At 43.3% G+C, this 288,358-nt stretch overlaps 2 protein-coding genes across 17 annotated transcripts; one reads left to right on the plus strand and one right to left on the minus strand.

Annotated features, from left to right (window-relative positions):
- The first annotated feature begins 60,685 nt into the window (after positions 1-60,685).
- Positions 60,686-212,207, plus strand: NPAS2 (neuronal PAS domain protein 2). 12 transcript variants are annotated; one of them, XM_044284852.1, is made up of 23 exons: positions 60,686-61,354; positions 107,864-107,917; positions 111,045-111,193; positions 114,889-114,930; positions 120,881-120,972; positions 129,196-129,285; positions 134,726-134,846; positions 141,288-141,401; positions 154,458-154,576; positions 163,856-163,938; positions 164,548-164,654; positions 172,374-172,521; positions 173,248-173,332; positions 176,141-176,276; positions 177,345-177,448; positions 178,729-178,815; positions 181,532-181,675; positions 184,544-184,765; positions 192,214-192,404; positions 193,581-193,664; positions 201,361-201,541; positions 202,037-202,186; positions 211,569-212,207. In XM_044284852.1, the coding sequence occupies exons 1-22, from the start codon at positions 61,152-61,154 to the stop codon at positions 202,169-202,171; spliced, it is 2,691 nt and encodes an 896-aa protein (XP_044140787.1). In that variant the 5' UTR covers positions 60,686-61,151; the 3' UTR covers positions 202,172-202,186; positions 211,569-212,207. The 12 variants fall into 12 exon arrangements, with proteins under 12 accessions (XP_044140787.1, XP_044140786.1, XP_044140788.1 ...); XM_044284851.1 differs by lacking the exon at positions 211,569-212,207 and adding an exon at positions 202,263-204,915; XM_044284853.1 differs by lacking the exon at positions 211,569-212,207 and adding an exon at positions 202,266-204,915.
- A 51,748-nt stretch (positions 212,208-263,955) lies between these two features.
- On the minus strand, positions 263,956-280,613 carry LOC122933253 (interleukin-1 receptor type 2-like). Of its 5 annotated transcripts, XM_044288124.1 has the most exons (7): positions 280,500-280,602; positions 280,334-280,382; positions 273,628-273,694; positions 273,188-273,253; positions 267,098-267,227; positions 266,020-266,171; positions 263,956-264,570 (listed from the first exon to the last, which is right to left on the minus strand). In XM_044288124.1, exons 3-7 carry the CDS (start codon positions 273,689-273,691, stop codon positions 264,446-264,448), a joined length of 537 nt encoding a protein of 178 aa, XP_044144059.1. In that variant the 5' UTR covers positions 273,692-273,694; positions 280,334-280,382; positions 280,500-280,602; the 3' UTR covers positions 263,956-264,445. The 5 variants fall into 5 exon arrangements, with proteins under 5 accessions (XP_044144059.1, XP_044144063.1, XP_044144058.1 ...); XM_044288128.1 differs by lacking the exon at positions 280,334-280,382 and having other exon boundaries at positions 266,158-266,171; positions 280,500-280,613; XM_044288123.1 differs by lacking the exon at positions 280,334-280,382 and having other exon boundaries at positions 280,500-280,613.
- Between the last annotated feature and the right edge of the window lie 7,745 nt (positions 280,614-288,358).

The raw sequence follows: 288,358 nt of genomic DNA on the forward strand, positions 1-288,358 counted from the left end.
ATTGATTTACGATGACCCAGATCGGGTCTCGCTGGCAGAATCTAAATTGCGTAACTTATTACAGGGTGAACATACTACAGAGGTTTACTGCGTGGAGTTTAGGAGATGGGCTACTGAGTCAGGTTGGAACGACCCTGCGTTACGTAGTCAGTTTTGTCAGGGGTTATCTGAGAGGTTTAAAGATGCCCTGGCTTTTCATGAGTACCCGGATACTCTAGAGAATGCCTTGTCTTTGGCTATACGGTTGGATAGACGTATCAGAGAGAGGTGTAAGGGTACCTCAGCGCAAGGGATTTCTTCTGCGTATGGTTTCGTCTCACCCGCTGCCCAGGGTGATATTACTTATAACTCTGGGGTAGGGGAGGAACCCATGCAGTTGGGTCAGATATCTTTTCGTTCTGAGAGGAAAAACTTTAGGAGATTACATAAACTATGTTACTACTGTGGAAAAAGTGACCATTTTGTTTTTGCTTGTCCTTGAGTTAAACCGCATGATATGAAAGAAAAAAAAACGTCCTGGCTCTTGGTAGCGTGTATGGAGTAGTGGAACAAGCAGGTATGCAAGCTCCCTGTAATCGTTAATTTCTAACGATAATTTGTTTTCCCTTAGTCCTAACAGCAGCACAGATGGGGTTAACTGCCCCTGTGGACTGGTAGGACCGGCGGAATTTTAATGAGCCCAAGAACCAATAAACGATCTTCAGCTCCCTGAAAAGGAGGAGATCACCCCCCAGCCCACCGTGTTTTGAACAAGCATAATGTATCTAGGGTGGGATATTTGTGTGCTGCTGTTAGGACTAAGGGAAAACAAATAATCGTTAGAAATTAACGATTCCCTTACGTCCTACCAGCAGCACAGATGGGGAGATAGCAAGAAGAATCCCCTAGGGAGGGTCCTCATGCCTGGCAGAACTAAGAACAGTCTGCCCAAAAGCTGAAAACTCTGCCATCCTAGCATCTATCCTATAATGGGAGATGAAGGTTGACTCAGAGCTCCAGGAGGCCGCCTTGCAGATCAACTCTAAGGGGAGAAGGCTTCTTTCCGCAACCGAGGTGGAGACCGCCCTAGTAGAATGGGCTCTCACAAACTCGGGAGGATCTAAGGATTGGGAGACAAAGGCTTCCCTAATGGCCTCCTTGATCCAGCGACTAATGGTGGCTTTAGACGCTTTACGGCCTTTAGACTTACCGGCAAACAGGATAAGGAGATTCTCATCTATCCTGAACTCTCTGGATCTATCCACATAGATCTGGAGGCATCTTGAAATATCCAGCGGGTCTCTAGCTGGAGTATCAGAGGAGGAGGTTGTAAACAAAACTGGTAAAGAGATTACCTGGTTGATGTTTTGAAAGGTAGGCACCTTAGGTCTGAAGTATGGTAAAAACTTCAGGAGCACTCTATCCTGTAGGAAGATGATGTATGGATGAATTGCAGAGAAAGCCTGCAATTCAGAGACTCTTTTGGCTGAAGCTATAGCCAGAAGAAAGACCATCTTTAAAGTAAAAAATTTGAAATCTACCTCCTCCAAAGGCTTGAAGGGGGGAGATGCTAGCCCCCTGAGCACTACTGAAAGATCCCACTGGGGAATAGGTTTCAGTATAGTAGGCTTTAGTCTCTCAGCTCCCTTCAGGAAGCGTTTGATGAGTGGGTCCCGAGAATATGGCCTGTTGAGACAGGCCGAGATGGCACAAATCTGTACCTTCAAGGTAGCTGGAGATAGGCCTCTGTCTAATCCATCTTGAAGGAATTGTAGTATCGCAGGAAGGGGCGGATCTGCGGACGCCACCTGTTTGGAATCACACCATGCCACGAAGATTCTCATGATCCTGGAGTAGGCCTTCTTTGTAGACTCTGCTCGGGAATGCGACAACGTTCTCAGGACCGACTCGGAAAGCCCTTCTATATTGGGAAGGGACTGATCAACCTCCAGGCTGTCAGGTTGAACCTGTGCAGATCTGGGCAGAGGTGAGTGTCCCACGACACCAGGGTCTGCTCCAGGGGGAGTTTCCAATATTGTCCCCGACTCATCTGAATGAGCTGGGTAAACCAGGATCTCCTGGGCCAAAACGGTATGATGGCTATTACCGAGGCCTGATCCTGACAGATTTTCATCAATACCCTCGGTATCATGGAAAACAGAGGGAAGATGTAAGCCAGCCTGAACCTCCACGGTATCGACAGAGCATCTATCGCCAGGGGGTTGTCTTCCCTGTACAGGGAACAGAACCTCAGCACCTTGGCGTTGAACCTGGTTGCCATGAGATCCACCTCTGGCATACCCCAACTGTGAACTAGCTGCCTGAAGATCTCCGGATGCAGAGACCACTCCATGGTCGGTAAACCTCGACTTAAGCGGTCCGCTATCATATTGAGGGAGCCTCGAATATGAACGGCAGGTAAATGGGAAAGGTTCAACTCTGCCCACCGAAGGATCACCCCGATCTCTGATAGAAGGGGCAATGACCTTGTGCCTCCCTGTTTGTTTATATAGAGAACCGCAGTCATATTGTCTGACTGGACTGAGTGAAGGAGGGCTAGCCGGATAGCTCGCATCTCGCGAAGATTGGAAGAAAGACGCCGCTCCAGAGGGGACCAAGATCCCTGTATTGGGGATCCGTCCAGGTGAGCGCCCCAGCCTACAAGGGACGCGTCTGTAGTCAATATGACCCAAGCTGGTTGGGTCATAGACTTCCCTGCTGGTAGCCGAAACCACCATCTGAGGGAATACCGGGTTTGACCGGACAGGGAGCACAGGGAATCTAGCCTCGCAGGGCTGCCGTTCCATAAGTGTAAGACCTCCGACTGAAGAGGACGGAGGTGCCATAGTGCCCAAGGGACTGCGTCCGCAGCCGCTGACATGAGCCCCAGCATCTTCATGAGAGTCCGGATAGAGACTCGACGAGGGACATAAAGGACCTTTGCCAGGTCCTGAATCCGCGCTTTCCTTTCTAGAGTCAACCGGAGGGACATCTCCATAGAGTCGACCACGAATCCTAAATAATGGATTGAAGTCGATGGGCTCACATTCGACTTCTGCCAGTTGATAATCCAGCCCAGGCGGAGGAGAAAGGAGATTGCGATCTGAAGATGGTGGGTAAGGACCGGAACTGAAGAGGCTTTGAAAAGCCAATCGTCCAGATAAGGAATAATGGTCAGTCCTTGAAGTCTCAAGGCTGCCACCACCGACACCACCACCTTGGTGAAGATAAGGGGGGCAGAAGAGATTCCGAAGGGAAGCGCGGCGAACTGAAAGTGCCTGTGGACCCCTGAAATCTGGACCGCGATCCTGAGGAGTTTCCGGGACGCGGAATGGATCGGGATGTGAAGGTACGCATCCTTGAGGTCCAGAGTGGCCATCACATCCCCAGAGTTGAGGATATGGCTGACTGACCTTATGGTTTCCATGCGAAACCTTGTTTTTCTTATAAATCGATTGAGAAATCTCAAGTCGATAATCATCCGGAGATCTCCCATCCTTTTGGGAACCAGGAACACTGGTGAATAAATCCCTAGACCCCTCTCCCCTGCCGGCACCTCCTCTAGGGCTCCCTTGGAGATATAGTCCTGAATGTAAGATTCTAGGACCACTTGTTTGGCAGACCCGAAATTTCATGTGGCGATGAATCTCTCTGGGGGGAGAGAGATGAGATCTACCCGGTACCCGACGGAAACTATGTCCTGGACCCAGGGGTCTGCAATCAACCGGCTCCAAGAGTCTTTGAAATGGGTAAGACGGCCCCCCACGGGAATCTGGGGGAGGGGTACGGGAAAATCTAGAGGAGACACTGCAGGGGCAGCAGGGCTTATCCAAGAGCCTCGAGGAGGCCCATAGTCAGGAGGGTTTTGCCTCCCTGGTGGGTTTACGGGAGCGTCTTGAATATTTACGAGACGCCCCCCCCCCAATCTCTGCGCCTAGACTGCTGCCCCGGACGACCTTTGCGCTTCTTCTCCTGTCTGGGGCGTCCCCGAAAGGGCTGCTGGGGGAGGCTCTTCCCCTTTTTATCGGAGAGCCCCTCCATTATCTTGTCCAATTCGGACCCGAACAGCCTATCCGGTTCGAAGGGGAGCCCACAAAGGTTGAACTTGGACGCGTTGTCAGCGATCCATGGTTTCAGCCAAAGTGGCCTGCGGGCAGCTGAAACTAGGGCCATAGTTTTGGCGGCCAGCTTCAACTGCATCTGGGTGGAATCGACCAGAAAGTCCATAGCCAGATTGGCTGACTTGAAGGCTGCCAGGATGTCATCTCTTGACACGCTCTAATCCACGTCCATCTGGATTTGGTTGAGCCTGGAGCGTAAATAGGCGGCTACCTCCGTGGCCGCAATTGAAGTTGATGCGGAGGCAGCAGCCGCCGCGTAACTCCTTCTAAGGGTGCACTCTGCCCTCCGGTCTAGAGGGTCCTGCAGACTAGACCCATCGTCTGCAGGAACTAGAGTGCGCCGGGACAACTTGGCTATAGTCATGTCCACCTTGGGAATGGAACCCCATGATTCCACCAAGGGTTTAGCCATCGGGTACATAAGTTTGAATTTTCTGGTGAGTACCGGACCTTTCTCAGGCTTTCTCCACTCTGTGCGCATCACAGAGAGGAGGGTCTCATCCGCTCTAAAGACACGCTGTGTCCCTCCGGCGGGATCAGAAGACTCCCCCATGTCAACATCCTGGTCCCCCGACCTGATGGACTTAAGTAACTTCTGCGTCTTTTCTGGAGGGAAAAAGCAAGAAGTAAATTCTTCTTCCTCGGAAGAAGACCCCACAGAACAGGGGGTAGGTCTTTCGACCGGTGCGACCACCTCCATGGGAGTCTGAGAGAGACCAGGTAGCCTCTCATTAAGCAGCAGTACCACTCCCTTAATAGAATCATCCACGTATGTTTTTGTCCACTGGAATATCTCCTGCATCGTGGGTTCCGTGGATGCCGTGCGACAATTCTCACATCTGGAGTAAGGACAGCCGTCATCTAAGGGTGTGTTACATTCGTAACACGCCAAATGCTTCCTCTTGGCCCCAGCCTTCCACTGATCCGGATCCTTAAGGGAAGCCAAGGATTTGGAAAGAAAAAAACAGGTCATAACACCTACAATACCTGGAGGTGGAGAAACAAGACCTTAAGGGGGCCCACCAGCACTAGAAGAAATTAGAGCTGTGAAAAAGAGGAACAACAAACCCCAAGCCAAGCAATATGAAATATCTCAAGGCACAGGGAACTCTGGAGCTAACTTGTGAAAGCGACGCAACCAGAGCACTAACTGACAGGCTCTTAGGTGCTTTAAAGGAGGAAGCCCCGCCCCCTGGGCAGTTCCTAGATCGTAATTAGCCCAGCACAATAACAGAGCCTATAATGGCTCAGCTGTTCTAAATGTCTCCCTAGATTTAATCCTGGGTCCCAGGATGTCTTTTATAAGGAGACAGTTAATAGAAATGGTGAGTTTTACAACCTCACCGCATCGCTCCGGAAAACCGGAAGTGACGTAGCGCACCCAGTGCGCGTCACTTCCGGAAGATGGCGGCGCCCATAGCGCCGCAACCATGCGGTTGGAGAGACGGGACACTGCATGCTGAGATGAAAGAAGAGGGGAGGGGACACCCCCTTCCCCGACGGTACCCCAGCGACAAAAAATCGCAGCGATCAGGCCTAAAATAAAGGCACTGAAAGCAGGAAAAAAGCGATGCTTTAGCTTAAGGAAAAAAAGAGCCCCTAAGCACTCTTCAGCTCCCTGAGGGGGAGCGATACGCCAGTCCACCTGTCCAGAGGACAGAAAAAAACACGGTGGGCTGGGGGGTGATCTCCTCCTTTTCAGGGAGCTGAAGATCGTTTATTGGTTCTTGGGCTCATTAAAATTCCGCCGGTCCTACCAGTCCACAGGGGCAGTTAACCCCATCTGTGCTGCTGGTAGGACGTAAGGGAATTCTCATTTTCTCCTTCCAGCTATGGTGGCGCTAGACTCAAGAACATTTTCTGTGGAGGTATTCATTGACTGTGGTGCTGGGTTAAACCTTATTGACTTTCTCTTTCTTCAAAATCTGGGTCTAAGTACGTGCACTTTAGGAAGGGAGATTCCGGTGTTTGCTATAGATTCTTCACCTCTTTCTCAAAGGAGTCTCACTCATATTGCACATGGTATTCAGTTGAGGGTGGGTGATTCACATGTAGAGTTTATATCTTGTTTTGTTATGAGGGATTTGCCTGCTCCTATAGTCCTAGGTTTACCGTGGTTGACAAAACATAATCCAATTATTGATTGGCAAGCAAGACTAATTATTGGTTGGGGAGAATTTTGTTTGGAGAATTGTCTTGGCACATCTATCTCTGGGGTGTCCACTGCGGTTCTACCTCAATATCTCTCAGACTTTGCGGATATCTTTTCGGAGGGTGGGACCCAGGAATTGCCCCCTCATCGTGACTATGATTGTCCAGTTAATCTCATCCCAGGAGCTAAGTTGCCAAAGTCTCGCCTTTACAATCTTTCCCAACCTGAAAGAGAGGTCATGCGAAAGTATATCGCCGAGAGTTTGGCAAAAGGTCATATTAGGCCATCTAAGTCTCCGGTGGCAGTAGGTTTTTTCTTTGTCAAGAAAAAGGATGGATCACTGAGACCGTGCTTGGATTTTCGGCAATTGAACCGTATTACGGTCCGGGATCCGTATCCCCTTCCTTTGATCTCCGACCTTTTTGATCAGATTGTTGGTGCCAGGGTATTCTCCAAGTTGGATTTGAGAGGGGCCTACTATCTGATCAGAATCAAGGAAGGGGATGAGTGGAAGACGGCCTTCAATACGCACGAGGGTCATTTTGAGAATCTGGTTATGCCTTTTGGGTTGACGAACGCACCAGCGGTATTTCAGCAATTCGTCAATGACATTTTTCATCACTTGGTGGGGAGGTTCGTGGTAGTTTACTTAGATGACATTTTAATTTACTCTCCTGATCTGAAGACCCATCAGGATCATGTGAGACAGGTTTTGACGATCCTTCAGGAGAATAAGTTATATGCCAAATTGGAAAAATGTGTGTTTTCTGTGCAGGAGCTTCCGTTTTTGGGATATCTGCTTTCCGACTCTGGCTTTTGCATGGACCCCGAAAAAGTCCGGGCTGTTCTGGAATGGGACCGACCAGAGAATCAGAAAGCTTTGATGCGGTTTTTGGGGTTTACTAACTATTATAGAAAATGTATTCTAAACTATTCCACTATTGTTAAAACTCTGACTGATATGACAAAGAAGGGCACTGACGTCTCTGTTTGGTCGGTGGAGGCATTGCAGGCCTTTTCGACTATTAAGGAGTGTTTTGCGTCTGCTCCCATTCTGGTGCAGCCCGATGTGTCTCAACCATTCGTGGTGGAGGTGGATGCATCAGAAGTGGGGATGGGAGCGGTGCTGTTGCAGGGTTCTTCTCCTGGCAAATGGGTCCTGTGTGCTTTCTTTTCCAAGAAGCTCTCGGTCGCCGAGAGGAACTATGATGTGGGAGATAGAGAGTTGCTGGCTATAAAGTTGGCCTTTGAGGAATGGCGTCACTGGTTGGAGGGGGCTTCTCACCCCGTTACTGTTTATACGGATCATAAGAATTTGGCTTACCTGCAATCTGCCAAGCGTCTGAACCCTAGACAGACCAGGTGGTCACTGTTTTTTACCAGGTTCAATTTTGTTGTTACTTTTCGTCTGGGGGTTAAAAACATCAAGGCAGATGCGTTGTCTCGCAGTTTTCCTGGGGGAGGTGATTCAGAGGATCCTGCTCCAATTTTGGCTGACGGGGTTGTGGTTTCCGCTCTGTATCCCGAATTGGAGATGGAGGTGTTGGGAGCCCAGGAGGGGGCTCCTGGTTCCTGTCTCCCAGGGAGGTTGTTTGTTCCTGAAGAACTGCGATACAAGGTTTTCAAGGAACATCACAATACTGTCCTTGCCGGACATCCTGGTGGAAAGTCCACCTGTGACCTTGTGTCTCGGAGGTTCTGGTGGCCCGGGTTACGTAGAAGCATTGAGTAATTTTGGTGGTAGTTGATCGTTTTAGCAAGATGACTCATTTTATATCGTTAACTAGTCTGCCTAATGCCAAGACTCTTGCGCAAATTTTTGTTGACAATATCGTGAGATTGCATGGTATTCCTTCGGATGTGGTTTCTGATAGGGGCACACAGTTTGTCTCCAGGTTCTGGAGGGCGTTCTGCTCTCGGCTTGGCATTCAACTTTCGTTCTCTTCGGCTTTCCATCCGCAGTCGAATGGACCGACTGAGCGTACTAATCAGAACCTGGAGACCTACTTGAGGTGCTTTGTGGTGGAGAATCAGGAGGACTGGTCCTCATTCCTGCCCTTAGCGAAGTTTGCTTTGAATAACCGTAGACAGGAATCCATTGGTAAGTCGCCATTTTTTGATGCATATGGTTTTCATCCTCAGTTTGGTACCTTTTCTGGGACTAGTTCCTCTGGGATGCCAGAGGAGGAAAGATTTTCTTCTACCTTATCCTCTGTCTGGCGGAAGATACAAGTGAATTTGGAGACAATGGGTGAGAGATATAAGCGAATGGCTGACAGGAGACATGTGACTGGTCCGGACCTGTGTGTGGGTGATCTGGTGTGGTTGTCCACTAAAAACATTAAATTGAGAGTGCCATCTTGGAAACTGGGTCCAAGATTTATTGGCCCGTTCAAAATATCTGCGCTGATCAATCCAGTAGCGTTTCGACTGGATCTTCCGCAGACTTGGAGGATCCATGATGTGTTCCATAGATCTTTATTGAAAAAATATGTGAGACCAGTGGAACCATCGCCATTGCCCCCTCCTCCTGTTCTGGTCGATGGGAATTTGGAATTCGAGATCTCCAGGATTCTTGATTCTAGAGTTCTTCGGGGTTCCCTTCAGTACCTGGTACACTGGAGGGGATACGGCCCCAAGGAAAGGATGTGGGTTCCGGCACTGGAGGTCAACGCCAATCGACTGGTTAGGGCTTTTCACAGAGCCCACCCGGATAAGGAGGGACCAGGGTGCGCGGAGGTCACCCGTAGAAGGGGGGGTACTGTCATGCCTTGCTCGGACGGTGTGCGGAGGTCTGTCCGATTGGCAGCACGTGTCTAACCTTTTTGTTTGTTTTGGAATCATGCTGGATCCGCCTTCCTTCAGGTGCTCTGGGTGGGGTCATTGGCTTCTATCCCAGAGGGCCGTGCAGGTTATAGTATTCATTCTTGTCTTGGATTCAGGAAGGAAGGATTGTCTGTTCCAGCTCAGATAAGTTTCATTTCTGTTTGGGTTGTTTGCGGTCTAGGCTATTTGTGTGTCTTCTGCCCCTTCTCCCCTTTCACCATCTCAGGGATTCTAGGGTGTTTGCAGCCCAGGCACGAGGACTCTTCTTACCTACCATCAAGGTCTGAAAGTGGTCTTAGCAGCATAGGGAGAGAAGTCAGGGATGTGCTAGGATGTGACCTGTCCCCAGCATCTAGCCTAGACACCTGTGTATTTGGTTGTTTGTGTATCTGAGTTCCTGTCCGCCGTGACAGTTTCCGAAATACTACCAGTACCATGAGCCACACAAGAAAGGCAGCGGGAGATTATGGAGGTTAACAAGTGGCTCAAGAACTGGTGTAGGAAGGAGGGGTATGGGTTCCTGGAGAACTGGGTCGCCTTCTCTGTCGGCTACAGGCTCTATCATAGGGATGGACTGCACATCAATGGGGAAGGGGCAGCTGTGTTGGGGGAGAAGATGGCTAGAAGTTTGGAGGAGTGTTTAAACTAGGGACTGGGGAGGGTAATTACATTATAGGATGGGAAGATAGTGCAGATAGTGACCAGGGGTAAGGAAATGGGACTGGGGGAGGAATGGAAGGAGGGACTAGAACAGTTCAAAAGGAAAGGCGTAGGGTAAAAACTATACATAAACCTCTTAAAGAGGACCTTTCACTAGTTTAAAAACTAACTATATCAGTGGGCAGAGCGGCGCACAGGGGTCCCCCTGCACTTACTAGTATGTCTGGGCGCCGCTCCGTTCGCCTGGTATAGGCTCCGGTGTCTGCAGCTCCCTCTGTTGTACTGGGCGGAGTTTTTGTATTAGGGTTGTCCCTTGCTGCAGCGCTGGCCAATCGTAGCGCACAGCTCATAGCCTGGGACTAAAAACTAATAAAAGCAGCTAAACTAGAGACCGAGAGATTAATTGCCAAAGAAATCAAAACTAACCCTAAAATGTTCTTCAATTATATAAATGGTAAAAAGTATAAATCTGAAGGTGTCGGCCCTCTACAGACTAATGAGGGGGGAGTTGCAGAGAGCAATGAGGAGAAAGCAAAGCTATTAAATATTTTTTTCTCCACTGTATTCACTGAGGGAAATAAACTGTCAGATGAAATGCAGAATATAAAAGTAAATTCCCCATTAAAAGTGCCCTGTCTGACCCAAGAAGAAGTACAGCGGCATCTTAAAAAGATTAAAATAGACAAATCGCCAGGACCAGATGGCATACACCCCCGCATCCTAAGAGAATTAAGTAATGTCATAGCCAGACCCTTATTTCTGATATTTAAGGACTCTATACTGACAGGGAGTGTTCCACAGGATTGGCGCATAGCAAATGTAGTGCCAATATTCAAAAAGGATTCAAAAACAGAATCTGGAAACTATAGGCCGTTAAGCTTAACATCTGTCTTGGGTACACTGTTTGAAGGGTTTCTAAGACATGCTATTTTCGAGTACCTCAATGAAAATAAGCAAAAAACGCCATATAAGCATGGCTTCATGAGGGATCGGTCATGTCAAACTAATTTAATCGGTTTCTATGAGGAGGTAAGTTCTAGACATGACAGTGGCGAATCAATGGATGTCGTATATCTGGACTTCTCCAAAGCATTTGACACTGTACCGCCTAAAAGTTTAGTATATAAAATGAGAATGCTTGGACTGGGAGAAAATGTCTGCATGTGGGTAAGTAACTGTTTCAGTAATAGAAAACAGAGGAGGGTTATTAATGGTACACACTCAGATTGAGTCACTGTCACTAGTACCTGAGGGGTCAGTATTGGGCCATATTCTCTTCAATACATGTATTAATTATCTTGTAGAAGGCTTGCACAGTAAAATGTACATTTTTGCAGACGACACTAAACTGTGTAAAGTAATTAACACATAACTGCTACAGATGGATCTGGATAAATTGGAGGCTTGGACAGATAATTGGCAGATGACGTTTAACACTGACAAATGTAAGGTTATGCACATGAGAAGGAATAATGCAAGTCACCCGTACATACTAAATGGTAAAACACTGGGTAACACTGACATGGAAAAGGACTTAGGAATTTTAGTGAACAGCAAACTAAGCTGTAGAAACCAGTGTCAGGCAGCTGCTGACAATGCCAATAAGATAATGGGTTGTATCAATAGGGGCATAGATGTCTGTGATGAGAACATAGTCCTATCACTTTACAAATCACTAGTCAGACCACACACGGAGAACTGTGTACAGTTCTGGGCTCCTGCGAACAAGGCAGACATAGCAGAGCTGGAGAGGGTTCAGAGGAGGGCAACTAAAGTAATAACTGGAATGGGGGGACTACAGTACCCTGAAAGATTATCAAAATTAGGGTTACAAGACTACTGAGGGGAGATCTAATAACTATGTATAAATATATCAGGGGTCAGTGCAGAAATCTCTCCTATCATCTATTTATCCCCAGGACTGTGACTGTGACGAGGAGACATCCTCTGCGTCTGGAGGAAAGAAGGTTTGTACACAAACATAGAAGAGGATTCTTTACGGTAAGAGCAGTGAGACTATGGAACTCTCTGCCTGAGGAGGTGGGGAAGTGGAGTTCACTAGGAGCCTGGATGTATTTCTGGAGTTTATTAATATTACAGGCTATAGCTACTAGAGATGGATGGTTGATCCAGGGAGTTATTCCGATTGCCTGATTGGAGTTGGGAAATAATTTCTTTCCCCTTCAGTGAGGAATATTGGCTTCTACCTCACATTTTATTTTATTTTTTGCCTTCCTCTGGATCAACTTGCAGGATAACAGACTGAACTGGATGGACAGATGTTTTTTTTGGGCCTTTTAAACTATGTTACTATGTTCCTATGTTACCCCTTTAAGATCTGGATTATAATAGTCCTTTATTATGACAGCCTTATTACAACCAAAGCATGCAATAGAGCAGGGATGGCTAGCTTGAGAGTTCAGAGGACATTGGGGGAGATTTATCAAAATGGTGTAAAGGAAAACTGGCTTAGTTGCCCATAGCAACCAGATTCATCCTTTCATTTTCCAAAGGAGCTCTGAGCAATAATAGGAGGAATCTGATTGGTTGCTATGAGTAACTAAGCCAATTTTGTTCCGCACCAGTTTTGATAAATCTTCCCCTTTCTGCTTTGTCTTTTGGCCTTTTTACAACTTCACTTTATGGCCCACTACTATCTTTACAGAAAGACTGGTGGGACAGACAACAAGGGTTGCCAACCAGAAGTTTTATTTTTTCTGATCAAGTTATCCAAAAATCACAGACAGACATTTTTATAATGGACAATATTGGAATACCAATTAATATCAATATACTGTTAAGAAATCATTGCCAGTATTAACTAGAAACTGTAAAAATAATAATAATTACCACAAAAATAACCTACTCAAGTTCCACCACCTCCCAAAAAATCACAAACACATCTATTTTTTTTCATGGACACAGGAAAAAATTGCCTATTTTTCAGACGGTTCGCAGCTTTGCAGAGTACGTATGAAAAGCTTCTCAGCCCCTTCATTCTAGTCAGAGCAGTATTTAAAAGGTTTTCTGGGGTTTTAATACTGATGGCCAATCCTGAGGATTGGCCATCAGTATCTGATCGGTAGGGTTCCGACAATTAGGACCCCCGTAGATCAACTGTACGAAGAGACACTTGTGCTCCTGTGAGTGCCGCTGCTTTCTTTGTGCTCACCAAGCACAGCGAGTACATTGTATAGCGGCTGTGTTTGGTACTGCAGCTGCGCCCAATTCACTTTTACGGGGCTGAGCAGCAACTCGGCCGTGTGAGTGATGAATATGTCGTCACTGGCCTAGGGAAAGTAGCGAGAAGGCCGCGGCAGTACTGAGAACACCAGTGCCTTCTCAAACAGCTGATGGGCGGAGGTACCAGGTGTTGAACCACCACTGATCAGATACTGATGACCTATCCAGACCTATCCTGATGACTTTGATGTCTGACTTTCCTCACTCATCAGGGTCAAATGAGTGTCAGATACACCTGTTACGTGGAAGGAAAGAGTGTAACCTTGAATTCCACCCACACCTCTATCCCTGCATACTTGCATGGCCCATCCTAACTGACAGTGTACAACTTGGCGGCGGTCCCTAGCCTGGGTATGTGCAGGGGCCTACTGAAGAGAGCAAAAACATAACGGAGTCAAGGAAGCAAGGATTAAGGCCAGGAGGTCACGCAGTACACAGGGAGAAGGCAAAGCAAGGTAAAAAACAATCCGAAGTCAAAAGCCAAGAGGTAACGTCAAATCCAAGGAGGTAGCAAGGTCGAGGTAAAAACTAGCTGAGGTCAAAACACAATAGAAAATCTAAATACACAGGTGAGGGTAGAAAGACCAATCACAGGCAACATGTGGTCAGCAAGCTGCCTGTTTAAATAGCCCCTGCAGGTGAGTCACGTGACGTGGCCAGCATCACATGACTTGCATTGCACGCCACACAGCTGAGCGCCGATTCATTCCCATCAGCACTCAGATTCCCTGCTGCTCGTTGCCTAGGGGATGCAGGCCGCTGGCTGCACTGAGGAGGCCGGATCCTCCCCGTCTCCTGGTTGCTGTAAAGACGAGGACGCCGGCCGCGTCCCCGCTCCCTCACAAGCACGGGATGTCGGCGGCGCTGTGAAGGGGAAGCGCGTCACCGGCTCCCCGTTACAACACCCTTAAGCAGAGATGGCCAACCTGTGGCTCTCCAGCTGTTGCAAAACTACAACTCCCAGCATGCCCAGACTGCCTACAGGTATCAGCCTACAGAAAAGCATGGTGGGAGTTGTAGTTTTACAACAGCTGGAGAGCCACAGGTTGGCCAGCCCTGCCCTTAAGTAATGAACTCTTTATCGCACCCTAAAGTAAGTGAACTTTCTACTGCTCCCTAAAGTAAGTGACCCCTTATTGGAACCTTTGTGGCCAACCCCTTTAAGTACAGAAAAAAAACCATATCAGGTAAGTTAAATAATTATTTTGTTCTCTTAGTATTGTTGTTTATCTGGTTTGGTCCTGGTTATTAGTAAGATTCTCTTATAATTGGTGAATAAAAACAGTAGACAGAATATGATTCATTTTAAAACTATCAAAAAATATTTTCTCTCGACTCCTGGGGGATAAAGGACAAGGCAATCCGCAGGTCAGAGAGAACATTACACAATGTTCTCTGGAGTGAACACATCTTGCATGCTGCATAAAATTACTGTGTTTTAAGTACAGACTGTACTCACTGGAAAGTTTGTAGAGATTCAGGTATTGTACATAGGTTGCCATTTTCACACAGACTAGAACAAAAAGTAGCTGCCCGAAATATTATTTTTATTGTGATTTCTTTTTTTGTTGCGATTAACCGTAATGTTAAAGTGATTGCTCTGGTAGCATTGTGATCATCAGGCAGGTCTGTAATAAGTCCAAATAATCTTAAAGGGCATCTGTCAGCAGATCTGTACCTATGGATCTGGCTGACCTGTTGTATGTGCACTTGGCAGCTGAAGGCATCTGTGTTGGTCCCATGTTCATATGTGCCCGCATTGCTAAGAAAAATGAAATGTAAATATATACAAATGAGCGTCTAGGAGCAATGGGGGCATTATCATTACTCATAGAGGCTCTGCTCTCTCAGCAACTGCTGCACCATCTGTACTTGTATTGACAGGACCCGGTAGTGAAAACATCATAATGCCTGGCCCTGTCAATCAAAGTGGAAAAGGTGAGGCCGTTGCAGAGTCGGCAGAACCGCTTGGTGCAATGGCAATGCCGTCGTTGCTCCTAGAGGATAATTTGTATATATTTAAACCATTTTACATAATTTTTCACGTATGAACATTGGACCAACACAGATGCCTTCAGCTGCCAAGTGCACATGTAACAGGTCAGCCAGTGTCATAGGTACAAATCTGCTGACAGGTGCCATTTAAGGCCCCATGACAGATTTTAGAATGTGCTTCCCTCACAGTCCTAGCATCAAAGCTCAAGTACACTCAAATGCATAATGTATAAATACATTCCTATACAGTCACACATGAATGCACAGGTGCTAGAGATTAATAATGCCATACCATGACATTTGATAGTATACAACAGTATAATTAGTGCAAACAGTGACTATGTAAATAGTGCACTTTATAGGGGACTATCGGGGCTTGTTCCTGATTACACAGGCCGATGCAAATTTTGAATGTGGCAGGAATGATTTCTACTGCAGTCATTCCTCCCTCATTCCCTTCTATTCATTATTGGCAGCACACCCCTGATTACACTGGGAGATGTGCTGCACATAATCGCTCATCTTCCATCCTGATGAAAAATGTCCATCAGCTGACAAACTCATTGGCTGCTCGATTATACGGGCCAATTATCGGATACAAGCGTTAGTATAATTGGCCCGAAAATCATGCAGTCTAATAGGGCCTTCAGTCTTGGTAACAAAACATAAGCACATACATCTGAGTATACACACATCTCCTTTAAGATCTGTATTTCTTACATAATGTCCATAAATAAGGCATACTGTGGAGATTTATTAGTTAAATTGCACTAGAGTTCAAGAGTTTTAGACACTTTTTTTGACAAGCCCAACAAGGGGGTGCGCATTATCGGAATGGCCGTGGACAGGGCAGGTGCAAGGACTTTTGCCAACACAAGCAAAGCTACATTTTGGTGCCCCTCCCCCCCTCGCAGCTCACCCGGCCCTGGTCCCGTCTGCAGCAGCTGGCTTCTCCTCTGTGTGGTCCTGGTATCTTCTCTCTGCTTCAGACAATTGCTGGTTTGAGGACCGTATTTTTTGCCCTCTAAGACACACCTAGGTTTTAGAGGAGGATAATAAGAAAAAAATATTTTCCATTATACCTCAGGTCAGACCAGCAATCAGACCTCCAATGTTAATCAGACATCAGATCAGACCCCCAACGCCTCAGATCAGACCCCATGTCAGACATCAGCCCCATCCATCAGCCATCATGCCCCCATGTCAGCCATTAGCCCCCCATGTCAGCCATTAGCCCCCCATGTTAGCCATCAGCCCCCCATGTCACATTTCTCCCCCTCCATGTCAAATCACCCCCCTATGTCACATCAGCCCCCCATGTCACATTTCTACCCCTCCATGTCAAATCACCCCGCTATGTCACATCAGCCCTCCATGTCACATTTCTTCCCCTCCTTTTTACATAATCCCCTCTGTCACATCACCCCCATGTCACATTTCACCCCCTCAATGTCACATTTCTCCCCCTCCACAACTCACAAGTAAGTGATAAAAAAAACCAGAAGGTTAATTTTTCCGCCCTCCCCCAGGGTGCGCCCTAAGGCAGCCGCTTGTTCTGCATTATGGTAGCACCGGCCCTGGCCGTGGAATATCAGAGGGCATTGGCTTACAATGCGACAATGAGCATATCAGTGTGCCCAAATATTTGTGCATGATTCTGGTGTAAAATAAACCAACTAACAGGTAGTTATAAGACTAGACAGTCTAAAAGGTGGACCATCCAGCATCAGTCACTTTGGCAAGTCTGGTTCATTGTTAGGCTGTCTAATCTTAAATTTACACTGAATACATGTTAGACAAGATTAGTAAATCTGCCCTATTGTGTCCAGAGAAATTGTGCATACAGTTTTCATATCAATATTAGTGTATACAACATCCAGACAAGAAAAAATGGATTTCCCAGAACACATTTATTGAAACAGGATCTTATGCAGACAGACCAATGTATGTAACACAGTAAGGGCTCATTCAGACAGTCGTATGCTGTCCGCAAAAATACTGAATGCTATCTGTTTTTTGCGGATCCGTTTTTTTTGCGAACAGTTCAGCATGTCCGTAAAAAAACGGATAGCATTCTGTATTTTTGTGGACCCATAGACTTCAATGGGGCCACGTCCTGATTTTCACCGACAAGTATAGGACATGTTTTATTTGTTTAGCGGAACCGTGGAATAGAAAAGGGCCCCATAGAAGTGAATGAGTCAGCATCTAATCCGCAAAAAAACGGATCCGCATTTTTGCGGATAGCATACGGCCGTCTGAATGAGCCCTAATGCTGAAAAAAACACATCAATTCAGTTCATCAAAGTTGATGAGCAAAAAAAAACGGATGATTTTCATATAGGATCCAGTTTGTTCAGTTTTAACTTAGTACAACAGGAGATCCTCTGCTGGATCTGAAAACGAGAATTAACAACGAAAGATGTGAAAGTAGCCTTAGTCAGCTCACATTCACAACTTTCTCTGGTTTCGTAGACTCTTTGTTCTTCAACTCTAAGCACTTACTTAGAGGGGTTTTCCAGGCTCCTGATACCGATGACCTGTCTTCCGGAAGGTTATTAATATCAGATCGGTGAAGGTCTGACACACCACACCATCATCCATCAGCTGTTCCCTGCAGTCTCTGGTGTTGGAACTAGCACTTTGAATGGAACAAGAGGCACATCTCCATTCAACATGTAGTGGTCATGCTTGGTTGAAGTGAATGGTAGCTGAGCTGCAGTAACCTAGAACGCCCACTACACTTTGAACGGAGCTGTGCTTCTTGCTCCTTTCAAACTGCTAGTTCCAGTGCCAGATACTGCAGGAAACAACTAATTGTTGGGTTTCAGGGTTTCAGACCTTCACCGATCTGATATTAAAGACCTATCCTTCCTATGTTTTTTGTAAAAAAAAATGCAAGTGAAAACCACCATGTGGATCTGGCTTTACAGTGAGTTCTTTTACGTTACTTTTACTACTATTTGTATTAAATGATTCAGTCTTAGGCAGGGTATGTGATTCATCCTGTAATACCTGTATATACTGTATATAAATTATGAATAACCCACACTTATAACAATTGACTCCTGGTTTCTAATTTATTACTAATGTACATTATGTTAATTTGAAGTTGGATTCAGATAACATCTCAGTTTCTTCACTCAGCTATTAAAACTAGGTCACTAGGTCAGGCACTAAAAGCACAAAACAGACTGTGAGTTTAGGAGAATTTTAAGAGGCAGAAGCAGAGTCAGCACAGATTGTTAAATTGTCTTATGTCTGGAATTACTATCATGTTCCATGTTGTTACTTTAGTGCTGTTTTTTGGCCATATGTTTGATGGTAAAAAAAGTATAGCTTCAAATGTTAACTTTAAAAAGTCATACTTTTCACCCCTTCAGCCCCCCTGACATGAGCATCGGAGCATTTCATGCTCTGATGCTCTCCCTTGCCCTGTACTGGAACACGCAGATCAAGGCCTTACAGTGTTGCCGGTGCCATTTTACAGGCTAGGGCAGCGATAAAGCCACCTCATTAGTGCCACTAATGTCACGGGCTCACTGCTAGGTGGAAGTCTCCGCCTAGCAGTCCCTATGGAGAGCCTGGTACATGCCGGCATCTCCAAAAAATTGCTTTTCCCTGCGCGATTCAACGCAGGGCAAAGGAGAGCATCATATCAGGGGCCTCCCTGGGTCAAAATGAGGGTATGTCTGGGTTCAGCTCTGAACCCAGACAACCCCTTTAACATCTCTTAACAGTAAGAACGTTATCACTAAACCTGTGGACAAATGCAGCGGCATTGTGGTGATGGACCATAGTGAGTACATGGATAAAATACATCAGTTATCTGACACCACTACGTATTGCAGCGTTCCCACTGATTCTACTCCCTTCGTCTTTATAAAGATTGAACAATTACAGTAACAGTAACTACAGTAACTCCAATTTTCTACATCTTACCAAAGATACTTTCCTGATCAAAAGTTTAAGACCACTTGAAAAATGGCAAAAAATCATATTTAGCATGGCTGGATCTTAACAAGGTTCCAAGTAGAGCTTCAACTTGCAACAAGAAGAAATGGGAGTGAGACAAAATATTTTTTGAGCATTCAATTTAATGAAAACAATGAATAAACTGAAACAGGCTGTTTTTCAGCTGATCAAAAGTTTAGGACCACACAGAAATCCAACTTCCAAACATGAACTCAGTAATGAGTAGCTCTGTCGTTATTGTTTATCACTTCAAAAATTTGTTTCGGCATGCTTGATGCAAGTGTATTCATAAGGTGAGTGGGAACATTTCTCCAAGTGGTGAAGACGGCCGCACGAAGGCCATCTACTGTCTGGAACTGTTGTCCATTTTTGTAAACTTCCCTTGCCATCCATCCCCAAAGGTTCTCAATTGGATTTAGATCAGGGGAACACGCAGGATGGGCCAAAAGAGTGATGTTATTCTCCTGGAAGAAGTCCCTTGCCCTGCGGGCATTGTGTACTGTAGCGTTGTCCTGTTGAAAAACCCAGTGGTTACCACACAGACGAGGGCCCTCAGTTATGAGGAATGCTCTCTGTAACATCTGGACATAGCCAGCGGCCGTTTGACGCCCCTGTACTTCCTGAAGCTCCATTGTTCCACTGAAGGAAAAGGCACCCCAGACCATTATGGCGCCCCCTCCACTGTGGCGCGTAGAAAACATCTCAGGTGGGATCTGCTTGTGATGCCAGTAACATTGGAAACCATCAGGACCATCAAGGTAAAAAAAATTCTTATCAGAGAATAAAACTTTCTTCCACCTTTGAATGTCCCATGTTTGGTGCTCTCTTGCAAAGTCCAAACGAGCAGTTCTGTGGCGTTCAAGGAGACGAGGTCTTTGAAGACGTTTTTTTGTTTTTGAAGCCCTTCAGTCTCAGATGCCATCTGATGGTTATGGGGCTGCAGTCAGCACCAGTAAGGGCCTTAATTTGGGTCGAGGATCGTCCAGTGTTTTGACGGACAGCCAATTGGATCCTCCGGCTTAGTGCTGATGAATTTTTTTGGGTCTTCCACTTGACTTTTTTGTTCCATAACCCTCAGGATAATTTAAGAAATTCCAAATGACTGTCTTACTGTGTCCCACCTCAGCAGCAATGGCGCGCTGTGAGAGACCCTGCTTATGCAGTTCAACAACCCGACCACGTTCAAAAAGGGAGAGTTTTTTTGCCTTTGCCATCACAACGTGTGACTACCTGACAGAAAATGACAATGAATCCACATCTTTGCACAGATTTGGCCTTTTAAAGGCATGTGGTCCTAAAATTTGGATCAGCTGAAAAACAACCTGTTTCAGTTTAATCGTTATTTTCAATTAATTGAATGCTCAAAAAATGTTTTGTCTCACTCTCATTTCCTCTTGTTGCATGTTGAAGCTCTACTTGGAACCTTGTTAAGATCCAACAATGTAAAATATGATTCTTTGCCATTTTTCAAGTGGTCTTAAACTTTTGATCAGGACTGTATTTGTCTCTTCATAAGCACCAAGGAGGCGATTGTCGCCTCCATGGACTACATTTTGGCTCCTTTGTCCATGTTTTTGGAAAAAAAAACTCTCACTTGTCTTACCAAGAAAACCCATTGCTCCACCCTGGATACTAGACATTTTCTTGATTAATTCATAACTTAAAGGGGTTCTGCACTTTCATTTAACTGATGATCTATCCTCTGGATAGATCATCAGCTTCTGATCGGTGGGGGTCCGACACCCGGGACCCCCGCCGATCAGCTGTTTGAGAAGGCAGGGGCGCTCCAGCAACGCCGCGGCCTTCTCACTGTTTACCGCCGGGCGGGTGGCCCACTGACGTCACGACTAGTATCAACTAGCGTGGGCGTGGCTAAGCTCCATTCAAGTGAACAGAGCTTAGCCGCGCCCACGCTAGTTGATACTAGTCGTGACGTCAGTGGGCCAGCCGCCCGGCGGTAAACAGTGAGAAGGCCGCAGTGCTGCTGGAGCGCCGCTGCCTTCTCAAACAGCTGATCGGCGGGGGTCCCGGGTGTCGGACCCTCACCGATCAGAAGCTGATGATCTATCCAAAGGATAGATCATCAGTTAAATGAAAGTGCAGAACCCCTTTGTCACATAGCATGCTTACCACTTTAAATGTAAATAGTCTGTATACATCCGTGCGTTATGAGTTGGGCATCATAGCAGTACAGAACCTCATGTGATTGCATTGAATTACCTCTGGTTATGTTAGCCACAGTGTTAAGAGAAAATACTTTTTCAGGGACAATTTTTATATGCAGATATGCAGAACTGCAATGGGTTCCAATGTGGCCCCACCCTATTAAAATGTATAAATGTCACTATATATACACTGAGCAAAAATATAAGCGCAACACTTTCGGTTTTGCTCCCATTTTGCATCAGCTGAACTCAAAGATCTGAAACATTTTCTACATACACAAAAGACTCATTACTCTCAAATATTGTTCACAAATCTGTCTAAATCTGTGTTAGTGAGCACTTCTCCTTTGCTGAGATAATTCATCCCACCTCACAGGTGTGGCATATCATAGTGCTGATTAGACAGCATGAATATTGCACAGGTGTGCCATAGACTGCCCACAATAAAGGACCACTCTGAAATGTGCAGTTTGATCACACATCACAATGCCACGTTTGAGGGAGCGTGCAATTGGCATGCTGACTGCAGGAATGTCTACCAGAGCTGTTGCCCGTGCAATGAATGTTCATTTCTCTTCTATAAGCAGTCTCCAAAGGCGTTTCAGAGAATTTGGCAGTACATCCAACTGGCCTCACAACCGCAGACCACGTGTAACCACACCAGCCCAGGACCTCCACATCCAGCATGTTCACCTTCATGATCATCTGAGACCAGCCACCCGGATAGCTGCAGCAACAATCGGTTTGCATAACCAAAGAATTTCTGTACAAACTGTCAGAAACCGGGAAGCTCATCTGCATGCTCGTCGTCCTCATCAGGGTCTGGACCTGACTGCAGTTCGTCGTCGTAACCGACATGAGAGAGCAAATGCTCACATTCGATGGCGTCTGGCACGTTGGAGAGGCGCTTTGTTCATGGATGAGTCCCGGTTTTCACTGTTCAGGGCAGATGGCAGACAGTGTGTGTAGTGTCGTGTGGGTGAGTGGTTTGCTGACATCAACGTTGTGGATCGATTGGCCCATGGTGGCAGTAAGGTTATGATATGGGCAGGCGTATATTATGGACAACAAACACAGGTGCATTTTATTGATGACATTTTAAATGCACAGAGATACCGTAACAAGATCCTGAGGCCCATTGTTGTGCCATTCATCCATGACCATCACCTCATGTTGCAGCATGATAATGCACGGCCCCATATTGGAAGGATCTGTACACAATTCCTGGAAGCTGAAAACATCCCAGTTCTTGCATGGCCAGCATACTCACCAGACATTGCACCCATTGAGCATGTTTGAGATGCTCTGGATCGGCCTATTTGACAGCGTGTTCCAGTTCCTGCCAATATTCTGCAACTTCACACAGTTTTTGAGGAGTGAACCAACATTCCACAGGCCACAATCAACAACCTGACCAGTGATGGCCAGTTCGCAGTGTTCGCCAGCGAACACGTGATCTGCCATCTTAACTGACAAGTCCGGCGAGGCACAGGTAAATAGTTACCTGTGCCTGTGCGCGAGCCGGTCTGAAATGAAATGTGGTCTCCGGGAGCAGGCAGTTCCAAGAACAGCCTCCGGGGGCCGTTCTCGGAACGGCCTGCTCCCGGAGACCGCATTTCATTTCAGACCGGCTCGCGCACAGGCACAGTTAAGGACTTACCTGTGCCTCGCCGGACTTGTCAGTTACATTGACATGTCGCTGAGGTTAACACGTGCGGAGCGGATAGAAATTGTGTTGATGTCTGGTGACGTCATGGGCCAGTTGAATGGCCCCCAAGGTCTCCTGATATGAACCCTTAGACTTTTATCTTTGGGGTCATCGGAAGGCAATTGTCTATGCTGTGAAGATACGAGATGTGCAGCCCCTGAAACTACAAATACTGGAAGCCTGTGCTAGCATTTCTCCTGTGGTGTTGCTATCAGTGTGTGAAGAGTAGGATATATTTCCACTGGACCGGGGGTCGAGTGGAGGGGTGGACCGTAGGCGCAAAAACGCAACCAGAGTATTTTTAGAAACCAATGGTTTTTTTTTTATTATTGTTATAGTGACAACGCGTTTCGGGGTTCTGCGGACCCCTTTTTCAAGTCGGTGGGTGGAAGCCGCTGGTGGAGAGAGCGCTGCTTCTAGCTCCTGGCACATGTGGCGTCTGGAGGAGCCTCCAGACGCCACATGTGCCAGGAGCTAGAAGCAGCGCTCTCTCCACCAGCGGCTTCCACCCACCGACTTGAAAAAGGGGTCCGCAGAACCCCGAAACGCGTTGTCACTATAACAATAATAAAAAAAAACCATTGGTTTCTAAAAATACTCTGGTTGCGTTTTTGCGCCTACGGTCCACCCCTCCACTCGACCCCCGGTCCAGTGGAAATATATCCTATTAATCGACCCAGACGACGGCTTGGCCCCCGCCTAAGGGGAACGCGGACGGAATCGGCAGCATCAACCAGTGAGACAATCAGTAATCAGTCCTATCCACCTCCAGTCCAGTTGCACCAAACAATAGGTGCACCAACAACAGGTGAGCAATACCACTCTTCCTGTTGCTCCGGAGGCTCGACTTTTAACTTATTTACCCTATGAGCGCCTTTTTCTCTCCTTGGCCATTATCTAGTGTGTGAAGAGTGGGAGAAGAGGGTTGCATTGACAATCCAACACAATGGGAAGCACATTGAACACATTTTATAAGTGGTCAGAAACTTGTAAATAACTCATGAAAGAATAAAGTTACGTTAAAACCAAGCACACCATTGTTTTTCTTGAAATTCCCAATAAGTTTGATGTGTCACATAACCATCTTCCTATTGAAAAAACAAAAGTTGGATTCAAAATGGCCGACTTCAAAATGGCCGCCATGGTCACCACCCATCTTTAAAAGTTTCCCCCCTCAGATATACTAATGTGCCACAAACAGGAAGTTAATATCACCAACCATTCCCATTTTATTAAGATGTATCCATATAAATGGCCCACCCTGTAGTACCAGTTTGCGATAAGCCTTGGGCAGCACCAACTGTTCAACATTCTCACCCCATAGTTGGTTGACCCGATACAGAAAATCATGGAGAACCACAAAACGTGTAAATATCAACTTGGCCCTTGGTTGTTGTGGTTCTCTATCGATCATTAACACATTCTCCCAGGCTCGGGATAATGTCGAGTCCCTGTGTTGTGCTGTACTGAAATCATCACCGGAAACATTTAAGTCTGCCAATTCAGGGCCCAGCGGCAAGTCCTCCACCTCCCCAACCATCACATTAAGCGGGGTTGTTCCCCCTTCATCCACTGAAGTGGCAGTCACCCCTACTGCTGGCCCTTTGGCCTCGGGTTCCCAGGGTTCTGGCCTTCCACCTGAGCAAGGCCAATCCACTGGGTATATCCCTGACTCTTGGGGACCGGTAAGTCTCATAGCTGGCCACAGTTCCGTGAAGCACGGGAAGTCTCTTCCTATTATTAGTTCATAGTGTAGATTTGTGTAGACGGCTACTTCATGAATCCTCCTGCCAGCAACCGTGGTTAAAGACACCAGAGAGGTGGGGTAGTCTTTTAAGTCACCATGTATGTTCATTACCTCGACTTTCTGGCCAGTAAACTTCGCACCAGGGTAGCCCTTACCAAGATCACCAGACTCCCCGAGTCCAGCAGAGCCACTGCTGGAGTGTCTCCCACTTCCACCTGGCATAGGTGATTATTATCTAGAGACTCACTGGTACCTGTTGCACACAGCTTCCTGGCATATAGCGACTGACGGTAGCCATAGTTAGTGTCCATGGGCTCAACCATATAGGGACAGTTGGCCCTTACGTGACCAGGCTCATGACACCGCCAACAGATCATCGGAGCCAGGTCCGCTGTGGGTACCTCCCGGGCAGACGTTTTCGGCTCCGGGTCTAGGGTGGGGATTGTCGGGGTTTAACTGCCCCCTTCCCGAAAGAGCCCCCCTTTAGTTTTCTGGTAGCCTCATATCGTTCAACCAGGTCCACCATCTTAAGGGCATTAGCAGGAGACGCCTGGCCAATCCAATGCTAAAGAGGGTAAGGCAACGCCCTCCAGAACATATCAGGTAAAATACGGTCTAGCAAAAAGGTGGGACTCAGTACGCCTGGTTGTGGCCATGTTTGCAAAAGGTGGAATAAAGCATAATACTGGGGTCTCGCGGGCTCAGCCGGGTTAAACTCCCACTGATGCACCCTCTGGACCCGAACCAACACATTCACCCCGAGTCGAAATACACCTGCTGGGATTTGGATGCCAGGAACGGAGCGACGACCTCAGCCCACATGTCTCGGGGTAGATTCTCCCTCACGGCCACTTTCCCGAATACTGCCAGGTAGGTTTCCACGTCATCCGTGGGTGCCACCTTGGGGATCGCCGTACGAACCGTTTTCCGGGCATCGTGAATGCTCGGGGATGCTCCTGCCGTCTGTAGAGCCATCACGTGTTTCAGCAGCAGTTGGATTGTTTCTTGCTGCTGCTGCTTTTTAGTCACCCGCTGTTGCAGGTTAGCCTCCAAGAGGGCCTTCATTACAGCTTCCATTTTGCCGAGTAACACGGGTTGAAATATAGCTGGTTTAATCCAGGACATATATCCATGCCCGGAGGACAAAAAATAAAATATTTTTGCATTTACGCCAGCTTCACTGCGTATGCACGCATCCTCCACCAACTGTGGGGATTCGCTCTGGTAGACAGGATGAGCAGATGCACTATAGAGGCACCAACCAGTTCTTAACATCTTAAGGACCCAGGACAAGAATGCTTGTCCTAAATGGCCGGTACTTTGCGCCCCAGGGCGAGCATTCTTGTCCTGCGGTCCTTCCTCCCCCCCATGTGCGGTGCCGCGATCAGCTGCCAGCCGGATCCCTGCTGCATCTGCCAGCATCGGTTATAACACCAATGCAGGTGGAATAACCCCTCATATGCCGTGGTCAGCGCTGACCGCGGCATATGGGAGGTTTGCGCTCCCTCTCCTTAGCCATCGGATCCCCGCAAAACGGTGATGGGGACCCGATGGTTGCCATGGCAGCCCCAAGCCATTCCAAGGCCTCGGCTGCCAGCATGTACAGAGGCCTATGAGGCCCAGCCCCCAGGCTGGGTTTCATAGGCAAACTATCAGGGTATTACACTGTGAAATACACTAATAGTCAATGCAGTACAATACAGATGTATTGTGCTGCATTGAAACAGGGATCAGACCCTGTATGTTGAAGTCCTATAGTCGGCAAAAAATAATAAAAGTGAAAAAAGTGTTTTTAACAATAAAAAACTAAAAGTTTCAATAAAAAAAGCCCCTTTCCCATAAAAAGACATATAAAATTGTAAAAAAATAGAAAAAAAACTAATAAAGAAAACAGACATATTAGGTATCACCGTGTGCGTAACAACCTGCTCTATAAAAATATCACATGATCCACCCCGTCTGGTCTATAAAAACTGTGCTAAAAAAGACATTTTTTGTCACCTTACATCACAAAAAGTGTAATACCAAGCAATCAAAAAGTCATACGCACCCCAACATCATACCTATCAAACCTTCATCTCATCCTGTAAAAAATGAGAGCCTACCTAAGACAATTGCCCAAAAAATAAAAAAATATGGCTCTCAGAATATGGAGACACTAAAACATGATTTTCTTTTTGTTTCAAAAATGGTGTTATTGTGTAAAACTTAAATAAACAAAAAAGTAGACATATTAGGTATCGCCGTGTCCGTTACAACCTGCTCTATAAAAATACCACATGAACTAACCTCACAGGTGAACACCATAAATAAAATGAAAAGTGTGTCAAAAAAGGAATTTTTTGTCACCTTACATCGCAAAAAGTGTAATACCAAGCGATCAAAAAGTCATATGCACCCTAAAATAGTACCAATCAAACCATCACCTCATACCCCAAAAAATTAGCCCCTACATTAGACAATCGCCCCCCCCCCCCCCCCCAAAAAAAAAACCTATGCCTTTTAGAATATGGAGACACAAAAAAAATCTTTTTTCAAAAATGCTTTATTATGTAAAACTGAAACAAACAAACACTTTTTTTTTATATTTGGTATTGTCGCATCCATAACAACCTGTTCTATAAAAATACCACATGCATCTAACCTGTCAGATGAACACTGTATATAACAAAAAAAATGGTGCCAAAACAGCTATTTTTTGCTCATTTGTAATATAGAGCAACCAAAAATCATATGTACCCTAAAATAGTACCAACAAAACTGCCACCTTATCCCGTAGTTTCCAAAATGCGGTCTTTTTTTGGAGTTTCTACTCTAGGGGTGCATCGGGGGTCTTCAAATGTGACATGGCAATTTAAAAGTATCCCAGTGAAATCTGCCCTCCAAAACCATATGGCGTTCCTTTCCTTCTGCTCCCTGTCGTGTCCCAGTACAGCAGTTTACAACCACATATGGGGTGTTTCTGTAAACTACAGAATCAGGGTAATAAATATTAAGTTTTGTTTGGCTGTTAACCCTTGCTTGGTTACTGGAAAAAAATTGATTCAAATGGAAAATCTGCCAAAAAAGTGAAATTCGGAAATTTAATCTCCTTTTTCCTTTAATTCTTGTGGAACACCTAAAGGTTTAACAAAGTTTGTAAAATCAGTTTTGAATACCTTGAGGGGTGTAGTTTCTAAAATGTGGCCATTTATGGGTGGTTTCTATTATGTAAGCCTCACAAAGTGACTTCCGACTTGAACTGGTCCTTAAAAAGTGGGTTTTGGAAATTTTCCCAAAAAAATTCAAGATTTGCTTTTAAACTTCTAAGTCTTCTAACGTCCCCCCCCCCAAAAAAAAGGTAATTTACAAAATGATACAAACATAAAGTAGAGATATGGTAAATGTAAAGTAATAACTATTTTAGGACATATCACTATCTGTTTTAAAAGCAGAGAAATATACTTTTTTAAAATTGAGAATTTTTCCAAATTTTTGACAAATTTGGCATTTTTTTAATAGATAGAAATGAAATATTTTGACTCAAATTTACCACTGTCATTAAGTACAATATGTGACGAGAAAACAATCTCAAAATGGCTTGGATAAGTAAAAGTGTTTTAAAGTTATCACCACATAAAGTGACACATGTCAGATTTGCAAAAAATTGCCTGGTCCTTAAGGTGAAAAATGGCAAGGTCCTTAAGGAGTTAAATCAAACAGTTCAGTTTTATTCACACTCTTGGCAAGTTCATAAACAAAAAGTCACATTCAACACGTCAACCTTGTGGTTTTGGTGTTAGTTCACACCCTGCTGGCAGTTCTGCCTCAAAGAGTCCATGTAGAGAAGAAGATTTCTGGTCAGGCGCAAGACACATAGGATCCAATCCGTCTTTTATAGGTGAAACTTCTTTTATTTCATAAGAAATGTAAAACAACGCGTTTCGGGGCTCAAAGTGTCCCCTTCATCAGGTTAACAATAATCACTCGTGATTATTGTTAACCTGATGAAGGGGACACTTTGAGCCCCGAAACGCGTTGTTTTACATTTCTTATGAAATAAAAGAAGTTTCACCTATAAAAGACGGATTGGATCCTATGTGTCTTGCGCCTGACCAGAAATCTTCTTCTCTACAAGCATCCTTTGGGGGATTGGGCCTCCGATCCCAAAGACACCTTTTCTGCGGCTGCATCCACGGATCCGGAAAATCCCTCATTCACTTATATATCTACAATAGAGTTGTGTCTATTATTGCACAACCCAAAAAGGTGAGCACCTTAAAACTTGTTTAAAAATTAAGTTTTCATTGAACCTATTACCCTATTGTGCGCTCCCCATACCCCTTCTTTTGTCTTTTCGTTCCCCTCGTGACCGAGGGGTACTCTAGACTCGCCTGTGGTTATTAAGACTCAAAGAGTCCATGAACAGGCTTTAGGTGGCCTGTTTCCCCTCACACTGGTCTCAGCTCTCCAAGCATGACACAAGCCTCAGTTCCAATACAGAGATTTTTTTCGGGTGATCCCAGCTGTCTTTTAAAGGCAGCTAGGTGTTGCCAAAACCTGGACCGGCACATGAGATCCAGTCCGGTGTTTGACCCCACCTGGCCGCTAATCAGTCCAGCAGCACACACTGGGTGTGTTTATCATCCACATATGAGGAGAGCATTCCCAATCAGAGGATACTTCACATGCAATTTAAACTTTATAGTCTATTTAATTAAATGCCATTGCAGCCTGCCTACATTGGAGAGACTACCCAGTCAATCAGAGACAGAATCGCCAACCGTAAAGCCACAATTTGATGCAAGAAAACATGATTAACAATACCGGACCCTTTTCTTTGAGACGTCTCTCAGCTGTGCTTCCAGATCATTGAACAAGTGCCCTATCATTGACGTAGTGGCAATCATATTAGGATCTTAAAGGAATGGAATCATATTGGATCCATAGATTGGGAACACTAACTCCCAAGCACCTCAGTTGGGATTTTAACATAATGAAATGAGTGTTATGTATTTTTGTCATTGCTGTAGTTATACCTAACATGTCATGTTTTTGACACATTGAAGTATCCGCACTCCGTAGGTAATCATATATTACTCTCATCATCCTCATCTCCTTACACATATTTATTTGGCTAGATTTCCTTTCATTTACCTTTTAGCCTATGTTTTTATTTATTTTCTCCATTCTTCCAAAGTTTACAGAGTGTACATCACAGGCTGACTTTCTCTCCCATCCCCTTACCTAGACACCTATCCTACATCACACATGACAGAGCTTGGAGCAAGTGTAGATGTCCTATATAGATGCCATGCTCCATAACTTTTTACGTATGCCAAACTGCAAGGTGTGCATCATGCCCCTACCAAGCTCTCCATTAGACCAGACTAGGTAAGCTGTTGCTCTTTATCTTTTACCTTTCACGGGACTTTGTGCAATAACTTCATAAGTCAAAGCTTCGCGAAGCAATAACTTCAGCTCATTGGAGCAAATAGATTCTAATACTTTACGGAGCTCCTGCTCCGTAAAGTATTAGAACGAAGTTTTATGCAAATCGACTTCAGATGTTTCATAATAGAAGATGTAGGTTATAAAAATATACATAAACCTCTTAATTGCATGTATACTAATGCCAGATGCCTGACTAATAAAACTAGTGAACTGGAAGTAGTAATGTCTGAGGAGGACTATGACATAGTGGGCATAACTGAGAAATGACTGGGTGATAGCTATGACTGATCAGTTAACATATAGGGTTACAGTCTTTTTAGAAAGGATCATCAAAACTGGAGAGGGGGATGTTTACTTTTATGTAAAGTCCTGTCTAAAGCCCACACTCAGTGAAGATATAAGTGAGCATAATGAACCTGAGGAGTCACTGAGATGGAAATAAATGGAGGCAAATAATAAAATGCTGTAGTTTATTAAAAGCCACCAAATATACTAGAGTGCACAGAAAATCTACTACTAAAGGAGATAGATGAGGCAACAAATTATAATAAGGTCGTTATTATGGGGGGCTTCTACTACGTAGATATAGACTGGGAAACTGAAACCTGCATATCTCATAAAGGAAACCGGTTCTTGGCAATAACCAAAGACAATTACCTTTCCCAACTGGTTCAGGACCTGACTAGAGGGACAGCCACACTGGACTTAGTACCAACCAATAGACCTGACAGAACAACAGATGTGCAGGTTGGGGGACACCTGGGAAGTAGTGATCATAAAATAATAACCTTCTAATTGTCATTCAAAAGAGTGTTTCTACAGTGAGACACAAAAATATCAAACTTGAAAAAAGCAAAATTTGACCAGTTAACAACCTCAGCCCCCCTAGCTTAAACACCACCCAACTGAATTTTACCTCCTTTTCTTCTCACTATTAGAGCTTTCATTTGGTGGTATTTCATTGCTGTTGACATTTTAACTTTTTTTGTAATTAATAGGAAATATACTGAAATTTTTTCACTTTCAGTTGTACATTTTTTAAAAAAAAACAACATCTATATATAAATTTTTCTCTAAATTTATTGTTCTACATGTCTATGATTAAAAAAAAAATTCGGGTAAACAAAATGGTTTGGGTAAAAGTTATAGCATTTACAAACTATGGTACAAAAATGTGAATTTCCGCTTTTTTAAGCAGCTCTGACTTTCTGAGCACCTGTCATGTTTCCTGATGTTCTACAATGCCCAGACAGTAGAAAACCCCCACAAATTACCCCATTTTGGAAAGTAGACACCCTAAGGTATTCGCTGATGGGCATAGTGAGTTCATGGAAGTTTTTATTTTTTGTCACAAGTTAGCGGAAAATGATTATTTTTTTATTTTATTTTTTTCCTTACAAAGTCTCATATTCCACTAAAACTTCCATGAACTCACTATGCCCATCACGAAATACCTTGCGGTGTCTTCTTTCCAAAATGGGGTCACTTGTGGGGTAGTTATACTGCCCTAGCATTTTAGGGGCCCTAATGTGTGAGAAGTAGTTTGAAATCAAAATGTGTAAAAAATGCCCTGTGAAATCCGAAAGGTGCTCTTTGAAATGTGAGCCCCTTTGCTCACCTAGGCTGCAAAAAAGTGTCACACATGTGGTATCGCCGTACTCAGAAGTTGGGAAATGTGTTTTGGGGTGTCATTTTACATATACCCATGCTGGGTGAAGGAAATATCTCGGCAAAGGCAACTTTTCCCATTTATTTATACAAAGTTGGCATTTGACCGAGATATTTATCTCACCCAGCATGGGTATATGTAAAATGACCCCCCAAAACACATTGCCCAACTTCTCCTGAGTGCGGCGATACTAGATGTGTGACACTTTTTTGCAGCCTAGGTGGGCAAAGGGGCCACCATTCCAAAGAGCACCTTTAGGATTTCACAGGGCATTTTTTACACATTTTGATTTCAAACTACTTCTCACGCATTAGGGCCCCTAAAATGCCAAGGCAGTATAACTACCCCACAATTGACCCCATTTTGGAAATAAGACACCCCAAGGTATTCCGTGAGGGGCATGGCGAGTTCCTAGAGTTTTTATTTTTCGTCACAAAATGGAGTATGAGACTTTGTAAGAAAAAAATCATTATTTTCCGCTAACTTGTGACACAAAATAAAAAATTCTAGGAACTCGCCATGCCCCTCATGGAATACCTTGGGGTGTCTTCTTTCCAAAATGGGGTCACTTGTGGAGTAGTTATATTGCACTGGCAATGTGTTAAAAATGCCCTGTGAAATCTGAAAGGTGCTCTTTGGAATGTGGGCCCCTTTGCCCACCTAGGCTGCAAAAAAGTGTCACACATGTGGTATCACCGTACTCAGGAGAAGTAGGGCAATGTGTTTTGGGGTGTCTTTTTACATATACCCATGCTGGGTGAGAGAAATATCTCTCTATAATGACATTTTTATATAAAAAAAAATAGGAAAGTTGACTTTTAGAGAGGTATTTCTCTCACCCAGCATGGGTATATGTAAAAATACACCCCATAACACATTGCCCTACTTCTCCTGAGTACGGTGATACCACATGTGTGACACTTTTTTGCAGCCTAGATGCGCAAAGGGGCCCAAATTCCTTTTAGGAGGGCATTTTTAGACATTTGGATCCCAGACTTCTTCTCATGCTTTAGGGCCCCTAAAATGCCAGGGCAGTATAAATACCCCACAAGTGACCCCATTTTGGAAAGAAGACACCCCTATTAAATGAGGGGCATGGCGAGTTCATAGAAGATTTTTTTTGTGGAAATTGATATTTTTTTGTTTTTTCCGTGGATCCGCAAAACACATATGGACGTCTGAATGGAGCCTTACAGGGGGGTGATAAATGACAGGGGGGTGATCAGGGAGTCTATGTGGGGTGATCACCCCCCTGTCATTGATCACCCCCCTGTAAGGCTCCATTCAGACGTCCGTATGTGTTTTGCGGATCCGATCCATGGATCCGCAGATCCGCAAAACACATCCGGACGTCTGAATGGAGCCTTACAGGGGGGTGATCAATGAAAGGGGGGTGATCAGGGAGTCTATATGGGGTGATCAGGGGTTAATAAGGGGTTAATAAGTGACGGGGGGTGTAGTGTAGTGTGGTGCTTGGTGCTACTTATTACAGAGCTGCCTGTGTCCTCTGGTGGTCGGTCCAAGCAAAAGGGACCACCAGAGGACCAGGTAGCAGGTATATTAGACGCTGTTATCAAAACAGCATCTAATATACCTGTTAGGGGTTAAAAAAATCGCATCTACAGCCTGCCAGCGAACGATCGCCGCTGGCAGGCTGTATATCCACTCTCTTACCTGCCGATCCTGTGAACTTGCGCGCCTGTGTGCATGCATTCACAGGAAGTCTCGCGTCTCGCAAGATGACGCGTAGACACGTGAATCTGCCTGAGGCAGCCGCCTCCGGACCGCGATCCTGCGTTAGGCGGTCCGGAGGCGGGTAAGAGCGGCCATTGGCCTCACTTACTGGGACAATGTCCTCGAAAATAAAAATGCAGCCACAAAATGGGATATTTTTAAAAGCAATCCTCAATTCTAATTGTGAGAAGTGCATACCTTATGGGAATAAAAGGTTGAGGAACAATACAAAAGAATGTGGATAAATAGAAATGTAAAGAAAAGGAAGCAATAAAGGACAAAAAGAAAGCATTTAAATCACTAAAACAGGAGGGCAGCAAGGAAGCATCGAAAAACTATAATAATGCGTCTTTACTATAATAATAATATTATCCACTTGGCTGTTTGTCTCATGCTGTAAAGACAAACATATAGTTTCTTCCATCTGCAATGTTTAGCAGGTGGAACTGCATTTTATTGTCCTCTATTATCTTTTATTGATACTGAACCAATAAAAACTATTGAAACAGAAAAGCTATAATAAAAAAATAGAATATGTAAAAGACAAATCAAAGCAGCCAAACTGGAGACAAAGAGATTAATTGCGAAAGAGAGTAAAACTAACCCTAAAATGCTCTTTAATTAAGTAAATGGTAAAAAATATTAATCTGAAGATATCGGCACTTTACAGAATGATGAGGGGGGAGTTGCAGTGAGCGATGAGGAGAAAGCAAAGCTATTAAATATTTTTTTCTCCACTGTATTTACAGATAAAATTCATAATGTAAAAGTAAATTTCCCATTAAAAGTGCCCTGTTTGACCCAGGAAGAAGTGCAGCAGCGTCTTAAAAAGATTAAAATTTATAAATCACCAGGACCAGATGGCATACACCCCCTTATCCTAAGAGAATTAAGTAATGCCATAGCCAGACCCTTATTTCTGATATTTAAGCACTATATATTGACAGGGAGTGTTCCACAAGATTGGTGCTTAGCAAATGTGTGCCAATATTCAAAAAGGTTCTAAAAACAGAGCCCGGAAACTTCAGGCCGGTACAGTAAGTTTACCATCTTTTGTGGGTAAACTGTTTGAAGGTTTTCTAAGAGATGCTATCTTGGAGTACCTCAATGAAAATAAGCGAATTATGCCGCATCAGCATGGCTTCATGAAGAATCGGTCATGTCAAACTTATTTAAAGGGAACCCATCATCAACTTTATGCTGACCTCACTGAGGGCAGCATAAAATAGTGACAGGAATGCTGATTTCAACGGTGTGACAGTCATGAGCTAAATGTATGGGGTTGCCGAGAACCAGCATCATAATCATTGCAGATCAGGGCATCAGAAGAGTCAAATCTACCTGAGAAGAGTCTTGGTTATTCATAATCTTCTGCTCTCCCTGCCCACCTGCTGATGATTGGCAGTTCTCTCCTAGAGAGAAAGGGAGAAAACTAAGTCATCAGCAGGTGGGCAGGGAGAGCAAGAATTCATGAATAACCATGACTCTTCTCAGGTGGCCATGACTCTTTTCCAGGCCTAGTCTGCAAGGAATGTGATGTTGGTTCTTGGCAACAACTTACTTTTAGCTTATAAATGACAGACCTCTGAAATCAACTCACCTGTCTCTACTTTATGCTGCCGTTAGTATGGGCAGCATAAAGTTGATGACAGGTTTCCTTTAATTAGTTTCTATGAGGTAGTAAGGTCATCTAGAGTTCTAGACTTGACATCAGTGAATCAATGGATGTCATATATCTTGACTTCTCCAAAGCATTTGACACTGTACCACATAGAACATTAGTATATAACATGAGAATGCTTGGACTGGGGGAAAATGTCTGTATGTAGGTAAGTAACTGGCTCAGTGATAGAAAACAGAGGGTGGTTATTAATGGTACACACTCAGATTGGGTCACAGTCACTAGTGGAGTACCTCAGGGGTCTGTATTGGGCCCTATTCTCTTCAATATATTTATTAATAAACTTGTAGCAGGCTTGCACAGTAAAATATAAATTTATGCAGATGACACTAAACTGTGTAAAGTAATTAACACAGAACTGCTACAGATGGATTTGGATCGATTGGAGGCTTGGGCAGAGAAGTGACAGATGGGGTTTAACACTGACAAATGTAAAGTTATGCACTTGGGAAGGAATAATGCAAGTCACACATACTGTATGGTAATGTGTGACATACTAAATGGTAAAACACTGGGTAACGCTGACATGGAAAAAGACTTATGAATTTTAGAGAACAGCAAACTAAACAGTAGAAACCAGTGTCAGGCAGCTGCTGCCAAGGCCAATAAGATAATGGGTTGCATCAGAAGGGGCATAGATGCCCGTGATGAGAACATAGTCCTGCCACTTTACAAATCACTAGTCAGACTAGTCAGAAGGTTCAGAGGAGGGCAACTACAGTTATAAATGGAATTGGGGGACTACAGTACCCAGAAAGATTATCAAAAATATTGTTATTCAGTTTAGAAAAAAGACGACTGATGGGGAGATCTAATTACTATGTATAAATACAGGGAGTGCAGAATTATTAGGCAAATGAGTATTTTGACCACATCATCCTCTTTATGCATGTTGTCTTACTCCAAGCTGTATAGGCTTGAAAGCCTACTACCAATTAAGCATATTAGGTGATGTGCATCTCTGTAATGAGAAGGGGTGTGGTCTAATGACATCAACACCCTATATCAGGTGTGCATAATTATTAGGCAACTTCCTTTCCTTTGGCAAAATGGGTCAAAATAAGGACTTGACAGGCTCAGAAAAGTCAAAAATAGTGACATATCTTGCAGAGGGATGCAGCACTCTTAAAATTGCAAAGCTTCTGAAGCGTGATCATCGAACAATCAAGCGTTTCATTCAAAATAGTCAACAGGGTCGCAAGAAGCGTGTGGAAAAACCAAGGCGCAAAATAACTGCCCATGAACTGAGAAAAGTCAAGCGTGCAGCTGCCAAGATGCCACTTGTCACCAGTTTGGCCATATTTCAGAGCTGCAACATCACTGGAGTGCCCAAAAGCACAAGGTGTGCAATACTCAGAGACATGGCCAAGGTAAGAAAGGCTGAAAGACGACCACCACTGAACAAGACACACAAGCTGAAACGTCAAGACTGGGCAAAGAAATATCTTAAGACTGATTTTTCTAAGGTTTTATGGACTGATGAAATGAGAGTGAGTCTTGATGGGCCAGATGGATGGGCCCGTGGCTGGATTGGTAAAGGGCAGAGAGCTCCAGTCCGACTCAGACGCCAGCAAGGTGGAGGTGGAGTACTGGTTTGGGCTGGTATCATCAAAGATGAGCTTGTGGGGCCTTTTCGGGTTGAGGATGGAGTCAAGCTCAACTCCCAGTCCTACTGCCAGTTTCTGGAAGACACCTTCTTCAAGCAGTGGTACAGGAAGAAGTCTGCATCCTTCAAGAAAAACATGATTTTCATGCAGGACAATGCTCCATCACACGCGTCCAAGTACTCCACAGCGTGGCTGGCAAGAAAGGGTATAAAAGAAGAAAATCTAATGACATGGCCTCCTTGTTCACCTGATCTAAACCCCATTGAGAACCTGTGGTCCATCATCAAATGTGAGATTTACAAGGAGGGAAAACAGTACACCTCTCTGAACAGTGTCTGGGAGGCTGTGGTTGCTGCTGCACGCAATGTTGATGGTGAACAGATCAAAACACTGACAGAATCCATGGATGGCAGGCTTTTGAGTGTCCTTGCAAAGAAAGGTGGCTATATTGGTCACTGATTTGTTTTTGTTTTGTTTTTGAATGTCAGAAATGTATATTTGTGAATGTTGAGATGTTATATTGGCTTCACTGGTAAAAATAAATAATTGAAATGTGTATATATTTGTTTTTTGTTAAGTTGCCTAATAATTATGCACAGTAATAGTCACCTGCACACACAGATATCCCCCTAAAATAGCTAATACTAAAAACAAACTAAAAACTACTTCCAAAAATATTCAGCTTTGATATTAATGAGTTTTTTGGGTTCATTGAGAACATGGTTGTTGTTCAATAATAAAATTAATCCTCAAAAATACAACTTGCCTACTAATTCTGCACTCCCTGTATATCAGGGGTTAGTACAGAGATCTCTCCCATGATCTATCTATCCCCAGGACTGTGACGAGGGGACATCCTCTGCATCTAGAAGAAAGAAGGTTTCTCCATCAACATAGAAGAGGATTCTTTACGTAAGAGCAGTGAGACTATGGAACTCTCTGCCTGAGGAGGAGGTGATGTGGAATTCACTAAAAGAGTTCAAGAGGGGCCTGAATGTATTTCTGGAGTGTAATAATATTACAGGTTATAGTTCTTAGATTTCTGGAGAAAGGTCGTTGATCCAGGTATTCTGATTGCCGGGATGGAATTGGGAAGGATTTTTTCCCCACAAAAATGAGGAAAATTGGGTCCTACCTCACATATTATTATTTTTTTGCCTTTGTCTGGATCAACTATGTCTTCCGGAGTGAGAAGAGGAGTTCTCTCTCTTCATTCTAGTAATTGTTGGAGGTCTCAGCACTTAGATCCTCACTGATACAAACCTTTGATATGACATATCAAAAGTTTTATGAAAATTTACTGACCTTTTAATTAAGCAACCCCTTCAATTGTACATTTTGTACATAGCATTGTAAATATGCTCTGGAAAATGCATTTTCAAAATGTCATATGTTCACATTAATAACTTTTCTACTGATAAATACAAAGTTATGCCTGTAAAATAAATCAAAAAAATAATTACGTGGAAAGAAATGATTAGGAACTGCAAACGTCCATGTCAGTAAGGTTTCTTTAATATTTCTAGAACAACTGAAGTGACTTAACACTCAAAAACACATTCATTAACTTAAAAATGTATCTGAAAAATAGTTAGTTATTCTCAGTTGTTAAAGAACATGCTCCCAGCGGCAGCATATTCTTGGGTACAGTGAAAGAAATGATAATATAATCCCTTCCTCCAAGCTTGACAACCCGTAAGGCAATGAAGTTTTATTTAGTCATTGTGCTCTGGAAAACCACGAGGAGAGTCACAGCAGTTACTAGGAGCTCCTTTTAGCTAATCGAGCTGCACAGAATTGTCCTGGATTAATTCTGATTAGAATGCGCCCAGAGCTTTCCACTTCCATAAAGAATCTGTCAGCATTGAGAAACTGTGGGTAAATGTATGCATAAATGGAATATGTAGAACTACCATAGGAATGTATTAATACATTATTATCACATAACATGAAAGCTAGCTGATGCTCCCTGTCAATAGTCCTTTATGTGCTTCACTCATGTATACTTAGCACTGATTTGTCTTAAACTGAATTTGCTAATTTATTGTTATATATTAAAGGGGTTGTCTGCCTTTTACTAAGTGATGACCTGCGCTCAGGATAGGCCATCACTAGCTGATCAGCGCGGTTTGACACCCTATACCCTCATTGAAGCCAATATGCTGCAGTGACAAGCTCATTTCATTGACAGAGCTGTCTGTTTCCAGTGCAGGAGAAATTGTCAAAACAGTTGATCAGCAGGGGTGCGCGGTGTCCTGAGTGTAACAGGCAGTGGTTTGCAACCCACTTTGTCTAACTACTTTGGCTTTGGGCTACCCATAAGGGCATTGTGCTGGCGGTTCCCTGGTTTTCACAGTTTAACCCCTATACAGGGATCTGGTCTTTGCTGCACAGGACCCACCAGGCTACTACCTCTTAGAGAAGTTCCCGTTTAATTGACAGATGACCTTCAGGGGTCAGAGACATCGGTGCAAAACAGCTAAAGAACAGGCAACACTAAAAGTCAAGAAACAGGCCAAGGTTAAGGCAGACAGAGTTTGCGCGTGTCTGTAAAAACTAATTTGAGGTCAAGGCAAGCAGAGTTCATGCACATTTGAGAGACTAATCCAAGGTCAGGACAGGCAGAGTTTGTGCACATCCAAGAAATTAATCCGGGGTCAGGACATGTAGCAGAGTATACAAGCAGAAGTTTGGCACACGGCAGATAGACAGAATAGCACACCTCCACTGGTTATTTGGCAACTAGGAACCTAAAGCTCAGGCACCCTCCCGTTGGGGAAAGTTACATAAATACCCTGGGACAGCCGGTGATAGATTTGGAAAGACTTAGGTCATGCACATACAGGAGGAGAAAAAAGACTGTGCAGCAGAAGAGAACAAGACTCCAGTGGCCAGCCGTGCTGGTGAGGAGAAGGGAAGACATGTCCAGGCTGCCAGCAGGATGTGATGGGTGGGTAAGGCTACTTTCACACTAGCGTTTTCAATTCCGCTATTGAGATCCGTCATAAGTTAAAAGACATTTCACCGCAAACTACAAAAATAAAACTGTTGAGCCAGTTATATGAGTGGTTGTTTTTTGCAGGACAAGTTGTACTTTCAAATGGCACCATTTAATATTGCAATTAAAATGGGGGGAATGATTTAAATCACATTTTTTTCATATTTTTTAAACTTTTATCAATAGAACTACAGTCTAAGCTCCATTTGCGGTTATCCTATGGAGGCTTGCCACCTACAGCTCCCCCAATCACTGCATGGAAAAGGTGTTCCTGATCCAAAAGCGTGCACTTGTGGTTTTTCGGCATTTAGATGCCTTGGTCACGTTTGCCCGTGGCACTTAAAGGGTTAAATGTCGGTGATTGCCATTATCGCTGGTCACGGACATAAGCCTCGGGCCTCTGCTGTTTGAAACAACAGAGACCCGGCGGCTATGACACTTGTGAGCAGGCTATCCCCATAGTACTGAACTGGAGCGCACTGCGCTTGCATGCCCAACGCTCCCATTCATTTCTATGGGGCCGACATAAATAGCTGATTCAGCGTTCTGCAATTTCCGTCGGACCCATAGAAATGATTGGGGGCTGTGGCTGCTCCAATTCAATACTATGGGGAGAGCACTTGGTAGTGGCCGGACCCAGTGAAACCTGGGGTCTTCTGGCCACCACATTCCCCGCTCCGTTCTCGGTGTTAGTGGCATCTGCACCTATGAGACAATGGGGGCATATCCTAGCAATATGCCCCCATTGTCTCACATGGTAGTACCCTTTTAAGGGGTTAAAGAAAACCCATTACTTTTTTATAATTTATCGGAAACCATTGACTTTTTAGGCTTCATAACAAAATGTCTGGAAAGCAGAAGAGTGCAAAATGAAAGGCCCAGGCCTCGTCATCCTATAGTCAGTAGGTGAGTAATAGCAGCGATGGCAGCACCAGCCATCCAGCCAGTAGTAATAGTAGGCCACAGTTCTCGTTGGCTTCTGCAACATTATTATTGAAGACAAAGAGGATGAGATTGTAGACTTGATGGCTCACTCTAAGTCTGACACCATGGATTGGAACCAGGGGTCACATCATTTCTCCTTCTCCTCCCCCTTGCAACTTCAGAGAATCCTTTCAGTTTCAGTTGCATCCTGTCTATGCTGCCCCCTTCTAGTGGGGCACCTTCTTTTTTCCTAAGAAGAGAAAACCCCACCACATGCTATAGAAGATACTCAAGTCTACCTGTTGATACTCAAGTCTACCTGAGTTGTGTGAGAACAGTCAGCATTTGGAATGCCATCAGGAGGAGGTGGAGGACTCCATGCATAGTTAAGTTGGTGGTGGTAGTAGTGGCACCTGTAGCCATGGTGTTGGTTTGAAGTACTAGGGGTTCTTATAGAAAAAACGGTGTGGTGACTAGTGATGAGCGGGAGGTGCCATATTCGATTTCGCTATATTTCGCGAATATTCGATTGAATATTCGTGTTATATTCGTCGAAATCTAATATCCGTAATTATTCCATATAATATGCGATTTAATCTATATGTGTATTTTACGAATATTTATATAATTGCTCTAACTTCATCTTTTAGAATATTCTTAATATTGCTCTAACTTCGTCTTTTAGAATATTACGAATATTCTAAAAGACGAACTTAGAGCAATATTAAGAATATTCGTAAAATACACATATAGATTGTAATTTAGCTAATATACTGCTATAGCAATTTTTTTTAATAGTGTACATATTTTCCAAAACTGAAGTTCAGAAGAGGCAAAAAATAATTTGACAAAAAAAAAAGAGGATTATAGCACTATATTAGCTAAATTACAATCTATGTGTATTTTACGAATATTCTGTCACGGAAGGTGTACAGGAAACAAGACAACACAAAATGAATATACGACTCACTGGATCCAAAACTAAGGAACAAAAGGGAGACCCCTGCATCAGACCTGGCTCTCTCCCTTACTGCTCAGCCTATGCGATAATCCCAATGGTGGATGATCGCATATCCTCGTACCTCGACTGTATAACACCTGAAAACCCTATAATAGTGAGGGGACACGACCACCGGCTCCCTACACTAGATACGGAGGGAGTCAGGGTCACCTGGGATCCAGCAAACAGAAAAACACAAATGAATGCACAACACTTATCTTGTAGAAGACTGGGAAGTAGGATCAGCATGCACACACACTCCAGGAAGGAATATAAACCGCACACTGATGCACTATGAGGGGGAATTTAAAGGGATGCAATCAGTCCAACTACATGACAGCTGAGAGAGGCTAACGAGATGAGGAACTGAAAGCAAAACAAAGGAAGCTCAAGGAGGAGGTTCTGAAAGGCATCTGTCAGAGCTTCTCAGATGTCTGGTGGTGACAGTACCCCTCCTTCTACAAGTGGACTCCGGACACTCAGAGCCCACCTTCTCAGGATGGGACCCATGGAAAGCCCTGATGAGACGAGTCGCCTTAATGTCCGTCACTGGGACCCACATCCTCTCCTCAGGACCATAACCCTCCCAATGTACGAAGTACTGGAGAGAACCGCGGACAACACGAGAATCCACAATCCTAGAGACCTGAAATTCAAGATTACCATCAACCATAATTGGAGGAGGAGGCAAAGACGAGGGTACAATGGGTTAGACATAAGGTTTTAATAAGGACTTATGAAAAACATTATGGATCTTCCAAGTCTGAGGAAGATCAAGACGGTAGGCAACAGGATTGATGACAGACAAGATTTTGTAAGGCCCAATAAACTTAGGGCCCAACTTCCAAGAGGGAACCTTCAATTTGATATTCTTAGTAGACAACCACACCAGATCACCAACATTCAGGTCCGGACCAGGCACACGTCTCTCATCCGCCACACGCTTATATCTCTCACTCATGCTCTTTAGATTATCCTGAATCTTTTGCCAAATAGATGACAAAGACGAGGAGAATCTGTCCTAATCAGGTAAACCAGAAGACCCCTCTCCCGAGAATGTCCCAAACTGCGGATGAAACCCATATGCACCAAAAAATGGTGACTTATCAGAGGACTCCTGACGACGGTTATTTAAAGCAAACTCAGCAAGTGACAAAAAAGAACACCAATCCTCCTGATTCTCCGCCACAAAACAGCGCAAATATGTCTCCAGATATTGATTGACGCGCTCTGTCTGGCCATTTGACTGCGGGTGGAAAGCAGAAGAGAATGACAACTGAACCCCCAAGCGAGTGTCACAACCAGACAGCTGAAAAGCTCTGACAGAAGCCTTTCAGAACCTCCTCCTTGAGTTTTCTTTGTTTTGAATTTCAGTTCCTCATCTCGTTAGCCTCTCTCAGCTGTCATGTAGTTGGACTGATTGCATCCCTTTAAATTCCTCCCCATAATGCATTAGTGTGCGGCTTATACAACTTCCTGGAGTGTGTGTGCATGCTGATCCTATTTTCCAGCCTTCTACAAGATGTCGTGTCCCCTCACTATTGTAGGGTTTTCAGGTGGTATATAGTCGAGGTACGTGGATATGCGATCATCCACCATTGGGATTTTCGCATAGGCTGAGCAGACAGGGAGAGAGCCAGGTCTGATGCAGGGGTCTCCCTTCTGTTCCTTAGTTTTGGATCCAGTGAGTCATATATTCATTTTGCATTGTCTTGTTTCCTGTACACCTTCCGTGACAGCGAGAACAGAAAGCCTTCCAGAATCTGGAAACAAACTGCGTGCCCCTATCAGAGACTATGTCTGAAGGAATACCATGCAATTTGACAATGTGATCAATAAATGCCTGCACCAGCGTCTTAGCATTGGGCAAGCCAGGAAAAGGGATGAAATGCACCATTTTGCTAAAACGGTCCACCACCACCAGAATCACAGTCTTCCCCGAGGAACGAGGCAGGTCCATTATGAAGTCCATGGACAGATGTGTCCAAGGACGGAAGGAATGGGTAACGGAAGGAGAGGACCTGATGGCCGTGAATGAGGGACTTTGGCACGAGCGCAGGTCTCGCAGGCTGCCACAAAACCCTCAACCGACTTACGAAGCGCCGGCCACCAGAATCTCAGAGCGATGAGATCCACTGTGGCTCCCTACTGTGGTGTTCCTTAAAAATCTTGTGTCTTAAAGCGAGAGGCACAAACAACCTCCCAGGAGGACAAAGATCAGGAGCCTCTGACTGGGCTACCTGCACCTCTGCCTCCAATTCAGGATAAAGAGCAGAGACCACCACACCTTCAGCCAAAATGGGACCTGGGTCTTTAAAATTCCCACCTCCCGGAAAACAACGTGACAGGGCATCTGCCTTCACATTCTTAACCCCAGGGCGGAACGTGACAACAAAATTAAACCTTGAAAAGAACAAAGACCATCTGGCCTGTCTCGGGATCAGAGGCTTGGCTGACTCCAAGTAGGCCAGATTTTTATGGTCAGTAAACACGGTAATAGGGTGTCTGGCTCCCTCTAGCCAATGGCGCCATTCCTCAAAAGCCAACTTAATGGCCAACAACTCCCTATCTCCCACATCGTAATTTCTCTCTGCGGAGGAGAGTTTCTTCGAGGAAAAGGCACACGGTCGCCATTTGGCACGAGAGGAACCCTGAGACAAGACCACACCCACACCCACCTCAGAAGCATCAACCTCAACTATGAAGGGTAGAGAAATATCAGGTTGTACCAAGATGGGAGCGGAAGCAAAACTCTCCTTGATATTAGAAAAGGCCTTACGCGCCTCTACCGACCAGGAAGAAAAATCGACCCCCTTTCTGGTCATATCAGTGAGTGGTTTAACAACAGAGGAATAATTCAAAATAAACTTCCTGTAATAATTGGCAAAGCCCAAAAAACGCATCAGCGCCTTCTGATTCTCAGGAAGTTCCCACTCAAGCACAGCGCGGACCTTCTCGGGGTCCATGCGAAAACCAGAAGCGGAGAGAAGAAATTGAATTTCTGGAACCGCAAACACACATTTTTCCAGTTTCGCGTATAATTTATTCTCCCGCAGGATGAGCAAGACCTGACGTAAGTGTTCCTTATGAGTTTTGAAATCAGGAGAAAAAATCAAAATGCCATCCAAATACACTAATACAAATTTCCCCATTAAATGATAAAAAATGCTGTTCACAAAATGCTGAAAAATGGCTGGAGCATTCATCAAACCAAAAGGCATAACCAAATTCTCAAAATGGCCCTGGGGTATTGAAGGCCGTCTTCCATTCGTCTCCATCTATGACCCTGACCAGGTTGTATGCCCCTCTTAAATCTAATTTGGAAAAGACTTTAGCCCCAACAATCTGGTTAAACAGATCCGGGATCAGAGGAAGCGGATAAGGGTCACGAATTGTGATACTGTTAAGCTCCACGAAATCCAGACAAGATCTTAAAGAACCATCTTTTTTCTGAACAAAGAAAAAAACAGCGGCAACATGGTGACTTTGAGGGTCGTATGTGTCCTTTTCTCAGACTCTCAGAGATATAAGCACGCATAGCGACCCTTTCAGGTTGGGAGAGATTGTATAAACGAGATTTAGGCAGCTTGGCGCCTGGGATGAGATTAATAGGGCAATCGTACTCCCTGTGCGGGGGCAAATCCTGAACTCCACTCTCAGAGAAGATATCCGAAAACTCAGAGAGAAAAGTGTCATGGAACCATGAACCAGACGTACAACAAGAGATAAGTGGAAATAAGAAGGCTTTATTGAAAATCAAGCTGTAAGCAAAAGTCCAAACGGATGGCTAAACCGAAGCAGGGTCTTGCGTAGACAGAGGTCAGGAACCAGAAGGGTAGTCAGACGAAGCCTGGATCAGGAACCAGCAGGGTAGTCAGAGGAAGCCAGGATCAGGAACCAACGGGGTAGTCAGACGAGGCCAGGATCAGGAACCAGAAGCAGCAGCAGTCTTAGAAGCATGTGAACACAGGAGGACCAAGCGAGGAACTGAAGCCACAGACCTCCTATATATATGAGCTAGGCATCCAGCTCCTCCCAGTGGGAAGGAGAAGCCGCAGGGTGGGAGGCTACAAGAAACCCAGAAACCAAGATGGCCGCCAGCACATGTCAAACGAAGGAGAACAGTAAGAAGGTAAGACCATGACAGTACCTCCCCCTCAAGGGCCCCTCCTCCGCGGAGTAAGGAACGGTTTCTGAGGGAAGCGTGCGTGGAAGGCTCGGAGCAAAGCAGGAGCATGGACATCTGCGGAGGGAACCCAGGAACGCTCCTCTGGACCATAACCACGCCAATGGACCAAAAACTGCAACCGACCGCGGACCAGGCGTGAGTCCAGGATATTGCTCACCTCATATTCCTCACGATTGCCCACTTGGACCGGACGGGGCCGAGGAACCGAGGAAGTGAAACGATTACACACCAATGGCTTCAACAGGGAGACATGAAACACGTTGGAGATCCGCATGCCAGGAGGAAGCGCAAGGGCATAGGCTACCGGGTTTACCCTGCGAAGCACTCGGAAGGGACCAACAAAGCGAGGTGCCAGCTTGGGAGTGGGCACTCGAAGGTTGAGGTTGCGGGTGGACAACCATACACGGTCTCCGACCTGGTAGGAAGGAGCGGGCGCTCGTCTGCGATCAGCCTGGAGTCTCTGGCGCTGCGCAGAGACCTCAAGGGACCTCTGGATCTGTACCCAAGAAGCACGTAGGACGGAAAGGTGATCCTCCACAGCCGGAATATCCTGGGGAGAGAATACCTCCGGTAACACGGCAGGTTGGAACCCATAATTGGCCATGAAGGGAGACGTCCCAGAGGAAGAGTTCACCGCCGTGTTCCTGGCAAACTCAGCCCAAGGCAGGAGGTCAACCCAATTGTCTTGGTGATCGGAGACATAGCAACGAAGGAATTGCTCCAAGGCCTGATTGGATCGTTCTGCGGCCCCATTGGACTGAGGGTGGTAGGCCGAGGAGAAAGAGAGATGAATCCACAACTGGGAGCAAAAGGCGCGCCAGAACCTGGACACAAACTGACTCCCCCGATCCGACACAATCTCCTTGGGCAAACCGTGCAACCGGAAGACCTCCCTGGCGAAAATCGTGGCCAACTCTTGTGCAGAGGGTAACTTCTTGAGAGGAACACAGTGGCACATTTTGGAAAACCGATCCACAATCATGAGAATGACCGTATGGCCTCGGGATGCAGGGAGGTCCACAATGAAATCCATCCCCAGGTGTGACCATGGGCGCTCCCCGGTGGCTATGGGTTGCAAAAGGCCCAACGGAAGGTGCCGAGGGGACTTACTCTGGGCACAAACGGAGCATGCCGCTACATATGCGGCGATGTCGGAACGTAGAGAAGGCCACCAGAACAGACGTGAAACAGCCCAGGACAGCTGATTCTTTCCAGGATGCCCCGCGGCCTTGGAGTTATGGTAGGTTCGCAACAACCGAGTGCGCAACTCCTCAGGCACAAAACACCTGCCGTTGGGTCTCCCAGAGGGAGCACCAGATTGAGCCGCCAAAATCTGCTCACCCAGGGGAGAGGTCAGGCTGGTGCGAATGGCGGCCAGGATCTGATTCGGAGGTATGACCGAAGTCGGAATCGACTCCTCCCCGGACAGCTCGGAGTACTGCCGTGATAAGGCATCCGCTCTGATGTTCTTGGAACCGGGTAGGTAGGAGACCACGTAATTAAAACGTGACAAGAACAGAGCCCATCTGGCCTGACGTGGTGTCAATCTCTTGGCCTCAGAAAGGTAGGTCAGATTCTTGTGGTCCGTCAGGATGAGAACCGGAACCACCGAACCCTCGAGCAAGTGCCTCCATTCTTTAAGGGCCTGCACGATGGCCAATAACTCCCTGTCACCAATCTGATAGTTGCACTCCGCGGAAGACAGTTTCCGGGAGTAAAACCCACAAGGAAGCAGAGGACCCTCTGGTGTTCTACGCTGAGACAGAAGGGCGCCTACTCCCGTCTCAGATGCGTCCACCTCGAGGACAAAGGGCAACCTAGGGTTGGGATGCGACAGAATCGGAGCCGACACAAAGGCGGACTTTAGAGCCTCAAAAGCTCGGATGGCCTCGAGCGGCCAGACCTGGAAATTACTGCCCTTCCTGGTCAGATCCGTGAGACGCTTGGCTAGCATAGAAAAGTCCCTGATGAACTTCCGATAATAATTGGCGAAGCCCAAAAAGCGCTGCAGGGCACGGAGACCACTGGGCTGGGGCCACTGTAAGACAGCCGAAACCTTCTCAGGATCCATGGAGAACCCCTCAGCGGAAATGATGTAACCTAAGAAGGTTACCTGGGATCGGTGAAATTCGCATTTCTCAAGCTTACCGAACAGCCTGTTCTCTCGTAACCGTTGCAACACTCGTCTGACATCCATAATGTGGGCCTCCATGGATTCAGAATATACCAAGATGTCATCCAAATAGACCACCACACACTGCTGCAACAGGTCACGGAAAACATCGTTGATGAATTCCTGGAAGACTGCGGGCGCATTGCACAACCCAAAGGGCATAACCAAGGATTCATAATGACCGGTCCTGGTGTTAAACGTGGTCTTCCACTCATCGCCTGCCTTGATCCTTACCAGGTTATATGCCGCCCTCAGGTCGAGTTTGGTAAAGACCGTGGCCCCTTTGAGGCGATCGAACAGCTCGGAAATCAAGGGTATCGGGTAAGCGTTCTTGATCGTGATGCGATTGAGACCCCTGTAATCGATGCAAGGCCTCAACTCACCGCCCTTCTTTTTCACAAAGAAAAATCCAGCCCCTGCCGGGGACGAGGATTTGCGAATGTGTCCGCGTGAAAGCGCCTCCCTCACGTACTCCTCCATGGCCTCATTCTCCGCTACCGACAGTGGATAGACTTTGCCACGAGGAGGAACGGCACCAGATTGTAACTCTATGGCACAATCGTATGGGCGGTGCGGAGGTAGGGCAACCGTGCGCACCTTATCGAATACATCCCGGTACTCTTCGTATTCAGGAGGCAACAGAGAGTCCGAGGAAGTACACAGCAACTTGACAGGCCCATGGATGCAACTAGCCCCACACTGCGGTGACCACGAGAGGATCTCGGCCGATCTCCAATCGAAAGTCGGATTATGCTTCTGGAGCCAGGGGTACCCCAAGACCACCGAGTAGTGTGGAGACGAAATCACCTGGAGACAGACCGACTCTCTGTGAACGGCACCAATGGCTATCCCTACTGGAAGGGTCTCATGAGTCATGTGTGGCGGCAGAAGGGGTCTGCCGTCTATCGCCTCAAGAGCCAGTGGGGAACCTCGAGGCTGCAGAGGAATGGAATTGGCGGCAGCGAACACACTATCAATGAACAAACCACCAGCACCAGAGTCCACCAACGCCTGGGTCGTCACCGAGCCCCCGACCCAGGGGAGGACAACAGTGATCAGTGGTTTGTCAACACGGGAAACCGGGGACGAGGAGACTCCACCCAAGATCTGCCCCCGACAGGATCTCAGGTGCGAGCGTTTCCCGGACGGTTCGGACATGCCAACCGAAAATGCCCACCGAGACCACAGTACATGCATCGGCCCTCGCGTCTCCGGAGTACCCTCTCCCCCTCGGACAGGCGAGCAAACCCCAGCTGCATGGGTTCACCCCCAGACAAGACATCCCCAGGAGGCGTGGGAGGAGAGGGAGGCACGGGTGGGACAGCAAACGTAGGCGCCAATCTGTTAGAAGACCTCCGCAGGCTCTCCTTAAAGGAAGGTCTCTCCCTGAGTCTGGTGTCAATCAAAATCAGGAAAGAAATAAGAGACTCGAGCTCCACTGGTAGGTCCTTAGCTGCAACCTCATCCTTCAAGGCATCCGAGAGACCATGAGAGAAAGCAGCGACCAGAGCCTCATTATTCCAGCCCACCTCTGCTGCCAGGGTACGAAACTCAATGGCGTATTCAGCTACGGATCGTGAACCCTGTCTGATGGACATAAGGAGCTTCGCAGCAGAGGCAGCACGAGCCGGCACATCGAATACCTTCCGAAGAGAAGCAACAAAACCGGAAAACTCGGCAACCACCGGATTGTTGTTCTCCCATAAAGGGCTGGCCCAGGCCAAGGCCTTGTCCGAGAGCAGCGAGATCAAGAAGCCCACCTTTGATCTCTCAGTAGGAAAGGCATGTGGCAGCAACTCGAAATAAATGCCCACCTGGTTAAGGAAACCTCGGCACTGAGTTGGCTCTCCCCCAAAGCGCTGTGGAAGGGGGGCAGAACCGGTCATACCCCGAGACACCGCAGGCGCAGCAACAGGTGTCGGGGTAGACTCTGGCGCAACAACCGGAGCGGCAGTAGGAGCGGGCCCAGGAGCGACAACCGACCCATCGGCAACGGAAGCGAAATGAGCCGTGCGTTCAAGCAGGGTTTGCAACGCCACAGCGAACCGACCCAACAGGTGATCCTGCTGATCAAGTCTGGCAACCAGCGTAGGTAGCGAGGATGGCCCTGTACCGTCAGAATTCATGGCTTGGTCCTAATGTCATGGAACCATGAACCAGACGTACAACAAGAGATAAGTGGAAATAAGAAGGCTTTATTGAAAATCAAGCTGTAAGCAAAAGTCCAAACGGATGGCTAAACCGAAGCAGGGTCTTGCGTAGACAGAGGTCAGGAACCAGAAGGGTAGTCAGACGAAGCCTGGATCAGGAACCAGCAGGGTAGTCAGACGAAGCCAGGATCAGGAACCAACGGGGTAGTCAGACGAGGCCAGGATCAGGAACCAGAAGCAGCAGCAGTCTTAGAAGCATGTGAACACAGGAGGACCAAGCGAGGAACTGAAGCCACAGACCTCCTATATATATGAGCTAGGCATCCAGCTCCTCCCAGTGGGAAGGAGAAGCCGCAGGGTGGGAGGCTACAAGAAACCCAGAAACCAAGATGGCCGCCAGCACATGTCAAACGAAGGAGAACAGTAAGAAGGTAAGACCATGACAAAAAGATGGTACAGTCTCAGTAGAAACCTCAGAAACAGATGTCGTGAGGCAATTCTCTCTGCAAAAGTCACTCCAACCATTTATTTGCCTCGCTTGCCAATCAATGGTGGGGTTATGTTTAGTGAGCCAGGGTAGCCTCAACACTAGAGAAGTAGGCAATCCGCTAAGGACGAAACATGACACATCCTCAACATGAGCATCACTCACAATTAAACGGATATTGTGAACTATGCCCTTTAATGATTTCTGAGAAAGTGGAGCGGAATCAATAGCAAAAACAGGAATATCCTTTCCCAAAGTGCATACCTGGAAACCATGAGTTATCGCAAATTGATTATCAATGAGATTGACAGCTACTCCACTATCTACAAAAATCTCACAAAAAATGTTCTTGCTCTCTAGCGCCACCCTGGCAGGCAGGACAAAACGGGAACTACAAGCAAACGGAAAACCTTCAATTTCCGCCTCAACCCTGCCAATGTTTACAGATGGAACATTTTTAAAGGATTTTTTTCTTTTTGTTTCTTTATTACTCCCAAAAAACTGCCTGAATCTCCTAGAGGGACAAACATTTGCCAAATGATTTATACCTCCACAACAAAAACAAACCTTCCCATGCGGGCTGAATCTTCTATTGTCAGAGGCAATCAACCCCAGCTGCATGGGCTCCTGCTCAGAAGGGGTTGACAGCGACTGAGACCCCTGCACACAGAATGAGACCGCTGCACTGTCCTGGGATTGAGTATGACAGGAAGGAGTGATCTCTTCTCTCTCTCTAAGACGCCTGTCAATACGAACGGCCCGAGACATGGCAGAGTCCAAGGAGGTAGGCCTCTCATGAAAGGCAAATGCCTCTTTCAATCCCTCTGAAAGACCATGGCAAAATTGACTTCGGAGTGCAGCATCATTCCAACCAGTATCAGCTGCCCATCTCCGAAATTCTGAGCAGTATATCTCTGCGGATTATTTACCCTGGCATAACAGATGTAGTCTAGACTCAGCCAAAGCAATACGATCCGGATCATCATATATCTGACCCAGGGCTAAAAAGAATTCATCCACTGAACGGAGGGGCCGTGCCCCCACCGGCAGCGAAAAGGCCCAGGACTGAGCGTTATCCTTGAGCAGCGATATAATGATCCCCACCCTCCGTTCCTCATCACCAGAGGAATGGGGAAGAAGGCGAAAATGGAGTTTGCAAGCCTCTCTAAAACGCACAAAATTCTCACTACCCCCGGAGAACGTATCCGGGAGCGAGATCTTAGGCTCAGAACAAACTCCATGAACGCAAGCTGAAGCGGTCACTTGAAACTGAGAAAGAGTCTTACGGAGATCTGCTACCTCCAATGAAAGACCCTGCAAGCGTTCAGTCAAAAGTGAAACCGGATCCATGCTTGAGACGGTTTTGGCGGTTTATAATGTCACAGAAGGTGTACAGGAAACAAGACAACACAAAATGAATATACGACTCACTGGATCCAAAACTAAGGAACAAAAGGGAGACCCCTGCATCAGACCTGGCTCTCTCCCTTACTGCTCAGCCTATGCGATAATCCCAATGGTAGATGATCGCATATCCTCGTACCTCGACTGTATAACACCTGAACACCCTATAATAGTGAGGGGACACGACCACCGGCTCCCTACACTAGATACGGAGGGAGTCAGGGTCACCTGGGATCCAGCAAACAGAAAAACACAAATGAATGCACAACACTTTTCTTGTAGAAGACTGGGAAGTAGGATCAGCATGCACACACACTCCAGGAAGGAATATAAACCGCACACTGATGCACTATGGGGAGGAATTTAAAGGGATGCAATCAGTCCAACTACATGACAGCTGAGAGAGGCTAACGAGATGAGGAACTGAAAGCAAAACAAAGGAAGCTCAAGGAGGAGGTTCTGAAAGGCATCTGTCAGAGCTTCTCAGATGTCTGGTGGTGACATATTCTTAATATTGCTCTAACTTCGTCTTTTAGATTATTCGTAATATTCTAAAAGACAAAGTTAGAGCAATATTACGAATATTCTAAAAGACGAAGTTAGAGCAATATTAAGAATATTCTAAAAGACGAAGTTAGAGCAATAATATTCCACTTTGTCATACTGCTCCCCGACAAGCGTCCCCGTCACCATGGGAACGCCTGTGGGTTAGAATATACCATCGGATCTGAGGTTTTACGATCTCAGGGAAAACTCAGATCCGATGGTATTTTCTAACCCACAGGCGTTCCTTATGGTGACGGGGACGCTTGTCAGGGTGTTGTATGCTGAAGTTGATAACGATTTTGTCATGCGCTCGGGCACGCGTATTAACCATTACGATTTTTTTGTTGTAATATTCGTGAACTCGAATATTATAACCGAGATTATTGGTTTAGATTAGAATAGGACGAATATTCTAAAATTGACTATACAGCAATATATTCTTTATTTAGAATATTCGTCATATTTGGTCCATCTGAAAACGTGATTCCTTCCAGCTTCAATTCAGTTGCTCGTGGGCCAATGGCTCATTGACCCACAAGCAAGAAGCAGGGAGGAATCATATATTTTCAGATGAAAAAAAAATACGAATATTCGATTTTGCAAATATATGGAACTATATTCAAAATAATCGCGAAATCTCGAAGTTGCGATATTCGAGATAAAAATTTGAAATTCGAATATTCGCGCTCAACACTAGTGGTGACTAACGTGCGCAACCCTTTTATGATATATTGGATAAATCACATTCTTCAGCAGTGCAGCCTCACAAGCTGTTTTCTGTATTGTTGAGGATGTGTTAAGTTAAACAGTAAATAGACATTTTACCTTTCAGTTTATAAGAATGTCTCTACTCAGAAGCGATTTCCCTATGTCCCACAAGTCTGTCTACAATTTTTTTATGGATTATAGGGAAAGATTTCTTGACAATTGCTATAACACACTAAAGTTCAAATCTCTGTTTCATTTTCCATTCTTCTGATCCATCAGAAGAACAGAAAAAAACAGGATCCTGTTAAAAGCATCAGTTCTGCACATGCATGTAGAGTAGTACTTTTTTTTCCATCTAAAAAAAACGAATCTCAGACGGAAATGATTCAAATGGATGCCAAATGTTCAACAGGATGAGTTTAAATTTCTTTTTTTTTACAGGATCCATTTTTTTTTCCTGTTGTTCTGACGGATCAGAAGAGTGGAAAATGAAACGGAGATGTGAACTCTACTTATATAAATACTACTGTGGGGTATTTTATGTCCCTGTTTTGCAGTACTGTGTCAAGATTCAACGCTCATTAATATAATTCTGACTCATAAAATAGGTCATGCAGCACAATTTAGTTTTTTTACCCAAATGAGGGTTAACAAAATGCATGAGCCTCTAGAGCAGGGATGTCCAACCTGCGGCCGACCAGCTGTTGCAAAACTTCAACTCCCAGCATGCCTGGAAAGCCTATAGCTATTAGGGCATGCTGGGAGTTATAGTTTTGCAATAGCTGCAGTGCCGCAGATTGAGCATTCTTGCTCTAGAGAATATGAGCATAAACTAACAATGTATGATATGGCAGCATCAGCCAATATTTTCTGACTCTGCCTAAATGACAAGTGCTCTTTCAAGCGAGAAAATATCTTGACAAGTGGATGAATCTGATCTCTTGTGCTGCCTGTTTGAGTAACCAAGAGTCCAGGACACTATGGGGGGATCTGGCACTATGGGGGGATCTGGCACTATTGGGGGGCTTGCACTATGGGGGGGAGCTGGCACTATGGGGGGCCTTACACTATGAGGGGAGCTGGCACTATTGGAGGAGCTGGAACTATGGGGGCATTTCTTACTGGCACATTATGGGGGGGCACCAAGGGGGAGAGGAGCACTATGGGGGTATCTTGTGGCTCTAAAGTGGCTTTTTTTTTAATTATTGGCACATTCTGGGGGGCACAATAGGGGAGAGCAGTACTATGGGGCATCTGGTGTTACTATAGAGGCATTATTTGGGGGCACTATGGGTAAGTGGGGGCTCTAAAGGGGCCTTTTGTATTGGAACATTATGGGGGCACTATGGCATTTGGTGGCACTAAGGGGGCATTTTTTACTGGCACATTATGGGAAGCACTATAGGGGAGAGCGGCACTATGGGGCATTATTTGGCGGCACTATGGGGGAGTGGAGCACTATTGGGGCATATGGTGGCACTAAGAAGGGGCATTTATTACTGGCACATTGTGGGGTAGAGGAGCACTATAGGGGCATTTACTGGGGCACTAAGAAGGGGCATTTTATACTGGCATACATTATGGAGACATTAGCTCAACTGCGGGCACTAAGCGGGGGTATTTCATGTACTGTCATATTATAGGGAGAATTAGTACTACTATGGGGTATTATGGGGAGCTTTACTACTACTGGGGGGCTATGAGGAACATGATTACTAGGGCACTAAAGGGGCATTATTACTACTAAGTGTGCTCTGACAGAGAATTATTTATATTGGTGGGATTTTGGGGAGCACTGTTACTTTGGGGGGCACCCTGGCATAGTATCAGCTTAGCACAATTATTTTTGGGGGACATTATCTTTATACTATTAGTGTCTGGGCGCAGTTATTTTTTAGAGCACTGTGTGCCAATAATTGTTTAAGGGGGCACTATCTGTGTGGTAGTAGTATTCCCAGGGGTACTGTTTCTGCAGTATAGTATTGGGGCACAGCGGGCACAGTATTGGAGGCACTATCTGTGTGGTAGTAGTATTTCCAGGGGGACTGTTTCTGCAGTATAGTATTGGGGGTGGCAGGAAAGGGTGTTCAGAAGATGTGAAGATGATGGAAATGTGGGAAACTAATGTCTGTTTCTCAATCTCTGCAGAGACGGGAGATGGCAGAAAAATCATCATGGCGGTCTGGTCTGAATGGAAAAGATAAAGAAAGAGAACGTCTACAACAAAGGTGACATCACTGGATGTAAGAGGTATGAGGTGCTATGTAGGAGAGGAGATGCTCCAGCTCCTTCCCCTGCCATTTGCAGAAGGAGGATTCAGAGCTGGGTGAGGACGACGAAAGGGGGCAGCAGGCCACGGGCGGGTGACAGATGGTGGGGGGAACCACAAGCCTTGAGCAGGATCTGGGGAGGGAGGAGCTTCCTGGCTGTAGCCTGCTGTTTATTGTATAATGTGAAGCAGGCAGTGCAGCCAGGACAGGCCTCCCCTCTCCGTATGATGTGTAGAGACAGGCCGCAACTATAGAATGTCAGCGGTACAGTGTTTGTTGGGAGTGGCCTATTATATGTAGGAGGGGCTTTAATAATGGGCGGGGCTAAATGGGCCACTTGACTGGATTTGCCCTCCAGGACTAAGGCTGCCAGCCCTCCCCTGAGGCCACTGATGATAATCACGTAGAAGCAGGGGCGTTGCTAGGTTAAAACATTTGGGGCCTGGGCCCCTGATGTTTTGTCCCAGGCCACAAATGTCCTGTCTGCCAGAGAGATCCAACTGTATTGCCATCCTCAGGACCTCAGGACGGTAATACAATTGAATCTAATGCCCTGCAAGAGCTGAAGTGCTTGTGGTGACATCACAGTCCATGTGATCAGTTCTGAATGCAGTAGATGAAAAGGACCTGCGAAGATGTCACCATCATGTGACCAGTGCAGGAAAGGAGGGCTCAGCAGTAAAGAGAAGCCCTGGGAAGAGGCTGAGGTGATTTCTGCTACATGAGAAGAGGTAAGTGAAGGGAGAGGCAGAGCAATGCTGGGAGTTGTGGTTATTTAACTGGGACTGTATGTTAGGGCTGAAGGGAGGGAAGTTATTTACATGGGACAGTAGGGTGGAGTGATGTTATTTACATGGAACTGAAAGTTGAGGGGTTGATGTTATTTACATGGGCATGCATGTTGGAGGTGGCTGGGACAGGGTGATGTTATTTACATGGGACTATATGTTGAGGGGTAATTCTATTTACATGGGACTGCATGTTGGAGGTGGCTGGGGAGGGGGTGATTTTATTTACACGGGATCATATGTTGAAGGTGTCTGGGGGAGGGAGTTACAGACGTGGACAAAATTGTTGGTACCCTTTGGTCAATGAAAGAAAAAGTCACAATGGTCACAGAAATAACTTTAATCTGACAAAAGTAATAATAAATTAAAATTCTATAAATGTTAACCAATGAAAGTCAGACATTGTTTTTCAACCATGCTTCAACAGAATTATGTAAAAAAATAAACTCATGAAACAGGCATGGACAAAAATGATGGTACCCCTAACTTAATATTTTGTTGCGCAACCTTTTGAGGCAATCACTGCAATCAAACGCTTCCTGTAACTGTCAATGAGACATCTGCACCTCTCAGCAGGTATTTTGGCCCACTCCTCATGAGCAAACTGCTCCAGTTGTGTCCGGTTTGAAGGGTGCCTTTTCCAGACTGCATGTTTCAGCTCCTTCCAAAGATGCTCAATAGGATTGAGGTCAGGGCTCATAGAAGGCCACTTTAGAATAGTCCAATTTTTTCCTCTTAGCCATTCTTGGGTGTTTTTAGCGGTGTGTTTTGGGTCATTGTCCTGTTGCAAGACCCATGACCTGCGACTGAGACCAAGCTTTCTGACACTGGCTAGTACATTTCTCTCTAGAATTCCTTGATAGTCTTGAGATTTCATTGTACCCTGCACAGATTCAAGACACCCTGTGCCAGACGCAGCAAAGCAGCCCCAGAACATAACAGAGCCTCCTCCATGTTTCACAGTAGGGACAGTGTTCTTTTCTTGATATGCTTCATTTTTTCGTCTGTGAACATACAGCTGATGTGCCTTGGCAAAAACTTCGATTTTTGTCTCATCTGTCCACAGGACATTCTCCCAGAAGCTTTGTGGCTTGTCAACATGTAGTTTGGCATATTCCAGTCTTGCTTTTTTATGATTCGTTTTCAACAATGGTGTCCTCCTTGGTCGTCTCCCATGTAGTCCACTTTGGCTCAAACAACGACGGATGGTGCGATCTGACACTGATGTTCCTTGAGCATGAAGTTCACCTTGAATCTCTTTAGAAGTCTTTCTAGGCTCTTTTGTTACCATTCGGATTATCCGTCTCTTAGATTTGTCATCAATTTTCCTCCTGCGGCCACGTCCAGGGAGGTTGGCTACAGTCCCATGGATCTTAAACTTATGAATAATATGTGCAACTGTACTCACAGGAACATCTAGTTGCTTGGAGATGGTCTTATAGCCTTTACCTTTAACATGCTTGTCTATAATTTTCTTTCTGATCTCTTGAGACAGCTCTTTCCTTTGCTTCCTCTGGTCCATGTCGAGTGTGGTACACACCATATCACCAAACAACACAGTGATTACCTGGAGCCATATATATAGGCCCAATGGCTGATTACAAGGTTGTAGACACCTGTGATGCTAATTAGTGGACACACCTTGAATTAACATGTCCCTTTGGTCACATTATGTTCTGTGTTTTCTAGGGGTACCATCATTTTTGTCCATGCCTGTTTCATGAGTTTATTTTTTTACATAATTCTGTTGAAGCATGGTTGAAAAACAATGTCTGACTTTCATTGGTTAACATTTATAGAATTTTAATTTATTATTACTTTTGTCAGATTAAAGTTATTTCTGTGACCATTGTGACTTTTTCTTTCATTGACCAAAGGGTACCAACAATTTTGTCCACGTCTGTATGTACATGGAACTGAATATTTAGAGGGTGATGTTATTTACATGGGACTGTATGTTAAAGGTGGCTGGGGAGGGGGTGATGTTATTTACATGGGACTGTATTTTGGAGGGGGCTGGAGAAATAGTGTGATGTTATTTACATTGGACTGCATTTTGGAGGGGGCTACAGAGATGGTGTTATGGTATTTACATGGGACTCTATGGCGGAGCAGGGAAATAATGTTATTTACATGGGACTGTATGGTGGAGGGGCTGAGGAATTATAATTTCTGAGGACAGTAAACGGAGGAATATTGGTTGACTTAGAGAATTGGGTCATATGTATTGGGGCTTGGGTCCCTGATCTTTTGAGACCCTAGCAACGCCCCTGCGAGAATGTAAATTACATGTCAATAATACTGTATATAGAAACATAAGCTAAAAAGGCATAATGCAAAATGTTGCAAATGTTGCTGTACAAAGAAGCCACCAAGATTTAGGCTGCCCTCGCTTAGTGAATTAGATTTTATGAATGGTCCTTAAAAAAAAAATATATATATACATCTAAAAACTGGTGTTGTGTAGTTTCTCCTAATCATACAGTAGTTCTAAATCTCCTATTAATGTCATGCATGTATGTACCCTTCATGGTTTGGGGAGTTGCCTCTGGTGGTTTCCTTGGTGGACAACCGTTTTACCTGCTGTAAACTTTGGGGCTGTTTATCAGGTCTTATTTCCTGTGAAGGCTGTGTAGGGGTTTTCTGAGATTTTTATTGGTCATAACCTCAGGCACAGGATAGGTCATAAATATCATTGGCGGTCTGACCTCTGTTCAGCTGTTTGAAGTCTCTGGTGAGCGCCATGGCCTCCATGCAGTTTACCGAGCACAGTGCCGTGCTTTCAATAGCAGCTATGCTTGAGATTTCAGCTTACTGCTATTCACTTGAATGGGACTGAGCTGAACCTAGGCCACGTGACCGATGGACGTCTAGCTATTGGCGTGAGAAAGATGCGGAGCGCACAGAACATATCTACATTTTACAAATTGCGGATCTGCAAAACATGGATACTGGCTGTGTGCGTTCCGCATTTTGCGGAACAGAACGTCCTGCCATCAATAGAAGTGTCCTATCCTCGTCCCTAATACGGAGAAGAATAGGACATTTTCTATTAGACCTCATGCACACAACCGTGTGCCGGCCTTGCCCAACGACTGTGGGGCCGCCATCTGCGGACATGAACCCATTCACTTGAATGGGGTCCGCAATCCGCATCTGACAGTCCCCACATGGGTAATTCAATTTATTGTTTTGTATTGCTGTGTCGCAAGTGCATTGTGTGCAAAACAATAAAATCAAAATCAACACCAAGTTTTATTTCCAAGGAAAGAAAAATCTATTAAAATAGAACAAAACATAACATGTGACAGTAGAAATATAATTTGGTTATTGGAGTGCCCGTGTGGAGACCAATATGTTGGCCGCACAGCACGCAAATTAAAAACTCGCTTGGGACACCATCTGAGAAACATTAGAAAGGGTTTAAAAACTCACAATCTTTCCCCACACTGTTCAGAAAAACATAATAAAAATCCTAATGGTCTAAAAGCATGGGCACTAGCGCAATGTGAATTGGAGTGAAAGGAAGGAGATAGAAGGAAACAGAATTTATTTATTTATTAAACACATTAACCCCCCAATGGTTTGAATTTAGAGTTAGACCTGGATTGTTTTAGCGTCACATTAAGGGTTAACTGCTGAGGTTATGTGATGCCAGTTTCTATGTTTGGGGTGTAACCTTTTAGGGCCTCATGCACACGAATGTATATTCTTTCTGTGTCCGTTCTGTTTAAAATAATAAAAAAAAAAAGGAAGTTACTTCGTGTGCATTCTGTTTCCGTATGTCCGTATTTCCGTCCCTGCCAAAAATAGAACATGTCCTATTATTGTCCGCATTACGGACAAGGATAGTACTGTTCTATCAGGGGCCAGCTGCTTTGTTCCGCAAAATACGGAATGCACACGAACGTCATCCGTATTTTTTGCGGATTTTTTTTGTGGGCTGAAAAATACATGCGGTCGTGTGCAAGAGGCCTAAAACGCCCCTATATGGCCTTGAGAAAGCCGAGATGGTGAAACCGGTTGGGTTTTAAGATTTTTTATGCATAACCACGAGATTTTAATTCTGTCCGTGTAATTGTGAGCGTGTTAAATAAACGACATTGCATGCCACCCAGAACACTTGTTTATTTTCCAATTCTGTGCAGTAAGACTCCATGAAGCAAAGGAAGGGACATGCTACAAGGAATGACAGAGTGGAATGCCCATAGAGTGCGGAATGCTGCAGCTCTGTGATGCACCAGCTGGAGGAGAGAAAGGGGGAAGCTCCTGCACCCCAGCTACAATCCAGCTTCTCCTCACACTGACTGGTCTGGACTTTGCCAGGGGGCAGACACTGTGTCGTCTCTGCTGCTCCACGAGCCGGGTCTGCTTCCATTTGCCGTGGTGCTGCACCTCTCCAGTCCCTGCCTTCTCCTCCTCTTCGCCTTGGATCCTGTCTTCTCCTCCTCCCACACAGGTCACGTATGTTTGGAGAAATATGTAGGTCAGTGGAACATTTCCTGCACAGCTGACACCCCTGCACCAGACTTGTATTATTCCTGACCCAATTCCACAGCGAGCAGACACCCACACACTCTGCCTACTAGCAGCACCCCCTCTATTTCCAGTTGTTGCCATATGTCAGCTGGCCACCCACTCAGTGGGTAACATGCCCTTGGCTGGCACAAGGACCATCACTTTGTAGAAATGCCGCCTGTACCTGGGATTTGTCACATTGCTACACTAAGCAGAGATATCATTGCGAGGAGTGGAGGATCGTGCATATCGCTGCAGGAGCTGGCACTACCGCGCCTGGCATGCGGCGCCCGCTCTCACCATGAGATACAGAGGCAAAACCAGTAAAAGCCACGGGACCCCCGACTCCAGCAGCCACACGTTATCACCCGGGGAAGCGAGGAGCCGCTGCCGGTCGCCTGCCCCTCAGCTCGCCTCTGCGGACAGCAGCACAGTCAGCCCGCAGCACCACGCAAAGTGGAAGCCCCAAACTGCCCAGCGTCCAGAACAGAGCGGAGCGGGCAGGTAAGTGTTCAGCATGCTGACTGGAAAATGCTAGGACAGAGGAGCTCTGGAATGGTGTCTGTAATGCCTGCCCTTCCTTCTGTTTCCCTGCACTTCTATATACTTAATCCAGGGTCATGGCTTTCCTGTGCACTTGTATACAGTTGTGGCAACAGATGGTGCCAACATTGCCAGTCCAGTAGGGGTTAAAGATTTATTTCTAGCTGCATTCATTAATATTCCCAACTAGGGCTCAGTGATTTTGGTAAAAAAAAAAAAAAAAAGCTTGATTATTTCAACTTTATGGACAACATCGATTATAATCTCGATTTGTTGTTGTTGTTAAAGGGGTTGTCCGCATTCACATCTGAACATTTCTTTCTCTGAGGCTCCCCCTGTTTTGTTTACATTTTTACACTGCTAGGCGGAGGCTTCCGCCTAGCAGTGTTCCCGGTGATGTCATTGGCACTAATGGGCTGTCTTTAATGCTGCCCTAGGCTGTTTTATATGCCAGGGAAGCGCTAAAGACCACCCATTAGAAGCCGCCGCCTAGCATAGCCCGTTACGTCGCCAGATCTGAAGAAAAAGCCCTTGCCCTGCGCTAGAAATGAAATGCTCTAATACTCCACTCAGGGGGGAACACATCCGTTTTGTCCTAAAGGCTGTGAACCTAGACAACTCCTTTTAATTAAATAACAAACATGCCCAACTAGCCGGCGTACAGTCAGGATAGCTACTTTCATAACCCCAAAAAGGAGGACATCATACCCAGGACAGTGGGTGACGAGACTACAACACGCAGAATAGAAACCATCATCTATGTAGAAATCCTATACGATAAATGATTATTTTACTCACTAAACTTCTCATCTACCAGTGATATTTAAAAGGGTTTTTAAAAGGGATTTTTTACTGACCCTGTCCTCTGGGTGTCAGACCCCCACCGATCATAAAAAATCTCTGAAAACTCTTTAAACTCCTTTCCTCACTGCCTCCAAGATTTTTTTATTGGACATTATAGAAAGTAAAAGGACTGAACTACAACTGAGAGGAGGTATAGGAGGAGAGAACTGCAACTCCCAGCATGTATGGGCTTCAGTGAGGCCGAAGTTGGGTGAGACTTCGGTGAAGACGTTCGGTCTTCGATTCTACAACTTTAGAAACCTTTTCAAACAGCTTCGGAACTGACTGGTACCTCGGTACAGAAGCCGGCTTCAGATTGCTGTTTTAAAATGTTTTTTAAAGTCGTAGAATTGATAACCAAACTTCTTCATTGAAGTCTTGCGTGAGACAAAGTTGACCTCAACAAAGCCCAGACATTGTAATGTTTTACGGAGACAGGTCTCTGTACGGCATTAAAACAAAGTTAGGGAACGAATCGACTTTGGATCTTGGTCCACACCGCGATTTGCTCACCCCTAATCCATACCTCCCAACTTTTGAAAAGAAGAGGGACACTATGTGTGGCGCGCACATTTTTTCAGCACTAGGACACACCTCTAAGTCTGCCCAAAATATTTCTAAGCACCTAATCTCACCCAGTCCCCTAAATGCCCCCACATAGTAATGAATCCCCCTTTATGCCACCACACAGTATTTATGCCCACATTGTGCCCCCTTCACAGATTATGCACAGATATGTGCCTCTCTCACAGAAATTGTCACATATATGTGCCCTCTCACAGTATCTGTGCCCAGATATGTGCCCCCTCACTGTAATAAGCCCAAATATGTGCCCCCTCATTATGCCCAGTTATGTGCTACCTCACAGTAATATGCCCAGTTATGTGCCCTACATCAACAAGTGATAAGATCAGAATATATAATCACTTCCTAATGGGTGGGGATCTTCTCTATCACAGGAGTAAAAGCGGCAACTGATGGTAGAACTGCTGTAGAACTCTGCCCTGTTCAGTGACTGTGCCGCGCTACCAGATACATGTGCTTTGGGCTTGCATTGTTATCCTCCATTGAGTGGTTCCTACAAGCTTCTTGTCACCATGGCAGCAACCTGAAAGATGTCCTATTGTGTGCAGTGACGTTATCAATGTGCGCGATGGTGGACTGAAGTGTGCACTTTTTCTATGCGGGAGACCATTATGCTGCACGCATGCCGATTTGACCTCTCATTTGGGTGGTACATAGAGGTCACAATTGAATTTTTTAAAGAATTAAGAATACTCCGCTTAGCATTTTTGAGTAGTGTTTTTAGCTAAGGAGGAGTGTGAAATGAGACACCAGCTGACTATTTCTTTTTCTGGCCAGAACCTTTTTATTGTTTTACATACAACTTAGGCTACTTTCACACTAGCGTTTACTGGATCCGGCAGGGCTCAGCAAAAACGCTTCCATTACAGATTATACAACCGTCTGCAGCTGTTATGAACGGATCCGGTTGTATTATTATCTGTAACATAACAACTAAACGGAATGGAATGCATTTTGGAGTATTCTGTTCTGTTCAGTTCAGTTTTGTCCCTGTTGACAATGAATAGGGGACAAAACGAAAGTTTTTTTTTTTCCCGTATTAAGTAGGGATCGACCGATATTGATTTTTTTTAGAGACGATACCGATAATCTGTGAACTTTCCGGCCGATAGCCTATAATTTGTACCGTTATTCTGTGAATTTTCATTTTTGAAAAAAAAGAAATCCTACACAAATCTGCTGAAAATGAATGTTTATTGTTAACGTGTAAGGCCTCTTTCACACTTGCGTTGTCCGGATCCGGCGTGTACTCCACTTGCCGGAATTACACGCCGGATCCAGAAAAACGCAAGTGTACTGAAAGCATTTGAAGACGGATCCGTCTTCAAAATGCTTTCAGTGTTACTATGGCAGCCAGGACGCTATTAAAGTCCTGGTTGCCATAGTAGGAGCGGGGGAGCGGTATACTTGAAGTCCGTGCGGCTCCCAGGGCGCTCCAGAATGACGTCAGAGCGCCCCATGCGCATGGATGACGTGCCATGCGATCACGTCATCCATGCGCGTTACACTTTACCATGGCTGCCAGGACTTTAGCGTCCCGGCAGCCATGGTAACCGTTCAGAAAAAGCTAAACGTCAGATCCGGCAATGCGCCGAAACGACGTTTAGCTTAAGGCCGGATCCGGATCAATGCCTTTCAATGGGCATTAATTCCGGATCCGGCCTTGCGGCAAGTCTTCAGGATTTTTGGCCGGAGCAAAAAGCGCAGCATGCTGCGGTATTTTCTCCGGCCAAAAAACGTTCCGGTCCTGAACTGAAGACATCCTGATGCATCCTGAACGGATTTCTCTCCATTCAGAAAGCATTAGGATAAAACTGATCAGGATTCTTCCGGCATAGAGCCCCGACGACGGAACTCTATGCCGGAAGAAAAGAACGCAAGTGTGAAAGAGCCCTTAATCTTTGTTTTTCATTTATACTTAATATTTTGGTGTTTTACTTTTTTAAACTTTTTTTTTTTTTTACTAACTTTTAGCCCCCTTACAGTGCTCTAGACTAAAAAAAATACCTAGTAGCCATTGGCTCCTGAACTGAAAAATTTAGGAGCCAAATCAAATTTTTAGTCGCCAAATCGAAACCGAATCAAAATTTTGGTATCGTGACAACGCTACGCCGATCAGATCGGCATAGGGTTGTTTTGATACCAAAATTTTGATTCGCTTTCGTCACCATAAAAAAGTATTGCGATACTCAATACCGCGCAAAAAAAACAACACCAAAAAAAGCTGCGTGCATTTCGCATTTTATGAAACATTCGGCCCATAATAGAACAGTCCTATCCTATTTTTTGGGGTGACAAGGTGACAAAAAAATGGCGAATGCTCACCGCATAGGAGACATTTTTTAATAATTTAATAGTTTGGACAGCGCTATGTAATATGTTTATTTATTTATTGTTTATATATTATATATGTAAAATTGGGAAAGGGGGGATTTAAACTTAATATTTTAGGGTACTTTCACACTAGTGTTTTTCTTTTCCGGCATAGAGTTCCGTCACAGGGGCTCTATACCGGAAAAGAACTGATCAGGCATATCACCATGCATTCTGAATAGAGAGTAATCCGTTCAGGATGCATCAGGATGTCTTCAGTTCAGTCATTTTGACTGATCAGGCAAAAGATAAAACTGCAGCATGCTACGGTTTTATCTCAGACGAAAAAAACTGAAGATTTGCCTGAATGCCGGATCCAGCATTTTTTCCCATAGGAATGTATTAGTGCCGGATCTGGCATTCAAAATACCGGAATGCACCCGCACTAAATCCGGACCCATTCACTTCTATGGGGCTGTGCACATGAGGGGTGATTTTCACACATCACTTGTGCGTTGAGTGAAAATCGTAGCATGCTCTATGTTGTGCATTTTTCACGCAACGCAGACCCCATAGAAGTGAATGGGGCTGCGTGAAAATCGCAAGCATCCGCAAGCAAGTACGGATGCGGTGCAATTTTCACTCATGGTTGCTAGGATGAAAGTCTATTCACTGTATTATTTTCCCTTATAACATGGTTATAAGGGAAAATAATAGCATTCTGAATACAGAATGCAGAGTAGAAGGTCAATATAATAAACATTGGTGGCGCAGTGCGCGCACCCCCAACACCCCAGTATGATAAACATTGGTGGCGCAGTGTGCCTTCCTAATATAATAAACATTGGTGGCGCAGTGTGCCCCCCTCAATATAATAAACATTGGTGGCGCAGTGCGCACCCCCCCAACACCCTAGTATAGTAAACATTGGTGGCGCAGTGTGCCCCCCTCAATATAATAAACATTACCCCCCCAACACCCCAGTATAATAAACATTGGTTGCGCAGTGTGCCCCCCTCAATATAATAAACATTGGTGGCGCAGTGTGCACCCCCCCAACACCCCAGTATAATAAACATTGGTGGCGCAGTGTGCCCCCCCCCCCCTCAATATAATGAACAATGGTGGTGCAGTGGGGAGTGCCAATGAGGGTTAAAAAATAAAAATTAACTCACCTCCTCCAATTGATCATCTCCTGTTCTTTCTTCAGGACCTGTCAAAGGACCTGTGGTGACATCACTGTGCTCATCACATGATTCATCACCATGGTAATGGACCATGTGATAAGCTCAGTGACATCACCACAGGTCCTGAAGACAGAACAGGAGACCGACAGCTATGCGATCAACTGGAGGAGGTGAGTTAATTTTTTAAAGTTATTTTTTAACCCTCATTGGCACTTCCCACTGAGCCACCAATGTTTCTTATACTGGGGGGGGGGGGGCACACTGTGCCACCAATGTTTCTTATACTGGGGTGTTGGGGGGCACACTGTGCCACCAATGTTTCTTATACTGGGGTGTTGGGGGGGGGGCACACTGTGCCACCAATGTTTCTTATACTGGGGTGTTGGGGGGCACACTGTGCTACCAATGTTTCTTATACTGGGGTGTTGGGAGGGCACACTGCCACCAATGTTTCTTATACTGGGGTGTTGGGGGGGCACACTGTGCCACCAATGTTTCTTATACTGGGGTGTTGGGGGGGGCACACTGTGCCACCAATGTTTCTTATACTGGGGTGTTGGGGGGGGGCACACTATGCCACCAATGTTTCTTATACTGGGGTGTTGGGGGGGGCACACTGTGCCACCAATGTTTCTTATACTGGGGTGTTGGGGGGGGCACACTGTGCCACCAATGTTTCTTATACTGGGGTGTTGGGGGGGGGCACACTGTGCCACCAATGTTTCTTATACTGGGGTGTTGGGGGGGGGGCACACTGAGCCACCAATGTTTTTTATACTGGGGTGTTGGGGGGGGGCACACTGAGCCACCAATGTTTCTTATACTGGGGTGTTGGGGGGGCACTGTGCCACCAATGTTTCTTATACTGGGGTGTTGGGGGGGGGGGCACACTGAGCCACCAATGTTTCTTATACTGGGGGGGGGGGCACACTGTGCCACCAATGTTTCTTATACTGGGGTGTTGGGGGGGGGGCACACTGTGCCACCAATGTTTCTTATACTGGGGTGTTGGGGGGCACACTGTGCCACCAATGTTTCTTATACTGGGGTGTTGGGAGGGCACACTGCCACCAATGTTTCTTATACTGGGGTGTTGGGGGGGCACACTGTGCCACCAATGTTTCTTATACTGGGGTGTTGGGGGGGGCACACTGTGCCACCAATGTTTCTTATACTGGGGTGTTGGGGGGGCACACTATGCCACCAATGTTTCTTATACTGGGGTGTTGGGGGGGGGCACACTGTGCCACCAATGTTTCTTATACTGGGGTGTTGGGGGGGGGCACACTGTGCCACCAATGTTTCTTATACTGGGGTGTTGGGGGGCACACTGTGCCACCAATGTTTCTTATACTGGGGTGTTGGGGGGCACACTGTGCCACCAATGTTTCTTATACTGGGGTGTTGGGGGGGCACACTATGCCACCAATGTTTCTTTTTACTGGGGTGTTGGGGGGGCACACTGTACAGGGAGTCTAAGAAAGAATCGAATGAGTCACTAAGTCGGATCTTTAGTTCTTTTCACCTGTGACTCATTCGATTCTTTCTCCCTGTACTTGTCAGTGACTCAGAGCTGCAAGTGCTTGCCTTGCCTCAGCTCTGATTGGTTGGTGGGCGGGGAGGGGAGGGGCTGGCAGAAGCCAGCTTCCACTCTAGGATCAGATTACACTCCTCCCGAGCCCCTCCCCTCCCTGCTGCCAGCGTCTCTGCTATTGTCTGTGTGCTGTGACTCACTGACTGAGACTGAGGAGAACATCGGCGGCGGCGGAGCAGAGAACTATCAGCTCCTGTGCCCGCCGCTGTTCTACTGCAGAGCTGCCGCGGAGGGTCTAGTCGCAAATGGCGACAAGACTAAAAAGTCTTGTCGCCATTTGTAAATTCTTAGTCGCATTGGCGACCATTTTGGTCGCCATCTGGAGCCCTGCCTTAGGCCCCTTTCACACGGGCGAGTTTTCCGCGCGGGTGCAATGCGTGAGGTGAACATGGGTATAAGGGAAAATAATAGGATTCTGAATACAGAATGCTAAGTAAAATAGGGCTGGAGGGGTTAAAAAAAATTACAACATCTTTTAACTCACCTTAATTCACTTGTTCGCGCAGCCGGCATCTCTTCTGTCTTCATCGTAGTGATGTCATCAAAAGTCCTTTTCCTCACAGAAGAAGACAGAAGAGAAGCCGGCTGCGCAAACAAGTGGTTAAGGTGAGTTTTAACCCCTCCAGCCCTATTTTACTTAGCATTCTGTATTCAGAATCCTATTATTTTCCCTAATAACCATGTTATCAGGGAAAATAATACAATCTACACAACACCTAACCCAAACCTGAACTTCTGTGAAGAAGTTCGGGTCTGGGTACCACAGTCAGTTTTTTATCACGCGCGTGCAAAATGCATTGCACCCGCGCGATAAAAACTGAACAACGGAACGCAATCGCAGTCAAAACTGACTGCAATTGGGTACCTACTCGCGCGGGTTTGCCGCAACGCATCCAGACCTTATCCGGACACACTCGTGTGAAAGAGGCCTTAGGGACTAGAACCCTTGTCCTATTCACCCTGATAGATCTCTCAGGGTGAATAGGACTTCACACTCTCCCTGCTGTCCTGTGCATAGTGTACACAGCAGCAGATAGATTACTATGGCAGCCAGGGCTTCAATAGCGTCCTGGCTGCCATGGTAACCGATCGGAGCCCCAGGATTACACTGCTGGGGCTACGATGGGAACTGCCACTGAGGCGGAGGGGACCCTGTGGCCACTGCCACAGGGTGATTAATACTGGGGGGCCTGGGTGGGGGGGGCGCACTGCGCCACCAATGTTTTTAATACTGGGGCGGGGCACACTGCACCACCAATGAAGATAACTCTCTCATTAATTCATATACAGGAGGCGGGAGCTGGCTGCAAAATCGCGATCCGTGTTCCCGATTCGTTATCGGAATATCGGCAAAATAGATGCCGATACCGATAACTTTCAAAATCCTGAAAAGATAATCGGTCGATCCCTAGTATTAAGCCTCTATGACGGATCTCAATACCGGAAAACTAAAACGCTAGTGTGAAAGTAGCCTTTCACACTCACGTTTTGGGCGGATCTGTCATGGATCTGCAAAAACGGATCCATTACAATAATACTACCGCATGCATCCGTCATGAACGGATCCGTTTGTATTATCTGTAACATAGCCAAGACGGAGCCAGAACTTTTTTTATTGTTTTACATACAACTTAAGGCTACTTTCACACTAGCATTTACTGGATCTGGCAGGGTGCCAGCAAAAACGCTTCCGTTACTGATAACACAACCGTCTGCTTGCATTATGAACGGATCCAGTTTTATTATTTATAACATCACAAAGACGGATCTGTCATGAACTCCATTAAAAGTCAATGGGAGACAGATCTGTTTTATATTGTGTTAGATTTTGTCAGAGAAAACGGATCCATCTCCCATTGACTTTTAATGGAGTTCATGACAGATCCGTCTTTGTTATGTTACAGATAATAAAACTGGATCCGTTCATAATGGAAGCAGACGGTTGTGTTATCAGTAACGGAAGCGTTTTTGCTCAGTTTTATCAAGTGGACAGCAAAACGCTGCAAGCAGTGTTTTGGTGTCTGCCTCCAGAGCGGAATGGAGACTGAACGGAGGCAAACTGATGCATTCTGAGCAGATCCTTTTCCATTCAAAATGTATTAGGGCAAAACTGATCCATTTTGGAACGCTTGTGAGAGCCCTGAACGGATCTCACAAACAGAAAGCCAAAACGTGAGTGTGAAAGTAGCCTTAAACCTTAAAATTGGTAAAAAAAATAATAGACATATTAAGTATCGCCGCGTCCGTATCGACTGGCTCTATAAACATATCACATGACCTAACCCCTCAGATCAATACCGTAAAAAAATAAAAAAAATAAAAATAAAAACTGTGCTAAATAAACAATTTTTTTGTCACCTTACATCACAAAAAGTACAACAGCAAGCGATCAAAAAGGCGTATGCCCACCAAAATAGTACCAATCTAACCGTCACCTCATCTTGCAAAAAATGAGCCCCTAACAGAGACAATCACCAAAAAAATAAAAAAAACTATGGCTCAGAATATGGAGACACTAAAACATCATTTTTTTTTGGTTTAAAAAAGCTGTTATTTTGTGTAAAACGTACATAAATAAAAAAAAGTAGACATATTACATAGAAACATAGAATGTGTCGGCAGATAAAAACCATTTGGCCCATCTAGTCTGCCCAATATACTGAATACTATGGATAGCCCCTGGCCCTATCTTATATGAAGGATAGCCTTATGCCTATCCCATGCATGCTTAAACTCCTCCACTGTATTTGCAGCTACCACTTCTGCAGGAAGGCTATTCCATGCATCCACTACTCTCTCAGTAAAGTAATACTTCCTTATTAGGTATCACTGCGTCCGTATCGACCGGCTCTATAAAAATATCACATGACCTAACCCCTTAGTTGAATACCGTAAAATAGTGCTAATCAAACCGTCATCTCATACAGCAAAAAATTAGACCCTACCTAAGATAATCGCCCAAAAACAAAAAAAAACTATGGCTCTCAGAATATGGAGACACTAAAACATGATTTTTTTTGTTTCAAAAATGATATTATTGTGTAAAACTTACATAAATAATAAAAAAAGTATACATATTAGGTATCGCCGCGTCCGTATCGACCGGCTCTATAAAAATATCATATGACCTAACCCCTCAGTTGAATACCGTCAAAAAATAAAAATAAAAACGGTGTAAAAAAAGCCATTTTTTGTCACCTTACATCACAAAAAGCAAGCAAGCGATCAAAAAGTCACACGCACCCCAAAATAGTGCCAATCAAACCGTTGTCTCATCCTGCAAAAATCCTACCCTACCCAGGATAATTGCCAAAAAACTGAAAAAACTATGACTCTCAGACTATGGAAACACTAAAACATGATTTATTTATTTTTTTTTAATGAAATCATTGTGTAAAACTTACATAAATAAAATAAAAAGTATACATATTAGGTATCGCCGCGTCCGTGACAACCTGGTCTATAAAAATACCACATGATCTAACCTGTCAGATGAATGTTGTAAATAACAAAAAATAAAAACGGTGCCAAAACAGCTATTTCTTGTTACCTTGCCTCACAAAAAGTGTAATATAGAGCAACCACTGCTGGAGCGCCCCTGCCTTCTCAAACAGCTGATCGGCGGGGGTCCTGGGTGTCGGACCCAGGACCTCAGATGCTGCCAGATGCTCCTCAGATGCTGCCAGAGGATAGATCATCAGTTTAAACAAAGTGCAGAACCCCTTTAAGGTATCAATTAAGTTTTATTAACTTTCTTTGGAAGTGGTAAGGGGAAAGAAAAAAATAATAAATCAAACTATAGAATTTTCATCACCATAATATGACCCCCATTACTTTATTATAGTTATGACTATGGAGCTGTGGGACTATGTAGTTTTTATTGATACCATTTTAGAGTGTGTGTGACTTTTCGATCACAGTTTAAAAAATTTTGGGGTAAGTGAAGCGATGAAAAATTAAAGAATCAGCCATTTTGATGTTTCTTTCCTTTACGCCATTCGCTGTATGGGATATGCAACATTATGATTTATTTCAACTTAATTCAATAGAACTACAGTCTAAAGGCCTGTTTGCTTTGTGGCTTTTCAGTCTTCAGATCCGGCAGAGGGTCTCAAAACCGGGCCAAAATGGAAACGTTTTTTTCCCCATTCATTATCAGTGGGAATAAAACTGATCAGGATGCATTCCGTTCCGTTTTGTTGCATTTTGTGACCGGACACAAAACTACTGCAAAACTGAACAAACCGGATCCTGGATAAAAATAATCAGTGTAAGTCAATTATGAAGTATGAAACTGACAGTCTCAATGCTGTGCAATACTGCATGTTGAAGTCCCCTAGTGGAACAAAAGTAAAAAGTAAAAATAAAGGTTTTTATAAAAATTAAAGTATAAAGTAAAAAAAATATCATATCCTCAGATCAGACTATTGTATCAGATTCTCAGATCAGACCCCCATACTGTGTCAGATCCTCAGATCAGACCCTCATATCAGATCAGACCCTCATATCAGGAACTCAGATCAGACACCCATGTCAGACCCCCATCATACCTCCATGCCAGAAACACCCCCCATTGCCCATTGATAACCAACTTGAGGGGTGTAGTTTCCAAAATGAGGTTATTGGGGGTTTTAACAGTATGGATACCTCTGGATCTGTGCAAATGTGATGTAGGACCCGAAAACCATTGCAGCAAAATTCATGCTTCAAAAGCCAAATGGTGTTCCTTCCCTTCTGAGCCCTGCCATGTGCCGATACAACAGCTTATGTCCACATTTATGGAATTTCTGTAATCTGTAGGACCTGTCTATGAGATCAAGCAGTGTGGTGTGGATATCAAATAGCACCGCTGGGCACAACCATATTAGGCACTGAAATACCACGTATGTGGAAAAATAGCTATTTGTATTTTGCATTAATCTCTGCAAAATACCCGTGGTGTCAAACTGGGCAGAGTTTTCAAAATGAGGTCACTTCTTTGGGGTTCCATTTATTATTTCACCCCTGAGCCTATATAACTGTCAACACAAGAGATGTAAATCACCACATTGTGCATGGTTCCTGAGCCCTCACATACATTTAGGCAAAAGAATAGTGGCACGTGTACAGTGTTTCTATAAACCAGGAGGCACAGCATGATAGTAAGAGGGCTAACTTTTCACACTATCACATGATGGGCATAACATATTCGGCACTGAAATGGCATCTGTGTAAAATTGCAATCTTCACTTTGCATCATCTTCTGTGTGTTCATTTTTGCAAAACAACTGTGGAGTCAAAATGCTCACTCCACAACCTTAAATACCTTGAGCATTGTGGTTTCCAAAATAGGGGTCACTTCTCTGTGGTTCCATTTTTTATTTCACCCCAGCACCTCTACAGTAGTCAGCGCAAGCTGTGTAAATTACTACATTCGGCCTCAAGTGCTCTTTTACTCAGGAGCCCTGTTTTATGTGCAGCGAGCCTAGAGGAGCCGGTGCAGAGGATGGGAGTGGTAGAGGCCCTAATGAAGTGTTGTGTCATGGTGTACTCCCTCAGGCCATTGCTGCATGGTATCAGTGCAGCAGAAATGTAGTTTTAAAGAATGAGGCCAGATATGAACATATATCAGTCTCTGTTAGTGAGACATTGATTAGCAGTGGATTTCAAGTTCAATTTTCTGGCACCAGAAAGGGATATAGAGGCAGTTTGAATAGTTTAGCACATGCAAGTGTAGATATTCACTATCAGGTCCAGATGTTAGCTTTAACTGGCCTAGTGTTTAGGTGATAGGTCTTAGCTGTAGTCCCTCATTTTCCAGCAGTGTCTTTGATGTAGGTGTCAGCTGGTCACTCTGCTGTCTGACTTCGTATGGATTTATTTAAGGACGTGATTTTAGTTGTTCTTTCTTAAGAATGCTTCACAGGAGCCTCCTGGCAGCAAGCAGGACCATACTACTCCTACAAAGAGGGGAGGAACAGGGTGGTTAGTCCTGTTCCTTGCCAACCTTTGCAATCCATTTCCTTAACTGGTAATAATGGCCAAAACATACAATATACAGTACATAACAATTCAAAACTATTTACAGTAATTGCAGATACTCCCAGGTCTGGGGTACTGCATATGTCCAGGTAAAAGATTAGGGCCACATACGGTTGTGTTCAAAATAATAGCAGTCAGACATTACTAACCTGATCAATCACTGTTTTTGGTAGAAATTATATTTCTAAATGGCAAATAATTTACTAGCAGGTGTAGTAGAGTAATATAAACCCAACAGATCCAACAGTCATGACATACATGCATGCTGTTGATTCTGTGTAATTCACTCACTTATTGAAAGGGGCATGTTCAAAATATTAGCAGTGTGGAGTTCAATGAAAAGCAGGTGGCAATTATTGCTCTTATTTAAGGAAGGAAGGCAGCAAATGTACATGCTGGTTACAGTGCATTTGTCTCTGAAATTCTGAGGAAAAATGGGTTGTTTCAGACATTGTTCAGAAGAACAGTGTACCTTGATTAAAAAGTTGATTGGAGAGGGAAAAATATATAAAGAAGTGCAGAAAATGATAGGCTGCTCAACTAAAATGATCGCAATTGCTTTAAAATGGCAACCAAAACCTGAAAGACGTGGAAGAAAGAGAAAAACTTCCATTCGAATGGATAGAAGAATAGCCAAAATGGCAAGGACTCAGCCAACAATCAGCTCCAGGAAGATCAAAGAAGGTCTAAAGTTACCTGTGAGTACTGTTACAATTAGAAGAGGCCTATGTGAAGCAAATTCCCACTGCTGGAATAAATTGACCACAGCAGCCGTTTATTAGCATAAATTATATAACCATAACCACTTAGTTATCAAAAACATAAAGATAACCATTACTTCCGAGAGAGGTCCTTGAAGCCCCAAAACTGAGTTGCCCCACCGGGGTGAGCCATCTTGCCTCCAGCCGTTGCACGCCAGCTCGGAAGCACCACTGAATGGCCCCCTTTACTTCCGCCCACCATGGGAGTCCAGCCCCAACCTTGGAGCCCTCCCAATATCCTCACCTGCGAATTATCACCAACTTCATGGACCCCCCACCGCCATAGCCTCCGTGACAAACACCCTTTCCCCTTACACCCTGTCTCTGCCAACCCCCGATACCAACTCCCAGTACAAATATACTGGGGCTCTCGGATAACTCGAATATCCCAATCGTAGGGCGGGTGGGTGGGAGCTATCTAACCTCTCCTAAAATGGCTACCTTCTTCCCCACTTTCCCCCTTTTTACCCCTAACTCTGCACCCCTACCCTCAAACTGGCCAATCCTACCCCCCCATAAATTACCTTGCCCAACCCATCCAACTCCCTGACCTATCCCTATCCCCTGGGGTCTCACTAACCAAACCCCCGTCATGTGGCCTCCCCTAAAGGCTCTGCCCCCCCCCAGTTCGGCCATTACTTAACGAGGGTATTGGTTATTCCCGTTCGTCCCCTGTATACCTTTTTTTTCTTTTTATTAACCCCTTACCCCCCAATAGATTTCCAACCCATCGTTCTACCCCCCATCCATCCGTTAATGCTGCTGCATTGTCTTTTTTTCTTTATGGAATAAATCCTTGTCATCCCTCAGCAACCCTCCCTGCCATCTCACTGTCAGACAAACCAGCTCTCCTAAGCATAACGCTCCAAAGAATGCCAAGGAAAAAGCTAATCTAAAGAGATGCACCTTCCACGCTGAACTACACACACCCTTTAACTGCTCCCCCAACTCTAACAGTAATGAAGTTCACGCAGTTGTATCTTCTTCAACCGCTGTGCCCTTGCTACTACCCTCTTCAAGTCCTCCAACTTGTCGCTAGGCAATCTACATTCCATCCTGTCGTATCAATCACTATCCCAAAGAAACTCAATTCCGTGGCCGGTCCCACCGTCTTCTCCATCGCCATAGGAACCCCAAACGCCTCAAACAACAAAGCGCAAACCCGTGACTCAGGAGGGCCAATACACAGAAAATCGTCCAAGTAGTGAATAATAGATTCACAGCCTGACGCGTCCACCACCACCCTTTCCCACCACCGCCCATTCCAAAAACGAGCTAAACATCTTGAAATATGCGCACGACAGGGAACAACCCATCAGCAGGCAGCGATCCACGAAAAAAACCCCATCCCAAAAACACCCCAACAAGTGCAGATAACCCGCGTGCACTGGCAATAACCGAAACGCCGCCTCAATATCCGTCTTTGCTAGTAACGCTCCGCGTCCCAACTTTTTAACCCAAGTCACTGCCGCGTCAAATGAGATATAGACCACCGAACACAAGGCAGGGTCAATACCGTCATTTACCGATGATCCTTTTGGAAAAGACAGGTTATGAATCAGGCGAAACTTTTTCACCTCCTTCTTCGGGACTACCCCCAGCGGTGACACCCGCAAATTACTGAATGGTGGTTCCGCAAATGGGCCAGCCATCCGCCCCAGCAAGGCTTCTTTGTAAAGTTTTTCCGCCACCACTTCCGGATGCGCTCGCAAGTTTCGTTTTAACAACACCCCCCCTGGAACGAACCCCACAAAAACACCTCCCTAATCAATGCCCTGGTTTACCACCAACTTGTAGTGAAAAGCCGTGAAAGATTAAACCACCCGCCCGCCCGCCCATGTGAGGACGTCATCTGTCTCAAGGTCTAACCGACATCGATACTTGTCTGCAGGTCAGCATATGGTGCAAATTACGGGCACGTAAGTGTGTTTATTACCATTACAGCACTAGTGTCTCAGGATAAACGGCATACATACGGCACCTCTATATCCCTGTAAGATCGCTGTGTTTGCAATTAACTTTGGACACGATTTTTTGGGGGCCTATGTAGCGGGATGCCGCAGACGTGCTATGAGTTTGGTCCTCAAATCATAAGCAGAGAGACTTTTTGGAATATTTTAGCTCAGGACGATTTTTCTAACGATATTTTATGCATTTTATCATATGGTATCGATTTTATTGATTGACACTGATTTTATTGCATGGAGTTTTTTATTTGTGTTTCTTGTTTATTGCACATTAAATTATATTGTTTGGTTCCAAGTATAAGTGAGTGCCCAGCTTTCTGTATACCATTATTGTTTTTTCAGTATAGCGGGTGAGTCTATATCAGCTGTGAGCACCACTGCCCTATGGTCTGACACTTTTGTGCAGCCTTAGGCCTCATGCACACGACAGTATTGCTTTTTCAGTGTTTTGCGGTCCGTTTTTTACGGATCCGTTGTTCCGTTTTTTTGTTTCCGTTGTGTTTCCGTTTCCTTTCCGTTTTTCCATTCCGTTTTTCTGTATGCCATATACAGTATACAGTAATTACATAGAAAAAATTGGGCTGAGCATAACATTTTCAATAGATGGTTCAGCAAAAACGGAACAGATACGGAGGACATACGGACGCATTTCCGTATGTGTTCCGTTTTTTTTGCGGACCCATTGACTTGAATGGAGCCAAGCACCGTGATTTGCGGATAAGAATAGGACATGTTCTATCTTTTCACGGCACGGAAATACTGAAATACTGAAACGGAATGCACACTGAGACACTTCAGTATTTTTTGCTGAACCATTGAAATGAATGGTTCAGTATATGTTCCGTATACTGAGCTCAAAAAACGTCCAGTATACTGAATGCAAAATACTGTCGTGTGCATGAGCCCTTTGGCCTCTTTCACACAACGTTTTTTTTTTTTCCGTTTTGCAGGCCGTTTTTTGCGGTCCGTATACGGTCCGTATACGGAACCATTCATTTCAATGGTTCCGCAAAAAAACGGAATGTACTCCGTGTGCATTCCGTTTCCGTATTTCCGTTTTTCCATTCCGTTTAAAGATAGAACATGTCCTATTATTGTCCGCAAATCACGTTCCGTGGCTCCATTCAAGTCAATGGATCCGCAAAAAAACTGAACACATGCGGAAATGCATCCGTATGTCTTCCGTATCCGTTCAGTTTTTTGCGGACCCATCTATTGAAAATTTTATGCCCAGCCCAATTTTTTCTATGAAATTACTGTATACTGTATATGCCATACGGAAAAACGGAACGGAAACGGAAACACAAAGGAAAAAAAAAACGGAACAACGGATCCGTTTAAAATGGACCGCAAAACACTGAAAAAGCCATACGGTCGTGTGAAAGAGGCCTTACTGCACTTTATACCCATATTTTTCTTCATGTTTTGATTTGGAATAGAATGTGTAGTGTTCCCAATGCATTTGTATGTATGGAAATAAAAGTTACAGTCAGGTCTATAAATATTGGGACATCGACACAATTCTAAGATTTTTGGCTCTATACACCACCACAATGGATTTACAATGAAACAAACTAGATGTGCTTTAACTGCAGACTGTCAGCTTTTATTTGAGGGTATTTACATCCAAATCAGGTGAACGGTGTAGCAATTACAACAGTTTGCATATGTGCCTCCCACTTGTTAAGGAACCTTTCACTTTTTTAGTACTCGGTTGCAAGTCCTTTGCAGCTCAATTACAGCCTGAAGTCTGGAACGCATAGACATCACCAGACGCTGGGTTTCATCCCTGTTGATGCTCTGCCAGGCCTCTATTGCAACTGTCTTCAGTTCCTGCTTGTTCTTGGGGCATTTTCCCTTCAGTTTTGTCTTCAGCAAGTGAAATGCATGCTCAATCGGATTCAGGTCAGGTGATTGACTTGGCCATTGCATAACATTCCACTTCTTTCTCTTACCTTAAAAAACTCTTTGGTTGCTTTTGCAGTATGCTTTGGGTCATTGTCCCTCTGCACTGTGAAGAGCCGTCCAATGAGTTCTGAAGCATTTGGCTTAATATGAGCAGATAATATTGCCCAAAACACTTCAGAATTCATCCTGCTGCTTTTGTCAGCAGTCACATCATCAATAAATACAAGAGAACCAGTTCCATTGGCAGCCATACATGCCCACGCCATGACACCACCACCACCATGCTTCACTGATAAGGTGGTATACTTAGGATCATGAGCAGTTCCTTTCCTTCTCCATACTCTTCTCTTCCCATCACTCTGGTACAAGTTGATCTTGGTCTCATCTGTCCATAGGATGTTGTTCCAGAACTGTGAAGGCTTTTTTAGATGTCATTTGGCAAACTCCTGATTTTGAGGCTCACCAATGGTTTCCATCTTGTGGTGATCCCTCTGTATTCACTCTGGTGAAGTCTTCTCTTGATTGTTGACTTTGACACACATACACCTACCTTCTGGAGAGTGTTCTTGATCTGGCCAACGGTTGTGAAGGGTGTTTTTTTTTTACCAGGGAAAGAATTCTTCGGTCATCCACCACAGTTGTTTTCCGTGGTCTTCCGGGTCTTTTGGTGTTGCTGAGCTCACCGGTGCGTTCCTTCTTTTTAAGAATGTTCCAAACAGTTATTTTGGTCACGCCTAATGTTTTTGCTATCTCTCTGATAGGTTTGTTTTGTTTTTTCAGCCTAATCATGGCTTTCTTCACTGATAGTGACAGCTCTTTGGCTCTCATCTTGAGAGTTGACAGCGACAGATTCTAAATGCAAATAGCACACTTGAAATGAACTCTGGACCTTTTATCTGCTCATTGTAATTGGGATAATGAGGGAATAACACACACCTGGCCATGGAACAGATGAGAAGCCAATTGTCCCATTTTGGTTCCTTAACAAGTGGGAGGCACATATGTAAACTGTTGTAATTCCTACACCGTTCGCCTGATTTGGATGTAAATACCCTCAAATTAAAGCTGACAGTCTGCAGTTAAAGCACATCTTGTTCATTACATTTCAAATGCATTGTGGTGGTGTATAGAGCCAAACATCTTAGAATTGTGTTGATGTCCCAATATTTATGGACCTGACTGTATTAGAAGGATTTTGAGCTTTATTCACTTTTTTTAAAACACACTGCTATTATTTTGAACACAACTGTATAGGGTTTTCTAAAACTAGGAAGCACAATATTATGAGGTCTGACCTCTTACACTGGCACGTTACTGGGCACAACATATTGGGCACTGAAATTGGCAAATCTGTGTAAAAAGTGCATTTTTCTGCTGTCTGCTGTATTTCAATTTTTGCAAAACACCTTTGTGGTCAAAATGCTCATAATACGCCTTGTTAAATTCTGTCAGAGTGTGGTTTCTAGAATGGTTCCACTTCTTGGTGGTTTCTTTTGTTTAAATTTAACCTCAGAGCCTCTGCTGTTGCTGGCCATTGGTGTATAATTCACCAAACTAGGTCTCAAGGCATCTACCTCTTAATAAATTTGGCGCATCTTACGCCAGTGCAGGGAAATCCAGACTGGTAGATGGATACGCCAGTCTTGATAAATGTCGATCATTGTGTTATTTATGCTGCAAACTTAACTCAGTGGCAGTATTGCTGTTTTCTCCATCTACCTCCTATAAAGAATTAATAAAAGTTAATCAGTAAGCTATGTGTACCCTAAAATGGTACCATTAAAAGCTACAACTTGTCTTTCATGCAGCTACTTAGACAGAAAATTAAAAAGTTATGGCTCTTGGAAGGTGACGAAAAAAAAAAAAAAATAACTCCTGGTGATTAAACCCCAAAACAGGCTGGTCTCTAAGTGGTTAAATTATTTTTTATTTGTTTTTTCTACATTATTAAAATACTTATTCACAGGAACAGTCTTATTAAGGGCTCATTCACATGAACGTATTTATTCCGCAATTTTGCAGAACAGATGCGGACCCATTCATGTCCGCATCCGTACTTTCATTCTGGGGCCCCACAAAACAGATAGAACATGTCCTATTCTTGGTCGCAATTGCGGACAAGAATAAGGCATTTTTAACATATGACTGGCTATGTGCGTTCCGCAAAATGCAGAATGCACAAGACCGGTATCCTTGTTTTGCGCATCACAAAACACTTACAGTCGTGTAAATGTACCCTAATCATAAGCTTGGATTGATGCTTTTTAGTCATTTACAGTTTTGTTGGTTGGTTCTGTAACAATAGGATAAGGATGATATTTCATCCGGGTAGAGGATGAGAAGGGTAGCAGATTTGTGCTGGCAAAAGAAGGCTAATTACAGTTGTGTTGTAATCCACCATTATGTGCCGTTCCATTGTGCACAGGACATTTCCACTCAATTACAGCACTTAGAAGCAGTTGGCAGCTCTGGAACAACGTCGCCACTATTCTTTTTTTACTTCTGCGAGAATGTATTTATTAATTTAAGTGTTTCAGGATAGTACTGTATTCAGTTTAAAAATATGACTTCTGTATTGTAACCTCTGTAAAATGACTCTTCATGTTGCTCACTTTCTCAACCATATCTCACATCCTGCAATTTCAGAGAATCAATTCACAGGTATCTTGACAGTTCTGTTTGCCTATAGCAACCGCTGAGACTTCCATTTACACATATTAGAAAGTTATTACAGTATAGGATTGGTTGTTAACTTTTTTATTTTTTCCTCTACCACAGTTTTTCACCTGCTCCACTTCTCTGCAAAATATAACAAAAAATGTAATTTAGGAGTAGGAAGTAAAAGAGAAATTGAGGGCCTCAATCTAAATTTTTACGAAATGGTTTCACTTCTAGCACCCTTCCCTGCTACTTCTCAATCATAAGTATGCTGGACACCTGAGTGGCTTGAGACAGGTTGGCTTTTGAGGACCTCTTTCCTCACAGTCTCATGAAAAAGAATAGGGTAGTTAGGCCAGTTTCACACCTACGGCTGTCCTTTCCGGCAGGCTGTTCTGGCACAGAATGACGGGAATCCACCAATCAAAAAAGGCGCTGTCCAGCGGTTTTTGTCTGACCAATTCCTGGTATATTTGACGGGTAGTGTCCTGATTTCTGCCAGACCCCCATTACAGTCAATGTGGACCAGTGAGCAGGCAGCAGGATCCGGCAACACCAGTTACGGATAACTCCGGCAGGCTGTGCTATGCCAGAACAGCCTGCCGGAGAGGACAGCTGCAGCTGTAAAACTAGCCTCAAGCATTATTTCCCTATAACCAAACAAACATTTGGTTTTGCCAGGGAAGATTAGCTGGTTATGCATAAGGTAGTTGGTGGGATATCACTAGAGCAGTTGAACAGTTATGATGCTAGGTTAATCTTTTTTGTCATTACCTACTTATAATATGGTTCAGTAAATAAATGCAATTTATTCGTTTTTCAATAAAGCTACTAGCTTTTCAGCTCTGGCTGCAGACTATAGATTTTTAATGTTCAGTTTATATACATTGAGTGCAGGGATTCTGGTCCCCATAATAACATTTATTTTAAAGAGGACCTTTCACCAGAAAATAAACTTCTAAAGTAACTATACAGACATGGAGAGCGGCGCCCAGCGACCCCCCTGCAATTACTGTTATACCTGGGCGCCGCTCCGTTCTCCCGTAATTGCCTCCGGCATCTTTATAGTTAGGCTCCACCCAGGGGAACCTGCCGTCGGCTCATTCTCCCATGCTGTAGCGCTGGCCAATCACAGCGCTCAGCTCATAGCCTGAGAGAGAGCTGAGCGCTGTGATTGGCCAGCGCTGCAGCATGGGAGAAGGAGGCGCCAGCAGGTTCCCCTGGGTGGAGCCTAAATGTAAAGATACCGGAGGCATTTACGGGAGAACGGAGCGGCGCCCAGGTATAACAGTAAGTGCAGGGGAGATCCCTGGGCGCCGCACTACATCTCTGTATAGTTACTTTAGAAGTTTAATTCTGGTGAAAGGTCCTCTTTAATGAATTGAATCCTAATCAAACCATTTGAAGCAGTCTGTGTTGCTCATGCATTCTCATGTTAGTACTCTACACATTACATTTATAACTTATGCCTTTGCTGCTTAAAGGGTTTGTCCGAAGACTAATGTAAAAAAATGAAATTCAGGCATCATATAGTACGTGATAATCTCTATGATAATATCTTTCTAACAAAGCTAGAACCAGCCTTGTACCTCACATGGATCCAGAGATCTCCTCATTCATTGCTCTGCTAGGTTTATATCAAGCTGGCAGCTCGGGGGCATGTCCATAATGCTGCAGCTCTCCCCCTATCACAGCTCAGGAGGCAGTTGAAGGAAGAAACTGAGCATGTGCGCCTTTCTCAGTGAGCCAGACAAAGAAATAAGAAAATAAAACAAAAAGCAGGTGGCACGATACCGATACATTTTTTTGAAGAACTCATGCTACATTTTAAATTACATGCAATTACAAAAGTTTTGAGATCCAGGTGCTGGTTTAAAAACTGTAGAATATTTTTTTGTGGGACAACCTCATTAAAATGTACCTGCACGCACTGGCAGGTCCAGGGGGGGGGCGCAACAGGGCAATTCCCCCCCCCCCCCGAGCTGCTCAGAAGGTGTGGCGGCCACAGGGAGCGCTTATCTCCAGTCATCTGTATTGCCGTCCTCAGGACAGCGATACAGATGGCTGTGCTGAGGCAGGGGAAGGAGAGTACAGCGCGGGACACAGGCCGGAAGGCCTGCATCGCATTGCTAACAAGGAGGTAAGTATAAGTATTATTTTTTTTACTGGCACATTAGAAGGGGGCTCTTGTTACTGGCACATTAGGGGGGGCTCTTGTTACTGGCACATAAGGGGGGCTCTTGTTACTGGCACATTAGGGGGGCTCTTGTTACTGGCACATTAGGGGGGCTCTTGTTACTGGCACATTAGGGGGGCTTTTGTTACTGACACATTGGGGAGGGGCTCTTGTTACTGGAACATTGGGGAGAGGCTCTTTTTACTGGCACACTGGGGGGGGGGCTCTTGTTACTGGCACATTGGGGGGGCTCTTGTTACTGGCACATTGGGGGGGCACTTGTTACTGGCACATTGGGGGGGGCTCTTGTTACTGGCACATTGGGGGGGCTCTTGTTACTGGCACATTGGGGGGGCTCTTGTTACTGGCACATTGGGGGGGCTCTTGTTACTGGCACATGATTGGGTGCATTTGTTATTGGCACATTATTGGGGGCACTATCGGGGCATCTACTGAGGCCACAAAGAAGGGGTATTTTATATGGGTGGCTCTGAACAGTAGCATTTTATACTGGAACACATTATGGGGAAGGGGGAGAGGAGTACTATGGGGTCATCTACGGGGGGCACTAAGAAGGGGTATTTTATATTTTCAAATTATGGGGGACACTGAGGGCATCTACTGGGGCACTATATATGGGGCATTTTATGATGGTACATTATGGGGGCTCTAGGAGGAAAGGGGGGAGAGGAGCATTATGGGGCATTTACTGGGAGCACTATATAGGGGTATTTTATACTGGCACATTATGGGGGCACTATGGGGACATTAGCTCAACTGGGGGCATTACAAGGGGGTATTTTTCTTGCATTGTACCCTTATAAGGAGAATAATTTCTAATGGGGGGGGGCATATGGTGGGCTTTATTACTCCCCCATCGTATCGGCCCCCTAGTAGCAGCACTAGCCTCTCCCTGCTATGCTATCCCTCTAAACCTTCTCCAAATCCTTATTATGAAAACTTTCTCATTAGGATAAAACACACCAGCTCCACCTAGCCCCCTAGCCAAAGTGTTGAAGGGGTGTCCGAGATCCCCAAGGGCCAAGCCAAGTAATTGTAAGTTTTCATGTGAAGTATGTTTATTATACACATATAGCATACACTGTGCCACACAGTATGCAGTATACCTCTACACTGTGTAGTCTGTTCTATAAGCACCACTGTTTTGTGGCGGCAGACAGAAAATAATCTGGAAGTGCCCCTCCCGAGACCAGGCTCTGGATCCGCCACTGCCTGCACGTGTATAATAACTTTATTTAAACCTCTTCTAAATGTTCTAAAAATAATTTTTCTATTATGCTTTATTTTTTTCCTTACAGTTTTTTGTGTTATTTTTTTAAGTTACTTTAAAGGCTATGTACACCTTTGGGCAAATTTTTATTATTATTGCATTGTACTCATTTTGAGCTAAAAAAAATGTTGAGCCTATTTCTCTGTATATGTCACGGACATTCCTGCAACAGGTGGCAGGAGATCGGTGAGACTGGTAACATGTGGTTTGATCTGAGATGTTTTCCATTTGGATCAAATTACGCAGTTTTGTTTCTGGTGCTTGCCACACCTTCTTTCCCCAGGTGTGGCTATTATGGTCATGTAACCTTTTCTATTTATTGTTGTTTCTCCCACTATTCTATGCGGTTTATAGCTTCTGTTTGAGTTGTGGATAGCTGGTGTGTGGATCTCGGCTGAGTTCCTGGTACTGCCATAGCCACTTGAAGTTAAGTGTTTTCTTTCCCTTTTGTATTTTGTTTGGGTTATTTTGTGTGTTGCATTTTCATGTCATTTGTATTAAGGCCTGAGGGACACTTTTCCTTGTGGATGAACAGGTTGTCTCAGTCCCAACATTAGTACCAGGGTCTTATATGGTGAGTTAGGACATTAGGTATTTCTGTGTATGAACTCACATACCACTGGGGTCTGTTCATACTGGTAGTTAGTCAGGACTTTGATTAGTGTTTTACTAGGAGGTGTCCATCTCCTTTCCCTAGTTTCCAGGCCTTATTCCTTGACCCCTTTCCCTCCTATGTTCGCTGTGGTGTTTCCCTCCCACACCTGAACGTGACAGTATGGCCTTGAGATTATGTAGTAGCAAGCTCTGTATTTTTACTAGTTACCCTTAGGCAGCTCAGCTAGGGGCTCCTTATCTCTGACCTCCTAAGCACTCATTATAGCTTGGTTATTATCTTACTGATAAGAATGTGGCTTAAATAAGTGTTTATGATCATTTAGTAATTTACAGATCAGGTTTCTTAGATTACCAGCACAAGTGAAAATGAAAGTATGATTTATAGAACTAGACAAACAGTTAACCCATTCTAACAGAATGGCTAAATACTTAAAAAAAGACCAACTGAAAAAATGTTTTTTAGCCCAAAATGAGTAATATGCAATCATTAAAATTGCCCCCAAAGGCATACATAGCCTTTAAATTCAATAGTGCATTATGAAATGCAATACACACTAAACATTTTTGGGGGTGAGGTTTGTGCATTTTTGGAGATTTTTTTAACATGGCATATTCAAGGTGTGTTCAAAATTCTAAAAAAATTTCATTTATCATGTAGAGAAAGTTAATACATAGCACTTACTAATGTATTGTAAACGTCCATATTGCCTCCTTTGCTGGCTTGATAAATTTTTCCATCACATTATACACTGCTCGTATCCAGGGGTTACGACCAACCTGTAATCCAGCAGTGGTGGCCATGCTTGCACACTATAGGAAAAGGTGGCGGCCTACCTGTTGGCTAGGACCGTGGGAGTGAGCATAGACTGGCACTTTTTCCTATAGTGTGCAAGCACGACCACTCCTGCTGGAAATGAGCAGTATATAATGTGATGGAAAAATGAATCAAGCCAGCAAAAGAGACAATATGGTTACAATACATTAGTAAGTGCCTTGTATTGAAGAGGACCTTTCACTGGTCCTGACATTATCATGTACATAGTTGGCAGGGTAGGGCATACTGAAGTCCAGTTGTATAGCTTACTATTTTCCCTATGAGCTGTGCCATTCCCCCACTGTGCCCCCCATTCTGGTTTCCCGCCTGGTATGTGAATTCATACCATCGGTACAGGGAGGAGGAGACGCCCTGTTTCTCAAGGTGTGGCTTTTTCTCCTTGACTGTGAGCTGCCCAATCACAGTGGGGTTGTACACAGGGGGGTGTTATCAGTGATTTATAGCATTCTCTGTGCAAGTGTGTATACATAGATGTCAGTCACTGATTGTTTTACACGGGCAGGTGTTATCAGTGATTGATAGCATTCTCTGTGTAAACTTGTATACATAGTTAGTTGTCAGTCACTGATAGTTGTACACGGGGAGGTGTTATTAGTGATTGATAGCATTCTCTGTGTAAGTGTGTATACAGAGATGGGTGTCAGTCACTGATAGCTGTACATGGGGGAGGTGTTGTCAGTGATTGACAGCATTCTTTTTGTAAAGACGGGTTTACACGAGCCAACCAGAAAGCCGAATGTCGGGAAGGAAACATTCCTTCCCGACAGTCTGCTGCTTGTTAGGTTCGAGCATATACTGTAGATAGCTGTCAATCACTTATACGTACAGTACAGACCAAAAGTTTGGATACACCTTCTCATTCAAAGAGTTTTCTTTATTTTCATGACTATGAAAATTGTAGATTCACACTAAAGGCATCAAAACTATGAATTAACACATGTGGAATTATATACATAACAAAAAAGTGTGAAACAACTGGAAATATGTCATATCTAGGTTTTTCAAAGTAGCCACCTTTTGCTTTAATTACTGCTTTGTACACTCTTGGCATTCTCTTGATGAGCTTCAAGAGGTAGTCACCTGAAATGGTTTTGACTTCACAGGTGTGCCCTGTTAGGTTTAATAAGTGGGATTTCTTGCCTTATAAATGGGGTTGGGACCATCAGTTGCGTTGTGGAGAAGTCAGGTGGATACACAGCTGATCGTCCTACTGAATAGACTGTTAGAATTTGTATTATGGCAAAAAAAAAGTAGCTAAGTAAAGAAAAACGAGTGGCCATCATTACTTTAAGACCAAGAGTCACCTCTGCTGCAGAGGATAAGTTCATCCGAGTCACCAGCCTCAGAAATCGCAGGTTAACAGCAGCTCAGATTAGAGACCAGGTCAATGCCACACAGAGTTCTAGCAGCAGACACATCTCTAGAACAACTGTTAAGAGGAGACTGTGTGAATCAGGCCTTCATGGTAGAATATCTGCTAGGAACCACTGATAAGGACAGGCAACAAGCAGAAGAGACTTGTTTGGGCTAAAGAACACAAGGAATGGACATTAGACCAGTGGAAATCTGTGCTTTGGTCTGATGAGTACAAATTTGAGATCATTGGTTCCAACCACTGTGTCTTTGTGCGACGCAGAAAAGGTGAACGGATGGACTCTACATGCCTGGTTCCCACCGTGAAGCATGAAGGAGGAGGTGTGATGGTGTGGGGGTGCTTTGCTGGTGACACTGTTGGAGTATTAATTCAAAATTGAAGGCATACTGAACCAGCATGGCTACCACAGCATCTTGCAGCGGCATGCTATTCCATCCGGTTTGCGTTTAGTTGGACCATCATTTATTTTTCAACAGGACAATGACCCCAAACACACCTCCAGGCTGTGTAAGGGCTATTTGACCATGAAGGAGAGTGATGGGGTGCTGCGCCAGATGACCTGGCCTCCACAGTCACTGGACCTGAACCCAATCGAGATGGTTTGGGGTGAGCTGGACCGCAGAGTGAAGGAAAAAGGGCCAACAAGTGCTAAGCATCTCTGGGAACTCCTTCAAGACTGTTGGAAGACTATTTCAGGTGACTACCTCTTGAAGCTCATCAAGAGAATGCCAAGAGTGTGCAAAGCAGTAATCAAAGCAAAAGGTGGCTACTTTGAAGAACCTAGAATATGACATATTTTCTGTTTTTTCACACTTTTTTTGTTATGTATATAATTCCACACGTGTTAATTCATAGTTTTGATGCCTTCAGTGTGAAGCTACAATTTTCATAGTCATGAAAATAAAGAAAACTCTTTGAATGAGAAGGTGTGTCCAAACTTTTGGTCTATACTGTATGTAAGTTCAGAAAAGGCAGAGGTGCAAATGCATAAATTACAGATTCTTATAAATTTCACAGTAATTGAAATTGATGTAAGGCTGAGTTCACACCTCAGTTATTTGATCAGTTATTCCATCAGTTATTGTGTGCCAAAACTAGATGTGGGTCAAAAACACAGAACATGTGAATATCTTTTTATTATACCTTATCTCTGTGTAGGCTTAACTACTTGTTTTGTCTCACAATCACTGATGGAAATCACTGACCAAATAACTGAAGACAAATTCTACTATTTCAAATGTATAATGTTGTTATAACTACATTTTCATTTTTATTCTTTTGCAAATAGAGTTTTGAAAAGGATCTAGGCCAGTGTGTTGTAATTTGAAATTGGCACACTTTGCCACAGGTCTTGTTTTCTTAGCAAGCATATTCCTTCAGTTCACATGAGGTAAATGACTCAAGTTCAACTAGGATTGCAAATGTTTGTCTTGCAGTCTTTAATTAAGAATTAACTTTACCTGCATGTATGAGCAACTATTATTTTCTTAACTATTATGAGCCTCAGAGTTAGATTTAGAATAAATAATATCATTGTCAATATACAAAGTTGTTAAGCTCAGATGAGCCAGAGATACCTAGTATAAACTGTCTAAAGCTTTTTGGAAGAACCCCCTGTCAGATTAAATAAAGAATATTTTTATTTGACAATTTTTTTTTAAGCTGCAGTTTTTACTGCAGTTTGTCATGAGCCAAAGTTAGGGTACTTTCACACTTCCGTTGTTGGATTCCGGCAGGCAGTTCTGTCGCCGGAACTGCCGGCCGGATCCGGAAATCCGTATCCGGAAATCCGTATATGCAAACGGATAGCATTTGTAGACGGATCCGGATGCGGATCTGTATCACAAATGCATTGCAATACCGGATCCGTCTCTCTGGTGTCATCCGGAAAAACAGATCCGGTATTTATTTTTTTTACATTTTTAAAGGTCTGCGCATGTGCAGACTGGAAAACCGGATCGGTTTTTCCGGAACACTTTCTCCGGCCAAATACTGTAAGAGTTATTGAACTGAAGATATCCTGATGCATACTGAATGGATTTCTCTCCATTCAGAATGCATTAGAATAAAACTGGTCAGTTTTTTTCTGGTATTGAGCCCCTAGGACGGAACTCAATACCGGAAAACTTTAGCGCTACTGTGAAAGTACCCTTAGAAGTGTATTCATATGGAATGAAAGGGATGCAAATGCGCTCTTAACAAGCTCTGCCTCTAATGCCACCAGATGTAAGGAAGATATCCTATAATTAATGTTTGACCCTTTAAATAGGCGTTGAGACATGACTTGGATAATAAATAAGCCAGCATCTCATCTGCAGACAGATGTTTCATTGTGATTGCCCCTCATCAGTGCAGAGTATTGGCTTATCTATCACTATTAATTATCTAACTTTGAAAAATTCCACAGCACTCCGAAGCAAGTAAATTAACCGCCTCCGGACCGCCTAACGCAGATGTGCGGTCCGGAGGCGGTAGCCCTGCGCACAGTGACGCATATACGCGTCATCTCGCGAGGGCCGAGATTTCCTGTGAACGCGCGCACACAGGAACAGAAGGTAAGCGAGTGGATCTCCAGCCTGCCAGCGGCGATCGCTCACTGGCAGGCTGGAGATGTGATTTTTTTAACCCCTAACAGGTATATTAGACGCTGTTTTGATAACAGCATCTAATATACCTGCTACCTGGTCCTCTGGTGGTCCCTTTTGTTTGGATCGACCACCAGAGGACACAGGTAGCTCAGTAAAGTCACCTTGGCTGCAAAAAAGTGTCACACATCTGGTATAGCCGTACTCAGGAGAAGTTGGGGAATGTGTTTTGGGGTGTCATTTTACATATACCCATGCTGGGTGAGAAAAATATCTTGGTCAAATGCCAACTTTGTATAAAAAAATTTGAAAAGTTGTCTTTTGCCAATATATTTCTCTCACCCAGCATGGGTATATGTAAAATGACACCCCAAAACACATTCCCCAACTTCTCCTGAGTACGGCGATACCAGATGTGTGACACTTTTTTGCAGCCAAGGTGGGCAAAGGGGCACATATTCCAAAGTGCACCTTTCGGATTCCGCAGGCCATTTTTTACACATTTTGATTGCAAAGTACTTCTCACACATTTGGGCCCCTAAATTGCCAGGGCAGTATAACTACCCCACAAGTGACCCCATTTTGGAAAGAAGACACCCCAAGGTATTCCATGAGGGGCATGGCGAGTTCCTAGAATTTTTTATTTTTTGTCGCAAGTTAGTGGAATATGAGACTTTGTAAGAAAAAAATAATAATAAAATCATCATTTTCCGCTAACTTGTGACAAAAAATAAAAAGTTCTATGAACTCACTATGCCCATCAGCGAATACCTTAGGGTGTCTACTTTCCGAAATGGGGTCATTTGTGGGGGTTTTCTACTGTCTGGGCATTGTAGAACCTCAGGAAACATGACAGGTGCTCAGAAAGTCAGAGCTGCTTCAAAAAGCGGAAATTCACATTTTTGTACCATAGTTTGTAAACGCTATCACTTTTACCCAAACCATTTTTTTTTTTTTTGCCCAAACATTTTTTTTTTATCAAAGACATGTAGAACAATAAATTTAGCGAAAAATTTATATATGGATGTCGTTTTTTTTGCAAAATTTTACAGCTGAAAGTGAAAAATGTCATTTTTTTGCAAAAAAATCGTTAAATTTCGATTAATAACAAAAAAAGTAAAAATGTCAGCAGCAATGAAATACCACCAAATGAAAGCTCTATTAGTGAGAAGAGAAGGAGGTAAAATTCATTTGGGTGGTAAGTTGCATGACCGAGCAATAAATGGTGAAATTAGTGTAGTGCAGAAGTGTAAAAAGTGGCCTGGTCATGAAGGGGGTTTTAGCTAGCGGGGTTGAAGTGGTTAAAAGTAGTGTTCTTTAATCACCAAACGGCAACGTTTCAGTCCTCTTACTGGGACTTTTCTCAAGTCTGTCTATCTATCTATCTATCTATCTATCTATCTATCTATCTAACTATCTATCTGTCTATCTATCACTATCAATCATACATAAGCTAAATGCACATGTACTTATGCATCACAGGTACTTCTGCCATAATAATACTGGTGGGTAAACTTTACAAAATGTGCCTGACATGTTGGATTTGATTTAAATCAAACTGAATTTAATCACGATTTAAATCACTAGTCAGTAAGGCTTGATTTAAATCTAAGTTTTCTACATAAAGACTAATAATTCCTACTGGTATAACTTATAATATGCAAGTAGATGAAGATTTTTAGAATAACAACTTTTTAGTTTGATTAGGTTGATTCTGTATTCATAGGTTTGTAGAAGTTAGGATGAAGGTCTTTTTCTCAACTCTGTTCATGTTATAACATTTTTGCTGTGAAGAAGAGGCATGTGATCTCTGCTGAGTCAAATTCAGTTTTGAGAACTGCAAAGTAAACCAAGCATCTGTGATAATATTTTGTAGGCAGAGAAACTGCCCAATAATCTTACAAAAACCTCTGGAAGAGCATGACATTGTGAATGGATTAATGGAATTTATTTACCAACAAAATTAAACATATACAGCCTTATTCTACATAATTTAAAAACAAATCTTTATTTCATGATGGAATAACCTTTGGATGGTAATATATTTTCCTAAAAAAAAGCATTTTATATAAATAAAATCTGATTTAAATAAAAAAAATCTGATTTTTTTTATTTATTTTTTAAAAAAAATCATAGATTTTTATCCACCTTGGTGCCTGATTAGTTTTCCAAAAATGTGCTAAGCATGAAGTAGAGTCCCACATCCTCTCCTTTGGCTGAAAGGACCATGAAAGTAATAAGAGAGTAGATCAGAATCTCCTGGATTGTGGTTGAGTCAGAGGTGTAGAAAATCCCTTTTCCAAAGAATGGTAATGCAGAGGATTGCTATCAGTCATTATGTCCACAGTCTGAATTGTACACTCAAATAAAATATGGTTGGGAGCAGATTTCAGCAATCACCCTGTCACCATATAACGATGTTCTTAAACTGACCTACTTTTTAGTGTTTGCAGAGAGCAGGCTAATCCAGTTTAACATGGATAAAGGAGGATGGGCACACAGGAAATATTTCTTAGGAATGGAACTGAAAATATTCAGTAAGAAGGCATGAAGCACTATGTTCACTAAGAGAAAACTCTGAAATATGGTGGCTTTTTTCTTTTGGCCAGGGAATCAGAGTTGTGCAGCAATATATAGAATTAGATTATTGTCCTGTACTGCGAGAAGACTTGTGATCCTGTTAAATCTCTCTGGTTTCTATGCAGTTTGGTTCTGACTGAACATTATTTTTGTCTGTTTTCTGATATTGCGTGTAGTGTTGGGCGAGCATGCTCGGCCGAACACCATTTTGACTCGAGCATTGCGATTCTCGACTCATCGGCCGAACACTGCATGTGCTCGAGTGCGATGCTCGAGTCTCCTCCCCGCACGTTTGTTAGCTGCTACACAGTCAATAAACGTGCAGGGAAGTACTGGCACGCACTGTAATGCTGTAGCCATGTTAGTTACTGGCATTACAGTGATCGGCTGGCTGGGACGCGCCATCGGGTGCTATATAGCACCCAATGACATGTGGTTTGTCTCAGTCTTAGTCAGGGCAAGCTGCAGCAGAAGGGACAGATAGTGTAGGGACAGGAATAGTTATATTTTTTTTAGGCAGGGTTTAGTGTTGAAAGTTGTTCGAGACCCAAAAGTCCTTTTAAGGACTATTGTTTTATCTGGCTGCAATATATATTATTAGCGCAACCTGCGCTAAGTTGCGTGCAATTGTTTGGCCGCTGCTGACAGTAACACAACCTCTGCTACATCTGTTGTGGTACATTTGCACATCCTAAATATCTGTGACATTCAGCGCAATTTTTTCACCGCTGGTGACAGCGACATTACCTGCGCTACATCTCCTATAGAACGTTTGCGCATCCTAAATATCTGTGAAATTCAGTGTAATTTTTTCACCGCTGGTGACAGCGACATTACCTGCGCTACATCTCCTGTGTAACGTTTGCGCATCCTAAATATCTGTGACGTTGTACAGGAGATGTAGCGCAGGTAATGGAAAAAAATATTTACAATCTATTCCTTGTGTCTTCCAGATTAGTCGCCAGGATTCATGGCTACTTTGAGAAGCTCATACATTTTGGCCAGTATCCGGATACTTTTAGATAGCTGTGAAAACCCCCTGTTTTCCAAGATGCATAATAGAGATAAATAGATGTTATTTCTTCCAACACATGTGTATCCTCCAATTATTGCAACAATATTTTTGACACAGTATGGTATAGTCCCGTTGTTAGTTGATACTTGTATCAGTCTATAACAACAATAATGTTGTCCAATAGTTGCTACAATTTAGTAGTGTCCCGTAACTGTTTACAATAGCAGTGATGAAGTCCCGATATAGCTTTTTCCCTGTGCGGGACTTTGTATGTGTCTCTGTAGTATTTTATTTCCTCCAATGCATTAAAGGGAACCTGTCATCGGGATTTTGTGTATAGAGCTGAGGACATGGGTTGCTAGATGGCCGCTAGCACATCCGCAATACCCAGTCCCCATAGCTCTGTGTGTTTTTATTGTGCAAAAAAACGATTTGATACATATGCAAATTACCCTGAGATGAGTCCTGTATGTGAGAGGAGTCAGGGACAGGACTCATCTCAGGTTAATTTGCATATGTATCAAATCGTTTTTTTTTACACAATAAAAGCACACAGAGCTATGGGGACTGGATATTGCAGATGTGCTCCTGTATAAGGTTTGCGCATCCTAAATATCTGTGACATTCAGTGTAATTTTTTCGCCATTGGTGACAGCGACATTACCTGCGCTACATCTCTTGTATAACGTTTGCGCATCTTAAATATCAGTAAAATTCAGTGTAATTTATTTGAGCATGCAGTTACAAAACCTGTGCTACTGTACGTGTCAAGAACGTAAAAAAGAAGAAAAAAGAAAACAAGGTTATCCCAACTCTACCTAGGGATCAACTAAATGCCCCTGAAGAGAAGGAAGGAAGGGCGCCAACAGGACAGTGGTAATGTAAGAATAGGGGAAAAAAGAGAAGTAGGCAGCTCAAATCAGTGTGAACAGAGTTCTCACACTAAATCAATGGACATAGAACAAGAAAAACAAAATCCGTAACCAGTGAAGTAATAGGAACGACACCAGGAAGGAAAAGGGTGAGCACCAAGCTTCCAGTCTGTGATATATATATAGGAAAATAGTGATTGGATAGGTGAATACCCCAATAGATAAACAGACAAGACTGGCAAATAAAGTATTAATATCGTTGGTTCTTGTCTAATACCAACAAGAACCAACGATATTAATACTTTATTTGCCGGTCTTTTCTGTTTGGATAGGTGAATACCCCAATAGATAATCACTATCTTCCTATATATATATGACAGACTGGAAGCTTGGCGCTCACCCTTTTCCTTCCTGGTGTCGTTCCTATTACTTCACAGGTTACGGATTTTGTTTTTCTTGTTCTATGTCTACTGTACGTGTGACATACTTTCAAGCATATATACCATTTAATATGTTCAAGGCGAGCAGTAAGGGAAGGGGAAGTGACCGTGCTGCTGATGGTGCACGCAGAGGCGGTGGCCCTGGCCACGCTGAAACTGTGCCTGCTGCCAGAGCACAAGAAACACACTCATCCACGATACCTAGCTTCATGTCCCAGTTTGCAGGGCGGCGCAGGACACCACTCTTAAAGTCACACCAGTGCGACAAGGTGGTCGGTTGGATTGCAGCAGATAATGCTTCCAGTCAGTTAAGCATCACCTTGTCTTCCACAAAGTGCAGTCTCAGTAGCCAAGAGTCTGGTCAACAGAATCCTCACCCTGATCCTTCTTCCTCCCACCATGGAGAGTCTTGGGAAACAAGTGATCCCACACTCGGATCTTACGAGGAGCTCTTTTCATCACCATTCCTTGATTTGGGCCTCTCGCCAAGAGGGACATGAGGAGATCTTGTGCCCTAATTCCAAAACTCTTGAGCATCCACAGTCAGAAGAAGATGATGGTGGGGAACGGCAATTAGTGTTTCACGAGGTGGATGATGATAAGACACAGTTGCCAATAAGTCAACGGCAATTAGTGTCTCAAGAGGTTGATGATGAGGATGAGACACAGTTGTCAATAAGTGAGGTTCTTGTTAGGTCAACAAGTCAGGAGGATGACCAGATTGAGGAAGTGGAAGAAGAGGTGGTGGACAATCAAATCACTGACACAACCTGGGAAGGTGGCAACCTGAGCAAGGACAGCAGTACAGAGGGGGAAGGATCCGCAGCACCGCAACAGGCTGGAAGAGGCAGTGGGGTGGCAAGGGAGAAGGCGGGTCACACCAAACAGGCCTGCAACTGTTCCCTGGAGCACCCCCTTGTGGCAATCTCCCTTACCAAGGGGTAGGTTATCTGCAGTCTGGCGCTATTTTGAGGAAAGTGCGGACGATAAAAGAATTTTCATTTGCAACCTGTGCCGTACCAAAATGAGCAGGGGCGTGAACACTAGCAACCTCACCACCACAAGCATGATCCGCCACATGGCATCAAAGCACCCTAATAGATGGGCCGAAAGCCTAGTTCCACAATCAGTGTCTGCAGGTCACACCACTGCTTCCTCTTCCCCTGTGTTACGTGCTGGCCAATCCCCTTGCCCTAGATGCAGGCCCGGATGACTCCCGCCCTGCACCAGGACCTACGCAAGCACCATCAGCTAGCACAACCACTTCTGTGTCCCAGCGCAGCATACAAATGTCCATACCCCAGGCCTTTGAACGAAAGCGCAAATACCCAGCCACCCACCCACAGGCTATAACACTAAATGCGCATCTTTCCAAATTGTTGGCCCTGGAAATGTTGCCATTTAGGCTTGTGAACACTAAGGCTTTCTGCAGCCTGATGGCGCGGCCGTCCCTTGTTACTCAATCCCCAGCCGCCACTATTTTTCCTGGCGGCTGAACATAAAGGCACTTTAAATGTGGCTTTTATGGTGTATTGAATACACTGTATTCCCATGCACCCCTTCCACCACAAAAAAGGGTATATGATTCAATCTTCCTTTTCTCGTTCTCCTCCTCCTCCATTATATCAACATGCTTATTAGGCTGCCCTCTCTCCTAATGATTTAGTGTGTCAGCTCACCTGAAGGCCCTCGCATATAATGTTTTAGAGGCTCACCAGCAGGCCCTCGCCCATAATGTTTTAGATTGTCAGATCAGCAGCAGGCCCTCGCCCCTAATGTTTTAGAGGGTCACCAGCAGGCCCTTGCTCCTAATGTTTTTGAGGGTCACCAGCAGACCATCAATCATCATTTTTCAAGGTTGTGTATGATGCACTCCTTTATGTGTAATAAAGGGTGTATTGGAGTGCCGGCTCCTTGTAATTTTTGGCAGCCCTTTCACTTAGTGCATAGGCTTTATGAGTATAGGAGTTCCACTACCTGAACAATTGTACCACAATGTGAATGAGGCCCTCCTTTATGTGATATACAGGTTGTATCGGAGTTCCTCTTCCTTGTAATTTTTGGCAGCATTTGCACTTTATATATAAGTAAATATACAGGAAAGAATATTTCCTAAAAATGTTTCCTCTAAAATCGATTTTATCTTCGGTTTTGTGCATATTATTGTTAGTCTGTAAAAGTGGCGTACTACTCGGACAACATTGTTCCCAGCAGCAACCTTTTCCTGTGAACCAGACACCCTCCCCTCTTCAGAGCAGGGGGTGCCTGGTTTTATGCTCGGGTTCTCCCATTGACTTCCATTGTGCTCGGGTGCTTTGTAGAGCACCCGAGCATCCCAAAGTGTTCTACTCGAGCATCAGAGCACCTAAGCACTTTGGTGCTCGATCAACACTAATTGCGTGCTTTAAAACCAAGTATGTTTAAGACTTTGTTTTTCATAAAAGATTTACAAATTTATATTATTAGCATGCACGTTTGACTTTTCAAATGGGATATATAAGATCTTAAAAATGTATTTTCCAGTAGGGAAATTTATCATGAGGGGAGTATTTAAAGGATAACTGTCACATTTAGACCCTAATTTCAATTTTCAATATGTAGTTACTAATAACATGATATTCCAGAATCAGTTACTATTAGACTGACTTACCCCATATTTAATAAGATTCAGCCCTTAGCAACCAGTCTGCATAAAACTGCAATCTCACTATTCAGTTAAGATGGCCGCCACTGCCCTCACCCTGAGGCTAATCCCGCCTGCCCTCACTAGCCAGTAACAATAGCCCCCCAAAAGTGTCAGTAACCAGAGCCCTCCCCCTAAAGGGTTAATCTCCTGCAGCACAAAGGGGTCCTCTTACTACATGTTGCTTATATTTATTAGGGATCGACCGATTATTGGATTTACCGATATTATCGGCCGTTATTGGGGATTTTAAACACTATCGGTATCGGCATCTATTTTGCCGATATTCCGATAGCGTATGGGGAACACAGATCACGCTGCTGACAGCGCTCTCAGTGTTCCCCTTAGCAGCACAGGGGAGAAGGAAGCAGTGTCTCCTCCCCCTGTACTGCGGCTGCCGCTGCCGCCAATGAGAGGAGGGAGGAGAAGAGAAGGGGAGGGGCTGTGGCCACTGCGCCACCAATGAAGCTTAATCTCTCATTTATTCATATACAGGAGGCGGGAGCTGGCTGCAGAATCACATAGCCGGCTCCCGACCTCTATGAGCTGTAGCTGCGATCCTCGGTTAACCCCTCAGGTGCTGCGGATCGCAGCTACCGCTCATAGAGGTCGGGAGCCGGCTATGTGATTCTGCAGCCAGCTCCCGCCTCCTGTATATGAATAAATGAGAGATTAAGCTTCATTAGTGGCGCAGTGCGCCCCCCCTAGCCAAGTATTAGACATTGGTGGTGCAGTTCCGCCCCCCCCAACCCCAGTATTAGACATTGGTGGCGCAGTGCGCCCCCCCTCCAAGCCCCACCAGTATTAAGCATTGGTGGTGCAGTCCCCCCCCCCCCCACCCTAGTATTAAAAACATTGGTGGCGCATATATGCGTCATCTCGCGAGGGCCGGGATTTCCTGTGACCGCGCGCACACAGGCGCGCGCGCTCACAGGAACGGAAGGTAAGCGAGTGGATCTCCAGCCTGCCAGCGGCGATCGCTCGCTAACAGGCTGGAGATCCGAATTTTTTAACCCCTAACAGGTATATTAGACGCTGTTTTGATAACAGCGTCTAATATACCTCCTACCTGGTCCTCTGGTGGTCCCTTTTGTTAGGATCGACCACCAGAGGACACAGGTAGGTCAGTAAAGTCGCACCAAACACTACACTACACTACACCCCCCCGTCACTTATTAACCCTTTATGAACCCCTGATCACCCCATATAAACTCCCTGATCACCCCCCTGTCATTGATCACCCCCCTGTCATTGATCACCCCCCTGTCAGGCTCCGTTCAGACGTCCATCTGATTTTTACAGATCCACGGATACATGGATCGGATCCGCAAAACACATGCGGACGTCTGAATGGAGCCTTACAGGGGGGTGATCAATGACAGGCGGGTGATCACCCATATACACTCCCTGATCACCCCCTGTCATTGATCACCCCCCTGTCATTGATCACCCCCCTGTAAGGCTCCATTCAGACGTCCGCATGATTTTTACGGATCCATGGATACATGGATCGGATCCGCAAAACACATGCGGACGTCTGAATGGAGCCTTACAGGGGGTGATCAATGACAGGCGGGTGATCACCCATATACACTCCCTGATCACCCCCCTGTCATTGATCACCCCCCTCTAAGGCTCCATTCAGACTTCCGCATGTGTTTTGTGGATCCTATCCATGGATCCGTAAAAATCATGCAGACGTCTGAATGGAGCCTTACAGGGGGGGTGATCAGTGACAGGGGGGTGATCACCCTGATCACCCCCTGTCATTGATAACCCCCCTGTAAGGCTCCATTCAGACGTCCGCATGTGTTTTGTGGATCCGATCCATGTATCCATGGATCCGTAAAAATCATGCGGACATCTGAATGAAGCCTTACAGGGGGGGTGATCAGTGACAGGGGGGTGATCACCCTGATCCCCCCCGGTCATTGATAACCCCCCTGTAAGGCTCCAGGCGGACGTCCGCGTGTGTTTTGTGGATCCGATCCATGTATCCATGGATCCGTAAAAATCATGCGGACGTCTGAATGGAGCCTTACAGGGGGGGTGATCAGTGACAGGGGGCTGATCACCCTGATCACCCCCTGTCATTGATAACCCCCCTGTAAGGCTCCATTCAGACGTCCGCATGTGTTTTGTGGATCCGATCCATGTATCCATGGATCCGTAAAAATCATGCGGACGTCTGAATGGAGCCTTACCGGGGGGGTGATCAGTGACAGGGGGGTGATCACCCTGATCATCCTGATCACCCCCTGTCATTGATCACCCCCCTGTAAGGCTCCATTCAGACGTCCGCATGTGTTTTGTGGATCCGATCCATGTATCCATGGATCCGTAAAAATCATGCGGACTTCTGAATGGAGCCTTACAGGGGGGGTGATCAGTGACAGGGGGGTGATCACCCTGATCACCCCCTGTCATTGATAACCCCCCTGTAAGGCTCCATTCAGACGTCCGCATGTGTTTTGCGGATCCGATCCATGTATCCATGGATCCGTAAAAATCATACGGACGTCTGAATGGAGCCTTACAGGGGGGTGATCAATGACAGGGGTGTGATCAGGGAGTCAATATGGGTGATCACCCCCCTGTCATTGATCACCCCCCTGTCATTGATCACCCCCCTGTCATTGATCACCCCCCTGGTAAGGCTCCATTCAGACATTTTTTTTGGCACAAGTTAGCGGAAATTTTTTGTTTGTTTTTGTTTTTGTTTTTTCTTACTAAGTCTCATATTCCACTAACTTGTGTCAAAAAATAAAATCTCACATGAACTCACCATACCCCTCACGGAATCCAAATGCGTAAACATTTTTAGACATTTATATTCCAGACTTCTTCTCACGCTTTAGGGCCCCTAAAAAGCCAGGGCAGTATAAATACCCCACATGTGACCCCATTTTGGAAAGAAGACACCCCAAGGTATTCCGTGAGGGGCATATTGAGTCCATGAAAGATTGAAATTTTTGTCCTAAGTTAGCGGAAAGTGAGACTTTGTGAGAAAAAAACAAAAAAAATCAATATCCGCTAACTTATGCAAAAAAAATAAAAATTTCTAGGAACTCGCCAGGCCCCTCATTGAATACCTTGGGGTGTCTTCTTTCCAAAGTGGGGTCACAAGTGGGGTATTTATACTGCCCTGGCTTTTTAGGGGCCCGAAAGTGTGAGAAGAAGTCTGGGATCCAAATGTCTAAAAATGCCCTCCTAAAAGGAATTTGGGCCCCTTTGCGCATCTAGCCTGCAAAAAAGTGTCACACATGTGGTATCGCCGTACTCAGGAGAAGTTGGGCAATGTGTTTTGGGGTGTCATTTTACATATACCCATGCTGGGTGAGATAAATATCTTGGTCAAATGCCAACTTTATATAAAAAAATGGGAAAAGTTATCTTTTGCCAAGATATTTCTCTCACCCAGCATGGTTATATGTAAAATGGCACCCCAAAACACATTCCCCAACTTCTCCTGAGTACGGCGATACCAGATGTGTCACACTTTTTTGCAGCCAAGGTGGGCAAAGGGGCACATATTCCAAAGTGCACCTTTCGGATTTCACAGGCCATTTTTTACAGATTTTGATTGCAAGGTACTTCTTACACATTTGGGCCCCTAAATTGCCAGGGCAGTATAACTACGCCACAAGTGACCCCATTTTGGAAAGAAGACACCCCAAGGTATTCCGTGAGGGGCACGGCGAGTTCCTAGAATTTTTTATTTTTTGTCACAAGTTAGCGGAAAATGATGATTTTTCTTTTTTTTTCTTTTTTCCTTACAAAGTCTCATATTCCACTAACTTGCGACAAAAAATAAAAAATTCTAGGAACTCGCCGTGCCCCTCACGGAATACCTTGGGGTGTCTTCTTTCCAAAATGGGGTCACTTGTGGCGTAGTTATACTGCCCTGGCAATTTAGGGGCCCAAATGTGTAAGAAGTACCTTGCAATCAAAATGTGTAAAAAATGGCCTGCGAAATCCGAAAGGTGCACTTTGGAATATATGCCCCTTTGCCCACCTTGGCTGCAAAAAAGTGTCACACATCTGGTATCGCCGTACTCAGGAGAAGTTGGGGAATGTGTTTTGGGGTGTCATTTTACATATACCCATGCTGGGTGAGAAAAATATCTTGGTCAAATGCCAACTTTGTATAAAAAAATTGGAAAAGTTGTCTTTTGCCAAGATATTTCTCTCACCCAGCATGGGTATATGTAAAATGACACCCCAAAACACATTCTCCAACTTCTCCTGAGTACGGCGATACCAGATGTGTGACACTTTTTTGCAGCCAAGGTGGGCAAAGGGGCACATATTCCAAAGTGCACCTTTCGGATTTCACCGGTCATTTTTTACACATTTCGATTGCAAAGTTCTTCTCACACATTTGGGCCCCTAAATTGCCAGGGCAGTATAACTACCCCACAAGTGACCCCATTTTGGAAAGAAGACACCCCAAGGTATTCCGTGAGGGGCATGGCGAGTTCCTAGAATTTTTTATTTTTTGTCGCAAGTTAGTGGAATATGAGACTTTGTAAGAAAAAAATAAAAATAAAAAATCATCATCATTTTCCGCTAACTTGTGACAAAAAATAAAAAGTTCTATGAACTCACTATGCCCATCAGCGAATACCTTAGGGTGTCTACTTTCCAAAATGGGGTCATTTGTGGGGTTTTTCTACTGTCTGGGCATTGTAGAACCTCAGGAATCATGACAGGTGCTCAGAAAGTCAGAGCTGCTTCAAAATGCGGAAATTCACATTTTTGTACCATAGTTTGTAAACGCTATAACTTTTACCCAAACCATTTTTTTTTTCCCCCAAATTTTTTTTTTATCAAAGACATGTAGAACTATAAATTTAGCGAAAAATTTATATATGGATGTCGTTTTTTTTGCAAAATTTTACAGCTGAAAGTGAAAAATGTCATTTTTTTGCAAAAAAATCGTTACATTTCGATTAATAACAAAAAAAGTAAAAATGTCAGCAGCAATAAAATACCACCAAATGAAAGCTCTATTAGTGAGAAGAAAAGGAGGTAAAATTCATTTGGGTGGTAAGTTGCATGACCGAGCGATAAACGGTGAAAGGAGTGTAGTGCCGAAGTGTAAAAAGTGCTCTGGTCATGAAGGGGGTTTCAGCTAGCGGGGTTGAAGTGGTTAAGTAAGAGAGGAGTACATTGCGCTGAGCATAACGAGTTCGTCCTCACGTTACTTGACTTAATTTTACAACACAGCGTCTTTTTGTTTAACAGTAAAATCTTCCGCCAGCTCAGGGGGGTGGCAATGGGGAGTCCCTGTGCCCCGACTTTTGCCAACCTCTACCTGGACTGGTGGGAGAAAGAGATTGTATTTGGGGAACAGCTTGAGGAATGGTCATCATGTATCCACCTTTGGTTGCGATACATTGATGACATTTGGATATTGTGGAAGGGAAACACATCACAGTTTGATTCCTTTGTACAACAGTTAAACATTAATAACTTGGGACTCTATTTCTTAGATTTACAAATCACCAGGGGAAGTGATGGACACCTCATTACAAAAGTCTACAGAAAGCCAACAGCCACTAATAGTTTGCTACAATGGCAAAGTTGGCATCCCTGGGCACTACGCAAAGGTATTCCCAAGGGACAGTACCTAAGAGTAAGACTTAACTGTTCACAGACCCTTGATTTAAAAAATGCATCTGATGATCTTTGACAAAAATTCAAATCAAGAGAATACCCAGATACGGTCCTTGATGATGCATACTATCATGCGCAGTGCTGTGACAGGAAACATCTTCTGATCCCTAAGATCAAGACCAACAAGGATAAAGTCATGAGAATTATTGGGACTTTTGATATGAGGCATCAGGAGGTGAGGGAAATTCTCAATTGTCACTGGGGTATCCTGAAAATGGTTCCGGATATTGGTAATCTTATTGGGGATTCCCCCTCAATCACCTTTCGGAGAGGACGGAACCTAAGGGATCGGTTGGTCCACAGCTTCCTTAAACCTGCCCATACACACACATGGCTCTCCACTGACGTCAAAGGTAATTTTAGATGCAGTGGCTGCATTGCATGCAACTCAATGAGTCATCAAAACATTTACCAGTACTGTCACCTATGCAAAATTAGAAATCAGGATTTTTATTAATTGCAGGACCACAGGAGTTATTTATCTCATTACTTGCTCCTGTGGCCTGCAATATGTTAGAAAAGACGATTCGGGAGTTTAGACGAAGGGTCAGAGAACATCTGGGGGATATCCGCAATAAGAGAGATACTCCAATAGCACGACACGTCGTTGACTCACACGCAGGGGACATGAAAGCGGTCAGTTTTCAAGGGATTGAACAGATTTTTCAGCCACCCAGAAGAGTGAAATGGATAATAGGCTGTTGAGGAAGGAAGTAGAATGGATTTTCTGCCTGTGTACAGAGAAACCAAAGGGCCTTAATGAACTGAATAGTTATACGTATTTCATTCATCCCTAATGTCTTTCCCTACATCTTCTTTACCAGGTCTAATCAGCACATTTTAGCAATGTGAATTATCCCCAATATATTTTTTTGATATACCAAAACAGTCCACTTTATCATGGTAGTACCAGCCGTGTATAACATTTTGGATATTGTAATTGCTGATATTATTATTATTTTTTTTTTGCATGAATTACTTTCATCTATAGGATTGTAAATATTTTGTTTTGCATAATCACTATTTAGTCCTTCTACTTAATATGCATGATGATTATTTAAAGGGGTTGTCCGGGTTCAGAGCTGAACCCGGACATACCTCCATTTTCAACCAGGCAGCCCCCCTGACTTGAGCATCGGAGCAGTTCATGCTTCGATGCTCTCCTTTGCCCTGCACTAGGGAGAGCCAGGAACCCCAGTGACGTCACCGGCACTGATAGGCGGGATTTAGTCAAACGGCTAGGGCAGCGCTAAAGCCCGCCCATCGGAGCCGGTGACGTCACCGAACACACTGCTGGGTGGATTTAGCGCAGGGCAAGGGAGCGCATCGGAGCATGAGATGCTTCGATGCCAACATCAGGGGGGCTGCCTGGGTGAAAATAAGGGTATGTCCGGGTTCAGCTCTGTGGATGTACCTCCATAGAAATTAGGCTTTTTCCGAGCCCCCAACTTTTGATGTACCTGTATTCTTACATCCTCTTTATCTCCTGTATTTCTGTTAGCCGCTTAAGGGTCCCCCCCATATATTCAGATTCACGAGCAGGAGCGCAATAAATGATTCACAGGTGGTGCAACAGGACCTGGGGACGTCATGTTCAGTATACACGCCCCTCTCCTCTGATTGGCTGCCTGAGACAGCTCCCCTGCTGGCTCTCCCGGCTTACCTCTATTTAATGAGCAGTAGCGGGCGGGCGCGCAGCCATACCAGCGCCGATGCTTGTGTCCAACTTAGGCAACCTTATTATGATTTTTTAGCACCTGCTTACAATAGGTCCTGATGAGGTACCTGGCATAGGGCAACCAGAAACGCGTCGAGCAGGGCAGGGTACTACTAGGTAGCCTTTGCAAGCGGGGGTCTTCCAGATATCAACTCTGGTGTTCAAATACACTGGCAACACTGAGATGTTTATGGGGTTATGGACATGGACCCCTGCTGAGTAATGGCAGCTTAGAGCCTACAATAACCCAAAAACAGTACCTCACTCCCCAACCTACTGCAACTTGTACAAAAAAAAGAGCAAGGATTTTTTCAAGGTAAAAAATCTCATTTTATTCAATATAAATCACATGATCATTACAGGTATTGCTCAATAGGGACAGGACATGGAGACTGAGCCACAAGGGGCTATACAATGTGGAGAATCACAATGGGGGATAATGTGACCATACCCAGCAGAGAACAACAATATACCAGAGGCCGTGAGCAAAAGTGTAGTTGCGGGTGCAAATGCTGACCCCTAGTATAAAACAACTACTGACTATTGCTCACAACCTCTGTCCGGGGATGCTGTGAGGTGTCAATGGACGGTGCAGTACTACTAATAAAGATGGCATATAACAATGAACTGCAAACCTCTCGTCCCACCCTGATCCAGCTACCAAGTTACCTACCCATGTTGCTGCTGTAGAATGGTAACACGACTCCCCCACTGTTTCAACCTCGACACGTGTTTCGCCACGTAGGCTTCGTCAGGAGGTACCTCCTGACGAAGCCTACGTGGCGAAACACGTGTCGAGGTTGAAACAGTGGGGGAGTCGTGTTACCATTCTACAGCAGCAACATGGGTAGGTAACTTGGTAGCTGGATCAGGGTGGGACGAGAGGTTTGCAGTTCATTGTTATATGCCATCTTTATTAGTAGTACTGCACCGTCCATTGACACCTCACAGCATCCCCGGACAGAGGTTGTGAGCAATAGTCAGTAGTTGTTTTATACTAGGGGTCAGCATTTGCACCCGCAACTACACTTTTGCTCACGGCCTCTGGTATATTGTTGTTCTCTGCTGGGTATGGTCACATTATCCCCCATTGTGATTCTCCACATTGTATAGCCCCTTGTGGCTCAGTCTCCATGTCCTGTCCCTATTGAGCAATACCTGTAATGATCATGTGATTTATATTGAATAAAATGAGATTTTTTACCTTGAAAAAATCCTTGCTCTTTTTTTTGTACGAGTAATGGCAGCTTAACTGTAGCCAGTAATAAAAATAAAAAACAGGCACGGTCCGCTGCCACTACTCATTCATGTGGTAATTAAACTGGGGACATATTGAACGTCACTGTGAAAATCCAAGAATAGTGACGATTTGTCCGCAGTTTCATTGGGGGGGGGGGAAAGCTGAAAATATATTCACCTTCACTGAGTTCAATTCCTATCTTCCTATTTTGAAATATAATGAGAGGGTTCAGCTGTATTTTAAATAAGCACCTTAAAATTTTGTTATTTTCATATTTTAACCGTCTTATCAGGCAGTGAGCACATTACTGTTTTAGTCATTTAAATGCTCCCGTTTATCATTAATTGCCCCTTTACTTTTCTATTTATCTACATTGTTGTTGTTTTTTTGTTCCTGACCCTTTTATTCCGATAGGGAATATTAAGACTTGGCTGTTTATATTAGAATACATTTCCTATAATTATTGACTTAAAGAATTTTTTTCTCTCCCCAGAACATAACACATTAGAATACATGCTAAGAGAGAAATTCTTAGGTAGTAATATATGATATCTGACTTAGAACAAAATAGCTGATAGAACTTTGTCCTCTGAGGGTGCTGGCATGTAGTTTTCAATTTAGCCAGTTTAGCAGCCTCGTTAAACCCTGGTGTTCTGCATAGTGGAAATGATTTAATTAATTTTAGCTAGCTACTATAAAAAACACACATCCTGAATGCATGTCAGAACAGCGCTGTGTGCCAGCACCCTTACACAGGGCTCCATAGGAACATTGCTGTGGCAGGCCTCAGAGCCTGCAGAAGACCTGAGGCTTTCACAGCAAACAAACGGCTCCCCAGATCTCAGTGCATGGGAGCTGCTCGGGTCCTGGAAGTACAGTGCTCCAGGGCAAAGACCTCTCAGATGCTGTGGTAACAATTGACCACAGCATCTGAGGGTTTAAAAGCCTGCGATCGGCATTATACATGATCACAAACTTGACCTCCAGATGTTTGCTGTGTAGAACAGCAGGCACCCAGGGTCTATGGTAAGCGTTCAGTTTCTATTCGGGAGCCATATTTAAAGATCCAACATGAGCTGTACATATACATCACATGTCAGGAAGAGGTTAAAGGGAATCTGTCACCGTAAAAAAGAAGGTATTATATATAATATTCCATATTAAATAGTCCTGTTACAGTCAATTGGCTTAATTCATATTGAAATATTTTGAAAGCACAATCAGATCAGTAATATATTTGACTTTTGGTATGTAGATTTAGGACATCAGTCACATTACTCCTCCTAAGTTTATATATATATAGAAGTAAAAAGTGAAAAAAGGTAAAATAAAGATCTGCTAAACAAATAAAAACTAGTTAAATATTAAGTTTATTATAAATTGTCATTTCCCCAGGGCTTAGTTAAAAAGTCAGATTTTTAGCCACTTCCACAGATACCTCTTTCCAGTAAACCAAGACGACTCACTAGAAATTATAGAAAAATTCTATGTTTTTCTAATATAACCAGCAACTCCCTTTTGTGTTCACAGGAATAGCTGCGCAGAGAAGCTAATGGATGGCGATGAGAAAGATAGGGTGAAGAGGTAAGATCAACAACACCCAAAGCTATTAAAAGAGCTTAGCAGTGAACTAGCAAAACCATTAACAGATTTATTTAACCAATCACTGGTACCAGGAGTCGTCCCAGAAGATTGAAAATTAGCAAATGTTTTGCCCATTCACAAGAAAGGTAGTAGGGAGGAATCGGCAACTATAGGCCAGTAAGCCTGACATCAATACTGGGGAAATTAATGGAAACCATACTTAAGGAGAGGATTGTGGAACATCTAAAATCCCATGGATTGAAAGATAAAAAACAGCATGGGTTTACTTCAGGGAGATCATGTCAAACTAGTCTTATTGATTTTTTTGATTGGGTGACTAAAATAATAGATGGCGGAGGTTCAGTAGACATCGCTTATCTAGACTTTAGTAAGACTTTTGATACTGTCCCACATAGAAGGCTTATAAATAAATGACAGTCTTTGTGCTTGGACTCCTATATTGTTAAGTGGATTAGGCAATGGCTGAGGGACAGGCAACAGAGGGTTGTAGTCAATGGAGTATATTCAGACCAAGGTCTTGTTACCAGTGGGGTACCTCAGGGATCTGTTCTGGGACCCATATTCTTTAATATCTTTATCAGCGAAATTGCAGAAGGCCTCGATGGTAAGGTGTGTCTTTTTGCTGATGACACAAAGATTTGTAACAGGGTTGATGTTCCTGAAGGGATACACCAAATGGAAAAGGATTTAGGAAAACTAGAGGAATGGTCAAAAATCTGGCAACTAAGGGCCTCTTTCACACTTGCGTTGTCCGGATCCGGCGTGTACTCCACTTGCCGGAATTACACGCCGGATCCGGAAAAACGCAAGTGTACTGAAAGCATTTGAAGACGGATCCGTCTTCAAAATGCTTTCAGTGTTACTATGGCACCCAGGACGCTATTAAAGGGACTCTGTCACCACTTTCTAACCCCCACTTTTTTAACTATCGTTTTATTCATGGTGCCCTTCTGATTACAGTTGTCATCTTATATGTTAGATCTGCGGTGCCGTTTAGGTAAAAAATCGATTTATATCACCTGTCAATCAGCTAGATAAGGTGCCCAGGGCGTTCCTCTCCTCTTGAATCTGCCGCCTGCCGCCGCCGCCGTTGGTGCCCAGCTCCTCCCCCGGTCTCGTCAGCGCTGCTTCAAACAACACAGATCCGCCTCCGGCTCTCCCTCAATGCCCCCTCCTTTTTTTCGGAAATCTCGCCCGTGCGTACGCATCCTTTCGGCATCATCGCTCTAAGTTCGCGTTATGCGCATGCGCGAGAAAAGGATGCGTACGCACGGGCGCAGGCCTGTGCGCACACGCGAGATTTCCGAAAAAAAGGAGGGGGCATTGAGGGAGAGCCGGAGGCGGATCTGTGTTTGAAGCAGCGCTGACGAGACCGGGGGAGGAGCTGGGCACCAACGGCGGCGGCGGCAGGCGGCAGATTCAAGAGGAGAGGAACGCCCTGGGCACCTTATCTAGCTGATTGACAGGTGATATAAATCGATTTTTTACCTAAACGGCACCGCAGATCTAACATATAAGATGACAACTGTAATCAGAAGGGCACCATGAATAAAACGATAGTTAAAAAAGTGGGGGTTAGAAAGTGGTGACAGAGTCCCTTTAAAGTCCTGGTTGCCATAGTAGGAGCGGGGGAGCAGTATACTTACAGTCCGCGCGGCTCCCGGGGCGCTCCAGAGTGACGTCAGAGCGTCCCATGCGCATGGATGACGTGCCATGCGATCACGTCATCCATGTGCGTGGGGCGCCCTGACGTCACTCTGGAGCTCCCCAAGGGGCCGCACGGACGGTAAGTATGCTGCTCCCCCGCTCCCCGCTACACTTTACCATGGCTGCCAGGACTTTAGCGTCTTGGCAGCCATGGTAACCATTCAGAAAAAGCTAAACGTCGGATCCGGCAATGCGCCGAAACGACGTTTAGCTTAAGGCCGGATCCGGATCAATGCCTTTCAATGGCCATTAATTCCGGATCCGGCCTTGCGGCAAGTCTTCAGGATTTTTGGCCGGAGCAAAAAGCGCAGCATGCTGCGGTATTTTCTCCGGCCAAAAAACGTTCCGTTACGGAACTGAAGACATCCTGATGCATCCTGAACGGATTTCACTCCATTCAGAATGCATTAGGATAAAACTGATCAGGATTCTAACGGCATAGAGCCCCGACGACGGAACTCTATGCCGGAAGAAAAGAACGCAGGTGTGAAAGAGCCCTAAAATTTAATGTTGATAAGTGCAACATAATGCACCTGGGGCGTAAAAACCCAAGAGCAGAATATAAAATCAGTGATACAGTCCTAACCTCAGTATCTGAGGAAAGGGATTTAGGGGTCATTATTTCAGAAGACTTAAAGGTAGGCAGACAATGTCATAGAGCAGCAGGAAATGCTAGCAGAATGCTTGGGTGTATAGGGAGAGGAATTACCAGTAGAAAGAGGGAGGTGCTCATGCCGCTCTACAGAGCACTAGTGAGACCTAATTTGGAGTATTGTGCTCAGTACTGGAGACCATATCTCCAGAAGGACATTGATACTTTGAAGAGAGTTCAGAGAAGTGCTACTAAACTAGTACATGGATTGCAGGATAAAACTTACAAGGAAAGATTAAAGGACCTTAATATGTATAGCTTGGAAGAAAGACGAGACAGAGGGGATATGATAGAAACTTTTAAATACATAAAGGGAGGTAAAAGAGGAGAGAATATTTAAAAGAAGAAAAACTGATACAAGAGGACATGGTTTTAAATTAGAGGGGCAAAGGTTTAAAAGTAATATCAGGAAATATTGTTTTTCTGAGAGAGTAGTGGATGCATGGAATAGCCTTCCTGCAGAAGTGGTAGCTGCAAATACAGTGAAGGAGTTTAAGCATGCATTGGATAGGCATAAGGCCACCCTTCATATAAGATAGGGCCAGGGGCTATTCATAGTATTTAGTATATTGGGCAGACTAGATGAGCCAAACGGTTCTTATCTGCCGACACATTCTATGTTTCTATGTAACATATATAAATTTAAAATAATAAATCTAGTAACACAATTTATTTTAGTGAACTGACCAAAAACTGATCGCTAGCTTTCATAATCCTCTAATTCCATAAATTTGTTTGATTATCCAGGGCTTTACGTAACAGATCTGAGAAAAAGAGGCGTGACCAGTTCAATGTACTTATCAAAGAGCTCAGCTCCATGCTCCCTGGGAATGACCACAAGATGGACAAAACCACTGTGCTGGAAAAAGTTATTGGATTTCTACAGAAACACAATGGTAAAGCTACATATTTCCTTAAATAGGTTTGACATTGCCTTACTAAAGAAGAGCTCTTGGAGTTTTCAGAATCTTCAGTTGATTTTACAGAACGTCTGAATATCATTAGATAAAAACTATTGCAGGATAACAACATTCACTGCCATTTCCTTTGCCCAGCACCATCTGACAATGTTTTAGAAATGCACATTCTAAATAATCCACTATACAGTTCTGATTGGCACTGTCCTCTCTCTGCCAGCCAGGACTGATAGTGCCAGTGCCCTACTTAACAAATTAACAATTAATACTTGTGATTGCTGAGGCCGGTTGGGGCCATCAGCAGCTGGGAATGTGGCAATGGTTTTGGAAAGGTGGCACTGTGGGTAGGCGAGTTTTTTTTTTTTTAAATTGGGCACAAGTTCCCACTATTGGGGTTGTCAACTTCTGGGCCTTTATCAAGAAGTATAGGGTAGGAGGAAGGAAATATTACTTCAGACTGCAAAAGTTTTGTTTGTTCATTACCATTTAGACATATAGGACATAAGATAACAAATAGATAGAACATTTCCAATCAAGGCATAATTGCAAAGCTGTCCTTTTTATTTTACGTTCAGAGGACAGAAAACTGGATGATTTTGACCAAGATGGTTGGACCTGGAGCAGACATCTTTTGGTGCAGTGACACAGCCATTGGCTAGACAAAGAGATTTATTTATTGAAATACTAAAACATCAGTTAGCCAAAGTGTTTTGGAGCTCTAGTGCTGCTTTCTCAAGTCTGATTGGGGACTGTGGCTACAACTGTGCTGCTACCTTATCCCAATCAGACTTGAGAAAGGAGCCCTAGATCTCCGAAACACGAAGTCTAACTGAAGTTTTAGTATCTCAATAAAGAAATCTCATGCAAATGCACCAATAGATGTCTTCTCCGGGTCACACTATCTTGGTCTAAATCATCCAGCTTTCTCTCCTCTGAATTTCTGCTTCTTCTGCTGGCTGGCAATGTCTTGTGGGACTTTTTTGAAAACATTATCAGGGAATATATTCCTTCATTCTATTCAATCACTTTAGAAATTATCCAAAATGTTGGTATGAGAAGCATCTCAAGAAGAAGAAAATTGTAGAGTAGCATTACAAAAATGATGTGAGTAATATGGAAAATGCAGAGAGGCTTATAATGCATTAAAAAGTGACATGGATAGAGTCATAGGGTGACAAAAGCTGACAGGGTACCCCACCAGTTTATAACTATACATTAGAGGCCAGTTGAATATGCCTGTTGTTATGCTTACATGTTAAAATACCCTAGAAACAGATCTTACATGTTAGAGGACCATAAATGTAAGACAGCTTCCTAGAATCTGTGACAGATAAAGGCCACAAAAGTGTCTTATATCTGGTCATAAAGTGTCTTATATCTGGTCATTTATTTCCAATAAATATAGAAATGTACCTTAGTAAACTGTATACCATATAAAATAAACTGGTTTAGGAACCCCAAGCTAAGCTTATAATGAACGGCGAACCCACATATCATGGAAATCAACCAATAAGTAGGGTCGCCTGTTGGATTTCACTTGATTATTATTTTCACTTGAACTATATTAACATAATTTTGTGGAATCGGTGCTGAATTGATTAGCCTTACTCCATATAACCAAGACATGAATACATTACCACTCATCACTGAATCCATTGTTGTCAGTCTGTTTATCCGACACATGATACTGGCCTGTGGCTCCTTAACCTGATTTACCACTCAGATCTCCACTAATAGTGAGTGGTACCTTGTACCTCTTTATATTATATGGTATTGTACAGTTGTCTAAGCCTAATTTTCGCATTTATTGGTCATTATAGCCAAATACTCTTGTATTATTTGGTACTGATGTTACCTGAGTAACAATCTACGGTATATATTTATATATCTTATTGCTATACTTTGTCAGGTTTTCATTTTATTCTTTTTTGGGAATTTCTTATTTTTCTTTACATTAAAAGTTAAGTTTTATATAGGCAGAGGTTTTTTGAGTGGCTTCTGATTGCAAGGACTAAAATGATGTAATCTATGTCATCAACAAAAACGTATAGACTGGGCTTAAATAAGTAGACTACTATTATTGATTATTGTACTAGATGGGGTAGCATGAAGGAAGGCGAACTAACATTGATCTCACCTGCATACAGGTGCCTTAGGAGAAGGTAACAATCCCAAAATGGGGGCTCTAGCTGTTTTTATAATGAACAGGTAAATCTAAGGTATTTGCCAAGGTTTTAAAGGGGATCGGTCGCCAGTTTTATGGTGTCCTAACTAAGGCCAACATAAACCAGGGACAGTTCTCATTAGCAAGATGGGTCACTTTCTTTATCTGGTATGGAACAGCTCCAGCCCCTTCTAATGAGTCCCCATATTCATGAGCTGTGGGATTTATCCACCCATCTGCTGTTGATTTATATCGAAAAAAAACTGTCAATCAGATGCAGGTGGGCAAGGAGAGCCGTGAGCTCATGAATATGGGGACTCATCGGCATGCGCTGAAGCTGTTAGGATTTAAAAGTGAGGGCAGCAGAAAACTAGTAACAGAGTGCCATAATTGATGTAAAAAAAAATGGAAATCAGACATCTTATAGTACATGGCAATTCCTTTCTTTCTAACAAAGCTAGAACCAGTCCTCACATCGATCCAGAGATCTCCCCATTCACTGCTCCAATTGGTCTGCTAGATTTATTTCAGGCTGGCAGCTCAGAATGTTCCTTTCTGCTGTAGCTCTTTCCCTGTAACTGCCACAGCTTCTCACAGAAGATATGGATGGTGGCAATTGAAGATTTAAACTGAACGTGTGCGACCACCTCAATGAGGTGGATGGAAAAAGAAGGAAAAGAACAAACAGCAGGTGGCACTATACAGATACATTTTATTGAATAGCTCAGTGGTTATACAGAAATTTTAATTACATGTAATTTAAAAAGTATTCAGATCCATGTGCTGATCTGAAAAATTTAGAATATTTTTCGTGGCACAACCCCTTTAAGGGATTTTTGTCCTGATGCCTTCTGAATTAGCCTCTTGTCTTATGCCTCCTTCTACATATTTGGCCTTACATGCTCAATGCCCATGAATTTTAGCTTTGTTGTATCTTCTGTAGGACAGGTGAGCATGTATCACACAAAGGGTGTGTCATCTCCTTTATTTATTTATGTTGTCTTGATGGTCTAAAATCCTCTGTCTCAATTTATGCTTTGTTTTAGGCACATAATTGTGTGGGCAACCGCAAGTTGCTAGGTATACCACTGTTTTTTATGGCAACTGATAAATTACCTCGTAGAGAATTGATCCTTTTGTGCTTGTGCTTTTAGAAATTGTTTGATGAAAGCACATGCTTTACATGCCTCCCATTTAAGGTAAGTCTGTCAGAAGCTTCAAGCTCATTTAAAAACAAGTCTGGAACAGGCAGACTAGCCATTTTGGCAGCTGTTCCCATCTCTGCTTATTTCGATATAGGTAGAGACCAGTGAATATAGCTGAAACGGGGAGTGAGAAGCCAGTACATGGATAGTATTGTGTTCCCCTAGTGTTGAGGAAATACTTCACAGTTTCCCAACACCTTATCACGGGGCATGAGTTTTAGATCACCTAGACATCTTGTTCGATTTGTATCATCTTCTGTACCTCGATTCTCCAGTTTATTGAGGATGTCCATTTTGTCCCATAGATAAGAGTGACAAGTTCTTCTCAGCAAACTATCCACATAGAAGTAAGTAGAATCTAACGTGCTTATTAAAACAATACCTTTATTATTAACTGGGTTATGGAGCAAAAATTTGTTCAAGTGATATCTTATATAGAAGAGATGGATACTCTAAAAAATACTCCTACTATAAATGGGATAGTCGTTAAATAGGACAGATAGAACCAATGTTACCGAAAGCAGGGGGTAGTTAGGTTACTATATAGAAAATAAATATCTTTCCCTGGATAACCCTATAGGTCTAATAACCTGTGCACAGGGATACCCCCTGATGGTGGAGGTACCCTGCCCCCGTACCTAGGTCTATCTATTGCCCTAATAAAGCCCTACTCACACAATTGGATAGAATATAAATCCAAAAAACATAAAGATGTCTATATGTATTAACGGAAACCCCAACGCGTTTCACCTGCACACGGCAGCTCATCGGGGGGGTGATATAAAGTAAATAATCGTAGGGAATAACAAAAAAATTAATAAAGAGAGAAATATAGAGATAGTACTTAGCTCCCATAGATAGCCTGTTTGATGTACTGATGATGAGAGAAAACACTCTGTTTTTAGATGATTAAGTCCAAAAGATGTCTGATAATGTACATGGCACTTACCGCTCAGAGGGGCCCTTTAGGCAGCTAGAGCAGGCATCTGGGAAGCTAGTAGGGCTAGTGTAAGTATGCCAGTGCCCTGTATTTGAGCACCGGTGAGGTCTGAAGCTTCCGGACGCCAAAGTATGCATACTTCCGGTAAGTGGAACGCATCGCGATGACGCGATACGTCACTTCCGGTCTATGAACCACAACATTGGAATGCATATTCAAAGAAGCGCACCCGGAAGCACTAGGGAATATCGAGAGTAACAGACACTGTCTATAGATGCATGGTTAGTGTCTAAAGATAACATGGAGCCATAGCCCCTATATATCGAATGATCAACATTTTCCACGGGTAGTTCACCAGCTCTACAGAATTAAAACAAGGGGAGTAAATTTAGTCATGTGCCAATAATGATGACATATTGCACACATCATACATTTGCCATTTGCCTCACTGAGAAAATGGAGGGGGCCCTATGTATGTAACAAAAGGATAAAGCGACAAAAATGTATATGTCGCTTCTAAAAATATGGCACTTCTCGTACCCGCATGGTCAAAAAATGAAAAAAGAAGGGCCAAGTCAAATAAAACATGTATAAGTGAGTCGTTCATTGAGACCACCAGGCGACTGAGACTGAAAGCGATAAATCCATTCAGATTCCTTTTGGAGTATCCTCCGGTCCCAGTCGCCCCCCCTCAGGGGAGTAGGAACGACCTCCAGTACAGAAAACCTTATAGAGCTGAGATCCCCTTTGTGTTGATCATTCACATGATTAGCCACAGAGGTGTCTTTCTTTTTAACTATATCGTTAACGTGTTCGCACACTCTCCGTCTCAGCTCCCTATAAGTCTTGCTAATGTAATTCTTGGGGCAGGTACATTGACAAATGTACACAACTCCCCTCGTTTTACAATTTGCAAAGTCACCCATAGTATGGATATAGTTGGTCATAGAGCAGGTTATTGTTTTTGTAGTACATATATATCTACAGGCCTTACAGGCCCCACATCTGAACATCCCTTTTGGTTTTCTGTCAAGCCATGTGTTCTTCACACCAGTATAATGACTGTGTACGAGTCTGTCTTTTAGGCTCCTAACTTTACGGTACGTTATTTGTGGAAAGGGGAAGATGTCTTTAGACAGATCATTGTCCATAGTTAGGATAGGCCAGTGGGTTCTCAAAATGGCAGTAATCTCCCTATTGGCTACATCATAGGTTGAAACTAGGCGAATCAGGTTTGCGTCCTTTTTATCCCTTGCTCTGGGTACCAATAAATCACCCCTATTGCTATTCTCTGCTGTCTGGAGCGCTTCCCGTAAAATAGACCTGGGATAGCCTCTCTGAAGTAACCTATTTTGCAGCTTTCTAGATTCATTATAGAAGTTCTCCTTGTTAGAACAATTCTGGTGCATGCGCAGGTATTGTCCTCTTGGAATACCTCTTTTAACAGCAAGGGGATGGTAACTGCTCCAATGCAAGATAGTATTTGTGGCAGTTTGTTTTCGAAAAACATTCGTCGTGAGATTACCAGCTGTTGATGTTACCTTAACATGAAAGAAGGTGATGCTTTTGGACTGTATCTCACTCGTGAACCTTAACCCCACATCGTTGTCATTGAGAGCAGAGACAAATTCACCAAACTTTTCCTTGCTGTCACTCCAAATCAAGAAAATATCGTCAATATAGCGGGTCCAAAAAACGATCTTACTGTTCCACCACATAGTGTGGTCAGGGAACACAAATTTGTCTTCCCACCAGCCCAGAAGGAGATTGGCATAGGTAGGGGCACAGGGACTACCCATTGCTGTCCCCCTGAGCTGGTGGTAGAAGGACCCGCTATACAAGAAAAAATTATGCGTAAGATTGTATCCCTAAAGACACATAATAAAGTTATTATGATTCTGAAATTGAGTACCTCTAGATCTCAGAAAATGGGCTGTTGCTGCCAATCCTTTTTCATGTGGTATTGATGTATACAGAGATTCGACATCTATGCTTGCGAGATAGCAATGGGAATCTATTGAGATGGTTTCGATTTTACTTAAAAAATCCATTGTGTCTCTTGTAAAGGATGGTAAACAAGACACAAGCTCTCTAAGAACTTTATCAAGGTAGACTCCACAGTGGTGGGTGAGGGAGTCTACTCCCGATACAATTGGGTGCCCTTTTAGGGGATTAACCCCCTTATGTATTTTAGGGAATCTGTAGAAAGTTGCCAATTGCTGATTTTTGGGAAGTATAAATGTATACTCAGATTTACTAAAAACTCCCTGCTCAAGACCTTGCTGAAGAATCGCCTTGAGTTGCGATTGAAAGACAGAAGTAGGATCACACGATAAAACTCTGTAGCTCTTCGAGTCCCTAAGTAGGTCAAAACAAATTTTCTGATAGTTGAAATGATCAAGTATGACTAAATTGCCACCCTGGTCAGATGGTTTAATGACAATGTATTATCTGTCTCCAGATATGTGCTGTTGTTTTGGGTTAGCCCATCTATACTGGATTGATATTTTCATTTATTTTTGGAAGGCTATAGAAAGTTGGTATTTTCTTACTTAGCAAAAAAATGTTTTCTCTCTTATCCAATAGACTCTTTCTTACACTTCCTCCAATATTTTTTTGCTCTATATTGGACTGTTAAATCTGTATCCAATTTTTTTGTAATGTGATAAAATACTTATGCACTTAGGCACTTTTCTTTATAGTCTTCCATGCCCATTACCTCAATGTTCCCACCCTTCTCAGATAGCTTTATTATTATAAATTGATCCTGCTCAAGTTCAAACAGAACTTTCCATTCAATTCTGAATTTGTGGTATTGATCCTTAACAGAGCATAATACATCAAATATAGTTTCTGTCACTAAAGAGAGTTGCTTATTCAGGATACCCATTTCTGCTTTTGCATGTTTCTGGAGGACAGGTGTTTCAGAAGGCACTCTTGGATAGGTGGGATTGCTAAATTGTGCTGGATGTAGGTGTACTGCAACCAAAAAACAAGGTCCCATACAGCTATGTCGACAGAAAAGTAAAAATGTTTTGGCTTTAGGCCAGTGTCTTTGGGGACTAGTTTTTTTTTACTTTCTGTTTAAATCCTGGCCATGTCACTTTAATTTTGACTTCCACTTTCCCAAACTGCATGTCAGCATGCATGGCTTAAATGGCACCTAAAAAAGGCGCAAAAACATGAATGAATGTGAGCCATTGACAGGTGTTAAACAAAAATTACTCAAACTGTAAATCATATGGTACATCACAAAAAACACCAATTCATTTTGAGAAAATCTGCATAATGTTAGTGTTTGTTAGGGGTTGTTCAGCCTAATTAACTCTTAGGATACTGAATTTTTGTTTTTGTTTTTGTGTTTTCATTTTTCTTACCTATCTTCCTGGAGCCATAACTTTTTTTTTTTTTTCTTCGTTCACATAGCTGTATGAGGGCTTACTTTTTGTGGGACAAGTTGTACTTTCTAATGCCACCATTTAATATGTCACACAATGTGGTGGGGAGTGGGAAAAAATTCCAAATGAGGTGGAATTGGAAAAAAAGTCAATTCCTTCACCGTTTTACGGGTTTTGTTCCCACGGCGTTCCCTTTGTGGCAAAACTGACCTGTGCCCTTAAGTTTCTGGGTCAGTACGATTGCAACAATACCACATATCTATAATTTTTTTATGTCTAAATATTGTAAAAATGCATTGAAACTCTGAAAAACATTTTTTTAGGACTACCCTGCAATCCAGCAGTAGTGGCTGTGCTTGCACACTATAGAAAAAAGCCTTTTGTATCTGCCAGTATAGGAGGCAATATCGACAATTACAATACAGTGATCCCTCAAGATAAAATGGCCTCAGGATACAATATTTTCAAAATAAAATGTTCTTTTCTGGGTTATCGTATGTTGAACCTAGACTCAACATACAATGCGTCAGACTCACACCTATCCAATAAACATGACTGTATTGGCTGTCTAGTACCACCTCTGGAATATTACTTGTCTGGTACTGCTCTCTGTCTGGGCCGGCTTGAGCTGCTTTAGACATCAAATGATGATTGCTTCATTTAATTTTTCTGGTGGATTGTGTACTATACAGGATTCTGAGGAAGCTCCTGTCCTCATCATAGCGAGTAATATACACCTCCATCTCTTTGACTGTTATATGTAAGGACTTGCTTTATGTGCCTGGCGTATCTGCTTATTTTTCTCAAAGAGAATGTCCCACGAAAAATATTAGCAGTTTTCAAACAGCACCTTTATCTGAATATTTTTGTAATTGCATGTAATTAAAAAACATAATCACAGAGTTATGCTTCATTCCCACATCAGTGTTCGGTCAGTAATTTCCATCAGTGCTTTTGAGCCAAAACCAGGTGTGGCTATAAACACAGAATAGGTGCAGATCTTTCCCTTATGCCTTATGTCTGTGGAGCCTACACTCCTGGTTTTGGCTCACAATCACTGATGAAAATCACTGACCAAACACTGACGTGTGAATGAGGCTTTGTTCAATAAAATGTATCTGTATAGTGCCACCTGCAGTTTTTTTTCCTTTGTCCGGCTCACTGAGATGGCCACACATGCTCAGTTTTATCCTTCAACTGCCTTCTGAGCTGTGATAGACAGAGGACTGCAGCAGAATGGACGCACCCCCTTGGTTGCAGCAGAAAGGACACTTCCCTTGAGCTGCCAGCATTATATAAATCTAGCAATGGATGGAGAGATCTGTAAATCCATGTGAGGTACAGGGCTGGTTCTAGCTTTGTTAGAAAGAGATTGTCATGTACTATATAACGTCTGATTTATTTTTATTTTTTTACATGAATCATGGTATAACCCCCATTTTCTTTTTTCTTAGGGTGAAATTTTGGGAATTTGCAACCAATTGCTAGTTTTCTAAATGTCATGGACTCAAGTTACAATGGTTTCAACATAGAATGGTCGTCACATAACCACTTAATATTGTAACTTGAGGGACCATCACATTATTAAATGCCTTGTATTAGCTTTGTCTAGATGATAAGTGCCATTTGCTGAAGTGACACAACCCTTTAATGACTACATGGAGCAGTGAACAGTGAATAAACAATTGGGTTCTATTGAGTTAACAGAACACCAATGCTTCAGTTGCACTGGAGCTGCGTCTCAGTTATGCCACAGCCACAGTGTTGCCATATTCTCGGAGTAGTGTAGTGCATAGAAACAAAAGCCATTGAAAAGCAATTGCTTAACACATTTAGTTGCATTTAGTTTAGATAATATGTCTCATAAAGCATGTGTGTTAACCCTGCTACATCCGTATATTTACTGTATTTTTATGTAAGTGCATAGTCTAGCAACTTTTGACATTTTTTTTGTTGCAGAATTTACAGCTGAGACAGAGGGCAGTGATATTCATCCAGACTGGAAGCCATCATTTCTTACTAATGAAGAATTTACCCAGTTGATGCTGGAGGTAAGAAGCCTGAATTTTCACAGTTTTAAGCCTCATTTATGCATCAGTGTTTCACGGACATGTGCTGTACGTGTTCTCCACAAACAGCACACGTCCCCATTCACTTTAATATGTGTGTTTGTCACGAACCAGCGGGTGTGAACCCACTGTGTCACGTGTCCTACCTCCTCTAAGGGTGTTGTCTAAGTGAACCCCTGTATCTTCACAGTACTCCTGATGGTGGGGATAGACTTTCCCGAGGCTACCTCTTGAAGAGGATAGGCACACAAGGCAGCTGGTCCAGGCGGACCAGGAGGTACCTGAGAAAGGTACCAGAGATGCAGGACCAAAGGATGAGGCAGAAGCATAGTCAGACAGGCAATAGGTCAGGGCAGGCGGCACAGGTACAGGTCAGGCAATCCGGTTCGGCAACAGGAGAGTCAAGGCAAGCAGATAGGGATCTAACAGGTAGCAGAGTCCAGGAATACAGATATGAGTCAGGAACACTAGCAGAAACCAGGAACCTTAGCAGGACGCAAGGGCCTTGACACTGAGGCATCTGGGAAGGGGGCTGAGCCCCTTATATATGCGCAGGAGGGCTAGGATAGGTCAGCGAGGTCACATGACCCAACCCATAAAGCCCAGGAAGTGACGCGCCGGCACTCAAACCCTAAACATGTACGTCATATCTGGCCAGGACTGAAAGACCAGTGAAGTACATGTACTTCATGGTGATCAGGCGGGTGCAGGAGCTGCGCACACCCGATCAGCCGCAGGGCCCGATCAGCCGCAGGGGTCCAGCAGTCACTGATAAATGGACCCCTGCTGTATGCGCCAGCATCAGTGAAAACACCTATGTCGGCGCATTAACCCTCGCACTGCCGCGGTGTGATTGTGGCGGTGCAGGGTGGCCATCGGGTCCCCGTGCTGCTGTGACCGGGAGCGGATGTCAGGGAAGGCATTGTGGCTGCAATCCATGACAACCTGTGAGATCCAGCCCACTGGATCTCATAGGAAAGCTGGCTGAAGTGTATTACAGTGTGTAATACACTTACAGCCAATACACCACAATACAGAAGTATTGTGATGAATTGTAAAGGGGATCAGACCCCCAAAGGTTGAAGTCCAAGAGTGGGACAAAAAAAAAGTTAAAAAAAAAAGTACGTTTCAAGTAAAAAAAAAAAGCATCCTTTTCCAAAATAAAGCAAAAAAAAAATTGAAAAAAATAGGCAAAAACAGAAAAGTAGACATACGGTATTAGGTATTGCCACGTCCGTACCAACCGGTTCTATGAAAATATCACATCACCTAACCCCTAAGATGAACACCATAAAAAAAAAAATAATAAATGTGCTAAAATAAACATTTTTGGGTCACATTGTATCACTAAAAGTGCAAAAAGGCATATGCCCCCCAAAATAGTACCAATCTAACTGTCACCTCATCCCGCAAAAAATGAGCCCCTACCTAAAACAATTGCCCAAAAAATAAACTATGGCTCTCAGACTATGGAAACACCAAAATATGTTTTTTTTGTTTCAAAAATGCTTTTATTGTGTTAAATGTAATATATTTTTTTTAAAGTAGACATATTAGGTATTGCCGTGTCCATAACAACCTGCTCTATAAAAATACGACAAGACCTAACCCCTCAGGTGAACATCGTAAAACAGATCAAATAAAAACGGTGTCAAAAAAGCCATTTTTTGTCAACTTACATCACAAAAAGTGTAATACCAAGTGATCAAAAAGTCATACGCACCCCAAAATCATACCAATCAAACCATCATCTCTTACCGAAAAAAGTGAGACCCTACCTAGGACAATCGCCCAAAATATAAAAAAACTATGGCTCTCAGAATATGGAAACACTATAACATGATATGACGACATATGTCGTTCCTTTCCTTCTGCGCCCTGCCGTGTGCCCGTACATCAGTTTATGACCACATATGGGGTTTTTCTGTAAACTACTGAATTAGGGCAATAAATATTGAGTTTTGTTTGACTGTATCCCTTGCTTTGTTACTGGAAAAAATGGATTAATAGTAGATATATACTCAGGGTCAGGGATTCAGTAGTCGTGGCCCAGTGTATAATTACTCAGAGGTGTCCTTAATTATCAATATTGAACTGAGTGTGCCTTATTGTAGTTATTTAAAACATAACTTTTATTTCATCAAATTTTTTGAATATTGTGATACTATATTAAAACAATGCTGTTGATGCACTGCTTTATTGGAGGGGTGTCAGGTGTATCTAGCAGCCCTAGTCCCATTGGTCAAGCGGCAGTTTGTCAGAGGGGTCACTTTAGACACTTTGTTTCTGCGGATTGCTCGGCCTAGGTTCTTTCCCTAAATAAGCTAGTCAGAGAGCTGGGAGAACCCTAACAGGCTGTATTCCGGGCACCCGCCCTTAGAAGGGCGACCCACAGCCGCTGGAACCTCGGATCTATAGCTGTTAAGCCCTGACAACTAGTCCTTCCTCAAAGTTTTCCGACACGTTTCACCACAAAGAGTAGTGGTTCTTCAGGGACACAGAATGTATCGCCGGGGTGTCTGGTGCAGTGGCAGCGCTCCCGCACGAATATTTAAGGCAGTGGCCACTACTCTTTGTGGTGAAACGCGTCGGACAACTTTGATGAAGGACTAGTTGTCAGGGCTTAACAGCTATAGATCCGAGGTTCCAGCGGCTGTGGGTCGCCCTTCTAAGGGCGGGTGCCCGGAATACAGCCTGTTAGGGTTCTCCCAGCTCTCTGACTAGCTTATTTAGGGAAATAACCTAGGCCGAGCAATCCGCAGAAACAAATTGTCTAAAGTGACCCCTCTGACAAACTGCCGCATGACCAATGAGACTAGGGCTGCTAGATACACCTGACACCCCTCCAATAAAGCAGTGTATCAACAGCATTGTTTTAATATAGTGTCACAATATTCTAAAAATTAGATGAAATAAAAGTTATGTTTTAAATAACTACACACTCAGTTCAATATTGATAAAAAATGGATTAAAATGGAAAATCTGCCAAAAAAGTGAAATTCTTAAATGTCATCTACCTTTTCCTTTAATTCTTGTGGAGCACCTAAAGGGTTCACAAAGTTTGTAAAATCAGTTTTGAATACCTTGAGGGGTGTAGTTTCCAAAATGGGGTCACTTTTTGGGAGTTTCTACTCTAGGGGTGCATCAGGGGGTCTTCAAATGTGACATGGCAACTTAAAATTATCCCAGTGAAATCTGCCTTCCAAAAACCATATGACGTTTCTTTCCTTCTGCGCCCTGCCGTGTGCCCATACAGCAGTTTACGACCACATATGGGGTGTTTCTGTAAATTACAGAATCAGGGCAATAAATATTCAGTTTTGTTTGGCTGTTATCCCTTGCTTTGTTAGTGGAAAAAAAATTGATTAAAACAGAAAATGTGACATGAAGTAGACATATGGGAAAATGTAAAGTAATAACTATTTTAGGAGGTATCACTCGCTATCTGTTTTAAAAGCAGGGAAATTGCGAATTTTTCCAAATTTTTGGTAAATTTTTATTTATTTTTTAATAAATTAAAATGAAATATTTTGACTCAAATTTACCACTGTCATGAAGTACAATATGTGATGAGAAAACAATCTTAGAATGGCTTGGATAAGTAAAAGTGTTTTAAAGTTATCACCACATAAAGTGACACATATCAGATTTGCAAAAAAATGGTCTGGTCCTTAAGGTGAAACATGGCAGGGTCCTTAAGGGGTTAAAGAATTGCTGCAGGAAACAAGCAGCAAGCATGCTGTGGTCAGTGCTGAGAGCAAACTGTGGAGTGGATCTCAGAACAACAGCACCCACACAGACAGAGCCCAGGACTGCATCGGTGAATGGGAAGCCCCGACCGCTGAACACCGCTGAACACCGCGCCCGGGACCGCGTTGGCAAGCCAGGGGAACAGCGGCGCACAGCAGCTGCTATTACAGTATTGAGACATCAGTGTTTTACCACGGTCCGTGGGTCAGTGTTTTTAGCACAGATGCATGCTCTATTTTGTCCGTGTTCACGGATCCATCACATCCATTATAGTCTATGGGTCTGTGAAAGCCACGGATACCATCCTGTGTTGCATCCGTGTGTTTCACGGATCATTAGGAAGAGATTCTTTTAAAAAAAAGTTTCAGCTGTTCAGTGTCAGTGAAACACAGATGCTACACAGACAGCAAAAAACTGACACACGGAGCCAACATGGATCCTTCACGGACAGCTTCACGGATGCATCACTGTCCACCTGCTCACAGACTTAAGCACGTGCACAGACTTGTGAATGAGGCTTTACAAAGGACAAATTCAGATTATTGAAAATGCACTAGTATACCTTTACAGTTCTTTGATACATTATGGTTGGACAAGTATTCAGTGGGTCTATAATTCTGTTACTGACACCTAACTGTTGTGTTCTTTTATACTGATACCGTTAAACTGGTGAGGAAAGATGTAACTGGCATATGATTGTCAATCCATGTATTGGAAATTGGACACATACAGCAGATGCAACAACCTGACAATAGTTACACAGATGTTTTAGTAAATGTATGTTTTGGTGGCAGCCTACTAGTCTTTCTCATAAAAAAATGAAAAGTTAACTTTCACTGTACAGTGGTGTTTGAGCATTGTGAATCATGATCACATAAAAAATGAGAAAAGTGGTCCTAAATAAAAGGACAATTACTACAGGGCAGATTTAATAATACTGTCTAAAAATATAGAAAGTGTGAATGTAAGGGGTGATCTAAAAATCAAATGTTCTGTGCCAGAAATGTGGAGTGATTTTGCCTATTTTGTGACTGGATTAGGCAATTGCAACAAATTTTGATATATTCGCGTGATGGGTGGTTTGCGCTATGCCTAAGGCCTCTTTCACGTGGGTGAGAATTCCGCGTGGGTGCAATGCGGGCCCATTAATTTCTATGGGGCTGTGCACATTAACAGTGATTTTCTCTCATCACTTGTGTGTTGCGTGAAAATCGCAGCATGCTCTACTTTGTGCGTTTTTCACGCAACGCAGGCCCCATAGAAGTGAATGGGGCTGAAGGAAAATCGCAAGCATCCGCAAGCAAGTGCGGATGCGGTGCGATTTTCACGCACGGTTGCTAGGAGACGATCGGGATGGGGACCCGATCATTATTACTTTCCCTTATAACATGGTTATAAGGGAAAATAATAGCATTCTTAATACAGAATGCTTAGTAAAATAGGGCTGGAGGGGTTAAAAAAAATAAAAAATAATTTAACTCACCTTAGTCCACTGTCTTCATCTTTGCTTTTCAGTAGGAAAAGGACCTGTGGTGACATCACTGCGCTCATCACATGGTCTGTCACATGATCCATCACCATGATGATGGATCATGAGATGGACCATGTGAAGAGCGCAGTGATGTCATCAAAGGTCCTTTACCCAGGTCCTGAAGTAAGAAGAGTGGATTAAAGTGAGTTAAATTATTTTTTCTTTTTTTTAACCCCTCCAGCGCTATTTTACTATGCATTCTGTATCCAGAATGCTATTATTTTCCCTTATAACCATGTTATAAGTGAAAATAATACAATCTACACAACACCTAACCCAAACCCGAACTTCTGTGAAGAAGTTGGGGTTTGGGTACCAAACATGCCGATTTTTCTCACGCGCGTGCAAAACGCATTCAAATGTTTTGCACTCGCACTGAAAAATCGTGCATTTTCCCACGACACACCCACATCTTATCCGACCCAAAACCATGACGCCCGTGTGAAAGAGGCCTAACAGTTTGCATTTAATAAAAGGCAGACCGTTGGCAGAATGTTTTTAGCCAGATTTATTAGTAAGACTTCTTTCAAAAAAGTGTACTCCAATTCCCTGGTGGTGTACAAACTGACATAACCTTTGTAATAAATATAATTAAACTGCAAAATCCATAGGTATTTCATGTCACAAATTTGACAAATGGTGTGCACCATTATGTCAATTTGTCACCAAAAAATGGCATCAAAACAAGCAGACACTGGCAAAAAAAGCAAAAAAGCCACATATTGACACATTTTGATTGTTTCATCATTTCGCACCAACTGTGCCCACCCTAATCTGTTATTGACTACAAGTTTACCTGCTCCCTTGTTGCCATGCATTGGTGTCTCTGATCTCCGTCAGTTAGCAACCAACCAAACCAGGACTATTCCAGGATATAGTGGCCTGGTGGCTCCTCAGTGAAGGCCAGATCCATTTATAAGGTTTAAAGGGTAAAAAGCACGGGACTTCCAGGTTAATGTCCTGAGGACTAGCCCAAAGGCAAACCGGTTGGTTGGCACAGTGGATGCACATTCACTGTCCGTAACAACATATTTATGAAGCAAGAAAGCCAAAAACAACAATCCATTGTGCCTCCCCTGCCAACATCTCAACACAGAGGAGAGAAAGCTGTTTTTTTGTGTGACTTTTAACTCATTCTAGGAGAGAATGGAGAGCATATCAAATCTTTTTTAACCTTTTAAAATGGTGTGCCCTTCACTATGCATCATAAATAATGTGTTACCTTTAGGTCATTATAGAATAGGTCATTATGGATGCAGTGATACCAAATTTACCGTAAGTTTATGCCGTTATTTTTTATACCCACAATAAAGCATATTTTATAGTGAAAATCGAAATTTTTCTCACGTAAAGGGGTTTTCCCATGAAAATGACTTTACCTTTTTGACCAGCACTTGGAATATAAATACTTTTGTAATTGTGCTGTAATGTACTGTGGTTCTAAGTTTAAATCCAATAAGGACAACATTTCCATGAAGGTTGTATGTTGTAGCGTGTGATGATAATGTCTGTAAAGCACTGTGGAATATGTCAGTGCTATGTCAGCAAAATTAGTAAGCCACTGAGTTATTCAATAAAATGCATCTTTATGTTGCCACAAGCTGTTTGTTTTCCTGCTTTCTCTGTCCTTCTTGCTGAGGTGGTCGCACTTGCTCAGTTCCATCCTGCAGCTGGCACCAGCTGTGTCTACTGTTAAGAAGCTATGGCAGTTACAGGGATAGCGCTGTAGCAAACAGGACACACTCCCTGAGAAAAGACACTCCCGCTAAACTGCCAGCTTAAAGTAAATCTAGGAGACCAATTAATGGGGAGTTCTTTGGATCCACGTGAGGTACATGGCTAGTTCTAGCGTTTGTGAAAAGAGATTGTAATGTTCTATATGTTGTTGTATTTAAAAAAAAATTATGAATCATGGGGTGTATCCATTTACATTTTTTTACACTTTGCATTTTTTATTTTTTTTTACAATACTTATTAGTACTTAAAGGGGTATTCCGGTTGGTACACATTATCCCCTATCCATACCATAGGGGATAACTTTAAGGCCTCATGCACACAACCGTTTTTGTGGTCCGCATCTGAGCTGCATTTTTTGCGGCTCGGGTGCGGACCCATTCACTTCAATTTCCGTTCCGTGGCCCCGCAAAAAAAATATAGCATGTCCTTTTCTTGTCCGTTTTGTGGACAAGAATAGGTATTTCTACAATGGGCCGCCCATTCCGCTCTGCAAATTGCGGAAGGCTTCCATTTTTTGCGGATCCGCGGTTTGCGGACTGCAACAAACGGCACGGTCATGTGCATGAGGCCTAAGATCGGTTGGGGTTCTACCAGTAGGACCCCAACCGATCACGAGAACGGGAGCCCTGTACCCCCTGCAGGCCCCTTGCAGGTACCCTAAAATGACCGTTCCATTCATTTCTATGGTAGTTCCGGAGATAGCCGAGCACCATACTCGGCGGTACAGCGGTAGGACCCCCGCCAATCTTAAAATTATCCCCTAAGTACTAGTGCAGTGTATTCTAGTCTGTCTTTTAGTGTTCTACTGAAAGGCAGCTTATTAAGCCCTTCCACTGATCCTGAAAATGAAGCATCTGAAGGATCCGCAGCACTTCAGTGCTGTGTCCTCTCCACAGTTTTTTCCTAGACATTGGTGTCAAGTCCACCTGCTGTGCAAATAACTGCAGCACAGCCCCATTTAGTTGAATAGCGCTTGGTGCACTTCCCAGCAAAGCAGTGCTGCCAAAACCAATATTACAGGCCCTTCATTCTCAGCATTGGTTGGGGATCTAGTGACATGCCATCACTTTATTACCATATTTAGTGAATGCACTTCTTATTGTCAAAAACGGTTCTCCTTTAAACAGCTATTATATGAGATTTTTGCTCCTAAATGCTAACAAGCTGTTGCTTACTTGTTTCTGTAGGCACTTGATGGCTTTATTATAGTGGTTACAACAGATGGGAGTATAATCTATGTCTCTGATAGTGTCACACCATTACTTGGGCATTTACCAGTAAGTGCTTTTTCTTTGTATGACCGACAATAGTATAATTCCTTCTTAATGTACACTTTAATACAGTTTAATACTTGAATTATGCATCGTTTAAATGTCATATGTGTTAAAGAGAACATGTCACCAAAACATGCAATGCAATCTGAAAGCAGAATGCTATAGAGCAGAATCAGGGTGGGTTCACATCTGCGTTCTAGATTCTGTTATGGCTTTCTGTTATAAAATGGTTATAACGGAAAATAACGGAATCAATAAGACGGAAGGACGGATCCGTTATGCTGCCCATAGACTTGTATTATGACGGAATGCAAAACGGGAGCCTTTAAAAGGCATTCCGTTTTGCTTTCCGTCTTAATAGAAGTCTATGGGGGAGTATAATTAATCCGTATGGTTTCCGTTATGCAGAACGGAGAAAAAATTCCTGTCGACAGGACTTTGTTTTCCGTCTTGCATAACGGGACCCAAACGGATCTGTTATGCTTCCCCATAGACTTCTATTGTGTATTAAACTGTATTAAAGTGTATTAAGACGGATCAAAACGTCTTAAGGCTTCCGTTTTGACTTCCGTCTTATGGATTCAGTTTTTTTCCGATATAACCATGTTATACCATAACGGAATCCAGAACGCAGATGTGAACCCGCCCTAAGCTGAGCAGATTGATATATATTTTTGTGGGAAAAGATTCAGTAAAACTCTCTGCATTTTTCGACCCTCTGTGAGTAGCATCGGTACAGGGAGGAGGGGTTATCAGTGACTGACAGCTATCTCTCTAGGTACACTTATGCACACAGTGCCATCAATCACTGATAACCAGTGATGGCCAGTTCGCAGTGTTCGCCGACGTGGTAACAGAACCCATAACACAATTCAGTAAATGCCACAACACAAACCCACACATAAACTTCAAAATATGAAATTCGCTCATCCCTAAACACCTATGTTCTGTACCGATTCTACTCACACGAGGTACAGTATAAATGTAAAAATGACAGGTTTTACTGAATCCTTTCCCACAAAAATATACATCAATCTGCTTGGCTTCTTCTGCTCCACAACAAAGTGCTGTCAGATTGCATTGTAATTTTTGGTGACAGGTCCTCCTTAAAGGGATTTTTACAGGATTTTTATATCATCCTCAGGATAGGCCTTTAATATCTGATAGGTGGAGGAGCAACACCCCACGTGATCAGCTGTTACCGAGTAAGGGTCCATTCACACATCCGTGTGTGTTTTGCGGCTCCGCGGAGCCGCAAAACACGGACACCAGCCATGTGCATTCCTCATTTTGCAGACCACACATCGCCGGCACTTAATAGAAAATGCCTAATCTCGTCTGCAATTGTGGAGAAGAATAGGACATGTTCTATTTTTTTCGGGATCGCAGTTGCGGACCTGGAAGTGCGGGTCAGCATTTCCGGATCCGGAAAGCACATTGTGCGGCCCCATAGAAATAAATGGGTCCGCAATTCCGTTCTGCAAAATTGCGGACGTGTGAATGGATCCTAACTCTGGTGCCAGAAGCGGACGCTGGAACTACACAGCTCTGCTCTAACTGCAAAGCTCAGATTGAAGTTCACCAACTTCATCGACTACAAATTTGACAGAACTGTGTAGTTCGGGTAGCAAAGGAACAACTAAACAATCTGATATGGATGGCCTATCTTGACCATAGGCCATCAATATAAAAATCCGGGAAAATCCTATGATTCTCAATAAGAAATGCAGTGGCAACCAGCGGCCCAGTTTCATTTAAGTGATTTTGAAAATGGACAGTTCTAAAAAAAATTATTATGTTCTACAATAATAGGAGAGATTTATCAAAACTGGTGTAAAGTAGAATTGGCTTAGTTTCCAATTGCAACCAATCAGATTCCACCGTTCATTTTTCAGAGCTCCTTTTGAAAATGAAAGGAGGAATCTGATTGGTTGCTATGGGCAACCATGCCAGTTCTACTTTACACAAGTTTGATAAATTTCCCCTAGTCCTTTCTACCATCACATTGCAACATCTGGCTGCTAGGATAGTTTACGACAGAAGTGACAGAAATCTGCAGTTGCTGCCATGTGTGCATGTAATATCAGTCTGCTTTAATGTGCATGTTTCAATGTAACAGCCTGAAGTGTTATAGAATAAACAAAAAGCGATATAAAAGCAGTGTATAGCAGCTAGCCTACTTGTTAACAGTTAATCATTATTATATGGCACATAGTTCCATGAATTTGGCAAATAAAAGAGTCATCCATTTACCAAATGCATAAAAAGACAGGAAGCAAAACTTTCCTACCTTGGTGATCAACCAGGGCAGATTGGGAACTTAAAATGGCTTTGGGGAAAAAACACTAAAAGTGACCCAATGTTGTAGAAGTCAGAAGTGGGTGGGGCCAAGACTAGTAGGCAGGGTCAGCAATACCATAGTGCAGCACAAAACACCACCCCAGCAGAACCAAATAGCATGAAATACCTCTCCAAATGCTACCTCTCTGTGGCGGCCAGTGCCAGCAGCCACATTCTGGCCTCCTCCTCCAATTGTCTCTAATTAACATGGAGGAGGGGACTGGGGAGGTGAAATGTGGGCTACAACACCAAGCCAGCTCTACCAACAGCATGCTGCCGGATATTTCAGTACATATGGGACATACCTATTACATCGAGTGATGTCTCCTCTGATTGTAGATCAATTTGCCCTAGGACAACTTTTTCAGTCGTGTCTTGTCTCTATAGAGTTTGCCTCACAGACATCTCATTTTCCTCACTTTTCCATCCGCCTCCTCACCTTCTCAATGCCAACTCTTCATCCTGGTGCCACAACTTTGACATCCTGCTGCCAACACCAATACTGTGCCCGCTGTGCTTCAGTAATAATATGATATACGGTACCGCTATAGTGCCCCCAATATTAATGTCCTCTACCGTACCACTAGTTTTTATAATGTCCCCTGTAGTTTCTCAGTAGTAATATTGGCCCCTTATTTTGCTGCAGTAATAATAATGCCCCCATAGTGCTCCCAGTATTAAAAATGTCCTCTATTGTGCCCCCAGTACTAGTAAAAATGCCCTCTTTAGGCCTTATATGCCTGCGTCCCAGCACAGGCGGTCACAATAAAGTCTTTGCTTTGTGACCACCTGCTCTGTTCACATGCCGCTCCATAGGCTTCAGTGCCCTGTAAACTGTGAGGGTAAATGGACCGTGAATACGGGCTATAATAGTCCTCAGTTCAGGAGTGAAGCTTCATTTCACCTGTGAAGGCACTAAACAGAAAATTAGGAGCGTGTAGTTTTATTTTAATAGCAGGTACATTTAATAGGTACACCAGAAGAATTTAGTTCTGACCACTATAAAGATACATTATGGAATGAAAGAGCATAGAAGCTTAAATGGGTTGTCTCACTTGGAACATTGATATGTATGTTAAGTAGAACGCTATAATTGAGAACTTACTAATATACTTTTTTATACAGTATTGCCTCCTCTCCATGCAAAGTGGCATTTTGTAGTCCTTTATAAAGTGCACTTGCCAGGGGTTACGGCCTGCTCAGTTTGTAGTTGGGTGGGATTCTGGTTGGGATTGCATGAGCGAGCGCGCATAGCCGTTCATGCGCAGTAGCTCCCTCCCATCCAGGCCACCTCATACACTGCAAGCTTCTCCCGGCAATGTCAGTAATGGCAGGGCCCCCCCCCCCCCCCTCCCCAAGAGAGACAATAGTCCAGGACTCAGGGGGCAGAAATGATGAGGTGAGACAACCCCTTTAAACTAGTGATATAATATGATATAATATGTACTAGTTTAGACCCTCTAATATACACTGCCTGTCCCAAAAAAAATGTTGCCACCTGGATTTTACTAAGCAAATAGTTATGAGCCACCTATTGGATAATTACTGCATGGGCGATTATCTTTCAGCTGGCAATAAGTTATTTAACCCCAACTGGTGCAATGAGTTGCTTCTCATTTCTTAAACAACCATGTCGAAAGACACATCTCGTGGTCGTGGAAAAAATGTTAGTCTGTTTGAGAAGGGTCAAATCATTGGTATGCATCAAGCAGAGAAAACATCTAAGGAGATTGCAGAAACTACTAAAATTGGGTTAAGAACGTCCAACGCATTATTAAAAAGTATTTGAGGAAGAAATGTGGCAGGAAAAAAATCCTGAATGATCGTGATCGGCGATCACTTAAATGTTTGGTGAAATCAAATCGAAGAAAAACAACAGTAGAACTCAGGGCTGTGTTTAGTAGTGAATGAGCATTTCCACACACACAATGCAAAGGGAACTCAAGGGATTGGGACTGAACAGCTGTGTAGCCGTAAGAAAACCCCTAATCAGTGAGGCAAACCAGAAAAAGAGGCTTCAATTTGCTAGGGAGCATAACGATTAGACTCTGGAGCAATGGAAGAAGATCATGTGGTCTGATGAGTCCAGATTTACCCTGTTCCAGAGTGATGGGCGCATCAGGGTAAGAAAAGAGGCAGATGAAGTGATGCACCCATCATGCCTAGTGCCGACTGTACAAGCCTGTGGGGGCAGTGCTATGATCTGGGGTTGCTGATATTGGTCAGGTCTAGGTTCAGCAACAGTTTGTGCTCCAAGAATGAGGTCAGCTGACTCCCTGAACATACAGAATGACCAGGTTATTCCATCAATGGATTTTTTCTTCCCTGATGGCACGGGCATGTTCCAAGATGACAATGCCAGGATTTATCAGGCTCAAATTGTGAAAGAGTGGTTATGGGAGCATGAGACATCATTGTCACACATGGATTGGCCACCACAGAGTCCAGACCTTAACCCCATTGAGAATCTTTGGGATGTGCTGGAGAAGACTTTGCGCAGCAGTCAGACTCTACCATCATCAATGCAAGATCTTGGTGAACAATTAATGCAACACTGGATGGAAATAAATCTTGTGACATTGCAGAAGCTTATTGAAACAATGCCACAGCGAATGTGTGCCGTAATCAAAGCTAAAGGTGGTCCAATGAAATATTAGAGTGTGTGACCTTTTTCTTTGGTGGCGACTGTTTTTTTTGAACAGGCAGTGTATATCCGGCTCAGTTCCTCTCTGGCATGACGCAGAAAACGCTGGAGGGGAAATGAGCCAGAACTGATCCCAGTTGTGATGCCAGATGCCAAATAGCACCCACGGAAAAACGCTACATGAGCTATCTGAATGGCACCATCAATGTACAGTCGCTGGATCTGTGCATTGAAGTGCTGTGCACATATATCATCTGTGTCCGGCTCCTGTCCTAAAGCTCCTGGCCGGACACAACTGATGTATGTGGAGCTGGCTTTAGTCTGTAGTAAACTAATGATTAATTCAAATTTATTAATGTACATAAAGGTGGGTGTTTCTTTATAATCTTAAATCCTCAATTCTCTTTGGTTATTATATGCATAAAATTATGTGCTGAACCATTCCTTTTCATTCAACAGTCAGACATCTTGGATCAAAATCTGTTGAATTTTTTACCAGAACAAGAACATTCTGACATCTATAAAATTCTGTCTTCACCCATGTTTGTAACAGACTCTACAGCAATCAGTTATTTGAATGGTGAGTTTAATTTACTTCCTACAGATGCTTTCTATTCCAGGTAAGTCACACATTGTACATATTGTATGTGCTGACATCCTTGTAGATAATAAATATGTATGGATGTTTTTTTCTATTTTTCAGATTGGCTGGTTTCTTTGAGTATGACTGGCCAGTTCTCCAGTAGCCAATGTGCCTAGAAATATTGTATTGGTGCCTAACATTTTGGTTATTTAATTGATTATTATATGAACTTTTATTGCTGGGCCATTAAATGGGATACTCCGACTAGAAATGTGTGATTAAGTTGGCAGATGGGTCCATTTTATTTGTGGGTGTGTTCCTGCACAAACTATGTAGGGACACATACTTTGACAAGGGGAAAGCTAACTCCCAGTTGCTACTATATTTTTAAATATCTAAGAATAAGGCTAGGTCTACACGGCGACACTGGTCGCATGACAGCTGTCGCAGCCAGGATCGCAGAGTAGCGGTGATCTTAAATAAATTAATGGCATTGCCGCGGCAGTTGCAAGAAATCCAACAAGGCTGGATTTCCTGTGACTGCCGTGGCGACCCTATTCATTTCTATGGGATCGCCGCTACTCTGCAAACCTGGTTGCAACATCTGTCAAGTGGCCAGTGCATGTAACCCTAGTCTAATAGTGAAAAAGCACAAAGTGCAGTTATAAGAATAGATGCTGCAGAATTGTTATTTCAAGGGGAATGCAGATATATACAGTACATTCGGAAAGTCTTCAGACCCTTTCACAGTTCTCACATTTTTATTCTGTAAAAACAGAATGTTAGCAATTTGTGCAAATTAAATAGAAAAAACAAACATTTTGCATTAATATACGTAAGTATTCTAACCCTTTGCTAAAATTTAGCTCTGGGGGCCACCCATTCCTCTTGATCATCTTTGAGATGTTGCTTCACCTTGATCAGAGTCCACATGTGGTAAATTCAGTTGATTGGACGTGATTTGGAAGGACACAAACCCTGTAGTTCTCATAGATGACAATGCATATTAGAGCACAAGCCAATCCATTAGGACGAATGAACTACCTGAAGAGCTCAGAGACAGGATTATGTGGAGACCCAGATCTTGAGAAGGGCACAAAAATTTCTGCTGCACTGAAAGTTCTCAAAAGCACAGTGACCTCCATCATTTTTAAAAGGAAGAAGTTTGGAACAATCAGGGATCTTCCTAGAACTGGCAGCCTAAGCAAACTAAGTAATCAGGGGAGAAGGGGCTTGGTAATAGAGGTGACCAAACCCCAGTGGTCACTGTGGCTGAGCTCCAAAGGTCATATGTCCAGATGGGAGAAATGTCACTACAACACTCCACCAATTTTGACTTTATTGCATAGTGGCCAGAAAGACGTTTCTCTTCAGTAAAAAAAAAAAAACAACACATGAAATCCCAACTGGAGTTGGCATATAAAGCACCTAAAGGTCTCTCAGACTGTGAGAAAGAAGATGCTCTGGTCTGATAAAACCAAGATTGAACTTTTTGGCCTCAATTCTAAAGGTAGTGTCTGGAGAAAACAAGGCACTGTTCATCACCTACTCAATAACATCCCTAGAAAAGCATGGTTGTGGCAGCATCATACTGTGGGGGGGGGGGGGGGGGGTTCTCTCAGCAGTTTGGACAGGGAGACCAGTTAGAGTTGAAGGATAGCTGAATGGAGCAAAGTACATAGATATTCTTAATTTAAACCTGATTCAAAGTGCTCTGGAACTCAGACTGGGCTGAATATTCACCTTCCAACAATGATCCTAAGCACACAGCCAAGACAACATGGGAGTGGCTTAGGTACAACTCTGGGAATGTCCTTGAACCCTGACTTGAACCCAATTGAACATTTCTTGAGAGACCTGAAAATGGCTGGAAGTGTGTGTACACATGTCCTTGATACACAAAGATGTCTACGCCCATTGTTAGGAGTAGGTATCCATGGGGATTAAGTAGCAGGAAGGTAAAATAACTCAACTGATACTGGGGAGTTCTTCACAGCTGTCTATCGACGTTTCGCATTTAACCTGACAGAGCTTGAGAAGATCTCCAGAGAGGAATGGCATAAAATCCCCAAATCCGTGTGCAAAGCTCATGGCATGATAGCCAAGAAGGCTGGAGACGGTAATTGCTTCCAAAGGTGTTTCAACAAATTAATGAGTAAAGGTTCTGAAATCTTATGTCAATGCAAGATTTGAGTTTTACCTTTTTAATAAATTAGCATATTCAAATCGAATAAACTGTTTTCAGTTTCTCATTATTGGTACTAAGGGCAGAATGATGGTGAAAAACTTGAATTATTTTTTATTTGAGCATAAGGCCTCAATGTAATAAAATGTAAAAAAAAAAAAAAAGTGAAAGGGTCTGAAGACTTTCCAAATGCACTCTACTAAAAAAAAGTATAGTACAGTAAATCAGGAGTAGTGATGTCTTCTTTAACTGACCGTAGTGCTGCTTTACGTTACAGCCATGCTTCCCCTAGTGATCACACATTGGTAGTGGCCATGTAAATATCTTAATGTAATGGCACATAAAGGTGTCTTTACTAGCTCAGACCCACAATGTACCATTATGGAACTATGTGGCATCATTAAAGTGTGTAGGGATCAAAGCCATTCTGAAATATCTTTTTAGTCATACCTGATACTTTAATAATTCCCCATAAAAATGTGACAACTGGGTATTACTGGGTGCAGACAGTTATAGTGACACCAAGTTATCTAGACAATTATATTGAGGAGGAATAACAGAGAAAAGGCACCGTTTTTTTTTTATGGGCAATAAAACAGACAAGAGACCTGACAGAAGCTTTTTAAAAGTTGTTAAGGGTACTTTCACACTTGCGTTTTTCTTTTCCGGTATTGAGTTTCGTCCTAGGGACTCAATACCGGAAAAAAACTGATACATTTTATCCTAATGGATTTTGAATAGAGAACAATCCGTTCAGTATGCATCATGATGTCTTCAGTTCAGTCACGGTAGGGTTTTTGTACGGAGAAAATACTGCAGCATGCTGCGGTATTTTCTCTGTCCAGAATTCCGGAACACTTGCCGGAATGCCGTATCCGGCATTATTTTCCATTGAAATGCATTAATGTAGGATCCGGCCCCAAGTGTTCCGGAAAAACGGATCTGGTTTTGCAGTCTGCGCATGTGCAGACCTTTAAAAATGTGAAAAACATAAATACTGTATCCGTTTTTCAAGATGACAACCGGAGAGACGGATCCAGTATTGCAATGCATTTGTAAGACGGATCCGCATCTAGATCCATCTACAAATGGTATCTGTTTGCATACAGATTGCCGGATCAACAGAACTGCCTGCCGGAATCCAACAACGCAAGTGTCAAAGTACCCTAAAAACTCACAAATAGTGTTTGTTGTGTGGGCTTTATGTCATATTCTTGTAGATAACCCAACAGAACATAAGCTGAAAATTTCTGTGTGTTTTTGAATTATTACAATTTTATTATAATCTAGCCAAGCTGTATTAACAGTGTGAGCTAGAATTGCATAACGTGTATTTTAAAGCAATAAAATACTGTCATACAGTACCTTTTTGAAAGACCACCCACCACCCCTGATGTAGATTACATTTTTCTGTGATTCATTTTCACTTCCCTTATAGCCTACATACGGTATACGTACCGTATTTTTCGCCCTATAAGACGCACCGGCCGATAAGACGCACCTAGGTTTTTGAGGAGGAAAATAAGAAAAAAAATATTTTTAACCAAAAGGTGTGCTTTTCGTGTGTTTTGAATTAATGGTGGTCTGTGCATAACACTATTATGGGGGATCTGTGGATGCCGCACTGTTATGGGGGACCTGTGGATGGCACTGTCATGGGGGATCTGTGGATGGCACTGTTAAGGGGACCTGTGGATGGCACTGTTTATGGGGGATCTGTGGATGGCACTGTTATGGGGGATCTGTGGAATGCACTGTTATGGGGAATCTATGGATGGCACTGTTATGGGAGATCTGTGGATGGCACTGTTATGGGGGATCTGTGGATGGCACTGTTTATAGGGGATCTGTGGATGGCACTGTTATGGGGCATCTGTGGATGGTACTGCTATGGGGTGGGGGATCTGTGGTTTGCATTGTTATGGGGTGGGGGATCTGTGGATGGCATTGTTATGGGGTGGGGGATCTGTGGATGGCACTGTTATGGGGGGTATCTGTGGATGACACTGCTATATGTCATCCACAGATCCCCCTCATAAGTGTCCCCCAATACACCGGCCCTCTGCTCACCGCAGTATTTATAAACATTAATCCTTATCCTGTAAATAAGTTTAACCAAAGCTGCGATCTCCCCTGTTCCCCTGTATCAGTACAGCACTTACGAACAAGCTTCCATAGCAGGCAGAGCGCACGGCAGCAGTAACGTCACTCACTGACATCGCATGCCTGCTCCGCCTGCTTCATTCATAAAGTGGGAGGAACAGGCGCTCGACGTCAGTGAGTGACGTTACTGCTGCCGTCCGCTCTGCCTGCTATTGAAGCTTGTTCGTAAGTGCTGTACTGATACAGGGGAACAGGGGAGAGAGCAGCGTTAGTTAAACTTATTAACAGGATAAGGATTAATGTTTATAAAGACTTCGGTGAGCGGCGGGGCCCGGTGTAAGAGTACATTGACTGCACCGGGCCCCGCCCCTAGTTCCGGACTCCAGCCCCTCCTCTCTCCCGGCTCATACATCGCAGACTGCAATGTAAAATGGAAGCATTCGCCCCATAAGATGCAGGGGCATTTTCCCCCCACTTTTGGGGGGGGGGGGGGGGGTGCGTCTTATAGGGCGAAAAATACGGTTAGTGCTGGCCCTACAGTAGATGACCAGGTTTACGGAAATAGCCTAGCGGGCTTGCTCTCCGCTGTTTCCGTAATTCCTGTTCATAAGTCCCGGAGTTGTGGAAGCCGTGTAGCTTGTCCTGCTATGCTCTTTGTGTAGTTTCCATTCACTGCAGTGGGAGTTGTAGAAACAGCAGAGCTCTGGCAGTTTCAGTAAGCCTAGCCACTTAGGGTCAGTACTTAGTCCCATCTTACCATGGAAATGGCGAGATAGGACAATGCCAAGTCTTTTTTAAGTTTTTTTAAATTTTATTATTTTTTTGTATATGTTGTCAAGTCTATCCGAAATGTCACTTATTTTTCTGTGTAACAGTATTTCACGCACCATGTTGACAACCACTGCATTTTGATTTAAACATTTATTTAGTATGCTCTTTAGTGACTTAAACCTTCTCCTGAATCTTATTATAGAAATATGGGGCCTTAGTACTCTGCATGGGGACAAATAGTAACCACTAGTGATGATCGAAATTCATGTTTTGAATTTTGAGTTCGGCATTTAGGGTTCGGTTTTTCTGGCAATTCCGCTATGGATTTCGTTATCACGGGCCATAACGGAATTCTATGATGGAATGCATAACGGAATGCCTTTAAAGGGGTATTATCATCTTAATGATCACTGTTAAATCTGTTAATGATTTAACAGTGATCATTTTTCTAAATATATTTAATTAACAAATCCCCACCCCTTAGAAAAAAATAAACCTATACTTACCTGATTGTTGTCTTCCGTCTCCCCTGGTTACGGCCACCGCTCTTCTCAGGAATCGCGGTGGCCGCGCGTGCGCAGACGTCTTCTTTTCTTCTCCCGGCCGTCCGCGCGCTGTACTGAACGCGCACGCAGAGTCCGCGCATGCGCCCTGGTGACTTCTTACTGGCAAGTATACTATACTGGCCAGGAAGAAGTCACCAGGGCGCATGCGCGGACTCGGCGCGCGCGTTCAGTACAGTGCGCGCCCGGCCGGGAGAAGACCTCAATGAAGATGGAGCCTGCCCCCCTGCTGAAACCAGGAAGTGGATGGCACGCCGGGAGCAGGTAAGTATAAAACCGCGTCTTGAGAAAACCCCTTTAAGAGGATTTCTGCATAACGGATACCAGATGGATCCGTTATGCAGCCCATAGACTTCTATTATGACCGATTGCAAAACGGAATGCCTCTTAAAGGCATTCCATTATTCATTTCGTCATAGAATTCCGTTATGGCCCGTGGTAACGGAATCCATAACGAAATTGCCAGAAAACCCGAACGCCGAAATCAAACTTCAAAACATGAATTCCGCTGATCACTAGTAACCACTCATTGATGGGTGTTATCAAGTTCATTGCATAGTACTGAAACTGGAGTGTTTATGTAGTAAATGTATTTTATATGATGACCGCAGTTGACAGAAGAATACATTGTTGATCTCCACCTGCTGTCATTCATAATTAAAGAATGAATGTCAATTTTCTAATTATATAATGAAGACATGTTCAGGCTGTTGTAACAAATTATCACCTGGGGTGATATTTCTGCTTTATGTTTTTTATGTACTTTTGAGGCCATGTTTTTTTATTTCTTCTTTTTTAATGTTCTTTTTTCCCAAGCTGAGAATGATTTGGAATTTTGCTGTCATCTTTTGAGAGGAACTCTAAATCACAAAGAAATTCCAACATATGAATATATAAAGTTTATAGGAAACTTTCGTTCCTGTACTAACAGTAAGTACTACATCTTTTTAGACAGTTTCTTTCCATGTTTCTACATGTTTATGTACATGAAATGGGTTGGCCAGTTTCTGGTTATTATTGACCAATGTGTATATAAGATAATTATATAAAAAATGCCACATTCAGCCCCTAAATTAAAAAATACACCAGACCCAGATAAACTTACTGCTCCCAGTCCCTTTTGCCTCTTTTACTTTCAGGCACTACCTTACACAAGCTCCTGAGCATCTGGACCCTGTATGTTCTGGACTCTGCACAGAACTTCCTGATGCTGCCAACATTAGGACCTTGTGCAGTATGTGTTAGTTCACGCACTGTCCCAACTGTGGCTTGCGTCAGAACCTTTTGTGTTGGACCAGACTTTCTTGAGACCATTGGTTCTCTTAGCAGCTTGGCAGAGGCTTGTAGTCCAAGAAACCAGCTAAGCATTCAAAATGAATGATACGCCATGTTAGATGTGAAATGTGTTACATATGTGCTGTGCATGAGCCTTATACTATTGGGAAATGTCAGCTGGGGTGCCACAAAAATGGTACACCACTAGAAAGGTAAATCAGCTTGTGTGTGCAGGCCATTGACATACTGTAGCTAACTATTTGTGAGAAATTGCGCAGGTAGCCTGCTTCAATGTATCATAATCAGAAAGTCATGTTGTGAATGTTCCAAACCAAGGTGTTATTTCTGGAAGTATACAGTATTTGACAAAGGTTTTCACACCAAGCTGTTGATTACTGAAAGATATATATAAAAAAGACATGCATCTCCTTAATGTAAAACGGTATTAGATGAAGTATTTGAGTAAATTGAGTGCTCATTAAGGCCCTGTGTTGAAACCGATTTTAGGATATGAATGCATGTACATTCTGTTTGTAACATTTTACGGTCCCAGTGACCTCCCCTAGGATTGGAGGGGAGCAGGGTTATGCCGACAAAGGTTATGGATTTGATGTTCCCACATGGTTTTGTTTAACATGGGAGGAGACCAGGGTGTCTCTTTTATTGAGTATGTCTTTTATTATGTCACCAAATGTTCACATAATCTCGCATGAACATTTAAGGAGATACTGTATACCACACCTGTGGATCTGTAGTTAATAATGACATACATGGTAACCAACTTCCCATTCATGTGAATGTGAGAAGCACCGCAGATACGACCTCTGTCCACTTTATAATGGAAAGAGTGTTGTAACTCTGGCACCAGAGCTACTGCAGAACAGCTGATCTGCAGGAGTGCGGGGTGTTGGACCCATGCAAATTAGATATTAGGGTCCTATTCTGAGGATAAACCATCAGTATTAAAATCTTAAAAAGCCCCTTTAAGTGAGAACTCATGATTGAAAGAGGTGCAGACAAGCCTCAGGCCATACACCTGGGTCTGTAACACATGATCTGCCAGTTAGCAGTGTAGATGAGAAATACTTGCCATAAATATGCATCATCTAAGGGCCTAAATCAGCAAAGATACTGCGGGGTACCACAGGCAGTTTGAGGTCAGTCTACCGCTCAGCTCTATGTCACCTAGTCCAAGAATCCTGATAGCAGCTGGTGAGCAAGACCAGCCATCCCGCTGCCTGTAAACAACAATACCGTGTGTTGTGAGGAAGGGTAAACCGAGACTGATTGGGCCTGTGCACTATGCTGTTGCAGTTCATATGGTGTCCTGCAGGTGGAAGGGCTTCATAAGAACTTAGCAATGTATTGCAAAGGTAATTAATTGCAGTATAAAGGAATGGCAATGTAATAATTGCTATTTGTAGTCACCTAGGGTGATAGAAAAAAAATTAAGTTTTAAAAAATATATCAAAATTTAAATCACCCATTTCCCCATAATTAAAATGAAAAATAACAGAAAAACACAAAAATTGACAATTTGCCATATTTTTTTCGCTTTACCTCCTCCAAAAAATGTTATTAAAAATTAAGTAAAAAGTGAATAAAATATCACACACACTCCAAATGGTACCAATAAAAACTAAAGATCCCACACAAAAAAAAAGAAGAAAAACTGCTACTAGAGGACATAGTTCTAAATTAGAGGGGCAAAGGTTTAAAAGTAATAAACCTATATATAGCCCAAACAAAATTCAGGGCTCACCCCTAATCAAGATATATATAACCGACCAAAAGGAGTAAGACAGGTATAATGCAAATAAATCTAGTGATACTAGAGTAGTCCAAAAGTCACATAATTTATTTGAAAATCACAAAAAGGACACATGATCAGCACTGGTCACAAAAAGACAATAGACACAGGTTACAATACACATTAAAAACCAAGAGGACCGATGGTGAACTGTCGATACATATATATAAATATAAAGTGCATGTGCATAAATATTACCAATTGGTCATCAATTAAAGGATATATAATATCCACAAGCTATGGCTGATAAACTACCAAAAAGATACCTACATGCATTGTACATCAGAATTTGTCACAAAGTGAGCGTGATAATACACACCACATTTGTCAAAGCTGAAGCAGTAGGATAATTGGAGTTATACTCAGCACATAATGAAAAAAATACTGACCACTTGGTTTAAATATACCGTGCAGCAACACCACCGGTCCACTCCCCAACGCACGTTTCGCGTACAGCTTTTTCAAGGGGTACAATCAGGAAGTATTAGTATACTGAGAGAGTAGTGGATGCATGGAATAGCTGTCACGAGGGTGTCAAGAGCCACGGATGACTCCGTTATACCCGGGGTCAGGAAGTCGCAGCGGGTGGCTGCGCGCTCTATGTCTAAAGATCACGTTGTTTCTTAGTGATTGTTTTCTGTGTTTGCCTTGCTATCCTTTTTGTCTCACTCAGGGATCCGTAGCTTCTCCTCCTCAGCTGTTTCTTGTCTGCCACTCCCAACCTCCTTATATTCTCCTCTCACACTTCTCTAGTTGCCAGTTATAGAGCTTCCTGCCTGGACTTCTATACTGACCCACTGGAGGTGTGAATCCTGGTTGTTGTTCCAGAGTGCTACCCTCCGGATCCCTGTTGGGCTTTTTGTTGTCTCCTGTTGTCGCCCACCTGGGATTATATGTTGAGTCTGTATTGTCTGTCCTCCCCTTGGTGTTTTCCTTTAGAGCTAGTGGTGCGGACTAGTGTTCCCACCGCCCTGTTCACTATCTAGGGCTCATCTTAGGGAAAGCCAGGGTTTTAGGCACGTGATCGGCGTACGGGTGAGGAACCCGTCTAGGGACGTCAGGGCAGCCAGGTGCCAGCCGCAAGGTGAGTCAGGGGTCACCACCTTCCCTCTCACTTGGGCAGGGCCTTCCTCTTTCCCTCCCTCTGTGTCACGTATGTGATAGTCACGCCGATCGTGATATTATAACTGGCCCTTATTTTTTGGGAGGAAAAAAATAAATAAAAAAATAAAAAAAATTTTTTTTTCTTTTTTTTCTCTCTACTTAGAATCCAATATGGATCCTATTGCTGCTTTGGCAAAACAGCTTCAAGGCCTGTCTTTGGAGGTGGCAGGATTGAAGGCGTCTGTCCTCCAACAACAGCAGCAAATGCAGCAGACCGCAAGCCCAGCGGTTGCTATGGGTAACCAGGTTGTTACAGAACCCAAGGTTGTTCTTCCTGACAGATTTTCTGGGGGAAGGGACAAATTTGTGACGTTCCGTGAGGCCTGCAAATTATATTTTAAGCTGCGCCCTTACTCCTCAGGTAATGAAGAACAGCGGGTGGGGATTGTTATTTCCCTGCTTCAGGGGGACCCGCAATCCTGGGCGTTCTCGTTACCCCCTGGTTCCCCGGCTCTCTGGTCAGTGGAGGGATTTTTTGGGGCTTTGGGTCTCATATATGATGACCCTGACCGAGTCGCCCTGGCTGAGTCGAAGTTACGGAGACTCCTACAGGGAGATCGGCCAGCAGAGGAATATTGCTCAGAGTTCCGTAGATGGGCTACGGATACTCAGTGGAACGACCCGGCTCTCAGGAGTCAGTTCTGCTCTGGGTTATCTGAAAGGGTTAAGGATGCGCTGGCGCTGTATGAGACCCCCCTTTCCCTTGATGCTGTTATGTCCCTCTCTATCAGAATAGATAGACGTCTTAGGGAGAGATCGAAAATTCCTGAGCAATTGGTAACCTCTCTCCCAAGCAGCAGTTAGTCTGTACTGACTTAGATGAGCCTATGCAGCTAGGAGGAACTTATCGTCAGGTCCGTCCTCCTGAGGTTCGCCGTAGGTGGGGGGCTTGTTTTTTCTGTGGGGGGAGGGGTCATTTCATTAATGTCTGTCCCTCCTTTCTCAAAAACAAAAGACCGTCGGAAAACTACTAACCCCAGGCTGTGCGGAGGATGTCAGCCGGGGGGTATACGTTTCCTCCATACGAACATCTCAATTTGTGTTGCCAGCGGTTATTGTTTTTGGTGTTAAGACGGAGTCTATTTCTTTTTTTCTAGACAGTGGAGCAGGGGTAAATTTGATAGATGCCCATTTTGCCCGCACTATGGGTTTGTCTCTCTGTACGCTGCAGAGACCTATTCCCATGTTCGCTATTGATTCTGCTCCTCTGTCTCAGAGAAACCTCACTCACATTGTCCATAACTTACACCTTCGGGTAGGGGACCACCATAATGAGTGTCTTTCATGTTACGTTCTGGAGGGCCTTCCCTCTCCTGTGGTATTGGGTCTTCCCTGGTTAGTAGCGCACAATCCAGTGGTGGATTGGCAGGCCAGGGAGATATTGGAGTGGAGTGAGCATTGCAGAGAGAATTGCTTAAATAACAATTGCTTAATCGCCTCCATAGCTTCCCTACCTACATTTATTTCGGACTTTGAGGACGTTTTTTCTGAAAAGGGTTGTCAGAAGCTACCACCTCATCGTCCTTATGATTGCCCGGTTAACCTGATTCCCGGTGCAAAATTACCCAAGTCCAGGTTGTATAATCTTTCGGGTCCCGAGAGACAAGCCATGAAAGATTATATCTCCGAGAGTCTGGCTAAGGGACACATCAGACCCTCTTCTTCACCCGTGGCTGCAGGGTTTTTCTTTGTTAAAAAGAAAGATGGGGGCCTGCGTCCTTGCCTAGATTTCCGTGAGCTAAACCGGATAACCATCCGAGACCCATACCCTCTTCCTCTCATTCCTGACCTTTTTAATCAGATTGCGGGTGCTAGGTGGTTCTCCAAACTTGATCTTAGGGGGGCCTACAATCTGATTCGTATCAAGGAAGGGGATGAGTGGAAGACAGCTTTTAACACCCCTGAGGGGCATTATGAAAATTTAGTCATGCCTTTCGGTCTGACCAATGCCCCTGCTGTCTTCCAACATTTCGTTAATGATATTTTTAGTCATCTCATCGGCAGGTTTGTAGTCATATACCTAGATGATATCTTAATTTATTCGGCTGATCTGAAAACACATGAAGTACATGTCAGGCAAGTACTGCAGGTCCTACGGACGAATAAATTATATGCGAAAATTGAAAAATGTGTCTTCGCCGTTCAGGAAATACAGTTCCTGGGATATCTATTATCTGCTTCAGGTTTCCGTATGGATCCTAGGAAGGTCCAGGCAATTTTAGATTGGGATCTTCCTGAGAACCTTAAAGCTCTACAACAGTTTTTGGGTTTCGCAAATTTCTATAGAAAGTTCATTAAACATTATTCAGTGATCGTTAAACCCCTTACTGACATGACTAGGAAGGGGACTGATTTTTCTAAATGGTCTGACGCCGCTAAAATTGCATTTTCCTCTCTAAAAGGGAGATTTACCTCGGCACCTGTTCTAATTCAACCTGATGTCTCCCAGCCTTTTATTGTTGAAGTAGATGCGTCAGAGGTGGGAGTGGGGGCTGTATTGTCTCAGGGTCCGTCTCCTGGCAAATGGCGTCCTTGCGCTTTCTTTTCCAAAAAGTTATCTACCTGCAGAAAAGAACTATGATATTGGAAATAGGGAACTGTTGGCGATTAAACTGGCGTTTGAAGAGTGGCGTCACTTCTTAGAGGGAGCAATCCACCCCGTCACGGTGATTACGGATCACAAAAACCTTCTGCACCTAGAATCGGCTAAGCGTCTCACCCCTAGACAAGCTAGGTGGTCGCTATTCTTTACCAGATTTAACTTTGTAATCACCTATCGTCCTGGGGCAAAAAATACCAAGGCAGACGCATTATCTCGTAGTTTCCCTGGAGGGGGTAATGTTAGTGATCCGGTACCTATTTTACAAAGAGGAGTGGTTGTCTCTGCTGTACACTCTGTTCTAGAGAGAAAGGTGTTAGAGGCCCAGGGGGACGCCCCGGCCTGTTGCCCCTCAGAGAAATTGTTTGTACCGTTAAACCTGCGTCTTGAATTATTAAAGGAACATCATAATTCGGCACTTGCTCGGCACCCGGGTAGTAAAGCAACCTTGGAGCTATTGTCTCGTCGTTTTTGGTGGCCAAGGTTGCGTCAGGATGTAATGGATTTCGTGTCTACTTGTTCTACTTGTGCACGCGCGAAAGTCTCTCATACACGTCCAGCAGGGTCTTTATTGCCACTTTTCATCCCCAATAGGCCATGGACACATCTGTCAATGGATTTCATCACTGACTTACCGTTGTCTGCGGGTAAAACAGTTATCTTGGTAGTAGTAGACAGGTTTAGCAAAATGGTACACTTTATTGCGCTACCCGCACTTCCTAATGCTAAGACTCTTGCTCAGGTGTTTATCAGTGAAATCGTGAAGCTTCACGGGGTCCCTTCCGATGTGGTTTCGGATCGGGGAACCCAGTTTATTTCTAAGTTTTGGAAAACTTTTTGTTCCCGTTTGGGGGTACACTTGTCCTTTTCCTCAGCTTTCCATCCTCAGTCGAATGGACAGACTGAGCGTACGAACCAAAACCTAGAAACATATTTAAGGTGTTTTGTGTCTGAAAACCAAGAGGTGTGGTCATCATATTTACCGTTAGCCGAGTTTGCCATAAATAATCGCTGTCAGGAATCCACTGGCAAGTCACCATTTCTTGGTGCATACGGTTTTCATCCCCAATTTTGTACTTTCAAAGAGGGGGGGGGTCTTCTGGGGTTCCCGAAGAGGAACGGTTTTCTTCATCTCTTTCATCGGTATGGCAGAAGGTGCAAGCTAACTTGAAAAATATGAGTGGTAAATATAAATGCATGGCCGATAAGAAACGGTCGCCAGGTCCGGACCTAGGAGTGAATGACTATGTGTGGTTGTCTACTAGGAATATTAAGTTGAAGGTTCCCTCTTGGAAACTGGGCCCTAGGTTCATTGGTCCTTATAAAATAGTAGCCGTCATTAACCCTGTGGCTTTTCGCCTGGAGCTACCTCAGACTTTTAAGATCCATAACGTCTTCCATAAGTCGTTACTCAAGAAGTATGTTCCACCTCTAGAACCATCACCTCTGCCACCTCCTCCTGTTATTGTGGATGGTAATCTGGAGTTTCAAATATCCAGAATTGTTGATTCTCGTCGGGTCCGCCGCTCTCTTCAGTATCTGGTGCATTGGAGGGGTTAAGGTCCCGAGGAAAGAATGTGGGTTCCAGCGTCAGAGGTAAACGCCAACAGGTTAATTCAGGCTTTCCATGCCTCTCATCCTGAGAGACCTGGTCCTGAGTGTCCGGAGGCCCCTCGTGAAAGGGGGGGTACTGTCACGAGGGTGTCAAGAGCCACGTCTGACTCCGTTATACCCGGGGTCAGGAAGTCGCAGCGGGTGGCTGCGCGCTCTATGTCTAAAGATCACGTTGTTTCTTAGTGATTGTTTTCTGTGTTTGCCTTGCTATCCTTTTTGTCTCACTCAGGGATCCGTAGCTTCTCCTCCTCAGCTGTTTCTTGTCTGCCACTCCCAACCTCCTTATATTCTCCTCTCACACTTCTCTAGTTGCCAGTTATAGAGCTTCCTGCCTGGACTTCTATACTGACCCACTGGAGCTGTGAATCCTGGTTGTTGTTCCAGAGTGCTACCCTCCGGATCCCTGTTGGGCTTTTTGTTGTCTCCTGTTGTCGCCCACCTGGGATTATATGTTGAGTCTGTATTGTCTGTCCTCCCCTTGGTGTTTTCCTTTAGAGCTAGTGGTGCGGACTAGTGTTCCCACCGCCCTGTTCACTATCTAGGGCTCATCTTAGGGAAAGCCAGGGTTTTAGGCACGTGATCGGCGTACGGGTGAGGAACCCATCTAGGGACGTCAGGGCAGCCAGGTGCCAGCCGCAAGGTGAGTCAGGGGTCACCACCTTCCCTCTCACTTGGGCAGGGCCTTCCTCTTTCCCTCCCTCTCTGTCACGTATGTGATAGTCACGCCGATCGTGATAATAGCCTTCCTGCAGAAGTGGCAGCTGCAAATACGGTGAAGGAGTTTAAGCATGCATTGGATAGGCATAAGGCCATCCTTCATATTAGATAGGGCCAGGGGCTATCCATAGTATTTAGTATATTGGGCAGACTAGATGGGCCAAATGGTTCTTATCTGCCGACACATTCCATGTTTCTAAAATGAGCCTTCACACAGCACCACAGACATAACTTTTCCAAAGTTTTTTTTTTTTTTCCAGCTTCCCACTACATTGTATGCAATGTTAAATGGTGCCATTAGAAAGTACAACTAGTCCAGCGGAAAAAAAAAAGCTGTCATATGATTGTGAACTGAAAAATAAAAAAAGTTATGGATCCTGGAAGACAAGGAGTAAAACATGGAAAATGAAGGGCTTAAAACAGTTATTAGCAGTCTTTCTGGACTTTGGGTTTGAAAACTTTTTGTGTCCTCTTTAAAGAGGTATTCCAGGTTCTTGTTTAAAGTAAGCCCCCTGGTGTATGGTACTTAAGGAAAGAACCATCCTCATCTGCTCCTTGACCCTTTGGTCCTGTGCCCTGGCTCTGTTTGGCAATCTTCCGGTGCATGGCTTCTTTAACAGACAGGATTATGTGTGCTGCTGAAGCCAGTGACTGGTCCTTGTATTGACGTGTCCCCCAACATCACATCACTGCTGGGTCAGATGCCACTTGGGGACATGCCACAGCTGAGGCCAGTCATTGGATGCAGCGGCACATATCACCCCACCAGTATCCTGGCCGGAAGTAAAAAGGCGGGGACTGGAAGCTCACCTAACTGAGCCACAGCAAAGGACTGGAGTGGTGGGGAGCAGGTGAGTATGATTCCTTCTTTAGGTGGCACATGCCAGGGGGCTTACTTTAAAAGAGGCCTAATCCTGGAATAAACCCTTTAAGCCTTTTGGTGTCATTCCTGATCAAACTTTGTTAATACTACCTACAAAGAAACTGCCAGACAGCATTAAAATACCAATTTATTAAACATGATTCAAAGGACAATACATGATAAAACAAACAAAACAAGTGCAGGGACAAGGCGACATCACCAGAGGAGAACACACTGGCAATAATTCATACTGCTCCACATCATGGCAAAGTGCAAGTGCAATTATATCAATACAATCCATCACAAAGGCAGAATGTATCACCCATGTTGTGTTTCCTCCAGGACGTAGATAGTGTCAGCAGCATCGAAAAATTGAATAGCGCATGCGCAGGCCTGCGTTACAACGCAACTTGATAAAAAGAAAAAGGAAAATTATAAAAGAGAGTAAAAGGAAAAAAGGAAGGGAAACAAAATTTGCATAGTATGCAAACATAATAGTGAAACTTGTAGGGTTGTGACCAACCTAAAAAAAACATCCATAATCAATTACATAAGAAACCGCATTGAAAACATGATTAAAGTGAACGTGATTATAAAAATTGTGAATAAATGTGCAACCATGATGCAAAAAATGATATAAAGAATCAATTGATATAAGTGAAGTGATATGAAAAACTGTGAAGCAGATTATGTAAGTGAAGGTGATGTGAATGAATGAATAAATAAAAAATAAATAAAAACTTTTACTCATGATCTGTTTGCAGCGCAAATATGAAAATAACATATTTTTTATAATTAGCTTTTACATTTTTTATTTAATATAATTTTTTCCTTCTATCAGGTTTTATTCAATTCACAATTCTCATGATTATATGAGCAAGGATTAACTGATTTCAATTATGTTCACATATTAATTCACACACCATATTCACACATTCACTTCATATTTCTAATATTTTTATATATTTTTTATTTATTTTATATTCATTCACATCACCTTCACTTACATAATCTGCTTCACAGTTTTTCATATCACTTCACTTATATCAATTGATTCTTTATATCATTTTTTTTTATAATCACGTTCACTTTAATCATGTTTTCAATGCGGTTTCTTATGTAATTGATTATGGATGTTTTTTAGGTTGGTCACAGCCCTACAAGTTTCACTATTCTGTTTGCATACTATGCACATTTTGTTTCCCTTCCTTTTTTCCTTTCTCTCTTTTTTCTAATTTCTCTTTTTTGCTGTAATGCAGGCCTGCGAATGCTCTATTCAATTTTTCGATACTGCTGACACTATATCCGTAATCTCGCGGGATGTGTTGGTGCCATCATGTGGTCCGATGTAGATCACGTGACTTCTCATATTTGGTCCAGGTGTGCACGCTAATATAACCAGCACTAGGATTGGTTGGTGGGGGTATTTATTGTTAGTCTCGCGGTGATGACGCCCCCCCCAGACGAAGGTTCGCTGAAACGCGCGTTCGGGTTGGCGCCATCCCGGAGGAGACACAACATGGGTGATACATTTTGCCTTTGTGATCGATTGTATTGATATAATTGCACTTGCACTTTATTTTCTTTCCCATGATGTGGAGCAGTAGGAATTATTGCCTCTGGTGATGTCGCCTTGTCCCTGCACTTGTTTTGTTTGTTTTATCATGTATTGTCCTTTAAATCATGTTTAATAAATTGGTATTGTATTTTCACGCGGTCTGGCAGTTTCTTTGTAGGTTGCATAGTTGATTTATGCCATAGGCATGTGTTTAGTCAGACATAACTGTTGATCTTGTTGCGGTAATTGGCCTAGTTTTATTGGTATAATTTGTTAATAAGTAGTAAAACTTTAGACAGCAATCTTTGTTGTCGTCAGTAATTTATATGGTTGACGAGTTACTTCGGTTTTTGCTCTTATCCTCATAAACATTCTTTTGCTATGACTACATCAACAAAAGCCAGTGAGTAATCCAGTCATAATTCTCTGTACGTTGCTTGCCTTGCTTTATTCCATACACCAGCAATTGTAATGCCAGTGGTGTCTTTCCAAATAGGTCATCCTCTGTAGAAATTCCTTAGCGTGCCTTCCAGAAACCACACTGCATTTCCTTCACATCCCTCTCAGTCAGTGATAATGATTGCCCTCATTTCTCCTCTGAAGTCTGAAGCCTACTTATACCGTGTACAAAAATTAGGGAGGGGTGCATATTTGTGTACTGAAAACTGCTGCCTGATGTGTCTGCTGTAGTATACAGAATGCTAAACAAAACCAGATTTTAGTTGGTTTGTGGAAGGATTGCATTATTTTTAAATGGCTTTATACTCAATAAAGGTTACATCTATTCCACAGCATTGTGTAAATCAGAGGGTACATGCACAAATAAAATCAGACATAGGGTTCTGCTTGTAAGAATTTCAAATCTATGAGGAAACGGGTCCTGTTTTGTACAATGGTCCATGCATCTTTTATAGAATACAGGCTAGTAGACATAAAACTTCATGAACTAGACATCTAGCCAGGATCTGTTTATGCAGATGTGAAGTGCATATGGGTGCAAGAGTGTTGAATGGGTTACCTGGCTCTGAGGAATAATGTAGGGAGGGTAACCAGAGAGAATTTAGATTGGGGCTGTATTACACTGGCTGATGTTCACTAACTAGCATCCGCATGAACGCTCGTTAGCAATCATCTCGCAGTGTAATACTGCCACCGATTGCCCAGTGAATGAGGAAACGCTTGTCGCTCAGGCAATTCAGGTTTTTAAGCATGCTTAAAAATCAGGTCTTACTGTCAGCAGATCATACTGTCCCATGCTGCAGAGGAAATCACTGCATGCAATAGCAACGGTCTCCTCCGCTAGCTAGTAATTGTGGCTGTACCCTAAAAATATTAGTTTTTACGGCATGCTCTAAGGGGTTGGCCAGTTTCCTATATTGATGACCAATCCTCAGGATAAGTCATCAATATCAGATCGGGGGAGGGGGGGTGGGGTGCTCGGAGGCGGACCTCTTCCGATCAGCTGTTTGAAGTGAGCACAGCGCTTGTACGAGCAGCCCCAATTACACTTGCAGCAGCGAGCAGGTGTAATTGCTCAACGTTGCAATGTCAACGGCTTACACGTAAACAGTGAAGAGAAGGCAGCAGTCGTATGAGTGCTGCTTTGTCTTCAAACAGCCGATCTGATATTGGTGACCTATTCTGAGGATAGTATTTCAGTATATGGAGTAAAGGATAGATATGAGCTGAACATAATTCTTAGACAGCAGACATACTTCCTAGAGTCATGGTCATAGCATACACTAAATGGGAATATCAGGTGTAGGTAGATTAGGACATTAACCTAGCTATGTATTATGGATTATTATGCTAATCGTTATTATTTGGTAATGTGATAAGGGAGATACAGTAGTCTATGGAAAATGGTGCTACAGATCTAGTAGAGTTAAGAGTCACAGTCATAACACGTTAACTAGATGTGATGTAACTCACCAATTCTGTGTGTTAACTCTGCTACATCTGTACCACAGCTTCAGAGTTCCTGTTCCTGTGTTTCCAGGGTTATGCTTTTTTCACACTGTAGTACTTTAGTCCATATTTTGTAAAATACTGAAAAAAATATTGCCTTCTAAAGGTGGCTTTATAGTGGCCATACACATTAGATGAATTTAAGTCAAGCCTACCAATTTCATTTGACTAATTTGAGTTATTTTTTGTGTTTTAAATCTTCTTAAGTAATGGGGTGGGGGGATTATGTATATATTTTTTTATTCTGTTGACCATATGCTGCAGAATTTATGACAGTGTCATTATGGGATATGGCTTTCCTTTTTCTCAGGACTAGTGCTGGTGTCAGATGGCTGTGTTTGTGTAATGTGCATGCACGCGACCTGCATAATATATCTATTTTGGTACTTTTTTTTATCATATACATGTTATCATTTCAGTGCCTCTTTCTTCATGTAACGGCTTTGAAGGGGCTGTTTCCAGAACATACAGGGCACAGCTTGGCAAACAGGTCTACTTCATTGCTACAGTTCGACTTGCAACACCACAATTCTTAAAGGTGAGAGACGGCATCTTACCCAATATTATGTTTACTAAGTGTTCGAAGTTGAGTTGGACTGCAATGTGATGGCTACACCTTTTAATATACCTATTGATTAAATTTCTTTTGACAAGTAGTAATGCATCTGATACATTCCAAAACATAATATGAAGTTTTTTTGTTGTTGTTGTAAATAAATATTGCATAATCAGTTTAACCAATAAAATATATCACTTTAAAAGGTTTATCTCATGAAGCTGACTCTGGTTCATATAGACATTATAGATTGGGATCCCCTGCTCAGAATGTCCCCTTTGAGATCGAACCTTATGAAAGCATCCTATTCTGACTCAACAGGAGAAATGCCTAACTGACTTTTCATTTTGCCAGGAAATTCCCTTTAAAGGAACCTTTCATCTTGAACATGTTATACAGCAGTAGATGCTGAGTAGACTGATATATCGTTTTATGGGAAAAAATTCTGTATAACTTGTCAGTTATTCAGTTAAATTGATGCTGTTTCCTATACTTAAAGTGTAACTACTGTTTCACTGGTATAACTGATATATGGTATACGTTCCACCTATCAAAATCAAATCACTGTCGTTTGGAACGCTACATTTCTGTTAAAACTGTTACTTTATTAATCAGAAAAACAAAAGGGAAGGGGGACTAACCTATATTAAAATTCTAGGACACCATCCATTCAGTATAGGGTCGATATGAGGACCTATAAGCCGCATACACGGTAAATGCAGCTGCGGATGGGGTCACTAGAAATGCCGCAGGCTAGTGCTATACTGCAAGTGAAAGCAGAGGGCCATGGGGCCGTGCTAATTGATTCCACAGAAGTAAGCACTAAGGCTGGGTTCACACCTGAGCGTTTTACAGCGCGTTCCTACGCGCTGTAAAACGCTCAACAAGGAGAAACCAATGATTCCCTATGGGAATGGTTCACACTTGGGCGTTTTACAGCGCGTACGATCGCGCTGTAAAACGCCCGACGCTCCAAAAAGTACATGAGCGACTTTTGGGGCGTTTGTGGCCATAGGACACTGTAGTGAATCACACAAACGCGCGTTTACTATTACAAAAACGCGCATAAAAATGTGCGTCAAAAACGCGCGTAAAACGCGCGTTTGCGCAACGCTCAAGTGTGAACCCAGCCTAAGGTGCGGTCAGTGTGCTCTGAATCACTACCAGCTCATGGATCCCTCGACTAAAGTTATGGATAGACTAATCCAGTGATAAACATCTGCCTGCAGAAGCCGATCTCAATTGAATCCATCCGTTCATGTGAAACGGATGTCTAAGAATCGGCCCTGCAGACACGAATCACTGGATCTAAGCTAAGCTGGGTGAAACAGGCAGATCTGGATTGCTGTTGCTCATCTAACTGCAGAGGGCTGAGAACCGCAGACCTCAACTGCAGTGTGAGCGCAAAGCAGATACAAATGAACATTGATTCATCCCCACACCACACTCAACGCGTTTCGCCATAAGGCTCGTCAGGAGCGTGTATCTGTGGTTCGCAGGATAAATATTCAAAGCTGCTGAGCCTCCATTACAGAGGCTGCAGCTGTAAGTACGAGGTGGCCGAACGCGGCCGCTCAGATGCACAGAATATGAGGAGAGTCCTCCTCCCCTCAACTGAGCCCCGCCTGCAGAACGGCCAATGAGGACGCAGGAGGCACGGCATCGCCGCATCATCCATCCCGCCCCCATTGTGCCGCCCCCTCGATGAGACCGGCCCAGATGAATGTAATAACATTCTACATTAAAGTTAGAGTAAATATATACGGCGACTTACTACCCTGGCAACGTTTGTATAGCTCCGATCGGGACAGGGATCATGAAGTGGTATGAACTACATTGTATTTTATTTAATTTTTTTTTTTTTTTTTTTATTATTTTTTTTTTTTATTTAATTAATTGAGGACATCAATCGGTGGTGGTGGAGACAATACAGGAAGGTCAGGAAGGACCCAGCAGCATTTTTACTAGACGGCAATACTGTGATCAGGCTGATTTAAAGGGGCAGTGTATGGTATAATGTGGTATAAGTAATCCACAACCAATAATTACACTATCACACCCCTGGTATCTCCTAGCCCCCTCAATTGCCTAGGTGATCTAATGACATAGAGTCATTAGTAGTCCATGCCGCTGAGACACACGGATCGTGGGCAGTATGTCATCACCCCTAATGTTCCCCCGTTGCACCTCAGCTCCAGGGATCTAGAGAAAACACACAAAGGAATTATACTCATTTAGTCCCTGGGGCTGGAGCGCACATAGGCGGTAAATCCACTGTGTCTCTTTTTGCAATAACCGCCTATCAAAGTCGCCTCCTCTTGGCGCTCTTCTGACCACCTCCACAGCCTGAAATTTGATGACATCCACATCACCGTTGTGCATGGTCGATATGTGTCTAGCAATCGGGGTATCCGCCCCTTTGCGGATGTCATTTAGATGTTCTGCTATTCTTCTACGGAATTCTCTTGTGGTTTTACCCACATATTGCTTTCCGCAAACACAAGTGGCCAAATATACCAGGCCTCTTGTTTTGCAATTGACAAATGATCTGATAGTAAATCTCTGTTCAGTGACGCTACAGATAAATGTAGCGCCAGTCTGGATTGCAGGGCAAGCCACGCAGCTGCCACAGCGGAAGGTCCCTTTGAGGTTGGTACTCAGCCATGTGGATGTAGTCGGGCCCTGAAAAAAGCTGTGCACCAGGCGATCTCTCAAACTACGTCCACGTCTGTACGTGATTAGAGGTACATCGCCTATCATATCCCCAATATCTGGGTCTGATTTAAGAATACCCCAGTAAGTCGTCAGCAAGTCACGCACTGTGTTGTGTGCTTCATCATATGTGGCTATGATGCGCAACTGGTCCATTCCAGCCGATCCCGACCTAGGGGTAAGGAGGGCATCCCGGTTTTGTGCCAGTGAATGCTGGTACGCTTTAGTTAGTACATGTTGTGGGTACCCCCTACTCCTAAATCTGGTTCGTAGATCACTGGATGCCGTTCTGAAATCCGACATACTGGAGCAGTTACGCCTTACCCGAAGGTATTGCCCTTTTGGAATTCCCCTCTTCAGGGGCAGGGGGTGGCAACTGTCCCAACTAAGGAGGCTGTTTGTTGCAGTCTCCTTGCGGAACAGCCGTGTGCCAATATTGCCCATCCTGTCCCTGAAGATGGTTAAATCCAGAAAGTTGATTTGAGATTCCTGGATCTCTGATGTAAAAAATAATCCCATAGTGTTTATGTTCAGGTCTGAAACAAACCGATTGAAGTCCTCAACACTCCCAGACCATAAAATCAATACATCATCGATGAAGCGTAACCACAAATTAATGTGGTCAGCCCATCTCTGATTATCCGCGAACACAACTTCACGTTCCCACCAGCCCAGGTAGAGATTGGCGAAGGTCGGGGCACAGGGGCTCCCCATCGCCACTCCCCTGAGCTGGTGGTACATGCGATGATCAAAGATAAAACAGTTGTGCTCAAGGATAAATTTCATTAGTTCAAGAATAAATTCGTTATGCTGCCAGCAATGGGTGCCACGTTGACTAAGGAAAGAGGCCACAACTCCACACCCCCTATCATGGGGTATGGAGCTGTACAAGGCCTCAACATCCAGGCTGGCCAGCATAACGTTCTCACCAAGATGTATTCCTTCCAATTTTTTGATTACATCCATAGAATCACGTACATACGAGGATAGGGACACCGCAAATGGTCGTAAAATCCTATCCACGTATGTACTGATTGGATGTGTCAAACTCCCAGTCCCTGACACAATAGGACGTCCCTTTAAGGGGGTAAGTCCCTTGTGCACCTTGGGTAACCCATAGAAACAAGGGATCTGGGGATGTTTGGGAAACAAAAACTCAAATTCAGATCTACTGATAAGGGCATGATCGTGTGCTGTGTCCAAGAGGTCCTTCAATTGCCTCCTGAACATCTCAGTAGGATTTGATTCCAGCACACGATAACATGATTTATCACTGAGAATGTTCAGACACATGATCTTATATTGGTCACAGTTCATTACGACAATATTCCCTCCCTTGTCCGATGGTTTAATGACAAGGGAGTTGTCGCGTTCCAGTGAAATTAGGGCCTCAATCTCCCTTTTCCGGAGATTGGACTCAGTCCCCTTCAATGTGTCGAGCTTTTCTCAGTTGGTCTGTGACGACCTTGAGAAAAATGTCAGGTGGTGTGCCATCACTAAGGGGCGGGTTTTTAGTAGAGGACAATTTGAGGTCCGTAAATGGACCCTCACCAATCTCCCTACTCCCTTCCTCCATAAGGGATGCCAGTAGTTGGATATCCGGCAGGTCATTTATGTAAACTGCAAGGACCCTTGAGGTTGAGACAGAACCCTCATCCTCTGAGGGGGAAACTGAATTGGAAGGTACCTCCTACCAGAATAGCCAATACCCCATCTTCCAACCCTCTAATAAGGGATCTAGAGGAAGGGGAGGCAGAGGTAGGAACCCCAGATCACGGGGAGGTTTTTTAGGGAACCAAACTACGAGGTCCTACAGTCTCAGAAACAGCAAGAACCAATAGTACACCATCATAGAATGGGTGCAGCTGATTACGAGACTGTAAACCCTCTAGGAAAAAACCGGTCCAGGGACAAGTTACAAATTATTAACTTGTCTGATAGGTCACTTACGGAGGTAGAACTGGAACTACTTAGCAAGGGCCTATCATTTGTTCCCACCTGTTCCTTTAGCTCCTTCGAATGGGTCAAGGATTTGACCTTATTCGTGAGGAAACTTAAATGGAAAAAATTCTTTGCTACACATAATCAACAACAGTGCAATGAATTGGGTGTGGACATAAATGACCTGCCGGATATCCAACTACTGGCATCCCTTATGGAGGAAGGGAGTAGGGAGATTGGTGAGGGTCCATTTACGGACCTCAAATTGTCCTCTACTAAAAACCCGCCCCTTAGTGATGGCACACCACCTGACATTTTTCTCAAGGTCGTCACAGACCAACTGAGAAAGCTCGACACATTGAAGGGGACTGAGTCCAATCTCCGGAAAAGGGAGATTGAGGCCCTAATTTCACTGGAACGCGACAACTCCCTTGTCATTAAACCATCGGACAAGGGAGGGAATATTGTCGTAATGAACTGTGACCAATATAAGATCATGTGTCTGAACATTCTCAGTGATAAATCATGTTATCGTGTGCTGGAATCAAATCCTACTGAGATGTTCAGGAGGCAATTGAAGGACCTCTTGGACACAGCACACGATCATGCCCTTATCAGTAGATCTGAATTTGAGTTTTTGTTTCCCAAACATCCCCAGATCCCTTGTTTCTATGGGTTACCCAAGGTGCACAAGGGACTTACCCCCTTAAAGGGACGTCCTATTGTGTCAGGGACTGGGAGTTTGACACATCCAATCAGTACATACGTGGATAGGATTTTACGACCATTTGCGGTGTCCCTATCCTCGTATGTACGTGATTCTATGGATGTAATCAAAAAATTGGAAGGAATACATCTTGGTGAGAACGTTATGCTGGCCAGCCTGGATGTTGAGGCCTTGTACAGCTCCATACCCCATGATAGGGGGTGTGGAGTTGTGGCCTCTTTCCTTAGTCAACGTGGCACCCATTGCTGGCAGCATAACGAATTTATTCTTGAACTAATGAAATTTATCCTTGAGCACAACTGTTTTAGCTTTGATCATCGCATGTACCACCAGCTCAGGGGAGTGGCGATGGGGAGCCCCTGTGCCCCGACCTTCGCCAATCTCTACCTGGGCTGGTGGGAACGTGAAGTTGTGTTCGCGGATAATCAGAGATGGGCTGACCACATTAATTTGTGGTTACGCTTCATCGATGATGTATTGATTTTATGGTCTGGGAGTGTTGAGGACTTCAATCGGTTTGTTTCAGACCTGAACATAAACACTATGGGATTATTTTTTACATCAGAGATCCAGGAATCTCAAATCAACTTTCTGGATTTAACCATCTTCAGGGACAGGATGGGCAATATTGGCACACGGCTGTTCCGCAAGGAGACTGCAACAAACAGCCTCCTTAGTTGGGACAGTTGCCACCCCCTGCCCCTGAAGAGGGGAATTCCAAAAGGGCAATACCTTCGGGTAAGGCGTAACTGCTCCAGTATGTCAGATTTCAGAACGGCATCCAGTGATCTACGAACCAGATTTAGGAGTAGGGGGTACCCACAACATGTACTAACTAAAGCGTACCAGCATTCACTGGCACAAAACCGGGATGCCCTCCTTACCCCTAGGTCGGGATCGGCTGGAATGGACCAGTTGCGCATCATAGCCACATATGATGAAGCACACAACACAGTGCGTGACTTGCTGACGACTTACTGGGGTATTCTTAAATCAGACCCAGATATTGGGGATATGATAGGCGATGTACCTCTAATCACGTACAGACGTGGACGTAGTTTGAGAGATCGCCTGGTGCACAGCTTTTTTCAGGGCCCGACTACATCCACATGGCTGAGTACCAACCTCAAAGGGACCTTCCGCTGTGGCAGCTGCGTGGCTTGCCCTGCAATCCAGACTGGCGCTACATTTATCTGTAGCGTCACTGAACAGAGATTTACTATCAGATCATTTGTCAATTGCAAAACAAGAGGCCTGGTATATTTGGCCACTTGTGTTTGCGGAAAGCAATATGTGGGTAAAACCACAAGAGAATTCCGTAGAAGAATAGCAGAACATCTAAATGACATCCGCAAAGGGGCGGATACCCCGATTGCTAGACACATATCGACCATGCACAACGGTGATGTGGATGTCATCAAATTTCAGGCTGTGGAGGTGGTCAGAAGAGCGCCAAGAGGAGGCGACTTTGATAGGCGGTTATTGCAAAAAGAGACACAGTGGATTTACCGCCTATGTGCGCTCCAGCCCCAGGGACTAAATGAGTATAATTCCTTTGTGTGTTTTCTCTAGATCCCTGGAGCTGAGGTGCAACGGGGGAACATTAGGGGTGATGACATACTGCCCACGATCCGTGTGTCTCAGCGGCATGGACTACTAATGACTCTATGTCATTAGATCACCTAGGCAATTGAGGGGGCTAGGAGATACCAGGGGTGTGATAGTGTAATTATTGGTTGTGGATTACTTATACCACATTATACCATACACTGCCCCTTTAAATCAGCCTGATCACAGTATTGCCGTCTAGTAAAAATGCTGCTGGGTCCTTCCTGACCCTCCTGTATTGTCTCCACCACCACCGATTGATGTCCTCAATTAATTAAATAAAAAAAAAAAAAAAAAAAAAAAAAAAAAAATTAAATAAAATACAATGTAGTTCATACCACTTCATGATCCCTGTCTCGATCGGAGCTATACAAACGTTGCCAGGGTAGTAAGTCGCCGTATATATTTACTCTAACTTTAATGTAGAATGTTATTACATTCATCTGGGCCGGTCTCATCGAGGGGGCGGCACAATGGGGGCGGGATGGATGATGCGGCGATGCCGTGCCTCCTGCGTCCTCATTGGCCGTTCTGCAGGCGGGGCTCAGTTGAGGGGAGGAGGACTCTCCTCATATTCTGTGCACCTGAGCGGCCGCGTTCGGCCACCTCGTACTTACAGCTGCAGCCTCTGTAATGGAGGCTCAGCAGCTTTGAATATTTATCCTGCGAACCACAGATACACGCTCCTGACGAGCCTTATGGCGAAACGCGTTGAGTGTGGTGTGGGGATGAATCAATGTTCATTTGTATCTGCTTTGCGCTCACACTGCAGTTGAGGTCTGCGGTTCTCAGCCCTCTGCAGTTAGATGAGCAACAGCAATCCAGATCTGCCTGTTTCACCCAGCTTAGCTTAGATCCAGTGATTCGTGTCTGCAGGGCCGATTCTTAGACATCCGTTTCACATGAACGGATGGATTCAATTGAGATCGGCTTCTGCAGGCAGATGTTTATCACTGGATTAGTCTATCCATAACTTTAGTCGAGGGATCCATGAGCTGGTAGTGATTCAGAGCACACTGACCGCACCTTAGTGCTTACTTCTGTGGAATCAATTAGCACGGCCCCATGGCCCTCTGCTTTCACTTGCAGTATAGCACTAGCCTGCGGCATTTCTAGTGACCCCATCCGCAGCTGCATTTACCGTGTATGCGGCTTATAGGTCCTCATATCGACCCTACACTGAATGGATGGTGTCCTAGAATTTTAATATAGGTTAGTCCCCCTTCCCTTTTGTTTTTCTGATTAATAAAGTAACAGTTTTAACAGAAATGTAGCGTTCCAAACGACAGTGATTTGTAACTACTGTTTCAGTTCATACACTTCATTAGGTAAAGATGTTTCTTTGCTCTAGAAAACAGGGTGTAGACGCAGGCATGTCCAAACTGCGGCCCTCCAGCTGTTGCAAAACTACAACTCCCAGCATGCCTGGATAGCTTACAGCTATTAGAGCATGCTGAGAGTTGTAGTTTTGCAACAGTTGGAGGGCCGCAGTTTGGACATGCCTGGTGTAGAGTCTTCTTAGCAAAGCTCTGAAAGTGTTGTTAAGGAAAGTCAGTCTTCAGAGTTTTATTGATAGCTGAAGACAACTTTTGTGTAAAATACAGAGTCTTCCAGCCTGACCCTTGTCACTACCCTAGTTCCTGACTGTGTAAATGTGCCCTATTGCTGCCCATAGCCTTTCCCATGAGACTGAAGACAGACTCCTTAGCAACGCTCAGTTAGAGCTTTGCTAAGAAGACTCTTTAAATTAAACTGCAGCTACACCAGTAGAAAGTCTTACTTAGTGATTGAAAGCTACGTCTTACACAGCTATGTCTGAGACAGCTGTCAGTCACTGAATAGGACTGCCACTGGACTCCTATGTTCACAAAAAGTAGAGATTTACGGTAAATGAAAATATTATGTCCTACTGAATCTTTACCAACAAACAATATATCCTACGCTCAGCTCCTCCTGCGCTATACCATGCTGCCAAACATAGGAATGCATGAACAATGTGACAGGTTCCCTTTAACTATAAACTTTTGCTTTACAAATTGAATCTTTGATATTATATTTGTTTTTGACTCAGTTTAGAAGGAACCTGGTTTGAAGAAAAAGTGAGTATGAGTGAATCCCAGAAAATACCTTAATGGGATTTGCAGGTATCTAATATTGATGACACGTGGTGTTGGTTGATATTCAGCTATTGCTTACATTTCACACGGCAATAACTTGAGCTTATTGTGTAAAAGTAAACTGTGTGACTTAACGCTTGGTTCTTTCATTATCAGGAAATTTGTACTGTTGAGGAATCATTTGAAGAATTTACATCAAGGCATAGTCTTGAGTGGAAATTTCTATCTCTTGACCACAGGTGAGTATAAGTGCATTGACCACAGCACTGATATTCCTGTCAACCTATGCTTTTATACTTGGCTAAACCAGAAATTCCAGACACTGAATTTCTGTTCTTTTAAAGGGGTCATCAAAGATTTTTTATAATGATGACCTGTCCTTAGCATAGGCCATTAGTATCTGATTACTGGGATCCGACGTTCCACAACCTTGTTGATCAGCTCTTCTGAAGTAGTTCCAGCATCTAAACTGCACCACTCCATCCTCTATGTAATGAACAGAGCTGGTTAGTACCGGGATAACTTCGGAACAGCTGAGCAATAGGGTTGTGTGGTGCCGGACCTCCAGGGGACAGGCCATCAATATAAAAATCCTGGAAAAGCCCAATTAAAGTTTTGAAATAGATCTTCATTTTGTATTGTAATGAATACAGTATCAGTTTTAATTATCTAATGCTAGAGTAACCCCCAAACCAGGTTATATTCTTTTACTTTCTTTAAAAAACTATCATTGTTGTACAAAATGAATGTTGAACATCTTGTCTGAAAAGGCCTAAAAACTGAATGCAGAATGGGGTGCATCTATGGACTCTACCACTTACCCTTTGAGCATTTTTTGTTCTATATAGGGCTCCACCAATCATAGGATACTTACCTTTTGAAGTTCTTGGCACATCAGGATATGACTACTATCATGTAGATGACCTAGAGATATTAGCCAAGTGTCACGAACATTGTAAGTAATCTAATTCTAGAAAATAAAAATATGTTTGTGTCTTTGCTCCTCTATACCATTGATCTGAAGAAACGCCTGTTAATAAAAGTCACCAGCTCAGTCTGGCACCTTACTGATGTTGATCGGCTGTTCAAAAGTGTCTTGAGTGCAGAAATAGGATTCAAAGATGCACAGTTGTATAATGTTGTGTAACACAGGGTTGGTTGCAGCAGCACTGCTCCCAATGAGTGGGAGCAGTGCTGCAGTGGTCAGAAGACAGAGCTGTATAGCGTCTGGGCAGCTAGTCATTGGGGGTGCAGGGCTTCAGGCCCAGCCAATCTGATGTTAATGGCATGTCCTGAGGATGGGTGATCAGTTGTTAGGTGCTGGGTTTTCACACATGTTAATATTGAAACCTTTTCTTATGATAGGCCATTAATATTTGATCAGTGAGTGCCCAACGCTCCACACTTCCGCTGATCAGCTATACATAACTGGTAACTGCAGCGCTCCTCCCACTGAAGTTATTGGGACCATAGCTGCAATTACAAGTTCCTTCTACTACACAGTAGACTTTGCTGTATAGTTCTGTTGGCAGACCTACTGCAGAATATCTGATCTACGGGAGTACAGGTTTTTGAACCCCTGCTGATCAGATGATGACCCATCCTGAGGATAGACCATCAATATTAAAAATCCTGGAGAACCCCTTTAAGATTTCTATAAAATGAAAGCAAATAGAGATCCTGAAAGCTGTGAGAAATCAATATAAAACATGTATTTGAAAACTGTACAACTTTTCATTATAAAATACAAAAAATAACATTTATTTACTAAAACTGGAATACCCTTTTAATGCCATTTTTTGTCACTCTGGTTCCATCTATTTTAAATACTTTGATTGCAATTGTTGGGGTCTTATTATCTATCAATGCTTAGAACCATCTATACCCAAAGGCGTATCTTCTAGTGACCTGCACTGCTGGCAAACATCTAGCATGAATAATAAAGGAAAGGTACAACATAAACTTATAAGAATCGATTCTCCAGAATTAGTATTACATGGGGAATGCAAGTAGTTGCTAAAACAGACATGTACAGAAGAGTTACAGGTAGGGATGAGCCAACTCGAACTGTATAGTTCGGGTTCGTACCGAATTTTGGGGTGTCCGTGACACGGACCCAAACCCGGACATTTTCGTAAAAGTCCAGGTTCAGGTTCGGTGTTCGTCGCTTTCTTGGCGCTTTTTGACGCTTTCTTGGCGCTTTTTGAAAGGCTGCAAAGCAGCCAATCAACAAGCGTCATACTACTTGCCCCAAGAGGCCGTCACAGCCATGCCTACTATTGGCATGGCTGTGATTGGCCAGAGCACCATGTGACCCAGCCTCTATTTAAGCTTGAGTCACATAGCGCCGCCCGTCACTCTGCTCTGATTAGCGTAGGGAGAGGTTGCGGCTGCGACAGTAGGGCGAGATTAGGCAGATTAACTCCTCCAAAGGACTTGATTAATCGATCGATCTGCAGCTGTGCATCATTGAGCTGCTGAAATTCAAATGCTCACTGTTTTTAGGCTGCCCAGACCGTTTGTCAGTCACTTTTTTCTGGGGTGATCGGCGGCCATTTTGTGTCTTGTGGTGCGCCAGCACAAGCTGCGACCAAGTGCATTTAACCCTCAATGGTGTGGTTGTTTTTTGGCTAAAGCCTACATCAGGGTGAAGCTGTCACACCAAGTGCATTTAACCAGCAATAGTCTGTTTATTTTTTGGCCATATACTACATCAGGGGCAAGCTGCGCCTGTCACCAAGTGCATTTAACCCTCAATGGTGTGGTTGTTTTTTGGCTAAAGCCTACATCAGGGTGAAGCTGTCACACACAGTGCATTTAACCAGCAATAGTCTGTTTATTTTTTGGCCATATACTACATCAGGGGCAAGCTGCGCCCGTCACCAAGTGCATTTAACCCTCAGTAGTGTGGTTGGTCAAGCTGTCACACCAAGTGCATTTAACCAGCAATAGTCTGTTCATTTTTTGGCCATATACTACATCAGGGGCAAGCTGCGCCCGTCACCAAGTGCATTTAACCCTCAGTAGTGTGGTTGGTCAAGCTGTCACACCAAGTGCATTTAACCAGCAATAGTCTGTTCATTTTTTGGCCATATACTACATCAGGGGCAAGCTACGCCCGTCACCAAGTGCATTTAACCCTCAGTAGTGTGGTTGGTCAAGCTGTCACACCAAGTGCATTTAACCAGCAATAGTCTGTTCATTTTTTGGCCATATACTACATCAGGGGCAAGCTGCGCCCGTCACCAAGTGCATTTAACCCTCAGTAGTGTGGTTGGTCAAGCTGTCACACCAAGTGCATTTAACCAGCAATAGTCTGTTCATTTTTTGGCCATATACTACATCAGGGGCAAGCTGCGCCCGTCACCAAGTGCATTTAACCCTCAGTAGTGTGGTTGGTCAAGCTGTCACACCAAATGCATTTAACCAGCAATAGTCTGTTCATTTTTTGGCCATATACTACATCAGGGGCAAGCTGCGCCTGTCACCAGGTGCATTTAACCCTCAGTAGTGTGGTTGGTCAAGCTGTCACACCAAGTGCATTTAACCAGCAATAGTGTGGTTATTTTTTGGCCATATCCCAGTCTAATTCTGTCAGTAAATCCATACCGGTCACCCAGCGCCTAAATACTAGGCCTCAAATTTATATCCCGCTAAATCTGTCATTACCGCTGTACTGTTGTGGCTGGGCAAGTTATTTAGTGTCCGTCAAAGCACATTTTTTGTTCTGGGTTGAAATACAATTCCCAATTTAGCAATTTCATAATTTAGTGGTTTCTGCTGTATCAGAGCTATTTGAAATCTATCCCTAAAAGGGTATATAATATTCAAGGTGCACATAGGGTCATTCAGAATAACTTCACACACACGCTACTGTGCATTTCCAAGTCTAATTCTGTCAGTAAATCCATACCGGTCACCCAGCGCCTAAATACTAGGCCTCAAATTTATATTCAGCTGAATTTGAATACAATACATTGGGCCAAATAATATTTTTGTTGTTGTGGTGAACGATAACAATGAGGAAAACATCTAGTAAGGGACGCGTACATGGACATGGTCGTGGTGGTGTTAGTGGACCCTCTGGTGCTGGGAGAGGACGTGGCCGTTCTGCCACATCCACACGTCCTAGCGGCCTGGCGGCCAGCGTTTTGTCTGAAATATATTCCAATGGACTGTTCCAATGTTGGGTGACGTGAAGCCTGATTCTCTGCTATGACATGCAGACTAATTCTCTGCTGACATGAAGCCAGATTCTCTGTTACGGGACCTCTCTCCTCTGCCTGGGTGCTGGGCCTAAATATATGCCAATGGACTGTTGCACTGGTGGCTGACGTGAAGCCTGATTGTCTGTTACGGGACCTCTCTCCTCTGCCTGGGTGCTGGGCCTAAATATCTGACAATGGACTGTTGCATTGGTGGCTGACGTGAAGCCTGATTCTCTGCTATGATATGAAGACTGATTCTCTGCTGACATGAAGCCAGATTGTCTGTTACGGGACCTCTCTCCTCTGCCTGGGTGCTGGACCTAAATTTATGAAAATGGACTCTTATAGTGGTGGGTGACATGAAGCCTGATTCTCTGCTATGATATGAAGACTGATTCTCTGCTGACATGAAGCCAGATTGTCTGTTACGGGACCTCTCTCCTCTGCCTGGGTGCTTGGCCTAAATTTATGAAAATGGACTGTTGCAGTGGTGGGTGACGTGAAGCCTGATTCTCTGCTATGACATGCAGACTGATTCTCTGCTGACATGAAGCCAGATTCTCTGTTACGGGACCTCTCTCCTCTGCCTGGGTGCTGGGCCTAAATATATGCCAATGGACTGTTGCACTGGTGGCTGACGTGAAGCCTGATTGTCTGTTACGGGACCTCTCTCCTCTGCCTGGGTGCTGGGCCTAAATATCTGACAATGGACTGTTGCATTGGTGGCTGACGTGAAGCCTGATTCTCTGCTATGATATGAAGACTGATTCTCTGCTGACATGAAGCCAGATTGTCTGTTACGGGACCTCTCTCCTCTGCCTGGGTGCTTGGCCTAAATTTATGACAATGGACTGTTGCAGTGGTGGCTGACGTGAAGCCTGATTCTCTGCTATGACATGCAGACTGATTCTCTGCTGACATGAAGACAGATTCTCTGTTACGGGACCTCTCTCCTCTGCCTGGGTGCCGGGGCCTAAATATCTGAGAATGGACTGTTCCAGTGGTGGGTGACGTGAAGCCAGATTCTCTGCTATGGGACCTCTCTCCAATTGATTTTGGTTAATTTTTATTTATTTAATTTTTATTTTAATTCATTTCCCTATCCACATTTGTTTGCAGGGGATTTACCTACATGTTGCTGCCTTTTGCAGCCCTCTAGCCCTTTCGTGGGCTGTTTTACAGCCTTTTTAGTACCTAAAAGTTCGGGTCCCCATTGACTTCAATGGGGTTCGGGTTCGGGACGAAGTTCGGATCGGGTTCGGATCCCGAACCCGAACATTTCCGGGAAGTTCGGCCGAACTTCTCGAACCCGAACATCCAGGTGTTCGCTCAACTCTAGTTACAGGTCCTCTTTAAAAAACTATGTACAACTTGTACAGTTCAATTCTACATAAAAATTCTTATAAAACTTCTTATTCACATGCTTAAATGCTGATAAACTGAAGTGTATTAGGCTCCATTCACACGTCCGCAATGTGTTTTGCGGATACACGGAGCCACGGATCCGCAAAACACGGAAAGCGTCAATGTGCAATCCGCATTTTGCGGACCGCACATTGCCGGCACTAATAGAATATGCCTGTTCTTGTCCACAATTGCGGACAAGAATAGGACATGTTCTATTTTTTTGCGGAAACGGAAGCACGGATGCGGAAGTGCGGATCCGCAAATGTGGATGCGGACAGCACATTCCGGCCCCATTGAAAATGAATGGGTCTGCACCCATTCCGCAAAATTGCGGAACGGATGCGGATCCATTTTGTGGACGTGTGAATGGACCCTAAAAGGGGTTGTCTCGCTTTATCAAATGGCCAGTGGCCCTGCTAGTAGCAGACTATGCAGGGCCACTCCTGCAAATGGTTACACTCAGATGTGCCCTTATGCATAAACTCCCAGCAGGAATGGTAAAGGAATGGCAGAACATACAGTTCTAAGAAAAGATGCTCCAGAATTTTTATTGCATACAATTAGTTACTAAAACAGACATCAGGAGAAGTTATAGGTCCTGTTTAAATATTAAATGGGGGATTTATCGAATTGGTGTAAAGTAGAGCTGGTTAGTTGCCCATAGCAACCAATCAGATTCCACCCATCATTTTGCAGAGCTCCTTTGGAAAATGAAAGTTGGAATCTGATTGGTTGCTATGGCCAACTAAGCCATTTATACTTTATACCAGTTTTATAAATCTCTCCCAATAAATTGCAAGTTTTGCAAATCTTTTCCCACAAAGGATATATATCAATCTGCCCAGCTCCCCCTGCTCTATAACACGGTGCCGGCAGATTGGACTGTATTTTATGGTGACAGGTTTGCTTTAGTCCAATTTACACATTGCTGCCCATAGCTATTTCATTTCTTGGACTGTTTGTTTTTCAAATGGCATTTGCAGGAGCTACATGAAACACGCAAAAATATCTGGCTTTGTATTGCATAATAGACAATGGGCGCTTAATCTTAGGCCTATTTCAGATGTCTGGTCCAATTTATGTCAGCAAAAATGGATGCATTGACCTCACTCTGTGTAGAACATCCATATGGTGTCCATGTGTTTTCTGCACCCATACACTTGAATGTTGAGTCTTGGACGAAAAAGTATAGTGCATACTGAACCAAACTTTTGACTTTAAAGGCTATATACACCTTTGGGGGCAATTTATTTATTTATTATTATTGCATTGTAATTATTTTGAGCTAAAAATTATTTTTTCATTTGGTCTTTACTAAAGATGAGCGAATTTCATATTTTGAAATTTGTTCACACTTCGTTTGTTGGTAAAAAGGTGAATTGCGTTATGGATTCCGTTACCACGGACCATAACGCAATTCTATGATGGAATGCATAAAATAATGCCTTTAGAGGCATTCCGTCATAATAGAGGTCTATGGGCTGCAAAACTGATCCATCCCATTTCCGTTATGCAGGGGAGTCCTCTTCTGCATAACGGAAACGGGACGGAGCCGTTTTGCATGCCTCTAAAGGCATTCCGTTATGCATTCCGTCATAGAGATGCGTTATGGTCCGTGGTAACGGAATCTATGACGCAATTCACTTTTCACCAACACACAAAGTGTGAACAAATTTCAAAATATGAAATTCGCTCATCTCTAGTCTTTACAAAAAATATGGAATCCTTTTTTGTTTACATAGCTGTACTAGCTGCCTGTGGATTTTCTCTCTTTTTTCCGTCAATTGGGGAGCTGAGAGGCTCCTTATCTTTGCTCTCTGATGTCATAAACACTCATTTTAGCTCTTATGCCTCGTTCACACGTAGGGTGGCCACTCAGACCACCCTCAAAAGAGGGACTTAAACCATCCTCCCGGCTCCGCTAAGCCACACCCCCGACCTGGTTAGGCCAAGTCCCCTCACACTCCGCAGCCGACGGGGATTTAAAAAATTAAGGTAAAATCAACGTCATGTCAGCTGCAGGGGTGGTAGGGAGGGTGACTTTCTCCCTGCAGCTCACGTTCAGACAGCACATCCCTGTGTCCGTCCAGGCCCTGTGCCGGATGGAGGACAGGGAAACTGAAAACGGGACTGTCCGGCCTAAAACTGGACCTCTGGCCACCCTATTCACACGTCAGTGTTCGGTCAGTAATTTCCATCAGTGATTTTGAGCCAAAACCAGGTGCGGCTCTAAACGCAGAACAGGTGCAGATCTTTCCCTTTTACCTTATGTCTGTGGAGGCTCCAATCCTGGTTTTGACTCCCAATCACTGATGGAAATCACTGACCAAAACACTGATGGCATGACTATGTGTCTTAAATAAGTGTTTATGACCTCTTAGTAGTTTAGAGATAAGGGTTATTAGCTGATGGACACAAAGTGAAAGTACCAGCCACACAGTTACAAGTTACAAATAATTTTCCGGCAGTTTGAAGTAAAGGTACTGCTGGGTGTTACCAGTAGCGGGTGTGTCTGGCAATTAATTCATAACTTCTAGCAGAAATAACAAATGAATGGTAAAACATAAGAACAGACATGTCTGCAGAGCTGACAGGTCCTCTTTAAATGAAGGATTATTCAAGATTTTTGAATCATGAATGGTGTTGCAAATGTGTAATAGTACAAAACAAAGTAAAAATTATAAATGTGCTCTGAACTTATCATACCATTGGTTTTTGGTTACTCTGCAATGTAGAATCTACAAATTATAACTTTTGCCCTAGAACTTGCCTTGTATTACATATGCTTCATTGCACGTCCCAAAAATTTTTGCAAACCATATTGCAAGTCTCTTCCCTCTAGAGGTATTTTTCATACAAGTGCACCTATAGAAGTGGGTTTATAAACTAGGGGCTCCCGAAGGACCTACCATCAGTCTTTTTAACCTTCACCATATGACCAGTGGAATGTATTTGATTTGAAGTAAATGTGTTAAATAATAGTCTTTGTCCAAGTAGTTTGAAATGGATTGATATTCATTTGTTTATAAAAAAAATTAAAATTTCATTTCTTACAACAGTAATGCAATTTGGAAAAGGAAAGTCTTGCTGTTATCGGTTTCTTACCAAAGGTCAACAATGGATCTGGCTTCAGACTCATTACTATATTACTTACCATCAGTGGAATTCCAAGCCTGAGTTTATTGTATGCACACATTCTGTTGTGAGGTACAGTATGTCATGACGGCTAGGCCTAGGTGGCATGTTCTCTTGATCTCCACTTTAACACCATGTTATTTTATGTCCAACGTTCTGTGCTGATTCATCTCTTGATACACCAAGTGCCACATATTCAACACTTTGAGTCTCATGATGTCGTTTAAATAATACATTTTATTCAAATATATATTTGACTATATATATAGTATATATATGCATATATATATATAAATATATATATATAGTATAGAGACACTGGGGGACATTTATCAAGACTGGTGCATCCATACGCCAGTGTCATTCTCCCTGCATTCAGGTGAGATGTGCCTAATTTATTAAGAGGCAGAAGCCTCTTTAACAAATCAGGCGCACCTCTGCCCTGCCGTGTGCCAGAAACTGAAGTCAATGCTTCCTACAGGCACCACTTTCTGGCAAAAGTTATAGTAAATAGGGCAGGCGGTGTGAAGCCAAGGCCCTCCCACTAAGCCACTCTTTTTTTTTCTATGCACTTCAGAAAAGTGCAGAGAAGCTCAAATAGTCGAAAATTACAATGCACACATGGAGTGTGCCATAATATGCAAGTTTTTTTACTCCACAATAGTGGCATAAATAGTTTAGGAAATGTCCCTCACTGTGCTTATCAAATACAACTAACTAGAATACACATCAAAATCTGTATGAAGATACCATCATGGGAACATGCCCATAAACTAACATTATGTTTCTTACAAGCAGTTCTGCAGATGTTCGAGTGGAAAGGAGACAAAAAATGAATAAGGATAATACCTCATCAAAAGCCATTGTCACAGCCACACTAAAGGTACTAATTCTAATTTTACATTTTTACACACCTGTAAAAAAAACTTCATTCATTTCAAACATACAGTTATTTAAAAGCATTTGTAAAACATTTTTTCCTTGACTTTTTAAAATCCATTGTGAAGCTTATGGGAAAAACTCCAGAAAAAAAACGAAACACTGGGGCAGATTTACTAACAGAAACGCACTTGAAGAGCACATAACAGTCACAACATTTATTGTTGTCTTAGACCCTTTTTGTGCCTTGCTGGGCAAGTGTAGCTTAACTCGGCAGAGATATGGCTTTGCAGAATGGGGGATCTTAAATTGTGTAACATAAGAGAATTCTTAAACTCACTTCCTCTCCCCAAATTATCTGTGTCCCAACAAACGAAACTTACTAATCCTTTTTCAATGGAAGAAATAGGATTGGTGATACAATCCCTACCAAATGGAAAAAGCCCAGGCCCAGACGGATTAACGGCCACATATTATAAAAAATTCTTGAAAAACCTCTCACCACATTTAAAGACCTACTTTAATGGTATAGCGAGTGGAGACGCATTCCGTGCAGAGTCCCTCTTAGCACACATTACAGTGATACCAAAAGAAGGTAAAGACAACTCCATCTGCTCTAATTATAGGGGGATCTTAAATTGTGATATCAAAATTACTCCTGAATTTTGGCACAAAATTAATAGGAGGTATAAAGTTAGATTAGACAGTCTAAAGGTGCATCAGATTTATCTTCCAGTATCAGTGACTGATAAATGTGGCTCATCTTTAGGCTAGTTTCACACTAGTGATTGAGAGCTCCTGTGTGGCATTACTGGAAGCTATGGTAGATATAAATGTATGGTTAATGGGGCCGGCCGGCATTCAGGCAACTTCTAGCAATACTGGATCCGGAGATGTCCGGCAGGCTGTTCCCTGCTAGAACAGCCTGCCAGAGCTCTCGGGTGCTAGTGGGAATCAAGCCTTAGACCACCTATTTGTCAGTATTAGTAAATCAGCCCCACTTTGTATATCAATTTGCTAGAGACTTTTAAGCTACATGTGCCCACAATGTTCTTAACCTAAACATAAAAAATGCCATAAAAGAACACTGCAAAACCCTGTATGTAATGTCAACCTACAGATAACTGTCACTTGCTTATTATCTTCAGAGAATTCATGATGCTATAAAGCAGAGCAGTGATTTGTTCCTACTCACTTAAGTTATAAATACATTAGTTTATCACCCGAAAACTATAAAGCAGAATGTTTGGAATATTATCCTTCAGGCAACTGAATTAGATAAGTATAAGCAGGTTATGACATGAGAATTGATGTTGAGTCTTGAATCATTTAACCCACTTAGTAGTTTTCGCAATTGCACAGCAATAAAAGAACATTCAAACAGAAAGGGACATAATTGGAGTAATCCATTGTAGTCATGTTGCAACAATGCCAATGGGTGGAATTATGTATTTTCCAGAAGTGATGTAAATGCTGTACTGGCATACCATCTGCTGTTGTAGCAGATACAATAGATACTGTAGCTAGATGTTTTCTGTAGCAAGTGAAATGTAAGAAGTTTAGTGATAGATTTTTCTTTGCAGAAGTAATATTGAAAAGTGATTAAGTTGTCTAGAGTTGGTTCCCATTCATTTATTATTTCCCATAGCATGTAATAGCTACTTGACTTATAACCACTCTGCATTATTTGTCGATATAGGCTTCATTGTTTTAATCAGTCTCTATTCAATAGTTAAGAATTTCTCCTACAACTTCTCTCTCATCATTTTCAAAATTCATAACGGTTATTTACATTTATTGTAGAATATTAATTTAGCCACTGGCTCCTACTACCAGATATTTCTGTGGTCCGTGTGTCCAGGACGCTGCTGTCTTCACTATCTTTCATGCATCAGTACAACTTTATTCCTCTGCTGCTTTCCCCTACAGCACATGAGGGATCACCTCTCACTTGTACTGTCAGTCACCAATACTAAAGAGCATGTGATTCAGCTCCCCCTGCAATTTTCTGTGGTTGGTCTGATTTCTCTCTACTCTGAGCCAAAGAGGGACATTCATTGAAGAGTTTATGCCATATGTGTGCCATCATTTGTGGCTTTTTAGGTTTCTTGACACTTTTCCGAATTGGTGATAAAAGGGTGGCTTAGTGGGAGGGGTGAGACTTCATGTAGCCTGCTGAATTTACTATAACTTTCAACAGAAACTAGTGGATGTTATCGCTGAAGTCTGCGCCAGCCCCTGGCTGGTCTAGACTTCAGTTTCTGGTGCAGGGCAGAAATGCACCTAATTTATTTAAGAGGCATCTTAATAAATTAGGCGCATCTCACGCCAGTATAGGGAGATCAAGACTGCCGTGTCCATATGCCAGTTTTGATTAATCTCCCCATATGTGATTCTCCCTCCTTTTGCAAACTGCCTTGTGTATGCCTTGCTCCCTATCTACAGTCTGTGTGAGCTGCCCATCTTGGATTCATTACCTCCCCTCTACACTCTGATCTGCCATGTATAAACTCACCCCTTCCCTGCTGCTTTCTCTAACGCTGAGAGGAAGAGCTATTACAAACAGTAGTGCTCTGATGATTTATTTCATATTCAGCAGTACCACCAGTTAGGTCAAGGATTTACAATAACTTATAAAGTTGCTTAATTTTGCACTTAGGAAGCAAATGAACTGTGAAACAAATCAGAGGTGTTTATAGCCTTTAACACACATTCACAAATAAACAAAATGACTGAAGGTAGTAGAGTAAGACCTTGTGGAAGGATAGTGCCAATATATGCTAATTTTGTATTTTTTTAAACATATTTTTAGGACAAAAGCCTAAGCGTGGACAGTGAAAAGCATTTTAATATGCTCAACGTTAGTGCCTCACAACTCAGTCGCAGTTGTTCCCCCTCTGTTTCCTCAAGAAGTTCACATAAACCTTCTCAAACTGCAGAACCTGCATGTAAGTCAAGATTTGTAAAGATTTTCAAGTTAATACTTTTTTCCAAGCCAATAATGGCGTTCATAAGAGAAATGTATTTAGATTCAGTCGGAGGAGAAGGTTGTATCCAGTGAGCTGCCACCATTTTCCTCTCTTGTTACAGCAATCACTGTATACCCAGAATAGTAACCCTATCCATATGTTCATAGTCATATGCTATCCCATTGTGCATTTGTTATATTACCCACATCAGCTTCCCATTGTGCTCGCATTCCCAAGGGGAAGTCTCGCAAAAATTCGACAAGCAGGCAATGATAGTTTGTAGAAATAACACCCTTGACTGCTGGAGATGCCACTGTGAAATCTAATAGTGAACGGGACACACATTCCAGAGGAATAAGCCTGGTCTGAGATTCCACCTTTTTGTAGTAGTTGGTTCATTTTTAAAGTACTTCCGGTGAATAGCCGGGCCAGATTCTATAACCCTTTCTTTTCCCACTGAGAAAATTCTTGAGAAAAGTAAAAGACCAGGAATTCATCCTATTTCAAATAGAGGTCAGAGCAGCAGGTAGGTTGCCTAACTCGTGTGATGTGCTTATACTGGTGCTGCACTGAAGCTGCCAGCATGATTGATGGTGACATGTAGCCGTAGCCTAAATTCTTTAGAGGCGCTGTGCCTATGCTGATTCCATGTGTAGTATACCACACACTGGGGGAGAATTATCAAACTGATGTAAAGGAAAACTGTCAGGAGCTCTGAAAAAAGAAAGGTGGAATTCTTTACACCAATTTTGATAAATCTACCCCATTAAGCTAGATGGACAAGTTAGACATAAGCATCTAGTCATGCACCACATTTATCATCCAGCCGGAGCCACAATGATAAATTTGATGCATATCTACTGGGCCTAAGTTTACATCAAGTGCAGGGTTAGTTAATTTGCCCAACTGAGTATCTCATCCCCTCTATGAAAAAAAAGTCATTAGCCTTTGCAGATACTTTTAACATAAAATGAAACTAACTGTAAGACACCAGTCAAGAATAGACATACAAAAATACGTCTTTCCTTTATATTACTATTTTAACAGCAACACCTACAAAGCAGTCCTCAGACGTTAAGTCATTTGAACCAGTTTCTGGTAGGCAGCATGATGTTCAACTTCAAAGAATGAATCGGCTCAGCCCAGTCCAGGTATGAATCTGTAGTATTCCAGTATGATGAGACAACAATAAAGTTCTTAAAGGGGTTATCCAAGTTAAATAAAATTTCAGGCCCTGTAAATGTGATAAAATAACAAAAGAATCCATATTCCCACCTTTTCTTCAGCACTTTGCTCCTGGCCTCCCCACAACTGACGTCATCTTTCTGGCTGTATTGGTAATATTCCATGTGCCCAGATCACCGTGCAGCCAATCACTGGCCTCCACAGTACACGGGACACCACTGCTGAAACCAGTGATTGACGGCAGCAGTGACCGCTGCAGCCAGAAAAACAGGGAGGACCGGAGCTCATCACTGGAAGCGGCAGTTGTTATTTTAGCATATGTACAGAGGTTGCCTGAGTTTTTATTTAACTTGGACAACCCCTTGTTTTTTTCTATATCACAAAAGTTTCAATAGAATGTTTGTCAGTAAAATTAATATTGCTGCACATGTTTTGCATATGTTTTCTATTGTGCCTTGGCTTAGTTCTTCAATTATTTCATTTTACTTATGATTATTTTCATTCTGCTGTAACTCTGTCCTTGCCAGGCAGATACTAGAATTTTCAGCTTCTCTTCCATGAGATTTACAACTGTTGGAGCCTTCTGGCTTCTATCTTCCATGAGCATAGACCTGTTAGCATAGATGTTTTGATAGCTACTATATAAACCATAATGCAATAGCAAGTATAGATATTTTTAATATTTTTGAGGAGTTTTTTTTTCCAGTGAAATTTAGATAAAATGATCTTCTGATTGGTAAGATAGCTGAGGTCAAATAGATTGTGTCATCTTGAACTGGAGAACTTAAAACATTATAACATCATAATGGGCCATTAAATTTAATATCAATTTGCTTAGACTGCTGTGTGTATTTACAGGTATTACGTATTATATTATGTTCACTAGCCCGCTGGTCTTAATCTGTGGTCCGCTGATGTCAGGTGCACCACAGTTATTAAGAGGCTCATCTTGGACCATCCATGCGTCTGAACTTACATCTACGCCAGCTAGGAGCTAGTGTAGATTTCAGGGAAAATTGACACCTGTTTTTCTAGGGTTCACTCTGGACTGCCCACTTTTTTTTAAATGTCGAGTGTAGCACAAACCCCCCCCCTCAAAAAAAAGTCACAAATGTTTGATGTAGTTGGGCTTGCTCCAAATTGGGCTAATTTTTTACAGCAAAAAAATGGTTTAGGGTGTTTAATAACTGTGCCCCTGTGTTTTGTTCATGGAGATGCATTTTATAATGTTTTTCAATTGTTATAGACCTCAGTACTAGCTCAACAATGTGATATCCAGCAACAGTTGGTGCAGGAAAATCCACTGCAAAGCGAGCAAGCTCCAATTTTCCAGGTAGGTGACAGCACCGAGAGGACTGGTAGCATTTAAGTTGTAGCATTCTGTGGGGATCAGTTGCAGATGCACAATGTGGATATAACGAGTAGGGAACTGTGAGCCCTAGAACTTCTCCCACCACTGTCCCTACTTGCTCTAAATGGCGGACCACAACTGGACAGTAGTCCCTACTTAAGGGTCCATTCACACGTCCGCAATTTCGTTCCACATTTTGCGGAACAGAATTGCGGACCCATTCATTTCTATGGGGCAGCACTTCCGGGTCTGCAAATCCGTTCCCGAAAAAAAAGGAACATGTCCGATTCTTGTCCACAATTGCGGACAAGAATAGGCATATTCTAATAGTGCCAACGATGTGTGGTCCGCAAAATGTGAAACGCACATTGTCGTGTCCGTGTTTTGGGGATCCGTGGATCCGCAAAACACGTTGCGGACGTGTGAATGGAGCCCAAAGGGGTTGTCCCACGAAAAATCTTCTACAGTTTTCAAATCAGCACCTGGATCTAAATGCTTTAGTATAGCCACTGAGTTATTCAATAAAATGTATCTATGTAGAGCCACCTGCTGTTTTTTATTTTTTATTTCTTTGTCCGGCTTACTGAGATGGCTGCACATGCACAGTTTCATCCTTCAACTGCCTCCTGAGCTTTCATAGGTGAGATCTACAACAGAATGGACACAAACCCTCACACTCCTCTTGAGCTGTCAGCGTAATATAAATGTAGCAGAGCAATGAATGTGGCGATCTCTGGATCCATGTGAGGTACAGGGCTGGTTCTAGCTTTATTAGATAGAGATTGTCATGTGCTGTATGATGTCTGATTTTAATTTTTTACATTAGTCATGGGATAACCCCTTTAAAGCGGTTGTCCAGGTTCAGAGCTAAACCCGGACATACCCATAATTTCACCCAGGCAGCCCCCCTGATGTTAGCATCGGAGCAAGGGCTCTTTTATTTACCGTTAGAGCAACACTAAAGCCCGCCCATCAGTGCCGGTGACGTCACCGGGTTCACGGCTAGGCGGAAGCCTCCTCCTGGCATACCTATGGAGAGCCTGGTTCATCACTGCAACTCCAGAAAATGCCTTTGCCCTGCGCAATTTAGCGCAGGGCAAAAGAGATCATCAGAGCATGAACTGCTCTGATGGTCAAGTCAGGGGGGCTGCCTGGGTGAAAATGGGAATATATCCGGGTTCAGCTCTGAACCCGGACAACCCCTTTAACTAAGTGCTGGGGCTTAAAGGGAAAATTCCAAGGACAAAAACAATAAACGTAGTGACACACAGGTACAAGGGACAAAAGCAGATGCCAGAATCAATAGTCAGGCTAGCCTAGTCAAAACACTAGAGGTCACGTCAGGGTACAAAACATTAAGCAAAACAGGGTCAAGTTAGAAGCCGAAGTCAGAAATACCAGTTCAGTGGAGCAGAGTCAATACCAAGCCGAAGTCCAAAACCAGGAGAGCATGCCAGAGACCAAATCAGAATCCAGAAATGTAGTCAGGAATCCAAGCCAGATCAGGGTCAGAATGATCCGTCAGATCAACGCTAGTGAGGGTCAGGAAAAAACACCAAACACAGGCAACTGCAAATGGCAGAAGCTTGTGTAAATACTCAACTTCTTGGATGACCAGGGGCAGTGCAGAATCTGATTGGCATCGTGGGACCAGGCCCTGGAAGTAACCTGGGGATGACATGACCGCCTAGAGTCCGGCCTTGGCGTGGGATCGCGGACCGGTAAGTATGTGATAGTAGAATGCACGAATGCACTTCATGTCAAGCAATAAAGCTTCTTTGTAGAGTCAAGTGTGATAAGTCCTTAAAGGGGTTGTCTAGTATTAAATGTTCATTTTCATATATCCGATTAGGGAATTTCCATTCCCTAATCTTTCCATTATACCTTATGTCTGTGGAGGCTCCAATCCTGGTTTTGGCGAGTCACAATCTCTGATGGAAATCACTGATCAAAACACTGACGTGTGAAGGAGGCTTTAGTCTTCCTACACACTGTAAAACGCTGAACAGGCAAAAACCAATGCTTCCCTATGGGCATGGTTCTCACCTGAGCGTTTTACAGTGCATACGAACGCGCTGTAAAATGCCCGAAGCCCCAAGAAGTACAGGAGCTTCTATGGGGCGTATTGTCGCGCGTTCCCGCACATAGACTTAGCGGTAACGCGCGACAATAGGCGTTTGCTTGTTTACTCATGCGTATGTAAACGCCCGATAAACACGCTTGTAAACAGCACTTATCGGGTACGCTCAGGTGTGAACCCGCTGTTACACAGACAGCTCGCTGATTCCAATAGATACGGCGTAATGCTTACATTGTCCTATTTTGGAACTTATTGCCATGTTCGCACACATTACAGCTGAGTGCTGGGATCCTATCAGCAGTACACCTTGTGATTTGATTATTGTGAAGGAGCAATTCTTAGAATACTGTAGTCACTTAACTGTGATAATTCTGTATAATTCTATATTTTCCATTTTGGTGAAAACAACCATTCTATCCCCCCTCCACTGTATGACTTTCACTAAAAGACCAGGGCTTAGGATGCTTGGTCATTGACTGTGATGTAAAAAGAACATCCCTCTACTGCTCTGATTGCACTTCACACCAAAACTAAGCACCATCTCTATGTGAGAACTAGTATTAATGTTTTTATTATAAGAGACAACTTCCATGCTTAAAATTAGTTTTACCTTCTTAGTTTTCTGCACATGGCATGCTCCAGACCATCAAAACTCAGCTGGAACAGAGGAGACTGAATATCCAGGCCAACATACGGTGGCAGCAGGAAGAGCTTCAAAAGATCCAGGAGCAGCTCAGTGTGGTTCAGGACCCTAATTTACAGGTAAGTGTCAACACACTCCAGTTTTCTGCCAGCATTAAAATATATTCACATACTATAGTATGTGCGGGTGCCTACGCCACTATGTGCCTGCTGTTTTACACAGAATCCAATACTAGTGATAACGCTGATCATGGACATTTGACCCCTCAGACGCAATGGTCAGTTGCGCCCACCCCATCTGAGTGGTCTGAGCGTTGTGTTCCCGAGGACTGTATGGCTTCTCCGCACTGAGATTGAAGCAGCAGTTTGGTTGCCCTGGGCCTTCTGAAGACTCTATGGCCTAAAACCAAAAAAGTTCAAATTACCCCCTTTCCCTATTTTAAAAATAAAGATCATAGCTATTGCCATGTCCTAAGCCCCAATACAGCTCAATAGATTTACGTAAACATAAAAAAGTTATAGGGGTCCAAATATGCACAGGTTCCTGATGCTATACCATCAGTATTGTCATAAGTATTGCTTCAGGATTTGCATGCATATTACCTTCTTTCTGCATTTTTATGCACTCCCATAGACTAATGTGCATATTTGGAAACAAATAAAGACAAATCTAGGACATGTTGTAAATTTCAAATACTGATGGAAATTATACACCCATGTGAATAGTTCTATTCTTTAACATTAGTGCTGGATTCCGGTACATAAAATCCGGGCTATATATAGATTGTAAAAACGCTCGTGTGAAAGCGGCCATTTGGTGTTTTTTAATGCATTTTTAGTGGAATTTTTTTCTTTAACGTCATTTCATACAATTGTTTTTACAAGAACTCCACGGATCCAGACAACGCGAGGGTAAAAGTAGCCTAACTGAGCAGAACGGAAGCTAAGGACTCAATAGACAATAATGGGGTCCTTTAGGTTTCCGTTCAGAGGAAGATTTTTGAAGCGGAGAAAAAAGTCCTGCATGCACTACTTTTGTCTCTGCTCCAAAATCTTGTTCTGAGCGGCAACCTAACGGACTCCATTATATTCTATGGAGTCTTTAGGTTCCATTCAGCTGAGGTATGCGCCAAATCCGTCCTTTCCGTTCTCCAGCTCCTATAACAGAGCAGGAGAACAGAAAGGCTGAACAGTGATGTGACCGAAGCCTTAGGGCTCATTCACACGAACATGTGCTGCCCGTGCCAGCACTGGGGACAGCAAGTTGCGGTCCCCAATGAACGTGCATCGTCCGTGTGTCCGGCACTGATGGATGCAGACCCATTCAACTTGAATGTAGTGCTTCCTTAGCCTTCCGCTCCGTGCCTCCGCACCGTATCTTCCAGATTGCAGACCCATTCAAGTGCATGGGTCAGCATCTGTGATACGGTGCACACACGGACCGGTGCCCGTATATTGCAGACTTACGGTTTGCGGGACACAATATGGGCATGGATCTGCGACGGTCGTGTGCATGAGGCTTATACCTTAATAATGACCCCCTAAAATGCAACTGAAACACTACAAACCAAAAGGCTATTCATGTAGACATTTTCTTAGTTTACTATACACTTATACTTAACCCCTTCACGCCCAGCGCCGTACATGTATGGCGCTGGGCGTTGTTTTAAGATGGTGTCTGCTCCTGCCCGCTGCAGGTGCCATAGCCGCGAATGGCCGCCTGCTTCTTTTAGCAGACACCAGTGGCTTATGTCCGCAACTGGCAGTAATGCCTGACCACGGCATCTGAGCACGCTGAAACCGTGTGGCGATCAGAGGAGCCGGAGCGTGTATGCAGCAGCCCCTGTCTTTATGAATGACAGGAGGCTGCTGCATAGTATTTCCTATGGAGCCCTTGACTGTAATAGGGCTCCATAGGAAAGTAGTAAAATCATCATAGATTCTAATGCAAGTGCATTGGAGTCTATGATAATAGCAATCAGATGATTGCATGTTATAGTTCCCTATGGGAACTATAAAAAAGTGTAAAAATAAAAATAAAAATTCAAATCACCCCCCTTTTCCCCAAAAAATCAAAAATTAAAAAATAAAAATAAAATACACATCATGGGTGTCGCGATGTGCGAAAACTCCCATAGTATAAAAATATATTTCCCATACGGCAAACAGCACTAACGGAAAAAAGCGTCAAAATCGCCGTTTTTGGTCGCTTCATTTTCTACAAAACAATTTAATAAAAAGTGATTAAAAAGTCATGCACACCCAGAATGGTATCAATGAAAAGTACAGATCGCCCCACAGAAAATGAACCCCCATACAGCTCCATACACATAATACCAAAAAAGTTATAGGGGTCAAAATATGGCGACAAAAAAATAAAACAGATTTTTTTCCCCACTTTAAATTTATTTAATCACTATCAAAACGCAAGAAAAACTATACATATAAGGTATCGCTGGATTCGTACTGACCTGTAGAATAATAGTAACTGGTCAGTTATATCACACATCAAACATTGTAAATTTAAAACCTGTAAAACTGTGGTGGAATTGCTTTTTTGGGGGGGAATTTAACCCCATTTGGAATTTTTTTCCCGCTTCCCACTACATCATATGCAATATTAAATTGTGGCGTTGGCAAGTACAACTAGTCCTGCAAAAAACAAGCCCTCATATGGCTATGTGAACGGACAACTAAAAAAAGTTATGGCTCTGGGAAGGCAGGGAGCGCAAAACGAAAACGCAAAAAAAAAAACCTCCGGGCCTGAAAGAGTTAACAATTGGTCACCACCATACACACAAAAAATATGGAAACATGGAGGCTTTTAACTTTGTGATTTAAGTTTGTGATCTTTATGCACAAACAACATAATGTTATACAGACAAGACAGCTTAGTGTAATGTGTAAATTGAATTTATATTTTAAGATATTTGTCTTTTTTTGTACTAATTTAAAACATTAATTACAATGTTTGAACTTTTCTACCAGAAGTTTCACCAGCCTCAGGTTGTTTCTGTGAGCCTTAACCATGTACAGCAGAGCGATCCCCAGCAAGAAGGAATCCATCTGAGATCTGGAATGATACCTCAGCAACACCAAATTCTGTTCACTTCTTCGCCTCTTGGGCAGATGCCATCCTCTCAAATGGTAAACCAGCATCTGGTACCACCTGCTTCAGTGATGAGGGATGGCGATGTCATATCCTGCAAGGTAGCATGTCGCTTCTATTGAACCTTTATTATTACTTTTAAGGAACACTGGTTCAGTAGATTTTGATTTTCCTTTCTTGGAAATTTCTGAAAGAATTAGCTTTTTGAAGTATCGTTTTTAATATATTTTTAATGATAAAATGAATGATATTGTTTCACATTCAACTATCATGTACCTACATTAACTAGACTAATTTACTGATTTATCACATATACTGGTAGACACTTATAGACACTAAAGGCCAAATATATATGAAAATTACAACAAAGACAACAACAAAATCTGACTTTAAATGGTCAGTGTACTTTATCACAGGTTGCATAAATTATTAGCACAGGTGAATATAGGAAATATGGTAACATCAGAAAAACATGCCTTTCGCCTCCTCCCTCCTAACATAAAATTCTCTGCTAAGGGCCCATTTATGTGGGCAGATTATCAAGACGTTCATATGAATGTCGGGTGATCTATCATTTATACAGTACATAAAATCATCCTTTCTGAGCGGCACATCACCTTGTGTAAATAGGGGTGTGCTGCCGACATACAACAATCGTAGTAGCAATTTTTTTACCCTCATATAGAGCTCAGGAATAAATTATTTGCTCCTGAACATTGCCCTGTGTATCTGGCCATGTAAGTGGGCCCCTAAACCCTCTTGATGTATTAGGCGTATTGCACACAACTGTATGGCTTTCTCAGTGTTTTGCGGTCTGCAAAAAACGGATCTGCCAAAAATACGGATCACATCCGTGCACATTTCATTTTTTACGGAACGGAACATCGATTAAAAATGTTATGCCCAGCCCAATTTTTTCTATGTAATTACTGTATACTGTATATCGCATACAGAAAAACGGAAACAAAAAACGGATCCGTAAAAAACGGACTGCAAAACACTGAAAAAACCACACTGTCGTGTGCATGAGCCCTTAGTCAGATGGTCAGTTTACTGATAGATCAGATTGCATGCTGCCTATAGAACTCTATGGAAAGTGGAGGGGAGAGGAGGATTGAACTGTTAGTGGTAAAACAAGGCCTTTTTTTCTTTGATAAGTTATATTATATATAGTTTCATTATAGTCCTCTGTACTATTGATTTATGCAAAGCTTGTTGAAAGTGCAGTGACCATTTAAATATATATAACAAATGGCATACGATTTAAGAGTTAATTTCTGTTTATACTTTATAACATCTTCCTAGATGTGCTCCATGAGGTAGCTCAGAGGTGTCGGTATTTAAAGGGGTATATCTGTTTTACCAAACAGATATTATTCATACTTCCCAAGCATTCGAGCTCCAGCAAAGCAGTCCTAGATTTTGGTCGCTGTCCTTTGGTCCCAGGACGGCTGAGGTATGTCCCCCATCTCAGCTGTAACTGTATCAGGTCCCTGCTTCACCATTCATTGGCCTGTGCTCTCCCCAGAAGCAGGCACAATGTGGTAATGTCATCGAATCTGCTGAGCTTTGCAGTAGGGTGCAAGAGCCCAGCAACTGCAATGACGTTACTTTATCACACCTGCAGCTGGGGAGAGCACAGTAGGATCCGCTCATCGGGGGAATGGGGCAAGGTGAGTATTGTATTGCTTTATTATATTATCACTAAGGGGGCAACATTATTGTAAGGGGGCATAACTACTGTGTGGGAGCACTAAGGGGCATAATTGCTATGTAGGATCACTAAGAGTGCATTCTACTATATAGGATCACTAAGGAAGCATTCTACTGTGAAGGGGGCACTAAGGGGCATAATTACTATGTAGGATCACTAAGAGTGCATTCTACTATATAGGATCACTAAGGAAGCATTCTACTGTGAAGGGGGCACTAAGGGGCATACTTACTATGTAGGATCACTAAGAGTGCATTCTACTATATAGGATCACTAAGGAAGCATTCTACTGTGAAGGGGGCACTAAGGGGCATACTTACTATGTAGGATCACTAAGAGTGCATTCTACTATATAGGATCACTAAGGAAGCATTCTACTGTGAAGGGGGCACTAAGGGGCATACTTACTATGTAGGATCACTAAGAGTGCATTCTACTATATAGGATCACTAAGGAAGCATTCTACTGTGAAGGGGACACTAAGGGGCATAATTGCTATGTAGGATCACTAAGAGTGCATTCTACTATATAGGATCACTAAGGAAGCATTCTACTGTGAAGGGGGCACTAAGGGGCATACTTACTATGTAGGATCACTAAGAGTGCATTCTACTATATAGGATCACTAAGGAAGCATTCTACTGTGAAGGGGGCACTAAGGGGCATACTTACTATGTAGGATCACTAAGAGTGCATTCTACTATATAGGATCACTAAGGAAGCATTCTACTGTGAAGGGGGCACTAAGGGGCATAATTGCTATGTAGAATCATTAAGAGTGCATTCTACTATATAGGATCACTAAGGAAGCATTCTACTGTGAAGGGGGCACTAAGGGGCATACTTACTATGTAGGATCACTAAGAGTGCATTCTACTATATAGGATCACTAAGGAAGCATTCTACTGTGAAGGGGGCACTAAGGGGCATACTTACTATGTAGGATCACTAAGAGTGCATTCTACTATATAGGATCACTAAGGAAGCATTCTACTGTGAAGGGGACACTAAGGGGCATAATTGCTATGTAGGATCACTAAGAGTGCATTCTACTATATAGGATCACTAAGGAAGCATTCTACTGTGAAGGGGGCACTAAGGGGCATACTTACTATGTAGGATCACTAAGAGTGCATTCTACTATATAGGATCACTAAGGAAGCATTCTACTGTGAAGGGGGCACTAAGGGGCATAATTACTATGTAGGATCACTAAGAGTGCATTCTACTATATAGGATCACTAAGGAAGCATTCTACTGTGAAGGGGGCACTAAGGGGCATACTTACTATGTGGGATCACTAAGAGTGCATTCTACTATATAGGATCACTAAGGAAGCATTCTACTGTGAAGGGGGCACTAAGGGGCATAATTGCTATGTAGAATCATTAAGAGTGCATTCTACCATATAGGATCACTAAGGAAGCATTCTACTGTGAAGGGGGCACTAAGGGGCATAATTACTATATAGGATCACTAAGAGTGCATTCTACTATATAGGATCACTAAGGAAGCATTCTACTGTGAAGGGGGCACTAAGGGGCATACTTACTATGTAGGATCACTAAGAGTGCATTCTACTATATAGGATCACTAAGGAAGCATTCTACTGTGAAGGGGGCACTAAGGGGCATAATTGCTATGTAGAATCATTAACCCTGGGTTCAGACCTGAGCGTTCTGAAACGAGCGCTCTGTATGCGCGATTGTACCGGCGTTTACAATCGCGCATACAGAGACAAGCGAACACACATTGTCGTGCGTTCCCAAAAGTCTATGTACGGGAACGCGTGACAAACGCCCCAAAAAAAGCTCAAGAACTTGTTTGAGCGTCGGGCGTTTTACAGCGCGATCGTACGCGCTGTAAAACGCCCAGGTGAGAACCATTCCCATACGGAAGCATTGGTCGCTCCTTGTTGAGCGTTTTACAGCGCGTAGGAACGCGCTGTAAAACGCTCAGGTGTGAGCTTAGGGTAAGAGTGCATTCTACCATATGGGATCACTAAGGAAGATTTCTACTGTGAAGGGGGCACGAAGGGGGCATAATTACTATGTAGGAACACTAAAAAAGCATCCTACTATATAGGATCACTAAGGAAACATTCTTCTGTGAAGAAGACACTAAGGGGGCATAATTACTGTCTGGGGGCTCTATAGGGGCATTCAATTGTGTGGCAGCACTAAGGGAGCAAAACTAGTGTTTGGGGGTACTAAAAGGGCATTCTTACTGTGTATAGGGCACTAAGGGAGCATAACTACTGTGTTGGAGCACTATAGGGCACTGAGGGGACATAACTATTTTGTGGGGACATGAAGGGCCAGTTCACACAGAGTTTTTTGGCATTGATTTTGAAACGCCCCAAAACACCAGCACTTGCTGTTTTTCTTTGCACGTGTAAAAAAGAATCAGCATGCCCTATCTTGGTGCAGAATCAGTGCTGAATTTCCCATTGCAATGAATAGGAAGCAGAGAAAAACAGCTCCAAGAAAGTCCATGCATTTTGTGTGTGTTTTCAGCACGTCTTTTTGGTGCAGATCTGCTTCAAAAACCCCAAGCTGAAAATTCAGCTTTGTATTGCACCCATTGGTTAAAAAAAGATGCATTAAAAAAAACACATCAAAAGAGCGTCAAAAACCACATGAAAAATCACGCTTTTTTGTCGTTGAAAAAACCTATGTGTATTCTGTGATAATTTTTTTAAGCGTGTTTTCCATCATGTTCTCCACGGACAGCACACATACCCATTCATTTTAATGTATGCATTCACACATTCTTGTTTTAGCACGGTCCATGGATCCGTGGTTTTAGCACTGAAGCATTCTCTATTTTGTCCTTGTTCATGGATCCATCACGCTCATTATAGTCTATGGGTCAGTGAAAAACATGGATGTTAGGCCCCATGCACACGGCCGTTGTTCACGGCCGTGTGCGGGCCGTGGAACCGCGGCCTGGATCCCTCCTGAGAGCAGGAGTGCACGGCGTCACTGGTTGCTATGACGCCGTGCGCTCCCTGGCACAGTACAGTAATACACTGGTATAGATCATACCAGTGTATTACTGTACTGTGCCGGCAGCAGGGAGCGCACGGCGTCATAGCAACCAGTGACGCCGTGCGCTCCTGCTCTCAGGAGGGATCCAGGCCGCGGTTCCACGGCCCGCACACGGCCGTGAACAACGGCCGTGTGCATGGGGCCTTACACGGATGCAATCCATGTTTCATGGACCATTAGGAGGAAATGCTATGAAAGTGTGCAGTGTTTGTGAAACACAGATGACACACGGAGAGCAAAAAACGGACACACGGACAAAACTGGGATCCTTCACGGACATCTTAATGGGAATCACTGACCATCCTATCACGGATGTCATCTTGGACACGGATGTATGACTTAAACATTAGGCTTGGTTGACACAGTGATTTTGAAGTAACACTCATTGCATGAAAATCTCACTTTTAGGCCTCATGCACACGACTGTGCCGTTTTTTTGCGGTGTGCAAACTGCGGATCCGCCAAAAACGGAAGCCGCCTGTGTGCCTTCCGCAATTTTTGGAACGGAACGGGCGGCCCATTGTAGAAATGCCTATTCTTGTCCACAACGGACAAAAATAGGACATGCTATATTTTTGGGGGGCGGGGCCACGGAGTGCTGTCCGCATCTTTTGCGGCCCCATTGAAGTGAATGGGTCGGCTTCCGAGCTGCAAAAAATGCGTCTCGGATGCGTACCACAAAAACGGTCGTGTGCATGAGGCCTTACTGTGCTACATTGATCATACAATGCAAGAAATACAGGAGGGTTGGATTTCTTGCAACTATAGTGTCATGGTCCTTGTAACACAACTCCATTCACTGGAACTATGCTGCCAAGTAGCATAGCGAAAGTGTCATCTTCATACAGTACGTGGCCAAGATCCCCACATTGCCCTAGCCTGAAGGTTTTTAGTGAATGACTATAATTGGAGATCATGAGAACCATGTAGAATTGATACAGAATGTATATTGTAATATTGTATAACTTTTCATTAAACATTTAACCTTTTTTCACCATGTGCCATGTTACCATATTGCTTCAAGTACCTAGTTAACATGAAGCAAGGCAATAGTACAGTACAGTGATGGCCCAGGTCCAGTACCCCAGAACAGGGTCACAGCAAATAGTAAATTGTTGTAATGTTATGTGTCCAAGTGAAGTGTTCTTATTTACTGTATTTGAATACCTAATAGTACTGTATGGACAATCAAGAGTAACTTTAGGTTACCAGGAAATGGTTGCCACCCCCTGGTTATCTACCTGTGGTACAGTAGGGACCTACATCTCCAAGCTCCTCAGAGCAAGGCCCAGGCCCAGAGAAGCTCCATCACTGCCAAAGGAGCAACTTTATCAAAAGTGTTGTGCGTATATTTATGGCAGACCTTTCATACTTTGAGACAGTTTGTCCAGCCATATCTTAAATCAGTACCTCTCACCAGGGAATTACACAAATATTTATGAGGAACCTCACAGCATGCCTACGGTTTTGCAGACACTTTAGAAAGAGACAGAAAGAGGGAGTTCTACAACCCCCTTCATTGCTGTTGTACATACATTGGTATTGGGAAGGGGAGGCATGGTGGGTCAGTGGTTAGCACACCTGGGTTTGAAACCAACATCTGTATGTTCTCTCCATGGTTGCATGGTTTTATTCTGGGTATTCTGGTTTCCTCCCACACTCCAAATATGCTGCAAAATATATCAGCACAGTGTTGACTCAGTGAGTAAAATAGTAATACAATTTGATTGCAATGTGTGACATGCCTTGGAACTGTACCTTGTTACTGTTGGATGTACTACTACTCTGGAGTCTGCACTTTAGGAAAGAGAGACTTATTTATATACACCAAGTGGCCTGGTCACCCCAATCACCACCAGGCAGGAGCCCCAAGACTAGGGTGTTCCCCAAAGGAAGAAAAGGGTGCTCTCTCCAGTCACTGCACATCCCCAGGGATACCACCCTCAGGACCAAAACTGTCACCCCCATCCTCTGCTCCCTTCTCCCAGGCTGTCTGTGACACAAGCTCAGGAGCTGTGCCCACACCATCACTTTCAGGTGCCAGCTGTATTATACTATTATCATGCTCTCATTTTTGGGATGAGAGATAACTCTGATCCTGCCAGTTTAACCCCTCAGATGATGCAGTCAATGGCAACCAATATATCTGAACAGTTAGACTTCCTTAGACTCCCTCAGTAGTTTGATCGCCACCCATGCAATGCAGTCATGGAGTGCTGAGGTGTTGTTTCTGGCAGCTGGAGGACAACCATGTCAGCGCCCTTACTACACTCTGCCGCTGATTCAATTCACCTAAGAGGGCTAAAAAAAAAGACCAAAGAATGTAAAAAATATAAAAAAGCTAAAATTTCTCATGTGTGTATATATATATATATATATATGTATATATATATATATATATATATATATATATTATATATATATATATATATATTATATATATTTATATATAGATATATTTATATGTATATGTAAAACGTGGGCAGGCTAGGTCTGTCAAAGTGAGAGATACTCATTTCTTAGTGGTTCTCTATTCTGACTAATGGGGGAGGGGGTCCTGAGATGTATGTATTTCTTCATTTCCCCTGTGTTGCCCCCTACCCGCACACACACACATACACAAATATAGAGATACTACAGCTGATCTCATAGTGATGCCTGAAATGGGCCATCCTGTGATCAGCTTATTGACAGGGCAAGCAACCCCTTTATAGACATTTGTAAAGTAAAAAGATCATACATTGTCTGATTTGGTGTGATGTTACAATATAAGAATGTGTTTTAGGGACCGAAACCTTTCAGAAGCATGTCTGGGGTATCAAGAAGTGACCACTTAGCCACTACAACCCCTACCTCTCAGCTCAGCTCTACCACAGTCGTATCACAAAATATAACTACATCGCCCTCTGCTGCTGGGCAGCAGGATAACAGCCAGCACCAGGGAGCTCCCGATTTCAGTCATGACAGACAGCTCAGGTGAGAATATTCATATACTGATACTTTCTGTGATATTATAGTATACAGTGTTTTGTGTGTTTATTATAATGCTTCATACTGCAAAATTTTCCCTGGTTTCAAAAAGCTTTTAAAAAAATAATTATATTATTTTATAACCTTTGATTAGTTGTTAAACAGAATTTTTCACACATTTGGGGTCATTTATCAAACTGGTGTAAAGTAGAACTGGCTTGGTTGCTCATAGCAACCAATCAGTTTCCACCTTTCATTTTCCAAAGGAGCTGTCAAAAATGAAAGGTGGAATCTGATTGGTTGCTATGGTCAACTAAGCCAGTTCTACTTTACACCAGTTTGATAAAGGACCCCAATTGTGTCTGATAGCAGGCTACAGGTTCTGTAGCTGTAATTTTGTTAATTAAAATTATCGTAAAATACATAAACATACTTTTAGGTTTGGTATAATTCCAATTAGTTCGTTTCCACACATGTTTTTTTCAGGGGTAGCATTTACTTGATATGGGAAGGGGGTGAGCAATTTGTCCGATAGAACCCTTTTTTAGTTTGTGCATATTGACAGGTCCCTGTGATTTTTGAAAATCATATTTGCAGAATCATTGGAAAGTGAAAAAGCCTCCATCTACTGTTTCATATGGAATCTGATATTTATAATGAACAGCCTGAAAAATAAACTCTAGTTTCAGGAAATGAACACAAATCTGTTCATTCTAAGCAAACTGACATTGATTGGAATGGCATTTGGCTTAGAAGGTTGTGTCAGATTTCCAAGAAAGGCATCTGGAATTCTGTAAACTGATTTCCAGCTTTATACCCAAGTTCTCCGCTCCTCTTTAGAACTAAAAATCATTGTGGGGCACCTAAAAGACAGGAAGGACAATGGTGGAGATATATCAATGTCACTGGCTGTGAGCATGCTGTCTTCTCCACCTCCGGCTAGAGAAAAAATTAAATTCTTGTCCGCAAAATGGACAAGAATAGGACATGTTCTATTTTTTTGCGGGGCTCCAGAACGGACTTGCTGCTACAGTATGGAAAACAGAAAAAAGAAATGACCCACTGTCCACAGAGCATTTCTTGTTGTCCTTCAATAGTTCTACTGATTTATTTTTTTTAGAAGTTTGCAATGATTAAATCTAACAAGAAAGTTGAAAGGTTGATATTATTTTTGATGTTTAGGCTGCTCCTCAGTCAGCCTATCCAGCCAATGATGCCAAACTCATGTAGCACAAGAAGATCATCAGATAGTGAACATCAGTCAAGGTATGTGGCAAGAATGGTTAATAATATAGGAAGAAATGATAAGAATTCTTCTTTTAAGCATGAAAGAGCATCTGTTTATATTAACATATTGCAAGATTTATCCATTTTACCACAACTTTGTAGCTCATATAATACAGTATCATCAAGGATAAACCATTGTATCTTTGCATTGCTCTATCAGGCTCCTGAAACCATCTTCTGCCCCTTAGGGTCCATTCACACGTCCGTAATTTGGGTCCGCATTCGTTCCGCAATTTGCGGACCCATTTACTTTCAATGGGGCTGGAACGGATGCAAATCCACATTTCCTGGATCTGCTTCCGCATTTTCGGGATCCGCATCCGTTTTTTCGGGATCCGCAATTTCGTTCCTGAAAAAAGGCATTTTCTATTATAGTGTCTGTGATGTGCAGTCCGCAAATTGCGGATCGCACATTGCAGATGCCCGTGTTTTGCGGATCCGCAATTTGTGGATCCGCAAAACACGGACGTGTGAATGGACCCTTGACATTCCTACATTCCTATGGCTATCTTGTGTTATTTCTTTCTGTATAAACTGGGAACACACTCTTATTGCTGTATCTACAGGAACTGTTTAGTGTCCTATTTATTACAATTTAGCAGCACTCATTGTATATACCATTGTGGATAAAATGTGTATTGTGAAAGATAAATAGCAAAAAGTGTATATTATATGGTATAAGAATAAGGGCTCATGCACACGACCGTTGTTTTTTTGCGGTCCGTTTTTCACAGATCCATATCTGAGTTTTTTCCCCTCTGATTTAAGTCCTCTTCCGTTTCGTTATTGCACAAAACATATCCGTATAGTTACCGTATTTGATCAGTTTTTTTCGCGGAACGGAAACAGCAACTTATTAATCACCAAACACGTCAGAAATATGGGCTGGGCATAACATTTCTACAGTATAGATCCGCAAAATACAGATGTGTTCCGGGTGCGTTCTGTATTTTTTGCCGACCCATTGACTTGAAAGGGGCCTCGGACCGTGATTTGCGGACAATAATAGTCTACGCACAACTTTTTTGCAGAACGGAAATACGGAAACGGAATGCACACGGAGTACCTTCCGTTGTTTTTGCAGACCCATTGAAGTGGTTCCGCATACGGTTTGCAAAAAAAAAACGGAACGGAAGCAGAAAGAAAATACGTTCGTGCGCATGAGCCCTAAGACTGTATTTCAGTGTACTGCATTATTACAGTTTACTTTCTATAGATGTAATTCTTTCAGAAAATGAGCAAAGTCAGTCAATTTATCAGGTTTTTGGGTAGTGTGGTTTCCCATTTTTGTTACAGTATATTCAATTGTAGCAGTTGAGGCGAAGTTAAAACTGCATCGGAATAAAACACATGCATTTTTGCCATGCTTTCTCATGCAGCAGTGGTTTTTCAGGACATAATGGATGTAGACTAGCTGCAATGCACACATAAAAAAGTAGAGGAAAATCTCCTTCTTAACTGTGTCAGTCACTCAAAAGCAGCCCCAGGATGATGGGGGACATTACAGAGAAATACTAACCTGTATTTTTGTGAAGGAAGCAAGCTGTGCAGTCTCTCTGGCTGTGCCTGCCTCAAGCATTTTCTGCTCACACCTCCCCCTCCTCTGTCCATAGACTTGCATTGGCAGGTGTAATATGATTCTTCTGCAGAGATGATCCTTTCCTGGACAGGAAAAGGCTATTTTTCTAAGTGAAAACCAATTAGCAGGAAAGGGTAGTGGAGGGAAGCATCAGTGAGCACTAGACATTTCTCACTGATGTAACATATTACTTGTGGTCGTGGCAACCAAGTACGTGTCTGTCCTACCTGAGTTACCCTACCCCTAAGCGGTCAGAGTTGTGCCGTGACCGTGTCGTGGAGGGACGCCTGAAAGAGGGCATCCCCTTTGAGAGTGACAGGAGAAAAGGGTGGGTGGGAGGGAGGACTCTGCACTACGTACGTTTGTGGGAGGGCGCCGGCCGTTGAAGTAGGTGGCCAAGCCCCTCCCACAAATACAGGCCAATGAATCGGCCTTACACTTGTGGTCGTGGCAACCAAGTACGTGTCTGTCCTACCTGAGTTACCCTACCCCTAAGCGGTCAGAGTTGTGCCGTGACCGTGTCGTGGAGGGACGCCTGAAAGAGGGCAAAAGACATACTGGTAGGCAGAAGAGTTTTATTGCAAAAGATGTTACAAAGCTAGAGTTTGAAAGGCTGCCGACATTTCGGTTTCAGGGTGTGGTATGTAGCGGTTGAAACAAGACGAGTGCCAACGCCCCAGCCTCTGTATGACATGTGCAGGCACTTGGTTCTTGGAGGCCGCGGATGCTGCGCCTATGCGGAACGAATGACCCGAAATGGTGGCAGGGTCGCCACCCGTGCTGGCCACTAGTGACCTGACGTGGGATATGAACTGCTGGGTGGTGAGCGGCACCACCCCGAAGGGTAACAGAGGACTGTTCGGCCCGGCCCCGGACAAGGCGGACCGCAACCGACGAAGCACCGTGACGGGACACCATTGATGTGCTGTGGGAAAGTAGGATATCGGGACAGGGGGTCCGCACTGGGAGGTCTTGGACGTCTTGAGGAGCAAAGTGAACCCGTCGGAGTTCTGGACCAGTTGGCTGACCGTGAGGAAATTGTCGCTGCCTGGTGAACAGGTAAACTCCCCAGGTCTTAGGAAGCCGTAGAAGGCCAAGTAGATGGCGGATTTAAGTACCAGGCTGGCCAAAACCCCGAAAGGATTACCGTCCAAGGCATCAGACAGTTTGCGGAAAAGGGGGCCGGTGACCGGCTGCCTGCGTGTTTGGCTTTGAGGCCCGCACTTGCTCAAACCCTTGAGGGCGGCTTTGACAGTGTGTAAGGTGAACACTGATGCTAGCTCGGGGTTGCCAAGAGAGAGAAAGTGTTGCACTCCCGCCAGGTATGACCTTACTGTGGCGTGGGAGAGCTTGCGTACAGAGTGGCAATACCCGATGAACGCCAAGATGTACTCTGGAAAACTGGAGTCCTCCTGAGGACATTCTCCTCGAAACTTGCAGAACGTCTTCCACCCGGTGTTGTACGCCCTGGTCGTGTTAGGCGAGAGGGAATGGCGTATTAGAGCGTGGGCCGTCCCAAGGTGATCGGCTACACTAGCCTTAAGGACTCGAGAGGAGGGATGGTGGCGCCTGTCGCATCTGCCTCTGGCATTATCTGGAAGAAACGGGAGAAGTTAGCCCTCGACAAGGCGTCAGCAGCCCCGTTCTGCGCCCCTGGCACGTGCGCACTAAATATATGAAAGTGGTGCTGCAGGGAGAGCTGCACCAGCCGTCTGAGAAAACACATGACTTGGCTGGATTTTGACAGTCCACTATTGAGAATGTCCACTACGGCTGTGTTGTCAGTCACGAACAGAACAGACTGACGTACCCAAACCTTGCCCCAAATGTGTGCGGCTACCACAATGGGGTACAGCTCGAACAGCGCCGAGGTCTGGAGGAAGCCTGGGATTTGTCCCACCTCGGCAGGCCATGCGTCTGCCACCCAGTGGGTGCCGAAGATGGCGGCAAACCCTGAGCCCGCAGCTGCATCTGAAAAGACTGTAGGTGACTGACACGACAGCTCGGGTACAAACAAGGAGACCCCGTTCCATTGGCTCAGGAAGTGATCCCACATGTGGAGGTCCGCTAGGGCTAGACTGTCCAAGCACACCGGGCTGTCCTGTTCTGGGGCGGAACTCAAGAGCGCGAGTAGGCGGGATATGAAAGCTCTGCCCTGTGGGATGATGCGCATGGCGAAGTTCAACATGCCCAGAAGAGACTGAAGGTCCGCTTTAGTGACCACGGTCGTGACTGCGAACCTGTGAATGACTCCTCTAATCCTCGTTAACTTGTCCTCGGGCAATCTAGCTAGCATGCGCTGGGAATCTAACTCGATGCCAAGAAAGGTGATGACTGTGGCCGGGCCTTCTACTTTCTTGGGGGACACCGGGACATCTAATTGAGAAAAGCACCTAAGTAACTTGCCCAGCCCTAGGGGGAGTGCCCCTGGCCTCTCAATCAGCAGGAAGTCATCCAGGTAGTGGATGACAAATTCACAGAGGACTACGTGTTCCAGGATCCAGTGGAGTGCCTGAGCCAACTGATCGAAGAGCCAGGGGCTACTCTTGGACCCGAAGGTGAGCTTAGTGGAGAAGTAGTACAGGCCTTTCCACTTGATGCCGTGCCACTGCCAGAGGGCTGGCATGATGGGAAGCAACTTGAAGGCATCTGATATGTCGGCTTTGGACAGCCAGGACCCTGGGCCCGTTTTCATGATGATAGCGATAGCCTGGTCTATTGAGGCATATCTCATGCCCACTTCCTCCGAAGGAATAAGGGAGTTGAGACTGGGGACCTGGGAGCCGTGTGGGGCCGATAAGTCGATAATGAGTCTCTCCTTCCCGCTGAACTTGCCTGTGACTACCCCCACGGGACTGACTCTCCAGCGTTGAAAAGGGGGCACACCAAAGGGACCGATTAAGAACCCCTTGCTCAACTCAGCTTCTATGAGTGCGTCTACCGAGGCGGGATTTCTTTCTGCTGACTGCAGATTTTTGCACTCGTGTGTGGACTCTGGAGTCGTGATCAGTCCCGTGTGGAAACCCTCGTGAAACCCTGTCACCAGGAACTGAACAAACCCAGGGTTGTGGTGGCCTCGCAAGAATTCTTGTAGACGGCTGATATTGACCACACTCATGTAGCTTTTTACGGATTTTAATGAGCAAGCTACTCGGGGGTGAGCCCTGAAACAATTGGTACAGATATGCAACAACCGGCACTGCCCAAAATTACAAGAGGCGTAGTTAAAGTTGTTGCATATCTGTGCCCTACCAAGCTGAATGATGGGCCGGCCCAGCTTGTCTACTGAGCTGGGGGGCCTGAAGACCTCAAGAGGACCAGCTGCCGAGCTGGAGGGGTAGGACGCCGTGCTGACGGCGGACTTGTCGCACCACTCAACCGAGTGGAAGATAGATTGACAGGCGGAACAGGAGGGAGCCTTCAGACCTGCAAAGTGTCTGCAGAAAAGCTCAGTGTCCAGGTTGGACCAGTCAGTGACGTGCTGAAACTGGGAGAGAGCCGCTGCCGCCTTAGCTGCAAATGAGCAGTGGTAGTCGTAGAACGCGGTTCCTCCGTACCTATGACCCAACTCTGTGACCCTGAAGAGATAATGGTCTAGTTCCTCCCTCCTGTCCGGCCTGGCAGTGCAAATGACATCCCTGAAGAGACTAAATGCCATAACGAATTCCGGGATGGACAATTTGCGGTTGAGCCGGTGGTCGCGGCTCCTTAATACCACTGACACTTCTCCACAAGCTATGACCCTATTATCAGAGAGGTCCCCAGATGCGATCAGTAGTGACGCAAGATTGACATCCCTACCCTCCAGGATGTCCTTCCTGATGTTGAGCGGGACATAGTGGGAGGGAGTCACGTTGGGGACGGACTGGGCAGAACGAATGTCTGCTGTGGCGGAGGTGGAGGCGACCGGAACCTCGAGGGAGGAAACTGGTGCAACTGTGCTGCGAGCCTCGATGGACTCCAACCTCGCCTGCATGGATGTGACGGCCGACGTCAAGTTGTTTAGCATGACGTGTAATTGAGTTAGCGATGTTTGCATCGTAGTTGCAGGGGGATCATTGGCGCTGGATGCCAGGGAGTCTCTCCACAGCCGATACAGTTCAGCTTTCCTAGCGGTTGCCGGGAAAGGAACGCCCCGCTTTGTCAACTCCGCCATCAGCCTAGGAATTGTCCAATCGCGTAGGGACGGTGTGCTGCCCCTCTCGGATGCCTGTGCCACGACCTCGTCCACCGACGCGTCTACAATGTCCGAAGCACGTGACATAACGGCTGTAAAAGAGTAATGTAACATGACCGACTAGCCTGATGGTCGCCGGCACCCGTGCAGCTGTCTAACCACGTACCGAAAAGTGAACAATTGCCGTGAGGTATGCACACTGAACCAGAAGAGCCGTGAAGGAATGGCCAGGAACCGCCACCCGGGAGTCCATGCAAGGAGACCCGACGTACTTACCAACTGAGAATCCCTATACACTGACTTCACGGAAGTGAAATGAAATGAAAAATGACCTGTGCGTTGACAAAAAAACACATGAGACCCCAACCTGAGGCCAACCACTTCCCATCCCCCGACGTGTACCTCACTACCTTGGTAGCCAAGGAAAAATCAATTGAGATCCCACCAACTTCTCTCAGACTAACCACTGTACAGAACCTGGAAAACAACAACGGAACAAATGCAAAAGAAACCAGTCAATGCGTGAGGCTCGATGCCAGGACGTGTACGTGAGGGGAGGTATGGTGACTGATGGGAGAAGGTGTGTGTTTTTTATTTTTTTTTCTTTTTGATGGAAAGAACCCCCTACCTATCTAAGCGGCACGGCGGCCCGTGCCAGACTTTACGTGAGCGGGGAGCGAGCCGTTGCCTGCACCGCTGTGTTCCATGGTAACCGCGTGGGGAACGCGGAGTTCCCTGGTACCATGAACCACGTGGGGATGGATATTGGCAACGGCTGGCAACCCCCGCAAACATGAAACGAGTGCCACGTGGAGAGCTGACGCATGTCCCTGACAGGGTGCTCAGTGCGGGGCCCTCTCTGTCCCTGGGTGGCGCCGTCCGCCGGCTGAGCACTCCTGCCGCGTGGGGAGCAGCGCAGCCCTCAGGCATGAGGTCGGCCCAGGGGGGCCCCTGGCGACGAGGGCCCCATCTTGCCGAGGCTAAGCGTGCCACGTGGGGGGCCTCACCGGTCCCTGATGGGGCGCCCAGTGCGGGGGTGCCCCCCTTACTCCATGGGGGGCCGCCTCCCGCCGGCTGGGCACCTCCACCGCGTGGGGAAACGGAGTTGCCCCCTGGCATAGGGGGGAGGCCTAATCAGACGTGCCTCCCCCCTTCTGTGTGAGACGTGCCACGTGGGGGGCGCACCACTCCCTGATGGGGTGCCCAGTGCAGGGGAGCCCCCTGCTCCATGAGGGGCCGCCCCCCGCCGGCTGGGCATCCCCACCGCGTGGGGAGAAAATGCGCCCCCTGGCAAATGTGTTTGTCGGCGCTCCACAGCTGTCTGCGCTGCCCACTAGGTGAGGGAGCGAGGCAGCGCAGGCTGTGTGCCGGCCGTGAAGAGGGGGCGGGAGCGGGCGGGGAATTGGCCCTCATGTGACCACAGGCTCCGCCCCCCGCCGGAGAGCGGTGCCGAGCGTGAGCCTGGGCGGCGAAGGAGGGGGGTGCCGTAAGTGTGGCTGCATTCCCCCCCCTCCCCCCGGCGGCTGACGAAGTGCCGCATGTGGAACGCTGCAGGAGGGGTGAACGAGACGCAGCGTATGGCGGCCCCTACATACCAAAGGGCCGACCATCGCACTGCTGCCTGCACTTACCAAATCCACCAGACGACTGCCAGGTACGAGCGCACGCTTCCAAGGACTCTGCACTACATACGTTTGTGGGAGGGCGCCGGCCGTTGAAGTAGGTGGCCAAGCCCCTCCCACAAATACAGGCCAATGAATCGGCCTTACACAAAGCTTCTTGTGATCGCTTGTACTATTGATTTATGCAAAGTTGTGTGAAAAGTTAGTGACCCGAGGGCTCAGAGGGCTCAGTGAAACTTTAAGAAAATACTTGTCTTTAGAGACAAAATACTTTAAATTATTTCTTCTTTTATGCAGCAGATTTTCACAAAGCCCACAAGTATTTACAAGTTTAGAAGTGCAGACTTCTGTCAGCAATCGTCCTATTGTGCTAATGGGTCAAGCGATCTTACACCCCGGTTTTACAACACCACACACTACCCAACAACAGAATATCCGGCCTATGCAAGTACAGCAGCCACAACAGCAGTTTGTCCAGGTATGTTGCACACATGGTTACGTTAGCTTGAGATGATTCCAGGCTCCTTTTTGCTTACTGTAAGTAAGGTCTGGTTGTTATATACACGATCCTGTTTAGGTTTTAAGAGTGCATTTTCTAAAGCTGAATGTTCTAGTCGATCTGAAAAAGAAAACGGTCCAACCTCTTCATGCAATTAGTGTTCAAGAGCTGGAACATAACGTAAGCAGCAGATAATGCATCAGTCGTCAAGGAAACAAGTTATTCTTAAAATAAAATCAAAGTGGAATATTTAAGCCTTCTTACTCATACATAATATGTGGCAATATTTTTATGCATTCACAAGCCATACAAACTGTCTCATGAAGACTTAGATTTCAGAAGTGTCCTGTTCATGTCATTTCACTACCCAGTCCGTATACAAGGAGCTGTGCATCACCTAAAATTCAGATTTACATTTATTTTATTATTATTATCACTTTGTATCTGATATTATTTTATTATTAATATTAATAGGTGGCAGCAACAAGCACTTTACACAAAGAGCAACCCGATGCTTTGATCCTGCCCACTTACGCCCAGCATCAAGCGTCTTTGGGACTACAGCAGCAGATAACACCCAGAAGAACTAATAGTCTCTCCAAGACATAAAATGGAAAGTCACAGGTAGCAAGCCTACTAATCATCAGCAGAATAATAATCCAGCATATTCTGTTTCATGTCCAAATGTGCTTCTTCTCAGCAGGGGGTGTCACTAAATTCACAATGAATTGATCCTGAGCTACATCGGCTGAAAGCAATTGGGTTCATTCCTTTTAGGGCTAATTGGAGAGATGGTTCTGAACCCACAGATTGCTCTATGTGGACACCATTCTGTAGCAAGCAGTGCTTCTACTTGTGATGTCCATTAAGACAAATAATTCCTTTGTGTCAAGTTTTGAACATCAAAGCTCAATATTTAGTAGAATCTAGCAGTGCTTTGAGAGAGAACTGAAAACATGCACAGCCTACATTGTCTGTCTGACCAAATAGAGCTGGTGGTACTGAAAACGATGTCATCAGCCCAATATCTGACATCCTACGATTTCAATATTTGTTCACACTGGAGTGTATATATCCTTGGTCTTGTGCTTTTCTTCATACCAACAGTTGCAGATGCATTGACCCATCAGTTTGTATGCTAATATGTACTTTAAAAATGGAATTATCAATTTTGATCTGATATACTCCACAGAACTAGTTACAAGCCAGATATTCAATTTTTTTTATGTATCTAAAAATGAAAGTTTGTTTTGTTCATTTGTTCTTCATAGGCTCCTACATGCATTGTTGGATCTCAACCAAACTTGGTACATATACTCTTCATGATGCAACATAAAATACTGGAGGGTTGTCAAGTCCAGCCGACAGGGTTTTGGAAGGGTCTAATAAAGTAATTGGTTTAAATATGACCCCTAAAAAACTAACCTGTTTGTTGCCCATAGCAACCATTCACAGCACATCTTTCCTTTTTGCCTATAGTAATCAATCAATCTCAACCTGCCTCTCCCTGAGTGTTGGCAAAAAATATGGTCCTTTCTAATTCAGCGTGGTAATCTCTCTACATATGCTGTCTAAAAGACAAATAGTTTGTAGCTCATAGCAGCCAATCATAGCACAGGTTTCATTTTACTACAGCACTTCTTACAATACTGTAGACCTACCTTTACCAACCTGTGGCTCTCCACCTGTTGCAAAACTACAACTCTCATAATGCACTGATGTTTGCAAGCTATTGGGCAGTACAGAGATCTCTCCCATCATCTATTTATCCCCAGGACTGTGACTGTGGTGAGGGGACATCCTCTGCGTCTGGGGGAAAGATGGTTTGTACACAAACATAGAAGAGGATTCTTTACGGTAAGAGCAGTGAGACTATGGAACTCTCTGCCTGAGGAGGTGGTGATGGTGAATTCACTAAAAGAGTTCAAGTGGGGTCTGGGTGCATTTCTCGAGTGGTTATAGTTACTAGAGAGGGGTCGTTGATCCAGGGAGTTATTCTGATTGCCTGATTGGAGTTCTGAAGGCATTTTCCCCCTAAAATGAGGTAAATTGGTTTCTTCCTCACAGGGTTTTTTGCCTTCAGTTGGATCAACTTTGCAGGATAACAGGCTGAACTGGATGGACAGATGTCTTTTTTCAGCCTTACAAACTATGATACTATGTCACTATGATAGGAGTTGTAGGTTTGCAACAGCATTGTAAAGATGTAAGTACACTACAATATTGTAAAAAGTAAAGTAACCGCTGTGCTGTGATTGGGAGCAACAAATAGTTAGTATTTTAGCCAACACATGCAGGGGAGATGAGAGGCAGAGTCAGAAGCAGCGCCTCAGCAGTTACAGTTACATTAGTGCATAAGAAGGATGCTACATCATTGGGCAACGGGCAACAAATGGTTCGTCTTTTAGACAGCACATACAGGCTGGCTCGGAATGGCCGTCAGGAGTACAGGTGAATCCCCCAGTGGCCCCTAGTCTCCCACCTCCTGCACAAGTGGCACATAACACAGTAGATTTACTGCACTACATACATGTATTCAATGTACTGCACCTAAACCAGCCTATGTTCATATAAAAAACTTGATAGATTATTTAAAAAAAACGATCACAGCTGAGTTTACTTCTAGGTATAGAGGAAAGCTAGCCAGTATCCTCTTCTACCCAGGACCTACCTCTCACAGTTACTGTAGAGACCCCCATATTCAATCATGTAGTAGCATCTTGCTGCTGTGTGAGCAGGTAATATTTAAATGTATCTGTACGTTGTGCCCCCAAAATAAATTTTACAGGCGGGCCCTAGGTACCCCAGTCCGACACTGCATACATGGAGACTAGAGGCAAACTGGAATTCAGGGGAGATGTAAGATCCAACAGACTCTATGCAAAGGGGCTCTCACAAAACAGGTGTAAAGATGTTTCCTCCATGAACGGGCACCTTGGATGGTAGCAGGTTTTGCAAAGTTTATAGACATAACCAAATTGTTAGGAAGACCATACACATTCAATAGCTGTTGGCCAATCAGACATACATACGTGTATGTGTATTTAATAGGTGGAGAGGAGAACGCCACTTTCAGAGACTTCTGACAGCGGTTTATCTCCCAAGGGAACAGAAGAATCCTACAAAAATTTTGATTTTGGACAATTCCCCCCCCCCCCGACATTATATATATATATATATATATATAAATACATATTAGACTGTGGGCCAAATCTGCCGTTCTCGATGGGTTCGGCCAACAATACACTAATGTGTATAGGGGCCTGTAAAGAAAAAAACTATTTTAAAAATAATTTTAAATGGCTGATGTTTTCTTTATCTCTCTAAGTAGGCCAAACACAACAATTTGTATTTCTAAGTAACAAAAGGCATAAGAAAATATTTACATATGTACGAAGAAACTTATTATGTGAAAATATCATGTGAAATACATGGTCTAATTTGCAAATGATAATTATTTTTGCTACTAATTATGCAATTAGAAATATACGTAGTAATGATGATGACGAGTAGTGATGAGCGAAGCAAGCTTCGGATGTTACAGCCGAAGTCACCTAGCTCAAAACTTCTGATTTTATACTGTACGGAGATTTGTCTCCATACATTATTAGAATGTATGGGTTCTGATAAGCCAGGGGTGGCCAACCTTACATACACAAAGAGCCCAAAAAAAAAAAAAAGTATGAGTACCAGGAGCCACAAGCTATACATTTACACACAGTCACCGTATTTTTCGCCCTAGGTTTTAACAAAGAAAAATTAGATAAAAAATTTTTTTTTCATCTGATCTGAGGTCTGCTAGTCTTCTAAAAATATTTATTTCTTATTGTTCATTAGCAGAGAAAAAAATTAAAAATATATTTTTCATCAGACCTCAGATCAGACTCCTAAAATCAGATCCCCAATCCTCCTCTGTCCTACAATAAGATCCCCAAACCTCATCAGACTTCCAAATCAGACCCCCATTGCTTGGATCAGACAACACAAATCAGACTCCCAGTGTCAGACCCTCAGTGCTCAGATCTCCCCCCCCCCATGCTCAGATCTCCCACCTTCTCAGATCTGCCCCCCCATGCTCAGACCTGACCAACCCATGCTCAAACAAGACCCCCATGCTCAGATCTGCCCCTCATGCTCAAATCTGAGCCCTCATGCTCAGATCTTCCCCCCTCATGCTCAGATCAGACCCCCATTGCTCACATCTGGACCCCCCCCATGCTCAGATCAGACCCCCATTGCCCAGATCAGGACCCCCCCCCCCCCATGCTCAGATCAGACCCACATGCCCAGTTCTATAATTAAAAAAAATCTCTTCCCTCTCCTGATCAGGCACTGGGCTCCTGCTCGGTCGGGCACCTGCTACTCTGCAGGTCTGACATGTTCTCCACTGTGACCTGATGAGCACAACGTCAGGTAATAGTGCGTATCTCCACGTACGACGTTCTGACACTGTGTGCATCAGGACGTAGTGGAGAGTGAGCTGGAGCTGCAAAGTAGTAACAGTGTCCGATCAGGAAAAGAGATCTGAGAATGGGGTGGAGAGTGAGCTTTACTGGCTTCACAGCTAGAGCCTCACTTGAAGAAGCAAAGAGCCACAGGTTGGTCACCCCTGCGATAAGCCAAAGTCACTTATTCGCAAAGTCGTGTGTAACTTCATTGAATAACTTAATAACTGAAGCAGAGTTTGGTTTCACGTTTTAAAGTGGTTTGCCACTTTAAAATCAATTACCGAAGTTATTCAACGAAGTCACGCACTACTTCGCGAATAACTGACTTTGGCTCATCTGAGCCCTTACAATCTAATACTGTACGTACGTACAGTATTAATCTGAAGTTTTGAATGAAGCGACTTCGGATGTAACATCTGAAGCTTGCTTTGCTCCAAGAGTATAAACTAGATGAAAATGATAAAATTGATAAAATATGAATGTAGGAAGATGTTCACTATGCTGTGTAATATCAGATTTAAAGGGATTTTTATCATTAATAACATTTATCACCTATCTACAGAATGGGTGATAAATGTATGATTTCAGAGGATCAGTCACTTCTATGGAACTGATGGAGACACCCAAACCATATATACGGCAGCCCCATAAAAGTGAATGGAGAGGTAGTCAGCCATTTGTCAGCCGGTATGTTTTCACATATATTTCAGTCTGCTCTTTCTCCTTCATAGTGGAATCCATCAGAGATGCTGTGTGACGTCTCATTCTGAAACCCTTGTCTCTGACTTATTTAAAGGCTACGGACGCCATTGCATTGATATTTTTTATTGTTCTTTTGCTTCTAAAATACAAAGATACAAAGAAAATCCCAGCCATTTAGCTTCTTACTTCTGCAGAATGTAAGTTCCAAATGGATGTGCTGCCAAATCTGACACAAATCAGTCAGAGGTTTTCAATTGGCTTTGACAGACTCTCTTTGCTCTCCCCCTCCCATCTCTCAGTGTTAGGCCTCATGCACACGACCATGTGTATTTTGCGGAACGGAACAGCTGGCCCCTAATAGAACAGTCCTTTCCTTGTCCGTTATACGGACAATAATAGGACATGTTCTATTTTTTTGCGGAACGGAAATACGGACATTGAAGTAATTAGTTCCGCATATGGTCCGCAAAAGAAATGGAATGGACACGGAAACAAAATACGTTTGTGTGTATGAGCCCTTAGAGATAGCAGCAGGAGGTTGCACACTTTCTATAGACTGTAGAAAAGGAGGAAAGCACACACAAGGCAGATTGCAAGGGAAAAATCACACAGGCTATGTAATACATCCAGTGTGTACAGTATTACTTGGAGGGACATTCCTAGATGAGAAATGTCTTAAACTAGAAGCAGGTTACAGTCTGTATATCAGGACATCTAATGAATTTTGCAGGCTGAAACTTAGTGCAACTTTATTTTTTTTACTCCCCGTAACCACTAACTTACTGTAAAAATCAAGTTTTCTAATGTGATGGCCGTTAAGCTGAATTCTGTTTCAATGTAATAAGAATGTAGATGAAATGAGTGCAAATATAAGGGCTGCAGACCGAGGCAGCAGATAACTATTCGGACGGATTTCACTGTGAAGGGGAGAGAGCAGCGTGCATTTATACGCAGATGGCAGACTGCTCAGAAATTGACATGCTGTCTGGAATTTACAATCCAAGAGATATCTATTTCTGTTTCAGATTTTCACTGCAGAGGTCACGCCTGTCAGTTTAGCAGGGGTGACATCTGTGGTGAATCCATAGTAAAATTCTAATGCAACACAGGCAGATTTTGCTAAAAGGGAATCTGCCACTAGTTACCTCCCTATCACACTGTGTGCAAAGACACATAGCTGCGGTTCACCTGATTAAAACACAGTTTTTATTTTGTTGATCCGAGGCTGTAATCCCGAGTTATGATACTTTTTCTTAATATGCAAATTAGGACTTTGGTGCAATGAGGGAGTTACTACTGCTCTTGTTGCACCCAAGCTCTGCTTCTTTCTGTGGCCAACCCTTTCCTGGCTGCTTTTATTGACATGGCCGGACAGTGGCAAAACGGTGATGGAAGGGCTGGCCACAAAAATGTACATATAAAAAAATAAAAAGTGGCATAACTCAGGAACAGAGCCTCGGATCAACCATCGGGTGAACCACAGTGGATAGGGAGGTCGCTGGTGACAGATTCCCTTTAAGGTTTGCAGTGAACTCAATGGTGTATTTTACAGGCACTTGTGGATGTATTGCTAAGCAGTGTCCGAAGAATATTTAGTCAAACTGAAATCCGCTTTAACTTATTGGCTTATTATTATTTTATCCCTTTTAAAGGGAATCTGTCACGAGAAACTGCACAGTTACACTAGGCACAATGCCTTGTAGGGCCAGACAAGCCAAATGTAATGATACATTATTTCCCGAATGACTAAGAGAAAAGTATTTGTATTTCATATGCAAATGAGCAATTAAGTGCATAGAGGGTGGGTCAAAGTCACTGTGTGCACCCTTTCTTTTCCGCTCCTTATTGATTGACAGGGCGGGATGGGATGACTTTGTAGCACAATGGCCCTGTCATTTAAGAAGGAAAGGGAGTTGCTGGCGGAAAAAAGCAGGAGGACCAACGATCCACAGAGGGTTTTGGTCCGACCCTTGATGCACTTAGCTTCTCATTTGCATATGTATTAACCCCTTCCTGACTTGCAGCATCCATGTAGTCAAGACTTTAAAGATTGCTTCTGCTCAGGAGCTGAGTGGATGCCATAGCCATTGGGTGCCTGCTGTTTTAACCAGTCTTGATCGGCAATAACGTCAGTCATAGAAATATAATCCCGAGATGCCGTGGTCAGTTGCAAACAAGACATCTGAGTGGTATTTTTCCGAGAGTGATGTGCTCCCGGGTACTGAATGGCTCCCCTGCACTGCGATTGAGGCAGCCTTGGGCCTTGACATCCTTGGGCATTTCTGAAGGCTCTGAGGCTTGTCATAGTGAAGTTCCTATCATGCCCTGCCTGTTCCAGGGCTTAGTAGCGATTCTCCCATACCTACAGTGGTAAATCATTGCAGTCTATGAGAGAAGCGATCAGACAATTGCATGTTAAAGACCCCTAAGAGGGCTTAAATAAGTGTCAAAAAGTGATTAAAAATATTTAAAAATGATTAAAAAATGTATAATTAAAAATTCCTATCATTCTCCCCATTTTAAAGATAAATAATAATAAGCAATAAAAAAAGAAAAATGATTGGCATTGCCACATCTCAAAACACCCGAACTATTAAAATATAAAAATATTCATCCCATACAGTGAACAGCTTAACGAAAAAAAATTGCTGATTTTTCAATTTTTTTTTTCCACTTTACCTTCTAAAATAATTAATAAAATGTAGAATGAAGGTAAGATGTCACTGTGACCGCATAGGGAACTCCGTAAAAACAAAACCTATAAAACTATGGAAAAATTGTGTTTGTTTGTTTTTCCAATTCCACCTCATTTGATTTTTCTTTCAGCTTTCCACTACATCATATGCAATATTAAAGGGCGCCATTAGAAAGTACAACTTGCCCTGCGAAAAACAAGTCCTAATACAGCTATGTGAACAGAGATATTAAAAAGTTAGTCAAAAAAGGCAGGGAGTAAAGAATGAATAAATGGAAGATCGCTGTGTCGTGAAGGTGTTAAAAGTACTTTTTCTCCAGAATGAATCACTAAGTAAAAGGTATCATTACATTCAGCTGAATTCATTACGACAGTGAATTTCCTGGTGACTGTTTCTCTTTCAGGTCTCATTCACATGACCTTATTTTGCAGTCTGCAAATTGCAGATGTGTAAAATACAGATTCTGTCCTTGTTACATCCACATTTTATGGGATGTGTTGACTTCAAAGGATCTGTGGTCCACATGTTGTGGCCTAATAAAGGGACATTTTCTATCTGTGTGCTGTCCGCATCTATATGTCTGTTTTGCAAAAGGATAACATATGTCTGCAAAATACCGACTACAAATCCATTGAAGTCAATGAATCCAGTAAACAAAATGCAGATGGCAAATAGACCACATCCGTGTTCTGCGGATCCACGATTTGCAGACTGCAAAATGCATATGGACGTGTCCATAAGGCCTAAGGGCTCATGCACATGAACATATTTTCTTTCAGCTTCCATTCCGTTTTTTTTTTGTGGACCGCATGCGGAATCATTCACTTCAATGGGTCCGCCAAAACAAGGTACTCCGTGTGCATTCTGTTTCCGTATTCCTGTTCCGCAAAAAAGTAGCCCTTTTATTATGTCCTATTATTGTCCGCGAATCACGGTCCGAGATCCTCTATTCAAGTCCATGGGTCCAGAAAAAATGCAGAACACACATGGAACACATCCATATGTCATCTGTATTTTGCGGATCCATACTGTAGAAATGCTATGCCCAGCCCATATTGCTTGAGTGTTTGGTGATTAATAAGTTAATGTTTCCAATCTGAAAAAAAACAGATTGCATTCGGAAACCATACTGATATGTTTTGTAGAATCAGAGGAGTTAAATCAGAGGAAAAAAAACCCTCAGATACAGAACAACGGATCCGTGAAAAACGGACCACAAAACAACAACGGTCGTGTGCATAAGCCCTAAGGCTGTGTTCACATGTGCATTGGAGCCTCCGTTTCTCCCAAAAATGCTGGACAAAATTGCACAGCATGTAGCCATATTTTAGAATTCATGGACTCATTATTGTCATAGGGATCTGTTGGGTGCCATTGGTTTGTGTGATGTGACAGATCCAGCACTTCCATCATTTTTGTTGTTCTGCTCTTATACCAGTTCAGAACAGAAATGAGCTTTACAGATGGATCTTATTCAGTTTTATATATTAATGCATGTTATTCTTTATAACTCAGTCACAGTGGTTTAGGACCAGTACTGATACAACTTAAGCCAATTGAATCCTAAGAACCAGATTATGCCATTGACCTGATTCACCAATTGCAAAAAGTCACAAAGTTTTTTTTTGACAGATCTAGCCTATGAATTGTTATTGCTGTCGCTAAGTGTTGTATTATTATATTAATCTGGCTCCATGTGGTGGCAAAATGTATAAATACAATGTGAATCAATCATTGCAAAACTAGGGAAATGAATGCTCGAGATTAGACCATATTCATGATCACTACATCACCACTTATGGTCTTCAAAAGCATCATCAATACAGAAATTCAAAAAGTGAGGGACATATTTATTAGCTTGTGTACAAAGATCTCCTTTATCGTTATACAATAGCTGCTCCAGCACTTCATTGTAGTAGGAAGTGGATTTGGTAGAGATTTTTGTAGAGGGTTGTCCCACCTTTATAATAGCAGTTGTTTACCGTCACCCTTTTATCGTAGACATAAGAGAAAAACCCAGCAGCTTTAAAAAATGTGTGACCTTCATATTTACACTTTGAAATGCATCATTGACACCATTCTTGTGCTGTAAAATTACATTGAGAATCTGTGTTTCTGTAAGGTTTCTAGTATTGGTTACATAAGCTTCATTTTCACTAGGGTTGTCCCATAGTCCCACGGCCACAGTGCCTAAGGCACACCACAGAAAGGTATGTAGGATGCTATCTGGTGGCACATGGAGAAGCTAAGCTCCAAACATGGGACATAAGAACATGCAGCCTCATCATGCAGTTGGAGGAAAACACAAATACAGCACTGCCCTGTGCATCTGTGGACATAAGAAAACTGGGTGAGCCTTCTTTAACTACATTTATGGGGGATAGTTTACAGCAGGCTTACAGTTCATTCACCTGAGTAACAATTCTTGCTATATGCAGCAAGGTTTGCTGTACAAGGCCCAATGTATTAAAGGGGTATTCCGGCTACCATAAATATAACTTCATCATCGATTATTACCTAATATAATGTAAATTTCACATATTTACCGTTCAGTTATAAAAGTAGTTTGAGTGTCACTAGTATTGCACTTTCATTGCAAATGAATCCACTTTACATATATTAATTTATAACTGTATTGTAATAGTATTCTCATCTTTATTTATGATTTTATTTTGAGACCATTTCTATGTGATCATAATGTACAATAAAATAAATGAAAGGAAGAAAAAAACATTGCAGTTAAAGGGAACCTGTCACGTTGAGCATGTGTGAGCTCATGTTATAGAGCAGGAGGAGCTGAGCAGATTGATATATAGTATTATGGAAAAAGATTCCGTAAAACTTGTAATTTATACATTTATATTCCTGCTCATTCTGGGCTTTGAAGTCATGGAGGCGGTCCTATCAGTGATTGACAGCTCTCTCTGTATACACAGTCATAGTGGGAAGGCTGTCAATCACTGATAGGACCGACTCCCTGACATCAAAGCCCAGAATGAGCAGGAATACTTGAAGAGAACCGGTCATCACAAAATGCAATGCAGTCTGAAAGCAGCATGTTATAGGGCAGAAAGAGTTATGCAGATTGTTATATCGTTTTGTGGGGAAAGATTCAGTAAAACTTGGAATTTATAGATTTATATCTTTGCTTTTTCTACTTCCTGTGAATACCCATTGGCACAGAAGGGAGGAGTTACCAGACACAGAATGCTATCAATCACTGATAGCCTCTCCCTTCAGTACCAATGCTGTCCACAGGAGGCAGCGATATAAATGTATAAATTACATGTTTTACAGAATCTTTTCCCACAAAACTGTAAATGAATCTGCTCAGCTCCTCCTGGTCTATAACATGCTGCTTTCAGATTGCATTACATTTTCTGGTGACAAGTCCTCTTTAAGTCCACCCCTGTGTACAGCTTTCAGTGGCTGACAGCTATTTCTATATACACACTTACAGTGTATTCACACGACTGTAAGTGTTTTGCGGTCTGCAAACCGTGGATCCACAAAACACCTATACCGGCCATGTGCACACCACCAATGGTCTCCATGCCCCTTTTTCTTGCCACTTTGAAAAAGTTGCATGAGTGGGGAAAAGTCGTAGATTTTGCTACAAAAAAATGAGTACTTTAATAGGCAGCTATTGTGGAGTGTTATAGTGAATCTTTTCCCACAAAACTGTGTATCAATCGGCACGGCCCCTCCTGTTCTATAGCATGCTGCTTGCAGATTGCACTGTGTTTTGTATAGATAATACATAATAAGTATTAAATTCTATACATTAACAAAATAATTAAGGAATCTTACGTTTGTCCCTAGTAATAGAGCTACGTTTAGGATCTTTTAGTTTTTCATCATTTTTTCAAAATTGATTTGACTATGAATGAGGTAAATCAGTGTAAACTGCAGTATTCAAAATGTAATAAGGACATTTCAAGATGGCACTTGTTAGGGCTTTCAAAAACCACTTTTTCTATAATCTAGTCACAATGAAATACCCTACGCCCTGCAGTTGCTTTGCGATGCACATTTTGAAATCATTGACTTGTTCAACCAACAGCCATTTCTTTTCAGTCAATCAATCATAAACATGCACGCTGCATGTTTCCGATCCCTTGAAGGTAAGGAGGCATACATATGTGAAAAAGAGAAATCGGTGGTGGCTGCTCTCCTTTCTAGCCTATGATAAGGTGCTATAAATCCAAGGAGAGGACACCCTACCTCTCAAAGATAAATAAGTTTAGTAAAGATATAAGGATAAGCACTCTAGCAATTGGCATATATTTGGCATATATTTAATATAATTTAATAACGGTGTAATCGATTTACAATAAAACAAAGATCAATAAAATAAAATAAAAATAAAAATATATAAAAATACAAAATACAATAGTGCTGGTATCAGATGGTTCTAAGGCAATCCTGAATGGAAATGATCGTGACCTGATAGCCTATTGTCCGAAAAACCAAGGGAGGATCCCAAGAGGTGGAATCAGTACGAGTATAAGTCCACACTTTCTAATGATCTATTAGAGTGGATAAAGCATTGCTAGTCCCGTCACATCTGTTGGTGTTGACCAGTGAAACTATATATCACAACGGTATAATATCTGTCAGCTTTGCAGCTGCTTACCTCTCCTTCATATACCTCCTTAGTCCTACAGAATGCTTCAGACTGGGTAGGAAGGGCTCATCGGGTGCAGCTTTTTTCGGTAATTAAATAACCGGGTTGCCGAACGCTCACCTCTGAACACTCTTGGTCTTACGGTGCAGAGGCAGCGTGTAAAGCCCTTGTTGGTGTGAAGGGCTGGCGTCTCACGTTGCTTTGCTTGGTATCCGCGTTGAATGTTTGCGGGATACTGCCGACGTCACTTCCTGCAATGACGTGTTCCTTCCTGTTATGTCCAATGATTCCGGACTATGGTTTTTCGTTCGTAAAGAATTTTGATTTCCAGCTTTTTTGAAAACCTGTTTGCATGGCCATGCAAACAGGTTTTCAAAAAAGCTGGAAATCAAAATTCTTTACGAACGAAAAACCATAGTCCGGAATCATTGGACATAACAGGAAGGAACACGTCATTGCAGGAAGTGACGTCGGCAGTATCCCGCAAACATTCAACGCGGATACCAAGCAAAGCAACGTGAGACGCCAGCCCTTCACACCAACAAGGGCTTTACACGCTGCCTCTGCACCGTAAGACCAAGAGTGTTCAGAGGTGAGCGTTCGGCAACCCGGTTATTTAATTACCGAAAAAAGCTGCACCCGATGAGCCCTTCCTACCCAGTCTGAAGCATTCTGTAGGACTAAGGAGGTATATGAAGGAGAGGTAAGCAGCTGCAAAGCTGACAGATATTATACCGTTGTGATATATAGTTTCACTGGTCAACACCAACAGATGTGACGGGACTAGCAATGCTTTATCCACTCTAATAGATCATTAGAAAGTGTGGACTTATACTCGTACTGATTCCACCTCTTGGGATCCTCCCTTGGTTTTTCGGACAATAGGCTATCAGGTCACGATCATTTCCATTCAGGATTGCCTTAGAACCATCTGATACCAGCACTATTGTATTTTGTATTTTTATATATTTTTATTTTTATTTTATTTTATTGATCTTTGTTTTATTGTAAATCGATTACACCGTTATTAAATTATATTAAATATATGCCAAATATATGCCAATTGCTAGAGTGCTTATCCTTATATCTTTACTAAGGAGGCATACATACTGTAAGTTATACAAATATTGTGTAAAAGAAACAAAGTAGTGTAAATTTCCTATTTTTTAATCAGTTGAACTTCATCCAATCAATCAGAGACCTTAAGGGCAGCACTTTTTCTATAAAAGTAGTCTTTTATTCAGTAAACACCATAACACATTGTGGCAGCGATCTTGTGTACAGCTGACAGAGGCCCAGCACGAAGTGTTGCTAGTATGCATCGTGAAACATGCATAGATCATGGTGGGGAGTGGGGGAAACCCCCCACCGTACAATGTGGGTGTCAAGAGATATGACAATAGGCCTGGATACCGAGAAAAGAGAAGCAGGTCACCTAACGCCACCCTCATCCTATCCCTGACCTCCTAACTGTATGAGCCAGCCTTGTTGGTAGGGGGCTCATACTCTAGAACCTGGGACCTTCTGACCCTAACGATCCCTGTAAGGTCAGGCCCAGAGATGACCTGTTCTTCTAAGACACAGAAGAGCAGGAGTCTCTGCAGGCCAAACAGCAAGGAGAGGAGCAGACAGTAAGCAGAGGACAAACTCGACAGGTAAGTGTCTTGTGGCAGAATGACAACAGACCACAGGACCACAACATCACTTACCTGCCCACCATAACTAAAAAGAATGAGTGGTCCGCACCACCACCACTGGATCCTGTGAAAAGCACTGCAGCCCAAACACACAAAATTTGGACTCAGTACAAACACCAAACACAGGAGCAGTAGTAACTGCCTGGACCACCATGTGACAAGATGCATGGCAGACCCAGACAGCTAAATTGAGTTGTAGTTCCCCCTCCGGTGAACCCCAGGGACCCCCTTCCGGAGGTACAGACAAACAGGGTAAATGTCAAACAACCAAGCTGGACTACAGACACCAAAAGACCAGACATGGAACACCAAATGAAATACAACAAACACTCTGAAAATCCCACACCATACTCAAAACAACAAGTGAGTATAGGTAAAGGAATAGAAACAAAGGGAAGACAAGGGGATGACATTGCAGATGACATCGATGTCAAACTAGGATGGCCCTCAGATTGCATCCAAGAAAGGAGCAAGCTCCTTCTCATACAAAGGCAGACATAAAAATGATCTCAATCTCAGAGCAACAGTATATGAAGAGACCTGAGACCACACCCAGCTCCACATCACCCACACCTTAACCCTGTGCACATCAGAATGGAAGGGCAACAGCCTTAAAGGGAAAGCACACACGCATGCCAGACAACAACACATTGCCACAAGCAACCAACGGCTACTAACTTTGGCTACTCTCTTGCCCACTCTCCTTGACAAGGAGTAACTCCCAGTTGTCAGTTATTCCTGTGCTACACGGAGACTTTATGTATATGTTTTGTACAATATAATTGTTCACTAAAACAGACATGTCACTCAGAAATAAATAAAGCTATTAGGGTATGTCAACATGGGGCATATTCTGTGTTTGAATTTTCAGCAAAAATGCACTCTTCCATCCAGACATCTTGTAAACAAATGCAGACTCAGAACCCAAACCAGACCTTCTAAATACTGACCTTGTCCCCCTAAATACAGAAATCCTAAACCAAATATAGACCCCTATACTAATACAGACATGTACATAGCAGCTCCTCTGCCTTCTTGCTGCTCTCCCCTTTGGCTTGAGCCTTAAAGAGAACCTTTCACTACAATAAAAAATCTAAACTAAGAATACAGACATGGAGAGCGGCGACCAGGGATCTCCCTGCACTTACTATTATCCCTGGGCGCCGCTCCGTTCTCCCGGTATAGGCTCTGGTATCTTCAGATTTTCGGCTCAACTGGGAGGAGCCTGCCGGCGTCTCCTTCTCCCAGGCTGTAGCGCTGGCCAATCGCAGCGCTCAGCTCATAGCCTGAGAGTTTTTTTGTTCTCTCAGGCTATGAGCTGAGCGCTGCGATTGGCCAGCACTCCAGCCTGGGAGAAGGAGATGCTGGCAGGCCAAAAATCAGAAGATACCGGAGCTTATACCGGGAGAATGGAGCGGCGCCCAGGGATAATAGTAAGTGCAGGGAGATCCCTGGGCGCCACTCTTCATGTCTGTATGCTTAGTTTAGATTTTTTATTGTAGTGAAAGGTCCTCTTTAAGCCTTGAGGACCATGTAAAGGCCCTTCTGAAGGTACTAAAGCATACTTCACAAAGCAGTTTTATTTCTGCCATGATTTTGGCAACAATTTCAGTAAAACCACAGTGGGTAAGTCCATGAGCCAATGATCATTGCACAAAGCAGTTTTGTTGTGTTTTTGTTTTGATTTGCTGCAAAAACGATGAGAAAACTGCAATTTGCATTGTCTCAAGGTAGCCATGCAACCCTGGGAGCCTCAACAACCCAGCATCTGAAAGCTGTCTAAGTGTCTTCTCACCATGGTTTTGTATATTTAGCATTATTGTTAGTAATTCGTTTTTTTTTACTGGATGGGAAAGCGCAAATGTCTGTGATTTTACATCCACCAAAACAAACTGAAGCAGCACTTTCAGTTGCAATCCAGCAAATAAGTCAATTAAAAGTAATAGCAGGCTCTATTAAACTGATTGCATACAATAACATCATTTTTTTCAATAAGTTCAACTGATCAATGGAAAAACAATGACGAAACATGACTACTCTCCCATTGATACACCCCTTGGCTAAGAGTTAAACTAATCACAGGACATTTGCCTTGTTTCCAGGTAAAAGTGGTACAACTGGATTAGTTAGGGGGAAAAAACGGATCCAGTTTTTCTTAAGAAACTGTTTCTGGAAAAAATGTGATATGAATGAGGTCTTAAATAGAGGGGAATAAAGCTTACCATCTTATGAAAATATACTATAAACGTGTTTATTTTTAGGTTTCTTAACTACTGTACATATTAACCCCTTAGGGGCCACCACCTTTTCATAAGAGTGCAGGCTTAGCTCTCGCATGAAAGACGTGCAGATGCGGGTGATTTAATCCCTCTGTATCCCATCGGCACTCTGCAGACTGTGGGCTAGTATAAACCCAGAGGACTCCCTTCAAAGTTTCCCAGCAGGCGGTGCCTATCCGACTCCGTCTGCTGGTCAATGTCAGTATAGCACTGACATTAAAATACAATGCACTGTAGAAATAGTGTATTGTATCTTAGAAGCAGTCAAAAGATCGCCTATTATGGTCCCCTTGTGGGACTATTAAATAGTTTAAAAAAAGTAAACAAAAAACATTTATTACATTTTAAAAAATTCAATCGAAACCCCCCCCCCCCCACACACACTTTTCAATGGAAAAAAATTGCTAAAATTAAATCTCACCATATTTGCTATCACCAAAACAGGTTGGTCACTAAGGGGCTAAATGCCATTATTAAGTGAGACTACCTTTTACTAAATAGTAAGAAATATACCAGGCAAAAAAGTTTAGGCAGGCCCAGTAAATATCACATCTTACTTTACCATGACAGTGTCTAAGTCTAGGTTCAAATCTGCATTCAGTAAATCCATAGTCTGTTCAATGGTAATTTTTTAGCATCAAGGATGAACCTATAGGGGGTCATTAATTAAGACTGGTGTTTTACACGCCGTTCTTAATAACCCCCATACCTGGCGGTGGATCAACCGGCCTCTTCATAACTTCAGCGGATCCTCCGCCAGTTCTAAATGTAAGATAGCTTCCGAGCTGTCTTAAATTTACACAGGTGTAGAGAATGATAAAAGAGATGGGCCTGCTGGCCTGTCCACTTCCCCGCACTGAGGTGGACGGGGAAAAGTCACAGATTGCAGTGCACCATACTGTTACGCCACAATCTGCGTCTGAAATACACCTAATATAGGCGTATTTCAGCTTCATAAATGACTCCTATTATATACATTTTTACCTCCTGCTTTTCAGTCAACTTTTTAACTTTTTCATATTAGTTGCTCAATAATCTTGTTTCTGTGATCTGCACCTAGGACTTTGTGAAATTGGTGATGCCTATTCTTTGAAACCCTCCAAAGAAGTTTAATTAAATAAATAAAAGTCATTATGACTATGCATGTTGTAAATAATCCCAGATATTCTTTAGTAGACAATATTATATTTGTATTGAAGATTATATATATATATATTAAAAGCCTGATTGTGAGTCATGCTGCAAATGATTTATGCCACCTGTTTTGTGGGAAAAAGGACTAAAGATTTATTTAAACATGCACTTTTTGATCTCTATATTTTGTATAATTTGTTATGTTGAGGTTTCTATAAATATAATTGTATGTTATATTGGATAAAAGTAGTGTATTGTACAGTTATTGTAATAACAAGATATTTCTATATAAAAAAAATACAAAGTAAATATTTGTCTACTAGTTTTTTATTTGTTGACTTTCAGTCTTGATTTACTTATTCTAGTTCTATAGTTCTGATGCCTCTGGTGTTATCACTGAAAAGCATGATGTTGAAGAGGACCTGTCGCCTCTCCATATTTGGCTGGGTTCACACCTGAGCGTTTTACAGCGCGTTCCTACGCGCTGTAAAACGCTCAACAGGCAAGAACCAATGATTCCCTATGGGAATGGTTCTCACCTGGGCGTTTTACAGCGCGTACGATCGCGCTGTAAAACGCCCGACGCCCCAAGAAGTACATGAGCTTCTTTGGGGCGTCTTGTCGCGCGTTCCCGTACATAGACTTCAGCGGGAACGCGCGACAATGGGCGTTCGCTTGTCTCTGTATGCGCGATTGCAAACCGTACAATCGCGCATACAGAGCGTACGTTCAAGTATGCTCAGGTCTAAACCCAGCCTAAGGCTACTTTTACACTGGCGTTTTGACTTTCCGTTTCTGAGATCCGTCATGAGCTCTCACAAGCTGTCCAAAACGGATCAGTTTTGCCCAAGTGCATTCTGAATGAAAAAGGATCCGCTCAGAATGCATCAGTCTCTGTTCAGTCACCATTCCGCTAGGAGGCGGACACCAAAACGCTGCCTGCAGCGTTTTGCTCTTCGGCTGACGAAGTGGAGCCAAACGGATCCGTCCTGACACACAATGTAAGTCAATTGAGACGGATCTGTTTTCTCTGACACAATAGAAAACGGATCCGTCCCCTATTGACTTTCAATGGTGTTCGTGACGGATCCGTCATAGCTATAGAAGACATAATACAACCGGATCCGTTCATGACGGATGCATGCGGTTGTATTATTGTAACAGAGGCATTTTTGCAGATCCATGACAGATCCGCAAAAAACGCTAATGTGAAAGTAGCCTAAGGCCTCATGCACACAACTGTTGTTTTGGTCCGCATCCGAGCTGCAGTATTTGCGGCTTGGATGCAGATCCATTCACTTCAATGGGGCTGCAAAAGATGCGGACAGCACTCCATGTGCTTTCTGCATCCTTTGCTCCGTTCCGTGGTCTGCAAAAAAAATATAACCTGTCCTATTCTTGTTCATTTTGACAAGAATAGGCAGTTATATTAATGGCTGTCCGCACCATTCCGCAAATTGCAGAACACACACAAACGACATCCGTGTTTTGCGGATCCGCAATGAGGCCTAAGTCTGTTTTAGAAACTACTTGCATTCCCCATGTAATAACAATTGTGGAGAATCTATTCTTATGGGTCTATGATGTACCATTACCTGTTATTTCTACTCGAAGGTTATGAATGAATTGCTTGCAGTAAAGGTACAGATTGGTGTTACCAGTTGGGGTGTGAAACCAGCAGCACTGATTGGACAGAGTCAGACACACCCACTACTGGTAATACCCAGAAGTGCCTTTACTGCAAACTGCTCAAAATGTATTTGTAAACTTCTAGCAGGAATAATAAAGAAAATGCACAATACAGACTAATAAGAATAGATGCTCCAGAATTGTTATTACACAGGGAATGCAAGTAGTTACTAAAGATGACATGTCTGGAACTGTGACAGGTTCTCTTTAAGCAGTGAAACAGGATAAGCTGAATATTAATAGGATATGAATATCATTATGTAAAAGCATTATGTAAAAAAGGGTAAGTAGATTTTACATAACGACATTACATTGCTACCTAGAATAAAACAGTATTAGATTGGATAAGCATCTCAACATAGCACCATATTTCTCCTATGTGCTAGTCTTCTAATTCTATGTATTATGATTATCCAATGAAATTACTGTATTTTATGTATCAACATGCTTATCCTATGTAATTCTGGATGCTTGGTTCTGTGTCATGTCTCAATAGCATGGCATTAAGAGACATGAAGCAGAACTAAGCAGCCGGAATAGCCCAGTTTACTTACATGAAGTAAAATGGGTCCGCAAAATGGGTCCGCATCTGTTCTGCAATTTTGTGGAACAGGTGCGGACCCATTTATTTTAATGGGTTGGAATGTGCTGTCCGCATCCGCATTTCGGATCCGCACTTCCGTTCCGCAAAAAAATAGAACATGTCCTATTCTTGTCCGCAATTGCAGACAAGAAAAGGCATTTTCTATGAGAGGGTCGGCGATGTGCAGTCCGCAAAATGCAGAATGCAAATTTCTGCTGTCCGTGTTTTGCGGATGTGCAAAACACATACGGACGTGTGAATGGACCCTTACATATCTAGCTGATAGGAGAGGCAGGCTGCCTGTGAGCAGATGGAGACATCCTGTTCTGTAATCCGACTCTCTGCTTCTGTGTTACTAAAGATGGAAAAAGCATGGCAACCGGGTGGACAGCAGATTTAGTGAGACACCTACTGGCAGAAAATTAAAAGATACAGTGGTCTCTCAAGTTACAATATTAAATGGTTCCAGGACAACCATTGTAAGTTGAAACCATTGTAACTTGAGTCCATAACTCTATGGGTCATCCCAGAATAAGAAAAAATTACGTTTTAAGAAAGGTAAGCTGTTAACTGAGACATGTAAAACAAGTTCTTAAAAGGGTTGTGTGACTTCAGCAAGTGGCATTTATCATGTAGAGAAAGTTAATACAAGGCACTTACTAATGCAGGCTATATACATTTTTCCATCACATTATACACTGCTCGTTTCCATGGTTATGACCACCATGTAATCCATCACCGGTGGTTGTGCTTGCACACTATAGGAAAAAGCGACAGTCTCTCTGGTGGCCGGGACCATCGGAGTGCACATACGCTGATGCTTTTTTCTATAGTGTGTAAGCACGGCCACTGCTGCTGGACTGCAGAGTGGTCGTAACCATGTAAATGAGCAGTTTATAATGTGATGACAAAATGAATCCAGCCAGCAAAGGCAGCAATATGGATAACAATACATTAGTTAGTGCCTTGTATTAACTTTCTCTACATGATAAATGCTATTTTCTAAAGTCACACAAACCCTTCAAGTAAAACAGGAATAGATACTGGAAACTGTAAATCACTTTCTATGGTGAGGGCAGGAGCTTCTTCAGGGCTTTGCATAGTACATAGATGTGCCAGAAAAATTTAATGGAGTCACCGCTCAACTGGTGTCCAAAGGAGCAACTCATCCTGGCACAGAGAGGGGGCAGTACAGACCATGTAGTAACGCAGAGGAGCTACTAGACAACTAGTAATGGTGTTTTACCAGTGAATTGGTCATGATGATTGGTTGTATCTGAGTGTGAGCTGTTGTATGTTGCGTCTAGTTTCAACTTATTAAGTCCCAAGAAAGACCATTGTTTGCTGAAAAATTTGTATCCTGGGACTATTGTATCTTGAGGGATCACTTGTACTTTTCAAGTGTAAAACACAGAAATTTGTATGTGAATTGCAAAGTTGCTAGATATCACATATTGCATACTGTGCCATTAGCACAAGCTGTGTGGCCTCTACATTATTTAGGCGCATCCACCGCCAGCAGTTAACAGCCTTAGATTTAGATAATTTTCCACGCCAAAAACTGACGTAGAAAATGATAAATGAGACAGGCCTGCCGGTCCGCCCTATTTGCCGCCCATTCCACACACCCTTTTTTTTTTTACAAGTGGTGTACGTGGTGTGGAAGGGTAAGAAGTCGCAGATTTGGCCACCAATTCCCTTTTGCGACTGAATCTGCAACAGTGGCATATATCTAATCATAAATTACCCCCTTAGTGTTTATTAAAGGGGTTATCCCATCACAATGATCACTGTTAAATCTGTTAATGATTTGACAGTGATCATTTTTGTAAATATACTTTATTAACAAATTCCCACCGATTAGGATAAAATTCATCCCCACTTACCTTATTGTTGTGACTCGGTCTCCCCTGGCTACGACCACCGCTCTTCTCCAAAATCCTGGTCGCGCTTGCCCAGAAGACTCCTTCTTTTCTCCCGCTTGCTGTTCTGAACGCGCACGCTGCCGCGCATGCCCGACGGTGACTTCTTCCCGGCCAAAATAGTACAGAGCTGCGAACACACACGCCGGCTCTGTACTATACTGGGCAGGAATAAGTCACCATTGCGCATGCGCGGCGGCGTGCGCGTTCAGTCCAGCGTGCGGCACGGCCGGGAGAAGACTTCAATCAAGATGAAGCCCGCCCCCAGTCAGAATCCAGGAAGTGAACGCGCGGTTGCAGCAGGTAAGTTTAAAAACGCAAAGTGGGATAACCCCTTTAAAGGCCAAATTTGTTTTTGCTGAATAAAGTGTCAGAAAAGTGTTTAAGGCTTTTATCGAACACAGAAATAAATATTAGAAAAGTAAACCAAAGTAAATTAATTAAATCCATCAATATAAAGTCAAAAGACTCACACCATCACATCCACTAGCTAAGAAGGTACAAAGAAAAAGAGAACAGCCTATAAATATAATTGTAATTCATTTAAAATTATAAGTAATTACGTTTAGGGAAGAGCGAACCCGAACTGTATAGTTCGGGTTCGTACCGAATTTTGGGGTGTCCGTGACACGGACCCGAACCCGGACATTTTCGTAAAAGTCCGGGTTCGGGTTCGGTGTTCGTCGCTTTCTTGGTGCTTTTTGAAAGGCTGCAAAGCAGCCAATCAACAGGCGTCATACTACTTGCCCCAAGAGGCCGTCACAGCCTTTAACCAGCAATAGTCTGTTTATTTTTTGGCCATATACTACATTAGGGGCAAGCTGCGCCTGTCACCAAGTGCATTTAACCCTCAGTAGTGTGGTTGGTCAAGCTGTCACACCAAGTGCATTTAACCAGCAATAGTCTGTTTATTTTTTGGCCATATACTACATCAGGGGCAAGCTGCGCCTGTCACCAAGTGCATTTAACCCTCAGTAGTGTGGTTGGTCAAGCTGTCGCACCAAGTGCATTTAACCATCAATAGTGTGGTTATTTTTTGGCCACATCCCAGTCTAATTCTGTCAGTAAACGTATACCTGTCACCCAGCGCCTAAATACTAGGCCTCAAGTTTATATCCAGCTAAATCTGTCGTTACTGCTGTGGCTGGTCAAGTTATTTAGTGTCCGTCAAAGCACAGTTTTTGTTCTGGGTTTAAATACAATTCCCAATTTAGCAATTTCCTAATTTAGTGGTTTCTGCTGTATCAGAGCTATTTTAAATCTATCCCTAAAAGGGTTTCTCAGATTCAAGGTGCACATAGGGTCATTCTGAATAACTTCACACACACGCTACTGTGCATTTCCAAGTCTAATTCTGTCAGTAAACCTATACCTGTCACCCAGCGCCTAAATAATAGGCCTCAAATTTATATCCAGCTAAATCTGTCGTTACTGCTGTACTGTTGTGGCTGGTCAAGTTATTTAGTGTCCATCAAAGCACAGTTTTTGTTCTGGGTTGAAATACAATTCCCAATTTAGCAATTTCCTAATTTAGTGGCTTCTGCTGTATCAGAGCTATTTTAAATCTATCCCTAAAAGGGTATATAAGATTCAAGGTGCACATAGGGTCATTCTGAATAACTTCACACACACGCTACTGTGCATATCCCAGTCTAATTCTGTCAGTTAATCTATACCTGTCACCCAGCGCCTAAATAACAGGCCTCAAATTTATAGTCAGCTAAATCTGTCGTTACTGGTGTGGCTGGTCAAGTTATTTAGTGTCCGTCAAAGCACATTTTTTGTTCTGGGTTGAAATACAATTCCCAATTTAGCAATTTCCTAATTTAGTGGTTTCTGGTGTATCAGAGCTATTTTAAATCTATCCCTAAAAGGGTATATCAGATTCAAGGTGCACATAGGGTCATTCTGAATAACTTCACACACACTCTACTGTGCATTTCCAAGTCTAATTCTGTCAGTAAACCTATACCTGTCACCCAGCGCCTAAATACTAGGCCTCAAATTTATATCCAGCTAAATCTGTCGTTACTGCTGTACTGTTGTGGCTGGTCAAGTTATTTAGTGTCCGTCAAAGCACAGTTTTTGTTCTGGGTTGAAATACAATTCCCAATTTAGCAATTTCCTAATTTAGTGGTTTCTGCTGTATCAGAGCTATTTTAAATCTATCCCTAAAAGGGTATATAAGATTCAAGGTGCACATAGGGTCATTCTGAATAACTTCACACACACACTACTGTGCATTTCCAAGTCTAATTCTGTCAGTAAACCTATACCTGTCACCCAGCGCCTAAATACTAGGCCTCAAATTTATATCCAGCTAAATCTGTCGTTACTGCTGTACTGTTGTGGCTGGTCAATTTATTTAGTGTCCGTCAAAGCACATTTTTTGTTCTGGGTTGAAATACAATTCCCAATTTCGCAATTTCCTAATTTAGTGGTTTCTGCTGTATCAGGCCTACTTTTAAACTATCCCTAAAAGGGTATATCAGATTCAAGGTGCACATAGGGTCATTCTGAATAACTTCACACACACGCTACTGTGCATTTCCAAGTCTAATTCTGTCAGTAAACCTATACCTGTCACCCAGCGCCTAAATACTAGGCCTTAAATTTATATTCAGCTAAATCTGTGGTTACTGCTGTGCCTGTATTAGTGTAATACGGTACCTAAATAGATAGCCAGTTAGTGTTAGGTGTCTGTAAAATAAGGCCTGCATTTGAATTCAATACATTGGGCCAAATAATATTTTTGTTGTTGTGGTGAACGATAACAATGAGGAAAACATCTAGTAAAGGACGCGGACATGGTCGTGGTGGTGTTAGTGGACCCTCTGGTGCTGGGAATGGACGTGGCCGTTCTGCCACAGCCACACGTCCTAGTGTACCAACTACCTCAGGTCCCAGTAGCCGCCATAATTTACAGCGATATTTGGTGGGGCCCAATGCCGTTCTAAGGATGGTAAGGCCTGAGCAGGTACAGGCATTAGTCAATTGGGTGGCCGACAGTGGATCCAGCACCTTCACATTATCTCCCACCCAGTCTTCTGCAGAAAGCGCACAGATGGCGCCTGAAAACCAAGCCCATCAGTCTGTCACATCACCCCCATACATACCAGAGAAACTGTCTGAGCCTAAAGTTATGCAGCAGTCTCTTATGCTGTTTGAAGACTCCGCTGGCAGGGTTTCCCAAGGGCATCCACCCAGCCCTTCCCCAGCGGTGGAAGACATAGAATGCACTGACGCACAACCACTTATGTTTCCTGATGATGAGGACATGGGAATACCACCTCAGCATGTCTCTGATGATGACGAAACACAGGTGCCAACTGCTGCGTCTTTCTGCAGTGTGCAGACTGAACAGGAGGTCAGGGATCAAGACTGGGTGGAAGACGATGCAGGGGACGATGAGGTCCTAGACCCCACATGGAATGAAGGTCGTGCCACTGACTTTCACAGTTCGGAGGAAGAGGCAGTGGTGAGATCGAGCCAACAGCGTAGCAAAAGAGGGAGCAGTGGGCAAAAGCAGAACACCCGCCGCCAAGAGACTCCGCCTGCTACTGACCGCCGCCATCTGGGACCGAGCACCCCAAAGGCAGCTTCAAGGAGTTCCCTGGCATGGCACTTCTTCAAACAATGTGCTGACGACAAGACCCGAGTGGTTTGCACGCTATGCCATCAGAGCCTGAAGCGAGGCATTAACGTTCTGAACCTTAGCACAACCTGCATGACCAGGCACCTGCATGCAAAGCATGAACTGCAGTGGAGTAAACACCTTAAAACCAAGGAAGTCACTCAGGCTCCCCCTGCTACCTCTTCTGCTGCTGCCGCCTCGGCCTCTTCTGCTGCTGCCGCCTCGGCCTCTTCCTCTGCCTCTGGAGGAACGTTGGCACCTGCCGCCCAGCAAACAGGGGATGTACCACCAACACCACCACCACCTCCGTCACCAAGCATCTCAACCATGTCACACGGCAGCGTTTAGCTCTCCATCTCACAAACATTTGAGAGAAAGCGTAAATTCCCACCTAGCCACCCTCGATCCCTGGCCCTGAATGCCAGCATTTCTAAACTACTGGCCTATGAAATGCTGTCATTTAGGCTGGTGGACACAGACAGCTTCAAACAGCTCATGTCGCTTGCTGTCCCACAGTATGTTGTTCCCAGCCACCACTACTTCTCCAAGAGAGCCGTGCCTTCCCTGCACAACCAAGTATCCGATAAAATCAAGTGTGCACTGCGCAACGCCATCTGTGGCAAGGTCCACCTAACCACAGATACGTGGACCAGTAAGCACGGCCAGGGACGCTATATCTCCCTAACTGCACACTGGGTAAATGTAGTGGCAGCTGGGCCCCAGGCGGAGAGCTGTTTGGCGCACGTCCTTCCACCGCCAAGGATCGCAGGGCAACATTCTTTGCCTCCTGTTGCCACCTCCTCCTACTCGGCTTCCTCCTCCTCTTCTTCCACCTGCTCATCCAGTCAGCCACACACCTTCACCACCAACTTCAGCACAGCCCGGGGTAAACGTCAGCAGGCCATTCTGAAACTCATATGTTTGGGGGACAGGCCCCACACCGCACAGGAGTTGTGGCGGGGTATAGAACAACAGACCGACGAGTGGTTGCTGCCGGTGAGCCTCAAGCCCGGCCTGGTGGTGTGCGATAATGGGTGAAATCTCGTTGCAGCTCTGGGACTAGCCGGTTTGACGCACATCCCTTGCTTGGCGCATGTGCTGAATTTGGTGGTGCAGAAGTTCATTCACAACTACCCCGACATGTCAGAGCTGCTGCATAAAGTGGGGCCGTCTGTTCGCGCTTCCGGCGTTCACATCCTGCTGCTGCTCGCCTGTCTGCGCTACAGCGTAACTTCGGCCTTCCCGCTCACCGCCTCATATGCGACGTGCCCACCAGGTGGAACTCCACCTTGCACATGCTGGACAGACTGTGCGAGCAGCAGCAGGCCATAGTGGAGTTTCGGCTTCAGCACGCACGGGTCATTCGCACTACGGAACAGCACCACTTCACCACCAATGACTGGGCCTCCATGCGAGACCTGTGTGCCCTGTTGCACTGTTTCGAGTACTCCACCAACATGGCCAGTGGCGATGACGCCGTTATCAGCGTTACAATACCACTTCTATGTCTCCTTGAGAAAACACTTAGGGCGATGATGGAAGAGGAGGTGGCCCAGGAGGAGGAGGAGGAGGAAGAGGGGTCATTTTTAGCACTTTCAGGCCAGTCTCTTCGAAGTGACTCAGAGGGAGGTTTTTTGCAACAGCAGAGGCCAGGTACAAATGTGGCCAGCCAGGGCCCACTACTGGAGGACGAGGAGGACGAGGATGAGGTGGAGGAGGATGAGGATGAAGCATGGTCACAGCGGGGTGGCACCCAACGCAGCTCGGGCCCATCACTGGTGCGTGGCTGGGGGGAAAGGCAGGACGATGACGATACGCCTCCCACAGAGGACAGCTTGTCCTTACCCCTGGGCAGCCTGGCACACATGAGCGACTATATGCTGCAGTGCCTGCGCAACGACAGCAGAGTTGCCCACATTTTAACGTGTGCGGACTACTGGGTTGCCACCCTGCTGCATCCACGGTACAAAGACAATGTGCCCACCTTACTTCCTGCACTGGGATAGGAAGATGCGCGAGTACAAGCGCACGTTGGTAGACGCGCTACTGAGAGCATTCCCAAATGTCACAGGGGAACAAGTGGAAGCCCAAGGCCAAGGCAGAGGGGGAGCAAGAGGTCGCCAAGGCAGCTGTGTCACGGCCAGCTCCTCTGAGGGCAGGGTTAGCATGGCAGAGATGTGGAAAAGTTTTGTCAACACGCCACAGCTAACTGCACCACCACCTGATACGCAACGTGTTAGCAGGAGGCAACATTTCACTAACATGGTGGAACAGTACGTGTGCACACCCCTCCACGTACTGACTGATGGTTCGGCCCCATTCAACTTCTGGGTCTCTAAATTGTCCACGTGGCCAGAGCTAGCCTTTTATGCCTTGGAGGTGCTGGCCTGCCCGGCGGCCAGCGTTTTGTCTGAACGTGTATTCAGCACGGCAGGGGGCGTCATTACAGACAAACGCAGCCGCCTGTCTACAGCCAATGTGGACAAGCTGACGTTCATAAAAATGAACCAGGCATGGATCCCACAGGACCTGTCCATCCCTTGTGCAGATTAGACATTAACTACCTCCCCTTAAACATATATTATTGTACTCCAGGGCACTTCCTCATTCAATCCTATTTTTATTTTCATTTTACCATTATATTGCAAGGCTACCCAAAGTTGAATGAACCTCTCCTCTGTCTGGGTGCCGGGGACTAAATATATGCCAATGGACTGTTCCAATGTTGGGTGACGTGAAGCCTGATTCTCTGCTATGACATGCAGACTGATTCTCTGCTGACATGAAGCCAGATTCTCTGTTACGGGACCTCTCTCCTCTGCCTGGGTGCTGGGCCTAAATATATGACAATGGACTGTTGCACTGGCGGCTGACGTGAAGCCTGATTCTCTGCTATGACATGCAGACTGATTCTCTGCTGACATGAAGACAGATTCTCTGTTACGGGACCTCTCTCCTCTGCCTGGGTGCCGGGGCCTAAATATCTGAGAATGGACTGTTCCAGTGGTGGTTGACGTGAAGCCAGATTCTCTGCTATGGGACCTCTCTCCAATTGATATTGGTTAATTTTTATTTATTTTTATTTTAATTCATTTCCCTATCCACATTTGTTTGCAGGGGATTTACCTACATGTTGCTGCCTTTTGCAGCCCTCTAGCCCTTTCCTGGGCTTTTTTACAGCCTTTTTAGTGCCGAAAAGTTCGGGTCCCCATTGACTTCAATGGGGTTCGGGACGAAGTTCGGATCGGGTCAGAGGTCATTATACCCAGCATGGGGTCAAAGGTGTTGATTCCATTATCGTAATTGGAGTCAGTAGGTAGCTCGTTGGAAGAACGAGTGAAACGTTTTCAAGAAATCTACAGTACGTCCAGTTGCCTTGATTTATTATTTACAGATATATACCATGACCTGGATAAATGAGAACCTTCACAGAAGTAAATACACATTGTTTTACACAGCCATTACTGACTAGTGCTGGAAGTGCTTAATTGAAGTTTAAGGGTATACCGGTTTTGCAATTTCCAGCATCAATTAACAGGAAACAGCACATGATCACTTAATAAGGCCTCATGCACACAGCTGTTGCCCGGCCCTGGCCGTATTGTGGACTGCACTTGAATGGGTCCGCATTCCGGAGCTGCGGTGGGGAACGGAGCCACGGAACCCCACGGAAGCACTCTGTGTTTCTGTCAATGCCTCCACACTGCAAAAAAATTGAACATGTTCTATTTTTTTGCGGTGTGGACAGATCACGGACCCATTCAAGTTGAGTGGGTCTCGATTCATCCTGGCCGACGCACGTTGCGCAAATCGCGGTCCCCAATGCACGGAACGGCCGCACGACGGCCTAATAGTGAATGTTTATCTGTAATGCCGCGTTTTCCTGCACTCCATTGTGGTGACGTGTCATTTTCCACTGTGTTGGTTCCCTGTCCCAATAATATCACGTCTACATCTGAGGTGTAGCAAAGGTTTCAAGGCTCTGCCCTGTAGACACAACATCATAACTGACCTTGCCTCTCAGGGTGGTGTTTTGCTTATTCTGGACCCTGCCCTGTAGATGTGATGTCAGCAATGATGCTGTATGTTAAGGTGGGTTTTTCCAGCCAAGTTTCAAACAGACTTGGAACCAAGACTGCCATCAGGAATTTCCGGGCTTAATACAAGCAAACCATGTGGCCCTTTCCCTTCATTTTTATTTATGCTACTTACTAGAGAAGAGCCAATTTCATATTTTGAAATTGGTTTGCACTTCGTTTTGGTGGTAAAAGCAGAATTGCATCATGGATGCCGTTACCACGGACCATAACACAATTCTATGACGGAGTGTATAACGGAATGCCTTTAGAGGCATTTCGTTATTCATTCCGTCATAATAGAAGTTTATAGGCTGCAAAACGGATCCGTCCCGTTTCCATTATAAAGGGGAGTCCTCTCCTGCATAATGGAAACGGGACGTATCCGTTATGCAGGCCATAGAATTCTATAATGACGGAATGGATAACGGAATGCCTCTTGAAGGCATTCAGTTATGCATTCCGTCATAGAATTGTGTTATGGTCCGTGGTAACGGCATCCATAACGCAATTCTGCTTTTTCCACCAAACGAAGCGCAAACGAATTTCATAACATACTACTTACTAATCACCATAAAAGTTTACTATATTGTACAGGGATGTTTTGTGATATTTAAGAAAAAAACTGTAATTCGATAGCAGAGCTTTTCTACAGAGGACTGGGTACATAGCTGTTTACTGTACATAAGATCTGGGGTTCAGTTCTCACTGAGACCTGTAAAAGTTATGACAAGAATAGTTTTTACTCTTTTTTATTTTATGGTAAAAGTTCAAATTTTCAGCAAAGTTACAAAGTAACAAAGCAGGAACCACTAAAGTTTTTGGGACATTACAATACACTTAGTATTAAATATCACAAAACAGTATTTGGTATCCATGTAATTATAATACGCTGTACAATATAGTGAACACATTATTTATGGTAATTGGTAAATGGCACAATTGTTTCCCTACTATTTTTTTAGTGTTATGTCTGTCCTCTGGTTCTCTGGGCCATTCGGCTTTTCTGGTTTTGATGTCTGTAAAGAAAAGAGCTTTAAGCACAGAATTAAGCCCTTGCAACAGATCAGGTCTTTAGTGTAATGGTGGCTCTTGCCTGCCATACAGAAGGTCTGCAGTTTAAAACCTGATGAAGACCTGTTGAATAATTTCTTGAATAGAAGTTTATGTGCTAGAAGAGGGTTCCTGCCCCAACCAATATCCAACTAACATAATTAGTATTCACTGAAGTGAATACTAATTAGGCTGCCAACCCTGCTTGTATATGCAATGTTTCAGCTGGGAGGGCAAGAAGAGGTAGAGATCTGTTGCTACAGACAATCCCCATGAGTCTTGTGCTGGGATGTCAACACAAGGTGTGGCTCACAGATTGCAATTATGCTGAAGGAGTCAAATGCATTCATAACTTCACTATTTGATTTATATGCAGTAATCCAATAAGGTTAAATGATGGATTCATTAGTGTTTTTGTGTGTAACCGGAAACTGCCTTTAATATAACACACTATGAAAATATATTTTTTTTTTAAGTTGGCAGAGGTAAAAAAAAAAATGATCAGGAGGTATTGTTAGGCAGAAAATTAAAAAGTGTAGCAGCTAATGAGAGATCAAAATAAACATAACTGAGGCCTCATATATTCAGTTTTTTTGTGTTTGATATTTTAGGTCATTAATATCTGATTGGTGAGGGCACCCTCACAATCAACTGTTCCCTACAGTCTCTGGAACTTGAATGGCACAGGAAGCACAGCTCCATTCAAAGTCTAGTGGCCATATCTGGTTAATGGAGCTCAGCTCTCATTTACTTCAGTAACCCACTAACCACTGGCCACTACATTTTGAAGGGAGTTTCGCTTCCTGTTTCAATAAAATTGCTAGTTTTGGTGCCAGAGACTGTAGGATTGTTGTTTTTTGCAGGATAATCTGTAGTTTTTATTGATACCATTTTGGAGTGTGTGACTTTTTGATCACATTTTATTAATTTTTTTATGCATAAAGCGATGAGAAAATGACAAATCATCAATTTAGATTTTTTTTTTCCATTAAACCATTTGTTGTATATTTTTAAATTTTAATAGTACAGGCATTTTCAGACGTGGCTCTGCCCCTGATTTAAATGTTTATATTTAAATGTTTATATTTTTAATTTTTTTATATTTTCTAAAACAAAAACAAAAAAATGTTTAACTCCTCTAGCAGGCTACAATATGCAGTAGTCAGATTTATTTTTGTGTAGACTGTAGTTCCATAGAATTTTGTCCATAGTTTTTTACACTGGGGATAATGATTGATGTAATGACAATACCTGTACAATGTTGCAAAATATGTTAACCTCAGGAAATAAAGATAGTAATAATTCAAAAAGTTAATCCTCTGTTCATATAAATAAATTGTAAAAACTGTGAAATGGTTAGCATTTAAGTAACTTCATAGAAGTTTACATACTGAATCCAGAGGAAAAAAAGCAGGCTGGTTTGAGAGCTGCATTTATACAAGCAGGCAAATAACGCGAGTTTGTGAGCGTTCACGTGTTTGAGTTCAAGTGTGTGTTTGTATTAAGTGTGTGACTTTAGATTACGTGAGGGAGTATCTGTGAAAGGTAAATTATTTGTGTGCATTGCTGAGTGGCTGTGCCTGACTTTATTGTACACTGTGACTTGCTTTTGCTGCCAGATTTTTTTGCATAACAGTTGAGAGTATACTGTGATTATATATTTTTTTTCTCTTCTCCGGGGTGTTGACCAGGTGAGTAATTACCGTGAGGCTGTCTGATTAGGAGACATTAAATAGCCAGCCTTGAGGTCAACTCAGTCCTTTGAATCCAGAGGAAAAAGGTAGGCTAGTTTGAATGAGAGCTGCATTTATACAAGCAGGCAAATAATGGGAGTTTGTGAGCGTTCACGTGTTTGAGTTCAATTGTGTGTTTGTATTAAGTGTGTGACTTTAGAGTACGTGACTTGAGATTTAGGGACTTTTGGAGGGGACTACAGTAAGTTAGATTCTTATCACTGCACTATATTGTATTTTTCTCTTTTCTTGCGTAATCCCCACTTATTATGTGTTCCATTATTGACAGCACAGTCCAGTGCACATCTTGTCTAATGTATGCATATCTTTTTTCAAAATATGAGCAAATTGCCTGTTTGGAATCGCACATTGAATTTCTAAACGGGCGAATTTCAACACTGAGAAGCTTTGAAAATTTGGAAAAGAGTTTTCTGCTCACTGAGCAAGCACTCTATGGGGTAGATGTGGGGGAGGGTGGTAGCGAGGAGGCTCAGTAAAGTTAGGTAGCTAGCTGGGTAACAGTTGGAAAGCGGGGTAGAGGGAAGAGTGCCAGGGATGCTAACCCTGATCTGACACACCCCAAAAAGTTTGCACAGTTGGCAGATGAGGGGGATGTCAGTTCAGGGAGCGCACTGCTGCAGGCAGACACTTCCTCTACCAGCCAGGGGAATGACAGCTCCAGTAAGCAGGGGACCTGCAGAGCAGGGCAGGCCAGACAGGTGCTGGTAGTGGGAGACTCAATTATTAGGGGTACAGATAGGGCAATCAGTCACAAAGACCGGGATCGTTGAATGGTGTGTTGTCTTCCTGGCGCTCGAGTTCAACACATCACGGATCTGGTTGACAGATTATTGGGAGGGGCTGGAGAAGATCCAGCGGTCATGGTCCATATCGGAACCAATGACAAAGTTAGAGGTAGGTGGATCATCCTTAAAAAGCATTTAAGGGATTTAGGTCAAAAGCTTGGGCAAGGACCTCAAAGATAGTATTTTCCAAAATACTATCGGTACCACGAGCCACACAAGAAAGGCAGCGGGAGATTAGGGAGGTTAGCAAGTGGCTCAAGAACTGGTGTAGGAAGGAGGGGTTTGGGTTCCTGGAGAACTGGGCCGACTTCTCTGTTGGCTACAGGCTCTATCATAGGGATGGGCTGCACCTCAATGAGGAAGAGGCAGCTGTGTTAGGGGAGAAGATGGCTAGAAGGTTGGAGGAGTGTTTAAACTAGGGACTGGGGTGGAGGGTAATTACATTATAGGATGGGAAGATATTGCAGATAGAGACCTGGGGGCAAGGTAATGGGACTGGGGGAGAAATGGAAGGAGGGACTAGAACAGGTTAGAAGGAAAAGTGTACTGTCCAAAATATACATAAACCTCTTAAATGTATGTATACTATTGCCAGAATCCTGACTAATAAAAGTAGGGAACTGGAATTAGTCGTGTGTGAGGAGGACTATGACATAGTGGGAATAACTAAGACATGGCTGGACGATAGCTATGACTGGACGGTTAATGTACAGGGTTACTGTCTGTTTAGAAAGGATCGCCAAAACCGGAGAGGGGGAGGGGTCTGCCTTTATGTAAAGTCCTGTATGAAGCCCACACTCCAGGAAGATATAAGTAAGGGACATGAAAATGTGGACTCACTATGGGTAGAAATACATTGAGGCAAAAACAATAATAAAATACTGCTACTAAAATACTGCTCCTAAACAAAATAGACAAGGCAGCAAATCATAATGATGCGTTTATTATGGGGGACTTCAACTACCCAGATATAGACTGGGAAACTGAAACTTCTATATCTCATAAAGGAAACAGGTTTTTGGCAATAACCAAAGACAATTACCTTTCCCAACTGATTCAGGACTCGACTAGAGGGACAGCCATACTGGACAGTATTAGCCAATAGGCCTGACAGAACAACAGATGTGCAGGTCGGGGGACACCTGGGAAATGGTGACCATACAGTAATAACCTTCCAATTATCATTCAAAAGAGTGTTTCTTCCGGGAGGAACAAAAGTACCAAACTTCAAAAAAGCTAAATTTTGCCAACTAAGAGAGGCCATAGGCCTAACTAACTGGGACAAAGTCCTCAAAAATAAGAATACAGCCAGGATTTTTTTTAAAAGCATCCGAAAATCTAATTGTGAGAGGTACATACCTTATGGGAATAAAAGGTTAAGGAACAAGAAAAAAACAATGTGGATAAAATGAATTGTAAAGAAAGCAATACATGACAAAAATAAAGCATTTAAATCACTAAAACAGGAGGGTAGCGAGGAAGCACTGAAAAACTATAAGGAAAGAAATAGAATATGTAAAAAACAAATTAAAGCTAGAGACCGAGAGATGAATTGCCAGAGAGAGCAAAACTAACCCTAAAATGTTTTTCAATTATATAAATGGTAAAAAGTATAAATCTGAAGGTGTTGGCCCTCTACAGAGTAATGAGGGGGAAGCTACAGAGAGCGACAAGGAGAAAGCAAAGCTATTAAATATATTTTTTTCCACTGTATTAACTGAAGAAAATGAACTGTCAGATGAAATGTAGAATGCAAAAGTTAATTCCCCTTTAAAAGTGCCCTGTCTGACCCAGGAAGAAGTACAGCGGCTTCTTAAAAAGATTAAAATAGACAAATCGCCAGGACCAGATGGCATACACCCCCGTATCCTAAGAGAATTAAGTAATATCATAGCCAGACCCTTATTTCTGATATTTAAGGACTCTATACTGACAGGGAGTGTTCCACTTATTCAAAAATTGTCCAAAAACATAGCTCGGAAACTTTAGGCCAGTAAGTTTAACATCTGTCGTGGGTAAACTGCTTGAAGGTTTTCTAAGAGATGCTATTTTGGAGTACCTCAATGAAAATAAGCAAATAACGCCATATCAGCATGGCTTTATGAGGGATCGGTCATGTCAAACTAATTTAATAAGTTTCTATGAGGAGGTAAGTTCCAGACTTGACAGCGGCGAATCAATGGATGTCGTATATCTGGACTTCTCCAAAACATTTGACACTGTACCGCATAGAAGGTTAGTAATAAAATGAGAATGCTTGGACTGGGAGAAAATGTCTGTATGTGGGTAAGTAACTGGCTCAATGATAGAAAACAGAGGGTGGTTATTAACGGTACACACTCAGATTAAGTCTCTGTCACTAGTGGAGTACATCAGGGGTCAGTATTGTGCCCTATTCTCTTTAATATATTTATTAATGATCTTGTAGAAGGCTTGCACAGTAAAATATTAATTTTTGCATATGACACTAAACTGTGTAAAGTATATGACATGGAAGAGGACAGTATACTGCTACAGATGGATCTGGATTGATTGGATGCTTGGGCAGATAAGTGGCAGGTGAGGTTTGACACTGGCAATTGTAGGGTTATGCATATGGGAAGTAATAATGCAAGTCACTTGTACATACCAAATGGTAAAACACTGGGTAACACTGACATGAAAAAGGACCTAGGAATTTTAGTGAACAGCAAACCAAGCTGTAAAAAAACTGTGTCAGGCAGCTGCTGCCAAGGCCAATAAGATAATGGGTTGCATCAAAAGGGGCATAGATGCCCGTAATGAGAACATAGTCCTACCACTTTACAAATCACTAGTCAGACCACACATGGAGTACTGTGTACAGTTCTGGGCTTCTGTGAACAAGGCAGACCTAGCAGAACGGGAGAGGGTACAGAGGAGGGCAACTAAAGTAATAACTGTAATGGGGGGGACTACAGTATCCTGAAAGATTATAAACATTAGGGTTATTCACTTCAGAAAAAACATGACCTAGGGGAGATCTAATTACTATGTATAAATATATCAGGGGTCAGTATAGAGATCTCTCCCATCATCTATTTATCCCCAGGACTGTGACTGTGACAAGGGGACATCCTCTGCGTCCGGAAAAAAGAAGGTTTGTACACAAACATAGAAGAGGATTCTTTACGTTAAGAGTAGTGAGACTATGGAACTCACTGCCTGAGGAGGTGGTGATGGTAAGTTCACTAAAAAAGTTCAAGCTGGGCCTGGATGTATTTCTGGAGTGTAATAATATTACAGGCTATAGCTACTAGAGATGGTTCGTTGATCCAGAAAGTTATTCTGATTGCCTGATTGGAGTCTTGAAGGAATTATTTTTTCCCTTAAGTGAGGAAAATTGGCTTCTACCTTACAGTTTTTTTTTGCCTTCCTCTGGATCAACTTGTAGGATAACAGGACGAATTGGATGGACAAATGTCTTTTTTCGGCCTTATATACTACAGGTTACTATTGTCGGGGATATAAAGCAAATGGCTTTATATAAAAGAAAGGATCAAAGAAAAAATTTTCAAAGGCAGATGATCCTCGAGGTGGACATATATAACACCTCAAAAAGAGTTTGATCAGTTATTTAATTATATTGTGCAATCAGTAAAACAAGGTACAATACTTATTATTATTATACAATAATTTAAAATACAATAAAAAATTAATCAATGTAAAGCTCAATAATCTGCAAAGATATACAGTGATATGCAGTACTCAAAATTCGCCACTAGATGACACCAACACAAATACCAGCGTATACACAGTACCTCTCAGACAGAAGAATATAATACAATCTGCCTTGACCACAATTTTTAGATATAAAAACTCAATAATGTTAATAAAAGATATGAACCCTTGCTCTGCACCCAACTATGACAAATCTCGGATAATGGGGTAGCAATATAAATTATCAAGCCTGGTATTGACTATGGAATGAAATTATTCCAATCAGAGAGTTACCTCTGAAATCAATATTTAGGTATTTTATTCAGTAATATGCATCGTTACTGAGTAGTGACAATACTGATGTAGCACTTTTAACAGCTATACATCCGCCAACAGCGGGGAGTTTGCTAAATATCAGGCTGATTAATTTATATCAATACTACACAAAACAAAGTTATACATTATCGAGAATACAGATGATTTGCAGGGACTAAGGGAAGTCAGCTCTAAGGTACAATCTAAGAGATAAAAAGATATGAGTCTCTGTTTGAAATACTTGTTCTCTCTAGCGCTGCAAATCCAAAAGACGATGTGGGAAAAGTCCGCTATGTAGATAAATGTGGAGGAGGATTGCGCTGCAGGAGAAAAATCTTCTTGTAAATATAAGTTCCTTATGGAAATCCTAAACCATTGGGATCACAGACCAACTTTGCAACCTTCACTGGTATGGAAATCTGTGGTATAGAAAACGCACTATGGTGTAGCGAGTTCAGACATCAAACGCACCATGTGAACAGGATATACTCACAAGATTCCAGATGGGTGAGTGCCCGTAGAGATCTAGACGATGTTTCCTATAGGGCTAGAACTTCTCTGGAAAAATGCAAAAGAGATCCTGACAGAGTCTTCACAAGCGGCCGGGCAGATCGAACGGACAGAAGTCCAGAGACGTCAGCATAGGATTTTTCAATCGACCGATTGAATGCTCCCTTGCCTGGATGGTGACGAACCACAGCCTTCAGAACGCTCTCAATAGAGGAATCGCATGTATAATACACACCAAAGGGTCAGATGAAAAATATTTTTTAATATACTAGATAAAAACAAAAATTACAGCATGAACTGCATATAAAATATCTAAAAAGCCCGACCCGGGTTTCGCAATGCTGCTTCGTCTGGGGCATTGATTGGTAACAGGATACCGCTGAGTTTTAAATTAGCAGAAACACCTCCCCCATCCCACATCATTGGATTAGTAGAAGGGGCATGTAACACACATAAAAACAGATTAAAACTGAACAAATAAAATACAGCAAAAAAAACAGAAACTGATAGGATGGCGAAAATAAATAAATGCGAAAAATACACCTTTACAAATACATTTAAAATAAGCAAGCATTAACGTCGCACTCAATGTTTAACCCTTGCGGTTGGATGGTGCCCAAAAGGAACATCCATTCCACCTCTTTTTTATTTATCAAGGCAATATAATCCCCTCCCCGAATTGGGTTATGTACCAATTCTAATCCAAAAAACCGCAAACCTTTGGGGTTTTTATTATGATGGATCTTAAAATGCAATGAGACACTATGTGTCTCAAGACCTTTTTTGATATTGCGGATGTGCTCCTGCACCCGAGTTTTTAAACTCCTTGTGGTTCTGCCAACGTATTGGAGCCCACAAGGGCATTCCAACAGATAGATTATACCAACATTGTTGCAGGAAAACCGGCCTCTAATTTTCAAAGTCGTATCTTTGGTTCTTTTAATTACAACAGTGTCTACAGATCTCGCTCGGTCTTTTAAATTGCGGTTTTTACATGGCAGACAGAAGCCGTACCATGTGAACCTGCCTTTATTAGTACTAGTAAGATTTTTATTTTTGCTAGTAGCAAGACTGGCACTACGAACTAGTTTGTTGGTAAGATTGTCCGCTCTTTTGAAAACTACAGGAGGCCTTGCTGGCAGGTCTTTTTTCAAAATTGGATCATTTTGGAGGATATGCCAGTTTTTTTGGATTATATTTTTAATATAGCCTATTTTGCTGTTATATTGGGTCAGGAATGTATATTTAAAATCCTTATTAAATTCTTTTTTCTTTATTGCCTGTGGCTTCACATTGCTGCGTTTTAGTTCTATTTCATCCTTACACTGATCTAAAAAATCCTTTTCATATCCTTTTTCCAGGAACCTGTTTTTGACCATCTGTCCCTGTTCTCTGTAGTCCTCCACCTTACTACAGTTTTTTGAGATGCGTTGGAATTGGCTTTTGGGAATATTTTTGAGCCATGCTGGATGATGGCAACTTGTCAGCTCAATATATGTATTAACGTCCACGCTTTTGAAGAAGGTCTTGGTCTTAAACCTACCCTCTTCAAAAAAGATGGTCAGATCAAGGAAATCTATAGCAGTGTCATTGATATTGCTAGTGAATTTTAAATTATAATTATTCACGTTAATGCTTGCTATAAAAACGTCTAGACCCTCCCTCTCACCAGACCAAATGAGAAGGCAGTCATCTATATACCTTCGCCACACTAACAGTCTCCCCCCTTCTTGATCTTTTTTGAGGATATGGTCAATCTTCTCCCTCTCCCACATAGTCATAAAAAGGTTAGCGAGGCTTGGGGCGAATTTCGCCCCCATCGCCACGCCTGAGTGCTGCAAATAAAAATTGTCTTTATACAAAAAATAATTATGAGTGAGACAGAACACTACACACTCCAAAATAAAAAATTTTTGTTCTAGACCCATCTCTACATCTTGATCCAATGCTTCCTGGACCCCTCTAATACCCAGAGCTTGGGGAATACAAGTGTAGAGTGATGAAACATCCACGGTGGCTAACCATACCGGTCCATGCACCTCACCCATGTCATCCATGAGATCAATGACATCAGTAGAGTTTTTAAGATAGGAGGGAGCCACTGTCACGTATTTTTGCAAAAAGAAATCTATATACTCAGATACCCTACTGTTCAGGGAATTAATTCCTGAAACAATAGGTCTCCCTGGTGGATTGATGGGATCCTTATGCATTTTTGGCAAAAAATAGATGACAGGGGTAACAGGGCTTTTTAGGAAAAGGTATTCAAATTCTTTCTTGTTTAACACCTCTTTCTCCAAACCCTTCTTTAAAATAACCTCCAGTTGTCCTTTATACCTTTTCCTAAAAAGCCCTGTTACCCCTGTCATCTATTTTTTGCCAAAAATGCATAAGGATCCCATCAATCCACCAGGGAGACCTATTGTTTCAGGAATTAATTCCCTGAACAGTAGGGTATCTGAGTATATAGATTTCTTTTTGCAAAAATACGTGACAGTGGCTCCCTCCTATCTTAAAAACTCTACTGATGTCATTGATCTCATGGATGACATGGGTGAGGTGCATGGACCGGTATGGTTAGCCACCGTGGATGTTTCATCACTCTACACTTGTATTCCCCAAGCTCTGGGTATTAGAGGGGTCCAGGAAGCATTGGATCAAGATGTAGAGATGGGTCTAGAACAAAAATTTTTTATTTTGGAGTGTGTAGTGTTCTGTCTCACTCATAATTATTTTTTGTATAAAGACAATTTTTATTTGCAGCACTCAGGCGTGGCGATGGGGGCGAAATTCGCCCCAAGCCTCGCTAACCTTTTTATGACTATGTGGGAGAGGGAGAAGATTGACCATATCCTCAAAAAAGATCAAGAAGGGGGGAGACTGTTAGTGTGGCGAAGGTATATAGATGACTGCCTTCTCATTTGGTCTGGTGAGAGGGAGGGTCTAGACGTTTTTATAGCAAGCATTAACGTGAATAATTATAATTTAAAATTCACTAGCAATATCAATGACACTGCTATAGATTTCCTTGATCTGACCATCTTTTTTGAAGAGGGTAGGTTTAAGACCAAGACCTTCTTCAAAAGCGTGGACGTTAATACATATATTGAGCTGACAAGTTGCCATCATCCAGCATGGCTCAAAAATATTCCCAAAAGCCAATTCCAACGCATCTCAAAAAACTGTAGTAAGGTGGAGGACTACAGAGAACAGGGACAGATGGTCAAAAACAGGTTCCTGGAAAAAGGATATGAAAAGGATTTTTTAGATCAGTGTAAGGATGAAATAGAACTAAAACGCAGCAATGTGAAGCCACAGGCAATAAAGAAAAAAGAATTTAATAAGGATTTTAAATATACATTCCTGACCCAATATAACAGCAAAATAGGCTATATTAAAAATATAATCCAAAAAAACTGGCATATCCTCCAAAATGATCCAATTTTGAAAAAAGACCTGCCAGCAAGGCCTCCTGTAGTTTTCAAAAGAGCGGACAATCTTACCAACAAACTAGTTCGTAGTGCCAGTCTTGCTACTAGCAAAAATAAAAATCTTACTAGTACTAATAAAGGCAGGTTCACATGGTGCGGCTTCTGTCTGCCATGTAAAAACCGCAATTTAAAAGACTGAGCGAGATCTGTAGACACTGTTGTAATTAAAAGAACCAAAGATACGACTTTGAAAATTAGAGGCCGGTTTTCCTGCAACAATGTTGGTATAATCTATCTGTTGGAATGCCCTTGTGGGCTCCAATACGTTGGCAGAACCACAAGGAGTTTAAAAACTCGGGTGCAGGAGCACATCCGCAATATCAAAAAAGGTCTTGAGACACATAGTGTCTCATTGCATTTTAAGATCCATCATAATAAAAACCCCAAAGGTTTGCGGTTTTTTGGATTAGAATTGGTACATAACCCAATTCGGGGAGGGGATTATATTGCCTTGATAAATAAAAAAGAGGTGGAATGGATGTTCCTTTTGGGCACCATCCAACCGCAAGGGTTAAACATTGAGTGCGACGTTAATGCTTGCTTATTTTAAATGTTTATTTTAAATGTATTTGTAAAGGTGTATTTTTCGCATTTATTTATTTTCGCCATCCTATCAGTTTCTGTTTTTTTGCTGTATTTTATTTGTTCAGTTTTAATCTGTTTTTATGTGTGTTACATGCCCCTTCTACTAATCCAATGATGTGGGATGGGGGAGGTGTTTCTGCTAATTTAAAACTCAGCGGTATCCTGTTACCAATCAATGCCCCAGACGAAGCAGCATTGCGAAACCCGGGTCGGGCTTTTTAGATATTTTATATGCAGTTCATGCTGTAATTTTTGTTTTTATCTAGTATATTAAAAAATATTTTTCATCTGACCCTTTGGTGTGTATTATACATGCGATTCCTCTATTGAGAGCGTTCTGAAGGCTGTGGTTCATCACCATCCAGGCAAGGGAGCATTCAATCGGTCGATTGAAAAATCCTATGCTGACGTCTCTGGACTTCTGTCCGTTCGATCTGCCCGGCCGCTTGTGAAGACTCTGTCAGGATCTCTTTTGCATTTTTCCAGAGAAGTTCTAGCCCTATAGGAAACATCGTCTAGATCTCTACGGGCACTCACCCATCTGGAATCTTGTGAGTATATCCTGTTTACATGGTGCGTTTGATGTCTGAACTCGCTACACCATAGTGCGTTTTCTATACCACAGATTTCCATACCAGTGAAGGTTGCAAAGTTGGTCTGTGATCCCAATGGTTTAGGATTTCCATAAGGAACTTATATTTACAAGAAGATTTTTCTCCTGCAGCGCAATCCTCCTCCTAAGGTACAATCTGGTCATTAGGATCTTTCTCCTGGTTTTTCTTTGTTTCTCTGTGTTTTCTCTTTTTTTTCTTGTTGTTATTGTTGTTGGTGGTGGTCCCTTTCCTCATGTGTGTGTGGTTTATGATCACAAACTTATCAGTTAGACACACCTTCCTAGCTTTTCCAATCAATGTCGGCTAGGCGTGTACATATGATAAGGACTGTAATGTCATTGTAATGTCATAAAATACACTTCTGCTACTGTTGTAATGTCACCTACTCATACCTAGGTGGCACTGTTGTATAAGCTATTAGCATCATACTATAAAGAGTTAACTACGCAAGTCTGACTTCATCTTGCATTCTAAACACATGACCTCTGGAACCTAAATCAAAGCTATAGGGATTAATTTTGACACTTCTTACCAATTAAGGACAGACTTCTAGGTGCCCCTTTGAATGTTTCTCACACTGTTAATTTATGGGACCGATAATAATATGAATGAGCCTTGTTTTCTCACAGAGATATCTGTGCTTCCTCTGCTACACCAACGGTTAATTGATTGTTAGTAACAACACCTCATCTTTACAGATACTCATTAACAAAGTCCATACCCAAACTGTCTTCATCATATAATAGGAATATAGGCGTTCCTAAGAATATATATATATATATGATAACAGATACATAAACGTCCTTAATAATACGTAACAATATAAAACGATACATGTCTTATTGATTTTCTTATACAAAACTAAGGTTGATTATAAGCATATATAGATATTACAGATTTTCAGTCTCATTAATAAATACCAAACTGTATAGGTAATTAGCACCAGCTGCATCTAGAGAGCACCTTTATCTCCTGTCAAAAATCCATAAGGAGACAAGAAGGCCTCTTTTCAGACTGGTACATCCATGAGAAGAAATCTTATTAACAGTGACCTTTCCATGAACTTCTCTCGGCCATCTTTAATATTCATACATTTAACAATATGGCCTCTTATAGGTATATATAATCAAATCCACTATAATTATAATATTTAGATAAATGTTTTATACACTCATGAAAAAGTACAACATATCCCCCTTCATTACAATATAATCCATTGAAATAAAATTGGATTATATTGGAATGTCAAAAAGGTTTTTCATACGGGTTCCTCAAGAACCTGGCTGTTTGTACTTGGTCTATAATGTTCCAGCCAGAGCTTTGCTAAAGTCTTTCTGAAAACTTGCATCCAACACATTGCTTGGATGGTTAGGATCAATACGCTCATTTAGAAAAATAAGTTCTCCTTTATATTGTTCGTTACTCTCATGAAGATTTATTGAGTGAGTAAATAATTTTGAATGTAAATTGATGGTGACGATAGTGTCCTCCACAACGGAATATAAGTCTGATAAATGTTGCTTCTGATTTTCTATCCCTGCATGAATGTCATCAGGTTACTTTTTAGCGAACCGATCTCAAGTTCCAATGTCTTAATAGAGATGGAATTAGCAGCTGATACACCAGTAGCAATGACAGCACCTATCACGCAAAAGATTATGGCGGCTGCAATCGCAGAAATCAAACGCTTTGGTCGTTGACTCGTGGAAAACTGTTCCCTGGTCAGAGTTTTTCTCGTCTGCTCCAGGATCTGTGTATTCCGTTCTTGGGAATAACCGACGTGCATTTGATACCACATCTTTATCTCTGGAGACTGAATATCGGAAATTGAACTGTCTTTTAACGGAGATGCGTGGGTCCAAACTGACGTAGATCTTCTGGGATAGAATCCTCTTATTTATCAAGATAAATCCTGTGGTATTCTGCAGTATGATCCCAGATGAAGGACCTGGTACAGCAATCGGTTTAGCATGGAACTCCTTCCCCAAGACCAGGATGATGTCGATAACAGCAACAATCTTTGATGCCACCTTGCGCCTATATAATATAAGCACATACATCTTTCCACTTTTCCATTTATCAACTCCACTCTAAAATAAATCACACTACCATATATCTTCAATTTTGCATAGTTTTCTTTCATGAACATAGCAAGTTCTTGGCTCAGAAGTGAGTTAATGGATAATTAGTTACAGAGGAAAATACATGAGGATAGGTTAGTACAATCGTTTGTTCATACTATACCAATCCTGGGTTTCCGCCTTTAGCTGGAATCTTGATATCTCTTCACTACTCATCATCCGGTAATTCTTCCTTTTGACGAAGTTGTGACCTGCAAATCGTCTCCGCCTACACTTATCAAAGAGCAATCAAACGATTTCAATCTCTGCCTCTTTGCTGTCACATCCATAACCAGTTGGAAATAACTATATGACAATATAGTGGCTTGTGATCCTGTGTCAAGTAAACCCCTAATCGTCCCGATAAGTTAATCTTGGAGATAAGAATCAAAAAAATATCGGCCTTGAACCTGAAACAAATCACATAAGAAATTTGAATGTTTACTCATCTGACGCTTTTTGAGGATTTGATCCTTTTGCAGCGATGCGCCTTCTGGAGAAATCCAGACATCCTTAATGCACGCAGCAGCAGCCCCCACCTTTGGGAAAAACTGGATTATATCACAGCTTACAGACGGCAGTTCACAGATTGACGCTGAGATGATGGGTTCACTCACTGGAGAAGACACAGTGCACAAATCAACATGGGTAGGCTACTTTCACACTAGCGTTCGGGCGGATCCGTTCTGAACGGATCTGCTCATAATAATGCAGACGGAGGCTCCGTTCAGAACGGATCCGTCTGCATTAAAATGGCAAAAAAAAAGCTAAGTGTGAAAATAGCCTCGGACGGATCCGTCCAGACTTTCAATGTAAAGTCAATGGGGGACGGATCCGCTTGAAGATTGAGCCACATTGTGGCATCTTCAAACGGATCCGTCCCCATTGACTTACATTGTAAGTCTGGACGGATCCGCACGGATCCGCACGCCTCCGCACGGCCAGGCGGACACCCGAACGCTGCAAGCAGCGTTCAGCTGTCCGCCTGTCCGTGCGGAGGCGAGCGGAGCGGAGGCTGAACGCCGCCAGACTGATGCAGTCTGAGCGGATACGCTCCATTCAGACTGCATCAGGGCTGGACGGCTGCGTTCGGGTCCGCTCGTGAGCCCCTTCAAACGGAGCTCACGAGCGGACCGACGAACGCTAGTGTGAAAGTAGCCTTAGACTGCAAGATAGACAACACGTTAGACACCTCATCTTTGGCCTCAATTTTAGGGTCAGGAACACTGCAAGGCAATATAAGATTAGGAATCACAGATTCTTCTACAATCAGCTCTTGTGTTGGCCTGGGCTCTGACCCCTCCTCCCTGCCTGCTTTATAGAGCTGAGCTGGGCCCTGCAGCCGCACCTAAAAAAGGCTCAGGTTGTTTTTCCATGGATACCTGCGACATCTTATTAACTATTTCAGTTAATTTAGCCACTTGATCTGCCAACTGAACAAACCGATTATTTGATTTGCGCACAGTTTGATTTTGTGGTGTACCCTTAATAGAAGTGGGAGACCGACTCCTAGGTGAAGTAGAGGGTTCAGGCCTACCTTCCTTCTGTTGTCTGGGCCTGTTATTCCAGCGCCTGTATCCCGGAGGACCCCATTGTAATATTGGGCAAGGTAATTAGACCTTTTATCACCATTATTACCCCCCTCTGACCCGTTAGGGCCATGAGGTTTTGTTTGCTTGGGTCCTACCTGTTGTCGCTGGGTTTGTTGAGAAGGTTTTGTACCTTCGTGGCTGCGTTGAAAATCTCAGGTTGGGGTTTATTTTGGCTTCTGCTATGTTTTGTTCTGGGGACCTTTTGTATCTCCTCTCACCCGTAGCATGGCACTCACTGATATTATACAGTGAAGTGGCAGCCATCACCAATCTGTCCAAGGGAGCTTTAAGATCAAGATCTTTATCTAGGCTAAATTCTATTTGCATAGGAATTGCATAAAAAACCCATAGGCATTTTTTAGGATAGAGAGAAATTCCCGGGGACTTTGATTGGGCCTACATGTGAGTTTGTAAATATCACGTTTTGCAGCAGTAAGTACGGTAAGGGCCAAATTCTAATTTAACCTCTTGCAAAACATCCTGCCAATCCCAGATCCCCTGTACTTGAAGGAAATAAAATAATGGCAAAACTTATTTTCAAATGCCCATGGTAGGAATCTTATCCTGTCCTCATCAGAATACAATTTTAAAGAATCCATGGTGGACTGGTACAGTTGTAATTGATCAGCAATTTCAGGAGAACCTTTCTTAGAAAATGTAGGTACAATGGCATTGAGAAATGTAATGATACTCGAGGAACTCTGATCCCCTTCTGCACACTGAGCTTTTTTCTTTCCAGAGACCACTTCAGCATATGACGGTCGCTGGAACTCTCATCCCCCTTTTGGTCAAGGAATAAACCACATGCTTTTCCACATCACTGTCATAATCACTTATACTCCGCACACTTCCATCGTACCCACTTGGCACAGGCGACTTAACCCTAACATCCCTCTCTAGGGTAAGGTGTGAGGAAACACTTCTGTGGCCTTTGGCATTGCTAGCAGCTAGTAAGGAGGTTACAGCTTGAAACGCCTGATTTAATTGAGTTGAGGCCTCCTGTGTAATCATGCCATCACCCCCGGGTGGCTTAGGGTCTCAAATGGATTCCGCTTTAAGAGCACGTGATGATGACATATTTATATTTTGTGGTGTGAGAGCTGGAGGATCCAAAAACTCTCATTATCAGACAGATCACTTTCAAAATTGACAATATTATGGCTTGGTCTGTCTGTTTGCTGAAGTCTGCAAATACGGAGGTTTAGCTCATGTCCCTCCATTTTTAGTTGATTATAGGCATAATGGCTGAGATCGAGCTCACGTTTTAAGTCCTCGATCGACTCTTTTGCAGATTCTAACTCTGTTTCTATGCAGGTTATATAGGCCTGCATATCTGCTATGTGCACATTTCTATTCTTTAAGAGGGTAGTGGCTTCTAATATTGTACATAGAACTGGTGGCAACATCCTTAAAGGGCTTCTACCACCAGAAATACTGTTATGTAGCTGACTGACATTAGCGATGCGCTAATGTCAGCACTACATAACAGCACTACATAACAGTATGTTTCTAACATTTGTCCCTGCAGCCGTTTTTGTAATATAAGCACTTTTATAATATGCTAATGAGCCTCTAGGTGCTATGTGGGCGTAAAATCAGCACCTAGAGGCTCCGTCCACTCACGCTTTATCCCGGTCCCCTGTTCTGCCCGCCCCGCTCCTCTTGATTGATGCCACGGTCCACCGCATCGTTGACAAAATCCCGCGCCTGCGCCGTTCACTTCTGTCTTCGGCGCATGCGTAGTGAGTAAAAGCCTCTCTCCTGATGCCGGCTTCCTCAATGTGACGTAGTCGGCGCAGGCGCAGTGAGGAATCCGGCACCAGGAGCGCATCATTCACTCACTGCGCCTGCGCCGAATACAGAAGTGAACGGTGCGGGATTTCGTCTGCGATGCAGGGAAAAGTGACATCAATCAAGAGGAGCAGGGCGGGCAGAACAGGGGACCTGGGCGGGATAAAGCGTGCTTATTTTACAAAAACGGCTGCAGGGACAAATGTTAGAAACATACTGTTATGTAGTGCTGACATTAGCGCATCGCTAATGTCAGTCAGCTACATAACAGTATTTCTGGTGGTAGAAACCCTTTAAGAGGTGTTGGTCTTTACTGGCAGTACTTTTAAGCACATCAAAATAGGTTAGATGTCATCCTGACTGCCAAGTGATGACCATACATCCACACATTCTCTCTTGGCTTCTGTCTACAGCTAACTTAACCATGCAGTTACATCCTGATCCAAACTCAACTGTGAATTTACATATTCAACAATGTACCCTGTAGCTTCACAAGAACCCGCTTCACTACCTGCTGCGCTCAATTTCTCTTTCAATAATCAGTACACAGATATATCAACAGTGTGGTCAGCCAAGAAAATTATGGAACATTTTATTATTTGCACAAATTTTTTTTTATTTAACATGATCTCTGTGGGACGTCCATTTTATGTTGGGGATATAAAGCAAATGGTTTTATATAAAAGAAAGGATCAAAGAAAAAAATTCAAAGGCAGTTGATCCTCGAGGTGGACATTTATAACACCTCAAAAAGAGTTTGATCGGTTATTTAATTATATTGTGCAATCAGTAAAACAAGGTACAAGCATCTATGCAAAAATATAAATTATTTATTATACAATAATTTAAAATACAATCAAAGATTAATCAATGTGAAACTCAACAATCTGCAAAGATACACAGTGATATGCAGTACCCAAAATTCGCCACTAGATGGAACAACACAAATACCAGCATATACACAGTACACTGCCGCATGATCGAAACAGGCGCACAGCCACTGCTCCTGGCGCCTGAACATCCTTTTTTCCCTGAAGAGCCAAGTTCCTACATGGCGAAATGCGTTGGAGGATGACACTCTCTACTAGGGAGGTAAGAGTATAGGGACACACAGTATAGGCCCAAGGTTCCTGAGGCTGGGGGGTCGTCCTTCTAAGGACGAGTGCCCCGACTACAGCCATTGAGGCACTTCCACTAACTAGACTAGGTCAAGTAGGGTTAGCAAATAGGGAGAGTTACTGGTCTGATCAGGCTCATCCCCAATATACACAATATGCCCCATACAGGAACGTTAGCAGGCCTATTCCTATCTATCTAGACCCTATCCTCCTTCCCTAAATAGCGCAGGAGTTCACTTTACTCCACAGTCTCATCTATTTTATTGATATAAATAAAAGTTAAATCTTAACCTAAATATAACAAGGCATACTCGGTACAGACTATATACATTTTGAGACTACTGAGAATATTTATAAATGGGTCTACCTAACTTAGACACCAACTATAAACGTATGACATATACACAGTACCTCTCAGACAGAAGAATATAATACAATGCACCTTGACCACAATTTTTTTATATATAACTCAGTTATGTTAATAAAATATACGAACCCTTGCTCTGCACCCAACTATGACAAATCTCGGATAATGGGGTAGCAATATAAGTTATCAAGCCTGGTATTGATGAAATTATTCCAATCAGAGAGTTACCTCTGAAATCAATATTTAGGTCTTTTATTCAGTAATATGCATCGTTACTTACGAGTAGCGACAATATTGATGTAGCACTTTTAACAACTATACATCCGACAACAGCGGGGAGTTTTCTAAATATCAGGCTGATTAATTTATATCAATACTACACGAAACAAAGTTATACATTATCGAGAATAGAGATGATGTTCAGGGACTAAGGGAAGTCAGCTCTAAGGTACGATCTGGTCATTAGGATCTTTCTCCTGGGCTTTCTTTGTTTCTCTGTGTTTTCTCTTTTTTTTCTTGTTGTTGGTGGTGGTGGTCCCTTTGCTCATGTGTGTGTGGTTTATGATCACAAACTTATCAGTTAGACACACCTTCCTAGCTTGGAGTTTTCCAATCATTGTCGGCTAGGCATGTACATATGATAAGGACTGTGATGTCATTGTATTACCCAAAATGCACTTCTGCTATTGTTGTAATGTCACCTACTCATACCTAAATGGCACTGTTGTATAAGCTATTAGCATCATACTATAAAGAGTTAACTACGCAAGTCTGACTTCATCTTGTATTCTATACGCATGACATCTGGAACCTAAATCAAAGCTATAGGGATTAATTTTGACACTTCTTACCAATTAAGGACAGACTTCTAGATGCGCTTTGGAATGTTTCTCACACTGTTAATTTATGGGACCGATAATAATATGAATGAGCCTTGTTTTCTCATAGAGATATCTGTGCCTCCTCTGCTACACTAACGGTTAATTGTTTGTTAGTAAAAACACCACATCTTTACAGATACTCATTAACAAAGTCCATACCCAAACCGTCTTCATCATATAATAGGAATATAGGCGTTCTTAAGAATATATATGTTAACAGATACATAAACGTTCTTAATAATACGTAACAATATAAAACGATACATATGTCTTATTGATTTTCTTATACAAAACTAAGGTTTATTACTGTATAAGCGTATATAGATATTACAGATTTTCTGTCTCATTAATAAATACCAAACTGTATAGGTAATTAGCACCAGCTGCGTCTAGAGAGCACCCTTATCTCCATGAACTTCTCTCGGCCATCTTTAAAATACATACATATAACAATATGGCCTCTTATCTAATATATAAAGTTGAGTGTATGTGTTTGTGTAAGTATGTCCGCTAACGGAATCCGTACCGTCGCATTTACAATCATGAAATTTGGCACACAGGTACATCCGGTGTCCGGAAAGGTTTTAGACCAGGTCTCAGCGCTCTATGACGTACCATTCCTGAGATATTCCCCAAAAAATGCATTAGCCAATAGAAGCTTGGTCACATGACCTTTATCAGCCAATAGAAGCTCGCAGGTCCTCCAGTCTCCACATACACAGTTTTACTCCAGGTTTCCATAACAACATAGCCATTTATCTTCACTGCTGTAGCAGAGCTTTGAGGGAAATCTGTCACAAGGATAATTGCTATTGAAGTAAAGCCATGGCCTAATAGCACTTAGTACCTTATTTCAAGATGTGCCTTTGTTCCAGCAATAGATGTTTTTATCTTCTGAAAATCCAGTTTATTTGGTATGCAAATGAGCCATTAAGGTGCCCAGAGGTGCTTCACTCTTGCAGGAAGGAGCCCAGACACGCCCCCTGCCACAATATGTCCACCCTCAAAAGATTTAAAACCCTGCCCCCAGGTCCCACTAAGCCACACCCCGATCATGTTAGGCTACGCCCCCTCTCACTTCTCAGCCGACTGAGATTGGAAAAATGAAGTTAAAAATGGGAGGGAGGGTGATTTTCTCCCTGCAGCTCACACTCAGACAGTACTGTTCTGCTATCTTAGAGTGAGCTGTTCAAAAGGACACGCCCTGATCCAGTAAAGGCCACTGTTAAGGGGGCGGGCCCCTGTGAAGGTCACTGTCAAGAGGGTGGTATACTGTGAAATCACTATTAAAGGGGAAGGCTGATTGTAAAGGGGGTGAGCTGCTATGGATGTCTAATTTTAAGGGACGGGGCACTGTGGGGGGGTCAGTGTAAAGGGGTGGGGGGCTGTGGAGGTCACTGTTTTGGGGGTGGGGTGCTGTAGATGTCACTGTTAAATTGAATAGTGTTGATATCTTTTAATGACACACAAACATAAAATTAAATTGATTAAATATACCCGAGTGAAGCCGGGTTCTTCAGCTAGCAGGTATATATAATCAAATCCACTATAATTATGATATTTGGAAAAAAGTTTTATACACTTATGAAAAAGCACAACACTATGTTAAATAGGGGTAAATGGTTGCTTATATAGAAATCATAATTTAGGGCGGATGCTTTGCATAAAAATTTATTCCATCTTTATTTAAAAAAAAACACATTAGTACAAGAAGGACATAAAATGTAGTGGCATTTCTTTCATGGAAATGTCATGGAAAGTTTAAAATCAGAGCTAGTTGTCTCTTGAATACCATGGCAGCAATAACATAGCTAGGAGGCTCCATTGTACAGTATATCTTGACATGTGTTCCAAAATGTGCTTCCATTTCTATCAAAACAGAATACAAATCCATTTAACTGTACATTAAGTTATTGTAAATGTTGTTCAACCCTAGGGTTGCCATGTGGCTGGTAAACCATCATCTTAGCCGGTATTACCAACAGTAGGTCAGTGCCGGTATTTAATTTGTACCAGCTACATTAAATTTCTGTGATTTTCCTTTCAATAGCCAAGTAGGTATGAGATACAGCACTGTCTCTTGCTGTATAGCACATATGACTGATATAGCGAGAGATTGAACTTTTAGAAACAAGGTCAGGAATTAGCTCATTCAGGTAATGCCTTTAGATCCCAATCCTGGCCTGGTTTCTAAGATTCTGTCTCTAGCTGAATTATGGTTAGCACCAGATAGATGGTTAGCACTAGAATGATAGTTAGCACTAGATTACTTCAAAATCTTTCTAGTTCTTTTCTCTAGCTGGTATACAGCCTGAGATAGAGCAAGTTCAAACAGCCCCTCTTCCTTTATTTTGTTATGAGCTCAGCAAGGCTAGAAGAGGATAGGGGTAGTGAGGACATGCTGACAGTCTGTAGGGAGTGGAGGAAATGTATAGACCCTTTTTTTCCTGTACTGTTTAAAGTTCAACTGTCATGTTTTCATAAAAAAATCTATTTTAGTATATGGCGTAGCCTGGGGGGGGGGGACGTTGCCCCGGGCGCCAAATTTCAATGAGGGCCACGGGAGCCTATGTCTCCCGTCCACTCCGTTATGCCTCATAGGCTTCAGGCCACTAGGCCTTAAGCCTATAAGGCAGTAGTGCAATGAAGGAATCGGTCACGATTACCTTACTGTGACCTCCTGCATTGGATCTCTCTAGATAATGCGATGATGCGTCGCAGGAAGGCACAGTGAGGCGTTTGTGACCGCCTGTGCCAGGACGTCACAAGATGTGATAAAGAAAGGTAAAAAAAAATTTATGTACCCTACCTTAATTGCAGAGGTACTAGGGGGCACAATGGGGGTGGGGGAGGAGCAGAAAGAGGAGGACCACCAAGGACATTATACTAATAAGAGTGTAGTGGCCATTATATTAATAATAAAGGGGGACAATACATTAATAATAAAGAGGGGGCCAATACATTAATAACAAAGAGGGGGCTAATACATTACAGATACACCCTTATGTCCTGGCACTTAAGGACACAGGGCGTACATGTACGCCCTGTGTATTTTCGATCACTGCCGTGCGGCTGGCAGTGATCGGAACCCGGTGCCTGCCCCATGTCGGTGATCGCGGCAGACTGCAGGTCAATTCAGACCTGCTGTCCATGGTGCTGAACAGATCTGTGCTAAAGGCATAGATCTGTTCAGACAAAGTGTAAGTAAAATGCAGTACAAAACACTATATAATGTACTGTACTCTATTAAACAGACATCAGACCCACTGGATCTTCAAGAACCAAGTTGGTCTGGGTAAAAAAAAAAGTGAAAAAAAGTAAAAATCAAAAAACACATTTATCACTGATTAAAAATGAAAGAAATAAAATTCCCTACACATGTTTGGTATCACCGCGTTCATAACGACCTGATCTATAAAACAGTCATGTTACTTTACCTGAACGGTGAACGCCATAAAAATAAAAAATAAAAAACTATGATGAAATAGAAATTTTGCCCACCGTACTTCCCAAAAAAGGTAATAAAAGTGATCAAAAAAGTTGCATGTATGCCAAAATTGTAACAATCAAACTGTCATCTCATGCCGCAAAAATCATACCCTACCCAAGATAATCGCCCAAAAACTGAAAAAAACTATGGCTCTTAGACTATGGAAACACTAAAACATGATTATTTTGTTTAAAAAATGAAATCATTGTGTAAAACTTATATAAATTAAAAAAAGTATACATATTAGGTATCGCCGCGTCCGTATCGACCGGCTTTATAAAAATATCACATGACCTAACCCCTCAGATGACCACCGTAAAAAAAAAAAAAAACGGTGTAAAAAAAGCCATTTTTTGTCATCTTACGTCACAAAAAGTGTAATAGCAAGCGATCAAAAAGTCATATGCACCCCAAAATAGGGCCAATCAAACCGTCATCTCATCCCGCAAAAAATTAGACCCTACTTAAGATAATCGCCCAAAAACAAAAAAAAAACTATGGCTCTTAGTCTATGGAGACACAAAAACTTTTTATTTGTTTTAAAAATTAAATCATTGTGTAAAACTTACATTAAAAAAAAATGCATACATATTAGGTATCGCCGTGTCCGTGACAACCTGCTCTATAAAATTACCACATGATCTAACCTGTCAGATGAATGTTGTAAATAACAAAAAAAGTGCCAAAAAAGCTATTTCTTGTTACCTTGCCGCACAAAAAGTGTAATATAGAGCAACCAAAAATCATATGTACCCTAAACTAGTACCAACAAAACTGCCACCCTATCCCGTAGTTTCTAAAATGGGGTCACTTTTTTGGAGTTTCTACTCTAGGAGTACATCAGGGGGGCTTCAATTGGGACATGGTGTCAAAAAAAACAGTCCAGCAAAACCTGCCTTCCAAAAACCGTTATTATCTTAAGTAGGGTCTCATTTTTTGGGGTGCATATGACTTTTTGATCGCTTGCTATTACACTTTTTGTAACGTAAGATGACAAAAAATGGCTTTTTTTACACCGTTTTTATTTTAATTTTTTTTACGGTGGTCACCTGAGGGGTTAGGTCATGTGATATTTTTATAGAGCCGGTGGATACGGATGCGGCGATACCTGATATGCATACTTTATTTTTATTTATGTAAGTTTTACACAATGATTTCATTTTTGAAACAAAAACAAATCATGTTTTAGTGTTTCCATAGTCTAAGAGCCATAGTTTTTTCAGTTTTTCGGCGATTATCTTGGGTAGGGTAAGATTTTTGCGGGATGAGATGATGGTTTGATTGTTACAATTTTGGCGTACATGCAACTTTTTTGATCACTTTTATTACCTTTTTTGGGAAGTAAGGTGGGCAAAACTTCAATTTTCTCATAGTTTTTTTTTTTATGGCGTTCACCGTGTGGGGAAAGTAACATGACCGTTTTATAGATCAGGTTGTTACGGACGCGGCGATACCTAATATGTGTAGTGTATTTTTTTTTTTTTTTATTCAGTGATAAATGTTTTTTTTCTTAACTTTTTTCACTTTTTTTTACATTTTTTTGACCCAGACCCACTTGGTTCTTGAAGATCCAGTGGGTCTGATGTCTGTATAATACAGTACAGAACACTATATAGGGTTCTGTACTGTATTTTACTTACACTGAACAGATCTATGCTTTTAGCATAGATCTGTTCAGCACCATGGACAGCAGGACGCCTGAGAAGGCGTCCTGTTGCCATGGGAACCTTCCCCGTCTGCCACAACTTCGCAGACAGGGAAGGGTGAGCACGGGGCTGCGGAGGGCTGTCGGGGGACTCTCTCCCTCTCCATCGGGGGGCTGCAAAGGCACAGCAGCCCCCCGATGGGAGAGGGAGGGAGCTCCCTGACCGATGACAGTTAACCTTTTCCATACCGCGGTCCGTACGGACCGCGGTATGGAAAGGGTTAAATGGATGACATCTGCACAGATGTCAGCCGTTTATACCAGGGTGTCAGCAATCTGCTGACACCCTGGTATAACCACTAGAAGCCAACGAATTTTCAAGGGGATGCGGGCGGGGGATCGCGATCCCGCCTGCCGCACCGCCCCCCTCCCGCAACGCCCGCACCGCCGGCGACACCCTCCCTGGCACCACCCGCCCACATAAATCATGCAGGGGTGCAGGGGGGGGGGTGCAAATCGGCATTTTGGGCATTTTAAAAGTTTCTGATCCCCGCGGTCAGGGACCGCGGGGATCAGAAACTGCAGAAATCGCAGCAAACCGCAGGTCTGAATTGACCTGGGGTTTGCGGCGATCGCCGATACGGGGGGTCACATGACCCCCCTGGCATTGTGACAGGATGCCGGCTGAATGATTTCAGCCGGCATCCCGTTGCGATTAACCCCCGCAGTGCCGGAATGCCTATTTAAAGTTAGGACGTACCGACACGCCCTGAGTCCTTAAGGACTCGGGAGATAGGCCGTACCGGTACACCCTGCGTCCTTAAGGGGTTAATAATAAAGGGGGGAATTATATTAATAATAACGAGGAGGCCATTATACTAATAATAAAGAGGGTGCCATTATATTAATAAAAAAGAGGGGGCCATTATATTAATACTTATACTAATACAGAGGGGGCCATTATAATATACAGGGGGAATAATATTATGGGGAGTGGGGGGCTCTGTATGGCTCTAGCACAGTATTTAGGGGCAGCAGGATGACAGTGTTGAGACACCAGGAAGGAGAGGATGATAGTAAAGTGAGGAACCTACATTTTAATCTGTGAAACTCTGCAGAGATAAAAAGCGGCTGAAAGAAGGTATCATGGCAGTCTTATCTCTGAATGAAGATGTTAAGGAAAGTCTACATCACAGGAGATGTCAAGGATGTAACAGGTATGGTGCTGTATTCTACTGTATATAATGATGTCCATCCACATATCTGTTTCACGATAGGGTTATGGGAGGAGATTGAGAATTTGGCCCACCTTGCCGCATCCTGGCCCCAGACTTCAGGTCACACTGTGCGTATTCTGAATTCTCGGTCCTCCCACCCATCTACTACATTATCTGTACTCAGAGAGTTATCACTGTGTTATCTGAGGTGTTACATAGGACTGCAGGTGAATCTATTATATTATCTGTACGCGTAAAGTTATCACTGTTATCTGTGGTGTTACATAGGACTGCAAGTGATCAACTACATTATCTGGTAAAAGGGGCGTGCCCACAGGCTGGGGGGCGCAATTTTTGGGTTGCCCTGGGTGCTGGCAACCCACGCTACACCACTGTATGTTACTGCTGCTGCAGCAGCAGCATTACGCATAAGGCAGTCTTTAGTTTCTAAACATACCACAGTTTTTCTTGAGCCCTGCATTTTCTTGAGCCCTACATCTGTTCTGAACCCTGCATTATGGACATCTTCTCAAGATGGCTCCTCTGCCAGTTCTCTGAGGCAAAAACTGCCTTACCTCACTTCCCATATACACTTGCTTTAGACAGCAGCTTCCTGCCAGCCAATCAGATTGGATTACTGAGAGACGTGTCTCGTCACTCTGTAGCATGATGCAGGCATGCATTGCGAAGCATTGCCCCTCTGTCTTCCGTTTACACTGAAGGGAAGACAGGGAAGACATGGCACTGCTCTGTTAAGGGACCAATTGAAAGAGATAGGGGACATTAAAGAGGACCTTTCACCGATTATGACACTGTGAACTAAGAATACAGACATGGAGAGCGGCGCCCGGGGATCTCACTGCACTTACTGTTATCCCTGGGCGCCGCTCCGTTCTCCCGCTATGCCCTCCGATATCTCCGGCCACTAAGTTATAGTAGGCAGAGATTTCAGTCACTAAGTTATGGTAGGCCGAGTCTGCCCTTGTTCTGCTGTAGCGCTGGCCAATCGCAGCTCAGAGCTCACAGCCTGGGAGGTTATTTTCTCCCAGGCTGTGAGCTCTGCAATGCGATTGGCCAGCGCTACAGAAGAACAAGGGCAGACTCCGCCTACCATAACTTTGTGACCGGAGATACCGGAGGGCATAGCGGGAGAACGGAGCAGCGCCCAGGGATAATAGTAAGTGCAGTGAGATCCCTGGGCACCGCTCTCCATGTCTGTATTCTTATTTCACAGTGTCATAATCAGTGAAAGGTCCTCTTTAATGAAAAGCTGTTATTATAAGGTAATTAATGATCTTTTGATAATCATTGACAGACCCACTCGGATATGTATGCCTAGCACTCATAAACTAGCAAATAACCTAAATATTACAGTTACACTTTAATTGTAGATGACTCAAGGGGGGTGGGTAACATAGACTTCTGTGCATGTTATCAACCCCTCTCCCCTCATTAAAGAGAGAGCTTACTTATTTTCTGGTTGTCACATATAGTTGGGTCTTTTTTTTCCAGAAAAGGAATGAGAAGATGAGTGCTTGCTTAACTAATCACCCCTCTGAACTTAATCAGTCTATTTACTGACACCATGACCCAGATGTTTACCAACATCAAGATCACAGCATCAAATAAATCTCAACATACCACAAACTTCTATAAATTTCACCTACCTATAGCATATAATGAGCTGACTGCTTCTTAAGCAATACCTAGTGTACATTAATGTAATAGTCATAACAATTGTCACTAGAGAAGAATGTCTTATGTTTTTTTTCTGACAAATAGAAAAGATTTCTGATAGTCATAAAATACATTTTAACCTGTATGGCAAGCCAGAGAAACCTGAGCTCCTGCATAGGGCCACACAGTTCAAGGACAATGCTGAAATATGTGTAGGGGTTGGATTTTTCCTGACTTTGTTGTTGTTTTGTTTATTCACACATGCATTTTCTGCTGCATTTTTTTATTTTTTTTATTTTATATATTTGTATTATTCAAAGTATAAAAAGAGATACAAAACTTAGCAGATCCCAAAAAAAATCTCACATCTCACAATCAACAGTTGATCAGTGTAATATCACATACATTTTTTTGGGGGGGGGTCCCCCCCCTTCCCAATAACCCACCAATATCCCAACACTAGGTCATTGTCGGTGGAGCTCCCAACCAGCCACTCCTATTGGACCATACGTTCATATATCACTAACCTGTTCATCAGAGCTCTCCACTCCACAATCTCGGGGCTGCTTTCCGAGCCCCACTTGTTTACTATCAGGACTCTTGCTAATTGGAGTCCTACCAGCCATCTACATTTATCTTGTTTTGATTCAAAACTATTAGCAAATAGGCCAAATATAACTTGTTCTATAGATGGAATCCATCTTTGTGACGTTTACTTCCCAATTCTGCATAAACCTGCTGCCAGAAGCTCTGAACATAAGGACAGTTCTAGAGAAGCTTCTCCATGGCACTTTAGACAGTTATCCTGTTTTTCTCTATACATCTTGGATAGATAAAAGGGGGTATAGTATAACCGATGTATGATCTTGAATTGTATTAGACGATATTTACTGGAAATGGAGAGATGTTTTATATTTTTATATATTATTCCCCAATTCAATGTCATGCCACCCAAATCCCTTTCCCATCTAGACACACTATTACATTTAATCACTGTGGGTAATTCTACCTGTATCTTATGATATATTTGTGAAATCGTGAAAATAGTCCCATTCTTTTTCAAACAAAAATCCAAGAAATTCTGATCTCGGACCAAAAGTTATTTTTTTCTTTAGTGCAAGCTATTGCATGTTTAATTTGAGTGTATATAAACGTATCTAGTAGTGATGGTTCTATTCCCGGAAATAATTTCTCTAGGGAATTTAACTTTCCATGTGAAAATAGGTGTGATAGTGTTAGAACTCCTTTTAATATCCAGTAATTTTGTTCAGGAATTACTGCAAACTCACCTAAGTGAATGTTGTACCAAATTGGAGTGAAATACAAACCATGTGTTATTCCCAAAATCGATTTGATTTTACACCAACACTTATGTAGCATGTCACTGATAAGACAAGATTTCCCCATTTTACCCAAATAGCCTGACTCGAGTATACTAAAAATGTCTCTTGGAGTGCCTTTATATCCTCGGGTGAGCAGTTGGAGAGAACGCCGTCTCCTTCCGCCAACCACAGGTATTGTTGTTTTATTCTTACACGTTTCCTGCCCCATATTAAGACATTTATTAATCTCTCCAATAATTTGAAGAGAAACTCCTCGATCCAGATTGGACAGTTGGTCAGTACATATAATGCTATCGGGAGCAAAACCATTTTCACAAGGACTATCCTATCAGCCTGAGATAAGGGTAGTTTTTGCCATGTCCTTATCTTACCTTTAATTTTTTTAACCATAGGAATATTGTTGAGTGTATTAAACATTTGTAACTCAGCACTTATTTGGATTCCAAGATATTCTATATGGTCAGTGGTCGAAAGCACCCGTTCTTTAGCAATGTCTTTGGGCGCTGATCTGTCAAGAGGGAGAAGTACAGATTTCTCCCAGTTGATCTTATATGCAGACAAAGATCCATAGTCATTAATAATCTCGATCACTGAGGATAGGCCCCTCCAACCCGATTTCAAAAAGATGATGATATCGTCCGCGTATAAACAAATCTTGTCATCCGTCCCTTTGCCTCCAAAACCTTCAATGGTCTTTTTCGCCCGAATTTTACAAGCTAGGGGTTCCAGAAAGAGGGCGAATAATAATGGCGACAAAGGGCATCCCTGCCTGGTGCCACGGTGTAGATAAATTGTCTCAGAGCCAACTCCTTCAATACTGATTCTGGCTAAGGGGTGCCAATAAAGCATATGTGCCCATTTGATGAAGTTAGCCCCTAATTTCATCCTCTCTATGACCCGTCACAGAAAGGGACACTCCCTCACCATATTGAATATTGGTAAATACTCTACGAATATTGGATCTGGACTGTCTCCCAGGAATAAAACCTGTCTGCTCAGGATGGATCAATTTAGTTATAACCTTTTTAAGCCTATTGGACAGGAGTTTAGCTAAAAATTTATAGTCTGTGTTTAATAATGAGATTGGGCGGTAGGAGCCAATTTCCATACCATCCTTCTCTTTTTTTCAGAATAAGGGAGATCGAGGCTTCCATAAATGACGAGGGGAGGCTACCTGAATCCCAGGAGGCGTTAAGTACCTGTAGCAGGACAGGGAGGATCTCATCCCCAAAGCATCTGTAGATTTCGAAAGGCAATCCATCTTTACCGGGGGAAGAGTTCCCCTTAATACTCTTTAACGCCTCCTGTAATTAAATAAGAGAAATCAGGGTTATTTAGTACCATCCTATCTAATTCAGAGAGCTCTGGACACACAATACCATTCAAATATGGGCGTATTCTGTCCTCCTCATCCAATTCTGATTGATATAACGCTGCAAAATGTCTAGAGAATTCAAGTTTAATCCTGTCTTGATTATAAGTTATATTCCTATTTCTTAATCTAAGACATCTAGATTTGTTGTCCCCTCGTTGATTTGCTATCATGGAAGATATTAATCTTCCAGGCTTCCCTGTTTCGCAAAATACTTTTTGCCCGTAGACAAAAATCTTGGGCTTTCTGACTTAATTTTTTTTTTAGTTTTTCCCGGGCATCCAGTAACTCTTTTTGTTTATCCACACCACTATCTTTATGGAGTTCTATCTCTAGTCTCTTTACTTCTCCCTCCAAGGCTTTTCTCCGTTTTATTTTTAAAATGACAGAACTCAAAGTATGATCAAACCACTAGTGTCAAACAACACCCTGTTCTAAGTCACGCTCCAAAACCACATCCTTTTTTTACCCATGTAAACCTGGCTGGTATATTTTGTTGCAAAGGATGGCAACCATAGTCAACCCTGGGGGAATGTGATTTAAGAAGTGAGAGTAAACTTTTGCTTGAATCTCCAATGATCAACTGATTACACTTGGAGGAGTCATTCTTGGCTGCTTCCAGACTGTGTCACTAGAGTGATGATGAAGCATTGCTCAGTGTCTACTGATTTCTCCAATTTCACTGGCAGGCTTCCCAAAACGATTGCTGGTCAAGCCAAGACATCATCTTTATGAGCTAAATATGTTAATAGAACATTTGCAAATGTTTGTTTTTTTTTTAAGCAGAAAGCTTTTAAAAAAAATAAATAAGATAAAATTTTGTACCATTTGTCCACAGCATGTTTGTCAAGCTATATACAGATATACAGTACATATCCAGGATTTCTACTGACTTCTGTTCTTTATCATAACAATGTGCCAAAGCCACAGTTTAATGAAAAGAAAAACATCGCTATATCTATCTTTAGAGATACTAGAGAAAAGTACTAGTTCATAGTTCTAGGGAGAAAGCATGAAGCGTAGCAGGAGGTCTAAAATGCATTCATCTATTTCTCTCACTGCCCTTAATATTTATGAAAATTCAAGGGGTTGTCCGAGTTATGAAAAAAAAATATATAGCACTGAAAATCTGATGGCAGCAATATATAACTAAGCTAAGCAAGTTTTATGCAATATATATATATATATATATATATATATATATATATATTTCCTCATTTCCCTGGTTCTTTTCTGGCCCTTTGTTTACATGCAATAAAAACAACCTCTGCCCCTCCCCCTGCACTGCTAAGGGAGTGAATACAAATGCTGCCCTGAGTGACATGTCTGCCTGCTGGGAGACTCTGCAGCATGTTGTATGTGTAGGACTACAAGTCCCAGCTGTATAATGACACTGCTAAGGGAGTGAATACAAGTGCTGCCCTGAGTGACATGTCTGCCTGCTGGGAGACTCTGCAGCATGTTGTATGTGTAGAACTACAAGTCCCACCTGTATAATGACACTGCTAATACACACAGGATCTTCCCCCTACCTTCTTGTGCAATGCTCTCTCTAGTCCTTCAGCTCCTGTGCCCAGAATTGTCACTGCTGCAGATACCCAGTGTGTGCAGCTGAAGGGGATAAGAATCTTAGGAGAGAGAGCAGACGGCAGCACAGTGGTGGCCAGCACAGTGATGTCTTGTTTACAGGCTTGTAAACAAACTTTATCAGAGCAGGGAGAGAATCTGAGATCACAGGTCATGTGACCCTCAGTGGAATCTGAGAAACCAGCCACTGGAGATAAAGTGAGTGAATTGGAAAGCTGTTATATTTGCCCAGTTAGGAACGTAGAAAAATCAAAAAAATAACTCGGATAACCCCTTTAACAATGCATATTGTCCTGCAATCTGAAAACAGGAATTTTGGGAATCTTGTCAAAGTCATTAATCATTGTAATCATTGTTAAAGGGGTTGGGAATCTTGGGGTCCCATAGGTTAGACCACCACTTAATTTATTTTCATGACTTGTTTGATTGATGAGAAATATAAGTTGTTAACAGAATGAAATGTTTATATCCAAATACTGCCAGTAAACTCAAAATAATAAGAGACAGAGGAATGATAACTGCCCAGGTGAAAGACCCTGAAATAAAGAAAATAAAAAAATTACATGCTGCATGTAATATATGGTTACATATATGGGTACATTCATATAAAAATCTTTAAAGTCTAAGGACCTTTTTACACTGGCCGACAGGGCAGGAAATGAAGAATGTTTATTCCCGATCACTGCCTGCTCATTACCCCCATTCAACAATGATCACTGTTGCTCGGGGATGAATGATCGTTACTATGATCGTTCAATCCCATTCAACGCCCTTGTTTGCCACCAGGACATTTCTTTTTACACAGGACAGTGTGCCGCTGACAAATGAGGATATTATGTGCTGCACCCAACAAATGTGTGTTTCCACAGTTTTTCAGGTGTTTTGGGGCAATTATCGGTAACAATTGTTTATAGGAATGTTTGTTCTCGATAATTGTCCTAATCATCGGCCTGTGCAAAATGCCCTAACTACATTCAAAAAGGAGTAGAATGTAATAATAAAAATGTGCTTCCAAAGATGTCCATATTCATTAAAGGGAATCTGTCACCTGCTTTTACCATTTTAAGCTGGCCCCATCGCTATATTCACTAAAGTAACTTATTTCCAGCAGTCTTCTTTTTACTTTATTTCGTTTAGTAGTTTTGATATAAAAGCGCTTTTTATGTTATGCTAATGAGGCTCCAAGGTGCCCAGAGGGGCGTTTTTTTCACTCTCCGGTGCCCAGTGACGCCCCCCTGCAGTGCCCTAGAACTTCTCCTGATCATCAAATAACCTCCCACAGCCCGGAAAACGGTTCTGCCCCCTCCCCACGTCATAGTCTACCTTATAGAAATGCCCAGTCCTTCTTCCTGTCTGCGGCCAGAAAACTTGCGCAGGCGCAGTACCGCCTGCGGCCTGCGCGATCATCAACCTCCTGAGAGCAACAGCCTCAAAAGTCTCACTGGGTATGCGCTGAGCCCAGTGATGTAACCTGAGCGCTGTTGCCCTCAGGAGGTTAATGATCGCGCAGGCACAGGTCGCAGGCGGTACTGCGCCTGCGCGAGTTTTCTAGGCCGCAGACAGGAAGAAGGACGGGGCATTTCTATAAGGCAGACTATGACGTGGGGAGGGGGCGGAACCGTTTGCCAGGCTGTGGGAGGTTATTTGCTGATCAGGAGGCGTTCTTGGGCACTGGAGGGGGGCGTCACTGGGCACAGGAGAAGGAAAAAAACGCCCCTCTGGGCACCTTGGAGCCTCATTAGCATAACATAAAAAGCTTTTATATCAAAACTACAAAACAAAATAAAGTAAAAAGAAGACTTGTGGAAATAAGGTACTTTAGTGAACATAGCGATGGGGCCAGCTTAAAATTGTAAAAGCAGGTGACAGATTCCCTTTGAGCAGCCAGTACTCGATATCAAGTAAAGAATAGGAGTCATTGGACATGGCTTAATTAGATAATTCAGTAACCCTTATGGATATCCAATTTGTATAGGTATACCAACCTGTTTTGGCAGGTGTCAAATAAAGTGTTGAATTATCTGCCCCCCATGGGCTGTTTGCTATACATGTGATAGGAATGTTGTACAATTCTGGGACAGCGTTGTCTATATGAAGGATAATGGTAAGATAATTTTCATCACCTTTCTTAGAAACCCTGTATATGGTAATGTAAGAGAACAGCAACAGAATTTACAACATTTTTATGTATATTAGTAGTGCTCAAATTATCCATATTTAAGATTTTGGGGAGATCCACTCTTGTGGTCAGAGTATATTCAAAATATTACTGCATTTATTTTAAGTGCTCCATATGGATATCATAGAGTGGCTCTCCTGCTCTCTATCATATGGACCTATTTAAAATGATGTATAGAACTCTAACTTGGCAGTGCCCAGAGCTAAAGCTTAGGAACTGTACACAGAAAAGCTAGCATCCAACTGAAAAAGGACATTTGGGGGGAAAGCTCTGTCTACCAGCTGTTCTGAGCCAAACAGCATTGCTGTGAACACTGATGCTCATGGTCAGAGAGCAGCCAACCAACTGCAGCAAACGTCAGCTGGCTTCCTGGCACAGCATGCAGTGCCCGTACACCATACTGTTTCTGAAAGATGTATCGTGGGCGTTATTATAGCCAACTTTCATGGGCAACTTAAAAACACTCTAGTTTAAAGGGTTGTGGTTTAAAGGGATGGTTCACTTTGTTTTTGTTTTTTGTTAGAAGTGTCACCTGACAAGCGGATCATTGATAGCCCTGCTGCTAAGGGCCTCCAGTTAGGCACCTCCCTCTATTGTCTTAAAGGGTTTTTCCAGGATCAGAGCTGAATCTGGACATAAGCTCCTCTTCAATCATTTACCATGTCTAAGTGGAGCATCGGAGCATTTCTAGCTCCAATGCTCCACCTTGTCCTGCACTGCATAGCACATGACAAGGGCTATTGGTTTACTGTCGGGGACGTACACAGCTTTTGCAGTGACTGAAGGGCACACCTTTTCTTCCTTCAGGAAACACCCAGGTTTTGAGGCTCCTGCCTGGTGACCTTGGTGGTGGATATTTAACAGGGTGGGAGAACTGTACCTACCTTGGGAAACCTTCCTGGACACTACTGTAGTTTCCAATGAATGTTCCATTAATAAGCCAATAAATAATGGTAATTTCTAAAGAACTTTCAGACCCAAGTAGAGCGGAGCAGCGTAGATCAATTTTTGAGCCTGTGCACAAATTTAAAATAATAATAGTAATGCTATTAATAATTAATAATTATAAATGGAATGTGTCAGAGTGTGCATAGAAATGGTAACCCCCAAGTTATCAATCTACTCATACATTTCCAAGAGGAGCAAAGGAGGAACAGCACAATGTCACAATGCTACATGCTCTAGTGTTGATATTTTATGTGATGTGCAAGTATTTACTACATGTAAGCAGGTGTCACGGCTGTAAGTGAGCAACAAGAGCGTACACAGAGAATAGCAACTGACCGGACCCAAACTAGGGAGGATAAAGGGTGACCCCTGCCAGACCCTAAAAGCTCTCCCTAAGCTGCTATGCCCATGTCCGGATCCAAATGGTGGATCGAGACATGCCCGCGTACCTGAGGCTGAAGACCGCTGAAACCCCTACAATAGTGGAAGGGGCACGGCCACCGGTGCCCTGCTCAGTATATGGACGGAACCGGGGTCGCCTCGGATCCAGTCAGCAAGTGAAACAGAAACACACAATGTCAGAACACTTAACTGAGGTGCTGCAGCCGCAGTGAAAACAGATCCAAAGTCAGCAGACGATATCCGAAGTACTTGCATCAGCAGAACACAGATCCAGTGAAGAGAAGTCACACAGGTGAAGACACTCAAGCGAGAGATACAGCTCAAAATGAAGAGTATAATCCGCACCTCTACAAAGGAGGAGGGGTGATTTAAAGGCAGCGAAATCAAACACAGGAGGGACAGCTGGGAGGAAGGAAACCAAAAGTAAAGACCTCATCACAGAGGCGGAGAAACAGGGAAGAGAACTCCTCCAAGCTCTAGTAGTGACATCATCACAGGGGTGTGGAAACAGAGCTGTGAGAACGTCTCAAAGCTTTGGTAGTGACAGTACCCCCCCCTCTACGGGTGGACTCCGGACACCCAGGACCCAACTGCCCAGGATGAACCCTATGAAATGCCCTGATGAGGCGAGTGGCTTTAATGTCCTACACCGGAACCCACATCCTCTCCTCAGGACCATAACCCCTCCAATGAACGAGGTACTGAAGAGAACCGCGGACAATGCGAGAGTCCACAATTCTGGAAACCTCAAACTCCAGATTGCCATCAACCAAAATCGGAGGAGGAGGCAAAGAGGAGGGTACCGTGGGCTGGACATATGGTTTTAAAAGAGCCCTGTGAAATACATTATGTATCTTCCAAACCCGTGGAAGATCAAGACGGAAGGCAACAGGATTGACGACTGACAAGATTTTATAAGGGCCAATAAACTTGGAACCCAATTTCCAGGAGGGAACCTTCAGTTTAATATTTCTTGTAGACAACCACACCAGATCACCCACATTCAGGTCCGGACCAGGCATACGTCTCTTATCAGCCACACGCTTATATTTCTCACTCATCTTTCTAAGATTACTCGGAATCTTTTGCCAAATGGTAGACAAAAGCTTGCGCCAACGTTTTAGCACCGGGTAAACCAGGGAAGGGTACGAAATGAGCCATCTTGCTAAAACGGTCCACCACCACCAGGATCACGACTTCCCTGAGGAACGAGGAAGATCCGTGATAAAGTCCATGGAGAGGTGTGTCCAAGGGCGGGAAGGTATGGGTAACGGGAGAAGGGGACCTTAAGGCCGTGAACGAGGGACCTTAGCGCGAGCGCACGTCTCACAAGCAGCCACAAAACCCTCCACCGACTTACGAAGAGCCGGCCACCAAAATCTCCGAGCAATGAGATCTACCGTGGCTCTACTGCCGGGGTGACCAGCAAGAACGGTATCATGATGTTCCTTGAAGAGTTTGTGACGTAACTCAGGAGGCACAAACAACTTCCCAGGAGGACAACGGGCAGGTATCTCAGTCTGGGCAGCCTGGACCTCGGCCTCCAAATCAGAATACAGGGCAGAAACAACCACCCCCTCCGCCAAAATGGGACCCGGGTCCTCGGAGTTTCCTCCTCCCGGAAAACAGCGAGAGAGAGCATCAGCCTTCACATTTTTGATCCCAGGGCGGAATGTAATGACAAAATTGAATCTGGAGAAGAAGAGAGACCATCTGGCCTGTCTCGGATTCATACGCCTGGCCGACTCCAAGTACGCCAGATTCTTATGGTCGGTAAAAACGGTGATAGGGTGCCTGGCTCCCTCCAACCAATGGCGCCACTCCTCGAGAGCCAACTTGATGGCCAACAACTCCCTATCTCCCACATCATAGTTTCTCTCTGCCGGGGAGAGCTTTTTAGAGAAAAAGGCACAGGGTCGCCACTTGGCAGGAGAAGGGCCCTGGGACAAAACCGCACCCACACCCACCTCAAAAGCATCCACCTCAACAATAAAAGGTAAGGAAACATCGGGATGCACCAAGACGGGAGCAGACGCAAAACTCTTTTTAATCTTAGAAAAAGCTGCAAGCGCCTCCTCCGACCAAGAGGAAAAATCTGCCCCCTATTTTGTCATGTCAGTGAGGGGTTTGACAACAGAGGAATAATTCAAAATGAACTTTCTGTAATAGTTTGCAAAACCCAGAAAGCGCATCAATGCCTTCTGATTCTCAGGAAGCTCCCACTCCAGCACAGCACGGACCTTCTCCGGATCCATGCGAAAACCAGAAGCAGAGAGGAAAAAACCCAGAAATTGAATCTCCGATACCATAAAAACACATTTCTCCAGCTTGGCGTACAATTTATTCTCCCGCAGAATCCGCAGAACCTGAAAAAGATGATCCTGATGGGTCTGAACATCAGGGGAAAAAATCAAAATATTATCAAGATACACCAATACAAATTTCCCCATTAAATGGTAGAAAATACTGTTAACAAAATGCTGAAAGACGGCCGGAACATTCATCAGGCCGAAAGGCATAACGAGATTCTCAACATGCCCATTAGGGGTATTAAAGGCCGTTTTCCATTCATCCCCCTCTCTGACCCTGACCAGGTTGTACGCGCCTCTCAAATCCAATTTGGAAAAAACCTTGGCCCCAACAATTTGGTTGAAGAGGTCCGGGATCAGATGAAGAGGATAGGGATCGCGAATGGTGATACGGTTCAGCTCCCTAAAATCTAGGCAAGGTCTCAGAGAGCCATCTTTCTTTTTAACAAAATAAAACCCAGCGGCAACAGGAGATTTTGAGGGACGAATATGCCCCTTATCGAGACTCTCAGAAATATAAGTTCGCATTGCGATTCTTTCCGGTTGTGAGAGGTTGTAGAGGCGTGCTTTTGGCAGTTTGGCGCCGGGAATGAGGTTAATGGGACAGTCAAACTCCCGGTGAGGAGGTAGCTCCTGAACACCGCTCTCGGAAAACAAGTCCGAGAAATCAGAGAGAAATGATGGCACCGTTTTAGTAGACACCTCTGCAAAAATTGCTGTGAGACAATTCTCTCTACAAAATTCACTCCATTCATTTATTTGCCTTCCTTGCCAATCAATAGTGGGGTTATGTCTAGTAAGCCAGGGTAACCCCAAAACTAGAGGAGAAGGCAATCCGTTAAGGACAAAACAAGATATATCCTCCACATGAGTATCACCTATCGCTAACCGGATATTGTGAACAATGCCCTTCAGGGATCTCTGTGAGAGTGGAGCAGAGTCAATAGCAAAAACAGGTATATCCTTTTCTAATGTGCAAAACTGAAAACCATGCATGGCTTCAAATTGAGTATCAATAAGATTGACGGCCGCTCCACTATCGACTAAAATTTCACAAGAAATGACTTTGCTCCCTAGCGCCACCCTAGCAGAAAGGAGAAAACGGGAACTGCAGGTCAGAGGAAAAGAATCAATTCCTACATCAACTTTGCCCAAAGTAGCAGATGAAGCAGAGTTTGATGATTTACCTTTTGAGGTCTTTCTCTTATTATAACTCTTAGTACAGTTCAAGAATCTCCTAGACGGACAAACATTAGCCAAATGACCTATGCCCCCACAACAAAAACACACCATTCTCTGAGGACTAAATCCTCCTTTATCCGGGGCAGGTCGACCTAGCTGCATGGGCTCCTCCACAGAGGGAACCGAGAGAGGATGAGGCCCCTGCACACTGAATGAATCCGCACCACTGCCGCTAGACTGAAAATGACTGGACAGAGAGGTCTCGTTTCTTTCTCTTAGACGCCTGTCAAGGCGTACCGCCAATGACATGGCAGACTCTAAGGACATTGGTCTCTCATGGAAAGCAAACGCATCCTTCAATCTCTCCGAGAGACCATGAGAGAACTGACTCCGGAGTGCAGCATCATTCCAACCTGTATCAGCTGCCCATCTCCGAAATTCAGAACAATAAAGCTCCGCAGACAGTTTGTCCTGGCATAAAAAACGTAAGTTAGATTCAGCCAGGGCAACACGATCCGGGTCATCATATATCTTCCCCAGAGCCAAAAAAAATCTTTCTACGGATCGAAGGGAGGGATCCCCCGATGGCAACGAAAAAGCCCAAGTCTGAGCACTACCCCTGAGCAGGGAGATGACAATCCTCACCCTCTGTTCCTCATTACCAGAGGAATGGGGACACAAGCAAAAATGGAGTTTGCATGCCTCTCTGAAACGAACAAAATTCTCACTGCCCCCGGAGAACGTCTCCGGAAGTGAGACCTTTGGCTCGCAACAGACTCCATGGGCCGGAGCAGAGCCCAATGCTTGAAGCTGAGTCATAGATTGACGGAGATCCGCTACCTCCAAAGAAAGACCCTGCATGCGGTCAACCAGGCCAGAAAGCGGATCCATGTCAAAAAAGGACGGTTTGGCGGATTATAATGTCACGGCTGTAAGTGAGCAACAAGAGCGTACACAGAGAATAGCAACTGACCGGACCCAAACTAGGGAGGATAAAGGGTGACTCCTGCCAAACCCTAAAAGCTCTCCCTAAGCTGCTAGGCCCATGTCCGGATCCAAATGGTGGATCGAGACATGCCCGCGTACCTGAGGCTGAAGACCGCTGAAACCCCTACAATAGTGGAAGGGGCACGGCCACCGGTGCCCTGCTCAGTATATGGACGGAACCGGGGTCGCCTCGGATCCAGTCAGCAAGTGAAACAGAAACACACAATGTCAGAACACTTAACTGAGGTGCTGCAGCCGCAGTGAAAACAGATCCAAAGTCAGCAGACGATATCCGAAGTACTTGCATCAGCAGAACACAGATCCAGTGAAGAGAAGTCACACAGGTGAAGACACTCAAGCGAGAGATACAGCTCAAAATGAAGAGTATAATCCGCACCTCTACAAAGGAGGAGGGGTGATTTAAAGGCAGCGAAATCAAACACAGGAGGGACAGCTGGGAGGAAGGAAACCGAAAGTAAAGACCTCATCACAGAGGCGGAGAAACAGGGAAGAGAACTCCTCCAAGCTCTAGTAGTGACATCATCACAGGGGTGTGGAAACAGAGCTGTGAGAACGTCTCAAAGCTCTGGTAGTGACAGCAGGATTGACAGGTTCTCCTGAAGTGAAGCTGCATATTAAAGATCAGGGGATTACTCAACTAACAATTCCATAATAGAAAGCTGTTGTCAGAATTACTACATATACATTGTATATTACTACATGCTATATATAGTTTGAGCTATATGAAGATAACTGTGTAGGTGCCATCTTGTCTTTTCTGTATTCTTTACTGTATGTTGAATGGATTAAGGGTTTGCCTAAGCATCATCTGTATTCTTATGATGCCCTCTGCAGCCACAGTGCTGTGTAATAATAGGATTACTTCCACTTGTTGAAGATGCACTATTCTAATAACATAATATGGGACTGTGATAGTTATGCAATTTCCTAATATTAGATATCTGCAATGCATCAGTTTATTGCTGCTTGTAACATAGTGCAATATGTGCAATTTATGGATGTCATTACTAGCAAACCTTTGAGATTGCGTAGGGTCAAAGACACACTGGCACAGCGAGGCATGCTGGATTATTTGGGCATGTTGCCTCAATAATTCTTATGTTATGACTGAATAATGATTGTTACCTGCTTTCACTTCTATGTTAACATTTTTAAGGGGTTCTGTGATCCGAGGTACCATGCTTCTGTTCACTGTAAAAAAATTGTTTTGTGGTTAGTTTATCAGAAAAGAGGATGAAGATTCTAGTGGATTCACAGGATCATGAAAACCAAGCAACAATTATAAAAACTAAATTTGGCGCATCTTACTCCAGAACACTTTTTATTGAAGCTGGTATCGGAGATGCCAACTTTAGTAAATATGCTGCAATATTTTCTCTGAAACGCCCCATTGGCTCTGATTCCTTTATGTAAAAAAATAAATAAAAAACAAACTCGAAATCCCCCTTTCAATAAAGCTGATAGAAATCGACCAATCCTAAAAGAAGAGTTACTATATAATTATTTTTGTGCTATTTTAATATTCTAGTGCTTAAAAAAATATATCAGTGTAAAGCTAGATTTACCTGTCTCTGTCAAATTTGAAACAATGCAAGTGCACAAAAGGCACAATACACACATCTTCGCCATACTCTACAAAATAAAAAGAAGAAACAGAATAGAACCCAAGCTCACAAGCATATTTAAAATTTGCAGAAATATATTAATTGGTTGGTAAGGTCAACATTAACATGATTGACATTGAGATTTTTTTTAGGCTTTCATGTGGGTTTACACAAGTTGCAGGTTGACAAATAAAATCTGGACTAGCAATTAGCCGACTGCTGTTGTTCTGCCTTCTTTTTGCATGGGGAAAGCTAAATCTTTCCACATTTCTATCTCTACATAAAGACTATTTAAATAAATAGCTTTATTCCTTTTGGCTGCAAGAGGGGGCTCCTGATCCTGGAACCCTGCCTATAAGGCAGACCGCACATTGCCGGCGCTAATAGAATATGCCTGTTCTTGTCCGCAATTGCGGACAAGAATAGGACATGTTCTATCTTTTTTCGGGAACGGAATTGCGGACCCGGAAGTTCGGGTCCACAATTCCGTGTCCGGGCAGCATCGTGCTGCCCCATAGAAATGAATGGGTCCGCAATTCCATTCTGCAAAATGTACATCAAGAGGGGGTTACAAATACATACTGTAATATAGACTAATTGGTACAGAGGGGCAGAGGACCCTGTCCGGAAAGAACACAGTAGGTGGAGGTAAATGCTGCCCGTTTGGCTGTGTGGTGGCAGCATGCTTATTGCAGGTTGTAAGCTTTCGAAGGCTTAGACTTACTTACTTACTTTTGAAGGCTTAGATGTTGGGGGAGAGTCTGATGTGCTGGGGTAGTGAGTATGGGAGATGCCCGTGATGTTTATTTTTTATGGTGTATTTTTATTTTTAATATGGGGAAAGAGGTTGATGTCATGTTCTAACGAAGGTCCTACTGACCTCTGGAACATCTCACGCATAACGCACCAAAGCAAGCAGAGACAAACAAGGCAAGGACCAAGATGAATACTTAATTCACAGAGAACAAGACATGATAGTGAGATGGACCAGCAGGTAAGGGACTAGTGGCAGGTAATACCAATGGATCAAGTGCATCGGTTTGACTTGGGGACAAACCCAGAGGGCAGAGACTCAGTGAGCCCCTTTTTCACAGAGTCCTGATGGTGAAGATGAACTTAGCTGAGGGCTCACTGGTCGCACCTCCGGGATGTTACCTGTAGTGATGGACAAACATCTGCCATGACGGTTGGCGAACGCGATCAAATGTTCGCGAACCGCAAGTTCGCGGCGGGACCCATTCATTTTAATGGCAGGCGAACCTAAAAAACCTTCAGCTCATATTTGCAGCCAATAAATAATTACTAGAAGTGCACAAATAGTCCCACAAAATGGACAGTGACATACCAGATGTATTATTCGAATTTGCGATCTCCATTCATTATTTTTTTCAATGCGACATATTGGCAATATAGTTTTCGCGTACGAGCATGTGCAAATGCACTATACAGTACCCAAATGCACTATAAAGAAAGTATATTGGTATATAACACCCCGCTTCAATCAGTTTTTTGGGGGGACGACTGGTATATCACACCAGTAGAAATTATTTGTTCCAATAACGCTTGTCCCTCTATATACCTGCAGTATCGCAGCAGAACCGCACACAACTGCCGCACAATACAAATGCACTATAATATACTTTCTAACATAGAAAGTATATTATAACATTGTACAAGGAAGGCAATCCATTAGAATATACATAAAGATAAAACGTAACCTTTAATAATGTTACTATGAGGGTCCATTCACACATCCGTAAGTGTTTTGCGCAAAACACGGACACCGGCAATGTGCATTCCGCAATTTGCAGACTGCACATCGCCGGCACTATAATAGAAAATGTCTAATCTTGTCTGCAATTGCGGACAAGAATAGGACATGTTCTATTTAATTGCGGATCGGATGCGGACCCATTTTGCAAACGTGTGAATAGAAAAGATATCCCTCAAAATTAAAATAAATAAAATTATTAAAGTTAAGCAAAAAGCATAGATGTGGTAGGCAATAACAAGTGCTCGGCGGCACTAAATCAGGAGCTCGGCGGCACTAAATCAGAAACCATATGTCCTACCACAATCGGGGGGGTTCCAGTGCACATCCATGAATCAGGAGTGAAAGCAAAAAACATCTGTCCCTGGGCTAGATGGTGATGTGGTATTGAAGGACAGGGTGGGCAAAGAACTGTCCCTGATATTGCCCTACAGGGGGTGCTATTCTGGCCCTGATAGCCTAACCACAGACCACCCGCCCTGACAAGAGCAACCCCATCCGGAACCTTACCCTATATAAAAATGGCCCTAGTAAGCCCCTAGCCCCTAGGCCCCTGACTTCCAGGTGATCACCATATAGATCTGTGTTTTTGACTCATTATAAAAGTATATTATAAGTATATCGCACCCCTCTGTGTATCACACCTATCAATAGCACACCTATACCAGTCCTTAAAAGGACTTTTGTGGCCCTATTAGCTAGCGTTTGGTGTCCCTAACAGCCTGTCTCTGCTCCACACAGCAACCTCTCCCTACACTGGCAAAACACTGAATGTAAAATGGCGGCCAGATCAGGTTTATTTATAAGGTAGGGGGTATGTCCATGTGCTTAAATGTCTCAATTGGCTGTCCTGTACCACCTGATGGATGTGTCATGGGTCAAAGTTCTTTACAATGTAAAAGAATATGGCGGGCATGAATATCTCCATATGTTCGCATGTTCGGCGAATCACGAACACGCAAAACAACCGCCGGGCGAACCGCTAGGCCATCTCTAGTTACCGGTGCACTTGGCCACTTACCTGCATAGACTGATTGTGTGAACAGCTGGTGCTTGCACAACAAGGACTGGAATCCAGGCACACAAACTGGAACCCAAACAACCGCAAAGGACAACATTCAGACAAGACAACGGGAACCAGAACACAAGCAGGGCCCTGTATCCCATGCAGAAATACACATGGCCGTGTCAGACAGAGCTGCCCAAACAGGCAGACAAGAAGATTCCTGGACTCCATGCAGAACGAAACATGACACAGGCAGAGCTACACACAGACTAGATGTCCTCCCTCCAGAGAACCCAGGAATCCTCTGAGGCATAGACTCGGACTAGCAGATGCCTGTTTCCCATGTGGAGTTAGTCCATGGATGAACTGACAGAGCTGCACACAAGACATAGAACCGAATGCTCACTGGTCACACGTACCTGAAGAGACTAATAGTGCAAGCGCCAGCTGTTCACAAAAACAAGGACTGGAATCCAGGCACACAAACTGGAACTCAAACTACTGCAAAAGACAACGTTCAGACAAGACAACAGGAACCAGAACACAAGCAAATGCCTGGACCCCATATGGAACAGATGCATGGCCGTCATAAGCAGAGCTGCCTGCACAGGCAGACAAGCAGATGCCTGGACCCCATGCGGAACAGCCCATGGCTGTCTCAGGCAGAGCTGCCCAAACAGGCAGACAAGCAGATGTCTGGACCCCATGCGGAACAGCCCATGGCTGTCTCAGGCAGAGCTGCCCAAACAGGCAGACAAGCAGATGTCTGGACCCCATGCAGAACGAAACATGGCAATCACAGGCAGAGCTGCACAAAGACTAGATGTCCTCCCTCCGGAGAACCCAGGAATCCTCCTATCGAAAGCATAGAATCGGACTAGCAGGTGCCTGTTCCCCAGGCAACATTAGTTAACTGACAGCGCTGCACACAAGACATAGAAGCATAATAGCAGATTCCTGTTCTCCATGCAGAGTTCATCCATGGCAAGGTGACCATAATGTCTTACTAGGTGGTCACACAAACGGAATAACCCAGGTCAGGTGCACCTAGCAAGACTGGATATAGACTGACCTCAAACCCACAGCGCACAGTATGTTATAGCAGGGTAACGAGGTAATCTGACCTTAGCAGACACACTCAGACTAGACCATTAATCTCACCATAACTGAGACAACAGGGAGGGGAGAATGTATACACAAGTAGCAGTTTACACACAGGTTGCCGCAACTACACATAGGTCATAGCAACCAGCCGACACGGAATCCACCACAGCCAGTATGCCAGAAAACTACTAAAGCTATTACATATGGCAACTCATGACACAGTGAACTACACAGTGACAGTTGATTTGAATTTTTTATATCTCAATTTTTTAAATATTTTTTAAAAACTCAAAAAAATAGCATTTATTTTTAGCCCCCCTAGGGGATAAATCATCATCTCCAGTAGACTGCAGTTAATTAAAAAGTGCAGCTTATGTAAAGTCACTATGTTTCTCGTTATGGCAGGCCTCAGAGCCTGAAGGTCAGAGGCTGCCATAGTAACAAAACAGCTCCCTCAGTCTCAGTGCAGGGGAATCATTTAGTACCCAGGAGTGCAATTCTCCCAGGAAAAGACCAGGTGCCATGAATCGCAGTTGTCCACAGCATCTGTGATTGGCTTTCACAGATTCTGCCTCCAGGTGTAAAATTGATATGACAACTGCTCAGCCTTAAAGTCCTGACTTGTGCCGCACAAGTTCTGAAGGGATTAAAAATAAATAGAAGTATAACAATAAATATAGCAATGCAAAAAATCAAAACCAATGGTATTGCCATGTCTCAAAATGCCTGTACAAGTAAAATATAACATTATTTATTCTTTACTTTGAATGACTGAGTGGAAAAAAAAATCTAAATGGCCAATTTTTTTTTTTTTTTGTCGCTTTACCACTCTACAAATAATGGAATAAAAAATGATCAAAAAGTCCTCACACAGCTCTATAGACATAAATATAAAAAAGTTATGGGATTAATAATATGATGATGCAAAAATGGCGGCCATCTTGATTGAAGAAACCACGCAATCTTGTGAGTGGTGATCTGTGACATCACCACATCAGCTCGCTGGTCCGGCAACATCATCAGTGATGACGTCACCATGCCTGTCCATGATGATGATGTGATGATATCACAAGATTTTATGTAGTTTCTTCAATCAAGATGGCAGTGACAGCCTCTCATCAAGCAAATGGATAAGATGAGTAGTGATGAGCGTCAGGGATCATATTTGAATTTGTGATATTTCGCGAATATTTCATAGAATATTTCATAGAATATTCTTCGAATATTCGCAAATTCGAATATTTATTAGGAGTAGTGTTGATTGCGAATTTTCGTAATGAGAATTTTCGTAATGAGAATTTTCGTAATGAGACTCAATGAGATAGTGAAAACTCAGATCTGATGGTATATTCTAATCCCCAGGCGTTCCCATGGTGACTGGGACGCTTGTCGGGGATGATTATGCCAAAGAGGAACAACTGCAACTGTACAGATTAAAAAAAAAAAAGACGAGTATTCTAGAAAACGAATATTTTCATTTTTTAGAATATTCGTAATATTCAAAAACAAGAATATATAGCAATATAGCGAATATTCGAAAAAAAAAAACGAATATAGAGCAATTATGCTAATATAGTGCTATAATCTTCTTTGTCTAATAGTTGTAATTTTTTTCTTATCTGAATTTCAGATTGGAAAAAAATTACAACTATAAAAAAAAAGACATTATAGCACTATATTAGCTAAATTGTTCTACATTTGTTTTTTTAATATTCGCTATATTCGCTATATTGCTATATATTCTTGTTTTAGAATATTACGAATATTAAAAAAATGAATATATAGCACTATATCGAATATATTTGTTTTTTTAGAATATTCCTCTTTTTTTCCATCTGAATATTACGAATATTAAAAAAATGAATATATATCACTATATCGAATATATTAGTTTTTTAGAATATTCGTCTAAGTAACTTAAGCAGGGAGGAATCATTAATTCAGATGGAAAAAAAGACGAATATTCTAAAAAACTAATATATTCGATATAGTGCTATATATTCATTTTTCGAATATTCGTAATATTCTAAAACAAGAATATATAGCAATATACCATCAGATCTAAGTTTTCACAATCTCAATGATTAACATTACGAAAATTCACATTACGAAAAAATTCTCATTACAAAAATTTGCATTATGAAAATTCGCAATCAACACTACTCCTAAAGTCAAAGATATTGCAGCCTTCTCATTGGCCCACAAGCTAGAAGCAGGGAGGGATCATGTGTACTGATTTTAAAAAAATCTCAAATATTCAAAATTACGAATATATATCACTATTTTCAAAATATTCGCAAATTCTCGAAGTGCCGATATTCGAGATAAAAATTTGCAATTCGAATATTCGTGATCAACACTAAAGATGAGTATGTTTTTTTTTAACCCTGATTAACCACCCTGAAAGGCCCGATTGCCGTTCCTTGTCATTGTGTCCGCTACATACAATGGAATGCGATTCGTGATGAAGTAATTCATAACAAATCGAATTTCTTTTTGAAAAATTCTTCCTGCAAAAAACAAGCAGTCATACAGCAATGTGAATAGAAAAATAAAAAGGGTTATTGCTCTGGGAAGACAGGGAGTAAAAGAAAATAAAAAAATAAATACATTTCTGAATCGGGAAGAGGTTAATACACAAACTATTGTACAGTTTGGGTGAAACAGTACAGAAATCTATGCATTAAACATTATTGTATTACACGTTTTATTTTTTAAGAGTTTGAAACTTTTAAGAACATATTCTGTAAGAAAAATGAATAACATTTCTAAGGAAAAGTTAATACCTGGAATGCTACTTCTCTTGTTTTCTGTACTGTATCCTCAATGAAATATCTGATGGATTATACAGGCAGCATACAAACATGGTAACAGAACAGAACACATCATAAAACTGAGAGCCAAAATTACAAATTCACATGGTAAATAAATCACTATGTGAAGTAAACTTACTGCTGTGTCTTAGAAGAATATTCACTTCTATTGCAATAAATATTCAGGATTGAATGTTGTTTTATCAAAAGAAATTAGAATAATTGTCAGTTCCCAAGCTGTCAGGGGAAAGAGGAATTAGTTGCTTGACTCTTGTACTATTTTTAAGTTCTTTGTATCACATGAGCTGATTTTGCGGAAGGACTTGAAAATGCTAAGTTTGCATTTTGTTGTCTGAAAATGAACAGCCATGTTTTGGAAATGTGCAAATAAATATTAATACTTATGAAAATTATGTGTTTAATAATTGAATGAATATTCTCCTCATTGTAGCTATTCTTATTTCATGATTTGCTCAATGTTTTCATAGCATGATACAATACCATTTTTGGTATTTCTAAAAGAAATGTCTGTAAAGCAATGCTATCTTACTTCCTCTTCACAAACACCTCATAACCTAACTACCATCATAATGTAGATGTATTTTATGCTGAAGGAGGTATTTATTATATAGAAGATTAATTTAAATATTGTATAGCCCTATTATTGCTTTATGTATAGAACAATGACCCTTTAGACTTAAAGTGGTTGTCACAATTTTTTACTATTAATGATGTATCCTCAGAATAGGTCATCAATATCAGATCTGCGGTGGTCTGACTCCTGGTACCCCTGCCTATCAGCTGTTTGAAGAGAAGGCGGCGCTCATACAAGCACCGTGTTCCTGCTCGCCAGGAGCGTAACTACCATAGTGGCAGACTATGTGAATGCTATGGGACCCAGGGCCCAGTTGGGATCATCTCCTTTCTACTGGGAGTAAAAACTTGGTCAGAACTATATCCTCTAAAGCAGGCAGGCTCAACCTGCAGAGCTCCAGCTGGTGCAAAACTACAACTCCCAGCATGCCTGAACAGCCTACAGCAGGGCATTGTGGGAGTTGTAGTTTTACAACAGCTGGAGAGCCAGAGGTTGAGCATGCCTGCTATAAAGGAACAAGTTTTAGCAAATGAGGCAGTGGAAAAAATGGCCCAAGGGTCATTGAAAGGGGTTTAGGCGGAAAACCAGCTGTCCTGTGTGGGGGGCCTAGTTTGATCCTTGCTATGGGGTCCTAACTTCTCTATGTACGCCACTGCTGCTTTCCGCAGCAATTGCAGTGGTGAAGAGGTGTAATTATTGAGAAGTGAATGGGGGCGCCATATTTCAATTAAATTGCTCACCACTGCAATTGCTGTGGCGAGCTGGTAAACAGAGAAGAAAAGACAGAGCTTATATGAGCACTGCCTTCTCGTCAAACAGCTGATCGGTGAGGGTGCTGGGAGCCAGACCCCTGCCGATCTGATATCCTCAGGATAGGTCATCAATAGTTAAAAGCAGACAACAACGTTTCATTAAGGAGGGTAACTTATCAAGCTCTGCACTCCGGAATTCTGGTTTGCAAAACTCATAAAATGGTGCTTTCGCCCTATTTGGGCTAATTGTGACTCTTTGCAGTTTAGCACCATTCAAGATTGGGTGTGATTAACTATTCCACTTAGTTTCACTACAGATTTATTAGTGAGCCTTTAAAAAAAAAGTTCCATATTCACTTCAGTGGGAAGGTTGTCTAAAAAAAACTGGAGTACCATTTTCTAGACTGAAGTGTTAGGATTAAAACTGTGTCAGATTTAACAAGCAACATGCAACATTTGATACATTTGGTACAAATTACACCAATGCAGACTCAAGTAAAACTGATTTAAAAGATATACCCCTGTGTTAATTTCCCCTTTTGTGTTGACATTGTGTAGCACTGCTACCCTGTGTTCGGATACTGTACACTACATTAAGATGCACTGGACTATAAGACGCACCCCAGGGTCAGACAACACACAATTTTAAAATTTATTTTCTACTTATTCCCTTTCTGAGTGGTTTAATGAAGACGAGAGGACAAGGTCACTAACTTTGGGGTCTAGCATACAGGGGGTTAATAGTTTTGGTCAGCTCCTATTAAAGGGGTATTCCAGTTATATTGTTATCCCCTATCCACAGGATAGAGATAACTATTAGATTGGTGAGGGCCGTACCACTGGGACCCCCATTAATCATGAAAATGGGGGCCCCATAACCAGTGGAGCCCCCTCTAAAATGAATGTAATGGCATGGGCTTGGCAGCTTCATTCATATCTATGGAAGTTCCAAAGATGCCAGAGCGCTATACGGAGTAGGACCTCCACTATACTAACTGCTATCCTCTATCCTGTGGATAGGGGATAACAAAATATAACTGTAATAACCTTAGAGTGTCACACATACAGCTCTGCTGCATATGCATGCATGCATGTACAGAAACATGCATCTTTAATAAAAACTCACATTTCTGTGCACTAATGCTGGCTGTATGGTCTTCCTGGTTTGGCCCCTCCCATTTTTTACATCAGTAAAGGTCCTTCACCTGCATTTAATAGGAATTTTCATCACTGCCGCCGGGAGACCTTGAGGATGAAGAGGCCTGTGCACCATGCTGTATGGAGATTATAATTAGATGCTGTTTAGTATGCCTATTTGTACATCCAAAGCAGGAGAGGTGATTAAAATTTTATTTTGGTCTGAGTATACCATAGGAGTCTAAGTTTAGTTTAATTTAGTGGTCTGGGGTATGCATTCATTTTGGGGTTTTGTATGATTTATTGGTTGATTCGGGGTTCTGTTCTGTTCTTGGGGTCTTTTCTGGAGTTTGATGCCCTCAGTGCCATATCCTTCAATTTCTAATGATTGAAATTATGTTTTGGGGCCAAGAATTTAGTTAGGCCCTGCTTTTATCTGTATCCACATTCTTGGGCAATTTTATTTGCATAATATAGTATTTGGGGACATTGATCACACACTAGTGTTTGTATAGTTCTTTCAACATACAGCAGTTCGCATGGGCATTCCAACACATAGATGACATGTGTAGAGTTACAATCAAGTTTCATCATTATGGGATATGAGCTACCTTCTGTAACGGGGCGCCGAAGGCGCACTCGGTCTCCCATCAGCCGCAGACCTGCTGCTTAGCTTTGGGAGCAAGGATCTGTGTTTGGCCTCATTCCCAGGGCGGCTTTGCTAGCTGGGAGGCTCCTTGCTCCTAGGTCTGCCTTGAGCGCCAAGCTGATCACTCGGTGCTCGACTTGTCTGTCTGTCGGTCATGTGACGCTGGCCACGTCACATGACCCTCACTCCCCACTATTAATACAGGCAACTTGCTGCTTGCCTGTGATACTGGTCCATTGGTGCTTCCTTGTTCCTCGGTTCTAGTCTGCGGCTGCTTGTTCTGATTGACCTCCTGACGTTGTGACCTCGGCTCATTCTTTGACCTCGTCTTCATCTCATCCTTTGAACGTATTGCTCTCCTTGATTGACCTAGGCTCTGACTGTTGACTTTACATTTGCCCGCTCCATTTGTACTCCCGCTTCTCCTGGTTCTGACCCTTGGCTTGTTGACCTTCCGTATCTTTCCTCTGTGCACTTATGTAAGTAAGGGACCGTTGCCCAGTTACGCCCTGTCGCCTAGGGCGGGTAGTGTAAGTAGGCAGGGACAGGGGTTGAGGGTGGAGAGCACCCTCTTTCCTTCCTCTCTGTTCCCTGACAGAATCACAGGCCTAAAAAGTTTTTTTTTTACTATGGATCTCTTACAGATCCTGACTTACCACGTGCAGAATCTGGCCCATATAGATCAGGAATTGGGGGAGAGATTACAGGCACAAAAGAGTGCTCTTGATCTTCCTGCGCCTCCCGTCGCTGCCCAAGCAGCACCTGCCTTTATGGAACCCTACGTTAAGCTTCCTGACCGATTTTCAGGAGACCGTAGAAGCTTTTTGGCGTTTCAGGAAAGCTGTAAGCTTACGTCCCTATTCCTCTGGATCTGAGCAACAGAGGGTGGGGATCATTATTTCCTTATTACAGGGGAATCCCCAGGACTGGGCATTCTCCTTGCCTTCCAATTAGCAATGCCGTAGATCCATTTACATATTTTTTCAGGTGCTAGGTGTGTTATATGACATAGCAGAGACCCAGCTGAAATCCCACAGACAGGGTGACCGTCCGGTTGACGAGTACTGTACCTTATTCCGTAGATGGTGCGTTCCCTCCAGGTGGAACGAACCGGCTTTCAAGAGTCAATTTAAGCCTGGTTTGTCTGACACCCTCAAGGATATGTTAGTGTGTTATCCACCCCCCGAAACCTTAGAACAAACCATGACGTTAGCCATTAGGCTAGACCGACGGGTTAGGGAACGACAGCAAGAACACCTTCTTGTTCCACAGATGGTTGGGTCAAGTGATAGCAAAATCCGAAGGCTTCTTTGATGAACCCATGCAGCTAGGCATGACCAGGAAGGAGCAGCTTCGTCATCGTGGAGTGTGCTTCTACTGTGGCGGTTCCGATCACTGGGTCCCACAGTGCCTTAAGATCCCTTCTTCCGGAGGTCCACCCAAACCAGAGGGCTCAACATACAAGGTACTCCCTGGGGTGGTAAGAAAATAACTGCTGGTTCCTATTACTGTGTCTCTGAGGGGAATCAGGGGTTTCGGTGACGCCTTTATTGATTCCGGGTCAGCATCTAATTTTATTGACCATAAATTCGTTATCCAAATAGGAATTCCTATTCCTTCCTTCCTCACCCAGTGAACATTGTAGCCATTGATTCCACTCCCCTGGCGGGTGGTATGGCCAAATTTTGTACCCCGGAGATCACTCTTTCGGTAGGGGTGTGCCGCACTAAGATATGCTCATTCCTAATTCTTGAGAATCTACCCGTAAATGTAGTATTAGGTATGCCCTGGCTCCAATTACATAATCCGGTTATTAATTGGGCTACTGGTGAGATTGAAATATGGGGTTCTCAGTGTAAGTCCTGTTTATCGGTAGTTTTAGCAGGGGTTGATACTGTATCCAAAACCCTTCCGCCATAGATTAGAGATTATGCTGATGTGTTTTCATCATCTGAGCTGAAAGAATTACCACCCCATAGACTGTATGATTGTGCTATTTGAATTAGTATCCGGGTCCCGATATCCCAAAGGAAGAATTTATAATCTATCTGGTCCCGAATGAGGGGGATGAATGGAATTAATACTCCTGAGGGACATTTTGAATACCTAATTATGCCTTTCTGGCTTAGTAATGCCCCAGCTGTCTTCCCAAATTTCATGAACAACATTTTCAGGGAATTCATTGGGAAGTTTTTAATTGTCTATCTTGATGATATTCAGATTTTTTTCTCCCACCTGGGACTCGCATGTGAGACACATAAGACTAGTACTAGACATTTTAAGAGTTAACCAATTATCAGTTAAACTTGAGAAATGCATTTTTGGAGTACAGGAGATTCTGTACCTTCGGTATGTCCTCACTCCTGATTCTTTCAAATTTGATGCTGGCAAGGTACGGGCAATCCAGGAGTGGGTGAGGCCATCATCCCTTAAAGCATTACAACGCTTTTTGGGTTTTTCCAATTATTGTAAATTTATTTAAAAAAATTCCATTATCGCCAAACCGTTAACAGATCTTACCAAGAAAGGGGCGGATCTAGTCAATTGGTCTGAGGAAGCCATTGAAGCCTTTGAAAATCTTAAAAGAAGTTTTAGTAGTGCCCCAGTCTTAATTCAACCTAATCTGGAGGAACTTTTTATGGTGGAGGTAGATGCCTCTGAGGATGGAGTAGGGGCAGTATTGTCCCAAGGACCTTCTAACTTCTCTAACCTCAGACCCTGTGCCTTTTTTTCCAGAAAAATTTCTCCTACAGAAAGGAATTATGATATTGGGAACCGTGAGTTGCTAGCTATTAAGTGGGCATTTGAGGAATGAAGAAATTTTTTTGGAGGGGGAAAAACATAGAATTACCGTTCTTACTGATCATAAGAATTTATTTCTTGAGTCCGCTAAGCGTCTAAACCCTCGTCAAGCCAGATGGGCATTATTCTTTACTCAATTTAATTTTTCCATTACTTACAGGCCAGGAAGTAAGAACATAAAGGCCGATGCCTTGTCAAGAAGTTTTTCTGCCTTTCAGTCTTCCGATACCCCTCCGGAACCCATCCTTCCAGCCAATATCATCATGGCATCAGTATCCTCTAATTTGGCCTCTGATATTGAATCAGCTCAACATCTAGCGCCTGCACATACACATTCAGATAAGTTATTCGTTCCCACGTATTTTCGGCTCCTGTTATTAGGTAAGTGTAATGATTCAGTTTTATGTGGTCACCCTGGCATGGAAGGCACTCGTGAGTTGGTTTCCAGATCATACTGGTGGCCTACTTTGTTAAGAGACGTCAATGCATATGTATCTGCTTGTGAAGTGTGCGCCAGATCCAAAACTCCTAGGACACGTCTTGCCGGAGAGTTACAACCACTACCCATTCCCAGTAAGCCCTGGTTGCACATTTCTATGGATTTTATTACTGACCTGCCGTCTTCCGAGGGTAAGTCAGTGGTTTGGGTAGTGGTTGACAGATTTAGTAAGATGCCACATTTAGTTCCTCTAAGTAAACTTCCTAGTGCTAGAGCCTAGCTACTGTTTTTATTGATCACGTTGTACGGCTTCACGGGATCCCGGAAATTATTGTTTCTGACAAAGGCGTTCAATTTGTTTCTAAATTCTGGAGAGCTTTCCGTCAGAAAATTGGGATTTCTTTGGCCTTTTCGTCTGCTTTTCACCCCAAAACTAATGGTCAGATGGAACGACTAAATCAAACTCCAGAGCAATTTATAAGATCCTATATCTCTGAAAATCAACACGCGTGGGTAAAATATCTTTCGCTGGCAGAATTTGCTATAAATAACCGTGTGATTTCTTCTACTGGGGTTTCCCCTTTCTTTTGTAACCTTGGAATCCATCCTTGATTTAACTCTAGCTCGTTGATACCTTCATCTAATCCTGAGGCTGATAGAGTAACTTCTGAACTGTGCACAGTTTGGGCACGGGTCCGAGTAAACCTGCAAAAAGCCCAAGAACAACAAAAACGGATGGCTAATAGGAAGCGTTCTAAGGGGGTTAGTTTTGAGCTTAGTGACAGGGTATCTACCGCTGAAAGTGTCTTCTAGGAAACTGGCGCCACGGTTTGTTGGGTCGTATGAGATTATTGGCGTTATTAATCCTGTATCTTTTAGATTGAGATTGCCAGACTCATTTCGTGTTCATAATGTTTTCCATAAATCGTTGCTTAAGAAATATGTTCCAGCCATTGTTCCATCACAGTCAGCTCCTCCCATACAAATTGACGATAAAGAGGAGTTTGTAGTCTCCAGAATTGTGGATGTTAGAGCGGTCCGAAACTCCTGGCAGTACCTTGTCCACTGGAGGGGCTATGGACCCGAGGAGAGGTCTTGGGTCCCAGCTACTGAGATCCACGCCCCGAGGCTCATCAAGAAGTTTCATGATGAGCATCCTAGGAGATTTGTACCCAAGAGCTTGGGTCCAGTGGCCCCTCGTAAAAGGGGGGGTACTGTAACGGGTGCCGAACGCGCACTCGGTCTTCCATCAGCCGCAGACCTGCTGCTTAGCTTTGGGAGCGAGGATCTGTGTTCGGCCTCGTTCCCAGGGCAGCTTTGCTAGCTGGGAGGCTCCCTGCTCCTAGGTCTAGATCACTCGGTGCTCGACTTGTCTGTCTGTCGGTCATGTGACGCTGGCCACGTCACATGACCCTCACTCCCCACTATAAATACAGGCAACCTGCTGGCTACAGGTTGCCTGTGATACTGGTCCATTAGTGCTTCCTTGTTCCTTGGTTCTAGTCTGCGGCTGCTTGTTCTGATTGACCTCCTGATGTTGTGACCTCGGCTCGTTCTTTGACCTCGTCTTCGTCTCATCCTTTGTACGTATTGCTCTCCTGGATTGACCTTGGCTCTGACTGTT

This window comes from Bufo gargarizans, chromosome 3 (assembly GCF_014858855.1).
Source record: "Bufo gargarizans isolate SCDJY-AF-19 chromosome 3, ASM1485885v1, whole genome shotgun sequence".
Lineage (NCBI taxonomy): Eukaryota > Metazoa > Chordata > Amphibia > Anura > Bufonidae > Bufo > Bufo gargarizans.

What these genes read in the sequence shown, in the direction of transcription:
- LOC122933253 (XM_044288123.1), bottom strand. Translation starts at nt 273,691, where the DNA reads ATGGCGAAGATGTGTGTATTGTGCCTTTTGTGCACTTGCATTGTTTCA. An exon ending in GTCCAGGAAGGTTTCCCAAG is followed by an intron (nt 266,172 to 267,097) that starts GTAGGTACAGTT and finishes TACCATATACAG; the next exon opens with GGTTTCTAAGAAAGGTGATG. An exon ending in TTTGACACCTGCCAAAACAG is followed by an intron (nt 264,571 to 266,019) that starts GTTGGTATACCT and finishes TCTTTATTTCAG; the next exon opens with GGTCTTTCACCTGGGCAGTT.
- NPAS2 (XM_044284852.1), top strand. Translation starts at nt 61,152, where the DNA reads ATGAGATACAGAGGCAAAACCAGTAAAAGCCACGGGACCCCCGACTCC. An exon ending in CAACACCACAATTCTTAAAG is followed by an intron (nt 154,577 to 163,855) that starts GTGAGAGACGGC and finishes TTTCATTATCAG; the next exon opens with GAAATTTGTACTGTTGAGGA. An exon ending in GATAGTGAACATCAGTCAAG is followed by an intron (nt 193,665 to 201,360) that starts GTATGTGGCAAG and finishes TCTTTTATGCAG; the next exon opens with CAGATTTTCACAAAGCCCAC.